The sequence below is a fragment of the Schistocerca serialis genome, chromosome 3 (genome assembly GCF_023864345.2).
Source record: "Schistocerca serialis cubense isolate TAMUIC-IGC-003099 chromosome 3, iqSchSeri2.2, whole genome shotgun sequence".
Classification (NCBI taxonomy): Eukaryota; Metazoa; Arthropoda; class Insecta; order Orthoptera; family Acrididae; genus Schistocerca; species Schistocerca serialis.
In genome coordinates, this window is record NC_064640.1 from 699313136 (window position 1) to 699601493 (window position 288358).

Genomic DNA, 288358 nt, shown 5'->3' on the forward strand with positions numbered 1-288358 from the left:
TTTGGCAGTTCTGAGTTTTCTGAGCTAGGGACTGGTGAACACCACCAGTTCTCTGTAGCTATAAGGTCTGGGCATGCTTCAGTGACCACTGCGTGTTATGGCAGTGGAACATTGTGTATCACAGGGATCTTTGCTTAATTGCCTGGATCACGATGATGGGAAAAAACTCTACGAAAAGCCCTCAACCCCAGGGTCCTTCACACTAATGAGATGCACAGCTGTTGAGGCAAAACATTCTTTAGTGGGAAACCTCTGGGGAGCCTGCCACACTTCAGCTCTATGAATACAGCAATATTTGACCACAATACCATTACTGTCGACATTGCTCCATTGTAGCTGCAATACAAGGTGATGTTGTGGTATAGCTGGGCAGTATTGCTGATGTTACAGGTAGTTGTTGAAATACTGCCCAGAGATTGCCGGTGTCAGCCACTAAATGTGAAAAATATTTCATATTGCTGGGCAGAATCTGTCTCTTTCCCTGTCTGTAATTAGTTCCCTCTTGGTCTTGCCTTTGTTTCCTGCTTTTCTCACTGCAGCCATATGCTGAGCAAAAACAATTTCATTGAGCTTTTGTTCAGATGTTTTACCACCTGTTTTGCAGTTGTTTGTTGCGTACTCACAAACAATGAATGTCATAAATGTGATTCATCTATGGCCAGAGAGATGGGATGTCGAAAGCAGTGTATACAAAATCCTCAGTTAGGAAAACAACAGTTGGCAAGTTGTTGCCATGAGCTTGGAATCACACTTGAGGAAACATACAAACAACTCTGAAGTCTTTTAACCTATGCTAAATGCAAGGCAAAAAAGCTGCATAGGGAGTATGGAAGTGGAGTATGCTCTTCTTCCACATGGTTTGCATCTGATACCATGAGTTTGTCTTGAGATGCTCCTGAAGCAGGAAATAAATTTTGTTGTGAGCTTCATCATGTATTGCTTGTGAAATAGAAATCAAGATTGTATTCTCATTTTAAACTTACTTTAACAAAATCCCTCACTCCTTCTGCCAAAACATTGCATATTTTGATACTGAAGTGGCTGATCTCTGTATGTTTGGTGCAACATGTCCCTATCAATCTGTTCGAAAATACTGTTGATGTGAGCTCACAGTTCTGGTAAGTTTGTTGGCAGAGGAGGCATAAACACTGAATCTTTCATATAACCTCATACCAAAAAGTTGCATGGGGTTAGGTCATGAGAGTATGGAGGCCATAACATAAATTGCTGATCATCAAACACACCATGACTGATCCATTGGTTTCTCAATTTCCTGTTTTAGAATTCATGAAAATCTCAATGGAAGTAGGGTGGGGCACCATGAAGTCCACACTGTCAATCTCCAATTGTGGTGAGAGCCAATGTTCTGGCAATTCAGACACGTGTATCCTGTAACAGTCTTTTCACAGAAGAAAAAAGAACTCTAACTATAAAACCATGAGACTGCACAGAATACATTAATTTTTGGTGAATCCTGAATATGCTGTGCAATAGCATGGGAATTCTCTCTCTCCTGGATTCACACATTGTGCCTGTTCACTGTCCATTCACAAAAGTGTCACTTCATCATTGAGGATGAATTTCTCACAAAACCCATCCTCTTCCGTAAGCTGTTGCAACTTTGCCGAGAATCCAAAGCATGTGACTTTGTCATTAGGAGTCAGGACTTGTAGCAAATGCAAGTAGTAAGGCTTGAGATTTAGTCATTTCCTTAAGATCTTCCAAACAATCGGTTGTGGTATGTTCAGCTCCCTGCTTACTCTGTTCATTGACTTCTGTATGTGGTCAACTGTTTCTTCACTTATTGCAGGCCGATCATGGATTTCCCCTAGCAGAGGCATCCTGAAGCTTTAAAGAGTGCATACCATCACCAAATGGACTTGGCAGTTGGTGGATCTTTGTTGAACTTGATTCTGAAGTGTCATTGCACTGTTACAGTGGACTGGCGTGAATACATTTCAAGCACAGCATATGCTTTCTCAGTAGCCGTCGCCATCTAGCCTAACTGCACACCGCTGCTCTGTCACGGCAGAAATCTGAAGTGTGGCTACAACAATAGAATACTGTCTGAGTTTTTCTATATGAATGCTGAATTTTATGAGAATATGTCAAGTAATGTAGCAACAGTAAATTTATGAAATCACTTCAATGATTTATAATATCCATATTTTTTCTTTTTTTTTACTGATTGGAAAAACTAAACTAGTAAGAAACTCTTGTGTTATTTGATGCTTTTGGATTCAGCTGTTAGTTGCTAGATACGTACTGTTACAAAATGCAGCTGAGAACCATGGGCTGCACACATACTTGCTCTGGGCCACATGTGGCCTGTGGGCTGCAGTTTGACAACCACTGGTCTACAGCCACAGGCCTCTCCTTCTGCTCACCTGCCTTTGCAAAGACTGTTTAATGAGAAGTGGATGATGATCTTCATGAAAGCAACCACGGCCTGGATCTATCTGCCAGATGGAGCAGATCCCAAAAGGAGGCCACTTGAGATGGATGTTCAGAGAGGCTAACTGGATGCATTATAGCCAGTTAGCTGTTTTTGAGCGATATGAATACGTCCAGGATTGGATGGATAACATTATAGCAATGGTTCACCAAGCTCTGCTGCTATCAGAAACACCTAGGAGGTAGCCTGTCCCTTGGTGGAATGATGAGTGTCATTCGGCAGTCAGGGATAGGAGGATGACTATGGAAAGTCCAGTCAGTGCCCTACAGGTGAGAATCTTCCAACGAGGGCAAAGGCAAGGAGAATAATTCAAGAGAGTAAGATGAAGTCTTGACAGGAGTTCCTGAACTCTAGCAGTAAGTCCGCTTCTGCAAGTAAAGTATGGAGAAATTAGAAGGATTTCCATATTATGAAAACATTATAGCCAGGGTCTAGGTTTCTGTCGTTATTAGGTGACACAGGATATGATTGATTTTGATGTTCATTCCAACAACATGGAGGAATACATCTGATCTTTCTCTCTGTCAGAGTTGGATTCCGCATAATCCATAGCTCATGATACCACAACCTAATAACGTACATCATGCTAAAGCAGTTGGACCAGCAGTCGAATGAAGTCCTCCTTCAGTTTTTTAATGAAATATGAATGACAGGAGTATTTTCCAACTTGTGGAAGGAAGCTATTTTAATACCAGGTAAGGATCACACTAACCCCAGTAGTTATAATAGTATCAGTCTCACAAGCTGTGTAGGTAAGAAACTGGAGCATATGATCAACTGGTGCCTATGGGTAGTGTGGTTTCTCAAAACCAGGTCAGTACTAAGTTGCTCCCAACGCAGTTTCGCACTCTATAACCTGATACTGTTAGAAGATGCAATTCAACAAACTTTCCTGCATAGGCAATACCTTGTCGGTGTATTCCTTGATTTGGAAAAGAACTATGATACTACTTGAAGGCATAACATTTTGTTGCAGCTCTACCAATGTAGTTTCTGTGGATGTCTCCTCACTATCCGACAGTCCTTTCTCTCAGAAAGGTATTTTAGGTACATGGTTGGGAATTTTCTGTCTGTTTTAAGCAGGAGTGTGGCATCCCTTAAGCGAGTCTTTTAAGTGTAATGATGTTTGCCATAGTGATAAACGTTATTACATCCACAGTAAGGAGTCCCATACACTGTTCCTTATTGATGGATCAATTCTTCATCTTCTGTGCCTCCTTCAACATTGAAACAGCTACTTTACAATAGAGTATTTGACTTTTTGCTGGTACTTGTATTAAATATTTAATTATGTCGTTTTATGGTAATAAAATGCTTTTTTCCTCATGAATTTCAGTATTTAAGAAAAAAAAATAGTTTGAAAGCCCACTAAAATGTTCCATTTGACTCATGTGAGGCCTGTGACATCACTGGCTAGCATGCTGTTCCTATTGTCATAAAACTCATTCACAGTGATACCTTATTTTGGAGTTTATGTTTTGGAAAATGGACTACAAATGGTGTGTAGTACCACATTGTACAAATAAACACTCCTGAAAAAAATTTTTTTGATCATTCCAAAGAATGAGAAGATACATAAATTATGGTTGCAACTTGCTTACAGGGATCCAAATGATATGGTGATCACTGTGTGTGTTTATTCTAGGATGATTCTGATGTTAGTAAACACATCATGTGAACAAATTTTCACATGTAGCAGCATGATAGACAGTGTGCAGAACTTCGAATACAATGTTTGCAAGAATGGTACTCATTCATGGCATTCATTTTTTTCCCACTTAATACTACTGTCCTCTTAAGTTTACTATATTTGTAATACTATTATGTAAGAGCCTTAAATTCTATATCATATGACATTCTAATATCTGTTTTCATTTATTAGCTTCATTATACACCTGATCAATTTAACATGATCCCAAACAATCTGAGAAACCATTTAACAATTTACAACCACATTATTCTTCCCAAAAAGTCATCAAAGACAATAATTTATCATTTTCAACTGTCTCCACTGACCCTGTGTTGTGAATCTGTGTGATTTAACAAAGAAAAAATTGAACATTGCATGGAACCTACGAGGAAATGAAATAAGATCAGAGCATTTTGATACAATGAAAGTTGGTCCTCCTTCAGCAATTTTAAATCATAGTGTTTCATCAGCAGTTAAGTACAGTATGTAGTAGAACACCAGATAATTTAAGATTCTTCTGTGTCAACTGCATATTTCATAGACATAATATTGCGGTGGCTAAAATTACTGATTTGGACAAAAAGAAAAACTGCAATGTGTAAAGCTGTTGAAGGCAAACATGATGTTACCCACAAGTTCATTAAACTATCTGAAAATTGAGAAAAGAAGTACCTGTAAAACAGTGGTGGTTCTGACAACAACCATGGAAATTAACAGTCAGAGTTATCTTCTGAATGGAAAAGTTTCCACTGTGTTTTATTGTTCAGGCTTTTACAGGTTGGCTTGGAAAACTTTTTCGGCATGCTCCAAGCAAATAATCCAGTTCCAGTTTCCCCTCTGTTTTAAGACAATTCTGCGACTTACTGATGAGTAATACTTTCATCCTATTTGCCATGCAATACAGGTTTCATGTTTCTATTTCTGGAACATAAAAATCTGGAAGAGACCATAAATACATCAGCTTTCAGAAGGTTTCCACTATCAGTCTTCACAAAATTACTTTCCATTGTTATTTAAAAGTTGTAAATGTGTTTTTCATCTCCAAATAGCTAATCGGATTGCAGAAAAAGTACAGAAAAATATTAGTAACTTTGGTTAACACTCCTATAATACAGATATAGCTTCATCTTCCTGTTAGCTTGTGACATCACCAGAGTTTCAGTCAATAAGAACATTTTCAATCATTTGACCAAATCCTAAAATGTAATGATTTTTAAGCTTTGAGTACATAAAAACGACACATATTTTGTGGGAATACTGACTGAAAATGCTATTTGAATGTTATAATCATTCAGAGTAACAACAATCTGAACCATGTTTTTAACATAGAAAAATAGCCTCTTGGTTTGACAATCAGGCAATTAGAGGAATGAGAAAAGACCACAGGTTTTAAGTTCACTTTGGAGAAAAGGGTTTGTTTTGACTTTAATCACTCCTAGTCACTTTTTAATTTACCTGTTTTGAAACTGGAGGATACTATTATCACTTTGAAGGAAAAGCTGAAATGTCTGGGCATCACTGTTGATGAATGGCTAACATAGCTGCCACACCTTAATGAACAAAAATTAACAATGTCTCAAAGCTATAATCATCCTCATATGTGTCTGTCATTGGTCTTAGGGAGCAGACAGAGCACATGTGCTCCAATTTTATAAAGCCTTCAGGGTAGCCCAGCTCCAGTACAGATGCCAGTTGTATGGCTCAGCAAGGCCTTCATACCTCAAAATGCTCGCTGCCATTAGGAGTATAAACGAGTTTCAATGCAGAATACATTGTTGCAACGAGTCCCCTTCCTCACTTCATCTCCCTCTTCCCTTCTATGCCAGTCGGGTGAGGTATAAATTGCAAAAAATAAAAAATGTGGTATGGGTCACTATACTATTGGCTGGGGGTATCAAAGCAGCCTGCATGGTTTACATGTTTTCCAAGATGGTGGATACCATATGACCTAATAATCAAACATGGTGGGTCCAAGATGGTAGAAGGTCAAAGGGTCACCAAGGTATCAGATATGTAAAGTGTTATGCTAGTCCGACACTATGATGTTACATGTAAAATTGGTGGGAAATTAAAAAATCCATTGTTTCTGTACCAACATCATGTTGAAAACCATGTGATAGGTCACACACAATTATTGTAATTTATGACATACTATGTCTGCCACAATCACACGTGGCTACTTCTATATTTATGCCAGTTTTATATTTATTACTATAATTTATGATGCAATATAGATGTCAGCTGTTTTTCTGAGATAGCATTCTCTTGAATTAGTATAATTTAAGACATACTATGACGACACTGTCAAACACTGCTGCTCAAAATCAAACACTATGACACATAGGTCAGTGTAAAAATGGTGGGTAAGAAATCACTTACCCCAAGTTTAAAATGGATGAAGCCCTCTGATACAACCTTCATAGTTGTCTGAACTAGACCACTTGACCTAATTTTAAACCTATATGTCTCACTTGTGCAACGTGCATGGTTCTTAAATGACTGCAACTGCCGAGCAAATGTAGGAAAGAATAGGAAATGTGGGAGGTATACACTTGCATTTCTTTATTTGTTTAAAAATTGCCACTCATGCTGGTCCATTTGCAGAACACATGCTGCACTGGACAGTGTCCTGCACTGCCCTGTTCACCGTGGCCTTGGACTAACTGCTGACAGGTGCACAGCATGCCTCCACCATGCATCACTCAATACCCTGTCATGACAAGCCCCTTGCCCACTGTGGTCTGCTGGCTTCATCACCCCACCCACCACTGTCACATGACCCCCACCCCTGTGTGCTGAAGCAGCTGGCTTATATCACTTCCTAATCATCCTCCCACAATATGGTAGCACCAAGCAGAGATAACCTTACAAGCAAAATGATTTTTAAAGTGGAATTTTGTCTGCCCATTCAATAGAGTGGTTCCAAATTAGTCTAGTGCAATATTCATTTAGTCAGTATATATTATCAGGGGCAATAAACTGTATGTTGGTTCCCTGGTTCTACTTCTAGTCGATGGTAACCACTCTTTAGGTCTATCGTGGAAACGTACTTTGGCTGCCGTAAAATATTCACAGTTCCTGTAATGTTAGGTAAGCAATGTGCACCTGTCATTATTCTGCTATTTAGTAGTGATAAACAAAACAGAAAGTATACTTTTTAACTGTGTGATGACCTCTTTGGTAGGAGATGTCAGCAGCTCCCAGTGGACTAGTAGTTTTCTCTTTTATGCCATCAGTAATTCCAGGGCCATAAATCCTTTCACAATCAGTTGTAAGTGCTGGCAGGCTCTACACAGTTTTCAATACACAGGAGTTTATCTCCAGTCAGAATTCTGTATTGTGCCATGAGGATTAAACAGATCCTGAAATTCCAACAACAGCTTCTCCATAGCTACCCTCTCAGCTCCCTTCAAAGCCTCCACTTTTTACACATAATGCAGCTGTACTAGTGGCTTGCTTCTGACAATGCTATATTCTTGACTTGTCCAGGTTATCTCTGTCTAGCACATTTAAATTAACAACTAATAACCCCTATTCAAAATGTACTGATGGGAACTGCACTCTCACTGTCTATATCCTCTTTGTGTGTGATACTTCAATGCATAAAACATCATGGTGCATCCAATACATCATTCCCCTTTAGTGGTTCTACTACACACAACATGTGAGCAGGTCGTTCTGTTCCCATGCACACCCAACATAGTTGTTTGATGCCATATGGCACTTTATCATGTGATTTTTCCTGCAGTTTAATTGGTTTGTCTTTCATGAGGAACTAACATTATGACATTATGTCAGTAGTGATAGTTTCCCCCAGCTGGAACAATGTTCCACTGAATTCTAATGTGCATCACCAAAGGTCAGTTTTAGAATCCTAAGATTGTGCAGTACCCTTCCTCTATATGGGACACAACTTCCACATTCTCCCAGAACCATTCCACTCCTACTTGGAAACTCAATAATGCTAAACTTGGTAACTCCACATCACCATCCTCAGGCCTGGGGGCCAACCTTTGAGAGCCTCCCAATGCTGTAGTGAAGTACCACCGAAAACTCCAGTGTTGAAATGAGCTAATTGTGTAGGCAGCAGCTATATGAATTAAACTCACTGTTGACATAACCAAAGTGATACACGTTTAGTCCTGCATTCCTTCCCTCCACCACACTCCCACGCCCCTAATTGCTATTCATCAAGAGGAAATGTTGCAAACAGCAGACAGGGCCATCTCTCAGGAGTGTTTTGTATTAGGCCTATATTTATAATTGGATAATTATCATATTTACTACTTTTCTAGTATTTTTAAAGTGCATGACATAAATAAAGGTTATACAACAATCAATTTGGAGCAATTCCATTACAAAGTCTATTGACTTTTTATCTGGTCCCCACCAACAGAAATAAGCAACAGCTGCTGCTGGTTCTCACTGTCAGCACTCATGACTTGATAATATGCAGAGAGTAATGTTATAGAATAATTCCTCCCATTGAAATCATAAGTATATAAACTTAATTTAATATCGATATCCCTGTAATTAATATAGCTATCAAAAGAGGCTATATATCTTTTAGTGAAAAATTTTCTTACAATTCATTTAGGTGGAAATTACTATAACTTAAATGGTTCAGGAGATTTCTGAGGTGACCAACTTCACTGAATCACTCTCAATAACACATAAAGCAGGGATCCCAAAACACATCTCTGGGTATGCCAGAAGATGCTATCTGTCAATGATTTTCCATCCAAGATAACATGCTGCTTCCTCTCTGTTGAAAGTGTTAAAGAGATGGTAAAACACAATGTTTTGCTGTACAGCTTGTAAGATTTGCAACCAGATTTATAAGACAATGCAAGTTATTTGAGGGTATGTGTAGTGTCTGTGTCTGTTTTCTGCTGTTGTATGAAGATAGCACTGAAATAAGTGATGTAGTTTAGTTCAGCAATTCAGCATGTGCATCTTACAATATTCATAATACACCATGTGATGAAACATATCCGGACACGTGGCTGAAAATGACTTACAAGTTTTTGGTGCCCTCCATCAGTAATGCTGGAATTCAGCACGGTGTTGGCCCACCCTTAGCCTTGATAACAGTTTCTGCTCTCGCAGGCATATGTTCAATCAGGTGCTGGGAGGTTTCTTGGGGAATGGCAGCCCATTCTTCATGGAGTGCTGCACTGAGAAGAGGTATTGATGTTGGTCGGTGAGGCCTGGCATGAAGTCGGTGTTCCAAAACATCCCAAAGGTGTTATATAGGATTCAGGTAAGTACTCTGTGCAGGCCAGTCCATTACTGGGATATTATTATCGTGTAACCACTCCGCCACAGGCCGTCACTATGAACAGGTGTTCAATCGTGTTGAAAGATGCAATCGCCATCCCTGAATTGCTCTTCAACAGTGGGAAGCAAGAATGTGCTTAAAACATCTGTGTAGGCCTGTGCTGTGATAGTGCCATGCAAAACAAGAGGTGCAAGCCTCCTCCATGAAAAACACGACCACACCATAACACCACTGCCTCCAAATTTTACTGTTGTCATTATACACACTGGCAAATGACGTTTACTGGGCATTCATGATACCCACACCCTTTCATTAGATCGCCACATTGTGTTCCATGATTCATCACTCCACACAACGTTTTTCCACTGTTCAATTGTCCAATGTTTACGCTCCTTACACCAAGTGAGGTGTCATTTAGCATTTGCCGATGTGATGTGTGGCTTATGAGCAGCCACTTGACCATGAAATTCAAGTTTTCTCACCTCCCACCTAACTGTCACAGTACTTGCAGTGGATCCTGATGCAGTTTGGAATTCCTGTTTGATGGTCTGGATAGATGTCTGCCTATTACACATTACGACCCTCTTAAATTGTCGGCAGTCTCTGTAAATCAACAGACAAGGTCAGTTTGTACGCTATTGTGCTGTACATGTCACTTCATGTTTCCACTTCACTATCACATTGGAAGCAATGGACCTAGGGATGTTTATGAGTGTGGAAATATCACATACAGACGTATGATACAAGTGACACCCATTCATCTGACCATGTTCGAAGTCCGTGAGTTCCACAGAATGCTCCATTCTGCTCTCTCACGATGTCTAACGACTACTGAGGTTGCTGATATGGAGTACCTCGCAGTAGGTGGCAGCACAATGCACCTAATATGAAAAACATGTGTTTTTAGAGGTGTTCACATACTTTTGATCACATAGTGTAAATAGTCACTTAAAAAGTAAAAATAGTAGCGTTTATGAGCCCATAACTCTTAAAAATAAAGAGGTAAAAAACAGTGGACATGATTATATGACTGATTGATATGTTTACTTATCTGTAGTACAATACAAATTGTATGGATGTCATCAATTGTTGGTAAAGTGTTTCTTATTAAACAAACATACATGGATTCATACAACCTTTTTTTGGTTCTTATAATTAGTCTTACCTTATTTATAATTTTGCCATATACTGTAGCTTAATTCATGGGGTATTTATGAATTATAGGTGCCTATCTATAATCATTTCAAATATCCATTTACATTGTAATAGCTTTACTTAATAAATATGTTTTTAGCTTTTGGGTAAAGGTATAAAGTTCATTTACACCTTTAATTTTGCATGGCAACCTGTTGTACAGTTTTAGGCCATTATATAGCATACAGTTGTGTGTTTTTGACTTGTTTTTCCTGTTTATGTTTAAGTTGTGACTAAATCTAGTTTCATGGTCATGTGTTGAGCTGTTTGCAGTACACAGATGAATATTTTTCCTTATGTTCATTATAGTTTGGAAAATGTATTCACATGGGAGAGTCAGAATTTCTAGCTTTTTGAATAAATCAGTCCTGCAGGCCCTATTGCTAAATTTTTTATTATCTTTATAGTTCTTTTCTGCACCTTAAATACAGTCTGAATGTTCCCAGCACTTGTTACCCACAACATGATTCCCTAAGAGAAGATTGAATGTATGTATCCAAAATGTATCACTTTGATGCATGAAATATTGCAAATTGGTGCACATATTCACAAAGTTGTTGTTGTTGTGGTCTTCATCCTGAGACTGGTTTGATGCAGCTCTCCATGTTACTCTATCCTGTGCAAGCTTTTTCATCTCCCAGTACCTACTGCAACCTACATCCTTCTGAATCTGCTTAGTGTATTCATCTCTTGGTCTCCCTCTACGATTTTTACCCTCCACGCTGCCCTCCAATACTAAATTGGTGATCCCTTGATGCCTCAGAACATGTCCTACCAACCGATCCCTTCTTCTGGTCAAGTTGTGCCACAAACTTCTCTCCTCCCCAATCCTATTCAATACTTCCTCATTAGTTATGTGATCTACCCATCTAATCTTCAGCATTCTTCTGTAGCACCACATTTTGAAAGCTTCTATTCTCTTCTTGTCCAAACTATTTATCGTCCATGTTTCACTTCCATACATACTTTCAGAAATGTCTTCCTGACACTTAAATCTATACTCGATGTTAACAAATTTCTCTTCTTCAGAAACGCTTTCCTTGCCATTGCCAGTCTACATTTTATATCCTCTCTACTTCGACCATCATCAGTTATTTTGCACCCCAAATAGCAAAACTCCCTTACTACTTTAAGTGTCTCATTTCCTAATCTAATTCCCTCAGCATCACCCGACTTAATTCGACTACATTCCATTATCCTTGTTTTGCTTTTGTTGATGTTCATCTTATATCCTCCTTTCAAGACACTGTCCATTCCATTCAACTGCTCTTCCAAGTCCTTTGCTGTTTCTGACAGAATTACAATGTCATCGGCGAACCTCAAAGTTTTTATTTCTTCTCCATGGATTTTAATACCTACTCCGAATATTTCTTTTGTTTCCTTTACTGCTTGCTCAATATACAGATTCACCAACATCGGGGAGAGGCTACAACCCTGTCTTACTCCCTTCCCAACCACTGCTTCCCTTTGATGTCCCTCGACTCTTATAACTGCCATCTGGTTTCTGTACAAATTGTAAATAGCCTTTCGCTTCCTGTATTTTACCCCTGTCACCTTTAGAATTTGAAAGAGAGTATTCCAGTCAACATTGTCAAAAGCTTTCTCTAAGTCTACAAATGCTAGAAACATAGGTTTACCTTTCCTTAATCTTTCTTCTAAGATAAGTCGTAAGGTCAGTATTGCTTCACGTGTTCCAGTGTTTCTACGGAATCCAAACTGATCTTCCCCGAGGTTGGCTTCTACTAGTTTTTCCTTTCGTCTGTAAAGAATTCGTGTTAGTATTTTGCAGCTGTGACTTATTAAACTGATAGTTCGGTAATTTTCACATCTGTCAACACCTGCTTTCTTTGGGATTGGAATTATTATATTCTTCTTGAAGTCTGAGGATATTTCGCCTGTTTCATACATCTTGCCACCAGATGGTAGAGTTTTGTCAGGACTGGCTCTCCCAAGGCCGTCAGTAGTTCCAATGGAATGTTGTCTACTCCGAGGGCCTTGTTTTGACTCAGGTCTTTCAGTGCTCTGTCAAACTCTTCACGCAGTATCATATCTCCCATTTCACTTTCATCTACATCCTCTTCCATTTCCATAATATTGTCCTCAAGTACATCACCTTTTATAGACCCTCTATTTACTCCTTCCAGCTTTCTGCTTTTCTTTCTTTGCTTAGAACTAGGTTTCCATTTGAGCTCTTGATATTCATACAAGCCGTTCTCTTATCTCCAAAGGTCTCTTTAATTTTCCTGTAGGCAGTATCTATCTTACCCCTAGTGAGATAGGCCTCTACATCCTTACATTTGTCCTCTAGCCATCCCTGCTTAGCCATTTGCACTTCCTGTCGATCTCATTTTTGAGAGGTTTGTATTCATTTTTGCCTGCTTCATTTACTGCATTTTTATATTTTCTCCTTTCATCAATTAAATTCAATATTTCTTCTGTTACCCAAGGATTTCTACTAGTCCTCGTCTTTTTACCTACTTGATCCTCTGCTGCCTTCGCTACTTCGTCCCTCAAAGATACCCATTCTTCTTCTACTGTATTTCTTTCCCCCATTCCTGTCAATTGTTCCCTTATGCTCTCCCTGAAACTCGGTACAACCTCTGGTTCTTTCAGTTTATCCAGGTGCCATCTCCTTAAATTCCCACCTTTTTGCAGTTTCTTCAGTTTTAATCTACAGGTCATAACCAATAGATTGTGGTCAGAGTCCACATCTGCCCCTGGAAATGTCTTACAATTTAAAACCTGGTTCCTAAATCTCTGTCTTACCATTATATAATCTATCTGATACCTTTTAGTATCTCCAGGGTTCTTCCATGTATACAACCTTCTTTCATGATTCTTAAACCAAGTGTTAGCTATGATTATGTTGTGCTCTGTGCAAAATTCTACCAGGCGGCTTCCTCTTTCATTTCTTAGCCCCAATCCATATTCACCTACTATGTTTCCTTCTCTCCCTTTTCCTATGCTCGAATTCCAGTCACCCATCACTATTAAATTTTCGTCTCCCTTTACAATCTGAATAATTTCTTTTATTTCATCATACATTTCTTCAATTTCTTCGTCATCTGCAGAGCTAGTTGGCATATAAACTTGTACTACTGTAGTAGGTGTGGGCTTCATATCTATCTTGGCCACAATAATGCGTTCACTATGCTGTTTGTAGTAGCATACCCGCATTCCTATTTTCCCATTCATTATTAAACCTACTCCTGCATTACCCCTATTTGATTTTGTGTTTATAACCCTGTAGTCACCTGACCAGAAGTCTTGTTCCTCCTGCCACCGAACTTCACTAATTCCCACTATATCTAACTTCAACCTATCCATTTCCCTTTTTAAATTTTCTAACCTACCTGCCCAATTAAGGGATCTGACATTCCACGCTCCGATCTGTAGAACGCCAGTTTTCTTTCTCCTGATAACGACATCCTCTTGAGTAATCCCCGCCCGGAGATCCGAATGGGGGACTATTTTACCTCCGGAATATTTTACCCATGAGGACGCCATCATCATTTAATCATACAGTAAAGCTGCATGCCCTCGGGAAAAATTACGGCTGTAGTTTCCCCTTGCTTTCAGCCATTCGCAGTACCAGCACAGCAAGGCCGTTTTGGTTATTGTTACAAGGCCAGATCAGTCAATCATCCAGACTGTTGCCCTTGCAGCTACTGAAAAGGCTGCTGCCCCTCTTCAGGAACCACACGTTTGTCTGGCCTCTCAACAGATACCCCTCCGTTGTGGTTGCACCTACGGTATGGCTATATGTATCGCTGAGGCACGCAAGCCTCCCCACCAACAGCAAGGTCCATGGTTCATGGGGGGGGATTCAAAAAGTATAACATGCTTATGTAGCTTCTATGCAAAAGTTGTGCATGTTATACCTATTTCAATTGTCAGTCTACACTCAATCCCGAGAATTTGGTGCCATTACAGGTTATAATATATCATCATTAATTTTTAATCTAGCACCATTGTGTTGTTTCTTCACCCAGAAGTCCATACAATTAGTTTTATTTTCATTTAGAGTTACTTTATTTTTCAGTGACCCATTGTGGACATCTTTGAGGATAGCATTAGCCTTTTTTGTCACCTGTGTTGGAGTTTTAGCTGCGATCGCTATGTTGCGATACATCTCGGTCACCTCTTGTTCGCATTGACGGCACTTTGAACAGTGGATGTTACATTTCAGATGTGTTACAATCCGTGGCTCTACCCTTCATTCGATCCCTGCGAAACCGTACACTTCAGCAGGATAATGCACGACCGCATGCTGCAGGTCCTGTATGGGCCTTTCTGCATACAGAAAATGTTCGACTGCTGCCCTGGTCAGCACATTCTCCAGATCTCTCACCAACTGAAAACATTTGGTCAATGGTGGCCGAGCAACTGGCTAGTCACAATACGCCAGTCACTACTCTTGATGAACTGTGGTATCGTGTTGAAGCTGCATAGGCAGCTGTACCTGTACACGCCATCCAAGCTCTGTTTGATTCAATGCCCAGGCGTATCAAGGGCGTTATTATGGCCAGAGGTGGTTGTTCTGGGTACTGATTTCTCAGGATCTATGCACCCAAATTGCGTGAAATTGTAATCACATGTCAGTTCTAGCATAATATATTTGTCCAATGAATACCTGTTTATCATCTGCATTTCTTCTTGGTGTAGCAATTTTAATGGGCAGTAGTGTATAATATTCTTCAAGGAACTATTGAGTTTATTGAGAAGCGTCTCTTTTGCATATTGCTTCAAGTTTATTGTACATAGCCCTGGATGTTTCACAACAGAACACATGTGACTTTATGTTTTTGCCATATCTCCTCATTATGTAATGGTTCACCTTGCTTTACCGCTACTGCCATTTATTTTATTTTATTTTTTTTCCCTCCTATGCAGCATTTACTTCTTCTTTCAAATGATTACATTGTGTCCGCAGTATCACATAGTTCTTTTGTAGTAAACACTATTGATTTCAACGTGCCACAATGTACTGTTACCCTTGAGCACTTGATTATCAAGCATGAAATTCTCTGTTTTCCTCAGCCATTTTGAAGCGTTTTTCTTCTTTTTCTGCATTTATTTGTTGATTAAGCGACATTCTAGACTTTTACTTTCAAATGTGGCTGTTTTCCCGAGTTGTAAAATGTAAACTTTCATGGCCAGAATTATCACAATTAATAAAATACTCCAGGCTATTATGCTATTTTGCTGTTTTCACTTCAAAACCCAACGTTTCGTCCCCATCTGTGGAGGACATTTTCAAGGGGGTTGTAGCTCTGTTGAATGTCTGATTCACACCATGGCTTGCTACTGACTACAGCAAAATTCCGCTTCCACGAGCTTCCGCGCAATGGCGTAATGTCACATGTTTTGAATACCCAAGCGCAACTCACCGTTGTCGGCTGCTGTAGTTCACTGTTGCTATCATCCCATGGTGGAAGACTGGTACACATCTTCTTCAGCACCAGAATCTGAATTTCACGCCCTCCCCCTTCCTATTAAAATTCCTGGGGTGCTTCACAATATCTATGGTCTCCCTTTATAGCCTTTCGTGGTACCTGTTTGTGCCTTCCAGCACGTGAGTCCAGTCAAAATGAATGTACTGGTCTCCTGGTTGTATAGCATGTTCTGCAACAGATGATCTGTCAATCTCCCCTCTTCTGCAAATGCCCTTGTGCTCATCAAGTCGTTTTTTGACAGTTCTTATTGTAGTACCCACATACACCTCCTCACAACTAGACAGAATCCTATAAATTCCAGCTTTTTCCAGCGGTTGGTGAGCATTCTTGGCCGATTTTAGATGATCTTGTATCTTCCATGTGGGTGAGTAAATTACACTGATGTTCCACTTTCTCAAGATTTTTCCTATGCGGTCAGTCACATCCTTAATGAATGGGAGGAAAACTTTTGATTTCACCGCCGCTTGAGCATCACTATGACTTTCGCGTGGTGTCTTAACGCTCTTTTCACCTCAGCAAATAAATAACCATTCTTGAGCAATGCAGTGGCGAGAAATTTTAATTCTGCATAAAGCAGCTCTGCTTCAAAGCCTCGCTTTTGTTGTGGGTGGTGGTTCGAATACTGGTGTAGGTAACAGTCTGTGTGCGTGGGTTTCGGTAAACTGTGTGGCCCACTTACCATGTTCTTTCTTGAAAACTAGAACAGCTTGAAAATTTAATCTTCTGCTTGCCTCCTCCCCCTTTGTAAACTGAATCTTCAGATTGATCCCATTCAGATGTTTGTGAAAATGATCCAGTTCCTTCCTATCATGCAGCCACAAAACAAACGTATCATCCACGTAATGGAGCCAGATATTCGGTTTCTTGTTTGCAGTTTCCAATGCTTGCTTCTCGAATTTTTCCGCAGAGAAGTTCGCTGTAACCAAGCTTAAGGGGTGCCCCATAGAGACACCATCCATCTGTTCATCGATCTCTTCATTCCATTTGACATACATAGCTGTGAGGCAATATTTCAAATGGAACAAAGAGTTCTATGAACAGATGGATGGTGTCACTATGGGAAGCCCCTTAAGCCCAGTTATAGATAACTTATTTATGGAAAAATTTGAGGAGCAGGCACTGGCAACAGCAAGCAAGAAACCGAATATTTGGTTCCGTTACATGGATGATATGTTTGTTTTGTGGTGGCATGGCAGGGAGGAACTGGATCATTTTCACAAACATCTGAACGGGATCGGTCCGAAGATTCAGTTTACGAAGGCGGAGGAGGCAGGCAGAAGATTAAATTTTCTTGATGTACTAGTTTGCAAGAAAGAAGATGGTAGCTTGGACCATACAGTTTACAGAAAACCCACACTCACAGACCGTTACCTACACCAGGATTTGAACCACCACCCACAACAAAAGCAAGGCGTCATAAAAACGTTGGTGGATAGAGCAACAAAAAGCTGTGAACCAGAGCTGCTTGACACAGAATTAAAACATCTCACCACTGCATTGCTCAAGAATGGTTATTCATTCACTGAGGTGAAAAGAGTGTTAAGACCACCACATAGAAATAATAGTGATGCTCAAGCACTAGTGAAATCGAATGTTATCTGCCATTTGTTAAGGATGTTACTGACTGCATAGGAAAAATCTTGAGAAAGTGAAACATCGCAGTAATTAGCACACCCACATGGAAGATACAAGATCATCTAAATTGGCCAAGGATGCTCGCCATCCACTGGAAGAAGCTGAAATTTACATGATTTCGTGTACTTGTGATTAGGTGTATGTGGGTACTACAAAAGAACTGTCAAAAAACAACTCGAAGAGCACAAGGGCAACTGCAGAATCAGGAGATTGACAGATCAGCTGTTGCGGAACATGCTATACAGCCAGGAGACCACCACATTCATTTTGACTGGTCTCATGTGCTGGCAGCCACAAACAGATACCGCAAAAGGCTATACAGAGAGGCCATAGGGATTGTGAAGCACCCCATGAACTTTAATAGGAAGGAGGAGGGCGTGGAATTGAATGAAATTTGGATTCCGGTGCTGAAGAAGACATGTACCAGTCTTCCATCATGGGATGATAGTGTCAGTGGATTACGGCAGTCGACAATGGCCAGTTGCACTCATGTATTCAAAATATGTGACATCACACCACTGTGTGGAAGTGGAATTTTGCTGTAGCCAGTAGCGAGCCAGGGTGTGAATTGGACATTTCATAAAGCAATTATCCCCCTTGAAAATGTCCGAATGAGGACGAAATGCCAGGTTTGGGAGTGAAATCCCTTAGACCATGGCATAATAGGCTGGAATATTTTATTAATTGTGTTTTCCCAAGTATCTACAGCAAGCAAAACTAATACCCATACTTAAAAATGGTGGTGTGGAAAATGTTGAAAACTATGGACCAATCTCTGTATTATCAATCATTTGCAAAATTATTGAAAAACTAATGAAAAATTGATTAATAAGGTACATAAATAACTTTAATCTTCTCTGCAATGAACAACATGGATTCAGGATCAGAAGAGGTAAAGAATCTGCTACAGCACAGTTTACAAAAGACATTCTTGAGGCACGGCAAAAAGGTTATCATGTGAATGGAACTTTCTTGGACTTACCGAAGGAATCTGTAAGCTGACCAAAGAATATTATTATAAATTAGAATTATGAGGAATAAGGGTGGTGGCTAAGAAGTGGTTCTACATCTACATCTACATCCATACTCCGCAAGCCACCTGACGGTGTGTGGCGGAGGGTACCTTGAGTACCTCTATCGGTTCTCCCTTCTATTCCATTCTCGTATTGTTCGTGGAAAGAAGGATTGTCGGTATGCCTCTGTGTGGGCTCTAATCTCTCTGATTTTATCCTCATGGTCTCTTCGCGAGATATACGTAGGAGGGAGCAATATACTGCTTGACTCTTCGGTGAAGGTATGTTCTCGAAACTTTGACAAAAGCCCGTACCGAGCTACTGAGCATCTCTCCTGCACAGTCTTCCACTGGAGTTTATCTATCATCTCCGTAACGCTTTCGCGATTACTAAATGATCGTGTAACAAAGCGCGCTGTTCTCCGTTGGATCTTCTCTATATCTTCTATCAACCCTATCTGGTACGAATCCCACACTGCTGAGCAGTATTCAAGCAGTGGGCGAACAAGCATACTGTAACCTACTTCCTTTGTTTTTGGATTGCATTTCCTTAGGATTCTTCCAATGAATCTCAGTCTGGCATCTGCTTTACTGATGATCAACATTATATGATCATTCCATTTTAAATCACTCCTAATGCGTACTCCCAGATAATTTATGGTATTAACTGCTTCCAGTTGCTGACCTGCTATTTTGTAGCTAAATGATAAAGGATCTATCTTTCTGTGTATTCGCAGCACATTACACTTGTCTACATTGAGATTCAATTGCCATTCCCTGCACCATGCGTCAATTCGCTGCAGATCCTCCTGCATTTCAGTACAATTTTCCATTGTTACAACCTCTCGATACACCACAGCATCATCCGCAAAAAGCCTCAGTGAACTTCCGATGTCATCCACAAGGTCATTTATGTATATTGTGAATAGCAATGGTCCTATGACACTCCCCTGCGGCACACCTGAAATTACTCTTACTTCGGAAGACTTCTCTCCATTGAGAATGACTTGCTGCGTCCTGTTATCTAGGAACTCCTCAATCCAATCACACAATTGGTCTGATAGTCCATATGCTCTTACTTTGTTCATTAAACGACTGTGGGGAACTGTATCGAACGCCTTGCGGAAGTCAAGAAACACGGCATCTACCTGTGAACCCGTATCTATGGCCCTCTGAGTCTCGTGGACGAATAGCGCGAGCTGGGTTTCACATGACCGTCTTTTTCGAAACCCATGCTGATTCCTACAGAGTAGATTTATAGTCTCCAGAAAAGTCATTATACTCGAACACAATACGTGTTGCAAAATTCTACAACTGATCGACGTTAGAGATATAGGTCTATAGTTCTGCACATCTGCTTGACGTCCCTTCTTGAAAACGGGGATGTCCTGTGCCCTTTTCCAATCCTTTGGAACGCTACGCTCTTCTAGAGACCTACGGTACACCGCTGCAAGAAGGGGGGCAAGTTCCTTTGCATACTCTGTGTAAAATTGAACTGGTATCCCATCAGGTCCAGAGGCCATTCCTCTTTTGAGCGATTTTAATTGTTTCTCTATCCCTCTGTCGTCTATTTCGATATCTACCATTTTGTCATCTGTGCGACAATCTAGAGAAGGAACTACAGTGCAATCTTCCTCTGTGAAACAAGTTTGGAAAAAGACATTTAGTATTTCGGCCTTTAGTCTGTCATCCTCTGTTTCAGTACCATTTTGGTCACAGAGTGTCTGGACATTTTGTTTTGATCCACCTACCACTTTGACATAAGACCAAAATTTCTTAGGATTTTCTGCCAAGTCAGTACACAGAACTTTACTTTCGAATTCATTGAATGCCTCTCGCAGAGCCCTCCTCACACTACATTTCGCATCGCGTAATTTTTGTTTGTCTGCAAGGTTTTGGCTATGTTTATGTTTGCTGTGAAGTTCCCTTTGCTTCCGCAGCAGTTTTCTAACTCGGTTGTTGTACCACGGTGGCTCTTTTCCATCTCTTACGATCTTGCTTGGCACATACTCATCTAACGCATTATGTACGACGGTTTTGAACTTTGTCCACTGACCCTCAACACTATCTGTACTTGAGACAAAACTTTTGTGTTGGGCCAACAGGTACTCTGAAATCTGCTTTTTGTCCCTTTTTCTAAACAGAAAAATCTTCCTACCCTTTTTAATATTCCTATTTACGGCTGAAATCATCGATGCCGTAACCGCTTTATGATCGCTGATTCCCTGTTCTGCGTTAACTTTTTCAAATAGTTCGGGTGGTTTTAGTGGTACCTAAAAAAACTGTGTGGAATGAGCTGAGGTCTTGTCAAAAGGATTTCTAGTAAAACACTTATCAGAATCAAAATACAATAATATAGGCACCCCACAGGGGAGTGTATTGGGCCTAGTCCTTTTTCTTATTTATGTTAATGATCTTCCACAGAGTGTCAGATGTGGACTAAAAATACATACTGTTCTTTTCGCGGGAATTGCGATCTTTACAAGATGTGTTTCAACTATTTTTTTACATGCGAAGTGCACACATACAATGTTGTAGCTTGTATGCATGGATGCTGGAGTCGAAATTTGTACGAAAATGACATTTATTGGACTCAAATGGTTTGCAGCTTGCAGGGGTAGCTTGGATTTTAGAGAAGGGAGACAGAAGTGTGAAACCACACAAAGAAAGTGCGTGGGTTGAATTTTATACACTATACAAGGAGATTGATGGGGAGGAATCTGCATTTTAAATTTTGGAAAGTGTGAGCATCAGATTTTTCTTTTGTTACGTCAGATTGCTCTCAGAATTACTAAACAGAACACAGTGTTACGAGCTGCCATAATATCACGTGAAAATTTGGCTTAAGGTTAGCTTTAGTTGCTAGTCCAGTGCAAATTTTTGTGCATCAGTCATGTCTCCCTCAGTATCTTTCCCTTCAGGAGATATAGGTTTCCTTTACATGTTGTATTTGTGTTTTAGTAGTTCATGTGCCTTATTTGTACTGGGGTTAGTCAGTGAAACCACATAAATATTGACCACTGAAGCTTGCAAAACTGTTTCATTCACAATCCAGAGTGTTACTTACCAATAAATAAGCCTGCTACAAACACATATTTAAACAAACAACTCTGATACATTACTTCATGTATACTTCACAAAAAAGTTTATGCTACTGTTGCAGTGCCTTAAGGTTTCACTCCATTCCTTTATGAAACATAAATACCTGACAACATACAGATAAATTCCACTTACTAATCAGTGTGATTATACCCACACAACTTCTTTCACTTCAAGTTGGAGCCATATTGCAATCCATGTCACTGTGAAATACTAAATATGGTACCAGTAGGGTAAAGTGAGGTTAACTGGTCATGGAGGTTAACTGAAGCACTCTATTAAAAATTAACAAGGAGAGAAGTTTTAGTCAAATGAATATTTGGTTATCTAAAGTTGACAGCCCTCCATCACTTCATGTGATGTTTTGGTGCCTAAAGCTGGTTAGTGCAGTGTTAGTAACCACAAGATTCGAGGTAAATATTTTGCTATTAGTGTTTTTCTTCTGCCTGCACTCATTGAGCATCAAATAAGTTGGTGATGCTTTCATTTAAAAGTATGTTTTTAAAGGCTTCATTACATATCTTATTTCCAAATGTTCTTTTGGTTGAGGTTATGCTGTTGCACAATATATTTCATGAGTGCATGTGGGGTTAAGTGCCCACACATTTTGAGGTTAACTGATCAGTGGTCCAGTTAACCCCACTGAAAACTTGCGTTATAATTACCCTTATACTTACTACTGTATATAAACAGAAGCATTATTAAGCATAATAATTACACATTCTGTGAATTGCAGGGTTTATAATGCCAAGAATTAGGCAGCGAACTACCAATCACAGAGATTATCCACCAGAACCGCTGAAAGACACAGTCAGTCAACATACCCATTAATAAGTGTCTTTACGAAAATTAGAAAGAAGTGTGGGTATTCCTAGTTCAATCCTTAAACAATTCATAGAAAAGGCTGTTTGCCTAGGAGTTGACAATATAAATTTTAGGCTATCAAATGAACATCTATGAATTTTCACAGAAGAGGAGGAAGAAACACTCGCTGTATATATTACTACTGCAGGCAATATCCATTATGGCTTAACCTCCAAAACTGCAAGGATTGTGGCTTATCAATATGCTACGAGGAATGGAAAATCTGTACCACAGAACTGGGAAAGAGAGAAAATGGCAGGACTGGAATGGCTCAGGGCATTTATGAAACGAAACAGACTTTCATTACGAACACCAGAACAGACAACACTTGTGACAATGGTTGCAATAATCAGTGCTTCTGGAACAGCTGTACCAACATTCCTTGTGTTTCCTGGGGTGCATTTTAAAGATCACATGCTGCATAATGCCCTACCAGGCTCTGGGGATGGACAGTGAACTATTTTTACCAGTCCTGCAGCACTTTGTAAAACATGAAAGGACTACAAAGGAACATCCTAAGCTTATGATTCTTGACAATCATGAAAGCCACACAAGCATAGCAGGAATATCATATGCAAAAGAAAATGCAGTTATTTTGCTTGCTTTGCCTCCTCACACAAGCCATACGCTCCAGCCTCTGGATGTGGGAGTTCTTGCATCTTTCAAGAAGTTCTGTAATACAGAATGTTGTGATCTTATGGCAGATACAGGAAGATCTATCACAATCTATGATGTTGCTGGACTGGTTGGCAGAGTTTTTCCCCTTGCATTCACCAGCCGAAACATATGCAGTGGTTTTTGGGCATGTGGTATTGAACCACTAAACAGTGGTTTATTTAACTAATCAGCCTTTGCCCACTGATTCTAACCAGAGAAATGATATGCCATCTACTTTCACTGTTGCTGTTTCTGACAAGACCATAAGTACAGATTTAAATATTCCTCAGCCTTGTAAAGAAGTCAAGATGAATGTCAAAAGAACTGAACCAATCTCTCCAGAAGGCATTTGGCCTCATCCCAAAGCCCCTCTTCTAAGAAGAAAACAAACCAAGAAATCAAAATCAGTGATTCTGACAGACGCACCCGTGTAAAATATTCTTGAAGATGAAATTAGATCAACAGAAGAAAAGAAAATTAAGAAATCTAATACGATGGTAAGAAAGAAGTCTGATCAGAATAAGAGACCAAAGAGAAAGCTCTTTAAGTTGGAGGAATCAGAAGAGTCTGAAGGATCTCTTCTTTATGATGAGTCTTCTTCAGCAGTGAGTCTGTCTTCAGATGAAGACAGTATGGTGTATTCTTCAGGAAAGTTTTTGATTGTGAAAGTTTGTGGTAAAGACTCTACTACTTTCATACATTATGTTGCTAAGGTTCTTAAAGTCCTAAAAGATGGAGCTGAAGTGTCATTTTACAAATGCTTGACTGGAACAATGAAATTTATGACAACAGATGAAAGAAGTTTTGTACCAGAGACTGATGTTGTACTGAAATTACCTAATCCATTTAAATTAAAATCTGCTTGATATGCAAATATGTGTTCTTTCAATTGTGATTTGTGTAACTTCACATTTTATTAGCTGTTTATCAGTCTTTTGTTGACTGTTTTGCATATATAACTAATTGTTTGCATTTCTTTATTCTGTATTACATAGTACGAAGTACCGAGTATTGTAATATATACTGTGTTTTTTCAGTGAATACCAATAAAAGTCAGTGGTCCAGTTAACCACATTGAATGGCTTAGTTAACCTCCTCCAGGGGGTTAAGTGGAACTTGCAACTGTGTTACATTTTGGTCTCTGCTTTTCAAAATATTTTGGTTGAGCTCTTAATATTTTTTAAAAACATTCAGTAAATATCAACAAAAATAATGCTGTACTAAATGTTTATTTATTGTGTAAAATATAGATACAAAAAATTAAAATGTAAAAGTGGTCGAATTAACCTTACTTTACCCTACATATAAAAATGAACTTTATAAATTTGGTAGAGGGCAAGTAATTTAGTACACTGAAGTCATATAATTCAGACTGCTGCGTCACTGCTTCAATTAATCTTTCGTTATTATTTATAAAATTATAATTTTCACAAAAAAATAACCAAACAAAACAATTTATAACAAATAACAAACAATCAACAACTGAGATCAACAACGAAAATCACAATGAAACGAAGTGTCGAGATGTGTACAAGGCCATGTATTGGATGGAAATGAGCTTTGGGCTCATGTGATCAGCAACGTATGGATAATGTCAGCCATCAACATTTTCTTCGCGAGAAACCTGGATGGTGCTGTGACGTAACGTGATGGGATAGGACAGCCAGTGTGAATGCCACCATTTGAAATGCATTTCAGAATGCTTTTATGGGACATGGTGTGATGTGACATGACATAATGGACATTGTGAATCAGTCTTATGTGCTCTACAGTATATAGCATGTAAGTTGAATCATCTTCAGTCAGAAAAAATCTCAGACACTACGCTCAAACTCAAAATACTCAAAAAAATACTATCAGTTTAGCGAGATGAATTGTAACATTATTTTCCGGCACGGGATTTGACACCCAATTGCAAGACGACTGCAAGTTCCATAAGAGGAGTGGAACCATTGAAAAGTACTAATCAAGTATTATTGAGTGATTAGTGAAAGGTTATTTGTAGTTGCACGGCACCTTACTTAATTTTTGAAATGATCAGAATTAATGCAATGCTGACAGAACATTCAGATTCTTGTATACTAACATCTTCAACACTCTCAAACACTTGCACAGTGGATTAGAGAATGGAAGTAATAAGGTTTCTGCTAGAGGTAAAATTTCAAATTGAGTGTAGCTCTTAATAAGGAAAATCAACAATGTTACAGTGTCTTTTAGTGCCTTTGCATGGTGCACAGCTCCAAAATTCAGTATAGAATACCTTTAATATTTCGAGGTATTTAAATGCTGTGCAGTGCAAAAATGAAAATATATTAGCTTTCAAATCGGTCTTCAGGTCATTGTAAATAACATCCAGCACATCAAAGAAGAACACTGATATTATAATTTTGGTGGCATGGTACAAATATTGGAGAGATAACAGATAATTAGCAGATGTCAAATATCAAAATGTCACTTGCAATTTCACTTGATCAAGTACTGTGTGTCTAATATGAGAACCGCATCAGATTTTTTAATAGAGCTCAATATGCAAATCAACAGTTACTCAAAATTTACATTTGATATCCGAAAGTGGTTCAACAATGGATTTTGTTTATGAATGCTATTCTGATCATAAGTGTGTTTGATGCCCCTGTGTTATTTCTGCGCAAAACCCACTTGTAAATCCAACAATTATGGTTTGTCTTCTTCTTATTGGACTCTTGGTACAATTATAATGTGATAATCGTAATGATAAACACCAGTGTGTATTCGAATACCATAATCTAAGTTAAGACCAAAGTGTAAACTATGCAATTAGCATTTTGACAGGAAAATGTGGAAATATGGTGGAACTGCCATATTGGCAGTTGTGACTTAACTGTGGTTTCATATTAGTTACATCTAGGTTAAGAAGAAAGAACACTTTTCTACATGCAAGCATAATAATAAAAAAGAAAAAGAGTGCTACTTTAAAAATTAAATTCAAGGAGCACAACTTATTCTCATCAAGCCCTGCCCTTACTACGAAAAGACATACCATAAAGAAGAAGAATCCAATAAGTATTAAAACCAAAACACAAAAACAGCATTTTTCACATTAGAAAACATCAAAGAAAATCCAATCAATCAAGAAAACAAGAAAGAAGTTACCACTAAAGAGAAGAAGAAAGAAGTCATCACTAACGAGAATAAGAAATAAGCCATCAGTTAAAAAAGAAGACACTCCTATTTTTTACATACAACTGTGACAAAGAAAAGATTTCATTAGAAGTTGATGAAAAAGTAGTAAATTCTTGGGTAAAAAGGTTCTTCATTTAAATAAGTTAGGATCCAAAATCCTTATTAAGATGTTTGCTGATATATGTGAAATTATAAATAATAGGAGAAACTTATATGGAACAGTGGGGATGATAAACAGCATTTGATAATAAAATGGCAAGACCAAAATGCTACATAAGAAAGAGTATTCTTGAAACAGTAAATTAAAATGAATGCTCTAACTAATGCATTGTTAATAATAGCTGCTGACTTCAATGTGAATGCAATGATGCATAATAACTCACAGACATAATAAAAAGCTTTGGCTTCAACGTAAACATCATGCAAGCCACTAGAGTACATCCAAAGTCAGCGACCTGTGTTGATAATATTTTAACAAATTATATGTTTGAAGATAACTAGAAGTTCCACTTGAATTTAGGAATCTCTGACCAATCTGCATTATTCACTGAACTACTAGAAATTAACAGAGAAATCTCATCTAACAAAAGACTAGTTAAACTTATGTAAAATACATATGTTAATCAGCACTTCAGTTGTAATGCATTTATTTTTATACTGATGACTGGTTTAGGGATAACAAATGACCAGCATTAGGTGCAATTACTGAAAACGAACAACAGGAGTGCACTAAAAATAATCTTTACATATGCTTGTGTGCATAAAATAAAAAAAAAAGAGAACTATCATTTACAAGTTTCTAGAAACAATCAGGCTAGATATGGTGATAAGTGTGAAAGTAATACATCATATTACCACAGTGACAACTAATAATAAAATAGAGAAACTGCCAATGTGTTGAGGCATGGTACAAGACAAGAACTAGTAAACTTACATCACGTGCTGCAATCCTGAGTGCCACAAGACTGGGGAGGGCAATGACCAATTACCATGAGCAAATGCAGAGCATTGAGTGAGACACACGAAGGAGTAAATTAAGCACTTGCTTGTGGTGGTTGGCCTATACCCTACCCAGTCTCGTGGCACTTAGGATTGCAGCACATGATGTAAGTGTTGTGGTTCTTCTGTTGTACCATGCCTCTATGCCTAGGCAGTTTCTCTGTTGTCTTATTAGTTGTCACCATTGTAATATGACGTATTCCTTTCACACTTTTCACTGTTTCTAGCCTGACTGCTATTAGAGTTATGTAAATGATAGTTCTCATTTGTCTTAGTGTACACATACTGGCATATGTAAAGATCATTTTTTAACGCACTTATCTTGTTTCTTTTCAGTAATTACACCCGATGATGGGCATTTTAGCCAAAAACCGATCATGAATTTTTAAAAAAAAACCTTCCAACTGAAATGGTGATTTCCATGTCAATTACAATGCTCAATTGTGGATGCTCCCCCAACAGGATTGTTCCTTTCGACATGCATGAGTTGTAATTCAGCATAACACAGGCACTGCAATATTGTATTTATCCACTGACACCAGGCAAGTGACTTGCAAGTAAAATTTCTCAGTCATATGGTAATACATGTAATGGATGTACGAGTACAGGTTGTAGACACATGGTTGCCGACATATGGAAATTTGGGTCTAGCTGTGTCAAGTTTCAAGAACTGGCTTTAAATGATTACTATAGGAAATATAGTGCATCTTCCCACGTATTGCTCATGTAGGGATCATGACAATAAGATTAGAATAGTTACTGCATGCACAGATGCATTCAAGCAATCATTCTTCCCACACTTCATACGTGAATGGAACAGAAAGAAACCCTAATAACTGGTACAGTGGAACGTACCCTTTGCCATGCATCTCACAGTGGTTGTCAGAGTATAAGTGTAGATGTACTCATGCCTGGACAGCCAAATGGTAAAGTGACTGCTCACGGTAAATGGGAAATCTGGAATCGAGTCGTGGTCTAGCACAAATTTTCTTTGTCTTCATTCCACTCTACAGGTGATGGTTTTCCATATTTGCAATTGCAAATACATTTAATTTATTTCATGATGGCTATAGTCACTGCAGTGCATGTTCCTTTGGGCATGCTTGCATGTCTAAAGGAACACTGCATTGTGATGTGAAATAACACAGGCACTGCAATATCATATTGTATGATGTAAATCTCTTTGGACACCATCAAGAAACTGAATACTTCACAGATTTTAAAAAGTCTCAGTAAAGGCTGTGGAAATTATTACATTATCATTAAAAATAAAAAAAATTCTGGATAGGATGGGATACTCACTAAAGTGATTAAAGCAGTGTATCATATAATAGCACACCCGCTAACTTAAGGAATCAATTAATCTTTTGAAGAGGGATCCTTTTCAGATGTTTTGAAGTATGCAAAAGTCAGCCTCTATTCAAGAAAGGATCGAGGGTGGACATAGCGAACAATTGCCCTATTTATACTTTTCCAGTCTTGTCGAAACTGTCAGAAAAAGTAGCTGCAAACCATATCCAGAATTTTATTGTAAAAAATAATATTATTGTACATAATTAAATTGGATTTCAACAAGCAAAACACATTCTAGATGTAGTGGTTCAAATGGCTCTGAGCACTATGGGACTTAACTGCTGTGGTCATCAGTCCCCTAGAACTTAGAACTACTTAAACCTAACTAACCTAAGGACATCACACACATCCATGCCCGAGGCAGGATTCGAAACTGCGACCGTCGCGGTCGCACGGTTCCAGACTGTAGCACCTAGAACCACGTGGCCACTCCTGCCGGCTCTACATGTAGTCAATAACTTTATTGGAAAGATATGCAAAGCATCAAAAAATGGTTCAAATGGCTCTGAGCATTATGAGACTTAACATCTGAGGTCATCAGTCCCCTATAACTTAGAACTACTTAAGCCTAACTAACCTAAGGACATCACACACACCCATGCCCGAGGCAGGATTCGAACCTGCGACTGTAGCGGTTGTGCAGTTCCAGACTGAAGTGTCTAGAACCGCTCGGCCATACCGGCTGGCTGCAAAGCATACTCAGAGGAGTGAAGTTGCAGGTATGTTCTGTGACCTTACAAAAGCCTTCGACTCCATAAACTGTGCCTCGTTCCTCTAGAGATTATTTGTATTTGTATTTCTTGATTCATCCTGAAAATTGCGATTAAGTACATAATTTGTAAAAACGCTGTAGGATAAGTCACATTTGATATAGTACATAGAAATTTATACATACTGTCATTTAGAAAACAACAATTGATACATGCTGAATACCAATAACATAATTATAAGAGCAATAAGTAAATTTAAAGGGTAATATGGTTAGGAATAACTATGTGATCAATCACACTATATTTCTTGGTGTTCCGAAAACTCAGAAACAGAATAGAAGCAGTGATTGAACAAATACTCTTTTAGTTTCATTTTAAACGTAGATAAATGTTGTATCTGTTTAAATAGGATGGCATGTGCTTATACAACATAATGCATGTATAATACATTCCTCCACTATAAATGTCCATACTTGCTGTATTGACATGCAAGTAATGCATTTTCCTAGTATCAGGAGAGAGGAAATCACAATTATACTTGAAGATATTTTCTGCTTTTAATATGCTTACTGTTATGAAGATTAGCACTTCATAAATATATAAACAAGGAAGTATCAGAGACTTTTAAAAATTGGCCTACAAGAGTTTCTGTATGTAGCATGTGTTGTTGTTACAACAGTCTTTTATTGTAGCCTAAATGTTTTTCTGCTACATACGAGCCTCCCCCAAAAGAAAATTCCATACATCAGTAGTGAATGGATAGTGCAGTGGTCCCTTGTGACTACTGATACGTGACTTGTATTATGTGAGAGTATTCTTAAAGTATATGTAAGTGTGTTTAACTTTTAATTTACATTATTCTTGTGTCTCCATTTCATTTTATTCTGGCTACATATACCCAAAAATTTTATCACCTTCACAGATGAGACTGTTTTTCAGTCAATGTTAAAAATTGATGTTTGTCCACAACTGGTCATTAAAAAATAAAGTAACCCTAAATGTAAAGAAAACTAACTATATTAACTTCCAATTGAACAAAAAACACAATGCCACTAGAATAAAAGTTAATAATAATGAATTAGAATGTGTTACAAGTACCAAATTCTTAGGGATGAATGTAGACAGCCAACTGAAATGGACAAACCATGTCAACATTTTGGCAAAGAAATTATCCACAGCATGCTATGCTCTTAGAATCCTTGCACCAGTATGCAATAATACCTATCTTAAAATAACATATTATGGATATCTACACTCAGTCCTCAGCTATGGGATCATGTTTTGGGGAACAAGTGCCAGTAACATACAAACTGTGTTCAAAGTACAAAAAAGAGCCATAAGGATAATAACAAATAGCAACAACAGGGCCCACTGTCTAGAATTATTTAGAAAGCTAGGAATTCTAACTGTTTCTTGTGAGTATATCTTTCAGAACATAATATTCATTAAGAAAAATCTCAACATGTACAACACAAACAGCCTAATACATGACCATGAAATAAGAGCTTGTCACCACCTCCATCTAGATAGAAAGAACAAGGCAAAGACGCAAAAAAGTATATTTTACAATGGGATAAAACTGTACAACAAATTACCACAAGAAATTAAAGAAATAAATGAGCCCCTCACTTTCAGACAAAAGCTTAAAACCTTTTTAGTAAGTAAAAGTTGTTATACTGTAAAATAATATTTAACATAGATGTAGATTATTAGCAACATATGACATTATCACCAAAATATTATGTAATTATAAATATATGTATGACTAGTTATAAAAACTACACAAAATATGAGAAACCTGTTTAATTGTAAATTTAAATGTGTGCTCATGTGTTGTAATCTGACGACACCCATACAATATTTATTGTTCCACGGATGAATAAATAAATAAATAAATAAATAAATAAAATAAATAGATGTTGTTTGGTGGAGTTTCTGTGAAGTGTGGAAATTTACGGATACAGGTTTCTTTCAGAATTTATTATTAGCTTATTTGTTCTGAACTAGTGTGTTAAATCTTGTATTACAGCTGCAGCTGTTTTCAGTAGACTGTGTTCATCACATTACTTAATTAGGATATTTGTGTCATCTGCAAAAAGTATTGTTGTCCCTTTAGTTAATTTTTCTGATAAATCGTTAACATAAAGAATGAAAAGACTGGGCACAAGGACTTGCCATTGAGGAACTCCATATCTGATCTTTTATTTTGCATTAATACTAAAACTAGAAATTTAGTGCATTTTTATATCTTTGTATTTGATTTGAGTGATGTGCTGACAATTTTGCAGGAAAGAGTGGATCCACCTGTTCGGTAAAACTCATATTCCATAATTTCTTAGCTTCTGCAACTGAATGTCATTATTAGTTACATGGAAACTTTTACTAAGGAGTTTGCCAGAAACACGTTGCTTATTATCTACTGCAGTTAGGATTTCATCTGGAAAGGTAAAAATAGCTGACTGTGTTGATCTGCCACTTGTGAATCCATGTTGCAAATAACTTATTATCATTTTTTTATTGAGGAAACCTGTTAGTCTTCTAAGAAACAGTTTTTCAATAATCCCGCCAAAACCTGACAATATTGGTACAGTCTTATAGTTTGCAACCTCACATTTGTTTCCTTTCTTGTACAGTGGTGTTACTTTTGCCATTTTCAGATTTGTCGGGAATGTACCAGCCATGATGGATAATTGAAAATATCTATTAATGCATCTATGATAAATACTACACTTGCTTTGATGATAATATGTGTTATTTCATCAGCACTCGCTGAATATTTATTGGGTACTAGAAAGCGTATCGTTGCAAGAAGTGTGTTTTTGTGTGTTTTGGTCTTCAATCCATATCCAGAATTTTATAGTAAAAAATAATATTATTGTACGTAATCGATCTGGATTTTAACAATGAAAACGCACTCCAGATGTAGTCAATAACGTTATTGGAAAGATATGCAAAGCATAAAAAAATGGTTCAAATGGCTCTAAGCACTATGGGACTTAACATCTGAGGTCTTCAGTTCCCTAGACTTAGAACTACTTAATTCTAACTAACCTAAGGACATCACACACATCCATGCCCGAGGCAGGATTCGAACCTGCGACCGTAGCAGCAGCGCGGTTCTAGACTGAACCACTCGGCCACAGCGGCTTGCTATTCAACAGGAACAAAACGTTTTCCTGGCTTCTCAACAGATACTCCACCATTTCGGTCACTGCTGTGGTACTGCTATCTGTATCACTATGGCATGAAAGCCACCACACCAACACCAAGGTCTATGGGTTCATGGGGTGGGGGTGGGGGGATGGGAGGGAGAAATAGTCAGTCCGTAATCAGTATTAAAGTAAGAACTGGAACTCTTAGCAGTGTATTGTGACTGATAAAACAATAAGTAGTTTTTATATAAACATAGTTTTAAGGAGTGTTTTCTGAGGAAATGTAAGGGTAACTTCTGTTTCAAAGACAAATTTCCAGTTGATATACGAAAACATCAGATTAAGAAACCACCTGATAAACAAGGAGAAACGCTAGGCATGAGAGGGAACTGAGTGGGACTCTTCAGTGTTAAGTGACTGTTGGGAAATTGGTCAAGAAAGAGAATTTGATGATGTTATAATACTAGTCTGTAAGTGATGGTTGAGTGGAATCATGTATGTGAAGGAAACCAGAAGAGAATGCAGTAGAGTAATTATGCTGGGTGGTTATAATTAAAGTGCAGTTACTCACAGAGGATCAGTGTGGGCTGTAATTATCATATGGCAATGAAACTTTGTAGGTAAATGCTAATGCGGGGGCAGAAGTAGCACTGCTGAACATTCCAGCAGCTTTTGACTGGAGAAGTGGGGAAGGCTCCCTTGTGTTTAAGTTGGCCATTCTGCAGTGGTACCAGGAGGGCGATTTCCTGCGAAAGGATCCTCACCTTCCATGGTAGTGTATCTGCATCATGAATTTGACCACGATGGGTCTGTGTTTTGCTGATTTACGCCTTCTTCTCACTTCATTCAAATTAATTATTCAAGTGATATTAAGATTATATTGCCCCTCCCCCACCCCATCCAATGGTCTGGCGTCTTGCGACACACCATAGAGTGCAGCAGACTGAAGACAATTGATGTTGTTACTGGTATTTGCCTGTTAAGTTTTCCAGCTTGTTCAATATTCACTTCGTTGGCTCTTGACTGCTGTCGTTGGATTCATAATTTTGCTTGCTGTATGAATCCTTGATTGATAATATTATTAGCGAATTAATTAACTGCAATTACTTTGTAAGAACTGGACTATACAGCCGCTGAGTCCTCTCCATGTGTAGGAGGCATATGGCAGGAAAGCCTCAGAAACTACAATTTATGAACTCTAGTTTAGAGTTGAAACAGCATGGAATGACATACTCTCATCTGTCATCCACACTCAGTTCCATTTAGTGCCCAGGTTAGACTCTTTTTTCCTGCCAGGGATAACGGCTTTATGTATTAAATTCCACATTCTATATACCTTCAATTCACCTAGAAGTTTATGGTAAGTGTGTGAAATCTTATGGGACTTAACTGCTAAGGCCATCAGTCCCTAAGCTTACACACTACTTAACCTAAATTATTCTAAGGACAAACACACACACAGGACTCGAACCTCCGCCGGGATCAGCCGCACAGTCCATGACTGCAGCGCCTTATACCGCTCGGCTAATCCCACGCGGCCATAGAAGTTTAATCATAAATTGTTTATACCACACTGTATACACAACAATAAGCAAACATTCATTATTTGCAATCATTCCTGTCCGTGCTATTTTGATGTGCAACATTTCAATTAATAACGTTGAGTGGTCACTTGAATCGGCTGTCTCACTCTAAAGGCTGCTCTTATAGCTTCATTTATGTATTAATTCAGCTTTGTGACCATATAGGTTTGCATCAGCACACTGGTATTCTTTCTTGGCCTGAGAATGGTGAACATTTTCAGCAACAGCTTGTAATGATAGATATGTTCTACGATTGGGTCTTATGTTCAACTGTCAGTTGTAGTCTACATTAGCCTGGCGTTATTTAATATGTTAGATGATGTATAGTGGATGCTGTGGTTGTGGCCTTCATATCCCAATCTACTACATTGGTAAACTCTCGTTTTTTGTTGTGGAACCTCAATATGTTGGTCTTTGCTATAATACTTAGATGATTTACCCAACATTGCATGTTGGAATTGTATATTTCCCTAAAAGTTTTAGTCCCTATCTGTTCCCACTGCCATTGTAATTTTTATCCATTAATTTTTTCCTTTCTTTCCTTTTGTGAGTACGTTGGTGTCTCCTGTACAGGGAATGAGTAATTTTGTGATGGTGTTGCCTATGCATCTGATTCATTTTTCTGTTGGGACCATTTTGCCTTAGGACTTTAGTTCCTCACTCTGCCCACAAGGCAGTAGCTTTTGTCTCATCTGCTTCTTTGGCAGTTGGGATAGAACAGCATCCACTTCCACTTTTCACACCAATGACTTTGTTGTAAAATACTCTACATCTGGCTTCAGTCATAAAGCATGTCCTGTTAGGGCAGCCTTACCAATACCTATAGTACCAATGGTAAAGTACTTAGCTTCATTGGAACACATATATCTCCTTGCCTGGTACTGAAGCTGGTATCAACTGGGGTGCTCAGCAATTATGTGCTACAAAAATATTTCTACAACACAGGGAATATACTGCAGTAAAAATAAAAATATTGTCACATAGAAGAAGGTGTAATTAGATGAATGATGGACACTAACTTCACTTAACAAAGGTTTATTCAGCACTTGCACATCCACGAGTGCTTAGCAAACTGCCTCCTGCTAGAACACATACGTTATATATATAGTTACAAAACATTACAGTACAATGATTCTTGACATATGTGGATACTTCCAGAATGTACTCGAATCGAATATACAAATTAAAATTCGTAATTCAGGTGAGTTTTGAACTCACGACCCTCCATGCAACAGTCTCGTTTCATAAATACCACACCACGGTGATTATACTACTCAGCATCTTTTGCGACATTGCTCCCTCCTTAAGAGAACAGTGTCTCGGTGTGACGTCCTCCTAGGCTGGGAACAAGTCATCGGTCCCGCATACTCCGACTCCTGATGACTGATGTTCGCCCTGGTGGTGATCTTCTTAGAACTTCCTTTGCCGCTATGCTCTTCTGCTTGTTGCCTGTCGCTGGAGGTTCGAATTTACCCTGGGTTGCAGAATCCTTATAGGGATTCATTCGAACAAAGTGGACCGTATCTCTGATCTTTTGTCGTCTTGTGTCGGGGACGAAATCTTCAACTTCATAAGTAACATCAGACAATTGTTTTACAACCCTATAAGGTCCAAAGTAGTGCCTGAGGAGCTTCTCAGAGATACCAACCTTCCAAACAGGAGTGAAAGTCCAGATGAGGTCGCCAGGCTGGTAGACAACAGGGCGGTGGCTCACGTCTTACCTTCAGTGATCATTTTCTTGTGCCTGCAGTGAGCGGTGTCGAGCTAACTGCCGAGCTTCATCAGCTCTGTTTAACACCTGGCCAATGTAGTCGTCATCCACGTCATCAGTATGTGTCCATGTCGTCGTAGTCGCCTCACGCCCCTGCACCGGGAAAAATAGCGTAAATCCTGTGGTGTCTTGTTTGGTGGTGTTGTAGGCAAACGTCACGAAAGGTGCCACCTCATCGCAGTTGCTCTGCTCAACATTGACGAACATTGATAGCGTGTCGGCCAAGGTCTTATTAAGGCGTTCAGTAAGCCCGTTAGTTTGCCGATGGTAGGCAGTCGTCATATGATGAGTAATGTTGCGCTGACGGTTTATCTCTGTCACAAGATTCGATTGAAAAATATTCCCTCGATCCGTAATTAACGACCTTGGTGCACTGTGTTGTAATACAATGTCTTTCACGATGAATTTGGCTACCTCGAATGCTTCGGCTGGTTTCACGGCTTTTGTAATGGCATAGCGTGTCAGATAATCAGTGCAAACAATAATCCATCTATTGCCACCAGCAGACGTTGGAAATCGTACGAGGAGGTCAATCCCAACACGCTGGAAAGTCGTTTGGGCTGGTGAAATTGGTATGAGCCGGCCAGGTGGTTTCTGAGGAACTGCCTTTCTCCTCTGGTACTCTCGACAGTGTGAAGGACACTCATCAATAAAATTGGCCAGAAAAATCTCTTGCGGGTCCTATCGTATGTCTTAATAAATCCTAAATGTCCGGCCTCAGGTGTGTCATGGAATTTCTGTATAACATCTAAGCGCATGTGTTTAGGAATCACTGGCGGCAACCTCTTTCCAAACGGATCAAAGTTTTTCTTGCAAAGTAATCCATTAACTACCTTAAATTGTCCTTTCACATCCTCTGACCGATTTTTGGTAAGCATAATTTGAGATATCTTGGCGTCCTTCTTCTGCTCAGCATAGAGATCCTAGAGTGCAGCGAGACAATCACTATCTCCATCAGAGTCTTGATGGTCTTGCACAGGGTTTCTTGAGAGACAGTCAGCATCTTGGTGTTTTTTTCCACTTTTGTACACTATGAAATGTCATACTCTTGAAGACGTAGTGCCCACCTGTCGAGTCGTCCTGTTAGATCCTTAAGACCTGTCAACCAACAAAGTGAATGATGGTCTGTAACAACTGTGAATGGCCTTCCATAGAGATACTGTCGAAATCACAGCAAGACATTCTCTTTCTGTAGTTGAGTAGTTTGTCTCGGCTTTTTTAAGTGTCCTAGAAGCATAGGCTATAACCTCCTCTTTTCCATCCGAAATTTGCACCACGACAGCACCGATCCCATACCCAGTGGCATCTGTGTGTAGTTCTGTAGGTGCTCTCTCATCATACAGACCAAGTACAGGGTCAGTCGTCAGAGGTTTTCGCAGCACATCAAAAGAATCTTGTTGAGCACCACCCCAGATAAATTTAGCATCGGCTTTTAACAACTTTTGAAGTAGCCTGGCTTTGATGCAAAAGTCTTTGATAAAACGACAGCAATAAGAACATAATCCGAGGAAATTCCGTTACAGGTCTCACCTTTTCTGGGTCTGACCGCACACCTTCATTTGGTACAAGGTGTCCAAGTATTTTTATGTCTTTTGTTCCAAAGAGACACTTTCTTGAATTAAGTTTCAGTCTACCTTTTTGGAGACACTTAAGAACGGCCCTCAGTCTTTTTACGTGTTCATCAAATGTCTCTGAGAACACTATAATGTCATCTAAATAACAAAGACACGTCGTAAACTTCAGGTGACTTAGAAGATTATCCATCATTCGTTCAAATTTGCTTGTGCATTACACAAACCAAACGGCGTTACCTTAAACTCATAGATGACCTCAGGGGTGATGAACGCAATTTTCTCACGATCAGCCTCATCTACTTCGATTTGCCAGTATCCCGATTACATGCCCATGGTTGAGAAAAACTTAGCCCCCTTCAGACAATCTAGTGTATCGTCAATTCGTGGAAGGGGGTAAACGTTCTTTTTAGTTATCTTGTTAAGCTTCCTGTAATCAACACAAAAGCGCCAAGTGCCATCCTTCTTCCTGACGAGAACCACTGGTAATGACACTGGGCTCTGCGAAGGCTCAATGATTTCATTCTTCATCATTGGTGCTTTGTCTAATTTGCTCTTCACCTGTGGATTGAAGCATTCAGAGAACTCTTGAAGAATGGCAAGTAGCTTCTTCCATTGTTCCTTTGTGAGATCTGATGATAGTCGAGCTAGATGATCTTGACTCGTAGTGGTAGTGCCAGTTTCGCCCACAGACTCGGCATGGGAGGTTCCTATGACGCTCAGCTGTTCGGCAATTAACGGTCCAGAGCTTGCTATGCACATGCGTCTTGGAAGGATCTGCAGTTCTCAGCGACAGTTAACTATCCACAATTCACTGAATCCGTTCTTGAACGAGACGGCAGAGGCTGGGATGACCCAGTTATTCTTCAGTGATATGCTTCTCTTACATTCCACTACATGATCCATGGGTCGATACATGGCATGACACATGAGAGCTACCTTTTTAGCGCTGACTGCAGGAATGATCACTTCATCCAGCACACACAGTCTCCACACACTTGGATGTGCATCTTCCTGTCCACAGTATCTCATCTCGTCTAGCATAATCTTCGAGAGATCTCAATCTATAATTGCCTGAGAAGCTTTCAAAAAGGCCCATCCGAGAATGACGTCATGACTACATTCTTGTAAGACGATGAATTATAAGGGCTGTGTATGGCCACTATACCCACACGAATGACACGTCTTCCTGTAGGTTTTACATATTTCCCATTAGCCACCTTCAGCAGAGATGTTTTGCTGTCGGTGAATATGATTGTCTGAAACTGGCGATGGTACTTCTCCAAAATGACTGAATATGATGCTCCAGAGTGCACAAGAGCTTGGGCTGGTCAGCCATCCATGAGGATGTCGACGTAGTTTCCTATCATTTTTGTAGTGATTGACGGTGGAGAATTTTTCTCTTCGGCGGTCTCACCTCCAAGGAAGGTCACACCCTTTAGTTTTCCAGGTTGTAGTGGCTAGGTGATCGGCTGGAGCTTCTAAACGGTGATGGAGACCTTGATAGGCGTGTTGGGGAGCGTCCTCTCCAGCGGCTAGCTTGCGGCAATGGTGACCTATGTCGTCCTGCACCCACATCTTCTTGTTCATCCTCGTCGTCCCGGAGTTGGCGTCGGCTAAGATCGGTCTGCTGTCTTCTGGCGCGGGCGTCATCAAATATCCGCCGCCTTTCTCGACAATAGCGAACCACATGTCCCGGTCGCCTGCAGTGGAAACATACTAGTTGTTTATCCTGGGTCCTCCAGATGTCAGTCTTCCTTGGTGCCCAGACAGGTCATGCGGCATTGTAGGAACGTTACTTCGCCTGGGACTCAACTTTTTCGCTGTTTTAAAGGGAAATGAAGGACGAGAGATTGGGATCAATGTCTGTTCCACTTCCTCCCTTATGACCTCTTGAAGTGTCTCGGTTTTTTGCTCGCCGTGCAATTCAAGTGCCTTCTGAACTTCCTATCTCACTATCTGATGACGAACACTTGTGAAATCTGTTCCTTTCTCCATCACAGACATCGATACGACGTTTGGAAGCCATTGTCTCGATATACTGGCATCATTTTATGAAGTCGTCTGCTGTCGAAACCTCCTTCAGGAGTAGGGCTAGATACATGTCCTCAGCAACACTCTTCATGAGATGTGCAACCTTATCTTCCTCCTTCATTATGGGATTCACTATTTTACACAGCTCCAAGACGTCTTGAATGTAGGATGCTGTAGTTTCTCCTGGACGCTGTGCCCTGCACTTTAATTTATCTTCAGCCTTGCACTTCTGTCGTTGTGTGTCGCCGAAATACTTGCGCAGTTCCGCCTGTAATACTTCCCAGCTTGTGAACTTCTCCTCGATGTTCTCATACCATTGCTTGGCAGTGCCCTCCAAGTAGAAAAATATGTTAGCCAAACACACGGTGTCATCCCATTTGTTAAATTTGGCTATACTCTCATATACCTTCAGCCACTTGTTTGGATCTTGGCCATCGTCATCAGAGGACCCCGTAGGATGTCTCATGTGGTGTCACACAGTTGCTGTCATCGTAATATCCTCTTCTTCATCTGTTTGCGATAGATTGCGATCTGTTGAATATGGCTCGAACTCGGGTTTCTCCCCACGTAAACGGCGGCTCTGTCGAGCCGGCCGCGGTGGTCTAGTGGTTCTAGGTGCGCAGTCCGGAACCGCGGGACTGCTACGGTCGCAGGTTCGAATCCTGCCTCGGGCATGGATGTGTGTGATGTCCTTAGGTTAGTTAGGTTTAAGTAGTTCTAAGTTCTAGGGGACTGATGACCACAGAAGTTAAGTCCCATAGTGCTCAGAGCCATTTGAAAGGAATTTGAACTATTTGAGTTATTACTACCTGATCATATGATAAATATAATGTTCTGTAAGTGTAAAATTCTGTATAACTATTGGAACCACAATAATGTTTTATTTTCATATCTTCCACTGAACTATCGATTCAAAAAGCTGAAGTAAGCAGATTTTCTTCTATGTCATGTAGCTGGACTAATATATACGCTGAAGGAAAATGAAAAGGGAAGATTAAGTTTTATCTTCCCTTTGAACATGAGTGCATTAGAGACAAAGCTCAAGCTGGAATATGATGTAGGGATGGAAATTCGATGTGTCCTTCTAAGGAGCTATCTAAATGTTCATCTTAATCGATTTAGGAGATCCGTAGAAAACCTTAACAGAGGTTTGGATTCCACTTCAACGAATGTGAGTCCTATGTCTCAGCCAGTGCAACACATTGCCTGGTTTTGTCATCAGTATTTGACCATGAAAGGGAGGAGACATGGGATGATTAGCCTCACACTCATGTAATCTTTAGTAAGAGGCAATGAGTCGACAAATTGGAAGCAACCACAGCACCACTGTTCTGAGACTTGTCATACCCATTGAACTGTAGTGGGATGGAAGGAAACTGGTATATCATTCCATGTAGGCTTTCACGGCCGGCGTCTTCATCAGTAAACACTTCCGGGCTAAGTTTCCATGGTCGATCTGTAGAACTACTTCTCCCTGACGTTTCGTTCTCAACTACGGAGAACATCTTCCGAGGTGAGTCAACGACTGGCTGCTAGGAAAAAAGAGAGATGGGGCCCCTCCACGCCCGCACCAAGGTGGTGACCAAACCAAAAGTTCTACTGTCACCTCCGTAAACATGTTAGTTGTCTAGTAAGTGGATCACAGGATGCTGGGCTGTGATGTTGTCCGCGTGTCTGGGTAAGGCTACGCATTAACACGGTCCATCAGGTGATAGATAGTGGAAGAAACGCGAGTGAGGGTAGCGATTTGAAGAGCAGAGGGAAAAAAAGTGCCATGGCTCGTGCCGTGGGAAAAAAAACCTCTGCGACAATGGGATGGGTAGTAAGAGCAGTAGTGGCTTATTAGCTGCGATAGCTCATGCAAGGTTGGATTTGTTAGTATAGGTATCATGCATTATTACCGTGACAAGCAATGGCGATGTGTCCCAGTTGCTGCAGCTGCTACATTCCTGGAACAATCAAGATCGTTATACAGTAGTGGGAGATCGGCCATAGATTATCTCACTGTGTGGGGGATGTGTGGAGCTTGTTTGCATGCAGTGTACGGTACGGCTTCCCTGTGTGGTGCCAGTTATTCGACAGTGTATTTCAGCTGGATATCCAGTAATGGCGTCTGATTAACAGGGGCTCGCCTGTGCCGTTATGTTTGCGTATGCCTGGCCATAGATGTTATGTCCTTACAAGTATGTCTTTTGGTCTTTTATGTTTCCATGTATGGTTGTGGTCGTAGTTCCCCAGATTCAGAATAAACGGGTTCTGCGAATGTCTGGAGTTTCTGTATAGTCTTATGGTGAGTTTGTGGATTACCTCCATGAGAGTCTCAAGTCTGTATTCCCGGTGAAGGTCCGCGATGCGTGTGTATCGTGGAGCATTGCTTATGATTTTGAGTACTTTGTTTTGTATTAGCTGCAGACGACGCAGGCGTGTAGGCGCAGCGTATCCCCAGACAGGAGCTGCGTACGTCATCAGGGGTCGGATAAGTGTCATGTACATGGACCTCGACACCCTTCTGTTCAGTGTGCTACGCCTGTTGAGCATAGGATAGAGCTGTTTGAGCCTCGCGCTAGCTCGGTTGGTCATGTGTTGTATGTGGTCCTCCCAGAGTAATTTCCGGTCCAGCCAGACACCGAGGTATTTGACTTTCTCGCGGAAACGTATTGGACGTGCATGTAGAGTTATTAGTCTGCTGTAGCGGTGTTTGCACAGTTGCTTCAGTCTTCTAGTGAACAGAACGGCTTCGCACTTGTCGAAATTTACTCTAACACGCCATTTCTCCAACCAAGGCTCGGCCACTCTGAGTGCAGTCTGTAGGCGTGACGTAATGTTTGATGGTTTCCAGTCTTGCGCAAGGATGGCTGTGTCATCCGCGTAGATTGCCATCATTGTGTTGTGTGTGGTTGGGAGATCGTTTATATAGAGGTTAAACAGTAGGGGCCCTAGGATGCTTCCCTGTGGTACTCTCGCGTGTATACCGTGTCTGCACGTCAGTGTTGAAACTCCTGTCTGTGAGGTATGAGTGTATTAGACGCAGCAGCCCGTCGGGGAATCCCGCGTCGCTGAGTTTGCGGATGAGGCCGTTGTGCCATAGACGGTCGAAAGCCTTTTCGATGTCCAGGAACACTGCCCCTGTAGCTTTGTTTATGTTGAAGCCATGTGTTATATGTTCAATGACCCGTAGGAGTTGTTGTGTTGTGGAGTGGTGATTCCTGAAGCCGAATTGCTCCGGTCTCAGGATGTCATTTGTTATGCAGTGCCTAGTGATGCGTTTGAGAATCACCTTCTCAACAATCTTACTGAGCGAGCTCAGAAGGCTGATGGGTCGGTAATTTTGTGGGAGGCTGTGGTGTTTCCCTGGCTTCCTGAACATCAGGACCTTGGCCGTATTCCAAAAGGCGGGGACGTGTTGGTGTTTTAGTATGGCATTCGTTATGTGTGTTAGGTACTCAGTTGCTTTATCCGTGAACTCCTGGAGGACACGGTTTTGAATGCCATCATGACCAGGGGCTTTCCTATCAGCGGAATGCATTATAGCCCAGGTGACTTTGGCTGTGCTAGCATGTCGAATGTCGTCGCGCGATGGTTGGGCTAGAATGCGTGTAACCTCTTGGTCAGTAGCAAGTGTGAACACTGGATCTGATGGTACCAGGTTCGGTGTGAATGACGCTGCGAGTGTTCAAGCCATTAGTTCTGCTTTCTCTTCCGGTGAGTATGCAGGTCCGTCAGGCCCTTGAAGCGTTGGGGTGTATATTTTCTCCCTGGTGAAGTGTCGGGCTAGTTGCCACACGCCAGGTCGTACGGTGTCCAGCCCATCGAGTTTTTGATTCCACTGTTGTGTTCTATGTGTTTGTATTTTATCGTGTATGATGCCCTGTAGTCTGTTAATGTGCCGTTTCAAGTACAGACGCCTGGTGCGCTGCCATTGTCTCCTAAGGCGATTCCTACTGGGGCCGCCGCTTATATGGATATCATAGGGGGCGCCACCGCACGTCACGTGGCGTCGATGTGCAGCTATCTCTGTCTATCGTCTGTTCTCTCGATTGCAGGCAATCGATTGTCACGTGATTGATGCAACATCGACCGCCATATCTTATCCAATTTTAATCCTTCTTCCTTACGATTAAAATTGTATTGATGTTTGTGGATTTCAATTGCCTCTCTATACATACGTGTATAATAGTGCGACGTCCTTGCTAGCACGCTTGTTTCACCAAATTTTATTTCGTGATCTACATTCTTAAAAACATGTTCCGCTACTGCTGATTTGTCGATATGTCCTAAGCGACAGTTTCTTTTGTGCTCCGTCAACCGTGTATTGATGCTCCTTTTTGTTGTTCCTATGTAAACCGTGCCACATCTACACGGAATTTTATATACCCCTGGGGTGGCTAGGGGGTGACGAGCATCTTTTGTTGATCTTAGGCATTCACTAACTTTCTTAGTAGGTCTAAAAATGGTCTCTACCTGAAACTTGGTTAGTACTTTCCCAATGCGATCCATGATATTATGGATGAACGGAAGAAATACTTTTCCAGCTGATGGTTGTTGCTGTCTCCTATTTTTAGGCATTTTTCTATTTGGGTGAAGTGCTCGGTTAATCTCGTTTTTCGTGTAACCATTTTTCGCAAAGGCCATTTGTAAATGATTTAGTTCTTCTTGTAAGTAGCCTGGTTCACAAATATTATTGGCCCTATCCACTAGTGTTTTTATGACCCCCCTCTTTTGCCTAGGGTGGTGGTTTGAGTTCTTATGGAGGTAGCGATCAGTATGTGTACCTTTCCTGTAGACCTTATGGCCTAAGGTCCCATCCGCCCGTTTGATAACTGATACATCCAAGAATGATTTCCTGGTACACTTAAATATCATCAACCCAAAGATTAAATTTACTATGGAGATGGAGAAGAATGGACAACTTAACTTCTTGGATGTATCAGTTATCAGTATCAGTTCTCCGTAGTTGAGAACGAAACGTCAGGGAGAAGAAGTTCTACAGATCGACCACGGCAACTTAGCCCGGAAGTGTTTACTGATGAAACTGGTATAGTACTGACATAATAAGAATGGCACCTTGAGTTCTAACATGTGCAGCTCTCAACATTAGACTCATACTTGCTCTATCAGTGGGCACCACTGATGATGATGATGTATCCATAGTGTGCACATAACACAAGAGAAACATCCGGTGCAATTAAAGTGTTGTAGCCACAAGTGGCTACTTCTGTCTCTCATTATTATTAAAAGATGTTTTAAATTACTCACTTTTATCATAGTCAGTTTTACTAAAGAATTTACATTTAAGACACCTGACACTCAACTCACAATTGACCTGAAGATACATAGAACCATAATAAGCACCACTTTCAATAGTAAAACTAATAACTGTCAGAAAATTGGTTGTTACATGGAAGTTATTGCAAATGACGGAAAAATCTTTCATTATTTGACTGCTGTGTGATGACATGCAACATCTACTAATAGTCCTTATGGTTGGCAATTGATAGAAAATTACTGTTACTTTGACCTTACCAAACAGAGAGGATTTTTAGAGAAATATTCTGAATGAAATACAGCATCTACTTAGAATTTGTATATTGGAAAGTCTTCTTTCTTGGACTGTTTTAGTGACAGAACTAGAACATTATTCAACCTTCAACAGATTGGTGCACGTTATGTAATAGGTTGAATTTGAAATTGAAAAAAAAAAATAAAATTCGTAAAGTACTGTACTTAACTTGGCCGACTGAACTGGCGAAATTCGGTATTTATATACCTTCACAGTTTTCTCACTGGGCCTTAATTCAGTGAAATCAAGTTCCATTATGTTCTTGCTTATAATATTTAAAAATAACCTCCTTTATACAATAATCACTACAATCTCTTTTTTGAGATATATATCATCATTAAATAACGTGAGAGACATTTTCTTATGCCTTATTTCACTTACGTCTGACCAGCTCTCTTCTCAGTGATTGCTACTATGAACACCTTTGTACAGCCTTGGCAATGACTGCACCAAAATAAGAAATGTATACAATTAAATTTCCATTACAATATTAATTTCTAAAGTTTACAAGCTATCAATATAATTCTATTAAACTTATAAAATTTTCTTTAATTTACATAAATGTTTGATCATTTTTTACTTTCACAGTCTTAATTTGGTCAACTATGGCTTCTGATTCTTTACATAATTCGAATTTCAGTATACGAAATAAAAAAAATTCGAATCTAATATCTTGACATTACAAAAGAAATTGTAACATTCCCTACCACAAATTAAAGAAAAATAGCGTTATTTCCTTTCAGTTTCACAATATAAATTCATGTTCATCTATATATTATGTATACATTTACTTTGCAATTAGAATATGTTAAAGTCATGTTCATCTACTCCTCAAATATACATTTTCTTTGCAATTAAAATGTGTTAATTACAAGTCAACAATGATGAATCACAATAAATGTCAGAAGTTTGGCACACAGATCCACATTTCACCATGTATCAATTCCTTAACCAAGTCATCATAATATTGTGACTTTCTAACAACTTACCCAATTGTAATATCTACTAGCATTATTGTAAAGTTTGTAACTTATTAAAATAACGTTAATTGCCCAAAGAAAAGCCTGTGGTCTACTCCTCGGTTTTTTAAACACATTTAGCTTGTCTGACACATCGAACTAGAACGAGCACATACGTGCTTGTGAAAAAGTAAGAGCAGTATGTGGAAATAAAGTGGAAAATTGGTAGTAATAATCTTAGAACATGCTCAAATTTTCTACTAGTAATGTACGGTGTCTCTTTCTACATATGAATGATGTGCCTATACGAGTATATATGTATAAGATAATGTAAGTATATGAAAATCTACTCAAAGCAAATAGGAACTCAAGAAAAACTGGAACAAAGAACTTCTCTTAATATGAAAGTAGGTAATAGATTTGTCAATAAAAATATTTTGTCAGGAAATGCAAAGAAGACTCTGTACTTGTGTGCATAGTATGATCAGTGAAATGATATCTGGAACAAGTTTGGATACCAAGCTGTAAAGGATGTACTGAAGTACAAAATTCTGAGTATAGATAGGTATATACTAATGATCCAAAACATAATGACCACCATTATGTGGTGGTCCACCTTTGAAATGGAGTACAACAGTGATTTTTCAGTTCATGGGTTCGAAAAATCCTTGGTAGGTTTCAGAGGTATGTGCCACCAGATGTCTATCCAAATGCCACGCAAATCTGGTAAATTATGGGATGGTGGCTTGTGGGTGTTGAGTTGGTAGTCAGCAGCAAAACGGGAGGTTGGGTGTAATGTCTCATCGACATTGAGGTCATTAGAGACAGAGCACAAGCTCAGATTGTGTCAAGAATGAGGAAGGAAATCGGCTGTGGCCTTTCAAAGGAACCACCCCGGCAGTTGTCTGGAGCGATTTAGGGAAATCACGAAAAACCTAAATCTGGATGGCTGGATACAGATTTGAACTGTAGTCCTCCCAAATGCGAGTCCAGTGTGCTAACTACTGCGTCACCTCATTCTGTGTGACCAATAGTGTCCCATGTGTGTTCCATTGGGTTCCGATCAGGCAAATTTCGTGGCCAAGTCTTCAACATGAATTCATTATTACTGTCATTGGCATGGTGTTGTGACATGTACAGCTATACTTCTGGATGATGTCATCAATGTTGGGGCAGACATCAAACATGAAGCGGTGCCGGTGCTGAGCTATAAAATTCACTTAAGCCACAGCCGCTGTTGTGCCTTCAATTACAATCACAGGCCAATGGAAGCCCACGTAAATGTCTCCATAACATAGTACTGCCTTCAACGGCCTGCGCAAGAACTGAATAACAGATTCCAAGCTATGACAGTAAAACAACAAGAACGGTTATTTTGCTTGAAGATTATGTGCAGAATACCCGATAGGAGTCTTCTCCAAATGTTATGACAACATGATGCCACAACGCACCTGATAACCCAAGAAGATTTGATCAAAGAGCTACAACATTCAAAAGGAAGCAAGACATAGGAAATGGAATAAAAGAATAGTTCTCAGTGGCACACTTCCTATGCACCAGAGACGTTAGCGAACGAATTAGTAAGATGCCTTAATCATGAGTACACATCAAACCGACTTTCCTGTGCTGCTGAAGCATACTGAGTTTATTACGGTCTACAAAGGATACCATGCCCACAACACTGCAGATAAATACGACATATATGGTAAGTGCTGTGCCGTCTACAGTAGGGATACTGGGAAGACAATTAGCACACACAGAGCAAAGCACAAACGCTATATTCGATTGGGACTGGATAGCAGATCGCCATTAGTGGAGTACCATCGGGAATCTGGGTAGCGTATAAAATCCAAGGAAGTCGACAATTTGCTAGACAGTCGTAGACATGAACACGAAAAATAAGAACGGCAAATGAAATCCTGAAGCAGCCTCACAATAGCAATAGACAGTGTGGCGACCAGGTCCCGACATCCTTGTTTTCAGCAAAAATGATTCAAATGGCTCTGAGCAACTTAACTTCTGAGGTCATCAGTCCCCTAGAACTTAGAACTACTTAAACCTAACTAACCTAAGGACATTACACACATCCATGCCCGAGGCAGGATACGAACCTGCGACCATAGCGGTCGCGCGGTTCCAGACTGAAATGTGTAGAACCGCTCGGCCACCCCGGCCGGCGGTTTTCAGCGATTCTATTACGACAGACTGAATGTAACAGCATGGTAGCCATCTCACCGAACAGTACCATGACTGGTTAAGCAAACAGCACATGGAGAAAGGCATCGTTTTTCTGCGATTAACAGAAGGAGAAAACGATTGCCACAAAGTGGTAGCCAATTCGCAGTGGGCTACCAATTACCAATGCGTGTAGACCACAAATAGACTGCCATATTTCCTTTCTCTCTCTTCTACCCCTGACCAGTGGTATTATAGGACAACTAAAATACTAGTGTTATCATGACACCATTAGATAGGCAATATATTGAAGCATCCTTCCTTCAGCTGAATAATCTGCTATCTTAGGATTGCTGCAGCGGAGCAGGTTCGTCATTTATTTTAGCATTGTAGTATTTTACAAGATCAAGAAGGAATGGCAAACACCTAGAAAAATTTTAATAATAAAAAACTTTATTTTTTTCAGGACCACGTGCCTTTCCACTAGGGTGCCTTTACAATTGGAAAACAGACCTATCTGAAGTATAAATTGTTGGAAAATCTACCTGATCTATTTCCATACAAAAAAAATGGTTTCTCGAAAACGTTTTGAGTCTAATGGAAAGATTATGACGTCAGTATATGGATATTTTGCAAGCCATTCACAATTGCTCTTCCGAGGTGCACTCACTGAAAAAATATTAGGCTAAGTCATTGACCTAATAGGGGTCACATCTAAAAATAAGTGCAACTTTAATGTAAAAAATAATATATTCCAATAACAGGCACAGAATTTTTCTCTCTATCATCATACTGTGGCCTAATCTATCCACACTTCTCACACTGCATCATAGCATTGGGAAGTGTAGTTCGTAGACACATAAAGATATTACACTGGCTACAGAAGACGGCTCTGTCATTTTCTTGCATAAATAACATTAAAGAAACATCTGCTTGAACCAGTACTTCACATACGAGTACAGAACAAGTGTCCTCAAAGCAGAACATGTAATTTACGATATTGTAGAGTTAGTTGAAGAGTACCTCAAGGTTCTGTGTTAGATGCTCTACGATTCTTCACTTCTATAGATGAATTTCCACTTCGCTTGTCACCAATATAGCCAGTGTTGTTCATAGATGATTCTACCTTTTCTTAAGGACACAATGATAAATAACAGAAGAACAGTAGAAGAGAGGAAATGGTTTAGAGACAATTTTGTTGTGGTAAATAAAAATAAAACAGTATGAATGGGTTTTAGAGACATAAAAACAAAAAAATGAAACTGAAGTAATTCTAGGATTAATGGCCTGTAGCATTACCAAAGCATCTTAAATAATTTTTCTGTGGTTGCATATATGTATAGAGTATAAAAAGCTACTTACTGTAGGTATACAAATCTCAGTGTTTAGAGTAGATGAAAATGATCACTTTTTTATATAACAAACATACCTCAATGCATTTCAAATGGCGATGTACACAGGCCATCAAAAGAATGGAACAGAACAGTATGTCGACGACAAGGTTTATTGGCAAGAAATTTTTTACATTAACATATATGGGGTGATGCTTTTATTGTCTTCAAGTAACCTATTCTCACTGGGCGCCCTCATTAGTGGATATAATAGACGAATATTGGTTTTGTGCTTTTACGGCTTCCTAATCTTTATTCGATTGTTTCCTTTTTTTCATGACGCATTGTGAAAATTTGATGAGTATTTGTATATTCTTCCTATGAGAGTTCTTTCACAGAAGAGCCCAGATATCTCCAAGTGAAAAATGACTTGGGTTTTACGGCTTATGGGCAAAGGACAAACCTTCCCTTTGACTAAGCAGGATGACAAATTAATGGAACGTTTAACATAAAGTAACCTTTTTCTAAAAGTGAGAAAGTTAGTTGTGCTGATTGCCGAAAACACAGTTATTTGTGACAGTATCTGGTACACAGAAAAAAAAAATTGACTTAGGTGAAGAGGCTCTATCTATTGTCTTCTAAATATTATTTGATATCTTTGTATGTACTTATTTTTGTTAGCAAATAAATATCGATATTTGAAAACATTTGGACAACACTTTTCCTATTCTTTCACATCTGCATAGTTTGCTATGCAAACTTAGTGAAGAATATACATTATGAATGTAGCCATTAATATATTTTATCAATGCTGGTTCCTTAATTCTGATACTATATTTCGACTTTCTGTATCATGCATGATAGCTCTTAACTTCGCTTTCACTGTTCGTTGTTGGGCTATTGACTCTACAGTTCAATTTTAGTGAAAATATATTCCAGGAACTTCTAAAGGAATGTTAAATTGAAAAGGATTTTATAGTGTGGAGAAGTATATGTATAAAGAAGGAGGATTTCTACTATTACTTGTACATATGTACATATGGTCCCTTGAATACATTATAGTATGTGAATAACTTTAAGATCTAAATATTAATCGAGAGAAAAATGTATGCAACGTTACTATCATTATTGCCAGTTTGATGTTTTGTATTGTAATATGTAGGCTAAATATTTTAAGGTATTGAGTTAAGTTGAATTGTCCTACAGTACAAGTACACACCCTGTACATAATGTAATCAAATGGGACCAAATAATAATCAAGCAGTCAGTCATTCGCGTCGGAATTCAGTCTAGTGTGAACAAATCACTCTCTGGAACAAACGACATTGTGCTTGCAGAGATAACGATTGACTTAGGTATTATTTTTTAATTTTTGAACCAATTTATTTATTTATTGGCCTGAGAATCAGTTTCGTACATTGTTTGTACATGTGATATAGGACAGTGGTAAACCTAGTTAGTTTACAATACAGTAGTCATTTTGACTACATTGTTGAGATAATAAAAATACATAAGAATGAAGGTTGGACTACTACATTGCTTCTACATGTGATAATAACAGTTATTAAGTGTAATGACATGATAAGCACAATGTAAACTATATTATGAATAGACAATTAGTGAAATTTGGTAAATAAGGTTTACTTATTATGATGTTCCATAAACTCAGACAAAGAATATAAACATTTTTATGATAGAATCATAAACAGTTTCGGTCTTCGAAGGCCATTTTCAGATGCTATGAGCGGCATTAGATGAACAGGTGTTCATGCATTGACAAATGTCGAAACCGATTATGATTGTAAAATAAAAAAGTGATTCAGCCAAAAATAAAAAGAACTTTATAAGTTACTCTTTGACTATTATATCGCATTCTGTTCTCTTTAGCTGATATCCACTGTGAATAGTGCAGCAAACATTGGAATATTTTAAGCTTAACTCACTAATACATTCAATATCCTTTAAAAGTTAAAATATCTTCTGCTGATACTTGGCACAATAGAGTGTCCTTATTGGCCACCATACCAATAAATTTGTTGAATGACGGTGACATTAGTATTATTATTGACGGAAACTGAGTGAACAGGATCAGTATGAACGAAAGCAGCGAAATGTAATTACGTGAAATTTTATTGATAAGTTGTTTTAGAAATTTGAAACTGCGGTGTAATGAAAATTGTCACTACAAAAAATTGTTCAAATGGCTCTTAATTGCGGAGAGACTTAACTGCGGAGGTCATCAGCCCCCAAGAACTTAAAACTACTTAAACCTAAGTAACCTAAGGATATCACACACATTCGTGCCCGAGGCAGGATTCGAACCTGCGACCGTAGCAGTCGCGCGGAATTTGCCACTACATATTCAATACATTTTGTTATGAAGAATAAAGACTAATCAAATGTTGATGAACATTGCTGTGACTTTACATTTTTATGTGGTTATAAAGTTAGCATTCGCTTTAAAGGCGATGACACAGTGCTCACGATAGTTCAGTTTATAATGTCTAACTAATATTGCCTTGAATGCTTTGTGCCAAATTTACGTAGTTTCATAGTACAGAGGTATCAAGGAATACTTCCATTTCTAAAACTTGCGATATGTACTTGTTGACGTTCACACATTGGAAAGCCACCTGTTGTTCGTTAGAAGTGAATTATATCTTTTGAATCTATAAACTTTGGTTATTGGTATTTTGTGGAGCTATGTGGGAGTGGTCGTGATTGTGGTTTGTGATATTTACATCGAGTAAGTGAAAAATTTTAATGGCGTACTGCATCTCAGGGTTTAGAAGTTTAATATCTTAAGTTCACAGGCGAAGTGACTCGTTTCGGATGTGTTAAGTTTACTGGTGCGATAAGCTGCCTGCTAGATGCTGGTAAGAAACGTCATTTATTGGCTTCATTCTTTTCGAAATCCCAAATTTGTAAACGAAAGTGCAAGATGCTTCGCGTATTCGTAGGATGGATAAAAAGACTTCAGATGGAGAATAATGGTGCAAGGCAGAGTGTAACTCACGTGGCAGATAATATAATTAAATGAACTGCAGTTGGCTGCTAGATGAATGAACTCTCAGCGAATGTTATCAGCAATTTATAAACGTATTATTTGTAAGCCGTTGGAACAATTATTGTTCACCATTTTTGTGTGCATTTTGCAGACATGTCTGGGTTGCATAATCTTATGCGTGCAATTCCTAGTATTGTCGCTCCATGGGTGTTAACTGAGACGAAACCATTTTAGTTTAATTGGTGATCTGTTTCAACTGTGCTCTAAATGTCTGGTTACGTCTTACTGAGAAATTGTGACGTGTTTCTAAATCAATACACATTTGCTGTATGACAACTTTGCTACTATTGAGTAAATTTGAAGTTTGGTGATGATCTGTTAATTCATTACGGACAACAGTTTGTAGCAGTGATAAAAACGGGTCGTAGATGTTATTAAAACAAAAATATATTAACCAATCAGCTGAAGACCAAAAATTCATTCAGACAGTGAATTGTGGATGTTTATATATTGCGTGGAGAGAGTCGAAATGTTAAATATTTGGTATATGGAGCTAGAAGATACTAGGGGTAAGCCCTTGAGGCCCTAACATTTTATATTAAAAATACCACAAAGTAAAATAAAATTGTGTACTAATGTCCAACTGTTTGTTTATGGGGGCGTCAAAATGACATTATTTGCTGATGGGGTGACACGGAAACGTTGTGAAATTATAATGCACTTTTTCAGCGGGAATGCTGAGCATCTGTAAAGAGAGACTACGGATGTACATTTGATACTGATGCTGAATAACTTGACTCCACCTAAATCAGCTATACTTAAAGCAAATTATTGTTAACAAAAAAGTTGTTTCATACAGATGGGACACAATTATGACCTTGGTGCTATTTCCTCATTCATTTACCCTAAATGGTTGGTTTTTCTTTTTAGATGCTTAACTTGTTTCTAAAGCTTTTAGTTCTAGACATTGTGACATCTTAACAACTGCTGCTGTGTAACTAAACATTATTAACTGTATTAAAAATAAATTACATATTACAGTATAAAGCAGTATGTTCCTTCAGGGATTATAGTTTGAGAAAATTGTGAAATGAGCCTAACTTGGTCTGTTACTGCAAATAAACACAGACATGGACATTTGTTTATTGTACTGCAGTTTTCACACCAGTCAAATGAAAATTTCTGTTTATTGTTTTCCAACTTTGGAAGAAGTTCCTTCCTTCTTATGAGTGTTGTCTCTTCAGTGTACACAGCTTCACATTTCATTCATATGCAGTATTTTCCATTTTATCCTTGTAAGGCAATGCTACTTGATTATTTGCAAAATGTTCTTGATTTGTGCCATCTATATGGCCAGAAGAGTATGGACCATTTAACAATAACAAACAGAATAACTTCTACAAAATATCCTGCTTCTATTCCTAGATTGCTGCTCAGAACAAGAATTATAGTTATTCATGTGACATCACATTTGTTGCCAGATAGTCACTTTTCATCTTAACATAGACCTTGGGCTACATCACAGGTTGATATATATATATCACCACAAATAAGATTCCATATTGACTTTCAGTAGCTTCACCAACTCACAGCCAAACTGTCACTTAAGTAACCAAGCCCTTGTGTTACACTACAGATCAGTCTCTCTATAACATACAGCACCTGGCAAATGGTCACCTATCAGTATAAATGATCCGAGTTGCAATTTGCTGTGACTGGTAGAATGGTAGTGGCGTTCATGTTTACTGTTGTTGCCAGGACTGGTAGAGTATATAAGGATTATGAACAGAATCAGATGTTGAGTGATCTCTATGAACAATGCAGTGGTGCCATCTACTTTGCTGTGACAGCTTTACCACCACTTGACGAAGTTCGGAAGGGGCCTCATTGTGTGTCTCCATTTGCCTCGCTCGTCAAATTGTGCAATACCTTGATTTGTGGGGCTTTCAGATTTGGCAGAGGTGTGTTGTTGGGCTCTGTGGGAACATGCTAACAGGTTGTCAAGGTGCCACTTGATCATGTCTGTCCACCACAAGGGAGGATTGTTGTATTGTGCACTAAGCACATCGTAACCCATTCCCATCTGTGCCTGCCACCTGATAACAAGGAATGGGATCTTTGCAACATTCTGTATCATCTCACACCATTGGTCAGAGACTAGCAGTAGCTGTACTAGGGTATTGGTGTCCTATGCATAGGCTGCCACTAGTACCACAACACAAATGGCTGTGTTTAAAGTGGTGCCATGCCTGGAAGCATGGACAGCTGATGAATGCTGCCACATTGTGTTCAGCAATGAATTGTGGTTCTGCACTACCCTTGAAGACCATTGGGGGATTCCATTGTCACGGGTGAGACAGTTGCACTACGTTTTTCAACTGTCAGATGCTGATATAACATAAAATATAAATAGAAATAAAGTAAAGTTTGACTGGTTGCCATACAAATAATTGTTCTACCTTCCCTTTAAATCCGAATGTCAAAAGTTTACAAATTGAGCTGTAATTCATCTTTAAAACTTTGTCACGGTTGGGACAGCAAATAGACGTAGCCTTCAATAACCACCAACATTTTAAAAGAAATCTGTGATTTATGCACTTATTTTCTTTTGAAAATATTGAAGTCACATTAATAAAACAATTCTCTACATGACATAATATCACTAAATATTAGATTAGTAATACTTACTTACAATAATTGCAATCAAAGACTGTCACAGGTGGGACTCATGTGAAGTACAATCTGTTTTTTTTAAATTTAAACAGATTTTATTATGTCAGTTAGCTATGAATCAGTAGGTAACATATATTTAGAGGGCACTTGAAGTTTTAATAACTTTGTAGAACATTTTTGTTGCCTATAAATAATATAAATTTTGGTATAGTATTAGTTTACAGTTCTGAGTACTTAATTATTTCACTTCAAGAATGTACCACTTCGAAAAAATACACACTTGACCTCACACCCACTTTCGAAAATGTCTAAATTGCTGGGAAACTCATAATATAAGGTGTCCCTAACATGTTTGACATTTGGCTTCAGGAGAATAGCGAGAACTTGTTTAAACTCTATGTGGGATACATCCTGCTCGTCAGCTTTGAATACCTTTGCTGAGCCCCAACAGATTGCATACACATAATCTGTATTTCCCCACTGTCTTCTACACTTCTCTGTGCAGTTGCAGCATATCTATATGTAGTGGATTTCTTTCTTGCAGTTTGTAACTCAGCTAAAATAAATGTTCCTGGCATGCTTTGTTCCACAGCTGGTTCTGAACCTGTAACTTCTTGGGAATTGGATGTCAAAAGGACATCAAGATATGATTCGTCATCACTCATCTCAGAATCTGTGTAGATTATTGAATATATGCCGGGTGAAAGTGGAAAAACCTCCACTTTCTCTTAATCTGATTTTAGGAAAGTTCTACCACATACTAGGTTACAGGTATTTTAACCGTTGAAGTAATGCTTGCTGCGAATATCTTTTATTTTTTTAGCAGCTTTCCAGCGTCCATCCAGAAGGTCTCTGTTTTCATCAATATGATCTTTTGTCAGAAGAAGAAAGTTTATTCCAGAAACAGATGATTTGGCACAGTCTAAAAATTCCTGTGCATTGCTGATGATGACTTTTCTTTGCTTAACTTTATTATTCCAAACAATCCTTTTTGTTACAGCTCCAATGCCATCCACTGTACATTTCCTATGTGATGTTGCAAAGAAAAACCATTCTCCAGACACTCCAAAGTCTTGCAACATGTAGCAGAGGTCAGAAATGGAATTTGTTCTTAAATTGACCTATGCAACCATCAGAAAAAATTCGTATCGAGGTTAAATTGGGAAGCTCTTGTTTCAGCTTACTCATTATACTCTTCAAACATGCATAAACTGAGTACTTGTCATGGCACAGTTCATCGTTCACAATTGCAAATGACTGTAGCCCTGTTTTCATCCAAACACAAATAGTGGCCACTGTAATCTGTGTATGGCTCCAGTGGGCACTTTGTATCTCATCTTGTGCCAGTGCTACATAGTTTTCTGCAAAATCTATTTGCAATATCACTTCATCATGACTAACTGATGCTTTCACAGTCTTGAAAGCTCCAGATTGCACCCTTTTGTCAAAGAAATGCTCCTTGAATGTTTTTAGCTGAGACTGAAGTTCAGAGAGAGCTTCACAAAGTGTTTCACCAGTAGTAGTCTGTTTAGGGTGACACTCATGTTCGGTCCATTTCCTCCAAAATATTGTGTCACACAAATCAAACTTTCCATCTATTAATGTGTGCAAATTCATTATGCATTTCTTGCATTGACTTGTCATGCATATTTCACATTCTACATCATAGCAAACAAGGTTCGTAAGTTGAGTGTGAGTAGCAGGGAAACTAGCTATTTTTGTGAATGGCTTCAATGATGAAGTTGAAGTTAGCATGATATCTGCACACACATACATTGTTAGGCATTTGAGACAGAACAACATTTTTGGCCGCAACTCGTAGAATTTTGAAATTTTGATATCAATATCTGGATTGTCTTGCTTAAAAAGAAAAAATGCTTCCTTAACTGTCATATTCATTTTACGTTTCTGCAAGCTCTTTTCCCAGTTTCATGGTCTACAATAGAGTTTACATCCTTTGTACCAGGTGTCTGCCTACTGATTTCATCATTCGTGAAAAATTTTTGATTTTGAGCAGATTGTCACCTGTAAGTTTATAAGATGTTTTCTTCACTATTGGGAAAATCTACTGTACTACCTTTTTAGATAAGCTTTCACTTACAAGCTTTTTCATTACGGGTGATTTTTTTGAGGGGCTTGAAGGAAGTACCTTCTTTACCTGAGAAACAGCTTTGCCGAGGGACTGAGGACATTTATATCATCCTAACTGGGAAATACAGGTCTCAGACTGATCTTCAATTAATTCGGATTTTAGTTTAAGTCTGTACTTCCTTTTTCTTTCAGCTTCCTTCTTTTGATATTCCAATAAAGATTTTTCACTGGAGGATACCTTCATCTTCATATTTTCCCTTCTTCTATTATCCCGCTATCTTTCTTTTTTTTTATGGGCGTTGTACTTGCTGGTATGTTTCTCCAGTTTTTCTTGATGTTTTCTGCTGATGTTGTTTTCCCCATTTTCTGAATAAATAGTAAGTTTTTATTTAGTGTAAACCATCAAAGCACGTGTTACATCAACCAATTTAACTTAACAATAACAAGAAGTGTTAAATGGTTTAGATTTGAGTAACATCCAAAAACTGTCACGGGTGGGACACAATTTCTTTTAACATTTATAAATGATCATTTACAACTTAGAAGGTGCCTTATAGTTCATTGGATGTTTTTATTACTCCTAACCTAAAATATATAGAATTACTATAATTGCTGAGTTAGAAGGTAAACTTTTTCATGTTTTTTGTCACGGGTGGGACACTAAATACATTGTAACTTTTGTGAATTAGCTGCATACTTAATAACTTACATTTCTTTAAAAACTGAAGTTTGTCAGAAAGATAAGATTCTGCTCTTGAAATTTAACAATTAAAACATCAACAATCGCTGCAACCCAAATTTAAACAGCTGCCAACACAAAAAGCAAACATTTTGTTTTCCATCCTCATCTGTAGAATCACCAACTTTGTTTAGCCATATTTCCTCAGCTAATTATGTAATTTTTATAATTTTTTCAGGACAGTAAAATTCAACTTTTGTAGATTCAAAAAACTATAACATTGTTAAATTTGAAATTTTTTTCAAGAAATAAGCCTCAGGCTCAGTTTGGCATGGAATGACCCCATTGCTAACTTGTATGGCAGCAACGTGGGAAGAGGTCTCTATCTTACACTTTTTTTGGAGAGGCACAGTAGCTTTATTCCTGCATCCTTGTGTGGGGAGACATTGGACATGACTTCAATAGTGGCTGGTAGTAATTGAGGAAGTTCTGAAGGGACAACCACGTCACATGTATCTTCTCACATGTTACCTCTCATGTGACAATGTCATGGTGCCATTTTTCAAGACAATGCTTATTCACTTGTGGCACACCGTACTATGAACTGTACATGTGCTATTGATGCACATCCAATACCAACAAATCCCCTTATCTGTCCCCACTAGAACATGTGCGACCAGCTCGGACATCAACTCCATCACAGTACCAGTATCCAAGGTCAGTTAAAACAGCATGGCCCAGGAGAGGATACAACTGCTTTGTGATACTTTCCCAAAGGAATGTGTGCCTGCATCCAGGCTAGAGGGGGGTGGAACATTGTACCAATAAGGGGACTCGTACTGCCAAGTTCTTAGTAAATTTGAATCAATTTTGTAATCACTGAAATAACACCACATACCCTCTCAACCCATGACATCTTGTTTCTTCCTTTCTTTCTGGATGGTTTACTTTTTTGATCAGGTAGTGTAATTTTTGTTTAATTACTATTTCTTTGTTCATCTTAGTTACATTTGTATTTGAGTTAGTGGTGACTAGTATTGAATATATTTCTTCGTTTTCAAACTGTTACCAGGTCTCATGTGATTAGCGATGCACCCATATACCGATGGTGGTCATATTGTGTATGGTATACAAGGTATAAAAGGGCAGTGCATTGGTGGAGCTTTCATTTGTACTCAGGTGATTCATGTCAAAAGTTTTCTGATGTGATTATGGCCACACAACTGGAATTAACAGACTTTGAATGCAGAATTGTAGTTGGAGCTATACCTAAGCTGTCAAGGCACTGTGCAAGCTGGAGCTGGCTCCATAGTGGTGTGGGTGTTGTTTGACAGAATGAACTAGGTCCTCTGGTTCAACTGAACCAATCATTGACTGGAAATCATTATGTTTGGCTACTTGGATACCATTTGCAGCCATTCATGGACTTCATGTTCCTAAACTAAGATGCACCATATCACTGGGCCACAACTGTTTGTCATCGGTTTGATGAACATTCGGGACAATTAAAGTGAATGATTTGGTGACACTCTGCAGGGGCTTCCAATGACTTATGAAGTCCGTGCCATTGTTGAGTTGCTGCACTATGCTGGGCAAAAGGAGGTTTGACATGATATTAGGAGGTATCCAATGACTTATGTCACATCAGTGTAAATGTGATATTGTGAAATTATTTTGTTGTTGTTATGAGAATAGTTTTGGTGATGGTTTGATAATGGACAAATATGTGCGAAACTAGTTACCATTAAATCAAATGTGAAGTCAACTAAGACAGAATATTGAAGAATAGTGAGACTAAGCTCAGTTCCTGGTCTTTCTGCCAACACAATACTGGAATTTCACAAAGTAAATATTATCAGGTTCTGTTGTATCCCTGTTTGCACAAATATCATTAGGCCTATGTCATGGGTCAAAGCAGACATCAAGTGTTGGGAGTTTAAAACCACATCAATTTTTGTTTCCCCCCAAATGTGATGAATTTCTGTTGTCCACTTTTCAATCACAGCAACACTATCATTTACCTCAGTTACATCAGAGCAGCTACATTTGTATGTGGCGCCTAGAACACTCAGAGAGACTTTGGCATCATTACTTATTCCATAGTAAGTAAAGCTCATATTAGCCTGAAAGATGGGTTGAACATCACAGTGTTTTACTAGGCATTGTCCTGTTGGAGGCGGTATGCTGTCACTTGCCTCTGACCTACACATTTTAATAACTTAACTAGTTATAGGGGGCCCTGCAATTTAACCTGGGTTCCAAACTCAGGTCGAACTTGACATTTTTCACTTACCAACTTGGCATTTTTCATAATAGTGAATATTGCCGCAGGTGAAGGAAGTGAGAAGTGACATGTAAAAATCTTAAGACTGAGCAAGTTTGGAACCCCCAGACCTTTGGACTTGTAGAGTTACACTTTAAACATTAAGCCCCACACGTGTCCTATGATGGGACAAAGAAATGGAACGATGTAATGGGAAGTTCTTCTGTGATGTATATCTTGTTTATGAATGTGTTCCTAATTTTCAGTTGTGCAGTATAGGCAATGAAAGACATGAGTTATTTGAACTTTGTGTGCTGTGGAGAATGGTCTTAAAAACAGTTATCATGAAAGTCCACTTCATGTAGGGCCTATTTTCAACAATTGAGCTTTTAACAGTAGTGACAATGGGTAATGGCCCATCATGGGTTTAAGTGATTGCTGTGAATATGGTTATGCAATCGTTTGACCAATGAGCATTTTTAATTTCATCGTGGCACACTATGAAATGATTTCCAGTTAATTTCAAGAACAACCAAATGCTGGGTAACAGATACCTTGGCAGCTTTAAACTATTTGGAATGTGATTGTTTGTCATAGCATTTCAACAAAAAATTGGAAGTTGTTAAATCATCCCAAGTAATGCAACCTTAATGTCTGTCTTGTTCCAGAAGTATGGTTTTCAACTCATTTTCACTGCTACTGAATTATTTTGAAACTAATTCCAGGTACAATACCCAGTAATGTGATATTTCTTTTAAAATCTTGCAATCTTAATAGCATTGTGACATGCATTTTTTGTTATGTACCACATATTCACAAAGTTAGTAGTTCTTTTTGCTACTTTTTAATAGTAATAGTAGTATACTTGTGCAAGAGATTTAACTATGAAGCACTAAAACATTTAATTGGGTTCCATAGCAGTAATCAGTGTAATCCTTTTGTGCACTGTAGCCTTCCTCTCATTGGCTGTAGTTGCTTTCTTTATTGTATTTTTGCTCATTTGCTTTGATGTACCATATCAGTGTCACCATGGAAATAAAATAACAGTTTTTGAGTTCAAGTCATCATATTGAATAATAGATCAGTAAGATATTCTCTCCTCAGTACTCTGATCTCGATTTTGGGATATTTCTCAGAAAATAATTTTTTGACGGGAATACAGAAGTGTCCGATTCCACCCGTCTGCTTTGACCCATGACGTCACAAATATGGCGGAAACTACCATACACTATGACTCCAATATGGCGCCTATGACATCATTACGTAAATATGACCACAAACACGAAAATACATTGAAAAACCAACACACACACGTTCCACAAAAAACCTAATGAAACTAACGGGACAAGTGTTGGAAATTGGGGGTTTTTAGGTGGAGACAAAGTAAATATAAACAAATTTAGACACACATCACCATACCAAACCAAACAAAACAACGATAAAAACCGACAACGCAAAACTCCACAAATTCCACTAAATTCAATATCCTCTGGAATCGGACATTTCCCTTGACTTATATAGCTCAACAGCAGCTCCTGATCCCACAAATTGGAATCGAACACTTCCCTTGACCTGTGTACCTCAGCATCAGCTCCCGATCACACAAATTGGAATCGAACACTTCCCTTGACCTATATAGCCTAACAGCGACTCCCGATACCGGAACACCCACAACCACACATTGAAATCGAACACTTCCCTTGACCTTTATAGGTCAATATAAAGTACCAATACCAAATCATAAAACCCAAAACTACAACCACGTCCACAATCATCACTACCTCAAAAAATACAACAAACCAACAAAATAGGAATCGAACACTTCCTTTGACCTGTTATCCTTACGACATCTCCACATATAGCCGTCCTTGGTCCGAGACATCGAAACTTTAGTAACCCTCATTTTTTCACGACACACTGAACACTTTACGACTTCATCCAAAAATTCGAATAGCTGAAGAAATTTTAATAGAGACATTGCATTGTCCCCCATCATCACCGACAACTGAAAACTGTTTACCTTGCCAGTCACATACATACCTACCAAAGACCTAAAAAAGGAATTTACCAAAATTCACACACGACGAACAAAAAACAAAAACTACAATAACGTTGTGCTCAAAGCACAGTCACTACCGATACCACACACATGCAATGCTACCATGCAAATGAACCCCATACGCCATGTAACACGCTACACACCACCAGAAAGAACCACTGACCGCAACAGTATGCCACCCATAAACACGCCACACACGATAACTAAACCAAAAGCATCACCTAACACACAACCACACCACCAGAGAGCACCACCGATCACATCAAAATGACACCTACAAACACGCCACTCTCACAAACTAAATTCCGCACCGTCGTGACGTCACACACCACAAGAGCCTTATGTCACGGGTCACAGCCGATTGGTGGGATCGGGTGCTTTGGTCGACCCTTTTTGACAACTGCTTTTGCTTTGCTTGGCCTTTCGGAGGAGTGTTTTCTGGGCTATACATCCTTTTTTATCAAGGAAACATTGCATTTTCTATCCTGTAATTGGGTCACCTTGAATGTGCTTCCTTTCTGCTAACCTATGTCTGAACCATCCTTTGCATTCACTTTCATTGTGTCTGCTTGACTTTTAAATTGTCACACCCTCCTGTTTCTTTTGCTTCATGTAATTTCTTTTCATCTTATCTCTTGAATCTCTCTAATACTAAATGTCTTCTTTGGCATTCTTCACGTTTTTTAAACAGTCTCTGTGGCTCAATTTTCAGTAAAACCTAAGAAAACTTTGACAGAAATGGGACAACTACTGTAAATTGGAAAGATAGCTGTCTTAATTTTGTAACTCAAATAAGCAGTTTTTTGTGGCATTTATGAAATATTCCAGCAAACACACACATTTACACCGATTAGCCAAAAATTATTACCACCTGTTTAATAGTGTGTTGTTCCACATTTCAAACACAGTACAACAGAGATTCTGCTTGGCATGGATTCTAGAAGTCCTTGACAGGATTCCAGGAGTATGTCCGCCAATTGCGGGATGGTGCTTTATGGGCATGCAACTGGTACCTGATGTGTGTTCCAGAGGGTACAGATCAGGCACATTTGCTGGCCAAATATCTATTTGAGTTCACAATAAAGCCCCTCCAACCACTTTAGCATGATTCGGACCTTGCAGCATGGACATGTATCCTGCTGGAAGATGTCATCGCCATAGGCAGAGACTTCAAGCATGAAGTGGTGCACTTGGTGTTCACGTAGTTCACTGCTGTCATGATACCTTCGATTACCACCACAGATCCCATGGAAGCTAAACTCAATGTACTGCAGACCATAATTCTGCCTTCACCGGCCCGCACCTGTGGCATGGTGCATATTTCGTGCAGCCATTCACCTGGATGACAGTGTGTAAGGACCCAGTCATCAACCTGGTGTAGCAAGAAATGTGACTCATTCGACAAGCAACATGTTTTATTGATCCATGGTGAAAACTCGGTGATGCTGTGCCCACTGCAATCATAACTGACGATGTCGTTGGGTCAACACAGGAACATGTAGGGGTCATGTGATGTGGAGCCCCATGTTCGACAGTGGTCTTTGAATGGTGTGCTCTGAAACGCTTGTGCCTGCACTAGCGTTGTACTCTGTCATCAGATCTGCCACAGCACGCTGCCTATCTTAGTCACTGAACTTCGACACCTTACCGAACACCACAGTGTCATCAGCAAACAACCGCAGACTGCTGCCCAACGTGTCAGCTACCTCATTTATGTATATAGAGAACAACAGCGGTCCTATCGCACTTCCCTAGGGTATTCCTGATGATACCCTTGTCTCGGATGAACACTCACTGTTGAGGACAACATGTTGTTATTGTCTTCAGTCCTGAGACTGGTTTGATGCAGCTCTCCATGCTACTCTATCCTGTGCAAGCTACTTACTGCAACCTACATCCTTCTGAATCTGCTTAGTGTATTCATCTCTTGGTCTCCCTCTACGATTTTTACCCTCCACGCTGCCCTCCAATGCTAAATTTGTGATCCCTTGATGCCTCAGAACATGCCCTACCAACCGCTCCCTTCTTCTTGCCAAGTTGTGCCACAAACTCCTCTTCTTCCCGATTCTATTCAGTACCTCCTCATTAGTTATGTGATCTACCCACCTAATCTTCAGCATTCTTCTGTAGCACCACATTTCGAAAGCTTCTATTCTCTTCTTGTCCAAACTATTTATCGTCCATGTTTCACTTCCATACGTGGCTACACTCCATACAAATACTTTCAGAAACGACTTCCTGACACTTAAATCTATACTGGATGTTAACAAATTTCTCTTCTTCAGAAACGCTTTCATTGCCATTGCCAGTCTACATTTTATATCTTCTCTACTTCGACCATCATCAGTTATTTTGCACCCCAAATAGCAAAACTCCTTTACTACTTTAAGTGTCTCATTTCCTACTCTTAATTCCCTCAGCGTCACCCGACTTAATTCGACTACATTCCATTATCCTCGTTTTGCTTTTGTTGATGTTCATCTTATATCCTCCTTTCAAGACACTGTCCATTCCGTTCAACTGCTCTTCCAAGTCCTTTGCTGTCTCTGACAGAATTACAATGTCATCGGCGAACCTCAACGTTTTTATTTATTCTCCTTGGACTTTAATACCTACTCCGAATTTTTCTTTTGTTTCCTTTACTGCTTGCTCTATATACAGATTGAATAACATCGGGGAGAGGCTACAACCCTGTCTCATTCCCTTCCCAACTACTGCTTCCCTTTCATGTCCCTCGACTCTTATAACTGCCATCTGGTTTCTGTACAAATTGTAAATAGCCTTCCGCTCCCTGTATTTTACCCCTGCCACCTTTAGAATTTGAAAGAGAGTATTCCAGTCAACATTGTCAAAAGCTTTCTCTAAGTCTACAAATGCCAGAAATGTAGGTTTGCCTTTCCTTAATCTATTTTCTAAGATAAGTCGTAGGAGGACAACATACTGGGTTCTATTATTTAAGAAGTCTTCAAGCCACTCACATATCTGCGAACTTATTCCATATGCTTGTACATTCATTAACAGCCTGCTATGCGACACTGTGTCAAACACTTTCCGGAAATCTAGAAATATGGAATCTGCGTGTCGCCCTTCATCCACAGTTCTCGGTACATTGTGTGGGAAAAGGGCAAGCTGAGTTTTGTATGAGTGATGTTTTCTAAAACCATGCAGATTTGAACACACAAGCTTTTCGAACTGAGAATATGTTCAAGGATTCTGCTGCAAGCAGAAGTTGGGGATATTGGTCTGTAATTTTGGGGGTCTGTTCTTTCACCTTTCTTATATACTGGAGTCACTTGTGCTTTTTTCCAGTCATTTGGGACTCTGCATTGGGCGAGAGATTCACGATAAATGTAAGCTAGGTAAGGGACCAATGTTGTACAGTATTCTTTGTAAAATTGAACAGGGATTGCATTGGGACTTTGATTTATTTGCTTTCAAATCCTTCAGTTTTTTCTCTATGCTTATTACTATGTCGTCCATATGGGAGTCTGTCAGATGGTCAGATGACAGTATGTTTGTATGATTCTCCTGTGTGAACTATTTCTTGAATGTAAAATTTAAAATTTCAGCTTTCGTTTTTCACACCGGACTGGTTAACAAGGGACTGAATTTAAGCATTAGACCCTCTTAGCTATTTTACATACAACCAGAATTTTCACAGATTCTCCACCAGATCTTTTGCTAAGGTGTGACGATGATAGTTGTTGTACGCTTCATGCATAGATCTTTTTACAGGCACACGAAACCTTACTAACCTTTGCTTGTCATCATTTGTGTGTTCCCATTTGTTGTTATATCTGACCAAATATTCCAGTTATACACTCTGAAGGGAGACTTTCAGAGCCATCAATAACATTCAGCAATGTGCCCAAAATGACCTTATCCAAAGCAGTAAATAATATTTTTGTATCTAATGTAGTAAGCATTTTTAAACAAAAATGTATATGGTTTATGTTATGGTTAGGACATTGCACACTGGGAATGAAATATTCAAACGGAAATATCATTGCTCTGTGTAAAAACAAGAAATGTTTCAAATATTGTTAGATATTGTGCAATTAATGACTGTTGTATCAACTTCTTCCTTAAAAACAAAGATCAGGAAATGTAAGTGCTATAGCTCATGTTTACCAGTCTATATACTAAAAATTGTTGTTTCTTGGGGAAATGATAGTAAAAATATAAAATATTAACCATAGATATAAATCTGATATGAGGGAGATGTAGTTCTGTTCAAAATTGTTTTTGTTTTTTACGTGTTTTTCTAGAATGACCACTTTCTAACATAAAATGTTTGATAAAAATATACAATTGAAGTCTGAATAAAATAACTTTGTGATTGACATATTCCAGTAGGGAGGGCATTGTTGCCAGGATGCTGTGGGTCATGCTTTAAATTACTCTGCATGTACTTAAAAAGTGGGCAATCAAGCAGTCATGTGGCACTTTAGAAAGATTTATGATTGACTGACACTTGGTTCCCACCACTTGACCACTTGACTTCCACAAATTTAACTTAAAAAAAGCTTCTTAATATAGAGTTGGATTCATGCCTCTTGGCAGATCATCTGCCTTTGTTCACCTATGGTAGCCAGAGGAATTCATGCCTGTTCCGTCCATAGCTTGAATAAAATAACTTTGATTTATGGAGTGCATTGTTGCTGTCCTGCAACCAGCTACAAATGGCAAGGCTGTTCATGTACCTAAAGAAAATTTGACTGTATCAAAGGCTGTGAGTGGCAATAAAGTTAGTGTCTGGAATCTCGTGGATTACACAGGAAATAAAATTGAGGAGAGCATAGCAAAAGGAGAAAAGCTGGACTCAAATGTTCGTCTACAAAGGATAATACAGAAGCATTGCTCCAGTTTCTCACACCATTGTAAAGATGAATATGCGCCATTGGCATTGAGAAGCACGTGAAATTTACTAAAACTAAACATACCTCCAGGAATTAATGGAACTCCTATCAGTTACTATATAGAATTTATGGATGAGTTAGCTGTAGATCCCTTGAACAAAAAATCTGTGCCCAGTAGTTGAAAGAAAATATAGGACACACCCGTCTACAAGTAGGGTAGCAAAAGCGACATACAGCTGCAGCCCAGTCTCTTCACCAACCATTTGTGGTAGAAGCTTTGGACATGTACTGAGCTCAAACATAATGAGGTATCTCGAACAAAATGACCTCCGTAACTATTAACATAAATTCTGAAAATATCAATTATGTGAAACTGAACTTGCTCTTTCCTCACATAAGACTGAAGATATGCCTCCAGGGAACGATGTTGTAATCCTTACTATTCACTTTGTGTAATAATGACTTGGCAGACAATGTTAATAACCTCAAACTTTTTGTGGATTATAAAGCTGCAGAAATATTCAGTCAGATTTTAATAAGATATCAAAGTGATGCAAAGATTTTCAACTTGCTTTAGAGAGAAAGCCCTCTTTGAACTCGAGAAAAATAGATGATTTTCATGATTTTTTTTTCAAGTAAAATAAAAACTAATGCAAAATCTGATGCTATAGTTTCATTCCTTAGACTTATGTTTTTAAGAAAACATTATTGTATCTACATTGGACACTCCTGTAACTGCTGCACATGGTGAAGGACCCCCATGCAGCTGTAACATTTATCATTGGCAGAATTCCTGAAGCTCCATTAAACATGTAACAAAATAATTTTAAGTTATTGTCTGTATATTTTCCATCAGCATACGTAACACAATTGAAAAATATTAAGTTCTAATAAAATTTTTGTAAAACTGTTTGCCGGACCGAGACTCGAACTCATGACCTTTGCCTTTCGTCCAGAGTTTGAGTCTGAGTCCAGCACACAGTTTTAATCTTCCAGGATGTTTCAAATCAGCACACACTCCACTGCAGAGTGTAAATTTAATTCTTAAAACGTTTATAAATCGAAAGAAAAGTCATTTTCTTGGCTCAAAAAATTGAGACAATACCATGTGCATAAAAAATAGACTTTTGAAGATATCATAAAAATGCTACATACACTGATAGATAATTCAGTTTAGAATGCTAATGTCAAATTCCAATCAAAATCATAATTACTGCTCTCAAGTTATTTTTCCCACCAATATGAAAAATATGATTTCAAGAAAAATGTGTATAAAGTTTTGGGTTAAATTTTTTGTAATTAAGTGAAACATTCCTCTAGTCAGTGATCCCTGGACCATACATCAATACCTTCAGATCCAAAAGTAGGTCCCTATCCATCTTCTTCGTTGCCATGGTGGTCCTACAGGCCTTATTGGCAGCTTCTGTTATCCACTGCTCTGCTCGTTCTGTGTGTTTGTTGTCCACTTTTGTGCAGAAGTTGTAATAGGTCTGATCTCAAGTTGAAGACCATTCATAATTTCCATAATGCCTGTTAGGCTGTCATTGAAATTACATTTTGACTATTCTTTTCCTTGGTGTGAATAGTTTTCGTAGAAATTTTTCACAAATTTCCTTGTAACTTAGTAACTGAATTTCTGGCAAACTTGGGATGAACACTACAATAATCCCAGAGAACATAAAAAAATTATTTTCTGAAATTTTTGAAGAGTATTTAGTATTCAGAAATGTAAAACTTGCACTTCACATAATGAAGAAATGTAATATTCTATGATTATAGCAATGAGTTACAATTGGAATCGGCCAACTGCTGCAAATACCTTGATGTAACAATTTTTATGGCTATATATTGGAATAATTACATAGGCTCTATTGCATGTAACAGATGTTTCATACTTTGGTTCATTGGTAAGGTAATGATGATGATGATGTCCCATACTCTGGGAAGCTTAGGGGACGATGTGGGAGATCTGCACTGCTGACTAGGCAAGGTCCTAGCGGAGGTGGTTTGCCATAGGCTTTCTCCAACCGTAATGGGGATGTATTATGATGATGATGATGATGATGATGATGATGATGATGATGATGATGACGATGACACAACACCACCCAGTCATCTCGAGGCAGGGAAAATCCCTGACCCCGCCGAGAATCGAACCCGGGACCCCATGCGCGGGAAGCGAGAACGCTACCCCAAGACCATTAGCTGCGGACAAGTAAGATAGTAGACCAGTGTAATCAGTCTACAAAGGAAATGTTTTACTAACAGTTGTACACCACATCCTAGACTGTTGCTCAAGTATGGGGGGACCTGTGACGGATGGTAATAGTGGGGTGTTTTGAATGTATACAAAAGAGGGCAGCACACATAGTCACAGGTTTCTTTGAAACATGAGAAGAGTCATGGAGGTGCTGAAAAGCTGGCAGATGCTTGAAGATAGGTGCAGACTATCACCTGAAAGCCTAGTTAGAAAGTTTCAAGAACCAGCTTAAAAATGCGGAATCCGGCAATATACAACAAACCCATATGTAATGCTATGATAAGGATTGTGAAGACAAAGTTAGACTAATTACAGTGTGCACAGAGGCATTTACGCAATTATTCTTCCCATTCTCCATACAAAAATCGAATGGAAGAAATCCAAAGAACTCTGGTGGTTTGTATAGTATAGATATAAATGTACCTTCAAAATTGGCAACATAATGAACAAGTTGCTCAAGAAAGAACCATGATTGTCTGGATACTGACCCCTATAACTTGACTCAGTCAATTGTCAATCACAGAGTTAGCTACTCAAAGTGCAGTATAGAGTCAGGGAGGTAAAATAGTGCGTTACAGAGACTTAATATTCATGCAACTGCTTCTTTTTGTGCAAAGGTCTCTCTAATTTTCCTGTAGGCATCAACTGTTTCCCATAATCATACCTTATTCTGCAGCTTTTCAATTTCTTCTCTAGCCATCCCTGCTTTATTGTTTATCACATTTTCATTTTTAGACATCTGAATTCCCATTTTTCACTTTCATTTGCTACATTTTTTGTGTTTTCTCCTTTTGTCAGCTAAATTCAATACATAGAATGTTATCCAAGGATTTCTGCTGGGGCTTTTTGGTTTGACTGTTTGATTTTTTGCTGCCTTCATTATTTCATCTCTCAAAACTGCTAATTCATCTTCTGTTGGTATTCTTTTCCCTTGTTTCATTAAATTGTTGCATAGCATTCCGTTTGAAACTCTCAACTACCTCTAGTTCTTTCAACTTATCCAGGTTTTATTTCCTTAATTTCACACCTTTCAGCATTTTTTGCGGTTTCAATCTGCAGGTAGTGATCAATAAATTGTGGTCAGAGCCCTATCCAGGGCTGGAAATGTTTTACAGTTTTGAATTCAGTTTTGAAATCTGTCTTACAGGATGCCTTCATGAAACCTCCCTGATTTCTACATCTATAGGGTTTCTTCCTGTTCCATTCACGTAGGAGGTTATAGTATATTCTTAGAATCATCATTTAAAGCTGAGTCTTAAAATATATGCAGTTAAAAAAAGAAATGGAACATAGATACTTGGTGTTTGTGACATCAGTCGAAGTAACAAAAAATATTGCATGGAAAATTAATAAATTTCTACAAGGGCTCCTTTCATAACCTGTAAAATGTCTAGATTGTGCTCTGTCCCAAGCCGTGTGCACACAAGAATGTCTAGGATGTTGGAGGCTATTACATTCACAGTTCTGTGATCACCAAGGTCACATACAAGGGAGGCATGTGCAGTGTTTTCTCATAACCCCACAGGAAAAAATCTTGAGTGGTCACATTCTGAGATTGTAATGGCTGCTTCGTTGTTTCATCACATCCCATCCATTGCTGTGGAAGTGTTCAGTCAAGGAAGTCACAAACATGTTAACTTCAGTGAGGTGGTCCACCATCCTACTTTAAGATCACATGGTGGAAAGGGAAGAAGCTGGTTCAGATACAGCAAATTGCTCAAGCATGTCCAAGGAAAAAGTCCTTGTTCCTGTTTGCTTGCTGAAGAAAAATGGTGAAACTATACTGTCTTTCATCAGCACATGCTACGCATTCACCTTTTTGCTTTGTCGTACATGTTCTGAAGAACTGTGGAGGGTTTTCCAAACCTCATATGTGAATGCTGTGCCGAGCAACCATCCCACATGTATGGTAGGTTGCTCAGTTAGAGAAAATGACTTTTCTAGCTAGTTCGGATTTTGACTGTGTGTGATCTGGTCTGACATCTCAGTAGCAAATCTGTGTCGAAGTTGCAAGTCATTTCGCATCAATACTTTGGCAATTTGAACTTTGCAAGTGTGCAAGTGATGTCACTTATGCAGCACCTTGCATACTGTTGAGCGAGTGGTGTGTAGCTCTCACAATGTTCGGCATACTGGCTTTGATGTGCTTCTTTGGGAGGTCTCTGTGATCCCCCTTACTGTTTCATCAGATGTGTGTTTATCTGCCAGAATGTGACTGTCTGTTTCTATTTCTAGTGGCTAAGAACTTATCAAGCAAAATGAATAATTTAGGAAAAAAACTATACAGAAATTTTTGAACTGTTTTACATGATACCACAAATTGCAAGTATCTGTGTGTCATATCCCTTTTTAATTCCTTTTGGAAACCAGGAAGTTTTCATGTGGACAACCTAAAGGAAGGTGCCAATGAAGTGTAAGGAAGTGCTGTCCAAGATGTACCTTACAGCCCTACTGGCATTCGCTAGGAGACCTAGACAGTGTCGAGAAGAGTAGAATCCAACCCAATGAAATGAAATTCTTAAGAAGTATGTAACAGAAAATAGGGAGAGACAGTGAGAAATGAAGATATTAGGAATGAAATTGTAGTAGAAAAGCTGAATGAGAAAACTGAGAACAACAGGATAAAATGGTTTGCACATGTAAAGAGAATAGAAGATGGAAGAATACCAAAGTGAATCCGGGAGGCTAAGTGTGAGGGCAAGAGGGAGAGCTAGAGTCTCATAGTGTGACTCAGTAGTGACAGATTTAAGAAGAAGGGACCTGGACTGGAATGAAACAGTTATAGAATAAGAATGTTGGAAAAATAGAGAGAAGCGAAGTACCAATAATGTTTCAACCTGGCCTTATGTTGGATAAAATGGAAACAATGATGTCACTGAACCTTAACATAATCTTCAGAATGAAAAATTTCACTTGCATTGGAGTAAGTGCTGTTTTGAAACTCCCTTCTGTAATGGCGTCACTGTTGGCAAGACATTAACCTTTAATTCTTCTTCCGTTCTTCCCTCCAAACTTCACAGAAGTTCTGCAGCATGCCTTGTGGGACTAACTGTCACAGAACAAAGGGTATTGCAGAGAAATGACTTAGCTGCAGCCTTGGAGATTGCTTCCAGAATGAATTTTCACTCTGCAACAGTGTGTGCATTTATTTGAAACATCCTGGTAGATTAAAGCTGTGTGCGAGACCATGGCTTCAGCCTGTGACCTTTGCCTTTAATGGGTAATTGCTACACTGACTGAATGTGGATAGCTTGGTCACTAGAGCACTTGCTCCTGAGAGGCTCAGACGACTCTGCGACTATAATGGTTGCAAATTCATCGACCTCCGTTATTGGGTGGAGAACTGTAGGGCCCCCCTAGACAGGTCAGGCGTGCACTACACACCGGAAGCAGCTACTAGGGTAGCAGAGTACGTGTGGCGTGCACACGGGGGTTTTTTAGGTTAGAGGGACCCCCCCTTGGGCGAAACGATAAAATACCTGACGGCTTACCAGAGAGGACATTATCATCGTTGATAAAGAATGTCCGTCCTCAGAGACCAAAAACAGGAAAAGTTAACGTAATATTGGTAAACTGCAGGAGTATCCAGGGCAAGGTTCCTGAATTAGTATCTCTTATTGAAGGAAATAGTGCGCATATAGTATTAGGAACGGAAAGTTGGTTAAAACCGGAAGTTAACAGTAACGAAATCCTAGACACAGAATGGAATATATACCGCAAGGATAGGATAAACGCCAATGGTGGAGGAGTATTTATAGCAGTAAAGAATTCAATAATATCCAGTGAAGTTATTAGCGAATGTGAAATAATCTGGGTTAAGTTAAGTATCAAAGGTGGGTCAGATATGATAGTCGGATGCTTCTATAGACCACCTGCATCAGCAACCGTAGTAGTTGAGCGCCTCAGAGAGAACCTGCAGAACGTCGTGAAGAAGTTTCGTGATCATACTATTGTAATAGGGGGAGACTTCAATCTACCAGGTATAGAATGGGATAGTCACACAATCAGAACTGGAGCCAGGGACAGAGACTCTTGTGACATTATCCTGACTGCCTTGTCCGAGAATTACTTCGAGCAGATAGTTAGAGAACCAACTCGTGAAGCTAACGTTTTAGACCTCATAGCAACAAATAGACCGGAACTTTTCGACTCCGTGAATGTAGAAGAGGGTATCAGTGATCATAAGTCAGTGGTTGCATCAATGACTACAAGTGTAATAAGAAATACCAAGAAAGGAAGGAAAATATATTTGCTTAATAAGAGTGATAGGGCACAAATCGCAGAATATCTGAGTGACCACCATCAAACGTTCATTTCTGAGGAAGAGGATGTGGAACAAAAATGGAAAAAATTCAGAAACATCGTCCAGTACGCCTTAGATAAGTTCGTACCGACTAAGGTCCAAAGCGAGGGGAAAGATCCACCGTGGTATAACAATCATGTACGAAAGGTACTACGGAAACAAAGAAAGCTTCATCATAGGTTTAAGAGTAGTCGAATCATAGCTGATAAGGAAAAGCTGAACGAAGCAAAAAAGAGCGTAAAGAGAGCAATGAGAGAAGCATTCAACGAATTCGAACATAAAACATTGGCAAACAATCTAAACAAGAACCCTAAAAAGTTTTGGTCATATGTAAAATCGGTAAGCGGATCTAAATCCCCTATTCAGTCACTCGTTGACCACGATGGAACCGAAACAGAGGACGACCGAAGAAAGGCAGAAATACTGAATTCAGTGTTCCGAAACTGTTTCACTGCGGAAAATCGTAACACGGTCCCTGACTTCAGCCGTCGCACGGACGCCAAAATGGAAAATATTGAAATAAACGATATCGGAATTGAAAAACAACTGCTATCACTTAGTAGCGGAAAAGCATCCGGACCAGACGAGATACCCTTAAGATTCTACAGTGATTATGCTAAAGAACTTGCCCCCTTTCTATCAGCAATTTATCGTAGATCGCTGGAAGAACGTAAAGTACCTAGCGACTGGAAGAAAGCGCAGGTCGTTCCCATTTTCAAGAAGGGTCATAAATCAGATGCGAATAATTATAGGCCTATTTCGCTTACGTCAATCTGTTGTAGAATAATGGAACATGTTTTGTGTTCTCGTATTATGACGTTCTTAGATAATACAAATCTCCTTCATCATAACCAACATGGATTCCGCAAACAGAGATCATGTGAAACTCAGCTCGCCCTATTTGCCCAAGAAATTCACAGTGGCGTAGACACTGGCGAGCAGATTGATGCCGTATTCCTGGACTTCAGGAAGGCATTTGATACGGTTCCGCACTTACGTTTAGTGAAAAAAATACGAGCTTACGGAATATCGGACCAGGTTTGTGATTGGATTCAGGATTTCCTAGAAGAAAGAACACAACATGTCATTCTTAACGGTTCAAAATCTGCAGATGTAGAGGTAATTTCGGGAGTACCGCAGGGAAGCGTGATAGGACCTTTATTGTTTACAATATACATAAATGACTTAGTTGACAACATCGGTAGCTCCGTGAGGCTATTTGCAGATGACACGGTTGTCTACAAGAAAGTAGCAACATCAGAAGACTCGTACGTACTCCAGGAGGACCTGCAGAGGATTAATGCATGGTGCGACAGCTGGCAGCTTTCCCTAAACGTAGATAAATGTAATATAATGCGCATACATAGGGGCAGAAATCCATTCCAGTACGATTATGCCATAGGTGGTAAATCATTGGAAGCGGTAACGACCGTAAAATACTTAGGAGTTACTATCCGGAGCGATCTGAAGTGGAATGATCACATAAAACAAATAGTGGGAAAAGCAGGCGCCAGGTTGAGATTCATAGGAAGAATTCTCGGCTTCCAGAAGCAACAAAAATTTGATGTTCAAAATTTTGCATAATTGTTGACTGAATTTAAAATGCTGCAGTAATCTACTAATGAAGAGGTATCATCATATGTTAAAAGTTTAACACAATAAGGCAAGTATTACAGTTAGAAACAGTGTGTTTGTCTTGAGCCAGCTTATCTAACGGTGTGCAAATACCAGGACTTTGTTCATCCAGTATTGGAGAGTGACAGCATGTAACAACTTCCAACAAACTTTGCACATAATTTCAAACCTTTTCTAAACTTTTCATTGCTTACATGTGGAACATCAAATACTCAACATACTAACTAATTTGTAACGTGCTCAGAAGTTTGAAGCTGTTTCGTACATGGTAGTTAAACACTATAAAGAATGGGAGTTTATCATTTTTTACTATTTTTCTTTCTCTTCCTTTTCCTACTATGAAATTACAGTCTCTCATCACAATTAAATGTATGTCTCCCCTAGTGAAATGAATAATTTTGTTGATCTCATCATACCCTCTTTCATTGTCTTACATCTGCAGAGCTAGCTGGCATATAAACTAGTTCTCCTGAGGGTGGGTGTTGGCTTCGTGTCTGTCTTGGCTACTATAAAGCATTTGCTATGCTGTTCATTGTAACTTACCTGAGTCTCTGTTTTCTTTTTCATCATGAGACCTACTCCTGTATGTTTGTGTGGTCATGTGGATGAATGTATCAACATGGGAGAGTGAATGTGATTTTAATTGAGTTTGTGTTTTATGCTTCTCAAGTTTTACAGATTTTAACCAAGTTTACCTGGGACTATTTTAGAAAATTTGTTCACTTTCTATAATAGGCCCAGATGAACACAGTGAAAATTTGTAAAACTTGATAACGCATGAAACACAAACTTGGTTAAAATCACTCCCATTCTCCCAAATTCTGACAAACATGCATTCACGTAATCGCGCAAAATCAACTAGAGGTAATGTGGAGGCAAGACCATAGTTAACAAGGTCTGCACTTGTTGTAAGTTATACGGATAGTGGCAGTTGTTGGAGAATGTCCCACACAGTTGTCTAGCTTACCCAGTACAGATTGACTGACTGCCTTGTGCTGATACTGGTGTCATATTATAGTGTTCAGCACTTGGTTCTCCAAGGCCTGTGTAAGTACTAGGTGCACCTGTCTTCCACTCCTGTAAATGAGCCTCTTGCAAACAATTCATGGTGCGGGTGCTATTGGTGGAGATACTTTTCCCGGTACAGTCATTCTGTGGCCTGGCCATTGGCATTTGGAAACATGCCCACCCCAAAGTTGAATCATCAACAGCAGATGCTCTCCAGTACCAGTGTGAGCTGTCATGCCTTACACTACAGCTGTCTTGAGTGTTGAGTTAAAACATTAGGACAGACAGAACATTCCCACTTGCCTGGTGTGTTCTCGTTTGTAGTTTCAATCATTGATGCCTATACTGTCAAAGATGTTTATCTTCACCTTCAGATGGGTACCTCAGAATGCACCTTTAGCACTGTATCCATGTGTCCTTGGAGATTGTTTTCTGCCGTTTGTGCTCATTTAGCAAAATCACCGTGTATATGGTGTTGACAATGCTTCAGGAGGACTATCTAATTTCACACAGACCTACAAAATGACCTGTCTAAGGTTTAGTTATTCAATTAATTATGTGCATTGTGTTTGTTGTTGCCATTATGGTAGGTCATTGGTGTTTAGTAACACACAATTCTTGAAAGAATGAAATGCTCTCTCCGCAAGGCAAATGCTGATTGTATGGGTTCAGCGTTCTGTCACCGAGTATGTTGTCTTCACTGTGTTCAAAACACACCACTTTGAGGTAGTGACAGCTCTCTTACTAGTGCCCATCAATATCGGATGATACTATATAATGTCTCCATATGTGCCATTTTTGTTTTATAGTATTGTATAATCATACTTCACTTAAACTATTTCCATTGGATAGAATATGTTAGGAGTGATACAAGTGAAAGTCTAAATTACATATCAAAATTTTGAGACATATTATTGAACAACTAATCAGTCAGCTGCTTTGTAACTAGTATTGCACAAAATAATCAAGTGAGGAAGATGAAACCAAGCATATAACAAAAACACAAAAAGGGAGGGGAAGGCACATTTAGGAAGGTAATTCAACTGTCATATACTGTCTGGAATTAAGGAGAAAATATGTAAGGGTTTATATTCATTCTCCAATGCTGTATGGATTGGTAAAATGTGTTGTGAGATATCCACAAGAAAGAGAACTAAATTTGAATACACAATTTATTGAAAATTATCGTAGCTATAACATATGAAATTGAATACGTGAGGAGAAATTAACTGACAGTTAAGCAATGTGTATGTAATAATCTTTTGACAGACAGATGAAACTTGTAGGTTAATGTGCAGTGGTCCAAAGAAAGGAAAATTCTGTGACATTTTGTACAATCTACAAGACACATCCTTTTTCGTCTGTATCCTTACACTTGAAGACATTGAATAAGATTTGCCAGTGTGGCCAAGCGGTTATAGGCGCTTCAGTCTGGAACTGCGTGATCACTATGGTTGCAGGTTTGAATCCTGCTTCGGGCATGGATGTGTGTGATGTCTGTAGGTTAATTAGGTTTAAGTAGTTCTAAGTTCTAGGGGACTGATGACCTCTGATGTTAAGTCTCATAGTGCTCAGAGCCATTTGAACCATTTTTTGAATAAGATTTGCCCATGCTGTTGAGCACCCTAAATAAAAAACCAAGTATGTTGTGATGTTTTGAGTGTGTTCCTCATAGATGGTCTGAGTATGATATGATATGTAACATTTTATGGTTTATGTTGCCAAGAAATACGGAGATTAATGAATTATTTAGATAATCTGGGTTCTTACCGAGTATTTTTTGCCTGTTAATTTACTGTATATTTCCGTCCCCATACGCTGTGAGATCTGAACATGTAATTTCAGTTGGTGTGAATTGTGAAAGTGTCCTCTTTCATGTGGTGTTTGTGTGGAAAACACTAATTTTTGTGTTGTTTAAGTATTAGACATTCATTATACAAGTGCAGCTATTGAAATATGAATGTGTTCTAACAGTTTAAATAGTGACAGTGAACACAATTAAACTGTGTGTGTTGAGGAGGCAACAGAAGAAAGATGCTAGCCACAATGCTTGCACCTTAAATGATGTTTTCAAACTTCACATGGGCTGTTGTTGAAGTGTACTGGAATTTTCAGTCTGTGTGGTTTGTCATAAGAAATATGGGCTTGTTCAAAAGGAACTCCTGCCTTCACCTAGTGAATACTGAACATGAAATCTGTTTTTACATCTGAATAAGTCTTTCTTACCTGTTGTTTAGCAAAGTATGTACCATTCTGCAGGTTCCATTTTTTAGTAGTCTCTCAGCAGAACAAAATGTCATTTCTAAGCCTGTCTTATTTGGCATGGGAGTTCATCACAGTTGGCACGAGTCTTTTACAGTACTGTATTGCTCATGTGAATATAATAGCTCATATTTCTTGTTTGTTAATCAGCAGTCTGTGGATTTTGTGTGTAGTGATTCAGTCTGTGAAGTATCTTTGGCTCAGATGATTCCACAGAACCTGAAGCAATAAATAAAATAAACTGCTACCGTCATGTGAATGGCCCTGACACCAGTCCCCACCATGACTTGGTTCTGAGTACCGTGAGGCTGTATCATATGTCTCTGTGATCTGTGATTTTTCTGCTGGAACAGAGGATTTAAATTTAAATTTGTTTGGTTAGGATAGCCACAGGAATATATGACACTGTTAATTATCACCCCAGGTGGTTCGCCACTCTTTGGCGGGTTTGTACTTGGCTACCATGGGGCCCCAGCCTTTGCAGCACCATTTTCCTTCCGTGCTGTATGTCTATCCTCTTGCCATTCTTTTTCCCCTCCCTTGGGGAACATGTCTGGGGTATTATTGGGAATGTTCTGCATTCTGTCGCTGACCTGCGAACAGTTTCAACTTTCTGTTTGACTCCCTTTTCCTTACTTTGTTTCCCTTCTCCTCTCATTCCTCTGGATCCTCTTTTTTTCTTCTCCCTCCCTGTGTGCTCCTTAAGGCCGACTCACGTGTCTGATGCGTAAAAGGTGACTGGGTAACATGCAATTCCCAGCCCCAGGTTGACAGGTAGGGTTCACACGTATTCCCTGGTACAGGCCAGGCCCAGGGAGGGGTGATTGTCTGAGCTGTAACCTTCCCAAATTGCCAATTGGTTCCTCCGTCAGGTGTTCGGGAGGTGTGACCTGAAGTGTGAACAATCACCTAAGGTGGGTGCACCCCCTTGTGAAAGGGCCCCCAGTTGGAAGGAGCACGCCATCAGAGACGCTGGCAATCATGGGGGATTTCCTCATGATGAGTCAATCATCCTCGCCCATGACATCGACGAAATGTAAACGTAATGAGGTTACTGAGTCAAAGACCCTTCCCACTGCACTGTGGTTCCTTGTGGTATCATGTACTGAAGACGGTTAGTCCTTTGCCACGGTCAATCCATTTATTATTCAGAAAGGTGTTGATGCCATTGCTGGCTCTGTGAAATCCTGCTCTCGTTTACGGAATGGCACTTTACTTTTGAAGACGCCTTCTGATTCTCAAGCACAACTACTACTTGCTGCCTCGCTTCTCCACAACTACCCTGTTTGTGTCGAGGCACATAGAACTGTGAATTCTTCCTGCGGTGTAATTTACACCAGGGTGCTTGACGATCTGAGGCTGAAATACAGTCTTACCTCTCTGATCACGGTGTCATTGCCGTCCATCTTGTAATGAAAAAGGTTGATTCCTCTTTGGTGCCCACCCGCACTCTTTTCCTCACCTTTGATAGGGTGGTGCTGCCATCCAAGATTAAAGCAGGCTATGAAATCATCACAGTCCGGCCGTACATTCCGAATCCGATGCACTGCTACCAGTGTCATCGGTTCAGTCACACTAGAACGTCTTGTCGACACCCAGCCAAATGTGTAATCTGTGGCAGGGATGCACACGAGGGCGAATGTCTGCCTCCTTTTCCCTGCTGTATCAAGTGCAATGGCGGCCGTGCTGCCTGCTCCCGGTATTGTCCCATGTATCTAGATGAGCGGGCTGTCCAAGAGATCTGGGTTAAAAAAAAAAAAAGTGCCTTACCCAGTAGCTCGCAAGTTACTGGCTAGTCTCAAAACCTGTATTCTCTCGTCTGGCACCTATAGTTCAGTTCTTGTTACCCCTCACTTTGTGAAGGACATGGCCACAGAGACATGCAACCTCAAATTTGGCTCCGAGTTTGTGAAGTCGTCCAGTGTCGAGGTAGCATCACCATCACCCAGTCCCACTGTGCAACAAACCGTCAACCTTTTGCTTAAAGGGGCGAAGTTACCCACTACACAACCGGCAGGCAGGAGAGGAGAGAAGGAGTACTCCCAAGAAGACTTCCTCCATCCCTCCAGCCAAACAACACCCAAGACTTCCTCTAACCAGAAGGGCTCGAAGAAGTCTGCTAAAGACAAACGGTCTTCTCCTTAACTACCTCGAAGATCCTGCTCGACAGTGCCACGTGATCACTTAGCCCAGCAGACCTGTGTCTCGCCAGTGCGCACCACCAATTCTTTTTCTGCGTTGGGCTCCACAGACTGAACGCTCAAGCATGCCGATGCTTCTGTGGACCCCAGGGAGCAGGATCCTCCTGTTTCTGTGCCGTGTAGTAGTGACTCTCCACCGGCTGTCCCTTGGCAGCCACCGAGTTGACACCCCTACATCTATTCCTCCGTCTGACTGTCCTCCAATGGAACATTTGCGGCCTTTGGTCCCACAAAGAGGATTTATGGCTGCTTCTAGCATCACAGCATCCCCTTGTACTCTGCCTTCAGGAAACGAAAGTGTGCTCTCAAGACTGCTTTCAGCTTTCACATTATTTACCAATTCGTTTTGACCTTCCCCCTGAGGTCAGCATCCCATCTCATGGGGTTGTCATGCTGCTCATATGGGATGACTTTCATAGTCAACCCATCTCCCAGACTACCCGTCTTCAAGCTGTTGCCGTTTGCCTTTTCCTTCCCTACCTGACCCTCTCCCTCTGTACCATTTATGTACCTCCTTCCTTCAATGTCACTAGGGAAAACTTCCTTCATCTTATTGGGCAGCTATCTCCCCCATTTTTGCTACTAGGTGACTTTAATGCGCATCATCTCCTTTGGGATTCTCCAAGGACCTGCCAGAGAGGGGCCCTCTTGGCTGGCCTTCTTAACCAACTAAACCTTAAACCTCATCTGCTATAACACTGGAGCACCCACTTTCCTTTCTGACTCCTCAGACACCTATTCCTATTTCGACCTATCCTTTTGCACTGTCCAGCTTGCCCATCACCTTGAGTGGTCCATTCTTTCTGACACCTACTCGAGCGGCCATTTCCCGTGTGCTCTCCGTCAGCTGACTCGTACCGCATCCACATGCATGCTCAAATGGCAGCTTACTAAGGCTGACTGGCAGCTTTACTCCTCCCTTTCGACCTTCGCAGAACAAGATTTCCGCAGTTCCAATGACCAGGTGGACTATCTCACAAACGTCATCCTTACTGCTGCAGAACATTCCATTCCTCACACTTCCTCTTTACCACGTCGTGTCCCAGTCCTTTGGTGGGCTGAGCATGCCGTGACGCAATTCGTGCATGGAGATGTGCTCTCCGCATTTTTAACCGCCACCCTACACTGGAAAACTGCATTCATGATAAACAGATGCGTGCAAAGTATCATAGAGTTTTTCGGGATAGCAAAAGAGCTAGTTGGATTTCATTGACTCTCTTTTAACAGTTCCGCACTTATCCTCTGTCGTGTAGGCCAACCTCCGACTGTTCTCTGGAACCAAGATCCAGTCCCCTGTTTTCAGCCTGACAGTAGGCGCCGATGTCATTGTGGATCCTGTACCTATCTCCAGCACCTTGGGCTGCCATTTTGCGGAAGTTTCGAGCTCTTCCCACTATCAGATGTTGCAGCACCTCTCTCTTGCGGGCAAGCACTTTCTGCTTAACACACACAACCGCATCTGGGCTGAGGGCACATTTTCTGGATACTAGCATGAAGCCATCATCATACCCATACCTACGCCTGGTAAGGACAAAAACCTTCCTTCTAGTTGCTGCCTCATCTCTCTTACCATCTGCGTTTGCAAGGTGATGGAACGTATGATTCATGCCCAGCTGGTTTGGTGGCTCAGGTCTCGCCATTTCCTCACGAATGCACAGTGTGAATTTCGAGTGCAGCGTTCTGCAGGTGACCATCTCGTTACTTTGTTCACCCATGTCGTGAAAGGTTTTCTGTGGGAATCTCAGAGTGTGGCCGTGTTTTTCGATTTGAAGAAGGCCTAAGACACCTTCTGGAGAACTGGTATCCTACGTACTCTTTACAAGTGGGGCCCGTGGGCGCCTGCCCTGTTTTCTTCAGGCAGATTTACAAGACTGAATTTTCAAGGCGCATGTGGGTTCTGCTTGTTGGCCACCTTTATTCAGGAAAATGGTGTGACTCAGGGTTCCATTCTGAATGTCATCCTCTTTACTATTGCCATTAGCCCTATAATGGCCTGTCTCCCGCCGGGCTTCACTGTCTCCCTTTTTGTTGATGATTTTGCCATCTATTGCAGTTCTCCACGGATCTGTCTCACTGCGCGGCACCTTCAGCACTGTCTTGATCGTCTTCACTCCTGGAGCATCGCCAATGGCTTTTGCGTTTCCACTGACAAAACTGTCCGTCTGAATTTCGGGTGGTGCAAATGGTTTCTCCCACCATCTCTACATCTTGGGCCTGTGTTCCTTCTGTTCGTTGACACTATGAAATTCCTGGGGCTCGTGCTTGATAGGAAACACTCTTGGTCCTCCCGTGTCTCTTACCTGACAGCCCACTGTACGTAGTTCCTCGATGTCCTGTGTGTCCTCAATGGTACTTCTTGGGGTGCTGATCGAACCACCCTCCTCAGATTGTACCAGTCCCTTGTCTGTTCGAAACTCAACTATGGGTGCTTTGTTTATGCATCTGCATGCCATCCCTTTTACACCGTCTCAACACTACCCATCCTCATGGCATCCATTTGGCCACGGGTGCCTTTTACACTAGCCCGGTTGAGAGTCTGTATGCTGAAGCTGCTGAACTACCACTTTCCTACCACCGTGACTTTCTCCTCAGCAGGTATGCATGCCGTTTGTCTGCCATGCACATGGCCACCCCTCCTATGCCTCCTTCTTTGATGATTTCTTTGATCGTCAGTATGGGGCTCGTCCCTCTTCTCTGTTACCTCCTGGAGTCAGCTTTTGCCACTTGTTACGGTGGCTTAACTGCACGCTACCTGCAACTTTCCCAGTGTGTGTGAACCCTTCACTGTCTTGGCTTCATGAAGTGGCCCATGTTAACCGTGGACTTCCTTCCTAAGGACACTACTCCAGCCTCGGTCAATCGCCTTCAGTTTCATGACCTTCCTATGGAACTTAGCGATAGTACCTTTGTATACACTGATGGCTCTCGGACTGACTGTGGGGTCGGGTGTGCCTTCGTCATTGGCCCCCGTGTCTTTCGATATCAGCTTCCGGCACACACCTCAGTATTTACAGCCGAGCTTTTTGCCTTGTATCAGGCCACGGAATACATCTGGTGACACAGCCTTCCCAATTGTGGCCTCTGCTCAGACTCACTCAGCGTCCTGTAAAGTTTCTGTGCGCTGTACACTGCTCATCCCTTAGTGCAGCAGGTCCAGGAAAACTGTCTCTTGCTCACTCTTGGTGGAGCCAATGTCATGTTTCTGTGGGTCTGTGGTCGTGTCTGTCTGCCAGGAAACGAGGCTGCTGATGCTGCTGCCAAGGCTGCAATCCTCGTACCTCAGCCTGTGAGTACCTCGTTTCCCTCCGATGATCTCTGCGTTGCTGTCTGTCAGGAGGTGGTGTCCCTTTGACATCGCCAATGGTCCTCCTTTCACAGGAATAAGCTTTGTCTTATTAAGCCTCTCCCAGCACCTTGGATGACCTCCTGTCGGCCATGCCGCTGGGAGGAGATTATTGTAACTCTGCTGTGTATTGGGCACTGCCTTTTTAGCCATCGTCATTTGCTCAGTGGCGCTGCCCCACTGCGTTGTATGCATTGCACCCAAATTTTAACTGTCTGCCACTGGCATGCGCTCTTTTTTTTTTTACATTTCAGTTTGGGTTTGCCATGTGATTTATCAACCGTTTTAGCAAATGACGCACAGGCTGTCAACCATGTTTTCCTTTTTATCTGCCAAAGCAGTATGGTGAAGGCCATTTAATTTTTGGTTTTGGACCTCCATTTTTGTATGGTGTGGTTTTCTTTTTCCCCACGGTTTTTTGCACCCTAAAACAAAACAAAACAAACTATTAAGTATTAGGAAGCTAGGGAGATGTATTAAATTTGTTGGACATTGTGCTACTAATACTGGGAGTGCAAGACTTAATAAAAGTTTGTACTGTCATAATTGAAATTGTGAACAGAGAACTCAATAGTTGTTTGTATACCTCTAGTTATTAAAGAATTTTGTGCTTGTTATTAGTTAATATTGTTGTTGTTATTCTTTGTTTTGAACTGTGCACAATACAAACTGTCTGAAAGAAGCAGTTTCTTCTTCTTTCACCACAATAATAACGATACAGAGACAGCAGCAGCAAAAGTATTATGATCAGGAGATGTGTCTGATGAAATATTTGCCAGAAGTATCACGTTTTATAATGGTTATCACAGTTTTTTTTGTATTTTTGTTGCAGATGAACTACCAGTGATATCTCTTTTTGAAAAATGAGCCTCAATTTCTCAAAACTTTTTTCTTCAAAGAAACGTCAGGACATTCAACAAGTGCCATCACAGATAGGATTACCAACAAACGTGAAGCATGATTATCATGTGACACGTAATGCGCATACTGGAGAATTAGAGGGTTTACCAGAGTCTTGGATTAGGCTTCTGAATGCACAGATAACGTAAGTGTTCAGATGCTACTAAATTAAGCTTATACACACATAGAAAATCTAATTTTTTGTTTGTTTGTTTGTGTTAAAAATATATGTTTGAGGCTAGAAACTTACTTCACTGTTTCTTTACAAGGGCAAAATACGTTTTTGTGGAAAATTTTGAGGTACTCTGTTGGGCAAAATTTGAGGTATTTGAGTTGTTGCTGTTATTACCATTGCCATAATCATAATTATCATGAAGAAAGAAAAAAACAAAATGCTTTCCTTAAGCATATAACCAAAGAAGTTGAGTAACTAACTTCTGGCATAATGGATACTTCATATTAAATGGTTTTACTATTAAAAGACATCTTCTGTACACCACAAGCTTCATGAGAAATGTTTTATTTGCGAAATCCAGCTTTCGTGTTTATAACCTAACCTCAGTGGGATGTGATACAGAGGAGTAAGCCAACTGTATGTGCACAGATTTCTACAAAATAACTACATACAGAGTTGAGAAAAATTGTGTCCCGAAATTTTAACCCTGGATAGCTGATGCCAGTAGGAACCAAATTTACTAGTGTTGTGTAGGTCTACAACGCACCGTTTTTAAATTACAGAAACTTGGTGCCATATTCTCCGATTGGCCGTGGGATTGCCCTGTTGCCTTTCGTCGGTTGACGGGCAGTGCTATCGTTGTCAGTTCACACATACAAGCGTCCATCCTTGGATACATCACGATCTCTGGAAGGCAAAGAATTGTCAGTCATGCGTAGTCCAGAGTATCCGGCAACAGTGCAACCCCACAGCAAATTGGAGTGCGTGGCGTGAAGTTTCCATAGTTTAAAAATTGTGCATTGTCAACCTACACAGCATTAGTAATTTTGGTTCCTACTGGCATTGGCTATCCAGGGTTAAAATTTCTTGACACAATTTTTCTCCACCCTGTATATATGGCCGTCATATAAGTCTATTTAAATTATGCACTGTTGTAGCAATGACATACTTGTCAGATATACGACAGGATCTGAAATATGTCGTATAACACAGTACACATTTTGTCATGTATGTTGTTGTTGTTGTTGTTGTTGTTGTTGTAGTCTTCAGTCCTGAGACTGGTTTGATGCAGCTCTCCGTGCTACCCTATCCTGTGCAAGCTTCTTCATCTCCCAGTACTAACTGCAACCCACATCCTTCTGAATCTGCTTAGTGTATTCATCTCTTGGTCTCCCTCTACGATTTTTACCCTCCACGCTGCCCTCCAATGCTAAATTTGTGATCCCTTGATACCTCAGAGCATGTCCTACTAACCGGTCCCTCTTTTTTGTCAAGTTGTGCCACATACTCCTCCCCAATTCTATTCAATACTTCATCATTAGTTATGTGATCTACCCATCTAATCTTCAGAATTCTTCTGTAGCACCACATTTTGAAAGCTTCTAGTCTCTTCTTGTCCAAACTATTTATCGTCCATGTTTCACTTCCATACATGGCTACACTCCATACAAATACTTTCAGAAACGACTTCCTGACATTTAAATCTATACTCGATGTTAACAAATTTCTCTTCTTCAGAAACGCTTTCCTTGCCATTGCCAGTCTACATTTTATATCCTCTCTACTTCGACCATCATCATTTATTTTGCACCCCAAATAGCAAAACTCCCTTACTACTTTAAGTGTCTCTTTTCCTAATCTAATTCCCTCAGCATCACCCGACTTAATTAGACTACATTCCATTACCCTTGTTTTGCTTTTGTTGTTGTTCATCATATATCCTCCTTTCAAGACACTGTCCATTCCGTTTAACTGCTCTTCCAAGTCCTTTGCTGTCTCTGATAGAATTACAATGTCATCGGCGAACCTCAAAGTTTTTATTTCTTCTCCATGGATTTTAATACCTACTCCGAATTTGTCTTTTGTTTCCTTTACTGCTTGCTTAATATACAGATTGAATAACATCGGGGAGAGGCTACAACCCTGTCTCACTCCCTTCCCAACCACTGCTTCCCTTTCGTGCCCCTCGACTTATAACTGCCATCTGGTTTCTGTACAAATTGTAAATAGCCTTTCGCTCCCTGTATTTTACCCCTGCCACCTTTAGAATTTGAAAGAGAATACTCCAGTCAACATTGTCAAAAGCTTCCTCTAAGTCTACAAATGCTAGAAACATAGGTTTGCCTTTCCTTAATCTTTCTTCCAAGATAAATCTTAAGGTCAGTATTGCCTCTCGTGTTCCAACATTTCTACGGAATCCAAACTGATCTTCCCCGAGGTTGGCTTCTACCAGTTTTTCCATTCGTCTGTAAAGAATTTGCGTTAGTATTTTGCAGCTGTGACTTATTAAACTGATAGTTCGGTAATTTTCACATCTGTCAACACCTACTTTCTTTGGGATTGGAATTATTATGTTCTTCTTGAAGTCTGAGGGTATTTCGCCTGTCTCATACATCTTGCTCACCAGATGGTAGACTTTTGTCAGGACTGGCTCTCCCAAGGCCGTCAGTAGTTCTAATGGAATGTTGTCTACTCCCGGGGCCTTGTTTCGACTCAGGTCTTTCAGTGCTCTGTCAAACACTTCACGCAGTATCGTATCTCCCATTTCATCTTCATCTACATCCTCTTCCATTTCCATAATATTGTCCTCAAGTACATCGCCCTTGTATAGACCCTCTATATACTCCTTCCACCTTTCTGCCATCCCTTCTTTGCTTAGAACTGGGTTGCCATCTGAGCTCTTGATATTCATACAAGTGGTTCTCTTCTCTCCAAAGGTCTCTTTCATTTTCCTGTAGGCAGTATCTATCTTACCCCTAGTGAGATAAGCCTCTACATCCTTACATTTGTCCTCTAGCCATCCCTGCTTAGCCATTTGCACTTCCTGTCGATCTCATTTTTGAGACGTCTGTATTCCTTTTTGCTTGCTTCATTTACTGCATTTTTATATTTTCTCCTTTCATCAATTAACTTCAATATTTCTTCTGTTACCCAAGGAGTTCTACTAGCCCTCGTCTTTTTACCTACTTGATCCTCTGCTGCCTTCACTACTTCATCCCTCAGAGCTACCCATTCTTCTTCTACTGTACTTCTTTCCCCCATTCCTGTCAATTGTTCCCTTATACTCTCCCTGAAACTCTGTACAACCTCTGGTTCTTTCAGTTTATCCAGGTGCCATCTCCTTAAATTCCCACCGTTTTTTTTGTTTCTTCAGTTTTAATCAACAGTTCATAACCAATAGATTGTGGTCAGAGTCCACATCTTCCCCTGGGAGTGTCTTACAATTTCAAACCTGGTTCCTAAATCTCTGTCTTACCATTATATAATCTATCTGGTACCTTCTAATATCTCCAGGATTCTTCCACGTATACATCCTTCTTTCATGATTCTTGAACCAAGTGTTAGCTATGATTAAGTTATGCTCTGTGCAAAACTCTACCAGGCAGCTTCCTCTTTCATTTCTTAGTCCCAATCCATATTCACTTCTATGTTTCCTTCTCTCCCTTTTCCTACTCTCGAATTCCAGTCACCCATGACTATCAAATTTTCGTCTCCCTTCACTACCTGAATAATTTCTTCAATTTCTTCATCATCTGCAGAGCTAGTTGGCATATAAACTTGTACTACTGTAGTAGGCGTGGGCTTCGTGTCTATCTTGGCCACAATAATGCGTTCACTATGCTGTTTGTAGTAGTTTACCTGCACGTCTATTTTTTTATTCATTATTAAACCTACTCCTGCATTACCCCTATTTGATTTTGTGTTTATGACCCTGTACTCACCTGACCAAAAGTCTTGTTCCTCCCACCACCGAACTTCACTAACTCCCACTATATCTAACTTTAACCTATCCATTTCCCTTTTTAAATTTTCTAATCTACCTGCCCGGTTAAGGGATCTGACATTCCACGCTCCGATCCGTAGAACACCAGTTTTCTTTTTCCTGATAACGACGTCCTCTTGAGTAGTCCCTGCCCGCAGATCCGAATGGGGGACTATTTTACCTCCGGAATATTTTACTCAAGAGGACGCCATCATCATTTATCCATGCCCTCGGGAAAAATTACGGCCGTAGTTTACCCTAGCTTTCAGCCGTTTTCAGTACCAGCACAGCAAGCCCGTTTTGTTTAATGTCGCAAGGCCAGGTCAGTCAATCATCCAGACTGTTGCCCCTGCAACCACTGAAAAGGCTGCTGCCCCTCTTCAGGAACCACCCGTTTGTCTGGCCTCTCAACAGATGCCCCTCCGTTGTGGTTGCACCTATGGTACGGCCACCTGTATTGCTGAGGCACGCAAGCCTCCCCACCAACGGCAAGTTCCATGGTTCATGGGGAAGGTCATGTATGTTACTGCTGTCAAATTTTAGGCAGTGACTATTCTTGATACAGTTTGACGTAACTGTCATTACCTGTCTTATCTTATTTCTAAGCTCATTTTTATATATGTATCTGTGACATGCATTTATGTAATTATGTAAATCACAATTTTTGATATAGTTTTCCTCAGTCTCATTGCAAGTTGACCATTGTTTCCAAACAGTCTGAATTAGTGTAGAAAATAATTTATTTTGGGGTATATGTAATAAGAGAGTGAAATTTCTAGTCGTTCAATGAACAATGCTTCATGGAGGGATCCAAACACGCCGAAAATGCTCAGGGAAAGGTTGAATGAGCAGTGAGTGCAGAAGCAGCAGGATACCACCAGGCAGCAATTCACAGGCAAAGATGATTTTTTAAGAGCTCTGGATATGTGATAATGACCCCATGTGATACGTACTTCTCTGAGGTTACACATTTTTCACAGCAATGTAAGGCCACCATAACATTCTTGCTTGTGGCTGTTTTTCGAACATCTATGTGTGGGGTGCCGGGAAGTCATGCCATTCCTTATTTGCTCTCTTTGTGTCTGCTTGCTGTAGCAAATGCACATCGTGATTCTATTACTTCTGAGGAAGGCATCACATTGTTTTTCACTCCACCGAAGCTGTTCACATGCAGTTACATGCCTCCTTTTCAGTTTATGGATTAATAGCTGATGATCCCATTATGTAAACAGTACTTCTAGTAGTTGAGGCATGTTGGGCCCAATGGAATGTTTCTGAATCATGCTTAATGTTGACAGTGTTAAAATGTCGTAAAGTGTCACACAGTTGCTTCAAAGATAGCACTGTTCTGTGGAATCACAATGTGATGTGACTGTTCTGAGTAGCTTTCACACCTTTCCTACATAGGAATGATATAGCAAGAGGCTGTTAGTTCTTGATGCCGCTTGATAATGGAGTATAAAGTGCTGTATTGTTACAATTGAAAGTAGTGGATACAGTCACCTGCTGGTCATAATACAACAGTGGCATAGTATTTACCTCTTTCATTTAAGAATTATAGATTGTTCTTTTCTGTATGTGATAATGCCCACCTGGCCCAAAGGAACATGGCGGCTAATGTTAAAGTTCGACAAGTTTCTCTGTGGAAAAGAGTTAATTTTGCCATTAAAAAGAAGGTGTGTGCAAATTGTAAAGATGAAATCTTGAAGTTAACCGAACATGTGTACAGCTTACAATTTGTAATCAATGCTCTGAAAGTGGATATCTCGAATTGTCAGCTTGGAAAAAGTGAGCCGAATACTCGACAAGTTCTGCAAAGCATCGCGCCTTTTAGCGAAAAGTGGATTAAAGTGACTTGCAAAAACAGCACTCAAGAACTGCAAAATCATGTAAACGGTAAAAGTACCAGTAACACAGTCTCTGTGCATGAAAACCCTTTTGAAGTGCTTTCAACTGTAGACTCTGATATCTCAATGAGCTATGTCTAATCACAAGAAAAAGGACATCATAGACAAAGAACTACAGAGTCGCTTTCAACCACAGGAAAAAAAACTATTCAACTGTGAGTGTAGTCACTGACAGTGAATTAAAATAAAGTGTTCCTGAGGATGGCTTATCAACTATTACGGACAAAAAAGACAAAACACACAGTGCCACCACACAACATCCAAGTACCGGCAGGCCTAAAAACAGTTATCATCAACCAGCAAAAATATGTAAAATAAATATATTTGCAGATAGTCAAGGACAGAACATAGCAGCCAAATTTCAATCTAGAAGGAGTCACGAAATAACTAGCATAGAGAAACCAGGCACAAAATTTCAGGCATGACTTCCATGAACCATGACATGAAAACAGCAAAAACAAATAATGACGTTTTTGTGTTCTTAGCAGGAACAAATGATGTAACAAAAAACGAAACAAAAGACCTAGTGATCTCACTTAAAAGAAGGCTACTTGAGCGGAGAAGTTCAAACGTGATTGTCTTTTCTGTTCCACATCAAATTGACTTGTCAATCTGGTCGTGTGTAAATAAACAAGTGCGAAGCGCAAATAAACAGATCCTAAATATACACAAGAGATTAAAAAATGTTACATTTGTGGGGGCATAAGCTGCGTAGGAAAAAGATTCTATACATTCCATGGCTTACATCTCAACAGACTAGGGAAGGACTTAGTTATAAAACATATTTAAGAAATAGTGAACAGCAAATTGAATGCGCAGTGTTGTGCTGCAGAAGCCATCCCTCTCAAGGACAAAAATAATGAATACTTGGGGGAATCAACCATGAAATTTCAGGTCAGTAAAACAATACATTGGCAGGACAAAAGTGATGATTTTTTTTTTTTAAGACAATAAAACCTTCTACCAGCGCAACACCAGATGCAAGTGTGTGCGTGTTTCATATGTGCCTCAGACGTCAGTCTACACGAGAATAATTTATCACTTTTGTGTTATAATGTACAGGGTTTAGGAAACAAATAGATGTTTTGAATCATTTATCACAGGACTATCTCCACGTGTAGTAATAGTTACAGAACACCATAAAACAGTGAACAATATTCAATATTGCAAATTATAAGGCTACAACCTAGTGATGTTCTACTGCAGAACACACAGTAAAGGTGGTGGTGTTGCCATCTACTCCAGAAAATGTACATTCATAACCATCATGGAAAAAGTGTTATGGGGGAACAATTTCTGTGTTGACAAAGATTTCGAAATTACAGTTCTTAAAATCACATTTTGCACTGTTCCTTTCAATGTCATAGGTGTATATAGACACCCTGTGGAAACTTTGATGCTTTTCTGAAATCACTTGATGGAGTTTTAAGTAAATTAATATCAGGCTGTAGAAGTGTAAATCTTGTCATGCTGGGAGATACGAACATCAACACATTACATGATGACCAGGAAAGCAAACGTTGTACAGATTGTATCCTGTCTTACGGGGCTAAAGATCTTCTTGGACTAGCACCCACCAGAACAGCTAAAACACTTAGTAGTTCAATTGATCGTGTTACCATAAATTATGACCACATCATCTCAACAGATGTAGTAAATGGTCACCTCTCAGATCATTTACGCCAAACACTGGTGCTAAAATGCAATACCAAATCCAGACCAAGAAAAATGTACGAACACAGGTGAGTATTATCTGCAAACAACATTGCTACACTAAGACATAATTTAAGCCAGGAATCATGGGAATCAGTAATGATTACCATTGGGGTCAACAATAAATGGAACATGTCCACAGAAATTATGACTGAGCACTTAAATAGAGCAATGCCATTATTAAAAAAAAAAGTGAGTATCCAGAAAAATCAACCTTCAAAATCAAAACCTGTGCCATTAGATTTTAAAACAAAAGATCTGAAAGAAAAAATGGAAAACATGCATTGCTTACACAGACAGACTAACTCAGAGTTACATAAAGAACTCTACAAGCAGTACAAATATAAGTACCACAAAGATGTTGGGAGATTAAAATCAGAAAGAATCAGCCAACAGATACAAGGTTCAGATAACGCTTCAAAGACTTGCTGGTTAATTATAAATAAAATCAGAAACAATGAAGCAGAAACTAAAATTCATAGTGTACAGTTAACTGTGAATAATAAAGATATCTCTGATCCTCTTTCAGTCAGCAATATTGTAATAATTACTTCATATATACTGTTGAAAATGATGTCTCTATGAAACAGGAGGTACAGCACTCATTTGAGTCCTGTAAGAAACAGAACTGCAGTACACTACCTTCAGTAAGCACATATGATATTCTGCAGCTTGTTGATAACCTTAGAAACAAAAAATCAGCAGGATTAGATGAAATTTGTCCATATCTGTTAAAGAAATGCAAACATGAACTAATGAAACCACCACCACCACCACCACCACCACTACTACTACTACTACTACTACTACTTCTTCTTCTTCTAGGCTCTACAGCCCTTGGAGGGCCTTGGCCTGCATAATGAAACCACTAGTTCATCTAATAAAATGTGTTGAAACTGCCTGGAGTGAAAACAATACACAAAGAGGGGGAAATAAAGCCCGCACAGGACTACAGACCCATTGCCGTAATCTCAACTTTCAGCAAACTTATAGAGAAAATAATATTTTAAAAAATCTTGGAACATTACAACAATGCTGACATATTAAGTGATTTCCAGCATGGTTTCAGAACAGGTGAAAGTACCTCATCAGCAACAGTACAATTTGTCCATAATGTGCTTGAAAAAAAATAAATGAAAAATCCCATGCAGCAGGAGTTTCCTGGACCTCTCAAGGGCTTTTGATACAGTACATCATGATGTGCTCTTATAAAAAATTGCGAAGAGTGGTGTCACTGGAAAACTCATGCAATTGCTAGAAACATATTTAAAGGGTAGACAACAGTGCATGGGGATTATGTACTCTAATAAAGAAATACTGGAGAAGAGAAGGTCACGTATAAGATACATTTGGTGTTCCTCAGGGCTCTATTTTAGGTCCAGTCCTATTCATATACTATGTAAATGATTTCCCAAGATCTCTTGACAATAAGCAATTAATCACTATGTATGCAGATGATATGTCTGGTGTCTGCTACACAGACAATGAGTCCAGCCTAGTTGAAGAAATACAGGGCTATTACAAATGATTGAAGCGATTTCATAAATTCACTGTAGCTCCATTCATTGACATATGGTCACGACACACTACAGATACGTAGAAAAACTCATAAAGTTTTGTTCAGCTGAAGCCGCACTTCAGGTTTCTGCCGCCAGAGCGCTCGAGAGCGCAGTGAGACAAAATGGCGACGGGAGCCGAGAAAGCGTATGTCGTGCTTGAAATGCACTCACATCAGTCAGTCATAACAGTGCAACGACACTTCAGGACGAAGTTCAACAAAGATCCACCAACTGCTAACTCCATTCGGCGATGGTATGCGCAGTTTAAAGCTTCTGGATGCCTTTGTAAGGGGAAATCAACGGGTTGGCCTGCAGTGAGCGAAGAAACGGTTGAACGTGTGCGGGCAAGTTTCACGCGTAGCCCGCGGAAGTCAACGAATAAAGCAAGCAGGGAGCTAAACGTACCACAGGATGGCGCTCCACCGCACTTCCATCATGATGTTCGGCATTTCTTAAACAGGAGATTGGAAAACCGATGGATTGGTCGTGGTGGAGATCATGATCTGCAATTCATGTCATGGCCTCCACGCTCTCCCGACTTAACCCCATGCAATTTCTTTCTGTGGCGTTATGTGAAAGATTCAGTGTTTAAACCTCCTCTACCAAGAAACGTGCCAGAACTGCGAGCTCGCATCAACGATGCTTTCGAACTCACTGATGGGGACATGCTGCGCCGAGTGTGGGAGGAACTTGATTATCGGCTTGATGTCTGCCGAATCACTAAAGGGGCACTTATCGAACATTTGTGAATGCCTAAAAAAACTTTTTGAGTTTTTGTATGTGTGTGCAAAGCATTGTGAAAATATCTCAAATAATAAAGTTATTGTAGAGCTGTGAAATCGCTTCAATCATTTGTAATAAACCTGTACATATTTTCGTTGAAAAGGCAAGAGCTCACTTGAAAGAGAGAACCTAAAAGTAAACATAGAAAAAATTAATATTAATCATTTTAAATTAAGTGGTTCAAACAGACAAAATACTGTGATTGATGAAATTCTATCAAAAATCTGTACAGATTGTAAATTATTGGGTTTGTGCATAGACGATCGACTTTCATGGTAGCAGCAAGCTGATTAGGTCTGTTAAAAAACCCTAAGGACTGTATATTATGGATTTAGTGCATCCTTTCTTGTCTTGTGGGATAGTACTGTGGGATGGGACATGCCAAACTAATATGAAAAGAGTTTTCATACTGCAGAAGTGAGCCTTGAGGATCATAACAAAAGTAAAACCAGGAACTTCTTGCAAACCCATATTCTCACAGTTTATGCCATGTATGTACTAGAAACTATAATGCTAGTGAAAGAAGACAGTAAGATCACAACAAGAAACATGGATATTCACAACTATGAAATAATGCATAGAACAGATTTTCATATGGTTAACAGAAGATTAACTTTAACAGTGAAAAGCCCCTATGTCAAAGGAGCTGTTTTTAATAAATTGTTACCAAATGAAGTTAAGACATTGACAGGGGATACTTTTAAAAAAAGTGAGTCAAGCAATGGTTTATACAAAAATGCCTTTGTAACTTTAATTCATCATGAATTACAATGTAATAAGAAATAATGTAAACTAAAAAATTGTAATTGTAAAAACTTTATACTTAGTTGAAAACACACATGCATGTAAAAGTACGTGTTACGAGCAATAAATTAAATTGAAAATATCAAAGGATGCATAGCACACAGGACTTCCTCACATAGAAATTGGAGTAGGTTGCTGGGTGGCTTGATGGGGCATTTATCCTTATTTAGATAACCCAGACCCAACTTTATGAGCCAAATTATAGTGCTACATGGAGCCCAAAAAAAAACTCCGTGTATGGTACGACAACCGCTATTTTGCCATAACCACCCCCACCCCCTTCTCTTCTCCTCACAGTGCAATACCCTACATGAAGAACGCAATCTTTAGATTATACTTTTGGCCATTGAAATTGCAACACTTGATGGCAGCATGCAACAAACATCAGATTGGCATGAAGTATATTACAGTCTCAGATACGCAAACAGTTCGTGTTTCAGCGCAACTGCACAACGTCGTCGTCATCATCTACCTGCATGTATTGGAATTAGATAACGGCAGGACCATGGTTTATTAAAACTGCAGTTTATTGTTTTGCAAAATTGCTGTTCGCATTAGTTGTGACCCAGTGACTATTGTGTGAATGTGGAATTGATGGATTAAACAGCACGCAGTGTCTGGGAGACCCCTTGTGATCAGTGTCCAAGGGGATGTACCTATTGTTCACTCAGGTGTGGAACATCGTACAGCCATGTCCTATACCTAATCAGGGAATGGGCTACTTATCAATGAGGCAAGTATCCACATGGACAAGGTGACTACATCCAGAGCACCAGACTGCCAGCACAGAGAGATGTGCCCAGTAATAACAATGGGTACTGGAGTGACAACTCATTGTCTTTTCAGAAAACACATCACAATTGTCTTATCCCTGTGTGGAGGCTATGGGGAAAATCAGCATCTCCAGATAGCATCAGTCATCGTCATACGGACCCAGCACCCATTGGGCCAGCAGCCATTACATTTTATGATATGTTATTGTTGGTGACTGTGCCCTATCTTAGATTTCATAGTGACATTCTCTTTCAACAAGATAATGCAAGACTACATGTTACCAGTGCAGTCCTGGCCTACCCTGTTACGGTGGGTGTTTGACTATTGCCATGACCAGTGCATTCTCAGTATCTCTCACATATTGTGAAAACTATTAATGGATTGCTGAGAGACTGGCATGCCAACACTTACTAGCCACTACAAAGGCATAGAGTTGAAGCAGTGTGGAGTAATGACATACTCGTATCTACCATCCAAGCTCAGCTCGACTCACTCTCCAGCTGGGTTAAAGCTGTTATTACCACCAGAGGTGGCATCTCTGTGTACTGCAGCAAATTTCTTATCCTGTGTACTCCCAGATCACGTACAAATTTAATCTTGTATTCTTCCTATGATACTATACATGCACAGTCAATTGAATTTCATTATTTGCAAGATTACTTGTGTTGAAATTTTTATGTCCAGCAGTGTAGTACTTTTGCATCACCTTAGTTCTGCGAATTCCGGAACCTGTACGGAAAATTGGAGTAGAGATCAACATAAACATCATTTCCGCCATTTTTATTGCTCATGAAAACCACACATTGCATGTTGTACCACCATACAGCGAGACCTTCAGAGGTGGTGGTCCACATTGCTGTACACACTGGTACCTCTAGTACCCAGTAGCACGTCCTCTTGCATTGATGCATGCCATTATTCGTCGTGGCATACTATCCACAAGTTCATCAAGGCACTGTTGGTCCAGATTGTCCCATTCCTCAACGGCAATTTGGTAGAGCCTTCAGAGTGGTTGGTGGGTCATGTCGTCCATAAACAGCCCTTTACCGTCTATCCCAGGCATGTTCAATAGGGTTCATGTCTGGAGAACATGCTGGCCACTCTATTTGAGCGATGTCGTTATCCTGAAGGAAGGAAGTCATTCACAAGATGTGTACGATTGGGGCACGAATTGTCGTCCATGAAGATGAATGCCTCGTCAATGTGCTGCCGATGTGGTTGCACTATCGGTCGGAGGATGGCATTCACAAATCGTACAGTCGTTACGGCGCCTTCCGTGATCACCAGCAGCATACCTTGGCCCCACATAATGTCACCCCAAAACAGCAGGGAACCTCCACCTTGCTCCACTTGCTTAGCAGTGTGTCTAAGGCATTCAGCCTGACCAGGTTGCCTCAAACATGTCTCTGATGGTTGTCTGGTTGAAGGCACATTGCGACACTCACATGCAAAGAGAATGTGATGCCAATCCAGAGCGGTCCATGTGGCATGTTGTTGGGCCCATCTGTACTGTGCTGCATGGTATTGTGATTGCAAAGATGGACCTCACCATGGATGTTGGAAGTGAAGTTTCACATCATGCAGTCTATTGTGCACAGTTTGAGTCGTAACACGACGTGCTGTGGCTGCACGAAAAGCATTATTCAACATGGTGGCATTTCTGTCAGGTCCTCCGAGCTATAATCTGTAGGTAGCGGTCATCCACTGCAGTAGTAGCTCTTGGGCGGTCTGAGTGAGGCATGTCATTGACAGTTCCTGTCTCTATCTATCTCCTCCATGTTCGAACAACATTGCTTTGGTTCACTCTCAGACGCCTGAACACTTCTCTTGTTGAGAGCCCTTCCTGGCCCAAAGTAACAATGCGGACGTGATCGAACTGCGGTATTGACCGTCTAGGCATGGTTGTACTACAGACAACATGAGCTGTGTGCCTCCTTCCTGGTGGAATGACTGGTACTGATCGGCTGTCAGACACCCTCTGTCCAATAGGCACTGCTCATTCATTGTTGTTTACAACTCTGAGCAGGTTTAGGGACATCTCTGAACAGTCAAAGGGACTGTGTCTGTGATGAGAACATGATATCAATTTGTCAAGAAAGTTCTAAAATGTTCCCAGTATAATGAAATCTGACAAGTTGCTTCACAGCAGCACCTTACTGGTGGAGGCAAAATCATTGTTCTTGTCTTCATGTTTGTATAAGTAGATATGTGTGTACTCTGCCCAGCTTTGTTAATTATTAGCAAGAGTTAGACATTTCTACATACGGACATTGAAGAAAACTTTTACAGGCGTGAGATTGTAATGGAAGGAATACAATTGTGGTAGTAAGGTTGCTACCTTCATTATAAACTTGTATGTCGTACACTCGAATCAGCTTATTTGAAGTCTAAAATAGGCAACCACAAACTGTAGGAGGTATTGGCGCAGGACGGGCAAAAATGCGTATGTGCTGAATATGATGGATATTGAACTTGTGGAAACTGACATCCACTCTTTAATTTGTCAAAATATAATTCAGGAATAAATGTAGTTTACAAAATGTACTTGAGCCAAGGGCAAATCCTGTTGTTAAGAGAGATAAAAGCTGCAAAATGACAGTTCAAAGACAGATTTACCATTTCCCACCCTTGTTACTGAAACCGGTTGCGAGATGTGTTGGTGGGCTATGATCTGTGTATCTATAGACTGTACTTACTCTGCTGTAGACAAATTATGATGAATTTGTATAACTGGGATCTACATGTAGGAAGCAGGCAGTAACCAAGTGTTGGTGACATACATGGCTAAAATATTTGCTTATTTTCCAAGAAAAGTGCAAAATTGGTCCTCAATAATGGTGTTTCTGATGACTGTGGTTAATGAAAGTTAATAAACTGAATTAGGACGGAGTTTTCTTGGTTCATTTGACATGATGACTTTGTGTTTTTCATTCACTATACCTATTTCTAAATAGCATGTGCACAATTGTCAGCTCTGTGTTAAATAGCTTTAACTGAAATAATGCTATCTTTACTACATTTAGTTCTTATACGCTGCCACATAAATGTGGTCTAAACAGTTAATTGTGACAGTTAAGTAACTGTTCCCACCTACTTTCAAGTACCGTTTTTAGTGTTCACTTTATAGTGTACATGTTCTACGAGGGGTCAGTTTCATGCCTCACAAGTTGTGTTTTGTCAAAAAGATATAATATTGTGTACTGCATGTTTTCTTTGTGGATCTGTCAGATGTACAACTCTTGAGTCCGTCACAAGATCACATTCTACAACTTCCATAATATTTTCTTGAGGCAACTACTTTACTTCTTCAAATGGTTGCTACTAGTTATGGTAGGCAAGTAGCAACCTCCAGTATCGACATTGTGGTGGTCTTACATGTCTGAAAGTTGTGCATCATGAGATTACCATGTGCAGAGCTTCTTATTGGACATCCATATGGCTGGAGTGTCATAGTTGTTGCTGCTAGATGTCACATGACCGTGAGCAGAACCAAAATGAATAGCTATGTGAGTCCTCTACAATGCTGTGATGAGGCTGTCATTGGAAATTCTTCTTTTTCTCATTATAGTCTAATGGTAGCGATTACAAGATTCTAAGCTGTACGTAATTGAAATCCTGAATACCTATTGGTAAGATTATCTGCTATGTCAGTGTGTATTGTCTCCTTCATAGTGCCATCCCAGGATGAAACTGGGTTCAGATTTTCTGGAAAACCATGAAAGTTCAGACATTGTTACAAAGGACAGGGAAGGGTAGGGAACACTTTAAAAAATGCTGGGTATCAGGAGAATTGGTAATTTTTGTAGAAAAGTGATCGAGATTCACGATAAATAAAAGCTAAGTAAAAGGCCAGTGCCAAAGAATACTATCTGTAAAACTGAATTGGAATTCCATCTGGACCAGGCAACTTATTTGCTCTCAACTTTTTCAGTTACTTCTCAATGACAGGGATGCCTATTTCTATGTCTCCATATGTGGCTGGATAGAAGCCTTCAACCCACCTAATGATTTTACATGGGACCAGTATTTTCTTGGATTCTCTGCTTATTGTTCGCTAACATGTGACAGCGGAAGTTGTATGCTTGGTGCATCAGTCTTTGTATAGATGAATCAATTTCCACTAAATTTTACCTGTCAACATTTCCATGTCCTTTTTTTAACCAGAGTCCAAACAATCTATGCTCCCTCAGAATTTACTGAATTTTGTTATTAAATCACTGTGGGTCTTTTCCCGTCCGTAATACACTTGCTTGGCACAGAAATCTCTAGGGTGTGATGTACAGTTATTTTAAACTTTGTCTATGATTCCAGTATGTCCATCACATTTGAACTAAATGATGTCCACACATTGTGTAAGTAGGATGCTAACAACTGCTTATGCGTTCTTTCCATCATAAATATCCTCTTAGCATTTTTGATGGATTTAGTAACTATAGTAACCATCGCCACTATGATGTCATAATCACTAAACCCTGCCTCTATACTGTCACTGTTGATAAGCTCAGCCTGTTGTAGCTAAAAGGTCTAAAATATTTCCATTGTGCGTGTGCTTTCAAATTAGCTGCTCAAGATAGTTTTCAGGAAAATGTGTTAAGAATTACTTCACAAGATTGTTTGCCTGTACCATGTACATTGAATCCATAGATGTCCCAGTCTATACTCAGTGGGTTAAAGTTGCCTCCACCTAATATTGCAGAATCAGGGTGTTCTACACTATTAAGCACAGACTGACTGTGAATGATTCTGCAACTGCTGAGGTGGAAATTGGGTGACCAGTAAAAAATCAGATGATTAACTCGATTTCACCTAGACAGATTACTTGCATCCAGCTATCTTCGCAGCATGACTCTATCTTGACCTCGATAGAAACAATATCTCTGTTGATTCCAATGAACACTCCCCTTCTTCTTGGAATCTAACCTGTCTTTTCAATATAAATTCCATTACATTTTTTGGAGCTTCCTGCTTTGGGTTTCATCCAGATCATGGTTCTGAATGTAATTTGAGCACAGCAGCTTTTCTGGATGTACCCCCAGAAATTAGCAACCAGAGACATTCACAGAATCGTTGGAGCCTCTGGTAGAGACCCTCCACTCAGCTTCAAACCAAAGGACCTTGACCAAGTAAGGTGGCATAGTGATTAGCGTTTTGGATTTGCATTCAGGAGGACAGTGGTTGCAATCACCATCCAGCCATCCAGAATTAGGTTTTTTGTTATTTCTCTAAATTGCTCCAGGAAAGTACCAGAGTGGTTTCTTTGAAAGGGCACAACCGATTTCCTTCACCATCCTTGAAACAATCGAAGCTTGTGCTCCATCTGTAATGATCTCGATATTGATGGCACATTAACCCCTAATCTTCTGTCCCTCCCCTCTCCTCCCAAGGGGCCTTTATTATTATTTATGGGTACGATACTGCAAATTGTAACCTCTGCTTGCATGAGGCTAGCAGTATTCGCAACTTCCACTAGCCACTTGTACGAACTGAGGATGGCTTTGGAACACATGCAACAGGTGTCAATGGTGCAGATGTGTGTCACAGCTCAAATGATGATTGTACTCTGTGTCCTCGATAGCCACATGTAGGGCCTCCTTCAGTTTGGATGATGCCTCCTGGCAGACATATCTGGCGCACATTGGACATATGTCCCACCCTGTATGCTATTTCCTTAAGGAGCTCCATAGTCTTCCCAACATTGGAGCTCCTGATAACTAGAAAATCCCTTTCCTCATGTGCTTGCTTGGACTCTGCTGCAGAAGTGGCCACTTATCCACTCAGAGGATGAATGGGTGAGGCCAGTCAGTCAGTCCCCACATTGATTCTCTACCTCAAGTGACGCAAACACTGTACAACCTGCCATTCATTCTGCAGTAAGCACAGTTCTCCTTCATTGGGTAGCCTTGAATGTGTTACGGCAGCAGAGCCCGTGGGCAAAATAAACAATACCTGAGTTGTCCTGCATCATGCCAATTTTTCTGCTGGCGCTGCACCGTTTTGCAGCATTCTGCAGGTGGCTGATCATGACCAACTGCATCTTCAGAGGCTTACAAACTGCAGCCAGCACTTCCTGCATTCCCACACAGCATTCATGTTCCTTTTCCATCCTACTATTACACTTCAAATGAAAACAATAGGTCTGTAAAAGATAAAACAAACCCTGCTGTATTTTAGACAACGATATGCACCACAAAACTGGTTAAAAAGAAAAACCCAAGCTACTAGGGAACACTGAGCTTGTCACTGACACTGGTTCGCAGCACGCTGGCAGACACGAACGAATGATCACTCTCCTAGTTGTTCACGAATTGAGGGTGACACCTGACTTAGATATTTAGTGCTACCTCTGTGAAGCCACGATGGGCACTAGTTTTATGGCATTTATTGTCAGCAGCTGACTGTTCTGTCCCCCAAACTATTGTGCTGTATAGATAACTTGTTCTCACACTTAAACTGTTCATGGTGCTGATTTTCTATTATCAACACGAATTAGCATTTCAAATAACACATGTTTTAAGCAAGTGTTACCAAATAAAATTTCTCACGTGTGACATGAGGTTTGGCTCCAACAAGGCCCCAACTAATTCTGTACATTATTTTTAGGAGGCAGTGACTTATAGCTTGTAAAAATTGTTGAAAAATAATGGTTGCATACAACTGTGATAATAAACTTATTACACAAACAGGTTGTCATTAACAGGCCATGACGAATGTTATGTGCTTCACCACAGATTTACTGTCCACTACACGTGCTCCTGGTTTATAGTTGTATGGAGATTTTGTTTTCTAACATGTTGCTTTTTAGTGGTTGTGAAATTTTTTTGCTTTTCCTGCATTGGCGTAACACGGGCAATAGTTTTACAAAATATCAGTTTCATTGCCATTAGAATAGTATCTCGTATCATTGACATTTCCCATGAGCTTTGCCTGTACTCTTTGCACTACCTTGTTACAGAACTGTTTGCCACAGGCTATGATACCCCTGCTCTCCTATTCATGAGGGATGACCATTCACTGCTTCTCAGCTGCAGCCTTACATACATACCATAATGAGAATACACAGCTCATCAGAATGAGAGAGATAAATAAATTATCAGGGCAGTTGTGACTTAAATGTTTACAACTGATATTATGAACAAATTATTACAACTGTGTCTTGATTAATGTGTTTAGGTTTCTTTGTTTTAGGTTTCTGTAAGTTACTCTGTATGACTTCATTTAGCTCAGTAAGGAGAAAGGAGAAATGTTATACGCCATATAGTGAAGATGTTGAGTTGCAGACAGACAGAACAAAATGACTGCTAGACAAGTAAGCTTTCGGCCAAAAGGCCTTCTTCTGAATTACACACACACACACACACACACACACACACACACACAACTGTGTGTATTTGCACACACACCTGTGTGTATTTGCACACACATTTGTGTGTGTGTGTGTGTGTGTGTGTGTGTGTGTGTGTGTGTGTGTGTGTGTGTGTGTGAGAGAGAGAGAGAGAGAGAGAGAGAGAGAGAGAGAGAGAGAGATCTAATTCAGAAGATAGCCCTTTGTCCAAAAGCTGACTTGTCTAACAGTCTTTTTGTTGTGATTGTCTGTGATTCAACATCTCCACCATATGGTGAGTAGCAGAGTATCCTTTTCATTATATTGCCATCTCCTGGATTTTCCATTGTTCTACAAGAAGAAAGTAATGAATAACATATCAGTGTCAGAGAGATAAGAAAAATATATCTAACAATCATTTCATGTTTTCTGCAGACGGCTATTTTAGATGAAGTTCTACATGTGCAACCTTTGACACAACAGCACTCGTATAATCACAAGTAAGGACAATGCCAAATTAAAAAATGATACAGTGTCAATTTTAAGTGGTTTTTATAGTGCTCTGAGTAAAAATTCCTGGATTCTGCAGATTTGTTCTGTGTAACAGGAACTGTTGTTCTCTTTTGTTATTAGCATCTGACTTATTTAACATATTCAGTTTTAAATCAGGGCCATCATGTCCTCTTCATAACTTAAGTTGCCAATCCATATAAATATGTAACCTGAATAATTATTTGGAATTTTAGCTTTTGGAATGCAATATCAGATTCATCAAAGTGTACTGTTAATGTTGGTGTTAGAACTTCAAGTTTAACACATATATTTAGGAACAACACAACAACACATATAAGTCACTGAGTAAGTTGACCTGTGTACAAGTCGGCATTCGATTAAACACTGAGTCTCAGTCTAGCGGCCGCTGCTCAGCTGGCCACTTAGGTGGCGCAGCTGCTGCATGGCTGGCAGACAGTGCTGCACGTAGAGGACGTGCGTAATTGTGCGGCGGCACTTTGAATAATCGGCGATTCACAACACTTTTTCCCCCCCCTTTGAAATGGTTGCACTGGTCTTGATGGAGGTGTCCTGGAGATGGCTAACGTCCATAGGCGTTGTTTGACTCGCCGTAAAGTCTCGAGGAGGAGGCTTCCCGTACGGACGGAAGTGTCCCCGATGATAACGGGTCGAGATGACAGGAGACGTAGGAGTTGAATCTGCTGGGGCCCCATGCACCAATCTGCCCGTTGCAGCAAGTCCAGTTGATATGACAGGAGACATGGGCTATGTGTCGGCGTCCGTTGGAGGAGGAGGCGAGTAGATGTACTCTGACAGAGGATAGTCCTCCGGTTCCTGCATGGGCACGTCTCCTAGTGGCGTCCGTTCTGGAGCTGGCATCGCGATGATGGTGAGAGGGCTGCGTTGTGAGTATTGAGAGATGCCAAGATCCCGAGCATCAGGTAGAGCCAAAGGTGGTGTGGCGGCATTCGGAACAGGCGTTGCTGGCACCCGAGGCCGAAGCTGGTCCGAATGACGCACTGCAACACCCGTGTCCGTCTGGATTTCATACAGGCGTCTGCCACGGTGTCATAAGATGCGGCCCGGGCTCCATTTTGGCCACCTGCCATATCCCCGTACCCAGATGAGGTCGTCGGCGGTGAACCGGCCAAGTGAAGGCACCCGCGGCCGTGAGGTGGGAGGCTGCAGAAGATGAAGTAGCGTGCGGGGCTGTCGGCCATGTAAGAGCTTAGCCGGGCTGTGATCGCCCGTGGGGGTGAAACGGTAAGACGCCAGGAACTGGAGAAGTGCATCATCAGCAGCAGAAGAAGTCAGAAGTTTCCGCATCTGAGCCTTAAATGTGCGGACCAGTCGTTCAGCCTCACCGTTGGATTGTGGATGGAACGGCAGGGCCGTGACATGCGTAACACCGTGACGAGCACAAAAATCCGCAAAGTCGGAAGAGGCAAATTGCGGACCATTATCAGTAACAAGAGTAGAGGGGAGGCCTTCCAAAGAAAAAATGTGGGCGAGAGCACTGGTGGTTGCCGCGGTGGTAGGTGACGTGCAACGGACAATGAAAGGAAAGTTAGAGTAGGCGTCAATTACGAGGAGCCAATAAGTACCTAAAAAGGGTCCCGCAAAGTCAGCATGAATGCGCTCCCAGGGCTTCTCAGGCGAAGGCCACGGTGACAAAGATGACTTCGGGGCAGTGGCCGGTGACGCACAAGGGCCACAGGCAGCGACCATGTGTGCGATTTCAGAGTCGATGCCAGGCCAGTACACATGACGGCGCGCCAGAGATTTTGTGCGAGACACACCCCAGTGCCCCTGGTGAAGGAGGCGCAAGACCGAAGCACGCAAAGACGCAGGTACCACAACACGCGGCGAAGCATTGTCAGTGGAGAGGAGGATAACACCACCCCTAGCCGTGAGGCGGTAGTGCAAAGTGTAGTAGTTCCGCAACGGATCAGAAGTCTTAGCGGACGGGTGATCTGGCCAACCCTTCTGAATACAGCGTAAAACCCGGGAGAGGGTAGGGTCAGAACCCGTAGCAGCCGCCAGCCTTTCCCCAGTGATGGGGAACCCGTCCACAACCCGCTGCTCGGCAACATCCAGGTGGAAACACAAAAGTTCGTCCCTATCGAATGCCTGATCAGGACCCATGGGAAGGCGAGACAAAGCATCAGCATTCGCATGTTGAGCCGTTGGCTGGAAATGAATCTCATAATTGAAACGGGACAAGTAAAGAGCCCAACGCTGGAGGCGGTGTGCAGCCTTGTCGGGAAGTGACGTTGATGTATGAAACAAGGAAACAAGTGGTTTGTGATCCGTAACAAGATGAAATTTTGAGCCATAGAGAAAAACACCAAACTTATGAAGAGCATAAATGATGGCCAAAGCTTCTTTCTCAATTTGAGAATACTTTTGTTGGGCATCCGTGAGCGTTTTGGAGGCATAAGCGATGGGTTGTTCCGAACCGTCCGAAAAACGGTGCGCAAGGACTGCACCGACCCCGTATTGAGAGGCATGTGTGGCAACAACAAGATGTTGGCCAGGTCGATAAGTAGCCAGGCTTGGGGCCTGTTTCAGCATAGTCTTTAATGTCCGGAAAGCCGCGTCACATGACGCGGACCAGTGAAAAGGCACGTTTTTATGCAACAGGTGATGCAACGGCTGAGCCACCGACGCCGCAGATGGTAAAAACTTGTGATAGTATGCTATTTTCCCCAAGAAGGCCTGCAGTTCCTTAACAGATGTAGCGCGAGGAAGGGCATCGATCGCAGCAACAGTGTGTTGAAGTGGACGAATACCATCCCGAGAGAGTTGAAACCCCAAGTACGTGATAGATACCTGAAAAAATTGTGATTTCTGAAGATTACACTTAAGACCGGCAGTCTGTAAGACATTAAAAAGTGTGCGGAGATTTTGAAGATGTTCTTCAGTGGTGGAGCCAGTGACAACTATGTCGTCCATGTAATTGATACACCCCGGGACAGGGAGCAGTAATTGTTCCAAGAATCGCTGAAAAAGAGCAGGGGCGCTAGCAACCCCGAATGGCAAGCGTAGGTATTGATAGAGGCTGAAAGGCGTGTTAAGGACCAGAAATTGCCGGGAAGCAGCGTCGAGAGGAAGTTGATGATAAGCTTCCGACAGGTCAATTTTAGAAAAATACTGTCCTCCAGCGAGTTTAGTGAACAGTTCTTCAGGACGGGGCATAGGGTAAGTGTCGATGAGGCATTGAGCATTTACAGTGGCTTTGAAATCGCCACAGAGACGAATATCACCATTGGGCTTAGCAACTACGACGACAGGAGAGGACCACTCACTGGAAGTGACAGGAAGCAAGACCCCTGAAGCAGTGAGACGATCCAACTCCCGTTTTACCCGATCACGAAGGGCCACAGGAATGGGCCGAGCCCGAAAAAACTTAGGCCGAGCAGTAGGTTTGAGCGTGATATGAGCTTCAAAGTCGTTTGCACGGCCTAACCCAGGAGAAAAAAGGGACGAAAATGTCTTTGACAAGGAATCCAGTTGAGCATAAGGAATAGCGTCAGAGACAATATTGACAGAGTCATCTATGGAGAACCCAAAAACGCGAAAGGCATCGAAACCAAAAAGATTTTCTGCGTTGCTCTGGTCGACCACAAATATGGGAACAGTGCGAATGACGAATTTGTAAGATACCTCAGCATTAAACTGTCCCAAGAGAGAAATCTTCTGTTTATTGTACGTCCGTAATTGCTGAGTGACAGGGGACAGGAGTGGAGAACCCAGCTGAAAATACGTCTGAGAATTAATTATAGTGGCAGCAGAACCGGTACCCACTTGCATGCGAACATCTCGACCAAGGATTTGGACAGTGAGGAATAACTTCCCTGAAAGGGAAGAAGTGCAATTGACAGACAACACAGAATCAGAATCAGCGTCATGTTCATGAACATCGTGTATGCGGTCGGATTTACAAATGGAAGACACATGACCTTTCTTTTTGCAATTGTGACACACAGCCCAACGTTGGGGACAATCCTCGCGTGAATGTTTCGTAAAACACCGCGAACATGAAGGAAGTTGCCGGGGAGTTTGCTGCAGTTTCGTAGTGGGTCGTTTACGGCTAGGCCGAGGCCGCGCGTGGGAGCGTACTGCGGCCACGTCGGCTGGCGGGGCCGCGCCGCATGCGTCGTCAACGGCGCACAGAGGTTGTATTTCCCCGACGTCACCCCACGCTTCTATTTGCGCTCCAGCGGCGTGAGAAATTTCAAAAGACTGCGCAATGGAGAGAACTTCATCTAGAGTCGGATTCGCCAACTGAAGGGCATGTTGCCGAACTTCTTTGTCGGGCGCCGACTGGATAATAGCATCCCGGACCATGGAATCGGCATAGGATGCTTTGTGAATGTCAGTAACAAGTTGACACTTTCGACTGAGGCCGTGAAGTTCAGCAGCCCAAGCGCGATCGGATTGATTCGGTTGTTTTTGACAACGATAAAAGGCAACACGAGAGGCTACCACATGCGTTTGCTTTTGGAAATAGACAGACAGAAGTGAGCACATTTCAGCAAAGGACAAAGACGCAGGATCCTTCAAAGGAGCCAATTGCGACAACAACCGATACATTTGAGGTGAAATCCAGGAAAGGAACAGAGACTTACATGGTTGTTCGTCCGTGACATGAAATGCCAAGAAGTGCTGTCGAAGACGTTTTTCATAATCAGACCAGTCTTCCGCCGTCTCGTCATAAGGTGGAAAAGGAGGTACAGCCAACAACGAGAAATGCCCCGCATTTGACGCCGCGACGAAATCGCGAATCGCTGCCGTTAGAAGCGTTTGCTGATCGCGAATCGCCGCCGTTAGAAGCGTTTGCTGTTCAAGGAGATTATGCAAGAGTTGCTCGACAGTAGCCATGGAACCCTGTGAGTCAACGGTGAAAAGGAAAAATCCACTACCTCGTCGCCAATTGTTAGAACTTCAAGTTTAACACATATATTTAGGAACAACACAACAACACATATAAGTCACTGAGTAAGTTGACCTGTGTACAAGTCGGCATTCGATTAAACACTGAGTCTCAGTCTAGCGGCCGCTGCTCAGCTGGCCGCTTAGGTGGCGCAGCTGCTGCATGGCTAGCAGACAGCGCCGCACGTAGAGGACGTGTGTAATTGCGCGGCGGCACTTTGAATAATCGGCGAGTCACAACAGTTGGTAAGAGCATTGAGTAACTTTGAGGTACGGTTCACCTTATCCTCTTGGAGGCTAATGTGATTCACTGTCAATTGATGTTAGTAAGGGCCAAAGAGAGTCGTTACACATTTGCTAAGTCTTGCCGCAGTTGCACACTCACAATGAATTTGTTAACAAATAGTTCTTTGTAAAGAATTTTCCAAATACACACTTAAGAGGAGGAGGAGGAGGAGGAGGAGATTAGTTTTTAATGCCCCTTGACAATGAGGTCATTAGGGATGAAGCACAAGCTTGGATTAGGGAAGGATGGCCATACCCTTTTGAAGAAACCATCCTGGTATTTGCTTTAAGTGATTCAGGGAAATCTCAGTAAGCCTAAATCCGCATGGCTGGACATGGGTTTGAACTGTTGTCCTCCGAAATGCAAGTCCAGTGTGCTGACCGCTGTGCTACCCCTCTTGGTAATACATACTTAAGTGACAGTAAGTAGTAAAATGTGAATATGATTTATTCATCTCATAGCATACACTTATTGTTCATCTGATTAGGGTATAGGGCACATGTCAAAAATGGGTAATATAATTCACTTGTATAAAATTACAGCTAATGAGATGGAAATATTCACTTGTATAAAATTACAGCTAATGAGATGGAACAGTATTCTAAAATTTATGTAATGTTTCTGAGAATGAACAGTTACATACAGGGTGTTACAAAAAGGTACAGCCAAACTTTCAGGAAACATTCCTCACACACAAATAAAGAAAAGATGTTATGTGGACATGTGTCCGGAAACGCTTAATTTCCATGTTAGAGCTCATTTTAGTTTCGTCAGTATGTACTGTACTTCCTCGATTCACCACCAGTTGTCCCAATTGAAGGAAGGTAATGTTGACTTTGGTGCTTGTGTTGACATGCGACTCATTGCTCTACAGTACTAGAATCAAGCACATCAGTACGTAGCATCAACAGGTTAGTGTTCATCACGAATGTGGTTTTGCAGTCAGTGCAATGTTTACAAATGCGGAGTTGGCAGATGCCCATTTGATGTATGGATTAGGATGGGGCAATAGCCGTGGTGTGGTATGTTTGTATCGAGACAGATTTCCAGAACAAAGGTGTCCCGATAGGAAGACGTTCGAAGCAATTGATCGGCGTCTTAGGGAGTACGTAACATTCCAGCCTATGACTTGCGACTGGGGAAGACCTAGAACGACGAGGACACCTGCAATGGACGAGGCAATTCTTCGTGCAGTTGACGGTAACCGTAATATCAGCATCAGAGAAGTTGCTGCTGTACAAGGTAATGTTGACCACGTCACTGTATGGAGAGTGCTACGGGAGAACCAGTTGTTTTCATACCATGTACAGCGTGTGCAGGCACTATCAGCAGCTGATTGGCCTCCACGGGTACACTTCTGCGAATGGTTCATCCAACAATGTGTCAATCCTCATTTCAGTGCAAATGTTCTATTTACGGATGAGGCTTCATTCCAACGTGATAAAATTGTAAATTTTCACAATCAACATGTGTGGGCTGACGAGAATCCGCACGCAATTGTGCAGTCACGTCATCAACACAGATTTTCTGTGAACGTTTGGGCAGGCATTGTTGGTGATGTCTTGATTGGGCCCCATGTTCTTCCACCTATGCTCAATGGAGCACGTTATCATGATTTCATACGGGATAATCTACCTGTGCTGCTAGAACATGTGCCTTGACAAGTACGACACAACATGTGGTTCATGCACGATGGAGCTCCTGCACATTTCAGTCGAAGTGTTCGTACGCTTCTCAACAACAGATTCAGTGACCGATGGATTGGTAGAGGCGGACCAATTCCATGGCCTCCACGCTCTCCTGACCTCAATCCTCTTGACTTTCATTTATGGGGGCATTTGAAAGCTCTTGTCTACGCAACCCCGGTACCAAATGTATAGACTTTTTGTGCTCGTAGTGTGGATGGCTGTGATACAATATGCCATTCTCCAGGGCTGCATCAGCGCATCAGGGATTCCATGCGATGGAGGGTCGATGCATGTATCCTCGCTAACGGAGGACATTTTGAACATTTCCTGTAACAAAGTGTTTGAAGTCACGCTGGTACGTTCTGTTGCTGTGTGTTTCCATTCCATGATTAATGTGATTTGAAGAGAAGTAATAAAATGAGCTCTAACATGGAAAGTAAGCGTTTCCGGACACATGTCCATATAACACATTTTCTTTCCTTGTGTGTGAGGAATGTTTCCTGAAAGTTTGGGTGTACCTTTTTGTAACACCCTGTATATTTAATAATGCTAATGGCCAATGACATATTTAAATTATCAATTTGTTCTTAATGAACTGGCTAATAGCTTTGGTATGCTTTCAGTATGATGCAAATTTGATGAGGATGACCCTATGTCACATAGTGCCTACTACTGGATGTCCTATTAAATGACTTGCATCCATGCCTGTTGTGTGCATATTGAGGGGGGGGGGGATATATTAGTTTGTGTTGAATGTCCACTAGAATGTTTACTATCAGTTCTGCTGAGGTGTTACTCACATGTGGTGACTCACCACGTATGTGCCGAATGAATCTTGGATTCATACTGCAAGCTCAAGCTCAAATCAGTCCTGTGCACCTTGAAAAAAAGTCTTCAGAGCATAACATTTTCGTTGTTTTATTAACGGTCAGTTATGAACTTTGGGAATATAGCTTTTTTATGATTGAAATAGTTGTTCACATATCAGAGTGAAGTGTGGGTAAAGGTGGTGTGCATTTTCTGCACCATCAACTATAATTGATGTCTACATCATAATCTGCCAGATTCCCCACCACCACCCACCTGCCTGTGGTTCTAAACTTCCATAAATATATCTCAGTTTTGCCCTAAGCTCACGGAAAGTGGCATAGGTGACATGCAGTAAAACTGGTCTTCATTTCCACTGGAGACTATAAAAGTTAAATTAACCTCTCACTGGATCAGCTTAGTGAATCGACACTTGGAACTCCTCTCTATGTATTCTCTGTCTTTCTTTTGTTGACACAGTCCCTTGAAGTAGTTCTTGTAGCATACTGGATTTCTTTGGTGATGGAGATAGTCCACGCATGTGGCTATGAATGGAAGTGTGGGTAGTTAACCTACTGTAAATAATCCCTGGGATGCCATTACAGTGCATTTATCAACAAACACTGTAAAATAGTTCAAAGCTAAGTAGTTTGACACAGTTGCTATTAAAAGTCCCAGAAAAACTGAGAGCGTGGTTTGCACAGTGATCATACTTGCAGCCTAATGCTGACTGAAGAGACTGGCGCGCAACAGAAATCATTGGTACACTTCACATAACTTCGAAATTATTCATACATTGGCGAAATAATAATAATAATAATAATAATAATAATAATAATAATAATAATAATAATTTTTTCCTGATATAAATAGTTTACCACATAGTGGTACTGTGGTAGCAAAGATTTAATGACACTCCTGCTCTTACTAACATTATTATGTCATAGGGGCTTCTAATAATTAATATTTGATAAGGAAAATGTCTTAATTTTGCACCTAAATGTTGTTGGGTTTTCATCGTTCAGAATTGTCTAGTTGGATCCACTCTTGTGGCTTACTTGTAGTTTGTCACAACACTGGCATACTTCGGTATACCATATGGCACAACTAATCTCACTATCTGTGTTCTGGATGTGGGAACAACTTCTTACATGTTGCTATAGCACTCTACATTGCTGCTCAAGAGAGAGAGTTATTGATGTTAACAGCAACATTCCAATACAATGTTAAAATAAAAAAATAAAATGGTACCTGTAATATGAGAACTCTCGGTGGGATCTTGTCCTTTTTTTGCAAAATGCTGAGTATCATATTTTGTAGACTAAAGATGACACATTTCCATTGTGTTGCTTGTTATTGATATGTTGAAAATTTACTTTCTTTGTTAGTACATCCTGATATTTTGTTACAGCAAAGAAGAACAAGATGTTAATCCCAGAGCTGCAGTACAGGCATTAAAATACTACAATTATTCAATAAAAAAGAAGCCAACAGAACCATTCAAACCACTTATCACAGCAGAGCAGATAGAAGAGGAATCGGCAGAAATAGAAAATATCTTAGGTAAGACACACAGATTGTATACATGCCATCGTTTGCAGCAAAGCTTCCTCTATGCAGTATTAACAGATGCAAATTCTGCTGTGGTTGTATGAATGTCATTGGCTAATAAAGTCAGTCTTAATGTGAGGTTAATTTAGAAGTTCATACCAAATGTATTGTTGTGTCATAACCACCAAACACTGGTGGATGCCTGATGTGCAATTGACTTAATGCTGTTTCGGAACCCATTGGTAACCGGAGTATACCAAGCTTGGAAAAGATGTATTGCCTGTATTCTAATTATAGGTGACAACTTGTATGTTGCCTAATCCAAGACAATCATATAGAGGTTTTGAGTACCTGGCATCTCTACCAAACAGTGTCAAGATTTCACAATCAAGTTCAAATTCAATAGCACATTTATTGCTTAATACTGATGCACAAACAGAACTGCCTTCTGGACAGTGTGTGATGCTATTTATACAAACATTGAACATTCCAAAATATGCTAATGTTACAAACATAAGAAATTTCTAAAACCTTCCAGAAATGATGAATACTAAATAATAAACATTTGTTGGTGATCAAATATGAACTAGTGACTTTCAGCATGCCAGCCTGTGGAAATAACCACTATGGACTGGTGCAGTATTCAGAGCATCATTATTTGCTATGCTTTAAGGATGGCTGAGAAGTACCAAGTACTTCCATTTTACAGCATCAATACTTTATGAAGTTTTAGGTTAAAAATCGATGATAATACAGCAATAGCAAGTGGTAACAACTGCCCAAGAAAGTGAAAATAAATATGCTACAGTAAACAAGACAAAATTAGATATGTGATCTGCTTACAGCTGTGGAAGACTAAAGAGAATTTAGAGACTAATGAAAGATGGCTGAACTATAAGGATTTACAATCCAGTGGGTTAAAGTAAGGGAAAAAAGGAAAGATGTGGAGACTTGTAAGGGCAGGTGTTTGATGAGACTGTTAATGAGCCCCTGTCACAAAAGAGATTGCAACCTATGTTGTAACCACCACCTGACTTGCAAACGTCTTTCCAATATAGTCTTAAAAATGTTTGTTTACAAGTGCACAGCCAAATATAAATAATGCATCTGTAGCCAATAGTCTCTCACACAGCAGAAGTGAATGTCATCTTGAAATTACACATCTTCTCATGTGTGTCTGAAAATGAATGAGTTATTCTTCAATTTATTTATTAGCATAGCGGTACAACTCTCTCATTACTCACAAAATATTGATGTCTATTTTTTGATGGACTTTACTCTGAAAAAACTTTTTTCCTGTGATTTTGTTGGTAATATGAGTCTTGAACAAACATACTGCAAATACAACTTGACTTGAGACATAGTACTGAAAATAACACTTAAATTCACAATGCTGATACAGCGAATAACTGTGTTGAGTGCAACTGAATACCATTTGGAATTCCTTTACTAAGATACATTCGGGATGCAGGGTGGGGGGGGGGGGGGGGGGGGGAAACAGCCAGAGACAATTTTGTATCTTCACTACCATTGTAATGAAATATTTCAACATTTTAATTTCTTTATTTATATCACTGTTGTATGTGTTATTTATGAAACACAAGATGCTTAATTTGGATTGTGATATCAGCCTTTAAGAATGTTTCAAATTTGTTTACCCTGAAACATCACACAGAAATTGGACAATCTTAATTTGTCCACTCCGTCCCCCTCTTTCGTTCCCTTTTCTCCTCTAAGAATCTGCACCACCTCTAATCAGTTGAATTACTGTTTAACTTGGCTTGTATTAACACATTAAAATTTTACAGTCCCAGCTTGAAGGTAATAAAATGTTGCAATTTCTTCATTCCCTATGCTTGTCTGGGATGTGAACTATTGCAAGGAATGTCATTTGTGTAACATTTCCTCACATAGACATTTTTCTCATCATCCGTCCTCACATAATTATGTGCTGCATTGAATTTGGCACACTAGACAGCTGCAATATCATCCTTTCCGCACTTGCACTGCACATGTAGGTCTCGTGATGTATACAATGTGGGCAAAATTGGGAGGAAGTGATATCTGAATATCAGCTGCAATTAAATGATTGCTTGTTCGTGTGCTCCACAACTCACTAATTATTCACCACAGTTCTTCTGTCAGGTTAGATTCCACAGGGAACCCTCCTCCTCCATTTTCTTTTTTTCTCTACTTCTTAGTGCTTTTGTATCATTCAAGAATTACTTATCATCTTGTCTCATCTTCACCAGTTTTAACATTTTGAAGAACATAATTTTAATCTGCTTTGCTGATCATAGTCTTCTATTAGTGTAAAACTAGTTCTGAGAAAGCAGGTGCCTGACAGGAATTCATTTGAAGAATTTTAAGGAAGTGCAAGTCACCCACAAAAGAGAAATGTATGAAACTGTCATTTGCTTCGCACAAGTATTGCTCATCAGTCAGGAACCATAACCAGGAAGGGTTAGTAGAGAAGATAGCAAAGATCCAAAGAAGAGCAACACATTTTGTCCCAGGTCCATTTGCTTGTATGAGAGAATGTCTCAGAGATGTTCATCAGTTTTCAGTGGCAGACACAATAAGAGAGGCAGCTTGCATCACAGGGATTTTTACTATTAAAATTCTGAGAGTATGCATATCGAGAAGAACAAAGAAACGTAAGATTTTGTTCTGCGTGTATATTGTGAAATGATCATGATGAGAAAATCAAGACATTTGAGCTCATATGGAGACTTATTGACAGTTGTTCTTTCTGTGCGACATTTGCAAATGCAACAGGAATGATAGGAAATCATAGTATTACACAAAATATGTTCTGCCACACCCTGTAAGGCTACTTGCAGGGTTTAGATGTTGATGTAGAACTGGGTGGTGCAGTCTGAACTGCTGTTCAGGAGTAGAATTCAGCTTCATGAACATCCAGCTCACTGTGGGTATCCATAATTTCCATAATAATTTAATCTGTTATGAGTGACATGATGAAAAATATACTTTATGAATATTTAAATTCACGAATTAAAGTTTCATTCTCTATTTTCCATCTCCTATTCCCCTTTCTAGGTTTTGAACTGTTATTGAACTATGAGTGCTTAAGGCACTTTTTAAATCTACTCTGCCTAAATACTATGAAGCACACTTCATGTACTTAAAGTACTGGAAAAGAGTATGCACTGATTTTTTAAAGAGCAGTAATATTTTCAACACATGGCACAAAAAAATTATAAAAAAATTCACTGCATAACGTACATATAATTAGGTTACCCATAATCTTTGTTAAACAATGACAAGGCACCAACACTTGTGACATTGTTTTATTAGGAACAAGGGACTGATGACCTCGTAGTTTGGTCCCTTCTCCCCTCTTTTAAACCAATCAACAAAGCACGAATTGGTGACATCCTCACTGGGATGTTATGATTGCAGTACTGTTAGTAATATAAAATTCATTTCCATCTTGACTGTAAAGTATTTTATTATTATATGACCAGTTGCAATGTGTTATGTGGCATCATCAGGTATTAAGTGCTTGGCTACAAATAGCAAGTCAGTGTGAACTGCAGTATCATAAGCAGCAGATTCTTCTTGTAAATGATCAGTGGTGTACTTCAAATATTTGAGGTGAATGGATCCTTTTCCTTCTTAGGTTACTATTAACTGAAGTATTTACTTGCCTTTATGCGAGGAGAAAATAACTGATATGCAGATTAGTTAATTTGTTAACTACCTTTTTCTAGCTGCAGCATAAATATTTGGCATATAGGATGAAATGTGGAGTTGTGACATTGCTGTAACAGACTGACTTGAGAAAAGAGGCATTTGGAGAAAATTTTTTTTTCTCTGATTTATTTGTTGTATGAATGGAATGACTTGCGAACAGCATCAGAATGAAGTTATAATACTTAATCACTTTTATTTAAAAAAAAAATCAGTAGTTTATTGGATTCTATTATACAAGTCTGGGAACCTTCTGCACTGGATGCAAAATTTAGGATTTTTCCACTATCAGCATTTGTATTTAATTAAAATATTTCTATTTCATACTGAAAAAAATAACGTACTATTTGTGCTGATAAGTGTTTCAATATTTTCAAGGTACTCCATGACTGGATTTTGTAGCAATTACACAGGCCTACGATGAAAAAACTTTTTTGCTGAAAATACCTTATTCTTATGTTTTTTTTGGGTGGGAAATCCAAATATGATACACCCACCATTTCTTTACATTTTACAGTAAAATATGTTAAATTAAGTGATTTTTTAAAGAATTTAACAGCTTCTATGTAGTTAAAATAATTTAAAAATGATGTGTAATGAATGTAGACGACGTTGATAGGACTGCTGAAAAACATTTGCTGGCAAAAGGTAGATTCTATTTTTGTGTTAACAAATGGTGTTTTGTTTACTGTCAACCTAACTTCACTTTCACATTTCCCGTTCATGTGTTTAGTACAATGTCTAATTGTGGTTGTAAAAACTCTGCTGACAGTTTCTGTTATATTTGTGGTGAATTTGTGATTTAAAAAATACCAAAGAATCATTGCAGCCTTTGTGAAAAGGGTTTATCTATCGTACTTTGGATCTAAACTTGGTGATAAAGATAAATCTTGGGCACCACATAAGGTATGTTATGTGTGTGTTTTGAAGATGTGAGAAAATGGCCCAAAAAGGAGAAAAAAGCCTTTAGATTTGCTGTTCCTATTATATGGAGGGAGCCAAGAAGTCATTCAAATGATTGCTACTTTTGCAGTGTTGATATTACTGGTCATAATTCAAAAAACATTTAGGTAATATGTTACCCTTACCTTCCGTCCGCCTCCGACCAGTAGGGCATGGTGTAGATTTGCCAGTTCCTGAACCACCAGATGATTTAAATCCTATTCCAACAGAATTATTTTCTGATGTAGAATGTAATTTAGATGAACCAGATGATGATGAATTTCATTGTAATACAGAAAGTCTAGAGCCCAGATTGTTTACTCAGACCAAGCGTAACAATTTGGTTAGGGATCTGGGCTTAACGAAAAAAATGGTGAATTGCTTGGCCCTGGATTGAAAGAAAAGAACTTATTGGCAGTTGGAACCAGCATATACATGTGTATATAAAGAGAGTGCAGCAATTTTCCAAGTTTGTTCAATAAGAAGGTGATTTAGTGTACTGTTCAGACATTCCCGGTCTGATGAATGAGTTTGCTATTGAATACAAAAAGAAAGACTGGAGGCTGTTTATTGATTCATCCAAAACTAGTTTAAAGGCTGTTTTGTTACATAATGGTAACATGTATGCATCTATACCTGTTGGACATTCTGTACATATGAAAGAAAGCTATGAAATCCTAGAAATAGTGCTAAATAAAATAGGCTATTCTGCTTATGGTTGGATGATATGGGGCGATCTAAAGTTATATGCATGCTCCTTGTTCAGCAAGGTGGCTTTACCAAATTTCCATGTTTCTTGTGTGAATGGGACAGTAAGGTTAGGGATCAACACTGGCACAGAAAGAACTGGCCTGTGAGGGAGTCTTTGAAACCTGGTGAGAAGAACATTCTATGCAAAAACCTTATAGATCCAAAAAACGTACTCCTACCACCTCTACATATAAAGTTAGGCCTAATGAAACAGTTTGTAAAGGCTTTGCCTAAAGATGGACCATGTTTTAAGTATCTCTGCCAAAAGTTTCCATGCCTTTCAGAAGCTAAACTAAAAGAAGGCATCTTTGTTGGACCTGACATTAGAAAATTGATGTTTGATGTTAACTTTGAATCCACAATTACCTTAAATGAGAAAGAAGTATTGGTACCATTCAAGCAAGTCATTACGAAGTCCTTAGGACATGAAAAATACCCAGAATATGTTTCTATTATAGCTACAATGTTAAAGAAGTTTAAAACGTTAGGATGTTTAATGAGCCTGAAAGTTCACTTTTTGAACAGTCACCTTGATTACTTCCCGGACAGTATGGGAGATGTTAATGAGGAGCAAGGAGAGTGTTTTCACCAGGACATTAAAGTGATGGAAAAACGCTACCAAGGCAGCTGGAACACCAACATGATGAGGGACTACTGTTGGTCATTTCACCGAGAAGTTCAGAAAGCGACTCATCATAGAAAAAGCTACACAAGAAGCTTGAAAGGAAAAAGAGAAAGGAAATACAAACCAACTCCAGCTAACAATTGAAACCTCTATCAACACACATGATTGTTTTAAGTAGCTTACTGTAAATACAAACCATGCTTACATTGTAACAAAGTGTTTCATTAATTTCCCCATTTACAGTATAGCATAGGATTTTTATACTCTATAATAGAAAGCATATTGCTTGAAAACTGTGGGTGATACAAAAAAACTAAGACTAGATTTGGATTCAGCTCATAAAAATCTATAAAGATCAGTTATCAAAGGAAAAAAGTTTTTTAAAAAAATGTTTTGTTGCAGTGTGTTATTACTGCATGCAGTGACTGCTGATAATATTTCATATTAGCTGTTTGTCATAACTACTGGTTAACGTTGTTGGAAGTGAAAATGTGTTGCAGGTAATGTTTCTGTATATGAAAAGTCATTTCCATTGATGTGTTGTTTCTGTTGGTGGTCTAATCATGCATGAGAAATTACTGAGAGTTATTGTGTTTTTCTACCCCATTGTTATTTTACACACTTTAGAATTTGGTATGGCTGACACAGTGCTCAATATTTACACTTTTCCAGTGTTGTTGTGTTACTAAATACAGTCACATTTCTGTAAAATGATTTAAATGTTTTATCAGAGTGTTTGAATGTGAATAATGTACAATTTTTTGTACCCATGTGAAGCATGGCAACATTTGTGAAAAGGAAACAATGAAATTTACATGTGAGTGAAGTTAATTTCCTACCATAGATTATGTATAGGGCATTCAGTAATTAGTTAAGGTTACAGAACTCTACATGATCTCCAACTTTTAAATTGGGCAGTCACTTTAAAACTGTTATGTTTTGCAGTTGGAGCCTGTAAACATCATGAAATCACATCGAGTATGGGCTGAATATTTTCGTGGGGAATCTTCATCCATGAGCTTTATGTATGAGTACAGGGCTACTATAAATGATTCATTTGTTTTCAAATCTGTATTTTACAAAGTATTATGTGCACAAATATCATAGATGCACAACTAGAACTGTAAACTTCCAGTGTTTGCATTTTACACTCTACAAATGTCTTAGGAGTGCCCCTTTGGTCACACAACACATGTCCAAGTAGTGGTAAAGTACATTCCATATTTTATGTAACAACATCCTGACAGTGCTCATCACAGTAGCATTGATGTTTTGTGTGAATTGTACCAATGTTCTTGGAAGTAGGGGTATGTAAACATGATCCTTAATGTATCCCCAAAGGAAAAATCACAAGGCATTGTATCAGGTGACCTGGCGGGAGGGGGCAAGGGAATAGAGCCATGTCATCTTCACCACTACACCCAATCCAGAGATGCGAAAGTTCATTATTTAGGTATCAACATATATCAGTACTCAAATTAGGGGGTGCCCCATCTTGTTGGAAGATTAAATTTTTGGAAATGGCCATCACAACTGCAAGATATCAAGGTATGAGGTACCTGTCAGTCTTCTCACAGAAAAAAAAATTACCTGTGCAGCTTCATGTGTGACTTTGCACAGGAAACATGAACCTTCAATAAATCTTGTTCATGCACCACATTTCATGAGTGTGTTCAGTGCTTCACAGTCTCACATTGTGGCAATTAACTTCTACAGGTAATGGAAGGTAGCTTCATCACTGAATATCGGCTTGGAGGTGAAATGTTCATTCTCTGGTGCTACCTGGGTTGTGATACAAAATTGAAGGTGCTGGTCATAATCTTCCAGTTTTAATTGTTGCATGAGCTGCAGGCAGTACAGTCTGAAATGTAACTGCCATTGCAAAACCTTCCACAAAGTTTGCTGCAGTATTAAAAGTTCGTGGCTTGCACTGAGTGTTGATGTTTTTGGTCTACATACGAAACTTTCCCTCGCCCTCTCCACAGCTGCCTCTGGCACACTTGGCTGACTGGTACTTTTCTGTTTACAGGAACAGCTAGTGTCCTTAAATTGTCGATGCACAGTGTTCTGTTTACAAAGTGATTCTTTTCCATAATTCCATCTGAATGCACACTGCTATGTTGTAACAGATGAACATCGCACATTTCTCAACACAAAAACTCTTTTCTTGCTTTGTCAGCATTTTTTCGAGACACTGCATTCGTAATGCCAACTGGTGGGTGCAATGTAAACCCAGTGAGCTTATGGTTCTATTCATGTATCAATCATATTCGTACAAGCAAAACATTAGAAAATATAGATCTTTGGAAACAAATGAATTATTTACTGTAGCCTTGTATTAACAGTGGTTACAAGATAACAGCGATGAAAAAATTGTGAGCAATTATACGCCAGACATGTTTGATAGGAAAACATGTAGACTAGGGAAGCGGTGACACCTATTTTCATTCAGATGGCTTCCTCATTTTGCATGCCACATTACTATGCTGGAATATGGCATGTGGAGTTGCCTGCAAGTGGTGGTACATTGAGCATTGCTGTTCAGATTGCCATCTCTATGCTGGAGTGGAGAAAGCATATTGTAAAATACATAAAATGAAACTTGTCCTGTAGCTTATATACCTATGCAGAGCGCTGGCCCAGGAAAGAGATGGGAGATGTGGATAGGGGGAGAGGGTTCAGTTGTGAGTGTCTGTTATGTGGTGAGAGGAGTGCTGAATACTCTCATTTACCTTTACCAGTAAAACATTAAGGACATTACACAAAATGTAATGGAGTTGACTTCAAAGGAATCTTCCTGCATCTGCTGTGCCTGAAGACTGTGGTACCATGCTGTATGCAGCAATAATTGCAAGAATGACACTAGAATGTGTTGACATGAAATTGACAGGCAACTGGAATTCCTGCTCCTTTGCAATGGGTTCGTCCAATATGCTGATCGAAATGTGTTCCGTATGAACTTCTCCTGAGTAATCCGAATCCTATGGCATCCCAAATCATAACAGTTACCTTTTGTCCATAATGCAGGTGCAAGATCACAATCACTATGGTACCACCTAATGTGTGTGTGACTATAAGACAGCCTGAAACAGTACTCCTTTTAAGACATTACATTTTACCATCAGTTGTGCCAGTAATATTGTTCACACACTTATTACAGTCTGAGGCATTGATGATCCCTGGACTCTGGAAGCTGACACGATGGCATGTATTCCAGCAGCCTGGCAATCAACTTAAGCCATAGAACTGTTGATACAGACGGGTATATCCTTGTTACAGTGCCCCATCATGGGCTGGGCCACCTGTGAAAGCAGCCATGTTATACACCAACTCCACTGCAAATACTCCACTAGCCACCAAGTGGTGTGTAGCAGAAGGCACTATTCGCACCAAAGTCATATTCCCCCAACCCCTGTTCCATTCGCGGCTCGCGCGAGGGAAAATGACTGAACGCCTCAGTACGAGCTCTAATTTTCCTTATCTTTGAATGGTGACCATTTCGTGATATGAAAGTTGGTGGTAATAAATATGCGCTGCACTACATCCTCGGTGAAGATCGGATTTTGGAATTTACTGAGCTGCCCCTTCCGTTTAGTGTGTCGTCTATCTGCAAGTGTGTCCCACTTCAAACTTTCTGTGAGATTTGTAACGCTCTCGTGATGGCTAAATGTACCATTCATGAATCTTGCTGCTCTTCTTTGGAACTTCTCAGTCTCTATGTTGGTATGAATATCAACCAGCTGTCCATCAGAATGCATGGCCACTGCCAAACTTTTGTCAGGAACAAAGTTGACCAGCCAGTGGCACAACATGCAGCTGAGCACAGCATGCTCAGTCTCAATGGCTGCTTTACAGCCCAAGCCATCTGAATCCTTCTCTCTGCCACAAGCTTGTCTCAACTATGCAGATGGCAGTTACCCTTACAGGACATCCTCTGCTCCTGTAATTGCTCTGCCTCAATCTCAGGTAACCCACTGTACTCTCACCCTCCATCCAACAGTTTCTGCTTCCTCCATCCTGTCACTCCCTCCCAACACACACCCACATTTTGCCTTCAATGTGTGACGCTGCCCTCTGGCAACGACAATCTCGCTAGCCCATATACCTGCCACCCTTCCTGCTGTGTTCCTAGCCAGCAAATTGGCCGCCGCTGCCTCCTAGTAGCTAGCCACCCCCCACCCCCCCCCCCCCCCGCTCCGCTGGTCCCCCCCCCTTCTTCAAATTCCTCTCTCCCGCTCCCTCTTCCTCCCCCCATCCCTCTCTCCTGCTCCCTCTTCTCCTCATCCCTCTCTCTTGCGCCCTCTTCCCCTGCGCCCTCTTCCCCTGCGCCCTCTTCCCCTGCGCCCTCTCTCCTGCTCCCTCTTCTCCCCATCTCCCACCTCTGTCCCCTCTTCTCCTCCCTTTCTTCTCTGTCCCCCCGTGCCACAGGGCACTGATCCCACCACAATCAGTCTGCCTATGCGTGTGTGTGCGTGTGCGCATGTGTGCGTGTGTTTTATACTCTGGCTCATCAAAGGATAAAGACAAAAGCTAGCAAGTTTTCTTTTTTTTGTATATTCCTATAGACAACTCAACACTTCTGCTTTGTGGTGAGTGGTCTCCTTTATTCCAAAAGTATTTCTGTCTACATAGTTAAATAAGCTGGGGTTGGTGGAAGGTTCCAGATTTCATGGGCTATGAAACAGTCATTTAAATTGAGACTGGCTTGTTGTGGTCAGCAGTATGTTCTAACACTCTGTGGTTAACTCTGTTCTTGGCCACAGTTTGGTGGTGGTCACTCATTTAGGTGGGCAGCTGGTTGGTGATCATGCCAGCATAAAATGCTACACAGGAATTGAACCTCATCCTCGCTGCGGGCAAGGGTTCCACCACTGTCATTGTGAACAGCAATTATTACCTGAAAGAAGGCATCCATCCACTAACTCCTTAATGTACAGGCTCTGCAATAGTGATCCCATGCCAGAAATCCAGCATAACCTTGAATTCCAACTCACAGCTTTGTGACCACACCAGACTCCCTTCCCCAAATGCATCTCCCTCCTCACTCCAGTGACCCCTACACATTCACCTTCTACTTGCTTCCCAAAATTCATAAATAAAACAATCCTGGATGCCCCATTGTAGCTTTCTACAGTGCTCTCATTGAAAAATTCTCCACTCTTGTAGCCCCCCACCTTGTACCGATAGCTGGCAAGATTGCCTTAAGTCACACACACTATTTCACAGACTGATCATTCTGACCCATGTGAAATTTCTTGTGTGTTGATAAAGACCTTTGTTGTTGAAGAAACGTAGTGTCACTTGCCTTCATGTTTCCATTTCTCACTCTCTCTGTTTCATCAAACAATGGAAACTCCAGGCTGGAATGTAACAACATTATGAAAAGGAAAGTTGCTACTCACCACATAGTGGAGATGTGCTGAGTCACAAATAGGCACAACAAAAAGACTGTCTCAGATAAAGCTTTTGGCCCATAAGGCCTTCGTGAAAACACACACACACACACACACACACACACACACACACACACACACACACACACACAACACTGCAGTCTCGGGCAACTATAGCCACACTGTAGTATTTCTTTTTTTCGAAGGCTGTGTGGGCTGAAAGCTTTATTTGTGACAGTCTTTTTGTTGCGCCTATCTGCGACTCAGCATCTCCGCTGTATGGTGAGTAGCAACTTTCCTCTTCGCAATATTGTCTGTTTCATGTAAGATTGACCATTCCAATTGCATAGGATGGCACTGCCTGCAGTGGTGTAAGTGGGGTATGTAGCTAAATTTTATTTTGCACCCCTGTCCCTCCCTTGTGACAATTTTTTTTTTGTTTAATCTCCATTGTTACTTGGCCTGTTTATTCATTTTTTTGAGATAAAATGCATTTTAAGTGAAGTAGAAGGTACACATTTCAGTAATTGTTGTCTGTATGATTCAGTTCAAAGCCTGGAATCACGCACACTCCAGAGTCGCTTTGTTTGCAACAACAGCACAATTCTTTTTTCATTGTTTCACTGCCGATCAAATTTTTTGCCTGTGAGAAAGATGTATCCATCACGGAAATAACACCTTGGGTGTGAGGCGCACCTGTCATATCCTAGTTTTGCCACTGTCTACAGGACCTATACATAGATCACCTCTCTGCAGTAGCAGTGAGTTATTTCTGGTACACTTTCCATTGATTTGCTAAGTTTGGTTTTTTGGACCATTCTTTCTGGATGTTACAAAGTTCACAAATGTAGTATACAGACTGTTGTTTTCATTGCCTTTGTACTTTTTGTTGCTTGAGCAACAGTTCAAAATTTACAGAGAATTGTATTCTTAACTTGCAGGGCCTAAAGTGTTAGCAGGAAGAAATATCCCCACATGGGGTGAAGATGAGTCCCCTCAAGTGAAACAAAAGCTAGCACCTCCAGTTCCACCAGCAAAACCTTCAGGATACAAAGCAGGAGGAAAAGTGGTAAGACTCTTGCTACATCATGTTACTAAGTCACAAGCAATGTTAGAGATAGTAACATCCTTTTTTATGTTCTAAACAGTGCTTTGCCAGTGCTAGTGGTGTATTTTGCAGTAATCACATTTCACAGTCGACATGCACTTTTACATAAATAAACGTTAAATGGTGTAATTAAACTGTTAGTGTTAGTTCAGACTTGATGAGGATAACATAATTCTTGCTTACCTGCTGAGTTACTCATTTTTTATTGTGCCATAAGAAGTATAGAAGCGAGCATTATCATTGGCTCATTCTCAAATTCTCATTATCATCATACCCTCCACAAAGCAATAGTCATAACAACAGTTACCATAATAAATTGTTGAGAATTGTGGGTATGACTTCTAGCTATTCTTATTTTGTGACACTCAGCAATTTTTTATATTGGCTGTATGTTTTAGCTGTTGCGTTTTGGAATGTACAGTGCTTTTGAGAACAAGACTGATAATCTTGAAATTTATGGCATCATAATCAATAGCCGAGTAGTTCAGAGTAAATTTTCTTGTACTCAACCACTGGCTCAAGAATCACAATAAAAAAAGTTGTGCATATTCAGACCTATTGGTGTCCTGTGACAGACGATGGCACTCACTAATTATGCACAACTTTATGTGTAACTGAGATGTTTGAAGGAAGCATTGTGGTGTTGGAAGGAGGCAGTCTGACTTGCGTATTAATTTGAATAATAAATAATTTTGTGATTGACTCTTGAGAGTGAAATGAAAACTTTGCAGACAGATGGTGCATGATATGTTGTTATAGACTTCTCTGTTTCAGTGTTACAGAGGAGCCAACATAGCAGATATCTTGTTCATAAAACAGCAGTGATTGGATGATGTCTAGCCTGCAAAATTTGACTTGTTCACCTGCTGAATTCCCTTATTTCATGTGTTAACAGTTCATTTCAAATCAATATGACCCAAGATTTATTTTCTGCTTTGTAACATGACGAGGAGTGAATGTTGCCTTTTGTCATGTAAATTCTTTTCTGACTTATTTGCCTCATGATATGTAGTTAAAATTATTGTTGACCTCATTCTTTCCTTGTTCAGTTTGTTTTGATATGATTATATGATGAACTACATGGGTTACCCTGTATTTCAGGAGAGTGGTGTGATGCGCAGATTTAATTTGGCAGTTTCATCAGCTTTAGAGGGGGCATGGAAGCAGCAGCTCATCCAAGCACTAGGTCGAATACAGGAAAGGGAATGACGAGTGGGCAATAAACTTTGTTATGCTACCAGCTACGGGAATCTGATCCATGCCCTGCACTTTTTATGACATTTACCATGCTTAAACTGCTGTTTGATTGACTCAAAACATAGTTTGAATTGAAATGGCATTATAGGTGGGGAGAAACTAGACTGTGGTATGTATTTCTACAGGAGACATCGTTTTAATGTAATTATGGTCACGTATGACACTTGAATGGTGCAAAGCTCGACCAAGGTGCTGTCGTAGGTAGCACTCTGGACTCTAATTTAGGACGACGATGGTTCAGATTCAAGTCTGGACATCCAGACTTCAGTTTTCTGTGACTTCTATAATTGCTCCAGGGAAATGTCAGGATGGTTCCTTCGAAACAGCACGGACAGTTTCCTTCCCCGTCCTTGAAACATTCTGATCTTCTGTTCCATCTCGTCCTCAATGTCAACAAGATGTTAAACCATACTCTTCCTTCCTTCAACAGTGGTGCTGATGTTGTCTCTGCCCCACAATATGGTTGATTATCATGGTTGGAACAAATGATTAACCAAGTGCATTATTAGATCAGTGTCCAGATATCTGCAGTGTCAGCACTAGGGAGGGAGGGAGGGGACAAATTGGTTTCAAATTTAATTTGCAATTTCCATCACTGTTATGTCGGTAATTAAGTTTTGCCGGGATAACATTCTTAAAAGGAACAACATTATTGTGTTTGCTTTGATTGTCAACACCGTAAGAACAATAAATTGTAGCAATCAATAATGGATGCAAATCACAGCTGTCACTTGAGATATTTGGATTTATGGGTTCATAATCCACAGTTGGTTCACAGAGACAACAGAATGCTAATTTAACTCAATGGTAACTTACGCAGCAGAGACCACAAGCAACTGTGCAGTAGGAAAAACGTTTGCCACGTAAGTGAGCATTTGTAGATGGCATCAGATGAAGAACAAATTAAAGAATGCCAGTTCTACCTGCCTAGCTTACAGAGGATTGAATTGAGGAATGTTTAATGTATTGGAGCAACAGTTTGTGAAATATTTGTGAGAGAAACACAATGAAGACTTCTCGATTACTAGTGAAGTTACCAGAATGAAAGTGGTGGAGATACAGAAGAATATTCCCACAGCGTGCGACATGAAGTTCAAAGCAAATAAGGACTGGTGCATAAGATGGTGTAGAATGTAGGTCTTACATTAGGGTGAGGAACAATGCTAGCTTAGTGACTTCCCATGGTACTTCAGTGTCATGTATTTAGTGTAAGTACAGGTACTTCCTAGGTCACATGGGAAACAAATGAGATGCCTATTTATTCTGATATGCAGTCAAATGTTATACTTGATGTGAAGGCCATTAAAAAATTTTTTATAAGAAATTCTTTCAATGAAAAGGCCAGTATAACAGTTGCCCTGGTTGCTTTGCCAGATAGCAGGAAGCTGACCCCATATATGGTTCTTTGTCTTAAGATGTAAAGAAAAGTGGAGGATTACCCAGGAAGTTACGGATCTGATATCAAAGAACAGCACTGACCTATTAGTGATTGCTAGTGGCTTGTCACAACTTCAGATAATGGCTATTGTTGTAAATGGATCTTTCAAGACTCATCTGTGACAGTTTTACATTGAATTACTTCTTCAAGGAGAAAGGGGAATTTACAGAAATCCGCAGTGTATATGCTGGATCAGTGGATCCTTACTGTCTACAGTGACTTTCGAGAGAATCTATTATGGAAAGAATTCAAAAAGTGCTACGTATCCAAAATCGTGGATGGATCAAAAAATGAAATAATATGAGAGGAGTGTCAGGAAGGGTGAAACGGCAGTAGGATTACAGACGACGATATTGCCAGTGATGATAATGACAAAGTAGTTTTAACACAACCTACTGGCTGAGATAATAAACAAAAAGTAGCCTTTGATTTTGATAGGTCAGAATCTGTTGAAAACAAAGCAAAGAATCTCAAGAAGCCTCTTAAAAATTGGAGTTCATCTTATATTCAGGTTCACCATATGGTTCAGTAAATATGCTAAATGGGTTCGGATATGACTGTTTCTAAAAGTGATGAAACTTAAAATGCACAAATAAAGATGGCCAGTAGGGTGCCAGTTGTGTTTCAAGTTTGGTTTGTTCTTGTGCTACCCCTAGTTTGGTTCCATTTCACAATAAAATAAGTTGTGTGTAATTTGGGGATCAATAAGAAAAAGTGAAATGGTGGACCTCGGCACCTACATTTTCCAAAACATGAGAAATTGCACAAAACTCTAATTTTTTTGTATAAAAATGCAACTTAATATTACTGAATTAACTTTAACAATGTAATTTAAGAAGCTATTATGTCCATTGTTGCATGGGGCAAACATAACTATAAAAGCACATGTTCTAAAATTCTTATTGATAAAATTTCGTGTTATGCTCTGGAAACTAGTGGCAATATTCAGCTTGCATTTATTGTGAATCTCTTGCCCAACGTAAAGTCCCGAGCGACTCGAAAAAAGTGCAGGTGACGTCTGTATATAAGAAGGATAGAAGGACGGATCCTCAAAATTACAGACCAATATCCTTAACATCGGTTTGTTGCAGGATTCTCGAACATATTCGCAGTTGGAATATAATGAATTTCCTTGAGACAGCGAAGTTGCTGTCCATGCATCAGCACGGCTTTAGAAAGTATCGCTCCTGTGAAACGCAACTCGCCCTTTTTTCACATATCTTGCGAACCATGGATGAAGGGTATCAGACGGATGCCATATTCCTTGACTTCCAGAAAGCGTTTGACTCGGTGCCCCACTGCAGACTCCTAACTAAGGTACGAGATATGGGATTGGTTCCCAAGTATGTGAGTGGCTCCATGACCTCTTAAGTAACAGAACCCAGTACGTTGTCCTCGATGGTCAGTGTTCATCGGAGGTGAGGGTATCATCTGGAGTGCCCCAGGGAAGTGTGGTAGGTCCGCTGTTGTTTTCTATCTACATAAATGATCTTTTGGATAGGGTGAATAGCAATGTGCGGCTGTTTGCTGATAACGCTGTGGTGTACGGGAAGGTGTCGTTGAGTGACTGGAGGAGGATACAAGATGATTTGGACAGGATTTGTGATTGGTGTAAAGAATGGCAGCTAACTCTAAATATAGATAAATGTAAATTAATGCAGGTGAATAGGAAAAAGAATCCTGTAATGTTTGAATACTCCCTTAGTAGTGTAGCACTTGACACAGTCGCGTCAATTAAATATTTGGGCGTAACATTGCAGAGCGATATGAAGTGGGACAAGCATGTAATGGCAGTTGTGGGGAAGGCGGATAGTCGTCTTCGGTTCATTGGTAGAATTTTGGAAAGATGTGGTTCATCTGTAAAGGAGACCGCTTATAAAACACTAATACGACCTATTCTTGAGTACTGCTCGAACGTTTGGGATCCCTGTCAGATTGGATTGAGGGAGGACATAGAAGCAATTCAGGGGCGGGCTGCTAGATTTGTTACTGGTAGGTTTGATCATCACGCGATTATTACGGAAATGCTTCAGGAACTCGGGTTGGAGTCTATAGAGAAAAGGAGGCGTTCTTTTCGTGAATCGCTACTGAGGAAATTTAGAGAACCAACATTTGGGGCTGACTGCAGTACAATTTTACTGCCGCCAACTTACATTTTGCGGAAAGACCACAAAGATAAGATAAGAGAGATTAGGGCTCGTACAGAGGCATATAGGCAGTCATTTTTCCCTCGTTCTGTTTGGGAGTGGAACAGGGAGAGATGATGCTAGTTGTGGTACGAGGTACCCTCCGCTACGCACCGTATGGAGGATTGCGGAGTATGTATGTAGATGTAGGTACATGTATATTGTACTCTTCCTCATGTGACTATAGTACTAGCTATTTCACACACCTTCAGTCGAAAGATCTACTATATCATATTTTGCATTTCAATTATTTTTATCTCCGGATACAGTTTTCGAACATTTTTCATGTAGATCATCTTCAAGTTTAATCTTGTTTGATTACAATTACTCTTAGTTCAAGCGTAACGAAGTATCTGGAACGTACTGGCCTCTTACATGTTAACATGCATGGATTCATCGGGCATAGATTATGTGAAACCCAGTTCACACTTTTCTCACCTGATATGGATCAAAGCAGTTAGCTCCATACTTAACAATCATATACAACCGTTCGATCGACGAAAGATCTGTACCCAAAGACTTGAAAGTTGCACGGGTCACACCAATATTCAAGAAAGGTAATAGGAGTAATCCACTTAATTACAGTCCAATATCATTAACGTCAGTATGCGGCAGGATTTTGGAACATATATTATGTTCGAACATTATGAATTACGTCGAAGAAAATGGTCTATTGACACAGAGTCAACATGGGTTTAGAAAACATCATTCTTGTGAAACACAACTAGCTCTTTATTCGCATGAAGTGTTGAGTGCTATTGACAAGGGATTTCAGATCGATTCCATATTTCTGGATTTCTGGAAGGCTTTTGACACTGTACCACACAAGCGGCTCGTAGTGAAATTGCGAGTTATGGAATATCATGTCAGTTATGTGACTGGATTTGTGATTTCCTATTAGAGAGGTCACAGTTCGTAGTAATTGACAGAAAGTCATAAAGTAAAACAGAAGTGATTTCTTGCGATCCCCAAGGTAGTGTTATAGGCCATTTGCTGTTCCTTATCTATATAAACGATTTGGGAGACAATATGAGCAGCCGTCTTAGGTTGCTTGCAGATGACGCTCGCGTTTCTCGACTAATAAAGTCATCAGAAGATCAAAACAAATTGCAAAACGATTTAGAAAAGATATCTGAATGGTGCGAAAATTGGCAGTTGGCCCTAAATAACGAAAAGTGTGAGGTCATCCACATGAGTGGTAAAAGGAATTCATTAAACTTTGGTTACACAATCAGTCAGTCAAATCTAAAGGTCGTAAATTCAACTAAATGCCTATGAATTAAAATTATGAACAACTTAAATTGGAAGGAACACACAGAAAATGTTGTGGGGAAGGCTAACCAAAGACTGCGTTTTATTGGCAGGGCACTTAGAAAATGTAACAGATCTACTAAGGAGACTGCCTACACTATGCTTGTCTGTCCTGTTTTAAAATACTGCTGCGCGGTGTGGGATCCTTACCAGATAGCGCTGATAGAGTACATCGAAGAAGTTCAAAGGAAGGCAGCATGTTCTGTATTATCACAAAATATGGGAGAGAGTGTCACAGGGATGATACAGGATTTGGGCTGGACATCATTAAAAGAAAGGCGTTTTTTGTTGCGACGGAATCTTCTCACTAAATTCCAATCACCAACTTTCTCCTCCAAATGCGAAAATATTTTGTTGACACCGACCTCCATAGGGAGAAACGATCACCACGATAAAATAAGGTAAATCAGAGCTCGTACGGGAAGCTATAGGTGTTCGTTCTTCCGCGCGCTATACGAGATTGGAATAACAGAGAATTGTGAAGGTGGTTCGATGAACGCTCTGCCAGGCACTTAAATGTGATTTGCAGAGTATCGATGTAGATGTAGGTACAATGTGAAGCAAATACTAATGACACACCCCAATAAGACACCTGGCATGGTGGCTGATAGGAGTAGCTGAATCAACAAAAGTAACAAGACTGTGTAAGACATTTGACCAATATTTACTTTTTTTGTTCGCTACCAACCTTAAACTTAGCCCAGTATATAATACAGTGTACACTGGTACTGTTGTCACTATTCTGTGTTGTCTTCACTGTGCTCACAAATTAATTTTGTAGCTCCCTGTCAGCTTGTTGCCTCTATCAAATCAGTTGCAATTTTCAGTTTAATAACTACCATTTGACAGAATGTTTATTTTTGCATGACAGAAGGATCAGTCTTAAGAAACTTGTCACTCAAGTCATACCTGGTTAGACATTGTCTTATTGTACCACAACCTTTTCATTCCCATTGTTGATAATTTTTGGGATTTGATTGTTACCTACTTGAATCCATACAATATTTTCAAGTGATGGTTCTGCTTCATGATTCAGTGCGTTGGCCATTTTAGGTATTATAATCGACAAGCAGATATCTGTGAAGTTTTGAAAGAATACTGAAATCCACACACTTTGCTCTGACTGCAGATGGGGAACACAATCATGGTTCAAGAGAGAGAAATATGGAAAACACAATAACACTGATTACATCCTGTTCTTGTGGTCATAATTCAAAGTCATCACAGAGTATAAACACTTTCAAGCAGTAAGTAGCATTTCCCCCCACCTTACATGATGGATGGCCCTGGAGCACAGAAAGATACTCTTGAAGGTGGGGCTATGACAAGAGAGATGACAGTTCATACAACAACATTAGGGTAGTTCTCTGTAGGCTGCTGTTATCAAAACCAACATTGAGATTTTGAGACACATCAACTTACTCCAATTATTCCTTGACCCTTCTGCACTGAATTAATTTGGAGTTCATTAACATTGATTCCAGAACAAGTTTTTGCTTAGAAATTGATATATCAGACCTGTTTTTCTACACATCATTTTTTGCCCCAAAAATGCTTCAGAAAATAGTTCCATTAATCTATTAACTGTAAAAGTAAACCAAGATGTCTTAAAATTTATCAACATTCATTTGCCTTAAATTGCTTTTTTTGGTGTTCTTGTGTTTTGTGAAAGTATTTGTCAAGAGTAAGTGAAAGGACAATGATAAACACTTAAGATGATGGGTACATCAGATATCTAATGAAAAGAGACAGAACCAAATTGAGAAAAAAGAAAGTTATTGCACAACTTAACTAAAAGAATGGATCAGTTGATAGGACATATCTTGATGTGTCGAGGGATTGTCAATTCGTTAATGGAGGGAAGTATGGAGGGTAAAAATTGTAGAGGGAGACCAGTGCTTGAAAACAGTAATTAGACTCAACTGGTTGCTGGTTGCAGTAGATATGCAAAGATGAAGAGGCTTGTACATGATAAACTAGCATGGACATCTGCTTCAAACCAGTCTTCAGACTGAACACCGTAACAATGTGTAAAGAAATTAATGAGTTTTGTAGAGAGCTTTCTCCTTCTCACTTCCATAAGTTGAATGACCAAAATATGTGTAAAGGTATCAGCATTGAATGAGTATTTTATTTTAATTTTATTTTCAAATACATTTATGTGTAGAATTTTTGTCACGAATGAATTATACATAACTTATTGAATTTCATATTCACATCACTCTTGGCTCTTCACAGCTGCCATTACTGCCTCAGATGTTTCTTTTCTCAAATAAATGGTGATAGATTCTGAGCATTAACATTAATTCTCCTTTCAACTGTTGATTGAACAAAGCCTGGCCATCTTATTCAATAATAATGATCTTCAGAGCTGTGTACCCATATTTTTTGGAGAAAAATGTTCAGACAATAAAGTTAAGACAAGAATTTTTGAACAATATCACTGAGGAGTTATCAATCTGCAATCTTGTTGAAATAATGATCATTTCTAAAATATGTCTTTTGAAAATCTTCTGTCATGCAGGCATAGATGTCCCCCCCCCCCCCCCCCCCCCCAAATTGCCCTTCTTTGAGGTATGTCAGATCAATCACTTAAAGATGCTTGTGCTCTCTTTTTCTCCCAATAGTTCTTCATTCTATCTGATCTCTTCTTTCTTTCCTCCTCTTATATCTGAATCAGTTTCCTGGTGTTGATCTTAACTTGGAACCTCTTAGTTTTGTCTTTGGTCACGGTCTTGGCTGTACTATTCTTTAACACATTGACTGCCATGGTATAGTTGGGTTACCGACTCCTTGGGGCCATTTACTTTTTTTTCAATATCCTGCTTTGGTTTGCTCCAAGTTACATATGATTCAAATGGCCCCAGAGTAAAGGTACCAGGTGTGTCATTTGCTATGTCGCTAATAATTTTAGGTTTGTACTCCCGTCAGTTTTTCATTCCACAGCATTATTTGTGTACAGTTCCAGTATTGCTTTCCTGCATTGTTGCTACATTCTTTATTCATTGTTGTTTGCTCTGTAACAAAGTGATATCATGGCAGAAGAAAAGTCTCGTAGAAGTTATGAAGGTGAACAAAGGTATGTACAGCAGCTTTTAGATGAAGTTATGGACATAAGTGATGAAGATTCTGTGTCTTTATTTGGTGATAGCTCAGACGAATTTTTACCGGAGGAGACCGGAAGCGAAACCGGAAGTTCTGATGATGGAATCACATCAGCGAAGGTAGGAAGAAGAGTTTTATGTCTACATTCAGTCAAGGAACCAGACTTCACAGCTGTAAAAACCAGGCAACAAAGCACCTCAAACCGTGTTAGTGCCGTAACTACTGCAGTTGATTCAGGTTCAGTTGAAGTAAGTTTAATATCAGAAAGTTCTGAAGATGAAGATGACACACTTAAAACAAATTCTAATGAGATTGCCTGGGGGTCAGTTGTGGGTAACAATATGAAAAACTTTACATTTATTCATTCCAGTTCTGGTGTAAATGCTTCTGTTGCACTAACTCTCAAAGGCAAGACACCATACGATTTCTTCAAATATTTTGTAACTGATGAAATTGTAGAATATGGGACTCAACAAACTAATTTGTACGCAAAACAAGTCTTAAAAAGCCATTCCCGACTGAAAATGTGGACTACTGATAAAGTGGACTGATGTCAGAAAAACTGAAATTGAACAATTTTTAGGATTTATGCTATGGATGTCACTAAATGTAAAACCGAGGATTCCAAATTAATGGTCAAGAAATATGCTCTATCACAACAATGTAAAAAATGTTATGTTATGCAATAATTTTGAACTGCTTTTACGTATGTGGCATTTTTCCGATGACAACCAGTGCCCACCAGGAAACCGCTTATTCAAAATTCAACCCCTTATTGATAAATTACTGCAGAGATTTCAAAGTGCAGTTGTGCCGGAGAAAGACATTTGCAGTGACGAAACACTTGTGCCATTTCGAGGAAGACCAAGTTTCATTCAGTATATAAAGAATAAGCGCCATAAATTTGGAATTAAATTGTTCAAACTTTGTCTAAAGGGTGGCTACACCTGGAATATGAAAGTTTCTTGTGGGAAGAATGCGAATCCTAGTGTTCCTCTTGCCACTTCTGTTGTTATTGGATTACTAAATTAGGGCAGAATCTTATATACAGACAATTTTTGCACAAGTGTTCATGTAGCACACCAGCTTCTTGAACAATCAACACATTTCATTAGTACTCTAAGATCAAACAGAAAACTGAATCCTCAAGATGTTGTACAGGCAAAACTGAAGATGGGGGAACAAAAAGCAAAGTACCACAGGTGTAATAGTACTGAAATGGAAAGATAAGAGGGATGTTCTGATGCTGAGTACTGTTCATGGAGAAGAAGAAGCAGAAGTTCAAACCAGGAAGGGCACAAAGAAAAAACCAGCAATGATAATTGATTATAATCCGTCAGTCTTTTGTAGATCTTTCTGACCAAATGAAGTTGTACTCACATTGTCTAAGGCAGGGTGTGAAATGGTACAGGAAGCTTGCAGTTGAATTGTTGACAGGGTGAGCACTGGTAAATGCTCATGTGATTTACCAATACATCAACAAAAAGATCTCAATCACAGAATTCAGAGAGACATCTTACCAAAGCCACCACGTTACCTGCAGATTGTGGACTTGTGAACATAGGAGCAGCCAGACGTAGGTGTACAGTGTGCTCCGAAAAAATGAAGAATGAATTTGGACGAGAGAAAGCTGTCAAGAAATGCAAACAAACTGCCTGGAAATGTAAGAATTGTGACTCATATTTTTGTGTAGAGTGTTTTTCATCAAGCACAGTGCATACAGGTGTTAGAAAAACAAAGTGGAATGACCCAGATTTTTCAGTTTCATTGTTGTTGCAATTAGAGTTCAAGAATGTCAATAAAACTGTATGTGATTTGCAATCTACTGTGTAAGTAATATGTCAAACTAAATAATAAATAAATAATAAAAGGAAGAAAAGTCCAATACGGCTGAGCCTTGTGAGTTATGTATAACTCACGAATTCAAATGTTGATAACTACTCTTGAGCTCTTGAAAACCGTAGGCCACGAACATGATTTTTTTACTGGGGCCATAACCTACTATAACACAGTCACAGCACATTCCTGTGAGTTACAACAGCATCACGGAGCTTTAAATGGAAAAATATCCGTGAGTTGTATTTACTTCACGTGGCCCACAGAGAACACTTCCTGTGAGTTATATTTAACTCACGTGGCAGTCAATGTGTTAACATGACTTTGGTATTCTGGAGTTCCCTCAAATCCTTTTCCACTTCCTTAAAGCAATTGGGTTAAGTCTTTTTTTTGTAAAAGAAGTCAAAGATTTGTCTAATTAGTCTGTCGGGATTCATTCAGAGTTTGTGTCCATAGAAATCAATCCTCCTTTTCCTCTTGGTTTCCGAAAGTCTCTCAGACTTTGCGTAGAGGGCTTCATTTCTATAGGAATTTTGGAATTTGGGACCCATGATCTATCTCAAAATTTTCCTCTCATTGATTCCCAATTTCTCCATTTGCCCTTTCCTCGCCATGACTAGTGTCCCTGCTGCATAGAGTGCTTCTGGCTTAATTACTGTGTTATAATGCCTTATTTTGGTGTTCCAACAGGGCTTTCGTATTGTATGTATTTTTTGGGTTTCTGGAGAGGTAGTTCCATTTTGACCCTTCTTGCTTCCATTGCTTTCCCTTCAAGGTTGTTCCATTAAATCCATTCCCCTAGGTACTTGAAACTCCTAACCACCTCTATTTTTTGAGCTCCTACATTAATTCTGTTAGAAGCATGTAGTATATTCGTCTTAATCTTCGTATTTTCATAAGAAATCTTAAATCCTATCTTCCCTGCTTGCTCTTGTAACTCGGCAATTTCTTCTTGAGCTTCCTCCCATGTTTCCGCGAGTAGCGCCATGTCGTCAGCAAATGCCAAACACGTAATCATGATTCCTTTGCTTTTTGTTCCAAGTCTTATTCCCCCTCTCGTTCATGCATTCCATTCCCCCTCAACTTTTTTGAGTGCACAGTTAAGCAGCAGGAGAGGGAGACCATCCTCTTGTCAGACCCATGTTCTGATCGCAAAGGGTTCAGATAGTTCACCCATGAATCTGACTTTTGAGGACGTATTCTTGAGAGTCTCCTTGATGATGATTAGAGTTTTACCGTCGAAACTAAACTCCTCCAAAATAATGAACAACGGCCTTATGTCTATGGAATCGCAAGCTTTTTGGAAGTGTACAATAGTCACTATATACAGTTTCGCCCTCTGCTCCTGTATGCTAAAATGTTTCTGACGCTTAAGATCTGTTCAGGGCAGGAGTTTCCTTTTCTAAATCCTGCTTGATACTCCCAAATTTGGCAGTCCAACTGAGATTCTGCTCTTTCTAGTAAAGCTCTGGACAATGTGTTGTAGGCCACATCCAACAGGGAAATCCCTCTATGGTTGTTGGGATAAGATTTAGGACCGTTTTTGTGAAGAGGGTGTATCAGGGCCATTTTCTATTCCTCTGGAATGATGCCTTTCTTCCATATCTCCTCAAAAAGTTTCTGGAGTAAGACAATTGCATTTTTGCTAGCCTACTTCCATAATTCAGCTGTTATCTGATTTTCCCCTGATGCCTTGAAATTTTCATATAATTTAGTATTGCTTGGATCTCATTTACAGATGGGGGCTTAGAGTCTGAGTTGGGGATGTCTTCGGTCCACCATCGAACGCCATATTTGGCTGTGGTTCCTCACAGTTTAGAAATGCCTTGAAGTATTGTACTAGTATCTTACAGTTGCCCCTATTACTATACACCATGTTCCCTTTTTTGTCCTGAAGTTGGAGTGTTGGGGGGTCATATCTGTTTAGCTTCTATCTGAAGATCCGATAATAGCTTCTCATGTTGTTCTGAGCAAAGTCGTCATTTATCTTCCTGAGCAGTTGGTCTTCTTGCGTCGTCTTAACTTTCTTGATCTCCTTGGACACCATCTTTCTAGTTTCCACAAAGTGCTGCCGGGCACTCTTGTCCTTTTTGGGTTTGCCAGATGTGCCAAGCCTTCTTCCTCAGATGAAGTAGTCTATCACACTCATCATTCCACCACCTGTGCTTCTTCATCCTGGTAACGGGACCAAGCTTCTCTGCCTTCTCTGCTCTTCTCCATCTGCTTTCAGTCCTGGTCTTCTAGGTCACTGGTTAACTTGCCCCCATTCATGTTTCTTCTCCTTTATTTTCCCTGGATCATATGTCCTTTGTGCAAGGTTTTTTCTATGAAAGTTACTCTGGGGAATGATCTTCAGTTTCACATTAGATAGGTAGTGGTCAGAGTCAAGGTTGGCCCCTGTGAGAACTCTAACGTTTTGGATTTCTTTATGAAATTTCCGCGCTGTCACAACATGATGTAACTGAAATTCTCCCAGGAGAGAGTTAGGTGAAATTCATGTCTTCTGCTTTCTCGGCAGTTTCTTAAGGCTAGTTGTCTTCAGGACCAAACTGTGCACCTGGCATAATTCGATGAGCCTGATACCATTTTGGTTCATCCTGTTATGTGCCGCGTATCTCTCCACTATATGCCCGAACCTTTTCTCCCTCCCCACTTTGGCATTAAAATCCCCAAGGATGATGACGTTACGTTTTTTGGGGATCTTTTGGATCGTGTCATCTAGTTTGTCCCAGAATAGTTCCACCTTCTCCTTATTCTTTTTGTTGTCAATGTTTATGGGGGGGGGGGGGGGTGATCATTTACAATGATATATACTTTGTTGGTTGACTTAAACATGAGCATGGATAGCCTTTCGGAGGTAGGCTCAAAGGTGATAATGGAGCCTAATACTTTCTTGTCAATTATGAAACCTGTCCCAAGGTGAGGAACATTTTTCATAATTCTCGTCCCCCGTCTTCCCCTTAAGTATCTTGAATCCTCCCTATTCAAAGCTGTCCTCATCCAAGAACCTGGTCTCTTACACAGCTGTAATAATGATTCTATTTTCATTTAATGTGTCTCTTAGAGTCTTAAGTTTCACCACTTTCAAAAGTGAATTTGCATTAAAAGTTGCTAAGTAGTTTGCTTTCCTGTATTTTATTTTGTTTGAGGTTCCAAGACGCTCAGATTCATCTTTGCAGGACGTTGCAGCCTCCCAAGAATCTGAATGTCTGCTTGCAAACACATCGTGCGGTGGGTTGACCACCTGGGGCAATTAGTTTCACATCACACTTTTCCATGATTGATAATTTCTTTGAGTTCTGAGGGTGACTTCTATAGCCACCTTTTTTTAGGACAGAGGTTGTTAACCCCAGAGGATTATTCACAGCTGCCCCTTACATGGAGACAGACGGTGACCAAAGGCTGCCCAATTTGAGAACAGTCGCTTTTGGATTTTGATTTGATTTTTAATTCATGGTTAACTCCACTAGGCTCTTCCACTCTCTCCGCCATTGGGAATCAGATTCCTCTTCCACCATCGAGACTGTTGACCAGGTTTCACTCAGTAACCCTAAGCAGGGGCTGTTTCAGGGTGCTACCATCCGGAGCAAGATGGACCCAGGTTTTATTAACGAGTTGCCACTCCTCCCCCCTCCCCCCTCCTCCATCCTCATCACTTGGGAGATGAGGCCCCGGGCTTGGGACCAGCAGAGATTATTACATGAAATTTCTGGAGAACTATTGGTCATTGGTAACTTGCTGCGTAGATATCTCTGCACAGTTTTTTCTGGCCATCTTCAGGTATATACTGGTGAAAATACCAAGGCTCCTTTATTAAAGGCCCCTCCATTGCATATATGGTGTAAACTTGAAGTTGTTGCAGATTTTACTTGAACGTATGTGCTTCTGCTGTAAGTCTGTGTGTTGCTACAAGTACCTTTCACAGTGAAAGCTTGAGAGGGTTCCAGGTGGTGTCTTTACTGGAAATCACCATTCCAAATGATCAGCTGCTCAAGCAGTTGTATTTCCTCGGATTCCTTTATGATGGAGACCCATTCGGTGTATGGGCCACAAGTTTTCTTTCATGATAGTTCATTGAATTACCAACAGAAATACAGTGTTTGGCAATAGCAGATTTGTTGGCCTGGAGATGAGAATGTTGCTGTGGTGCTCTACAGTTGTGTGCTTGAAATGGGGTGGGGGTTGGGGGTGGGGGGCAAGAGAGAGAGAGAGAGAGAGAGAGAGAGGGGGGGGGGGGGGATGAGGATGGATTTGCAAAAAAATAAGATAGGTTACACTAGGATGGAATATTATAAACTTCGCTTTATGCATCATGTAACTTTTCTTTGACCAAACCCAGAATTAGAGAGGAAGATTATAGTTAATTTCTTTAATTTACAGAACCAGGAAGCACTGGTTAACCATGTACAACAAGCATTAGATGAAGCTCTAAATTTGGCAGTAGTTGATGGAGATACTACAGGCCTGAAAAAGCATGAGGAAGAGGAAATATGTGGCAGTCCATTGCTGAGGAAAAAAGAAAGAAGCACAGAGAAGTTGACAGATGACCAAATATATGAAGAATTGAGAAGACTATGTCACCCTGGTGATCCATGTAGAAGATTTGATCGAAGCAAGGAACTAGGAGCAGGGTAAGAAACTAAATGTTTATCTATATGCCATACTTTTTACTTTGTATTTATCTACTTGCATTTTATCAGTTTCAGTATGTTTTGAAGTAAATGTTGACATACATCTAACAAATATTGATGTTCAGATTCTTCTGGGTTAATGTTCACAATAAGTATGGCAGAAATTTTATATTAGAAAATTTCTTTCCATTATTGAACAACAGTGTATACAGCAGTTTATGGAAAAAAATGATGTTCTAAATTTTCAATTTCATATTGTCATGTTTTTTTGACTAGTTTCAGAACTGTAATTGTGTCTTGACAATATGAATTGAAATGTATGGAAATTGTCATTTTGTAATATGTGGGTGTGGAATATGGGAAGAAATTCAGAGAAAAGCTGTGCTCAAATGTCACAGCAAAATGCCAAAAAGGATGTACAACGATAGATATCTAAGAATTTATGAGATGGTGTCAAGCGATGTGCTTCTATTATCCCCACCCACACCAACACTGTATTAGCACCAGATAAGATATTGTGTTGTTATGTGCTTTTATCCCTCCATCTCTTGTCATCTTTTGTTTTTTCAGTATTTTTGTGAGGGAATCTAGTGATAGTTCTGGCTGTAGTCCTACCTTTCCATCTTATTTTTCAATGGGGCAATCTACTTTTCTTTCTTATCGTGAGTGAGAAATTTGTTCACTTCCTATGTTACATTACAGCCTTAAGAGTCCATTGGTTAAATCTAGCGTGCAGTTATGTCATTTTATAGTGGTTATGTAGTTTTTTCATGTTTCTCTGAAACAGTAGCATTATGTAACACAATTTTTCTGTTCACAGTGCTTCTGGTACTGTTTTCATTGCCTACGATACAGAAACAAAGAAGAAAATTGCAGTCAAAGACATTGATTTATCAAAACAACCCAGAAAAGAACTTATTCTGAATGAAATCAAAGTTATGAAAGAGTTTAATCATGAAAATCTCGTTAATTTTCTAGATGCATATCTTGTTAGGAATGATCATTTGTGGGTGAGTATTGCATTTATAACATATATTGGAAATCCTGTTATCATTATTAAAATAGAATAGCACTTATTGTTTTAATACTGATAGAAAAAAGATGTAACACATCCATAATTCTGAATGATGGGGAAAAATATGGCTGATGTGCGGGTTTCTGGGATTAATTTTGGTGCAGTTATTATAAGGTCAATAAAAATCTAACTGTTGTCCAGTGTAAGTTCTGTTTCTCCTACTGCATAGTTAGTAGCCAAACTTACAGTTTTTTATTGTTCTGTAGGTGGATCATACTGTGAAACTTCTAATAATTTATTTATTTATTTCATCTAAGGATCATCTCACGATGATGCAGGAGTTGTCATGGTAATACACTGTAGCTCAGAGTATAGATACACACAGTATACTTAACTATGCTCTATAAGGATAGGGCAGATGGTTGGCCATTGTCTCAATGAAAGGAACCATCCCTGCATTTGTCTGATGCTTTCTAGGAAAATCACCAAAAACTCAAATCAGGGAGGCCGAACAAAACTAACTCCATCATCCTGAATACCCAAATACGAGGTCAGTGCTTTATCAGCTGCACCACATCATTCAGTTGGTCCCTGTTATACAGTGTTTTTTGATTTACACATAAATATCTTCTGATAACTAATAATATAAAAAAAATAGTTTTGCTCTTAATTCTTGCATGCACCAGGGATGCCCGCTGATGAAGTCTGGGTCATGAAGGTACTGCTATGCCACTTGCGATAACTCTAGGCTGTTTGAATAACCAATTGCTGGGCCACCAACAATATGCCTCATGTTTCCTTTCTTCCTCCCCTCTTTTCACCTTGGGGGAAAAAACTCACAGTAATGTCACTGTAAAGATTTATTAGTGTGTGTGTGTGTGTGTGTGTGTGTGTGTGTGTGTGTGTGTGTGTGTGTGTGTTGTTTGTTTTTTTCCCCCATATTCCCTTCATATCATACTTTATATTTCAACAAAGCTGGGCAAGATGGGGTGATACACTAGACTTGTATTAGAGGATGGCAGTTGACATTGTGGCCCAACCATCTATATTTACGTTCTCACTGGTTTTCCTAATTTTATTTAGGCAAGTATTGATTGGGATGTCCTTCGAAAAGGACATTTCCGATTTTCTTTCCTATCCTTTCTTAATCCGATATTGTGTTCAGTCTCTAATGACCACTATCATTGTTGGGATATTAAATCTGATCGTCCTTTTCTTTCCTGAAATTACTGTGCACTAACATTTGCACTGTGTGTTAACACTTCAGAGACCGGTGTTATGAGGACAGTCAGTTTCTACACTGGTGTCCAAAATGAAAGCAGTAAACTACTATTTCCCTGCCCTGTGTCTAATTCCTGATATAAGCATAGAAACAGTCAACAGATGTTGTTACAATCATGTTCTGCATGGAAGATGGCATTCTGATCCATGGACAGCCACGCCAGCAATGACATGAGGGGACGTATCAAGTAGGGTATCATCGCCTGTAAATGGTTATGTTCAGCTATTTGAACACCATTTGCAGCCATTTATGGACTTCATGTTCCCAACAATGATGGAGAGGTTCGGGGGTTAGAATAGGCCCGCGGTATTCCTGCCTGTCGTAAGAGGCGACTAAAGGGAGTCTCAAACGTTTCAGCCTTATGTGATGGTCCCCTGTCGGGTTTGACCTCCATATCTCAAAATTTTTCCAAAGAGCGAGCCGATTGGGGAAGGGCGCCTTGCTTGGTGCATTGTGTCCATCTTGCGTTGAGAACTTTCGCCAGCTTATTCGTCGTTGCATTGCAGTCCTGCCCACTCTACATCTCTTGGGCATGGATACGCTCCTGCGTGCCCTTTCTGCCAAGCAATGTGCAGGGCCACTTTCTGCACTGACGGCGACCATGGACCACATGTCACCTAACATCCAGCACGGTAGCTAGTCCGTTGTGGTGGGGCCGCCATGTACCCTCTTGGTTGTAGCCCCCTGACAACACAGGGATCGCTCTACTGATGCCTGCGCCATTAACTCCCCACATATGCCAAGGAGTAGCTGCCCATCTCCCTGGGGCATCGGGACTCCCGGAAATGGCCATCCTGCCAGGTGGCCTTTGCTGTGGCTGGGCGGCGCCCGTGGGGAGGGCCCTTGGTCGGAGTAGGTGGCATCAGGGCGGATGACCCGCAATGAAGCGTGGTACATCATCTCTCGCTGGCGGCCAGCCGTCAGCAGTCCAGTCTCTAAGCATTCCAAAGCTCATTTTAAGGCTAATGTGTATGACCCCAAATCGTTCCCCTCCCTGGCCACACCATGGGAGAAACGAAAGGCAATGAATGACAGTGACGTGTATTCGCCCAGGTATCTCGTCTGTACCAGAGCTGATGGTGACTCATTTCTATCTGTGAAGCCTCAGTTCTTTGTAGAGCATTTAGAGGACAAGTTTGGAGAGGTGGAGGGCTTGTCCAAAATGCGCTCTGGGTCAGTTTTGATAAAAACGGCATCCTCTGCCCAGTCACGCAGGTTACTTGCTTGTGACTAGTTGGGGGATGTTCACGTTACCATCACCCCACATAAGAGTTTAAATATGGTCCAGGGTATTATTTTCCATCGGGACCTACTTTTGCAGTCTGATGACGAGCTGCGCGCCAATTTAGAGCGCCGTGGTGTACATTTCGTCCGGCGCGTTCATCGGGGTCCGAGGGACAATCAGGTAGCTACCGGTGCCTTCATCTTGGCCTTCGAAGGTGATACATTACCAGAGAAGGTCAAGGTGATGGTCTACCGATGTGATGTCAAACCTTACATCCCTCCCCCGATGCGGTGCTTTAAGTGCTGGAAGTTCGGTCATATGTCCTCTCGCTGTACTTCTAGCCTCACATGTCGAGATTGTGGACGCCCATCTCATCCCGATACTCCATGTGCCCCGCCTCCCATCTGTGTCAACTGCGGGGAGCACCATTCACCTTGCTCGCCAGACTGCAGAATCTTCCAGAAAGAACGCAAGATCATGGAATATAAGACCCTGGACCGACTGACCTACACTGATGCTAAGCGGAAATTTGAACGGCTACATCCCGTGCGCATGATGTCATCGTATGCCTCCACTGTCACTCCTGCTCCACCTCCTTCAGCTGCAAGTCATACCGTCAGCTCTCAGAGTCAAAGGACCTCACCTGCCCCCTTGACGATGGGGGCCCCTTCTCTCGCTGTTGCTCCCACACCATCTACCTCGGGAGCAGCACCCACTACACCACTGGGGACACCAGTCCCCACTTCTAAGCCGGAGAAGCGTAAGTCTTCTTCGGCTTCTCTCGCTCGGAAGGGATCCCTTGGGTCACTCCCTTCCCAGGTTCCTACCCGCGGCACAGCAGACACCAACCAGTGGCTGCCGACGCCACAGGTCGCTGGTCGACGGGCTTCGCGATCCTCTTCAGTCCCGGAGACTGACTCCAATAAGCCCTCTCAACACCGGCGACCAAAGGAACAGCGAGAGAAACCGACTTTGAAGACCCGTAAGACCAAGACCCCTGCGGTGGCACCTACTTCACCGCTCCCTAAAAGCTCTGCGTCTGACGATGAGGTGGAGATCCTTGCGTCCGCTGAGGACCTCGATCTCGCCGGTCCCTCAGACGCAATGGATAGCACTTGAACGGGTGCTCCATCAGAGGCAGCAGGTGACCCAGTGGCGTAATCTGCCTTACCAGTCCCGTCACGCCTTTCTCCGCCATGGACAATACCATCCTCCAGTGGAACTGCAGTGGTTCCTTCCACCATCTAGCTGAGCTCCGCCAACTTATCAGCCTTCACCCTTTCTTCTGCATTGCTCTTCAGGAAACTTGGTTTCCAGCAATGCGAACCCCCGCCCTCCGTGGCTATCGGGGTTATTATAAGAACCGGGCAGCATATGAAAGGGTGTCTGGTGGCATCTGCCTCTATGTCCTTCACTCTCTGCACAGCGAGTCTGTCCCTCTCCACACACCTTTAGAGGCTGTCGCTGTTCGGGTGTGGACGCCACAGGCTGTTACTGTCTGCAGTCTTTACCTTCCACCGGATGGTGATGTCTCGCCGCATGTCCTGGCTGCGCTGATAGCCCAATTGCCGCCACCTTTCTTGCTATTCTTCAACGCCCATAACCCTCTGTGGGGTGGGTCAGTGGAAACAGGTCGAGGCACCACCATTGAGCATTTATTGTCGCATCTCAATCTCTCGGTTTTCAATGATGGTGCCTTCACACACTTCAGTGTGGTGCATGGCACATACTCCGCCATTGACCTTTCAATCTGTAGCCCTAGCCTCTTACCGTCTGTCCAATGGAGTATGCATGACGACCTGTGTGGTAGTGACCACTTTCCGATCTTTCTGTCACTAACACAGCGTCACTCTTCTGGGCGCCCTAGCAGATGGGCTATGAATAAGGCTGACTGGGACTTGTTCTCCTCCACTGCCGCTTTTGAGCCTCTCACTACTGATGACACTGATGCGGTGGTTCAATCGGTCACCACCGGCATCGTTGCTGCTGCCGAATCTGCCATTCCCCGTTCCTCTGGGTCCCCTCGTCGGCGGACTGTGCCTTGGTGGTCACCTGAGATCGCTGCAGCGATTAAAGATCGCCGGCGGGCGCTACAGCATCACAAGCGACATCCCTGCATTGAACACCTCATCACCTTCAAACGGCTGCGAGCGTGGGCCCGCCGCCTTATCCGTCAAAGCAAGCAGGAGTGCTGGGAGCGGTATGTGTCCACCATTGGCCTCCATGTCTCTCCATCGCAGGTCTGGGCCAAGATCCGACGCCTCTATGGCTATCGGACCCCTGTCGGCGTCCCTGCGCTCTCACTGAATGGAGAAGTTTGTACCGACTCCGGCGTCATTGCAAACCGCTTAGCAGAGCATTTTGCTATGAGTTCCGCTTCTGCGAATTACCCCCAGACCTTCCGCTCCATTAAAGAGCGGATGGCACGTCGGAGCCTTTCTTTTCGCACACACACTTCTGAATCCTACAATGCTCCATTCAGTGAGTGGGAATTTCACAGTGCCCTTGCCGCTTGCCCTGATACCGCTCCCGGGCCAGATAGCATCCACTGTCAGATGCTGAAACACCTTTCAGTGGACTGCAAGCGACGCCTCCTCGACCTGTACAACCGTCTCTGGGTCGAGGGTGAGTTTCTGTCGCAATGGCGGGAGAGCATTGTCATCCCCGTTTTGAAACCGGGCAAGAGCCCTTTGGAGGTGGACAGCTACCGCCCCATTAGCCTCACCAACGTTCTTAGCAAGCTTCTCGAACGGATGGTGAAATGGCGCTTGAATTGGTTACTGGAGTCTCGGGGCCTTCTGGCTCCGTCTCAGGGTGGGTTCCGTAAAGGCTGCTCTGCCGCCGACAATCTGGTGAGCCTGGAGGCGGCCATCCGTACAGCCTTTGCCCACCGTCAGCACCTGGTCGCTGTCTTTTTCGACATGCGGAAGGCGTACGATACGACATGGCGTCATCACATCCTTTCCACGCTTCATGGATGGGGTCTTCGGGGCCCTCTGCCGATCTTTATCAGAAATTTTCTGTCGTATCGTACCTTCCGCGTGCAAGTCGCGGCCTCATATAGTTCCTCCCACATCCAGGAGACCGGTGTGCCTCAGGGTTCTGTTTTAAGTGTCTGCCTGTTTTTAATAGCCATTAACGGGCTCGCTGCGGCCGTGGGAAATTCTGTCTCCGCTTCCCTGTATGCTGACGACTTCTGCCTTTACCACAGCTCTACTGGCATTGTAGCTGTTGAACGTCAGCTACAGGGCGCTATCCGCAAGGCGCAGTCTTGGGCTGTAGCTCATGGGTTCCAGTTTTCGGCAGCCAAGACCTGCGTTATGCATTTCTGCCAGCGACGTACTGTCCACCCGGAGCTGCGGTTTTATCTTGCTGGCGAACTTCTTTCAGTGGTGGAATCACACAGGTTTTTAGGGGTGGTTTTCGATGCCCGGTTGACTTGGCTGCCTCATATCCGGCAGCTTAAACAGGCGTGTTGGCGGCATCTTAACGCTCTGAGATGCTTGAGCCACACCCGCTGGGGCGCCGACCAATCTACCCTGTTGCGGCTCTACCAGGCGTTAATCCAGTCCCGTCTGGATTTTGGGAGCCTGGCTTATGGCTCAGCATTCCCATCTGCGTTGCGGGTGCTGGACCCCATTCTCCACAGCAGGATACGCCTTGCCACTGGTGCTTTCCGCACCAGCCCTGTGGACAGCATACTAGTGGAGGCAGGTGTCCCTCCACTGTGGTTACAACGCCAACAATTTCTGGCTGCTTATGCTGCCCATGTTTTTAGCTTGCCCGGGCATCCAAATTAGCGTGTCCTGTTCCCGCAGTCAGTCGTCCATCTGCCAGACCGTCGGCCCCGGTCGGGTTGTTCGATCGCCGTACGCGTCAAGGAGCTTCTCTCCGGGCTTGGGTTTTTCCCTGTTCCACCTCCTTTCCGGGTACCTCTGCGTACACCCCCGTGGTGTGTTCCTCGCCCTTGCCTTCTGTTCGACTTGGCACAGGGCTCAAAGGACTCAGTCCCTCCAGAGGCCTTCCGCCGCCGCCTTTATTCCATCCTGGCCACGTATCAGGGTTCTGGAATTGTCTACACTGACGGTTCGATGGTTGCTGGTCGTGTCGGGTATGCGCTCACTCTAGGGGACCATTCTGAACAACGTTCCGTGCCGGATGGCTGCAGTGTTTACACTGCTGAGCTGGTCGCCATCTTTCGTGCCCTAGAGTATATCCGCTCCTGCTCAGGTGAGTCCTTCGTTATCTGTAGCGATTCCCTGAGCGGTTTACGAGCTCTCAACCAGTGTTTTCCTCGTTCTCGTCTGGTGATGGCTATCCATGAGTCCCTGCATACTCTTGCGCGTTGCAGCCGCTCTCTGGTCTTCGTGTGGACCCCGGGCCATGTTGGGATACGTGGCAATGAGAATGTTGACTGCCTGGCGAAAGAGGCCACTAGTAAATCATCTCTGGAGATTGGCCTCCTGGAGACTGATTTGCGGGCAGTCTTACGCCGCGAAGTTCTTTCGGTTTGGGACGCTGAATGGCGCAATCTGCCCACGCCCAACAAACTCCGTCCAATCAAGGCGACGACGACTGTGGCGGTCGTCCATTCGGGTCTCCCACCAGGAGTCTGTGGTCCTCTGCCGGCTGCGCATTGGGTACACTCGGCTTACGCACGGCCACTTATTGCGCCGTGAGGACGCACCCCTATGTCGCTGCTGCTCCGTTTTATCTGTCGTCCATATTTTATTGGAGTGTCCGCTTTTCGCTGTGCTCAGGCAGTCGTTGGCACTGCCTGACACGCTCCCTGCCCTTTTAACAGATGACTCTGCTACGGCTGACTTAGTTTTACGTTTTATTCGGGCAGGGGGTTTTTATCATTTAATCTAAGTGTTTCTGTTTTATCTTATTGTTTTGTGTTGATTCTGGCCTTTGGCCTCCGGTTTTAAACTGATTTTTTAATGTGTTTTAAGTGGTTGGCTTTTCCTTTTTTATTTCTATGGTCGGCCAACCACCGTCACTCTCTGTGTGCTTTTAGTTCGTTTTGTCTGGTCTTTGTCTCAGTTTCTCTTGTTCTGTGTCGTCTGTGCTCTATTTTGTTAATCGTTTTTTATTCTCTGTAGGTGTTTTTAGTACTTGGAAAAAGGGACCGATGACCGTAGCAGTCTGGTCCCTTTACTCCCACAAACCAACCAACCAATGATGGAATTGTAATGATAAAGCGCCATGTAACCAGGCCTAACTGTTCTCATGATTGGTTTGTAGAACATTCTGGACAATTTGAGTGAATGATTTGAATACCCAGATCACTCGACACTTTTGCAGGGTAGTCCCACATCCACAGTTGATGTGTAAACAGTGACAGAGGGTGCAGTATGGCATAGAGAAGATGCCCACAGACACTTTGCAGTGGAAGGCCATAGGAAGAATGGAAGGAGGGGGGGTCACAAACAGACGTGGCTTGATAGTGGAATGTGAATCGTTCTGTTATTTCTCAGATGAGGCGACAGTTTATAGAGACCGAAACTGTATTCCAGAGACAAGGACAGGGCCGATCCCGTGTGACATCAGAACAAGTGGACTATTATATTGCTGTAAGGGCATGACGGTATCGCCTTAATACTGCACTGCAACTGCTATCTGACCTAACAGCATCCCCTGGATGTGTTGTATTGAGGCAAATGGTGTACAGAAGGCTTCTGCGGAGTGGCCTTTGTTGGAGATCTGTTGTCTGTTTACCTCTGGCATCTTCACAGGAGGGAACGTGTAGAGTGGAGCTGTAAACATGCCACCTGGATGCTTGAACTGTGGGCAAATCTTCTTTTCATAGGTGAGTCCCGATTTGGCCTGGAGTGTGGTTCTCGACTGATTCACATCTGGAGGGCATGTGGAACAAGATTTTAGGACCCAAACATTGTGGAAAGAGACAGATATCGAGGAGGTCCCTAATGATGTGGGCAGGGATTATGTTGGCCACTCGAACACCTCTTCGTGAAATTGTATGGGTGAATCAGCAAGATTTAACTGCTGTCAAGTTCTGTCAGGAGATCGTGGGATCTCATGCGCGGTTGTTGCGAGATGCTGTGGGCCCAGTCTTTGTACTGGTGGACGATAATGCTCGACCTCATAGAGCAAGTGTGGCTGATGTTTTTGGAAGATGTTCCACGCATGGTGTGGCCTGCTCGCTCTTCAGATTTTAATCTTGTAGAGCATGTGTGCACACTGGACTCACATTTGGGAGGACGACGGTTCAATCCCGTGTCCGGCCATCCTGATTTAGATTTTCTGTGATTTCCCTAAACCGCTCCAGGCAAATGCCGGAATGGTTCCTTTGTAAGGGCACGGCCGACTTCCTTCCCCGTCCTTCCCTAATCCGATGAGACCAATGACCTCGCCGTCTGGTCTCCTCCCCCAAACAATCCAAATCAGAGCATGTGTGGGATGCATTAGAGATGCAGGTTGCATCTTATCAGGCATCCATCAACCACTCCCCAAGACTTAAGAGCAGCTCTGCAAGAAGAATGGGTGTTACTGTCTCAACATGAGATTGATGACATCGTTCACAGCACATCCTATCAATGTCATGCCTGTATTGGTGTCAGAGGTGGTCACACGCCATACTGAGCACATTAACCAGTTGTCAGAATATGTGTGCAAATCCGTTAAGTTGGAAAAAAAATGAAGAAAATTTTTGTCTGCAGTTATGCATGTTGCAGTTGATTAGGTTCTGTATTCTTTACATTGTTTCTACTTTACTATCCTCTGTTTATACTGTTTGGTGGAAAAATAAATGCAGCCTTGAAAAATTTCTGTTTGTTGCTTCAGTTATGGACAGTAGTGTATTTGTACTGAACGTGTACATCTTGGAGACCAATTCAAGTTTTAATTTCTACCTTTTTCCCTTCCTAAGGGCATGTCATCAAACTGAGAAGAGATCTGTATATGATCGGGGTGCTGAAAATGATGGGCGCGATGGGGCTGTGTTCCAGTATCACTGCTAAATCTTGATTCTATCGATCATCCATTAAATGTGACAGATGATTCAAAATTTTTTTCTGTTTGTGGGTGCTATAAGTCCCATTGTGAAAGACATCAAATGCAATGTAAATGGTTTAGCATATAGAGTTGTAGGTAAAATCAGCTCATGGCTTACAGAGAACAGACTGTCCTTAACTGCAACAGAAGATAGTGCATACAGTCTCTGGCATAGAAATTTCATTAAAGCACTTCTGTTTCAGAGGATGGGCTAATAATCATTGAAGTTAACTGTTTTAAATTCTCAGGGGTAAGGATATTATTACATTCAGGACCTTGTGCTAAAGTGTAATGTTACTGTTCTGCCTAGAAGAAAAATCTCCACTGACCATGAAGTACAAAAGCTTGTCTAGTTTCCTAACCTTTATCATCTCTCAGATAAATATTTGTGGGAATTTTAATGCTTTCACACACAGTATTTGTATGCCTGAAAAGGGAAGTTACAATGACCTACAGTGACAACCAACAAAATTTGTTCAGGGCTCTTTTCAGGCATCTCAAAATTGTAATTCTTGTCATGGTACACACTGTGTTGTCAGTATCTTAGTTGGGTGAATGGCTGGATTTAAAGTTATTGTGTAATTTTTTCAAGTAATCTAAAATTTCAAGAAGAAATCAAGCTAGTAGTAGAAGTAGTAGTAGTAGTAGTAGTAGTAGTGCAGGAAGTCATAGGCACACTGACCGGACACAAACGTATACCGAGTGGTATCCAATAAGCACTGTTTTGTATGTTGTACTTTTATGCTCAAATACTGTTGGGAACATTCTTGTCACAAATAGTTCAAAATCAGATGATTTTCAACTTTCAAATCAACTATTCTTAACATAAGTACACAAAATATAATTGGAGAACACTTGAAGTTATATTGATTGAATTAAAAACTGACTTCAGTTGTAAATAATGTATCAGGAGCTGATGATGGTGCTATAAGCCTCTGAAACTAGCCGTGCAAGAAAAGATAAATTATTTAAAACTGAAGCAGATTTTTAATTCAGTTAATAAGTCTTGAAATAAGATCTGTAAAATACATGTAAGATAAGACAAGAGGGGGGGGGGGGGGTATATACTTAGCATCCTGATCAGCAGACCCTCTGCCATTGTTATAACATTTCGTTAAGTTCAAAGTTGAAGTAATTATAAATGTAGTACACAGTTAACTATTAAGAAATGATGTGGGATGAGTTAACAGGTTCATAGCTCAAAGAAAAGCATACTGAGCTCGAGTTGCAGCAAAGCAAGCTATGTTACTGAAATGGGGAGTGAACAGAAAATGGAAATATCTAAGCTCAGAAAAATAAGTGTATCGGGTAATGAGAAATTGTTAAGGGATGAAAAGATGACGAGTTACTATCATGAAGAAATATTATTCAGAAATTCAAACTTGGGGCTAATCTGTAACTTACTTTGAGGTAAAAATCATTGTTTACATAATTCCAAGAGATATTAGTAAATCATATCACAGATAGTAATAGCAACTCTGGGAATGTGAATTTCAGTTCTTCCTCTCCACAGACAATTATTCTGCTACTAGAAAACAAATTTAGTGCACAGAACCACATGAGTTAGAGATAACTGCACCCATTTCAACTTAGTTGTACAATGAGTACAATGGCTTTATAAATAGTTGGAATGATCTTGTCCTAATGTCTTACATAGACAGCAATGTGTCAGTTTGATAAAATGCAAAATGTACTAAGAAACATTTCACAGTGTAGAGCTTCAGGTGGACAACTAAGAATCTGCTCCCATAGTTCAGACCTAGTCATATACAGTGAAAAGAGAAAATCTAGCCCTTGGCAGCACTTTTGAGATACCTGTTTTCAGTTAGAGATTAATACATAATTTAGTGGAATAAAGACAAACAAGACGGTCAACATTGCACTATTAGATATCTAGTTTATATGGTAATTTCAAGGAAGTAACTCTGTGTCATTGAGGTTTCCCAATAAAGTTGACCTCGTCCATTGGTCCCTGTTTAACAACATTGTGTGAATCTGCAATTCATACACTCAGCTGGCAAAAGACATGGGATAACTCCTAATATCGTGTAGAACTCCCTTTTGCCCAGTTTAATGCAGCAACTCGAGTGGCATGGACTCTGCAAGTCTTTGGAAGTCCCATGCAGAAATACTGAGCCATGCTGCCTCTGAAGCCGTCCATAATTGCGAAAGTGTTGCTGGTGCAAGATTTTGTGCATGAACTGACCTCTCGATTATGTCCTGTAAATGTTTGATGGGATCCATGTTGGGTGATCTGGATGTTCAAATCATTCACTCAAATTGTCCAGAATGTTCTAAAAACCAATTGTGAGAACAGTTGTGGCCTGGTTTCATGGCGCATTATCATTAAAATTCCATCATTGTTTGAGAATATGAAGTTCATGATTGGCTACAAATGGTGTTCAAATAGCTGAACATAACCATTTCTAGGCAATGAGCAGTTCTGTTGGACCAGAGGAACCAGTCCATTCCATGTAAGCACAACCCACACCATTATGGAGGCACCTCCAGCTTGCACAGTGCCTTGTTAGCAACTTAGGTCCATGGCTTTGTGAGATTTGCACCACAAATCAGGACTCATCTGACCAGGCTTACAGTTTCCCAGTCCTTTAGGGACAATCGGATATGGTCACGAGCCCAAGAGAGGCACTGCAGGTATTGTTGTGCTGTTAGCAAAGGCACTCACATCAGTCATCTGCTGCCATAGCCCATTAATGCGAAATTTCGCTCCACTGTCCTAACAGGTATGTTTGCTGAATGCCCCACATTGATTTCTGCTGTTATTTTATGCAGTGTTGCATGTCTGTTAGCACTGTTTCCATAAGTGAAGATTGTTAAAAGTATGGTGACTATGAGTGAGGAGCTCCTGCAGACAAAATATGGTGAATGTCCCCATCTGTCACTAGATAATTGAAAAATATTGGTTCATGAATGAGTTTGAAGGATGAAGATATGTATACATTTAGTGGAAATTTGTTTGAAACTGAAATAAAAGGGCCTGTCTACAAATTTTTTCTAGTATCTCCTGTGTTTTATTTCTTTGGATAAATCTGTGCATTTTAATGTGATTAGCAAAATTTCTTACAGTAAGGTTGTATTTTATCTTGTTACAGACACATTATTTGCCCATTATTGTTGTGAAAGTAAAACTATTTGGTGGATGAGGTTGAGGGAAAAGGGGGGAGGGGTAGACTGAAATGGAAGAAGACATTCATTGACTGTGTAACCTGGCATACAAATACTAGCTGGCAGAACAAAATAAAAAATGAAGATTACAAACTGAAAGCATTTTTCAGCACACAAAATAACATGAAAGTATGAGACATAATTTGGACTAAGAGTGATAGGGATGTTAGATAGAAACATAATACATAAAGATTTGAGGATGTAAATATAATATGAGTGGTAGAAGTTTTTGTCAGCATTGAAATGAATGAGAAAAAGTTCCTCCATGCCATATTTTGACTTGGACTCAACACTGATGTGTGTGCAAAGCTTACACAGTCACAGAAAATGTTATTGCTGATTCACCTCTGTTATTGCTGTGTATATTTCAAGTGTAAAATTAAGCACAAAAAAGAAATATTGTAAAGTTACTATATGTGTGTGAGTTGAAAATATTTTAATAGTCACATTAAGTTTTATTTTGGAATTTTAATTTCCTGATTTGATGATAGATTTTACACAGAAAATAATCTATGTAAAGTGGTATTTTAGTTTTAGTACTTGTTGATACTGAAATTCGGAATTTTGTTATAAAATTTCACTTTCTCTTGCTTTTTTGTGGATGCAGCTTATTCTCACCAGAGTGGGGAATCTATAAGGTAAATTTCTGTATTGTTCCTACAGCTTTTTCGTTGCTTCCTGGTGTGTTTCTCACCTACTAATGCATGATTTAATCTGTTCTAAATCAAAATACATAAAAAGTAACATCAGAAACTTATTTGATGATTTTTTTAAAAGTAGTGTTTTCTCCAAAACCTGTGAGTTCTCACCTGCTGGAAAATTTCTTCATTTTACAATGAATTTTAATATTATAATATTAATTGAAGTGTGTGATGATATGGTTAATCTACACTTGGTACAAGGTATGCCACTGTAACAGTGAAACCGTTTTGTTGTTAAACTGGCCTTGTCTATAATCATGCATATTCCTGGCATGTGCCCTGTCTTATTACCACAACCTATTTTGATTTTGGTGTGTGTGTGTGTGTGTGTGTGTGTGTGTGTGTGTGTGTGTTTTACGAAGGTCAACAGGAAAGCTTTCAAGGAATACTTTAATTTTAAAGGTGTTTTTTCTTTCTTTTTCTTTAGTAGGTTTTTCTTCTTTCATATATTTGCCACCACTACAACTCTGTACTTACATGTCCTTTGAGCTAATTGTCCAGTATTTCCATAGAGTGTTGAACATACTCATCTCATCCTTGTGAACTTTGAATGTCCTCTTAGCTGGGTATCATTATTCTTTTAACTTATTATGGAAGTGAATGATCAATGTGAAATCTTGTGAAATGAGAAAGCTAGACTTCAGGAAGGATGCCTCACACGTATCAGCCATTTATTTAATTCAGTATACCACTTAAATTGAAACTACAAATACTGTAACCAGTCACATTTATTTTTCTCCTCACTATGTGTTTTAAAGGATTACACCTCTAGCATCAGGTGCATTTGTGTAAATTAATATGACATAGGCAAATTGTATGTACAAAATTTGTGGGCAAGTTGTGAGACTGTCTGATAGTATAAGGGGATAAAATATTAGTAAATGGTTCAAAGTTACATGGATGCTTTGATAGCATAGGTAACCTTTCAGTGCTTAGTGGTTGCTTTTTTTAGTCATATTTACGTTACACACACTTTCTGTAAACTGAACTAAGAAAAGATTGTATGTTAGGAGCTAACAAGTGTAAAAAAAAAATAAATGTATATAATAATTATGCTTCAAACAGAGGTGAATTTTATGTAACTTCCTTTGCATTCACTTATTATTATTATTATTATTATTATTATTATTATTATTCTCTCTCGTGTGTGTGTGTGTGTGTGTGTGTGTGTGTGTGTGTGTGTGTGTGTGTGTGTGTGTGTGTTTGTTTTGGGGAGGGATAATGCATGTACTTATGCTCACATTATTTAAGTATTGATGTGACAATATTAATAATTTTAGGTGATCATGGAGTTACTTGATGGTGGTCCTCTTACTGATGTAGTAACAGAGACTGTTATGAAAGAAGGTCAGATAGCAGCCGTTTGCAGGGAAGTTCTTAAGGCTGTAAGCTTTCTTCATGGGAAGGTGAGTGTTTGACATTACACTCAAATTTTTAAGTGCAGTAAGCTGACTATCTTGTTGTTGTGGTTTTCAGTCCAGAGACTGGTTGGATGCAGCTCTCCATGCTACTCTATCCTGTGCAAGCTTCATATCTCCAAGTAACTACTGCAACCTACATCCTTCTGAATCTGCTTAGTGTATTCATCATCTCTTGGTCTCCCTCTATGATTTTTACCCTCCATACTTCCTTCCAGTACTAATTGGTGATCTCTTGATGCTTCAGAATGTGCCCTACCAACCTATCCATTCTTCTAGTCAAGTTGTGCCACAAATTCCTCTTCTACCCACTTCTATTCAGTACCTCCTCATTAGTCACGTGATCTACCCATCTAATCGTCAGCATTCTTCTGTAGCACCACATTTTGAAAGCTTCTGTTCTCTTCTTATCTAAACTATTTATTGTCCATGTTTCACATCCATACATGGCTACACCCCAGACAAATACTTTCAGAAAGGACTTCCTGACACTTAAATCTATACTCGATGCTAACAAATTTCTCTTCTTCAGAAACACTTTCCTTGTCATAGCCAGTCTACATTTTATATCCTTTTTCCTTCAACGATCATCAGTTATTTTGCTCCCCAAATAGCAAAACTGATGCACTATTTCAAGTGTCTCATTTCCTAATCTAACTCCCTCAGCATCACCTGGTTTAATTCAACTTCATTCCGTGATCCTCGTTTTACTCTTGTTGATGCTCATCTTTCATCCTCCTTTCAAGACACTGTCCATTCTGTTCAACTGCTCTCCCAACTCCTTTGCCGTCTCGGACAGAATTACAAAACTGGCAAACTGACTATCTTATTATTGTAACAATATTTTGGACAATGTTTTAAAATATAACAACTGGAATCCAAAACTAGTAAGAATGTGTCTTTGGTAGAAAGAAAAGGGTTTGTTTGTTGCAGATTCAGAAGCTTTAAAAATAGCCCTGTATGCTTGGAAATATACAGATATTGTCAGAGATTGGTTATCACAAGTTGGTGCACATTTGAGCCCTCATTGGTCCATGCAGTTAAATTGTATCCAGTGTCTTGGAAATGTAGAAATGTAATTGAATGTCCGCAATACAGAAGTGAACAGGCTTTGTCTTACAGTTGGGAGTTCCAGAATCATAAAACGGAAGAGGGTTATTTTAACACACTAGTCACATTAGTCCCGTCTCTGACAAATCTCCGTTATGCCTGTTTTGTTTGGTATCTGAGGAACATTGGGAAGATGTTTTGTGAAAGTGCACCTAATGGTATACAGGGTGAAGTCGAACAACACCGACAAAATTTTGGAGGTTGTTGTGGTATATTGTTAGAGTATTTTGATATAAGAGGTCTGTGATATCTGGTGACTCATAACAGAGTAATAATGTAATTATAATTTTTTCAGTTTGGCACCCCAATTACACTGAAACTACATGTGATATGCAATCACCAAAATGTAAAACCCAAAACGGATTTGTGCAACAACCCACAGACAGCTGCAAAGTACTTCTTATGATTGGGTTGCTGAGAGTAAACTTCTATTTTGGTATAAGAAAAACAGTAGTGACTACCATTTGGAAAAAATTGCTGTCACTTTCAAGAAGTCGTTCACTGAACAATTCCAGCCATACCTTTTTTAAAAAATTGGTCGTCAAAATTATCGTGCAAGTTATCATTCAGCTGTACCAAGTACGAGCACCAGGGAATGGGTATTGTGCTCTGGCTGAAAAATAAAAATATTCCGGACAACATAAGCTGGACTCGTGCTGAGCTCCTGCAGCTTGTTAATTTATAAAAGTCAAGTAACAGAATGTACAAATTTGACTTTGTTACATGTGAGTGTGGTCACACTGTTTTCCGTTTAACCACATACTCGCATCATTGTCAGTACAATCCGATAAAAGTAATTTGCACGCAGATTACAAACTATGTGGGGGAAAAAACGAAATATTCTAGATAACAGATGCTGAAATGCCTGTGAGTGAAGCAATAGACAGCAGCCCCTTCAGTGTGACATGCTGAAAAGTTTCAAAAATAAGACTGACAGGGAGACGAAGATTGATAAAAGCCTTGAAACTATCATCCTAAACTTACAATCAGATGGTTCAGAGATGGACTCAGGTAGCAGATGGTATCATGATGTAGACTTTGAAACAAAGTAAAGTAATAATCTCTTGGTCATAAACACCCATGGCTTAAAAAATGTTTTTGTCAACATATCGATTGCATACATAGTACATGAGGACTTCCCAGCTCTTATTGATTAGGGATATGTAGCCTGTGAAGTTTTCAGACTATAATGTTCAACACAGTGCCCAAGGAGAAGTTAATTACTCACAAGAATGTGGCCGGGTAAGTTCGTCCAAAACTCCAATATTTTGACAAATAACCCCCTATCATTTTGAAGGCATGAATTGCAAAATGCTTTTAAATGAAAGGGGGGGGGGGGTTACGTGTTGCGATATTGGTATTTTTGATGTTATTGGTCAGCATTCTGTCAAATTAATGGTTAATTGTTTGCTTGTTCAGCATTCTGTCGAATTAATGGTTAATTGTTTGCTTGTTCAGCATTCTGTCGAATTAATGGTTAATTGTTTGCTTGTTCAGTGGATTGTAAATCTGTTCTCCCACTGTAAAGTTGAACAAATTAGCTAATGACTGTTGACACTGCAGAATGTGACAACATACTGACAATTTTTACGATAGTGTTTTGCACTAGTCTTTGTTACCAGTAATTCGTTTTCACGCATAATGATTCCACATTAAATTGCAGTGAAATACACTGAGATATGCACATTATACACATTAAAAAAATTATGATAATGTCGTCTTTGTCACGTTAAAGGCATTCTTGGTTAACATCAACTCACAGTGTCCAGTCTCAAATGTAGGTTCATGACTGTTACAGTGTGTATTTAAAGCAAACGTGATCTGCATCCTCTTAGGCAACTGGTGCAAAATTTGACAATATTATGAAAAGGGTAGATCCTCAACACATCTCTGCTATATGGTGAGAAACAATCTGTCCTTTTCATAATTTTGTCATTAGTCCATCCTGGATTTTCCATTGTTTGGTGCAAAATCTGAATAGACACCATCTTTCAGATGTAGAAATAGGCCTACCAACTTTTGTTTTTGTCTCACAATTCCTCCTTGGTGTTACAATTTTTTTTTCCATTTGTGTATATCATTTCGAACATAGTCTCTCTAAACCTAGTATACCAAATTACCTCTCTGGATGTATTTTACCCCGTAAAAGTTAAACTGAACACAAACAAAAAATACATATCGCATTATTTTGCCCCTGTACACACCCGCAAAGTTTCATCAAGATCATTTATATACACTTGGGGATGTTCCTTTGTTAGAGGATTACCACAAAAACATGTATCATAAAGTAAAAAGTGAAGAGTGTTGTTTGATGAAACAATTCTTTCCAAAATTAACACCGGAATTAAAAATTATGGGATATAAGGTTCTCTTGGTATGATGTATATGAAAAAACAGTGCTTTACATTACATGTGGACCTTAAGTCCAATAAAAACCTTCTTTTGGCTACGTGGTTTCAAAAAGTCTGTTTCATAGAAAACGTGGAATAAGTACACACAACGTACTCCCATGTTATATGACATAATTTCATAACAGTAGATGATGATAAAGTTGGTCAAAACTTAATAATTATTGTTAAAAGATAGACTAAAACATACTCAGTTGACTTTAGAACTGCAGCAAGAGTTTCATGGGGTTCTCTGTTGTACAATACCCATAAACATAACTATAATTAGCTTTATTATAGTTTATGTAACTTTTATACATGACATTTACACATGAATCTTAAAATTAAGAGATTCCTTCAAAAAATACAGCCATCCTCATCAGCACAGTAAGACTGAACCATTCAAAAATCATCTTTCAATATCTTGTGGTTTGAAAGAAATACTTCAAATACTGTTGTTGCTTGAACACCATATATAAACTCTTGATATTACATTCCACCCCCCTTTCCCTGCTTCAAAATTTTTAGTTCTGTATGAGCCACATGTTTCTGCTAATAACAACAAATCTATATTATAATAATCAGTAAGAAAACTTTCATGTATAGACAGATCAGAGATCTTGAAAGCTCTAGAAAAACAGTTTACCAGATGTTAGAGATGTCACAGCAGTTATTCAAAAATTTAACACATTACACATGTTGTTCTGCCTTTAATGTTAAAATAGTGATGAGGCTGGAGTAAGTGGTAGCGGGCAGATACAGAGTGGCTCATACTATGGGAACACATGGAGAGATAAGAACCTTAGGGTTTTGATGATGGTCTGGGAATGTCATATGGTTTGGCAAGGAGGATGTGGAGGTTAGGAGAGTAGTAAGAGGCAACCGTGGCTGTTATCAGGGACAGATGACTTCACTTCAGTGTTTGACTTGTGAAATTCATAGCTCTGACAGAGTAATATATTGAGAGGCATATGAGGCTAGGTGATGCTAAGTGGTGATGTTTGTTGGGTTGGAGGAGGAACCTGCCCGGGAGATTTGTTTGTGGTCAAGATCTGTGGTGTGGTTTCAGCATAGGAAACCTGGGAGAGATTAGTAGTGTAGGTGTTCATGTATTTCAACCAGATATATTTACTAGAAATACATACTCTGAAGGCAAGAGTTAACATTTGATATGGTCAGTGTGCCAACAGTTGAAATTGCTTATTGGATGGTTTGGTATGGACTGAGGTTGGACTGTAACCCTCAATGAAATGGAAGTCAGCTTCCAAGGAGATGGCTATGTATTTGGAGGAGGACCAAGTGAATTTAAATCAAGGAAATAAACTAATCAGCTGCAGAGATTGGAGTAGTTCAGCTTCCTAGAAGTACAGACCACAAAGATATTATCTGTGGAATTGAGGATTTTGTCTTCCATGCAGCTCATGAAAAGGTTTGCATGGGATGAGGCCATCCCGGTTTCCATAGGTGCCACTGTGATTTGCTCGTAGGTCTCGTGTTCAGAGGTGAAGTAGTTATGGGTAATGGTGAAGTTGGCTAGTGACTTGTCTCATCTATAACTAAAGCTTAATTATTTCAGGTGAACTATGTTTGGCCTGTTAGTGTCTGCATTACCTTCTACTTCGTATTTACTTCCCCTTCTCTTCACAGCTGACAGCTACCTCACAACTTAGGATGGTCATAGTGCTGCCACCCCCACCCCTCTCCACAGTGTTAGGCAGCCAATCCCTCTTGCCTCCCTGAAGAAAGAACACACAGCTCCAAAAACTAGCATTACTATTTTCAGTTGCCACTATTTCTATTGACTGAATTAAGAACTGTCCCTTCTGAAGCACTGGCAAACCATTTTGTTTCTTGGTAATTTTAATAATTATCTTTATTGGCATAGTCCATATCAATTCAGGCAGGCTAGGAAAAAATCTTACCTCCATAGTCTCAGATGTTATTGAATTTAGCATATGTTAAAATTAAGGACTAAGTAAGGAACACGTATTTGTTTGTTTTCTCCAAAAAAAAATTTCTGCTCCAAGATCCAGTCCTCTAAAGATGACACTGCGCATACAATTTTGAAGATGCAAATTTTGGAAAAATTTTAAAATGCTGTTTCTCTGGAACAATTCTAGATATTTTGTTCATTTTTTATTTGAAAGGTAATTGCTTTATGATTACAAAGAAATCCTCCATTTGGACTTACCTGTCAAAGTTCTTTTACTGTAGCAGTCTGAACTTTTTTATAATTTATGGGAAAACTTTTTTTTCAAAAATGACAAATCATATATTTTTTTTCTGTTGATTAGTACCATATAGTTCTACATTCCCTGAAAAAGAGCGCTTCTACTTTCAGGTGGAAAAGCTTGGTTGTGAGTAATTTGGGGGCTCCTTCCTACAATCTAGCCAAATATTTAGCATCTGCTATTGGCCCTCACGTCGGCAAATGTGAACATCTTATTCCCAATTCTATGGTGTTTATTCAGAGATTGAAGTCCCTGTTTCTTAGTCCCTGTGATTTGCTTGTGAGTTTTGATGTTGTGTCGCTTTTTACCCAGGTACCTCTAGAAGAATCCTTGCAAGTAATTGGTGAGAAACTGGATGAGGAGACAACCAAGCTTTGCCACCATGTGCTGACGTTGACATACTTTTTATTCAATGACAAATATTTTGAACAGACTGACGGAGTGGCTAGAAGAAGCCCATTGTCCCCAATAGTCGTCAATCTTTTTATGGAGGATTTTGAGGACTTGGCACTGAAGACGGCGTCTTTAAAACCAACCTGTTTCTAGAGGTATGTTGACGATACGTTTATGGTGTGGCGTGGCCTCGTGGGAGAGAAGCTCTTGACTGCCTCCTAGATCATTTTAATTCCCTGCATCCTAGCATCAAGTTTATCATGAAGGTGGAAAGTAATGGAAAGCTTCCGTTTCTGGATATTCTGGTGTGCAGAAAGGATGATGGAACACTACGCACACGGAACATTACCTGTATGCTTCTAGCTGTGATCCATCATTCCAATGTACGGGGGGTCCTGCAGACGTTGGCGAGAAGAGCTTATGCCGTTTCAGATGGAGAAAGCTTGACGCAAGAAGTAGATCATCTCAAGGTTGTGTTCAAGCAGAATGGCTATACACATAAACAGATCCGTCGTGCTTTCCAGTTTGGACCTTCGCCTGAACCTCCAGAAGGTACCTGCAAATCAGTGGCTTTTTTACCTTTTGCTGGGAGCATTTCCTTGAAAATAGGAAGAATTCTTAAAAGATATCATATCAAAACTATTTTTCGTCCGCCAGACAAGATTAGAGCGCTTCTTGGCTCAGTTAAGGATGACTTGGGTTTGAGGAAGCCCAGTGTGTACAAGATCCCCTGTGGCCTATATAGGGTCTGCTGCTTGTGCTGAGAAGTCAGTTTCGGCGAGGTCGTGTACCAGCACTCTCACCTGAAAATGGCGGCCAGTTGGACCGCTGAAATATTGTGTCGAGATGATGCTATGATCCGGCAGCACACCCGAGAAGAATATTATCAATCTTCAAAACATTGTGAACAGGAAGTGAGTACCGATGGCGTTGATGCAGTCATTCAGTTGGAAACCCATATCCAGCACCTTGTCCATGTGGTAGCATAAAGTTCATTACAGTTTCGTTTAACTCATGACTGGTGTCTATAATCTCTGCAATCCACCAGTCACAGTCCTACACTCACGCCACAAACATCCCCCTTTCAGGTTGTGAATCTGAAAATTATCCTACTGTTTCTGAGGTGTTGGCCAAATGAATAACATTTCTTCTTTCTTGCTCTTTAAAGTGCGTGCAATATGAGTTCGCCCCTAACTTTGAGTCCAAAAATGTGCCTTCTGAATTCCTTTCACAGGGGTCGTTTGTTTGGACCATTCTTCTTTTTTTCTGCTCACAGAATTCTTCGATTTCCTCTTTGGACAAAAGACGAGGGTTGTGGTGTGTAAGATTTCACAACTCTCGTAAAATCCTTAGCATTCTGAATCACAGCTGTATTTGGTCTGGGAAGATTGTTTTGTAGCATCGAGCTTCAGCAGGCCTCCTACACCATCACAAGGCCCCTCCCCATGACCAGTAGTACCGTATACCCAGTCAGTTGGCACAAGCGACCTACTCAATTCAAACAGCTGGTATAACAGTTTTTAAAATGACTAGGAGCTCCACCAGAAATGATGATGATCTTCTCTGCCCCTGTTTGCAGCTGAAGAATTTTGCACATTGCTAACAAAGCATGTGCTGAGTCATGTCCTGTGTCATCACTTACAACTGCAGCACTTGTGGTCTTGTTTTGAAAATGTGTCACTCCTGTAAACATTGAAACCTGGTCATTACTCCAATGATACCCTTGTACTTCTTGTGGGAGAATTGAAGACCGGTTCTCAACAAAATCACAGTGAAGCACTAAACATAGTTCTTCATCCTGTATACACCCTTTCACTCGTGCAATGTGTTGTTGCAATTTCTTTAGATGTTGATGTGTTACTGCTTTTACTGACCATTTATCAAGTTCATTAATGAAACTGTCAAAGGAAACAGTTTTCTTAATTAGTTTATTTTCCTCCCATGTCACATATGTAATGTCTGCAGAGTTATCTGCTACGTCTTCCAGGCCAAGTGTCTGTAAAGACAGTCTTCCCTTTCCAGGGCAGTCACCATATTGTTGAAACAAACAAGTCTTTCGCTTTGTCACAGATTACTAATGACTTCACATGCCCAACCAAGGTGTCATATGTCACCAGTAAGTTCTTCAAAGTTACTTCTTCAAAATTCATGCAGTACACACATAAACAGACATCTCTAGCTGGGTGTGGAACTACCCACTTAGGTCGTAGTGTATAAAATTTTGATCTTCCAATATATGAAGTTGTATATTTGCTCTTATAAATTGCGAAAGTTTCTTCAATACTGCGAGTCATGTACCTCTTCACTTTCACAACTTTTGGCCTTCAGTTGTTACAGTTATAGCAGTTATAGTGTCTTTTTTGTTGGCACTCTGGTGAGAAGTCCCATTTATCTTCCAGATAAAATGACTGCACTATCTGAAGTTGAGCTGCTTCTACAGGATGAACATAATAGGGATCTGGTCTTCCAAAGACTCCTTTTACAGGCCTCACATTTCTTGCTTTGCCTACCATGTACTTTGATGCTGATGGAACATGGTTCAAAATTGTTTTGTTTGGAAATGTCTCTGGAATTACAGTTAAAACTTGCACCTTTTCGCTGTACGATGCAGAATATTCAACAGCCAAATTGATATTTGTGAAAAATTCCTGGCAAGAGGTACAACAGTGCTGTAGTTCATTTCCTTCTGAAGATGGAATTACTGCTTTGAAGGGTGTGGCCAGTTTTGAGAGTGTATTCATCCATAGCTTTAGTAATTTATCTGCCCTTTCTTGATGCATAGAGCTTATGATTTGACTTCACTGAGCACGGTTTCTTAACAGCTGACTGATTCAGGGTATTTAATTCTTCCTCTATGAATGCAAAATCTGCATCATCTGCATCATTGTTGTTATTCTGTCTAAACATTTAGGACACAAAAAGTCGTCACTGGCAACATCTTCACTTTGAGACAGAGTCTTCAAGTGAGAACACTTGTTCCCAACCTGAACAAAGTCTGTTTCTTTGTTTGTCTTATATATCACACTTTTATGGATATGCAAATAGTCAGCACACTTCACTCTACTGTGGCCCCAGTCAGAAGACATTTCAAACAGTCCTTTTCACAAAACACACTGCAACTGTGTCAAGTGGGAAATTCCTCACGAAAACACAGAACTCGCTGGATGGTCTCAGATTCCTTAGAAGCCTCTTCAGTAAACAAATTAGCACTGAACAACTACAATTCAGAAACCTGGAATGAACAACCATGACAAAGAAACTGACAAAGTACAATAAAGCGTAAGAAGTATCTGCAACAATGAATGTGAAAAGAAATAACTGCAACAAAAACAATAGAAATAAACATTGTAACAAAGAAATTAGTAAGAAACAACTTCAGTGAAGACATACATTATCCTTGAAAGTTAAAAAAAAATGATTTTTAAAGTAAAACCTGTCCAACGTAAAAGTGGAAGCTCTCTTTTACAGGTAATATGGTACTACATGGTACTAATCAACAGAAACAAAATCTAACTTTGCTGGATTGGCATTTTTGAAAAAAAAATTTTTTTTCTGTAAATTATAAAAAAAATTCTAAAGGTGACAGGTAAAAGAACTTTGGCAGATATATCCAAACGGAGGATACTATAGGAAGCATTAACTAATTATCTTTAAAATAAAAAAAAACTCTAACAAAATATCTATCTCTGTTACAGATATACAGAATTTTTAAAAAAAATCCGAAATTTGCATCTTCAAAATGGTGTTTGCAGTGTCATCGTTGGAGGCCTGTATCTCGAGACAGGATTTTTTTTTTTTTTTTTTTTTTTTTGTAGGAAACAAAAAAATACATATTTCATACTTACTGCTGAATTTTAACATATGCTAAATTCAATAACATTCAAGACTATAAAGATAACACTCCTGTCTGAGGTGATAAGGATATTGAATTTTCCATTCGTTGAAATATCACAAGTAACTCCTTTTGTTACCCTTTCCCGTTATAAGTGTTTTCTTTAATTTTGTGCATGTATTATGTAGTTCAGTTGGTGAAATTGACTGCGAAATACTTTGTAACATAATTATTACTTCAGATTTGAAGTTTTCTAATTGTGAATAAATCTCTGAAATGTTATCCTTCACAGTTGTATCGACAACAGTGAATGTTTTCAGAACATGTTATTTCTGCTGATTACCTGAAAGAGACTGCAGTTTCTTGACTTTAACTTTTGGCTATCATCATCTTGGCCTCTCTCTTTAACTGTAATAATTTTCTGAGGAGATGTCATGCTGTAAGCTGCACAGTATATGAGTGTGTATCCTATGTAAAGTATAATTTTTAAAACAATTAATGGTTCTGTATTCAAATAATTTAGGAGTAAAGTACCAACTGTACAGTTAGTGTCAGTTGAATACACAGTGCCAGGATTGCAGTCTGGCAAGTTGACTGGGATTGTGGGGTAGTGTCAGGTAGAGTCAATAAGGAGAGGAAAGATTTGGGAAGTGGGAGTGAGGTAAAAAGAGGCTGTGAGTGTGTGAGAGGGCTGGGGAATGGTGGCTGCTGGCAAGGAGGCAGGTAGCAAGTGTATGAGATAGGAATGCATGAGGAAGAACAGAGATTCTTTCAGGGAGAGCACAGTAAACAGCTACATTGGGGCATCCATGATTGTTGGCAGATTTTAAGAAGCATGTAGAAAGAAACTGTGTGTGTGTGTGTGTGTGTGTGTGTGTGTGTGTGTGTGTGTGTGTGTGTGTGGGTGGGTGGGCGGGTGTTGTTGGAGTTAGGAGGGAGATGGATTCAGAGGAAAGATTCTTAGATTGACCTAAGGATTTGAGTAGGGATTGGAGGTTATACTGTACTTCTGGGAAGGGTTCAGTGTGGCAGGGCTGTGATTTACAATGACAGTGGTGGAGCCATTTCTTCAGGGAGGGCAGTTAAATCAGGGTATGTCTTGAGGTTGCATATGGCTGTTATATCTTCTGTTGAGAAGTTTGTGTTCTTGAAAAGGGTCCTGGGGAAAGATGGTGAGGCAAAGTTGGAGGTAATGAATTTCTGGACGGTAATTAGGAGATGGTTAAATGAGGGAGGGCGCAGGCCGTGGTTGGGTGATTGTGTGTACTGGGAGAGGCAAAGTTAGGCATTGGGAGTAGATTGTCTTTGGTTGGAGAAATTGGTAGCAAAGAAGTGTGTCAGTTGTAGGACTCTGGAAAAGGTGAACAGGTCTTTGATGAGTCCAGTATGGTTAAACTTGGGTGAGGGGGCTGAAGGTGAAGCCCTCAGATAGGAATGAATCTTCTGTATGGTCGGAGTTTTAGTTGGATAGGTCAACAACAGTCTTTTGGGTTTGTTTACGTCCTGACTTGGGTGTTGTTGGAGGGAGGGGTGTAGTTTTGGAGGATGTGGCAGATGGTAAAGGTCAGCAAGATAGGATCCAGGTTCTATAAGGGTTGAAGTTGATGTGAAATGCTTCACTGGGTAGAATGGTTGAGGATGGGTGTTGATGGGTAGAGGTGCTCAGAGTAAGAGTACAATATAAATAAATTGATAATTTTTTGAGTTGGTGTCTGGAGTGCTCATCCAAGTGTTGGAAGACAAGACTTCCAATTTAGAAAATTGGAATAGGTAGTTGGGATTGCGCAGTAACAGCATCTTGTGGAGAGAGCAGAGGTAATTCTGGGATGTATGTGCTATGGGGATTGTTTCTATAGTATCAGGTTGGTGAGGTATAAGGAGTGGTGGAATCTGAAAATTAGATGGTCATTGTGAAACAAGTAGTGGCACCCAGAGAGGAGAGTTTTTACGGTCAGTTAGTCTAGCTTGTAAAAGGATTCATTCAAAAGCTAGGAAAGTGTCCATTCTGTTTTGTGTACATGTCCGCAACTCAATGCTTCTGATATTCAGTCAGTTGTTACTTTAACTCCTAAATTATTTAAGTTCTGTCACTGGCATGAAATATTTCATCTCCTTGTCCAACACTTTACAGGGCATCATCCATCGAGATATTAAATCTGACAACGTTCTTCTAGGAATGAATGGTGCAGTAAAAGTCACAGATTTTGGTTTCTGTGCCAACATTGTTGGAGATGAAAAGAGACAGACATTGGTTGGTACACCATACTGGATGGCACCAGAAGTAAGTTAAAAAACTGTTTTATTGAAAATAGTTCTAGATTTTTCTGATACTGTGCCGAACGCATACATAATTAATTTATATCTAGCAACAAAGTTAAAAAAATAGAGACCAATATTTGTGAAAAATTTCAGAAAGTGGATAAAAAGGGTCCCAATGTATACAGACCTGGAGAGGAGGTATGTTGTAGACTGAGGTTACTGGAATAAGGTTGGGATAGCTGATACTGATTGTGAGAAATGTATTGCTCATTTCAGACATGAGGAAAGGTATCCCTCTCCCCTCCCCTCCCACTCTGTCTCCCCTCCCCCTCACACACCACTCCCCTCCCGTCTCCCCCCCTCACACACCACTCCCCTCCCCTCTCCCTCTCACCCTTCACACACCACACCACTCCCCTCCCCCTCTCTCCCGTCACACACCACTCCCCTCCCCTCCCCCTCTCTCCCCTCACACACCACTCCCCTCCCCTCCCCCTCTCTCCCCTCACACACCACTCCCCTCCCCTCCCCCTCTCTCCCCTCACACACCACTCCCCTCCCCCCTCTCCCCCCTCACACACCACTCCCCTCCCCCCTCTCTCCCCTCACACACCACTCCCCTCCCCCCTCTCTCCCCTCACACACCACTCCCCTCCCACACCACTCCCCTCCCCCTCTCTCCCCTCACACAACACTCTCCTCCCTCCCCTCCCCCTCCACTCTCCCCCTCCCACTCCCCATCCACCTCCCCATCCACCTCCCCATCCACCTCCACTCTTCCTCTTCCCCTCTCTCCCTCCCCTCTCTCCTCTTCTCCCCTCTACCCTCCTCTCCTCTCTCTCCCCCCCTTCTCTCCTCTCCCCCCTCTCCCCCCTCTCCCCGTCCACTGTGTCCCCCCTCTCCCCGTCCACTGTCCCCCCCCTCTCCCCGTCCACTCTGTCCCCTCTCACCTTCATGACTGTTTTAATTTCTCAGTTATTGTCTGGAAACTCCGCCACACACCGTTGGGTGGCTTGCGGAGTATAAATGTAGATGTAGATGAAACTGTATGAGCCCCATTTCAGTCGTGCTACACTATACTTGGCAGGTCAAAGGATTGAACTGCCAACCTTAGTGTGAAGTAAAATATGTTAACTGGACAGCTGTGGAGTTGGACTATTGAGCAGTTGCTTGTGTTTTGTGTATGTTCTTTCCTTTTTGTAACCCCTATATTGTATTCATATCTGAAGTATTTTTATATCTGAAACTTTTTTACATTTATTATTGTACTCTGCCTTGCATTACACAGACATAATCACAAAATTTGTTGTTATTGTCACATCCATCAGTAGATTAAATAATTCTCTTAGAGCATTTATAATAAGTGCTGTAAAATTACCTGTTACTCGAGGTATTATGAACAATAAAATAAAAAAGGAGAAAGTGTAATTGTCTTCAAATAAAATCATTATCAGTGTATTGTTTTGCTTGTGGAGTGTATGATGATACGTTTTTTTCTCTCTCTCCAGGTAATGTTGAAGTAAATTATCAAAAATAGTTAATGCAAACACCTCTTTTGTGTTACGCAGGCAGTACTCCACATAACCTCTTGCATTAAATTTGTAAGTACTGATCTGGTGTGTGTGTGGGCGTTTGTGTTTCACCAATTAATATTTGCTTTTTGCAGGTTGTGACGAGAAAGCAGTATGGTAAGAAAGTTGATATATGGTCTCTTGGTATTATGGCTATTGAAATGATTGAAGGAGAGCCACCCTATTTAAAAGAAACCCCACTTAGAGCATTGTATCTGATAGCAGCGAATGGAAGGCCAGCTATACCTCGTTGGGAGAAATTATCTCCAGAATTCAAGGTGAGGCCCTCTACACTACCACTTTTAGATGATTCTGTCATTTCTGCATTAGGTTACACAGTGTTATTTAGAGTTAGACATGCTGAAATTGTTTGCATAGGATATTAAAAATTTCTGTTAAAGGCAACACAGTGCCCAAGTCTTAGCTGACACAGTAGGGAGATCAACAACATTGACTTAGTGTATCATTGCAAGTAAGTAGAATATTATTTGTCTCAAAGGTGCTGATTAGTGATTTTTCAATCCTACTTGTAGTTTTGTACTTTCCACATTCATTTTATTTGTTGTGTTGGTTCCTTATTCATATTCAGTGTTTGAACATATACAGTTAATTTTTATTTTGGTGGAGTTTCAAAAATGAATGACACATCAGTTAACATGGTGGAAGATACAGGAGAATGAGTTACTTGTGAGTAGAGAATATACAGGGTGTTCGTAAAAGAATGTTCTAGTTACAAATTTGAATAGTATCAACTAAAAGTGTTTAGACGGCCGGAGTGGCCGTGCGGTTCTAGGCGCTACAGTCTGGAACCGAGCGACTGCTACGGTCGCAAGTTCGAATCCTGCCTCGGGCATGGATGTGTGTGATGTCCTTAGGTTAGTTAGGTTTAATTAGTTCTAAGTTCTAGGCGACTGATGACCTCAGAAGTTAAGTCGCATAGTGCTCAGAGCCATTTGAACCATTTTGAACTAAAAGTGTTTTGTGTTTGTTCAAGGTCACAACTAAAGAGTAACTCTAACATGCTTATAAAACCACATGCATGAGTACTGTCTTGTTTTTCCAGCTGCAGCACCACATATGCAAAATGATGACGTCTGAGTTGAAATCGTTTTGTGTTCTGGATGTTGCTAAGACTGAATCTGTAATTTCAGTTCAGTGTGCATTTTGTTTAAAGTTTAATTGTGATCCCCCATGTGGCAAAAACATCTGCTGATTGTATAGTCAATTTGAGATGGCCAGATCAATGCATAAATGGAAAAGTTTGGGGTGTCGAAAAATCTGAAAAGAATGTTGACTTTTGTCAAAGCATATTTCCTTCATAGTTCTAAGAAGTCTGTTCCAAAAGCAAATCTTGAAGTTCAGTTGCCAAAGACGACCATGTGAAAGGTTTTAAGAAAAAGTTTACCCATGTCCATACTGGTTACAGTTGGTATGTGCTTTAAAGCCAGATAACTATGTTGTATGTTATAACTTCCCAAGAAGATGACTTTCTTGAGCATGTGGTGTTCAGCGACGAGACAACTTTTTGTCTGTAAGGGTTAATCAAATGAGACGGATAGGAAAAAAGTAAGTAAAATGTTAGTTATTTCAAAACCAATTGCCGTAACTGTTGATAATTTCAAAACCAATTGCCATAACTATTGATATATTTATCCCACTGTGAGACTGGTCAATAACTTCATGGTAAAATATTTGTGGTTGCCTAAGGAACCCTGATTTTACACAGGTGTACACCACTTCTTCGGTAGCAAATCGACAGCCACAAATGTCTCTTTAGGACTCCAAAAATATGGAAGTCACATGGGGAGAGATCAGGACTGTATGTGCCTTACTCTAAGCAACATTGGCAACATGTGGACCCACCAACATGGTGCCTAGGTTGTTTAGAATTAGCTGCATAAGTTTCAGTGTGAAGCTCTTACAAATTCTCCATACAGTCCAGATCTCTCCCCATGCGATTCCCGCATTTTTGGAACCCCGAAGAAAGATATTCATGGCCATCAATTTGCTTCAGACGAAGTGGTGCACGTGTAGGTACAATCATTCCACAAGAGCACTGGTCGTCTTGTCTCGCAGTGGGATAAAATGTATTAACAGTCGTGGTGATTACTTTCCAAATAATAAAGTTTACTTACTTTCATTGATCTGTCATGTTTTTTATTTGGCAGTCCCTTGTCAGTGGAAAGATAAATACTCATAATGAAACTTCCTGGTAGATTAAAACTATTTGCGGGACCATTGCCTTTATCGGGAAAGTGCTACCCAAGCACAACTCTCAACCCATCCTCACAGCTTTACTTCTACGAATACCCACAATATTCGTATCTGGGAGTCAGAACAGCTTTATGGATTTGCACAGTATCAAAGAGATTTCCCAAAATTAATTTTCTGTACTTGCTGTGACGTCAGGCTTAGGACAATTTTTTATCCTTGCTAAACCACTGTAATGAGGATGGCATATTTAGATTGTTGGGGTGGCTTATGTGGATATGTTGCAAGGAGGACTGTTTCCCTAGTAAGAGATGACCATGAAGACTTTATTTGGCAACAAGATTGAGCTGCTCCCCATTGGCATATCTTTGTCGAAGTCCCTGACTGTTGGATTAGTCGTAATGTTCAGTACAACAGAGCTCTTTCCAACTGACCTCATGCCATGTGATGTTTTTCCTTTGGGGCTTTATGAAAGATTGTGTCTGCATTCTACCACTACCTAATGAATTGCCAGAGTTGAGACACAAAAAGGAAGAGACTATTGCTTCCATTACTCCAGAGTTGTTGACCATTTGTGACAAACACTAAGTTACTCTCAGTTTTACGATTAATTTATGAAAAATACTCTAAATGAAACTGTCACTATATATCATTTAAAGTGGGACATTCTTTCGTGGACACCCTGTATTCTTTAGTCACAGTACTTAGTTTTTTTAACAACTGACTAATACTGCTTTACTGTTTGCATTTATAAAAAGTAATTTGAAATCTTGAACAGTGTGTCAGCTTTCTTGGCCACTCACGATCTTGTTTATATCTTGCTTGTGTTACATTACCTTGTATTGGAAGTTGTTTCTGATTATATGATGATGAAATGTGTGTTCTAGGATTTCTTAGACTGCTGCCTACAAGTAGACGTTGACAAACGTGCCACAGCTGATGAGCTTCTGAGACATCCATTCTTGAGAAACTGCATGGAACTTACTACATTAACTCCTCTGATAAAGGCTGCACAGAAAATACTAGGAAAAGGTTGGGATTAATTTTTGATAATCATAACTCACTGAGTCACTAAGTGGCATATTTTTTCCCTCCCCTCCCTCCCTCCCTCCCTCCCTCCCACCCATGTAAATAATACTGAATGATTTTCCATAGAGATTGAATGTTCAGAATGGAAAAATATACGAAATGTAGGATTAGTGAAGTTAAGCTAAGAACAATAGAGAAGAAAGTTAAAAGTTCGTTTTACTTTATATACCCAATAGAAAAAAATGTAGTTCTTATAGCTCAAATTTAGAGAAACACGTTTAATCCATTGTTTAACCCAGCAGTGCACGCGCGTGGTACTTTGTCAGTACAGGCTAGTGCTCTCTCAGACCCTTACAGATTCCATTGGTTTTATTTTACATTATAATGCAGGGAAGTGTTAATAAATGAAGTTGTATCATTACCAGCCACTTTACCATATCCATTTAAAAGAAAAAAATTATATTTTGGTCAAAAGCATTTATGCAAAATGGAGATTCATAAAAATGAGCTGCTATCAAAGTAATGCACGTATTCAATGGTACATTTTGTCAGTACAGTCTTGGCATACGGTAACACAGTGGTAAAGGCAAATATATTTATTGTGGTTTTCCCAACATGTCTAGTTTTTCTGTTCTTGTTTTTGCAGTCCACACAATGTCCTCATGAGCTCGCGGTTGATTTTTCAGAACTTTTCACACCTCAGAGCTCTCCATTTCTTTCAGTTGTCTTTTTGGCAAGGTGTTAGATATTCCCCTTTAGTGAAAATGCACTTACAGAGGTGCAAAAGGGAGCTACAATAAGAATTCTTTTCTTCTCAGTCGACCTTTCTTATGTATATTGAAAATAGTAGCAGCATTTATCACAGCTGTGTTCATGTAATAAAATGCAACCATGGCTTTCATGTTTGTTGTTTTTCTAGCTACATTATATGTTGCATTCTTTCATTATCATGTCAGCTCCACCCTTAGTAAGGTTATAGACTGTGATACATCTCCATGTATTTTCACTAATATTTGCATCGTGATGCATCATAGACAGAAGTAACACCACTCTATTTTGCTTTAACACATAAGAGAGACTAAGGTGCAATTTTCCTGAAATCCAAACAAATGACTTTTCTTGTCTGTTTTAGTGTTATTAAATCCCAAGGGGACTTGCTCTCCTATTCTTCTTCAGAGGACCAATGATGGTAGTCTTGTGTGTCATCAGTGTGTTTGCTAACTTGTAACTTGTGAAATAATTGTCACAAGCTATGTTGTGCCCTGTAGTCATGATAATTCAGCAGAGTCACTGAAAAAGTTCAGTTGGCCTTCTGTCCTGTTTGTATGGCCTTCAGGCTTTTGTCCAACATACATCTCCATGTCAGATGCATAAGACATTGTACCCTTCACTGCTGCAAAAATCTGTATTCTTTACTTGTTTGGCTTATTGGCATGTATTTATGGATTCTGCACCTTCCATGGAATGCATAAGGTGTTTCTTCATCTGTCATGTATTCAGCAACTGTATCAGCTTTCTGAGGGTTTTCAACAAGTAATGCACTGAAGGAGAAAACATCTGTTTATGCCCATGGTGATGTGAAATATTTTAAGTCCTGTGCCATCTGTTCGCCATAAATCTTGTATATGTGGTCACGCATTACCCCAGGGAAGTACAGTAATCTCAGTAAAGCCTACATTTCACCTTTATCAATTGTTTGGGAATCTGTCACCCTAGAAAAGTTCCTCTGGATAGTTTGAAAGTGCTTATTAGTACGCTTAACCAGTATGTACATAATTTGTTCATCAGAAAACATTTCCCACCACTGTAGTGGATTTGTAGCACGTTTCACAAGCAAATTAGTTAAGATGTTATGAGAACATGTACATGGGTCCTTTGGTGGAGCATGTGGCGTGCATACTGTTTGGTCTTTACTGACAAACACTCCACTATCTGCACTGTAATCACTGTCTCCTGTTTCATCATCTGATGCTCCTCATTCAGTGTCTCAGAATCATTTTTACATTCTGGGTCCTGTATTTCTTCAAAATCGAATTCTCCACCTTCATAATCATCAGCTTCACTTTCAGCCATCACTTCTTTAACCAGCCACCAAATTCTTGCTGCAGTTATAAGACTTACAAGATATTAGAATAAGGAACCAAGCAAGATGATGTCTGTTCTGACACCAGAGCCAATAGTATGTTCATATGTGCTCAGGAATAACCTAAGCAGAGCTAACAACAAACTGACACCAATGCATGCCCATGCCCATGATACCTTAGAGCTGTTTGTTGTAAGCAGTCTGGAAGTGCTATTGCTAAAATACCACGTGTACCATACCAAATGACTCCTGTTATGCTCACTTAAAGGTACTCAGAAGACAGCTTCTTGGAAGCAATTGTCAGACATTGTATTAATGTGAAAATATTATCCTTAGTCTCATAGACCACTTGCATGTACGTATGGGTCAATAGTTTGCACTTTCCTTTTCAATTAAATACTTCTGTTACATAAGTGCTCTCACAGAAATATCTGTATCTTTACTTTGTTATTGAGATATTACCCAAAATTACTATGGAATCACCAATCACTATCTCCATTTCAGCTTAGCAAAGATTTTTTGAAGGAAATTGATACCTTAGAGTTAAGAGAAGAGATGAAAAAGTTGCTGCTTCTTGTTAAAAATGTGTGTTATTTCCATTGGTGTGAGAGTTTACATGTTTGAGATGCTAGTACCCATCAGTCATATGTCTAACTAAAACAGAATACTCTCTGTAACTCACTTGTAATTGTGAAACAAAAGTATTTGTCACTGTGATTCTCCATTTGAAGGAGTTGAGGCCAAAGATCGCGACACAGAGTCTATTTAACACTGAGTTGAATTCTCAAAAACAACTTAATTTTGCTTATACATGTCAGATCTACAACCTATTGGTCTACAAAAAAATGAGCAATCACAATTTTTTTTTAATGTGTGTGTTTTGCAGCCAGCATGGGCTAAGATATTTTAGCTTCCAGGTAGAAAGTATTTCTGCGTTGTGAACAAGGATTTGATTTGAAAGTTCGGGAAGAAACCTTATAAAATTTGAGAGCAATAATTTATAGAAGCTACTTAATAAAATGGCAATTTTTGTTTCAAATTCTTAAACTTAATCAACACTTAACATAAACTTACCAAGCTTACAAAAGGCAGAACTGCAATGGTTTGGGGAACTTATACTAATTTTTATGATAATATAAACACAAAAAGCTCTGAGCAAATCTCTTAATTTAGTTGTAATATAAGGGGCAAGGAAAGAAATTCAAAGAAGTTTCCTATTCCAATTAAGATAAAAGAGTATCAGAACATGTTAAAAAGCAATATTTATGAAAATGATAATCGTGCTGTAGAAGTTGGTGCCTGTCAAAGTTTTAAATATGCTCCCTTTATACATAATATTCAGAGTAATGGTTCCAGAATTAACATATTAAAAACTGAAAGAATAAGATGATGGCAGCAACCTGCTGAAACCTAGATTTAGAAACTGAATACCCATCAGCTTTTTGTGAATAAAAAATTAGTCATTTGCTAGACCAGGAGTGGTTGTCCTGCTCAGAGTTTTAATCCCGTAATTCAGCTGGCTATGAATTTTCTTTTCCCTGCCTTGAAAGTATATTTGACAAAACATATACTTCAGAAGGAGCCACTAAAGTTTGTGTGTGTTGTCCTGTTTCCATTAACTATATTTAAGAATAAGCACAGCATTAAGGGAAGAGAGACTCCTAGATACCAGTTGATTTACTACATCAGTCTCAGTGCTTTTTAAATGTGTCACCAACAGATTTGTTTAGTTTACATGTTCTTATGTAAGACAATATTTCCAGGCGCAGGCATCGACTTACTGCACAAATGAAGAATGTCCAATTCCTGATATTACATTCGTCCTCTGCTCAATGTAAGATAAACTGCAATAATACAATAAACAGATCCTTTCAACTGAATGTTATCACAAAGTACAACTGTTTTAACCTGATGTTTGGTAACAGGTGACATTATCATTTAATGTTGAGATTTTTTTAAATCCAGCTTGAAATGACTTTTATGTTAACTGATGTTTTATTGTTCATGTAAATTCCTACAGTTAATCACAGTTTGTAACAGTAGTGCATAAGTATAATATAGTTCATCATTGCTTTCAGTTCATTGACTGAGTAAACCGACAGTGGAGTAAAGGAAGAATTTCTCCACACTATTGTGTGCTATTTTGTCTTAGAAAAGTGGTGAATTGAGAATCAGTATCAGTTAGTCACAACTGAAAATAGATTGAAGTTGTAATGGGATAACTGAATTTGTGACTGTTCTTATATATCTTTGTTCATAGCATTATAACAGAAACTGGAACAAGTAATGTGTTTTAGAACTTTCCCCAGTCACCATGTTTTTACATCCATTACATTCAGTGAGAAAGTTGCACTTCAGTATTTTGTGTAAGCCATTTTCAACATAACTGGCTCAGTATGTTGTATATCTTAAACTTATATATATATATATATAATTTGACTTGTTTTTTTATATATGTATTTATAGCTGAAAGATCTCTTGGTTGGACGAGAAAGTGTATCTGAAATGAGATTGATAACCATCATTACCTTCAATTCATGTAACTGCTATGGACCAGAATTAAATTTTAACTTACTTGTAGATATTGATTGGTATCCGTTTGAACCTCAGTGGTAGTTAATGTGTCAGCATCTTTGACTGATGAGATCCTTGCCCTGTCACAACAGCCAACTATTCATAGGAGGAAACAACATATCAAATCAGTATATACATAATGAGGAAAAACTTTTACAAACTTCAACTGTTACTGAGCACAGCCATGTGCTAGTTTCCTTCACTAGGCGTCAAGAGCATATGACTTAAAACGATGACTGAAATTAGTGCTCGAACTATTCACTGTTAACATTCTCACTGTATGCTTTTAGTAAGAAACTATTTAATTACAATACTGATTTGAAAAAAATTAAAATTACACTATAATTGTTTGTAAGAGAGACTATAGTGTGTCTTAAGTTATTGGTAAAGCTTTTGGAACAACACAATGTAATAGAATTGTGGCATTGAGTAGTGTCTTGCTGTGACATCACATTACAGTGTGCAAATTTTTATGCATGTAACAAATATAAGAAATCTTATTTTTCTATATTATTTCCAGTCAGGAATAAATATTAAAACATGTGTAATGTATTAAAACATAACTCGAAGTCAGTCATGTTTCTAATTCAGTTAACATGATTTGAAGTATTTGCAATTTTATGTGATAAAGTGCATTGCAGGATGATGAAATAATACAGATTCTCAGTCATGTTATAATGAAATGGTAACTGATTAATAATTTACAGTAGCCAGACTAAAAATTTGTGAGAATTTTAACTGTTGCACTGAGTCTACTTTAACCACAATATATGGCAACAGAATTTCTTGTAATTCTTCCTGTTGAGTGTGTTGCCTGGAAGGGAGGTATGGTGGTTCAGAATTTGTATTCTCTGCACTTTTCATTCTCTTTGGCACTCCTTGAGTCAACTATTATGATGGTACTTTTGTCTTGTTCTCACAGATTTGTACATAATATTCAATAACAAAGAAACCATAACTTCATTTTAGTATTTATAAGGATTTTTCAAATAGTAAAGTTGTTTTGATAAGCTAGTGAAGGGCAAGTGTTTCATGAGGATTTGTGTTTATTTGCAATATACACCACTGAGTAAACACTTACAGTTTCAGTATAGAGTATTGCAGTGCTGTACTTAAAAATATATTTTAAATATATTCCATATGATGGGACCAATATTGTTATAAATTAAACTGTAAATATAGATGAAATCTACTCCCCCCTCCTCCAAATACTTTTTTAAACTATGGCATGGCTGTGATTTTAAACCTAGAAAAAAATGCACATCAGTTTAAGACTGCTTGGTAGGGCTCAAATCAAAATTGCTGTGCATTAAAAATAAATCACTAAAGCATACATTGATAATTTGCAGATTGACAATGAGAGATTGCTTCTTTTGGTCATCAGGTTTGCGATTAGCTCATTAAATACAAAAAGAACGAAAACCACTGGAGAAACTGAGGCAGTTTAAAAATTTGTTAGCAGAGCTAGTTTGTTACACTCCGATTACAATAACTTTGTGACTGCTGTTTCAATGAGTTGAGTGTTTGGGCCAGCTATCAGCCAATCACAGATCTTTCTTGGGCTCTTCATGCTCACTGTGTTGCTTGTTTAATAAGTAAGTGCAGAAAGTAGCCAGCACGGCCGGTTTCATGGGGAGGTATGGGAACAGTACGGGGCATGCACCATACAAGCTAGCAACACTGCTTCCCACCATTGACGTGTTAGTCACAAAGTTATTTTATTTGAATAATAAGAACTTAATTTTTGAATTCAGTAATGGTCTTAACGACTACCAGATAGAAATAGTTAACGTGTTAATCATCCTGCATGTGCCCTTGTGGAAAGTTGTGCTACTACTGTAGGTAATCCCTGGTATAAGTCCCATTTTCCATTGTGTCATGCATATTTCACAAATGCAAGAGGAAAAATGAATTGATATAAATCTTAACCAATTCAGAGACAAGTGACTTGTCTAATCTCGGTGCAAAATTATTACAGATTGATCAGGAAACAGTTTGTACAAGAAAAGAGAGAATAGTGTAGGTGGATGTTGCATACATTTATGTTAAAAATGTGTTTTATATTACCAGCAGAAAGTGGCTAAGAAGACACTGATCAGGTGTAGTAGTAACTTGTGGAGGGCCAATTTAAATTCTTACTTGTAATTGACGGAAAAAAGACTCCTGTGTCACGTCTGTTGCCATTTCCTTTATTTTCTACTTTTTGTCTCAGTATGTTCCCAAATTAGCATTTATTACTCTATCAGCCAGAAAGGTTCAGCTTTCTGTTGTCAGCCCAGTCCACTGCTGTACTTTGCTGATAACAAGACTGATACAGTTGCATAGTAAAGTTTTCATCATTCCTACTATAAATCTGAGTAGATAATGACTCACCAATAATTGAAGCTTTTATCCATGTCCCCAGGCTGTCATTTCTCCTTCAAATAGATTCTGGTCCTGAATTGTTAAAAATGCTTTTATTCTGCCATGTATCTGTTTTTTTCTAGATGCCAGAAAAATGAAGCTCCCTGCTCTGTTAGAGATTTCAAACTTCAAAAATTTGCATCTTATTTCATGCTACTTATTGTACTTTAAAAAGAAAACTAGAGACTGCAAATGAAATGAAATTTTTGAAGGCTTTATTACTTTTATACAGGTATTTTGTGCTCTTTAAGTAAGAGCAGTACAAACATTGTGTGGATAAAATTACTAGAAATTAGATTTTTGAGTGCTAATTGCTGTTGATAGGTGGTTCTTATGGAAGTTAATATTATGTTTGGTTTCTGTTAATACTGAAAGAGGAATTTGTTTCAGATTGAATCATCATTGTTCAGTGAATTAATTTTGGCAGTGAACCTTTGAGCTGTATTTAGGGATGCATTGTTACTTAACATTTTGAATCATTGTTACTGTTTATTGATTCTCACTGCCCTTTACTGATCATTAACTGACTATTGCAATGCAGCAGTTAGCATTTTTATGATAAGTCTTGAATTGCCATTTCTTACAAGAAGTTGTTCTACTCTACTGTACTTTCATCAGCCTACAGAATGTAACACTCTACTGTGCAGATTGTAGACAGATTTAAAGTAAATAGACAAATGTTTATTATTTGGGCATTAATTACACATCACATGTAGTGCTTTTGAGTATCATGTGTCTCTGCTTTGTTCTGCAGGTTTGCTCAAATATTTTGTTGTATTAAGTTGTTGTTATGAAAATAAAATGAAATGACCTGGACCGAAAATAAAATGAAATGACTACTTTTTTTTTACCTTCTCATACTGTCTGTTTATATCATAATGTGAAATATATGTATAATGTATATATCTTCTTCTGTTTTTCTGTTTCCCTAAATCACTTCACGTGACAACTTTTATGGTTCCTGCAATGAGGTCACAATTGATTCCTTGCATACTCTTATCAAATCCAAAGTGGTGCTGTGTCTGCTGACCTAGATGATGTTCAGAAATTGAACTCCAACTCTCTTTCCTTAAATTTGTGTCTTTAGGCCACACCTGTTCAAGCTCATCCTATATTACGAAGAAGTACATAAACTGACTTACAGAAGAATTCAAAAAAGCTTCAATAAGTTGTATACACTTATTTTTGCAGGGCAGCAAATTTGTTATGGTGAATGTATGTTCACAGCAATTGAGATAAGTGTAACTGTCTTCAAATAGATTTGTGAAGAACAGACAAGTAACAACAGTAGTGAAGCAACCATCAAGTAAGGAAAACTGAAGGAAATAGACTGGAGATTTGTACACATAGGAGCGGTGTCTGTTCTGTCGGGCATTTCCAATAGAACAGACACCGCGCAGATGCACAAATATTGTCCAAAGTCATATGGGAATCGGAATTTGCAAGTAGAGTGTTTAATAGATGAGGGATGCAGCGTTGCGATGTGTGGTAAGTTGGAAATTTGAGTCAGTCAGGGACCACGTCTGGATAGCCTAAGTGGTTAAGGAAATGATATGTGAGAAGTGGTAAATCCGGGTTCGAGCCCTGCTCTGGCACAAAGTTTAACTTTTGCCATTGCATTACCACAATGTGTGGCTAGCTGTCTAGATTTCCCATCCATCCTTTCCTTTTCTTTCCCATTCCTACGTTTCTTGTTTACAGATGGGAGTTACATAATGTGTATCACAGCTGTGGATTCTGTGTGGTGTCTGTTCTTTCGGACATGTCCAAAAGAAGACATCACATGCTCATATCATTGATTTGCCTCAATGGGCTAGGAGTCCATCACCTTCAGTGTGAATGCACAATCATGTTTGACTTCATGCGGGAATCTCAAAGTAGTGAGCAAAGGGAACATAGATGGGGACTGCAGATAGGTGGCTCTAGGTGAGAATGTGGGTTGGCTGAGGGGTGTACCAAGGTAGTCCACACAATTGCAATGAACACTTTGTCCTCGTGGCACAGTGGTTAATGTAACTGCCTGGTAAGCAGGAGATCCTGGGTTTGAATCCTGGTCCGGCACACATTTTCACTCGTCGCTACAGAATTCACATAAAGTTTCAATGCAGCTGATATTATAAATTCATTTCCTTTCCTTCCTAACCCCCATCCCACCTCCACCTTAAGTTTACATAATCTCAAAGGCTCTTAATGGACACACAACAGATAAGAAACACAAATGTTCCCAGAACTGTAAATGAAACCTTATATCAGCTCTCCGTACCTGGTTCTCCATAGCCTAATATGGACATGTGGTAGAACATTGTGAGCTATGAAAGACAGTTTTGTACAAAAGTAACATTACTGAAGGAGGAAAAATAAATGAAATAATTATGCTATCTGTATCAGAAATATATGATGGTATTGGATATTCCTCCAAAAGATCAAAGCAGCTGTTGTACACTCTGCCAGTAAATTGTTTACAAACTTACTTCAGCTGCATAATCACTAACAACAAAAATTCAAGCAAATCTTTTTTAAATGGGTTTTTCATTTAAATGTAGAAAAAATGTGGGCGAAAGATATGTAGAAAGGTGAGAATAGTAGAAAAATAAATAAGTGTCACACTCTTTAACTCATGAGGAGATGGAAAGCTAAAGGTTGATAATGTTGCTGTTGTACTTCTCCATTTTCTGCTATGATCAAGTTTTCAGAAGTAATTTTGAGATCTCCAGAACAAAGGAATAAAGATCGCCTAAGAATAAAAAGAAACTGAGAAAGTAGTGTGTGTTATGATGTAATGAGGAAATTGCTGTATGTGGCACAGAAATGTTGTCATCAATGTACTTTTGTTTTGTTGGTAGATTTTACCAAATAATGTACATGAAGTGTGATCTTGATGGACAGAATCGTTTTGTTTGTACAGGTTGTTAAATTAGGTATGTTTGAGTGTTGTTCAAATGGAGAAACTTTACTATTGTACTGCCATAAAATTCTGTGTTTTGTACAGTATATTTCTAGTAAAAATTCATACAGAGTTTTTGAAGCTGTTACATAACAACTCTGCTCCTTGATATTAATAGTTAAAAATGGATGACTGAATTCAGTTGTGGACATACCTCTCCTGAAGATGACCCATTTGAATGATGTCCCAAAACTTCATTCTCAGGTGAAGTGCATCATATGTTGATATGATGAAATCAATAATGTTGTAGGCATATCAGAAGGAAGAGGGTGTTGTATCTTACCTTTGAGAAAACTGTGTGAAAGATTGGTCCTACACTTGTTGGATACTGAGCAGAAGCAAATGGAAAAACTATTTTGCACAAACATTTGGAGCATTTCAAGAACAATAAAACTGATTTTGCACAACAATTTCTTAATGTGGAAGATTCATAGGTCCAGCTCTCAACACGCAAACAAAACATCAGTCAAGATAGTTTGCGGAAGCTGATGGCCCTGCACCAACAATATTTGTGACTGAGGGCTTATTTGTTCTAATATAATACAGTGGGTTTCTTCTGCTGGAAGTTTAATGGTGTTTGGCTTAATGCCTGGATAAGCATCTTCTCAGTTTTTTCATCCAGCTCCAATAAAGGGGTTGTGGCAACCTGTGTTGATATTTTGCAGACCTTTTAAAACTCCACTTCAGGGATGAAATGTGCTCACCCAAAAATGATGTTGAAAGAATTGATTTAAAGGGGACAACATCAAATAATAAGTGTTTTGACCTAAATGGGACAACAGTGTAACAGATATTTTGTTTTTTTGTGTAGTATTCCCTTGATTAGTCATGTTACATGATTTAAATGACATATCCTTCAACTAACGTAATACAGCAGTTCACAAAAAAGGGTGAATAAACTTTGATGGTGTCCAGTTACAGTTACCAAACATTTTTGGAACATGTAGGAATGATACTAACAAAATTTTTCACACAAATGTCATGGGCATTGAATAAATCTATCAGCAGGGTGTGTGTGTGTGTGTGTGTGTGTGTGTGTGTGTGTGTGTGTGTGTGTGTGTGTGTGTGTGTGTGTGTGTGTTTTTTAAATACCTGGCACGGTGTGCAAATCCACCATTTGTAACCAAAAACCTAATGTCACAATTTGGACACATGGTGATTTTAAATCAACAGTGCTCAATCTAACATACATCTTCATCTGATTTCATGTCCAGAAGAACTACTGGTAAAGTTATGGTATGGCCAGTTCTGTTCTGAGGTATGTTTGTCTGATGGCCTGCATTTACTCATAATGCATCTTTATGGTAATCAATACATCTTTCATGGTATATAGAAATAATAGATTACCTTTTTGTGTTGCAAATGCACCTGCAGTATTTAAAAAAATACTTGCATCAAATTATATGTGGGGTGCTACAAACTGCAAATGATCTAGACTTTAATCACTAGGGTTACCAGGGAGCAACACCTCGACAGTTTAAAACAGCTATTTTATAGACTTAGTAGGCTCAAATGTATATTTACCTACCATAGTTTTCTCCAGCAGTGTGTTCAATACCTCAGCCATATACTGAGAAAGGTGGTCTCAGGCCCACATCAGCTCATGTGAAAGTGACTGGCAATCTCCTGGCACCCAAAGTTCTAAAGGAACTGTAGTTGCTCTTATGGAAAATAAATTATTGTGGCAAATTTATACCAAATGCTGCATAGAGATTATCTTCTCTCAATCAGCTTCAGAAAAATGGATTCAAATTTCAGTGGTCCACCGCTTGTCAGGCAATGTTCTTAGGCTTAAAAAAGTTTTTGAAGTTATATCCTAGTCTGACCACATTTAGGTCAGGCTGGCATTTAGTCTTGGTTGGGGACAGATTCTTTGCATTGCTGAATAGACAGTGTGCTGTCACAAAAGTCCCCAATTTCATGGAACAACTAATTACAAAAAATGTAAAGTATTAACAGTGTAACAGTAGCTCTTCCATTGGAGGCAGTGGATATTAGTTATGGTATTAAGAAATACCATGTTTTCTTCCTGGGAACATAGTTCCACCTGGTCATGGATAAGCTGCTAATTTTGCTCTTCAGCTCCAAAAGTGAACGTGCCAGATAAGGTAGCATGGTTACAGTGGCAGGCACTGTTTTTGGGTAACTCTCATTATGATATACAGTACGAGCCACTGCTCAGCACAGCAGTGGTGACACCCTGGCAAGTCTACTGATGGGTTCTGATGTCAAGTGTGATAAACAAGAGGTGTTCTGGATGAATTATTCATGATACCTACACCCAGAGATCAGGATCTGATGCTTTGCAAAGTCGCACATTATGTGTGTGATAGTTGGTTGGACTACCTCCCCAAAGCTATGGAACCAGCACTATGGATCTATTTCTGAATTCATCACGGACTCAACATTAATCAGGTGTCTTTCTGCTAGCCACAGAAGAATCAGAATGCTGACTGAGTTGGGATTCTGACTACAGTATGGCCTCACATCCTCATATTACAGTCCATGGGTGCGGGGGTGGGGGGGGGGGGGGAGATGTTGAAGATGTACATGTCATGATGTATGTTGTCTGGGATTGATGCCAATATTAAACATGCAGTCTGAGCATACCAAACATCCATGTGAAACCAAGCAGATCTGGCAGAATGTTTCTCCCCATAGCCCACAATTGATCACATGTGGAACTGCATGTACATCTACTTTGGATACCTGTTCCAGTGGGGTAAATGGTTACTGGTTGTAGACACACTGTCTGGTTTCCCCACATGTTGCCTGGATGTCATTGACATCAGCAGCTACAGTTCAGATACTAGCGACGATCTTTGCCATTGTATCCGATGAGTGCCAAAAGTTAACAATGGGCAAGTTCTGCTTCTCTTGCCAGTGGAATGGTGTAGCTATCTACCTCCATTTCTTAGTACTCTGATTCAAACTCAGATGGAGAGTGTTTAGTCAGAATCTTCACGGCCCAAATAAACAAAATGACAATGACAGTGGTCTCTGAGAAAGCTGTGACAACTTTCCTCACTTTGCATGGATCCAGTATCGTACATTGTTGTAGCTCAGAAGAGATGCTGCACAGGCACATGTATTGTACCACTTTTGGTTGCTTGCACCAAATCCAGCAAGTCCGCTTGTCAGAACAAGGCCGATACTAAGATATGGGTGCTCTAGTCTGAGCCCATATGGATGGCCATACACAGGGATGGACTTCGGTAATCAGTTGCCCAAGGGTCCATCAAATGTTTGAAGCGTGACAATAATATCTTGTGCAACATTGCAGTCAGCTCTGCAAACACCTGAAGATTATGTCCCCTCATCAGGTCCGAAGTAACAAACTGAAACCGCTACAATTCCTGGGTATGCCTCACAGCCAGCGCAGACTTACGCACACCAATCACCCCCTCCCACCATTCCCCCCTGCTCCTCCCCCAAAGCCCCCTCCCCCTCCTCCGCTAGGCAAGCTATTTCATCCTTGTTCAATATTAACAAATGATGTTACTGACAGATGAGAAACCAAAATCTTCATTTTCTACCCCTTAAAGTTTTGAGATACTTCAGTAGTTGAATCTACGACATACTAGTCTTTCATAAGAATAACTTTTACATTGCTGAATAGTAATCATTGGTGTCTGTGAAGCATTACCTACAGGTATATTCACACATCAACAAAAGCTTTGCATCACCCTGATATGTTGTGCAGGTGTATTGCTGTTGCAACAGTTCCTGTACCAATCGGAAGGTCAACCCTGACATTGTTTGTAAACATATCCACACTTACCATGAGCATTACCTACAGATAGAATGCTACACTCAGATAGACTGCAGCATTTCAGTTGAAAGTAAAGCACCACTATGGATGAGTTAGAGGCATCTGTGGAACAACAGAGTGAACATTCACTGTGTCACAAAGGTCAATTGTGAGCAGTGATGGAGTTGGCATCATCACATTATGCACAGAAGGCTTGTCAACCAGTGATGTGCTGTGGACGTGGAATTAGTTCCAATTGGCAGATAGACTGCTCCAGAACTGAATTCAGTGTTTGAAGAGGATAAGGATGTCATGTATCGCATCAAACTGTTAAGAGACAATTGTATCACATGAATCTCCATTCCAATTACCAAGGTGAGCACAATGTTGTACGCCACACCACCATGGACTCCATTACAGATGGGCAAGGAATCGTGCAGAATGGATACCGCAGGATTGGCATTGGATGTTATTTATGGATGAAACTTTGATCCGTTTATACCCTGATAGTCACAGACAGCTTGTTCAGAGACATCATGTTAATATCGAACACCTCTAACCCGGTGTACCACATTTACAAGAAGATGGTGGTGGAGTGATGTTCTGGGCTGGCATTGCATGGGGCCACTGGCTGCAGTGTTTTGGGATCAAAAATGTGTCCTACTCATCGACTTTGTCTAGAGGGAAGACCATTAGTGTAGCAGCCTACTGTCAGACTCTTCACCGAGTAAACTACGCTAATCAGGACAAATGGTGTGGATTGTCATCCAGCAGCATTATGCTTTTTCATGATAATACCTGCCCGTATTCTGCTGAGTTAAAGGATTTTCTTCGGAAGTGGGAAGTTTTTGAACATCCACCATATAACCCAGACTTGGTCCTGAGTGATTACAATCTTTTTCCTCCACAAAGAAGTGCCTCTTTTTTGTTGTGGGGAAAAAAGAAACACTAGGGAAAAGATAATGAACTGGAAGAGATTCCACTAGCTGAGTGTGCGGAAGACATAGGAAAGCTTGTGGTGCACAACAAACATTGAATTAGACTTTGGTGACAGTATCACTCAACATTTCTTTTACATGTAATATTCTTCTACGTAGATTCCATCACATCTTGTTGCCTTAAACCAGCATTGTGACAACGCATTATTCCCTGTTGGTAAAAGCTTTTGTCCTGTACTCATAGCCACATTTTCCTGCATGAAATATGCTTGCATGATCTTCGAAGTGTGTCCCACAGAGAGAACCCTTAACTGGCCTTAACAGTTGGAAGTCCAAGTGCAGCAGTGGCTGTGAGAGAATGTCCCAAATGTGGCTGATCAAGGAGCTCAGTTTCTCGACTCCCTGTTGCTTTAACTCTCTTTATCCATTGCCCAGCAGTACTATCAACAGACTCATCATTATCATACACTACAGGAAAACCAGAAAAGAAAAGAATTGAAGTATTTGAGATATGGTGTTCCAGAAGGACACTGAAAAATAATTTTATTGATAAGATAAGAAATGAGGAGGTGCTACACGGAATACGTGGGGAAATGAATATATGGAAAACACTGACTAAAAGAAGGGGCACCATGCCTAGACTTGTGTTAAGCCATCAATTGAATAACTTTCTTGGTATCAGAGGAAACTGCAGAGAACCAAAAAATTGTAGGGGAACACAGAGATTGGAATATGACCATCAAGTAATTGAGGTGGTTGTTTGGTAACTCTGAGGTAAAAGGGTTGGCAAATGTGAGGAGGTTGTCATGGGGTCACATCAAATGAGTTAGAAGACTTTTTTTGGATGTTGGGTGAGGAAGGGAGGGGGGGGGGGGGGAGGTGATGGAAACTAGAAGTCAACTTCTTCAAATAATTTATTGTTACTTCTAAAATTTAAAATGATTTTACTGTCTATATTATAAATATTAAACTGAACATAATCTTCTCAGCCAGAGATGCCAGATGCGTATGTGGGTACAGAATAAATGAACTGGGCACACAATGAAATTATGCAATAACTATTAACTGTTTATAGAAATATACATGAAAAGTAATATAAATGAAAAGTTTACCATTAATTGTAATTATATTATATTTTCAGATAAACAGCTAATGTACTTTCACAGTATGTTGATAGAACATTAATTCTTTCATATAACATCTCTTGTATAGATACCTTGCAGTGAACAGTGACATTTTTACAATTTTACAGACTGTAGTAAATGTTTGTGGATAGTAACTTACATGTAGTTTAGAACTGAAGGATACAATTTAATACTGGAGAGAAGCCTAGTACCAGTACATACAAAATGATGATTGTCGTGGTATTGTGTGGCAGCTATCAGATGGACCCAAGTAGTATGGTTTCAATGTGAGTACAACAAGTGGTAGTTTTTATTTCATTTTCTTGCCTGTATAGATATCCTGTATCATTGATTCTATTTAACAAGTCTACTAATGAAGCAAGATGCCAATGATGAGTCTTCGTTTCTCTTATTTTGATCTTCCGGCCTTGCCTATTATTTCATACCACACCATTTGTTGAAGATGTGATCATTTTCTCTCTGTTTCCAAGTTGTGGAGCTTTTTCCAGATATGAAAAAGCATGGAAACCAGTTTGTACTGCAGAAAGCATGCTGATTTTCAGAAACTTTATTGTTTTTATAACTACCAACTGGTAGTTCATCGTGGTTTACCAATAACTATGCACATGGTTTTATTTTGAGCAACAAAACACCTCTTTCAATCATGAATAATGACAAAAGCAAAGAAGATTATTCATCAAGCAAATTAAGGAAAGTTAGGAACTAATGGTATGGTAATTTTATTATTGCCATGTGCAATGGAAAAAAAAATCAATATTTATTGTCACCATCTAATTTGATACAGGAATGCTACATAAACAATTCCTCTTCAATATTATATTTTACATGAGATAGTTATTATTCTGGAGAAAACATTCTTCACTTTTATTTTATTTCACAGCACCATTAATGATAGGATATCACAATATTTCCAACTATCCTACTGTAATACACCGTATATTCATAGATACAGGTTCTTCAGTCACTACAGTTTATTGATTATCTATGAACAGTAGTCAAACAGCACACAGACAAGCAGTGATACAGAAAGGTGGTAATTTGCGTGAACCACAAGTTATAACAAATATTAAATAAAGAATTTGTGGACACTAATGTAAGTAGGGAAGTTTCGCTGTAATAATGATGTTCAGTATCCAGAAAGCACTGTGACATACTGATATAAGAATCTGTATTAACTCTGAATATGGTGATGAAAAAGTGGTTATTTGTCTATGTGGTTTCTCGTACAAAGAAGGAATTATGTTCCATGATAGAATATAGCTTAGCAGTTTTTTGAAGTAAGCACTAGACTAATTTGAAAGGACACGCATGTTCTGCATAGAGTTTTTTAAATAATCAACTTTTTTCTGTTATGACTGCAGGCTTCCATCAAATTACAGTAGATATAAATATAATAAAAAGGGGGAAATAAACTTTCCGTCAGTTTCTGATACCTCTGTTTAATTTTTAGTGGCAAAGTGAAATTGAACCACCTCTAATTTATTTTGATCAGAAATTGCAAACTGTAGTAATATTTTTTTTCCTTTACTGATGAATTACACCAGAGAAGTAAAGCTGGAACCACTGTGGAATGCCTTTATAAACAATGAGATAATATTCAAATGTTGACTATTATATGTGAGGTGCCACTATTCATGATGCAATTTATGTTTTGTGCTGATGTCAAATAATAATAAGTGGTTCTTCATAATTTTGTGTGTCATAAAACAGATATGAACTTTCTGATTCTGTCATATCTTCTTCATGTTATTTAGTAGCCAAATTGTACACAAGTTTGAAATCAATTAACATTTAACACATCGTTCCCTCAGTGTTTTAGGAATGACAGTTTGTGGACTTGCTTGGTGCCATTCCACAAATGTCTCACAACCATCACTGCTGAAATATGAAAAAGAATGAAGGTATGGGAAAGCAGGCAATGTGAAATGCTGTAACATGTAATGACCTGCTAAACACAATTAAATATGTAGCTGGTTTTTAAAGTCACGCAATAAATTAAAGGTGTATATTTATGGATGATATGAACAAGATTGCTTCTGCTTTGTCTACTTCTCACTTATGAACGGAGCTAGCAATTTTGACTGCTAGTTGATTTTCAAATGATTTTGCATCTCCTCAGAATATTTAATTCCTAACTGGCATGATAGGCCACTTTTGGAAAAAAAGACAGATGTGAATGTAATTAATGCAAAATGAAAGTAGACCTGAGTTAAGGGCTTCTCACCTCATGGTACAGTGTACCCTTTCTTCAATAATATTCAATAAAATAATGAGAGTAGAGGTAGCTGAGACTGGAATGTTTGAGTAATTTAGTCTGGTACGGAAGATAGTAACCAAAGACAAACCTTTAGTTCAAGTACAGCATCCGACACATTTAGCAATGAATTATACATTAAGTTATTGTCAATTACTTACCAAAAAGTAATTTTTAAGATGAAAAATGACATCGACAGAACATCATAAAACAAGAGAAACTAAAAAATATCTCCAAATGGTTTAAATACATGTTTAACAAATCAACTGTTTCTTTCCAAACACTTTTATGAATGCAATTATCCATGGTGACTAAGACGAGCTTGATTTTAGGTATTCTCATAAGTAGTAGATTGGTCTCTGTTTGTTTATTCTATTTCTGCCACTGAATGAGAAATATCATAATTTGTAACTATTTAATTTATCAATGTTAATGTATTGTAATTACTTTATTGTCTATCCTTCATTAGTTATTCCATCATATGTTACTTCAAGAAAATTGTCAAAAGTTTAGCATAAACAGTTGTTAATAAATGAAGCATTATTTTAAGAAAACTTTAGTAAGTTCCCAAACAGTTTCAACTAAGCACCAGCTTTCATCACTTTTTTTATTATATTATTCTAAATGCACTGGTAAATTTATCATGATTATTCGTATAATGTGCTCTTTTTTACAGTGACAGGAAATGATGTACAATATTAAGAAAGAAATTAATGTGTCAACATAAATCAGTTTCTCACATCTGTGTACATTGTACATAATTTCTGAGATAATTAAAAGTACTACATATATCATGTAAGTACTAAATTGCAAGTATATTTAGTCAAGAGTGATTCAAAAATCAATACCAATATCAAAGTTTTACCAAACTTTGTAGAGTAGAGATAAAAGACATATCATTTGTGTCCCAAGCCTGATGGTTTTAGTGCTGCAGAAATTTCAAATATGATATTACAGAGAAAGATGAGACAGCTTAGTACAAACTGTCTATGTCTGATACAACATTTAGGTTTTTCTGGTTTTGCAGTGTGCCTCATGACACCATCTCTTAACAGTATTGATGCATAGAACCTTCCAGAATAGTTACCAATGTTTGTTTTGTTAGATGTGAAGTAGTGAAGCTTCTAGTATTAGAATTATGTTGTACTTCCCTACATATGCAAGAAATTGAAATGTGTTGCTAATGTTTAGTGTCTGGGGTACAGTGTATGGTTGCAGCATAAGAGAAAATCTTATTCTTTTACACTATCTAAAAGATTGGCACTGAATGTTGAACCACCATGCACATTACTAAATGTATTCACTCATAAATACAGTTTATTTTAGCTGCTCTGTTTTCAATGAACATATCTTTTCTTAAAAAGTATAGATTTGATCATTCCATACCAAGTCTTCTGTTCTAGTATTTCAGGTTGTAAAGATCTTTCACCTATATCTGAAAAGTGATGCTCACTGCGATCATAACATGAACTGGATACAATGTCAAGTTCATCATTTGGCACCCATGTTTGAAAAAGTTTTGAATTATACCGAAAACTAGTCAAATTTTGATGCTGATTCAATCGATGCCACAGTTTCAGATCTAGATTCCATCTTCTTCTTGAAGCCTTCAATGTGTCATTACTTTCTTTTCTTGTGTTTAATATTTTTTTTGAAGGAGATAAGACTAATTCATTTTCATTACAATCTCTTTGACCTCTTGAAGACTGTACCCTTGGTATGAGGTTTAGCTTTCTCAGTTCATTGTTTAATTCATTTATTGTGCCACATTCATCTGATCTTGCAATGTTTCTGTTGTTCATGTTATTGTTGTCTGGGAACTGGAAAAAAAGGAATACAAAGGCAATAAATATTTATACTTTCATAAATGTAACTTTTATACAGTGCTGTAATAAAATCATCAGTTTTTATGCACAAAATATGAGTGTAAATATTACTTTCTGATCTCTAACTATCACATTCTATCCTCATTATTTTTTAAATCTCACTTTGTTTCCTAGAATCATATAGATCAGTGCTGGGCAAATGTGAGACTTGGAGCACAGGTGCTTGCTTAGGCTTGCATTGCTTGCAAATTCTATCACCATTATTTTTTATATCTCACTTTGTTTTCTAGAATAGTGTAAATCAGTGCTGGGGAAATGTGAGACTGAGAGCACAGGTGCTTGCTTAGGCTTGCATTGCTTGCTTGAGGCTCACCCTCCACCACACCTGGCTGTCTGGAGTTCCTCCTTCACTCCCCTACCCATGCTTGCACTGCTTGTTTCATCTGTGGCAATGTGATCTGTTGCTTTTGTGTTATAGCATTGTCTAGATTGAGGTCTCATTTATGGTAACAAGATGGAACTATTGAGAAGAAAATGGTTCAAGAGGAGTTGAGATTCTAAATTTCAAAATCGAATGATTCCTTATACATCCGCCAACAATGTGAAGAAAGTCTTTATTGAAACATGAAGCCAGATTTCATTGTTTGTTTTCTAATATAAAACCTCTTGGGCTAAGACAGCCTACAAAGACATAAGTTAGTACTCATGCAGGTATGTGAGGTGTTACCCAAAAGAAACCCAACTTATTTTTTTTTTAACTTATTAATTCACATTTTAAGCATTTTAAACATAAATCTTCAATTCCCTTCAAAGTACTCTCCACTTGCACTAAGACACTTGTTTAAGCCTTCGTTCAATTTTTTCAAAACATTGTTTAAATTCATCTTTTGTGATTCCTGACAGCACCACCATCCTTTTTTTCTTCGTGTCAGCAATATCAGCAAAATACTTTTCTTTCATGTCTCTTTTAATTCTAGGAAACAAAAAAAAGTTGCATGGAGCAAGGTCAGGTGAGTATAGAGGTCATAACATTTTTGATGAAGAACTGTAATACAGACAGGGCTGTGTGAGCAGAGACATTGTCATGATGGAAAAAACCAGTCATCCGACTGCCCAAATCAGGCTGCTTCCACCACACACTGTTGCACAATCTTTTCAAAACTTCCAAGTAGAAAGCCTGGTTAACTCTCTGACACTGAAGAAAACTGTATGACTCTTCTAAAAAAAAAAGTTAAAGTCTTCCACTGGCTTGATTGTTGCTTTGATTCAGGATCATAAGCGTAGCAATATGTTTTATAACCTGGCAGTCAACAGTTGTGGCACAAATTTGGCTGCCACCCTTCCCATTTCCAGATCTTCCATCACACTATATTGCACTGAACCCCAAGTCACTCCCGACAGCTCCACAAGTTCTTCAGTGGTCCATCATCGATCTTTGTTGATGACTGCACCAATGTTTTCAACATTTTCGCGTGTTGAGACTGTGGAAGGACAACCAGAATGAGGTTTGTCATCAGTTCGCATTTCACCATTTTTGAAACTTGAAAACCACTCAAATACTTGAGTTTTCCTCATAGCATCATCCTTGTACATCGTTTTAAACATTTCAAGAGTTTCTGTTCCACTTTTTCCAAGCAAAAATCAGAATTTCACTACTGCATGCTGTTCATGAAAATCAGCCATTGCGAAAACAACAATCACATAAAACAGTTTTCACTATAAACTCTGCTGAAACTAGTCCTGACCTTCTTCAGTGACAGCACTTGGCTTACTGACTGTGGAATGTTCACTCTATGTGCTTCCAGTGGAAGAACGGGGTACTAAAAAAACTCTGCCCACAAAAAAGTAATTCAGTTTCTTATGGGTACCTCCTTATATGTAATTTATTGAAATTATTACTGCTGTTGATTCAGCATTATGTCATTTTGCCTCAGTTTTACCTCCACATTGTAATGTACAGAGTGATTATAATTAAAGCTAAACTTTCAAAACGCTGTAGAAATAACACCACTGGTCAGAATGACATCAAATTGCAACAAAATATCATTGGGGAAGGGGGGAAACATATGGCAGAAAAAAATAATGTGAAAATTCATCAATAGATGGCATTGTATGTGTCAGAATTCATAAATGAAAACAACTGTCATGCACACGACCCATTGAACTTAATATAAACACGCCGGGTACACGACTTTTCCTCTTTACACGTCTGTTACGTTCGCTGTGACTGTCTCAATGCAGGATCACACTCTGTATTACAATAAGGATGACTGTGCAGACGTCACGCTGCAGAAGTTCTGGACACTGAAGGGTTTGACTAAAGGTGTTGGTCCGATGACTGCCGTGGGTCTGGAGAAATTGATTCGGAAATTCAAAAAGATGGGTACTTTTGTTGTGCAACCTGGTAGAGGGAGGAAATGAATTGATTCGACATCAGTAGAGGCAGTGGTCACAGCAATGCAGTTGGAGACGAGTGGTTGTGTGCAAACATGTAGGGCAAGGAGAATTCCCTGAACACTGGACATACCAGTGAGCATGGTACGTAAAATCCTACAAAACATCCTTCTTTGCTATCCATTCAAAATTACCCATGTGTACAAGTTGCTTCCTGTTGACCTACCAGCAAGAGAGAGACCTTTGCTTTAGAATTTCTTGCTCACATGGAGGTGGACAATGATTGGCAGTGGAAGATTTTGTGGACATACGAAGCCCGCTTCCATCTGACAGGATATGTCAATACACAGGATTGTCGAATATGGGCAATGGAAAATCCACATGCAAATCAACCAGCACCATTTCATCCTGAAAGATCACTGTGTGGTGCGGGTTTACAGTATCACTTATCATAGGGCCATATTTTTTCAAAGAGACAGGTACTTCTGGTCCTGTTACCTGTACCATCACTGGTAAGCGCTATGAGTGTCTTTTGTGCAACCATGTTATTCCAGCTCCCCAACAGCGTGGTTGTGTGGATGAAATCATTCTTATGCAAGATGATGCACCTCCACGCATTACAAATCCAGTTAAGCAGCTGCTGAAGCTCCATTTTGGAAATGCTAGAATTATCAGCCAACATTTCCCTACAGCCTGGCTGTCCTGATCACCTGATCTTAATCCATGTGACTTCTGGCTGTGGGGCTACCTGAAAGATGTTGTGTTCAGTGTTCCAATTGCAAACTTAGCTGCATTGAAGGCACACATTGCGCAACACATTCTGAACATGACCCTGGAAACACTTCGATCAGTTGTGGAACATGCTGTTTCTTGATTTCAAGTTGTTGCAGAAAATGGTGGACAGCATATTGAACATGTTTTGCACCAGTCACATGAAAATTAATAATCTGACTTGATTTTGATTGATGCGGTTTTTGGCCTCAGGACAATTAAAAACCAATGTGATTGATGCTTTTTATGCGGTTTTTGGCCTCAGGACAATTAAAAACTGATTTTTCCCATCCAATGTGATTAAACCTTGCTGTGGTGGATAGGCTTATGTAACTAACAGTATCACATCTGTACACCCATGCGCACTGAATAGTATAGTTTGTTTAACATCAGATGTACACCTTAGGCATTGTTGTATGATTTATTTGTCATTCTTAGTCGACCATTTTTAAATTATGATGCTTACAGCACTATCTATTGTTACATTTTGTAATTATTTATTTTTCTTCTGTCATATGTTTTCTCCCTTCTCCAATAATATTTCATTGTAATTTGACCTCGTTCTGACCAGTGGTGTTATTTATACAGCAGTTTGAAAGATTAACTTCAATTATAATCACCCTGTACTTACAGAGAGAAAATCATATGATGCATAATGATGGTACAATGAAACTAAGTTATCGGACAGCTATTAAAGGAGTGAAAGCATTGTGTCCTTTCAGCAATGACGAATTTGTGAAATACTGTTTTGTGACTGAACAACAATTTTAAGCCCAGCAGAAATTCCGCTTTTCAAACCATTTCCTCTTTCAATGAAAGTATTTTACAGGGGAGTTGAGGAAATAATAAAGATCCTTTTCTCTTCTCTTTGGCTTTGGATGAAAGCACTGATGCAACTGATATTGCTCAATGTGTTGTGGTTTTGAAGGGTGCTAATGCTGAGTTCAGCATGATGGAAGACATCTTGATTTGTGTCAATTGGAACTTGACTGGCTGTTTGGCACTACTGGACACAACTCAATAGTGACTGGAAAATAGCTCACTGTGGGCAATGTACAACCTAATATTTCAGTACGGCTCACTGAATCAATAGGAGTTGGTTGTACGCCATTGCTTATAAGTCAAATGCAAAGTACTAAGTAATCCCTGCACTAATATCAACAATAATTATGCAAAACAAAAAATAATCAGTAAATAAATAAGTAAAATGTAGGGTAAATATTTGAAAACAATCCCATAATACAATGATGTTGTCTACAATGAGTTGTTTAGACTTTTGACCATATAGCATGCAAATATATGTGAATGGTGGCCTCACATAAAACTGATAAATGAAATCAATAATAACAGCAAAGTAAAATCTAGTTACATAGTGAAATCAAAGCATTTACAGACAGTAGCAAGTGCAGAATAAATGCATAATGCTGCTCATTCATTCACAAAGAACCAGTAGTAGAACATTAAAAGTTCATCACACAATTAAATAAAATTATTCTGATTCAGCAAAATCACCAAAGCCCACAGCTTCTTGGAAACAGTTAAATCATAAAGAAGCGTGTGTCAATGCAAAGAATCAATCACTGAAAACTGACTTGAAATTTCTAAGCCTTATCTGAATTCAAAATTCTGGAATATTTCTATGTCTTAACATTTCTATGTCTTATCTCATGATCACCAAATATCCAAAGTCCCACTAACTTAGCCTGAATCCCCAGTGGCACTGTGACTGCCCAACCAGATACAACACCACACAAAACTGAAGAGAAGACCTGCAACTCTGCTCTACATGCTTATTTAAAGTCTCGATCACCTAACTACGTTATTTAATACATTGTCTTACAACATGACCGCTATTTGATAAAGTTGCACTTAAAACTTACATTACATATGTTAAAATGCATGATAAATATTCTTGGTCAATTTGTGACCTCATAAGAAGATATTTAAATCCAAATCTTGTAATAATAACTAAATTTAAGAGATTTATTTGTCACACCTGACACTACAGCCTAACTAGTCAAAACACCAACTTTACATAAATTGATGCTCCAGTTGACACTAGTCAAAATATCAACTTTAAATACAATATAAAATTGAACTGTAGTTAAATAAACATAGTAATTAATAGGACTGGGGTTTTCATGCTAGTCTAAATGAAGTGTGTTCAAGTGGAGTAATCTTTGTTTATGCACATTTCTGTTTATTATTCAGTAAATTGTTTGTAATTATTTATTAATTTGTTTAATAATGAAAGTGACTTCTTATTTTCATTGCACCTGGCCTGCACTTACCACTTGTCGTGATTACTTAGCTGTTCTGCCCAGCGCTGAGCCTGACTCATATAGCCCAGCCACATCAAGGCAACTTGCTGGCGACAAACTGCCCAAGCAAATATTCAGCACTCACACAATTCCTAGAGGACTAGCTGCTTGTAATGTCATGCATTATGAAACACAACTATGATCGATGACATTTGTATTTGCTTAGAAAACATGATCGACAAGCATGATGTTTATTGGAAAAAACTTTCATCAAGCTCCACAGATGAAGTCCCTGCATTGATTTCTCATAAGTCTGATGTCTTTGCTTTGGTGCGAAAAAAGCTGAAAGAAGATGCTATCTGTCAAAAAAAACCAGCAGTACACTTTGTTCTACATCACATTAATCTGCTAGCAAAATGTGCTAAGATAAATGGCATCATGGCTATAGTTGTAAAGCCTATATACTCAGAGCACAGTGTTTGTGGCATCAGCAATTCACATCTTTCCTGGACGAACTCGACTGTGATATGGAGATGTGTCTTATTTTTTCCAGATTTTAGATCTTGTATTTCTGACTAATGTGACCAAGCATCAGAAAGCCTTGAACACAACTTGTAGGGAAAACATAATCTAATTACTGAAGTATTTGACACTATTCTAGCTTCAAGCAAAAATTATTATTGTTGGTAATACAACTTTCAGGAAGTTCTTGTTTGCACTTTCAAAATGTCTGGAAAAGGAGAAAGGAGACACTGAATGTATATTTCAATTGATCTGTTACTGTGCGACAGCTTCTGTGAGAAAACTTTGACAATAAATTTAATATTAATAAATAGAGTGTGTTCATTGCTTATTATTTTCTGTGTGTGTGTGTTATATCCATGGTCCTGAAATTCAAAATGTATTAGAGTATTTTGAAACTGAGTGGACTAAACCTGTGGACCAAAACAGATAGGTGTTTTTCATCTGCAAAGAGGAGGACAGCTATAGTTGCTGGGAACCTTCCCTGTAAAAGAGATACATGCATATCACTCTCTAATAGTGACAAACATGCCCACGATGCCTGTGACTTACCAAGCCAGCTCTTGTGCTCATACCCGATACCTCTAGCATCCCATAAAAATACAAATACAGCAAAGATAATTAGAATAACAATATTGTTTCATAATAGAATTCTTACTGAGTTTGCAGCCAGATCCTGCATTCAGCTCAACATGGTATTTCAATGGTCCACATAGCTGTTATTCTTAGGTAAGATGCTGTGCTTTGTCTTGCTGAACTGATTCCATGCCTAGGATATGTCTCCTAATTATATTCCCAAGAAAACCAATAAAAACACATTCCATATGCCCACATCCACATCAATGTTACCCCCTAAAGATGTTATGTATAAGCATACAAGAGTGATGGATCACTACCAACAACTATGACTGTAGTGGTAGTTTTCCATTATTGACCAGTGTTTCTGCTCTCTTCACTCAGTAGGAAACTAATGATGACCTACATTCAAGTGACAATTTCCCCAAGTGGATCCATATAGCAGATAGAGCTATCCCTGAGAAGAATCCACCAAAATGGATGCTTAGCAGGGTGAAACTGATTGTGTAGAGCCACCTAGTTGATTTTTGAACACTGAGGCAATGTCCAAGACTGGATGAATCACAATGGATAAATTCCCAAGAGAGATCCAAATTCAGAAAACTGCACAGGAAAGTGTATTATTAGAGAGAACAGATACAGGTCATGGCATGAGGTTTTGGAATCAATTAACCCCCAAGTACTGTGGACATTGATTGGAATAGGTTACTATGGAGCAGCCTCTCAGAGTGCCTTTTTCTTTTTATGCATAAAACCATTGTCTTGGTGAATATGTATTGTTATGAATTTTTGCTGTTCATTAAACATTTTGAAATCAGAAGGCATGGAAACCTGAATTATTTTAAACAATATAGGATTTAAGACCCTAGGACAACTAAAACACAGCAAAAGTGTTAATATTTATTTATTTTATATATTACTAAAATAAATCTACTCATTCATAGATTGTCATCAGGGAAATAATGTCACAGATCCATAAGATAACTATAAGAAAAACACTTTCAATTACATGAAATTGTATTTGAAATCAACTTTGGATTTGTGACTCATCATTTCAGCATAGAGTGACTATGGCATTCCATAATCCTGTGAATGGTGAAACTTCGTCACAACTTAATTTTAAACAGTGATGTAGAAAGTAATTATCTCTTTTCTTATGAAGCCCTAAAGTATATTTTAATCTCTTTCCCCATGCATGCATTTCAAGCAGACTCTACTAGAACATTCCAAACAAACTGGAACATGTCACTGTTGACATTGATATCTTGTTTTTCTTTTCAAATGAAGAGGGTAAAAGGTATATATTTCCCATTTTTCAACCAATTCTTTCTGTTTTTGAGGCTCATCTTGTACGTCTAGTATTCTTCTGACAGTGTTACTTAACTCTCATGGCAAGCATCCAGTAGAAAGTCTATGCTTCATGTGAGGCTCAACAAGGTCTTTAGCCAGTCTTCATGATGATCAGTTTTGTTATTACTTTTGCCTTTCTATAGGCTTGGTGTAACAGATAAGAATTTGCACAACAAGCAATAAGAAAATGGCCAATGGTCATCTTGATCACACAATGTAGGCTTTCATAGCCGATATTGTCTTCACTTAAAACTTCCGGGCTGATAGGCCATGGTTGATGTATAAAGCTCTCCTCTGATGTCTCGTCTCCGACTGCAGGAGACATCCTCTGAGGTAAAGTGGTGAACTGCAAAGAAAACTAGGAAGCACTGATTATATAGGCAGTGCAAGGGGCACTACTGTCCATCACGTGGCGTCAGCTATGAGACTGTCTCTGGTAATGTCAACATTCTTGATTGAAAGTAATCAATCATCATGCTACTGGTGCAATGCTGACATCTAAATTATATCCAGTTTAACATCTTCCTCTTTCCTGTTAAAATTATTATGGTGTTTATCAATCTCTATAGCCTCTACATACATGTGCGCATAATAATGCAGGGTTTTAGATATGACGCTCCTGCAGGAGCAGCGGAAACGGGGCATCACACCCGCCGAAGGCGGCATGCGTACTGACGCCCATCAGTCATCTCGTCAGCGCAAGCTACCCCCACCACCGCGGCCTGCACATCCCTCGGTCCGGACGTGGAGTCAGTGGAGGGGAGAGGCAACAGGTATATATACCACACCACCCGCCGGCCTAGGACGTCAGTCAACAGGAGTAACCTGATGATGATGGCACGTTACGCCGTCGAAAATTCGTTCAACAACGACCAGTCAACCCGGCTGCACGTCCGAGAGACCTTCAAACCAGTATGTTTTCCTAAATGGCGAGTGTTCATGAGAGGTGAGGATATTGTCAGGAATGCCCCAGGATGATTTGGTGGACAGGATTGGCAGCAACTGTAGTTGTTTTCTGATGATGCCACAGTGTATGATGAAGTGTCGAAGTTGGTTGACTGTGGGAGGATACAACATGACTTAGACAAAATTTATGGTTAGTGTGATGAATGGCAGCTAGCTCTAAATATAGAAAAATGTAAGTGAATGTGGATGAGTAGGAAAAACAAACATGTAATGTTTGGATACAGCACTAGTGATTTCATGCTTGACACAGGCATGCCATTTAAATATCTGGGCATAACACTGCAACACAATATGAAATAGAATGAGCATGTGAGGATTGTGGTAATGAAGGCAAATGGTTGACTTCAATTTATTGGAAGAATTCTAGGAAAGTGAGGTTCATCTGTAAAGGAGACCATGTTTATGACACTAGTGTCACCTATTCTCGAGTACTGTTTGATTGTTTAGGATGTGTACCAGGTTGGGTTAAAGGAAGCTATCGAAGCAGTTCAGAGATAAGCTGCTAGGTTTGTTACTGGTAGGTTTGAACAACATGCAAGTGTTATGGACATGCTTCAGGGACTTCAGGAACTCGGATGGGAATTCCTGGAGGGTAGGTAACATTCTTTTTGAGGAACACTATTGAGAAAATTTTGACAACTGGCATTTGATGCTGACTGCAGACCAATTCTACTGCTTCCAACATATATTGCGCATAAGGACCACGAAGATAAGACATGGGAAATTAGGGCTCATATGGAGGCATATAGACAGTTATTTTTCCCTTGCTCTATTCATTAGTGGAACAGGAAAGGAAGTGACTAGTAATGGTAGGGATATCCTTTGCCATGCACCAAATGGTGGATTGAGGAGTACCTATGTAGATTTAAATCAGAAAATGATATATTGTTCTCATTTTGCACTACTTAATGGCACATTGTAGGCATTTTGCACATACACTGTAGTAACAAGACTATCAGTACTCCCCAGTAATACTTGCAGTGTCAACAACAGTGATGGCACACGTCATGGCAAGCATATTATGTCAGTAACAGAAATTATGGGGTTCTTTCCACAATATCCAATTGAATGCTATTACAATTAATTAGATTTTCTACCATGTATACCTCCACAACCTTTTTAATAATGGGCTTCCAAAGCAATATTACTGCAGCCAAACTTTTTATTTTCTAATATAACATTGAATGTCCAATCCAGGTACTATGCTCAGTGATACCAGACTTTATGAGGCGTAAAATATTAGTGCAGTATTGATATTCATTACAGCAGTCTTCCACAAGACATGCATTTTGAACTATATATGCCATATCCCATTCCCAAATCATTTTAAAAACTCCAGTTTCCCACAACAGAAAATTGTTCTTCAATGATCCAAGAAGGGATGGAGGACTTTGAGGACAGAGCCATGAAATAAGTAGCTCTTAAAACAACTTTGTAAATTTTGTTGGTTAGCCACTGCATCACCATGTACTGTGGTCCACTTTAAGTGTAACACTATCTGCAATGGCCATTAACAGTACATTATACATAGTACCCTGAGTATCTGGGACTAGCTGCTGATGAAAATTTGGGTGGCAGTATGAGAAAGTCTACTGCAATTCCTTCTGACTTCTGTGTGAGTGGCTGAATCACAGATGGATAATATTCACTATGAGGGATGGAGGCTAGTAGCAGGAGATCTTAGAACCAGCTGAATTTCCAGACACTGCATTGATGCTGTTAAGCCAACACTTGCAGTCAGTAGAAATCTTCTCATCATGCACTAAATATACAGTACCTTATATTCTCCACAGAGAACAGCCTTCCATACTATTGCACATCTTCTAATGTTCCAATTTTCTAACAGTTTGCCATTAGGGACTTGTGAAGACAATAACAACATGAACTTTAAAAATTAAATATCTAAATTATCACAACTGTTAAATTTTAGTTTCTTCAGATTTGCATAATGTATTTTTTCAGCTTAGAATATAAAAAATGTAGTGATGTGAACTGCTGTAAAAACATCTGTATACAATGACACAGACATCATTTAAAAATTTATGAGGATGAAATGATCTTTATGATGCTATATCAACAACTGGCACAGATGCCTCTACAATTTTGTCCACATATGCTGAAACATTGAGAGATGTCTTACTCTTTTGGCTTTGGTAGCTACTGTGATATGAATAAAACTTGTGTGCTTGTTTTTAAAGCATTGCTCACTATTCCCACAAGTTTTTTCTTCTAGAGGATGATGTTATTGTACACTCAACAGTATAAATTTTGCACACATCACCTATTTAAATTTTCAGATTCTACCGAAAATTTAATTCACAGCCTTTTTCTTTACTTAAAATTACTGTTAACCTTGTATGTAGGCTGAAAATTAAATAGTGGCAACACTGCTGTGGAGAAACTATGCAATGGAATCTACTATTGTTGCTGATAGCACAAGTTATTGACATACCTACCTTACGTACAAGCAAATGGACTCGTCCGTCCCATGTCACCGGTGTGAGCACAATCGAGGAAAACACAGTCACTTGTGAGTGAGCAGTCTAACATAATGGTGTCACTACGTTTTCAAAACAGGAACAACAGAATTGGGTCAAGATCGAATGTGCCAGAGGTCGTACAGCACGGAAATGTCATCACGGTCTTCAAGAGACATGCAGGGAGTCAGCATTGCTGTACAGAACAGTGGCACACTGGGCACAAAGCTTCAATGAACGTTGGCAAACTGTGGTAGACATGCATTGGACAGAGTCTCTGAAGAATAAGTGCATGCTGTTGCCACATTTGTGGACAGTGATCAACACCATACAATTTGTGAGCTCGCCCATGAAACCGGATTAGCGCATATGACTGTGCTTTGCATTCTGAAGGAATGCCTGCGCATGTGAAAAATTTCATCATGATGGGTTCCACATGACTTGATGGAAAAGCAGAAATGGATGCATTACGACACTGCTCAGATGCACTTGGAGCAATATGAACACGAAGGAGAGGCTGTCTTACTCTGTATCAGGACACTGGGTGAGACTTGGGCCACATCGTATGAGCAAAAACTGAAATGCCAATCCAACAAATGGGATCATTATGGGTCACAGCGAAAGTCAAAAGTGCATCAGAGGCCCAGTATGGTGAAAGTTATGATGATTCTCATGGACGACTGTGATGGTGTTATCCTAAGGCATTATGTTCCTCCATGGCAGACTGTCAGTGCACAGTATTACTGTTCATTTTTGGAGCATCACCTGTGATCAGCTTTGTGAAAGACGTGGCAACACTTTCTGCGCCACCCACCCACCATTTTGCATGACAATGTAGGGGTGCATACAGCGCAAGCTTTGGCTGCTCTGTTCGGTTGATGGGACTGGGAAGTACTGTACCATCCACCATATTCCCCAGACTTAAGTCCTTGGGACTTTGATTTGATTCTGAAGATGAAGGAACCACTTTGCGTTATTCGCTTCAGAACTGTTCCAGAGATTTGACAGGCAGTAGACCATTCCATTCGCACCATCAACAGAACAGGCTCTGCTAATGGTATACTACGCCTTCCACATTGATGGCAACAGGTTCTAAACAACACTGGTGACTACTTTGAAAGACAGTAACAGGTGCAAACATGTAACTCATTTGTATCGGTTGTGAATAAATAGCTGCCACTATTTAAGTTCCAACCCTCATATTTACTACAAATAACTTTACACCACTGGGGCATTTCTTCTTTTGTGAATAATACGCAATGAAAGACCTTCTTAGTATTTTATGGTATTTATTTATAGCCTAATCTTGCACTTTTAAAGTGTAATATTTAGTACCATCTGGTCTCATAGAGGCATTTTCACACCACCTAACTAAAGATTGGCAGATTTGCTATTTCTCTTAATATTTCAAGTATAAGAGTTTATGTTTGATCTTTTTACTTATTTATTGCATTTTTTGCATGTAGCCATCAACTGATGATTTTTGCAACCAATCATACCAATTTTTGCAAGTTTCATACAAATAGAGTATATGCATTTTATAGATGCACAATTGACTACATACAGGCCTGCGTGATATGTGTGTATGTGTACTTAATAAGACAACAGAATTTAAAGTTTTTGTTCACAAAGAGAGAAGATACAGTTTATATATGCATAAGTGATAACATATACATGGTAAAATATCATTCTAGTTAGAAAAGACTAGAGAATTGGGTATTACATCATAATTATTACAAATGCTCAGATTTTGCAAAACAAAATACGCAGAGATTTCAGTTTAATTTAATATTAATATTCACTCAAAGAGTATAAGCACGTATCAATCAAGAATGATTTCAGTTTAATTTAAAATAAGTTACCCTTGTGACACCTCATAGAGCTTGGCAGCTAGTTACACCATATCTGGCTGTTAATGCATGGACTATATGATCTATAGTTTTTAGGTTAGTTCTTTGTCTGTAGTAGCAGTCTTTCTTTCTTGTATTATAGACATGTATATCAGAGCACTCGGTTAATTTGTTTTTGTGTGTAACAAAAAAGGAATTAATTTGTAAAGATGCAGTGACTAGACAGTGAGGTATTTATAATGTACAAAGATTCCCTGCAGGAGTCTCTGTGCCCTATTCCATGGGTAATCATGATTGCTCTTTTCTGCAGGGTTAATATTCTGTTCAGATGTATGTTAGCAGTATAGCCCCATATCTCTATCCCATAATTAACCTGTGTGAAAATTTTTCCATAATAAAGTGCTTTTAATGTCTGTTCAGGAACTACTTTTGATAGCTGGATAAGTAAATGCAGTAAACTACTGATTTTATTACATATAAAATCATAGATTTTCGTCTAGGTAAATACTAAGAAATTAAGTCTTCTGTATCTACTGCTTCAATTACTCTATATTACTGAAAGAGCTTTAGTGTGGATTTGCAAGTTTAAATGGCAATAACTGTGATTTGCTGATATTAACCTTCAAACCTTGTTCTCAAAAATAAGTATTTATTTGATCTAGTCTTTCAGTTACAACCAGTGTTAACCCATCATTTTGTTTGCCAACAAATAACAGTGACATATCGTCTGTACAGGTTACCAACAGGGAGTTGAAAGATAGCTCTGTATCATTTATGTTCACAAGGAAGAGAGAAGGGCCCAAAATTGAACTCTGGAGTACACCTTGTGTGATTGATTCATATTTAGACTGGAAATTTATGACCTGATCATTGATTTTAAGTCAGCTTTGTACACTGCTTATGATTAACTAGGCATGCAGTCAGCAATTGCATGGATGCAGCATTTATACTGTAGGCTTCAAGTATACTCAAGAGTAACTCATGGTTTACTGAGTCAAAGGCTTTACTGAAGTCTAGAAATATGCCTGCTGTTTGCATACCTTGCTCAAGGACACCATACACTTTATAAGGAAACTGCAATTGCTGTGACAATGCTGTGATCCTTTCAAGGGTCATGCTGTGCCCCTGTTAGCAACTTATTTTGGAAGAAATAATCAGTGAATTGTGTCAGCAATACAACTTCAAATACTTTACTGAATATGGGTATTAATGATATATGCCTGAAATTTGAAACCTCTTGGATCCTTTTTCATGCACTAGTTTAACTGTGCTCCATTTCTGTTCATTTGGAAAGCTGTGTTCTCTGATACTACAGTTAACCAGATGATTAAGTATTTTAAATAATTCTTTATTACATTTTTAATAACAACACTACACAAACCATCCCAACCTGAAGAGTGCTTATTCTTTAGGTTATTTATTATACTGCCTATATCCTGTTCACTCATGCCTTTGAATTCAAAAGATGGCTCTTCAATGGGGCAGAGCTTTACCTTACCACTCACATTTTTGGATTAAATGGATTGGTAGCTGCAGATACAAAATATTTAATAAAATGGTTGCAGACTTCATTGGGATCTTTAATCATGTTTCCTTTGTATCTGATGTTTGCAATTTCAGTTTCTGGCTGGATTGATACATAAGGACTGGAAAGCTGCACAGGTTACACCAGTACACAAGAAAGGAAACAAAAGTAACCCACTGAATTGTAGACTAATCAAACTGACTTCAATTTGCAGTAAGATTTTCGAACATACACTGTGTCTGAAAACTGTGAAATGTCTCAAGGAGAATGATCTGTTGACATGTAGTCAGTACAGATTCAGAAAATATCATTCTTGTGATATACAAAGTAATGAGTGCTATCAAAAAGGACTCTAAAGTTGGTCCCATGTTTCTATATTTCCAGAAGGCTTTTGAGACCATTCCTCACAAGCAGCTTCTAGCCAAATTGTGTGTAAGGACTATGGAGATAAGATTTGAGAAATTAGGGCTCATATTGAGGCATATAGATAGTCATTTTCCCCTTGCTCTATTTGTGAGTGGAACAAGAAAAGGAAATGACTAGTAGTGATATGGGGTGCCCTCCACCACTCGCTGTACATTGGATTGAGGAGTATCTATGTAGATGTAGATGTAGACGTGTACTTATTGAGTATCAGCTCAGTTGTGTGACTGGATTTGGGATTTCCTGTCAGAAAGGATACAGTTCATAGTAATTGACAACAAGTTATTGAGTGAAACAGAAGTGATACCTGGCATTCCCCAAGGAAATGTTATAGGCCCTCTGCTGCTTGTAATCTACATAAATGGTTTGAGAGACAATGGAAACAGACTTCTCAGACTTTTTCCAAATGATTCTGTCATTTACAATTTCATAAAGTCATCAGAATATCAATATAAATTACAAAATTATTTGGACAAGATACCTCTTTGATCCAAAAAGTGGCAATTGACCCTGAATGGCCGGCTGGGGTGGCCGAGTGGTTCTAGGTGCTACAGTCTGGAACCGCGCGACCGCTATGGCCACAGGTTCGAATCCTGCCTCGGGCATGGATGTGTGTGATGTCCTTATGTTAGTTAGGTTTAAGTAGTTCTAAGTTCTAGGGGACTGATGACCTCAGAAGTTAAGTCCCATAGTGCTCAGAGCCATTTGAACCATTTGACCCTGAACAGTAAAAAGATTGAGGTCCTTCACACGAGTACTAAAAGGAATCCATTAAATTTTTGTTACAAGGTAACTGAGAGAAATTCAAAGATTGTCAGTTCAACTAAATACTTAGGGATTACAATTACAAACAACTTAAATTGGAAGGCAAACCAAAGAATGCATTTTATTGGCAGAACACTTAGAAGATGCAGCAAAGCTACTAAAGAGACTGTTTACACTACACTTGTCCATCCTCTGCTTAACTATTACTGCACAGTGAAATATACCAGTGAAAAGAGTGGAATTAATGAGGAAAGTTAAGATCACATTTGATTATTCAAGATGAGACAAACCATTTGTAACTTACCGGGAAAGAATAAAATGAAGACCAGTGTTGGGTAATGTGTGGCTTGGATTGAATATTGGGCTCACTTTTGTCATATAAGCTGAGCCACTCACCTAAGTTTACTGCCATGCAGTAGCTCAAACTCATGATATACATCAACTGGCAGTGATCTTGCAGCCTAATTTACCAGAATTGTCTAGTCATTGTGAATAATAAATAACATAAAGTGCAACTGGTTGCATTAAATAAAATGAATGATATCAAAGATTTCAACAGAAATAATTGATTTATTTTTTCATTCACTACCCATTTGAAAATATTAAAGGTGGTGGTCCTACATAAATTATTAAAATAATTAATAATGAAATAAATCACTTAGCAAACCTTGCTATGACATATTAATATCAAAATGTATCAGACTCTCCAGTTTTAACTGTTCATAAAGTTCAACTTGATAACACATTTCAACTGCTGAATTTTGACCAAGTCCCACATCACATGAATATTTTCAAAGTCCCAACAATTGTTAAAGTATCTAGTGTGACCATATGCTGCCAAAGTTAAACCATCACTTATGACTCCCTGAATGTAACTGCTTCTTCAATCATGTAAGATGAACTCCCATTTACACAGTGTCTGCTGATTCCCAGATGGCCTCTGGACACCCCAGCACTGCTGCTCAGTATCAATAAAATGTGTGACCACATATTGGTAAGTGTCAACGAGCTTAAATCTAATGCTTGATAAAATGCAATGCTTAATAAAATGGACCACGACACTTTTGCTTATACTATAACAATAAAAGTGCTTGTATTACATTCAATTCTTTTTAGTTTGAATGGTACCAGACAACATATATTACATTCTGTAGTTTCATATAAATAAATAATAGTGTACTTCTACACAGCACTGTATTAAAGAAATAATTATTAGGTAAAGTGCACAGATGACTGAACAAGGATCATGCTGGATTCACTGATCATGTTCATGTGGAGGAAACGATGATCTGATACTGATATGCACTAAATCTATGTTATAACTTAATACTAGATTGATTATGGCTGTGTAGCATTCATGACTGATAGTTCCTGTGCAATGCTATGGTCTGATACAGTGTCTGTTGAGGTCACATAGTGCTTACTCATGATTAAACTTTATATAATTCTCAACTGATCTGCTTGCATTCAGAAGCTAACTTCCATATTATTAGAGATGTCACAGATACCAGTACTTCAATAGAAGCACTATGATGGTTGATGATTTTTGTGTACTCAGATTAGTTCTGCAATGAGTGGTTGAATTACTATTGAGTCTTTAATATTTTGATATTACTTCACTTTTAAAAGTATCAGAAGTCTCAGTTACTAGTGCTGGCCAAGCATCCTGTTCACTGCTGTTCTCGTAATGAGCATGGAATTGCCCACCTTTTACCTGTGCTGACAAGCTCTTTGTATCAACCCTCTATTCATTGCTGGTTAGCAATTGTCTGGTGCCACTCAAGGTTGTGGCTGGACAGTTGCTGCCACAGCCAAATAATACTTCTGTGCTCTCAAGATTTTAAGACCTTAATGTAGCTGGCTGAGGCTTTTCCAACATATGTGTTATGTTACAGTGCCTCCACTTATTGTGGATTTGTAGCTTGTGAACAGTTACATGAAGTAACACGAATAAATAAATAATTTCCAACTAAATTAAATATGAATTAGTGTCAGATGATTAGTGTGAGACCTCTGGAATGGTGTGTGATCAGCATGAACTTCGATAAAATGAAATGAACTTAACCTATGATACAATTATTATTCTAACATAAATGAAACAGAAACTTCAACATATTAATTAAATGTAAGAATGTAATAAACTTTTCATAGTATTTATCTCTCAAGCACTTGATTCTGTGGCATCTACTTTTAATAAAACTTATTTCAACATAATGATAGACTGAGCTGATCTAACATTGCATATAATTTTCACTCCACAACAGTTTTGCAGTACTGTAGTTTCACTTGCATTTGCCACACTTTAGTGATTGATTGGCATCGATTTACTGGATCAGCCATCGTCTCAGGCTAATGTTGGTCACTCTGATTCCAACATTCATATACAGCACCTACCTCCCTGTTACTCTGCACCTGCCGGGATTGGAGAGTAAGTTTGCTGTTGAGACATGACTTTGGTATAGTTTGTATTGATAGACAACATCAAATCCCCATACTACACTGAACACTCTCCCCAATGGAATCGTGACAAAAATTAATTGAATAGCACTGCAAGATAGATGTAATACACTGATAACTTGATCAACACTCATCCCATTTTCCCACACAAGAACAGGTTGCATCCACTAAACAAATTTCTCTCACAAGCAACAACTCACTTTTGACTTTACTATATTCATCTTTCTATCTCTCAAATTAAATGATAATTTAGCTCCGATTTATTTACTCAGTTTTACTTTGAGTTTGCAAGAATTGATAAATAACCATTCAGTGAACTTTATATCACAACATTTTCCTCCAAAATTATTATTCCAAATCATCTTTATCCACTTACACTAATAATTCAAAATTTTATCAACTTTCCCTGCTCAATTTCATGTTCTATGTAATAAGTATCCTTCAGTACATTGCAATTTAAATTATTTGCACATAATCCAACCTCCATGCACCAATAAATGTGCATTCATACCTTTCCTAACTTCTACCCTTAATGCATATTTTAACTTAACAGAATTTTCATATTATCCCCCAAAATCTTATTACCTAAATGCAAAATATGCTTACATCTATTTAACATTTTAGCACATGACACACACTTTATCTCACTTTATACATGAGCCTCATATCTTTGCATACAGCTTGTATGTCCTTTTCCCTTCTACCCCTTTCATATCTGGCAACTGATACTCCTCCTCCTCTTGCTCACTTCCATATCTATCCCCAATGGGTAAATGGGATAGTGCATCAGTAATGCAATTCTCACTCCCTTTGATTTAACGGATTGTGTAACTAAATTGTGGAAGGAATAGCATGGAATGCATCAGTATCCTGTTCAACAACTGGCAGTTATGTAGACAGCCAGAGTCTTATGGTCTGACAACACCACTACATCATGACCCTACACATAAAGGCAGAATTCCTGGAGGTCATATACTATAGCAAACAACTCCTTCTCCAAAATACTGTAGCCGTCTCACTCTTGTTTAGTATATGACTGGAAAAGTCCGTACTTGGAAGAACTCAAATCCAATTCCATAGTCCAAGCTATCTGTCACTAGACAAAATGGTAAATTAATGTCAGGATAGTACAACACTTTACTGTTGCTCAGGCTATCTTTTAATCTTATAAATTCTCTCTCACACTCCTCACTCCACTTCCACACCACGTTCTTTTCCTACAGCCTGCATAGATTTGGTGTATTCAAGCTTCCATCCCCCAGAAACTTCGTACAGAAGTCACATAGTCCTAGATATGACTTCATCTCCCTCTTTGAGGTTGGTTGCTTGCACTCAGTGATAACCGTAAGTTTCACACTACATGGCAGGATTCCTTCCAATGTAAATTTATTTCTCAAGAATTGTATCTTAGTCCTCACCAACTCACATTTTCCTAATTTCAAAGTCATTCCACCTCATCTTAAGGCTATCAGTACCATTTCCATTCATTCATAGTGCTTGCACCAGGAATTCACTGCAATTGATATGTCGTCAACATACACTATAAGTTTGCTCATCAATTCTGCACCCAACCCACACAAATACTGCCACAGATATGGTGAATTTGAAAGGTACCACCTTAAATCTGTAACTCCATCCTTCAAATAAAAATGCAGTGTAACTTCAGGTATAAGCCTATGCTTGACATGAGCTTAACATTCTTGAAGTTCTGTAGCAATGCAGCATGTTAACTTGCTGATTGTATTCTCTGATAACTACTTTGTTTAATTTCTGTGTATCTAGCTAGCACTAATGGTTTACAACATGGCGGCTAGTGTAAGAGTTTGATGTGTGGCTCCGCAAAATGATGTCAGTTATGCTGTTAAAACTGTGATAGTTGTAAGGACAAAATAACAAATGTGTGTCAAGTTTACAATTTATTATCAGTTTGTTGAAAATGGATATCAAGAAACTGAAAGAAGAAAAAGAGTGTACCGAACATGGCAAAATCGCGGCATGGAAGTTCAACTTCATCGGAGAACTGTACAGAAGTAAAGTTCAAAAGACAAAAACAGATAATACAGGGTATAGGAAACTGTGAAGGGAATGTAAATATAGTGCACAAAAATCACTTTCAAGTTCTTTCTATGATGGAATGTGATAGTGTTGTAAACAGTTCGAGTGTACCACTTGGAAAAAAAGATGACTTTGTGAATAAGGTAGAACATGGAATATTTCAGATGCAGTTAAGTGAAAGATCATATGCAAAAGTGCTCTTAAAAAAATTTGCCACCAATATGCTGTTCGCCTGAGATGGTGTTGGCTTATGTTAGCAAGAAAGACAAAATAAATAGTGCCATACAAGACATTGCACATAGCAAAGGTAGGCAAAAAATGGGTATGCTCCAAACAGGAAGTACAAGTAAAATTGAACTGTAAGCAGACAGTCATGGGCGAAATATAGCCATTGAATTTTGTCAGACAAGTAGTCAGAAGTTTAATTGCATAATAAAGCTAGGAGCGAAATTCAGTGCTTCTACATCAATGAGTGAGGAAAAGATTTCCTCATTGAGCAAAAAGGACTTTTCTCTCTTCCTGGTGGGATCTTACAATGTTGCAAGGAATGAAAAAAACCATCTCTTAATCTCATTAAAAAGAAAATTGTGTGAGCTGAGAGGAACAAACGCTATTGTTTTCTCAGTGACACATTGTTATGACTTACGAGAATGGTCCTGTGTAAACAAAGAAATTGAAAGTGCAAATACTGAGATGCAAAATATTTGCAGGCAGTTTGAAAATGTAACATTTGTGAACATAAGCAATTTAGGAAAAAGATTCCTCACAACACACGGTTTTCATCTAAATAGACTTGGGAAAAATGTTATGATAACAAAAATTTTAGATGTAGTAAATAAAATCTCAGATGTGCAGTGTGATGATACAGGAGTCATACCTCTAATGGACAAGAAGTGTGTGTTACCTGCAGACATGAATGGGAAATCTGAGATTTTGTTAATGCAAATGAACACCCCACATGCAAGCAGCTCACAGAACAGCACAGTAGTTGTGGAAGAACAAACACCAGCAATAAGTGAAACACCAGCAACATCATCATCAATAGCAGTAGCAGCAACAGCAGCAGCAGCAGCAGCAACAACAACAACAACAACAGTGGCAGTAGCAGAACCAACAAAACCTGGAGTATCAGTACAGCACAGTTTAAGGAAGAGCCAAAGGCAAAATACATCTGTGCCACTCAATGATAATTTTTTATGGTTTCAAGCCAAGAAAAAAATAAAAATGTGAAAAATCAGCCTGCCAACTAAGATAGGTCACAGTAACATCTTATTTCTAAACTCACAAGTAAAACAGAAAAATATTAATTTAGTTCTTTTCATCAAAATGTGCAATCACTAAGTAGTAAAATAAGTGAAATCCAAATACTCTTAGGAAATGAATTAAAAACTACCTCATTATTCTGTCTCACAGAACATTGGCTTGATGAGGACAAGTTACATATTATGTCTCTACCTAACTTTGTGCTAAGTGGTTACTTCTGTAGAAAAATGGTGGCAGTTGTATATTCATAAGAAATAATATAAAGTTTGTAAATATAAAATTTCCTGTTGAAATAATGAAGGAAAAAATTGTCGAGCTATCAGGAGTTGAGATAGTGGACACTAAACTAGCCGTTATTTGTTTATACAGAGCTCCAACTAGTGACATAAATACTTTCCTAAAAGGTTTAGAATATTCACTTAACTGGCTAACACAGAGAAACAGAAGAGTTATTCCATGTGGTGATTTTAATATTGACTTTGCATAGGACACCAAAGAAGAGAATGAATTACTGAATCTCTAGCAAACATTTAACATGAAATCTACTGTAAAAACAGCAACTTGTATCACAAAGACTTCATCTACCACCATTGATCAGATATTTGTAAATGTAGAAATGAACTATACTATAGAAACACTAAACATGGGCTTTGGAATCACACAGCTCAAAAACTCTCTCTAAGCACAGAAACTGAGCTGCAATTTAAAAACTGCCTAACTACCACCGGTAGAAAATGGAGTAATGAAAATATAAATCACTTTCTCCATTACTTGAGCAAAGAAAACTGGAAAGAGATTTGTAAATGCAAACACACAGATGGAAAATACAATAACTTTATTAGTAATTTTTCCTACCATTTTAAATTGTGCTTCCCTCCAACACAAAGGAAAATATACACAAGGAAACAAAAACTAAATGGATCACTTCTGGGATTCTGGTATACTCAAACAAAAAAAGATTACTACACAGATTGTCCAAACAGCTCATGTCACCAGAATTTGATACTTATTACAAAACCTATAAAAAGATCTTCAAAATTGTTGTCAAACAAGCAAAAATAATGGCGAATGGCACATACATAAAAAATTCCAGCAATAAGATGAAAGCCATATGGAATATTGTAAGGAAGGAAACTGCAGCAGAACTGACAGATTTCCACAATATTAACTGCTTAATGGAGAAGTCAGCTGTGATAACAGAACCTACAAAAGTTGCAAATAAATTTAATTCCTACTTTACACAGATAGCTGAACATCTTATCAATCAAAATTTACAGTGTACTCCCAGAAATCAATCCACATGTGCTATAAACAATAAAACTATTTTTCTGTACCCCACCAATGAAAAGCAAATACTTGTTATAATCAAAGAACTGAAGCCCAAATTCTCTGTTGGTACTGACAATATCCCTGACTACATCTTCAAGAAATGTGCTCCCCTCATAGCCAGGCCACTTATTGACATCTATAACTGTTCTCTAACCCAGAAAAATTGAAGACAGCAAAAGTAAAACCTCTGTTCAAGAAAGGGATAAAAGCAGAAGTGACAAGCTACAGGCCTATTTTGCTACTATATGGGTTATCCAAAATAACTGAAAAACTCTATGATAAAAGACTAATCAATTTCATAGAAAAAAAATAATTATTTCTCAAATACACAACACGGATTCCAAAAATCTAAATCTACTGAGACTGATATTTCTGCATTCCTAAATGAAGCCTTAAATGCAATAGACAGCAAAGAGTACGTCTCAGCCATATTTCTAGTCCTCTCTAAAGCATTCGATGTCATCAGTCACAACATCCTGCTTAAAAAACTTGAATCTGTGGGTATTAGGGGCCCAACCTATGAATGGATCAAATCATTCCTCCAAAATAGAAAGCAAGTAGTTGAGCTTGCTATCCAAGAATGGAACAAGATAAAGTCCTACTGCTCAGAAAAGCAGGGTATTAAGTACAGTGACTTATGGGTGTACAGTGACTTATGGGTGACTTTAATGTAAACTTCCTTACAGGCAACACCTGTAGAAGAAAATTGGAACATTTATTGGAAACCTTTAATTTAACTCCAATAGTTCAATTTCCTACTCGAGAGACAGATACCAGTGTAAGCCTTATTGACAACATCTTTATTGATAAGTTTAGTAGTAGTCTGATACTGTATGTCAAATTCTCAATGGTCTGTCAGACCATGATGGGCAGTTGCCAACTCTTAATGACATATGTTCTGGCATTAAAAAATATAAACCAGTTTTTAGGTCCTTCAGAACAATCAATGTGGACACTTTAGAATATTTCAATCAGCTCTTACAGCAGACTGACTGAAGCCCAATATACAAAGAAAGAAATATTAATATTAAATTAAACCTATTCACAGGTGAATTCATGTCCGTCTTTGAAGCTTATTTCACAAGAAAACAATTAAAATTAACCCCCAGAATTGCAAAATCAAACCCTGGATTACAAAGGGGATAAAAATTTCATGTAATATTAAAAAAAATGTTAAATATGTTACAAAGATGTTCTGAAGATCCTGCAATAAAAGAACACTACAGATTATATTGTAAAATACTGAAAAGAATTATAAAGTGCTCCAAAACCTTACATATTAAAAGTGAAATAGACAACTCTAACAACAAAATAAAAACCATCTGGGATGTCATCAAAAGGAAGCTGGGAAAAGAAGAGGAGAGTGTATCCAGCATAGAAATAAGACAGTGTGGTAATTTAATTAAAGAAACAAATGCAGTTGCAACAGTCTTAAATGAGAACTTTCTAACAGCTTCTGAGAATACTGGCTATAGGGGTTCAGTCAAAGCTATGGACCTTCTGAAAGGATCTGGTCTGTGCAAAATTAATCAAATGCTCACAGCCCCCCCCCCCCCCCCCCCCATCCCCAGTTACAGACAGTGAAGTGAAAAGGCTCATCACTAAAATGCAAAGCAAAATGTCATCTGGCTTTGATAATATCTCCACTAAGATACTTAAACATTGTCATAATGCCATTTGTGCAATACTTTGCCATATTTAATGAATCCCTTCAACAAGGTATTGTCCCTGATAGAACGAAGTATGCCAATGTGAAAACACTGTTCAAGAAGGGGGAAGAAACAGATGCTTCCAACTACCACTCTATATCCCTTTTAACATGCTTCTCCAAAGTTCTCGAGAAACTGAGGCATAGGAGAATTGTAGAACACCTGAATTTCCACAAGGCTCTCAGTCAATTCCAATTTGGTTTCCAATCTGGCCTGTCAACTGATGATGCCATATTCTCCTTTACTAATAATGTTCTAGAAGCACTGAACAATAAATTGGCTTCAGTTGCTATTTTTTGTGACTTAACCAAAGCCTTTGACTGTGTGAGCCATGAAATCCTCCTTTCAAAAGCAGACTATTATGGTTTAACTGACACAGTGGGAATGTGGCTCAAATCTTTCCTGACTGACAGAAAGCAGAGAGTATTTCTGAATCATAAAGATGGCTCAATAGCTTCATCTGGCTGAAGAACAGTTAGTGTAGGTGTGCCACAAGATTTGGTGCTTGGCCCTTTGCTCTTTCTTATTTTTATTAATGACCTGTTCAAATTTACTCTTTTCGCAGATGATACACCCCTTGTAATTGAAAAAACACCTGAAAATGATATTGCATCATCTGCCAACTTTGTGTTCCATGACCTCCATAAGTGGTTCAGATGCAATGGCCTAACTTTAAATCTAAAGAAACCCAGTTCATACATTTCCATGGGTCTCATAAAGTTCAGGATGTCATAAGCCTAAGCTGTAATGATCAAGATATACATAAAGTTTATTCAACAAAATTTTTAAGCCTCCACATTGACAATAAATTAAATTGGTCTTGCCATATTTTGGACTTGAGAAAAAGACTTAGTTCAGCAACTTATGCTCTCGTATTATAGCAACAACTGCTAATAGTGATGCTGTTAAGGCTGCTTATTTTGGCTACTTCCATTCATTGTTAACCTTTGGCTTAATATTCTGGGGTAACCAACTAATGGCAAATAAAGTATTTGTAACTCAGAAAAGAGCAATTCGAATTATAAGTGGAGTTAACAGGAATCATTCGTGCAGAAATCTTTTTAAAACACACAAAATATTAACAATGACCTCACAATGTATCCTATCCCTTATGTGCTTTTCAGCCGAGAACTTATGCATGTACAAAACCAATACTTCTTATCATGACTACAACACAAGACAGAAAAAACTTGAGTCTGATACAAAAGGGAGTATACTACTCAAGCATAAAGGTATTAAATGCACTCCTGTCTGATTAAATGCACTCCTGTCTGACATAAAAAAATCTTACCAGTGAAATGCCAAAATTTAAGAGTAAATTGAAGGAATATCTTCTGGAAAAAGTGTTTTACTCTCTTAATCAATTCTTTAATGTAACATTGTAACTTAGATGTAATACGTTACTTGTAATATTTGCTATTGCCACTTTGTAACTTAATACATCTTACACCAGTATGGGAATTCATGTTCAGGCAATTGGCACTATCAAATTCCTGCTAATGTATAGTTTGTAATATGGAAAGTTGTAATTTATTATTTTATTGTTTTATACCTCTTATTTACCATAGAAAATGCTTAAGCCTGTAACTATTAACATACTTTGTTTCTTATACACCAATTGCAATTTACATTTGTTAGCATATACAAGTAGGCTACTGTGTTAATTTATATTGTGACTCATTCCATATCCATGAAATTCTTTTGTATACTGGATCTACGGAACATGAATGAATAAATAAATAAATAAATAAATGTACCATAAGGCTCCACTCTAGGACCAATTCTTTTTTTACTCTTTGTAAATGACTTGGAACCAACCAGTCTACGCCATAATTACATAAAATTTGCAGATGACACAAATGTGATGACAAAAGGAAGGAGCAGGGAAGAATTACTGCATGAAATTAAAAAAGTGTACCACCCACATTACAGACTGTTTTTTTCTGGAAACAATTTAGTAATAAACACAGAAAAAACAGCTACAATACACTTACACACAGTACAAAATAAATGCCCACTAACACAAGATGTAGAGTTGTTTACCAGAACCCTTGAAAATGTAAGCTCTACAAAATTTCTTGGAATCTGGATACAAGAAGATCTAAGATGGATCCAACATGCAAAATACATTACAAATAAACTGAATATTATTTGTTACACTATCAAAATTCTTTCTGGTTGCACATTGAAAGAGACACTGGCCAGGCAGAATCTTTATTGCAATATGGCATAATCTTTTGGGGAAATGCATCTGCCAGCAAAAGTTGTTTTATTTGCTGAAAAGAGAATTGTAAGAGCCATAGAAAATGCTGCCACAAGAAGTTCATGCGAGCCCTTATTTAAGAAACTTCACATCCTTCCACTACCATGTCTATACATCCTACAAGTAATAATATTTGTTAGGAAAATTTTAGAAAATAACAACAGTCCCATTATCAACTAACCAAAGTATCCATGTGTATAACACAAGGAGAAAGCAGGATATACATGTTCAACATGCATACACAATGGACCACTGCAAACAGGAAACAAACTGTATGACAAGCTATCTAAAAACATTAAAACAATAAAAGACATTTCAAAATTTAAAACTGCTGACCATAAATATCTATTGCAAAACTGTTGTTATAGTATAGATGAATATCTTGAAACATAAAAATTTGTACTGTCCATGTTGTGTACTTTGTATGTTAAACTGAACACATTAATACAGAGGTGTATCACCATTACTGTTTCACTTTAGTAATGGATTTTTAACTGTATATGGTACTTTTGAATTCCATGTTATTTGCTTATATGTTTCTTTCCCTTAATAATGTGAACTTATTTAGAAATAGTGTACAATTCTGGATTTTTCACTAAATATCCACCTATACATTTTTCCATTTCTTGGCATTACACATATATTGTACGAACACATGTATTTATTATAAGATCACTTTCATAATCATTCTAACCATGTATCATCTCATCTCCATTTTTGACTTGTCCTATATCATCATGTGCCTCTCTGCACACAAGATATGATCTACAGGATAAATAAAATTACGATTATACTCACTTAGCTGTCCTTTTTTCTTACTATGACTATCAGATTGCAATAGTCACTCCTACATTGTTCTATGACATCCCATTCCAACACATGGTTCAGCCTTGCCCTTAATGCTACCATATCGGCAGTTGCAATAGAGTGTGGCTTACACATATTGGCTTGTGCTATTTTACTTTGATAGTGTATTCAAAATCAGAAATTGTGCTAGGTTTGTCAGAGAAGACATCCATGTACTGCTCTAGTCACTCGCATAGCTCATCTTTCACTCAACTAGTGACACTTTACATCAATTCCACCATATCTCTAATTTGTTCAGTTGCAGCTTCTGTTGCACTCCAGTCATTCATTCTTTCCATAAGCATTACTTGTTGTTCACCAGTGAACATATCCCCGACCCTTACTCAATGCCTTCTATCCTCCAAAACGAATCTGAACCACTTTTACTTGCAGTTTAGTGACAGATTATATTTACACAGAACCCAAAGAAATTCTGGTCATATGTAAAGGCTGTTAGTGGCACCAAAGTCAGTGTCCAGTCCCTAGTGAATGAGAGAGGAAGTGAAATTGAGGGCAGCAAATCAAAAGCTGAAATGCTTAACTCCATTTTCAAATGTTCCTTTACGAATAAAAACTCAAGAGAATTGACACAGTTTAATCCTCATACCACTGAAAAGATGAATGAAATAAGTATTAGTGTCAGTTGTGGTGAGAAACAGGTGAAAATGTTGAAATTGAGCAAAGCTCCAGGCCCTGATCGAATCCCTGTCAGATTCTATACTGAATTTGCAGCTGACTTAGCCCCTCTTCTAACTATAATCTATCACAAATACTTCAAACAAAAGGCACAGGAGACACCTGGCTACAAGAGGGGTAGTGGAAGTGATTCACAAAACTATGGTTCAGTATCCTTGACATTGATTTGTTGCACAGTCCTATAACATATTCTGAGCTGAAACGTATTTTGAAATAAATGATCTACATCTACATATACATGGTTACTCTGCAGTTCATTCTTAAGTGCCTGACAGAGGGTTCATCAAACCATTTTCATACTAGTTCTCTAACATTCCACTCTCGAATGGCGCATGGGAAAGAGGAACACCTAAATCTTTCCGTTTGAGCTCTGATTTCCCTTATTTTATTATGATGATCATTTCTCCCTATGTAGGTGGGTGCCAACAAAATATTATCACATTTGGAAGAGAAATTTGGTGATTGAAATTTCGTAAATAGATCTCGCCGCAAGAAAACTGCCTTTGTTTCAGTGACTGCCACCCCTATTGCGCGATAACATGAAATGGGCTGCCCTTCTTTGCACTTTTTCGATGTCCTCCGTCAATCCTACCTGGTAAGGATCCCACACTGCGCAGCAATATTCCAACAGAGGACAGACAAGTGTAATGTAGGCTGTCTCTTCAGTGGATTTGTCACATCTTCTAAGTGTTCTGCCAACAAAGCGCAGTCTTTGTTTTGTCTTCCCCACAATATTATCTATGTGGTCTTTCCAATTTAAGTTGCTTGTAATTGTAATTCCTAGGTATTTAGCTGAATTGACAGCCCTTAGATTTGTGTGATTTATTGTATACCCAAAATTAATAGGATTTCTTTTAGTACCCATGTGGATGACCTCACACTTTTCTTTGTTTAGTACCAATTGCCACTTTTCGCACCATACATAAATGCTCTCTAGATCATTTTGTAATTGAAATTGATCATCTGACGATTTTACTAGATGGTAAATTACAGCATCATCTGCAAAAAAATCTGAGGGGGCTGCTCAGATTATCACCTAGATCATTTATGTAAATCAGGAACAGCAGAGGGCCTAGGACACTACCTTGCAGATCGCCAGATATCATGATTTACCATCTATCACTATGAAGTGTGACCTCTCTGAGAAGAAATCATGAATCCAGTCACACAACTGAGACAATACTCCATATGCAAACAATTTGATTAATAGCCACTTGTGAGGAATGGTATCAAAAGCCTTATGGAAATCTAGGAATATGGAATCGATCTGAGATCCCTTGTGGACAAAACTCATTAGGTCATGGGAATAAAGAGCTAGCTGTGTTGCACAAGAATGATATTTTCTGAATCCGTGTTGGTTATGTGTCAATAAGTCAGTTTATACAAGGTGATTCATAATGTTCAAGTAGAGTATATGCTATAAAACCTACTGCAAATTGAGGTCAGTGATATGGGTCTGTAATTCAATGGGTTACTCCTATTTCCTTTCCTTTCTTTCAACTTGTACTTTTCTCACATGACATACTGAAAGCTTTGGAGCAAGGCAACCAGGTAGATGCAATATTTTTTGATTTTTGGAAAGCATTTGACTCAGCACAACACCTACACTTATTGTCAAAAGTATGATCATATGGGGTATCAAGTGAAATTTGAGACTGGATTGAGGACTTTTTGGTAAGAAGGACACAGCATGTTATCTTGGATGGAGAGTCATCTTCAGATGCAGAAGTAACTTCAGGTATCCCACAGGGAAGTGTGTTTGGACACTTGCTGTTCATCTTGCATATTAATGACCTTGCAGACAATGTCAGTAGTAAAATCAGGCTTCTTTCAGATGATGCAGTTATCTATAATGAAGTGCTACCTGAAAGAAGCTGTATAAATATTCAGTCAGATCTTAATAAGATTTCAATGTGGTGCAGAGATTGGCAGCTTGCTATAAATGTTGAGAAATGTAAAACTGTGCACTTCACGAAACGAAAAAATGTAGTATCCTATGATTATATCAATGAGTCACTTCGTAATCAGCCAACTCATAAAAATTCCTAGATGTAAATGGAATGAGCACATAGTTTCAGTCGTGGGTAAAGGAGGTGGCAGACTTTGGTTTGTTGGTAGAATACTGGGAAAGTGCAATCAGTCTACAAAGGAGATTGCTTACAAACATTTGTGCGACCAGTTCTGGAATACTGCTCAAGTGTGTGGGACCCACACCAAATCAGACTAATAGGAAATATTGAATGTATACAGCGAAGGGCAGCACGAATGGTCACAGGTCTGTTTAATCCATGGGAGAGTCACAGAGATACCAAAGGAACAGAACTGGAAGAGTCTTGAACATAGATGTAAACTATCCCAAGAAAGTCTGTTAAAAAAGTTTCAAGAAACGGCTTTAAATGATTACCCTAGGAATGTACTACAGCCCCCTATTTATCGCTAACATAGGAATCATGAGGATAAGATTAGAATAATTACTGCATGCACACAGGCATTCAAACAATCATTTTTCCCGTGCTCCATATGTGAATGGAACAAGAGGAAACACTAATAACTGGAATAATAGAACGTACCCTCTGCCATGCATCTCATGGTGGTTTGCAGAGTATAGATGTAGATGTAGATACAAAGAAAATCTTTGGCTAAAATTAAATCTTTCATCAACCCATTTATGATGAAGCATGTTGTGTTAAGCTTATAATTACTACTACTAAATTCTAAAAGTGTCTCATGTTTCACCAGCTTGCTGAGCCCATCTATGATGGTTTTGACTTTTACTCCTGACTTTGGAAAAATTGTCAATTTCTCACTCTTGATTTACTCTACAAAACTTTCTGATGCTGGTGACAAGTTACTCCCTGAGTCTAAAAGATCACATAGTTTTTCTTTAGCCACTTCTGTTTCTATGATAGTCTGTATACTTTAAACACTTTCTTTTTTAAGCACTTTTCCCACAACAAACCATTTTTTATGTCTCTTGCCTGCTCTCCTGTATCTACCACATACTTTGTCTTCTGCCCAGTTGCTTTTATCATTATTTTCTACTCTTAATTTTTCAATTAAATCACTAGCCCCTGGTTTGTCTTTCCTCTCTCCAGTTCCTTCATAATTTCACCTCTTTCAATTTCCCACATAAATCTACATTACCTATATTCCTGGCTACAGAATCATCAATCCTCTATCATATAATTATTGAAACTCTTCTCCCCACAATCATCACTCTCATCATCATCTATCTCTTCATTTTTATTTTCATCGTGGGTAGAAACAATATGAGTATGTTTCTCCACACTATCATTACTTCACCTATTTACTCCCAACAACTCTTCTATCTCACAATCGTCATTGAATAATTGTAATATGCCTCCTTCACACCAAATTTGTCTCTGTATTCTTCCTGCCCTCTCCACTTTGAATTTTTCAGACTTCCAGACAACAGGCAACAAGGTTTTTGTCACTAAGCCATATGATCTCTAATCTTTAACTAAATAATCACTTTCATCTTTAATGTACCATTCTGTATCCATATCCTTACCCAATATTGATGTTTCCTCAATGCAAGCAATTCTATTTTCATCAGTTACCTCTAACATATTCATTACATCCTCATCATTATAAATTATCATTGGTTCACCTTACTTTGAGAAAACATATCAATGGATACCTTAGTCAGATGCATCAGTTCCACCCACCAGATTATATTCACAATAATAATCATTATCAACATCTCCATTTAAAACTGAATCATCTACTTGCACCACTACATTGATTCCAGCTGACAAGTCAGTCACAATGTTACCTTCACAAATACAAAGATTTACATCAGCATCACCTACTTCCATTGAATTGTTGCCATAAACTGATGCTTCCTCAGACTTTTCTACAAGTTTACCTAGATTGATTCTACTGCTGGCTCTGATTTTGGCTCTCCCATCTTTTCTACATTATTTTCCTTACCCCACTGGCAAATAATTTTTATTGACATTGTGACACAGTTGTATACTCATTTTTAGTGATTTTACTCATTTTTATGGAAACATACTGTAACCTGTAGTAGAGCAATCTGTTTATTGTATTTCTCTATTACACTTTGAAATATAATCATACCTTCTTTGTCTTAGTGCAATAAAGCATAAAACACTTATCCACATGTAGGTGAACCTTGCACTCTTTACACTCAAAGCAGGATTCTCCATGCTGTCCTCTGTCGTAACAGACCTTACATCTTCTAGACAGATTTGCTTTTTTGTTAGTTGGAGGTATTTTTGTGGAGAAGTGGCCCCAGTACCTTCCTTGTCAGTCGTAACAGATTTGGGCCTTGACTTGGACATCTGGAAATTCTGTAATCAAAGTCTAATGTTTTCCAGAATTTGTTCTGCCAGATTGAGATGAAAATCTGTGAACCTCATTCTTCTTTTACTGGAGTTCATCATATAGTATACTATACTAGCATTGAGAACTGCTATATCTAAAATACAAAAATATATTTTTTTTTATATCCCTTCACATATCTTCTCATAAGAGCGTATGATGCTAAGCGTTGGTTATGTGCATCAACTCTACCCATTCCTTTGTTATAATCAGTGATGAAATCAGGTTTCACCTTAGTCTTCCCAATTCTTGCTGTGCTTCATAGTCAGGTTGATAATGAATTGTTGACCATTTGTGCACTGGTCTTCTGTCAATCAATTTCACAACAAGAACTTTCTTCTTTTTTCAGCACTGAGTTCATGAACTGTGGTGGCATGTGCTTCCTGTTTGGTCTTACAGTTCCAGTCATGTAGGTCTTCCTCTCCAATAGCTTTAGAAACAAGGTAGGAGAACGATGCCAATTATCCATGTATATTTTCTCCATTTATCCAATAAAGTCTCACACAAATCCAAGACAACTTTCTCACTTGTTGGGTTGAGGAATACTTCTGCCTCAAGACCTGTATAAATTTTAAAATTTTAATGGTATCCAGTGTCAGATGAGGAAACTTTATATATTTTCAATACAAGTCTTGTCCTCTTTGAAGAGTCATATTGTATGCCCCTGTACTTCATCAGACTCTCATTGATACAAAAATTCTTTCCAGGCTTGTACACCCTCAGAAATCTGTCAAGAACTAGTGCAGTAACTGGTCTGACCTTCCTCAGTTGTTAACTGCAGAATCAGTAACAAAATCTTCTAAAAGGCATGGTTTCACCGAAAACAGGAGTCTTTATTATTTTTCTCTTTGACCAATTCCCTTGTACAGAAGGTTTCCTTATTTGGGACATGTGGGCCTTCATGTCAGCTTTGTCAACCATTCATCTCTGCTTCACATGTATGATTGTGTCTGCATGTGTTTTAGCTGCAAATAAATTTGTTTCCTTGACAACCAACCATTCTTCTCTGCTCCACATGTACAGTTGTTTCTGCATGTGTTTTTTCACTACCTCGGAGATGCTGTGTCCTATTGTGTGTGTGCCAACTATAATACCACGTTCAAAGTCACTTAAATCTTGATAACCTGCCATTGTAGCAGCAGTAACTGATCTAACAACTGCGCCAGACACTTGTTGTCTTATATAAGCTTTGCCGACCACGGCACTGCATTCTGCCTGCCTATATGTCTCTGTAAATGAATATGCATGCCTATACAAATTTCTTTTGTGCTTCAGTGTATGTTACTGTTTGTATGGAAATGCTTAAAGTAAAATGTTTCATGTGCTGTTAACTACTGACTGCATTCTATGTTATGGAAATAGTATCCACTGCTTTCCAACATTTGGACAAGATCTCTGTTTGGGATAGTCAATTCCAAAATGCAGCTAAACAGATAATTATGAAAGCAGTTGTGAGAGCTGCTATGGAATACAGAATAAAACACAACAAGGATATAACTATTGGTGTAAGTGAACAGTGTTTCAATACACTTTGTCAATGTATATGCTGCCATTAACTAAGCATCATACAACTGAAGTTTCACAGATTCACCTCCCCAAATAAAACCACTATAAATTAATTGAAAAGTTGATAAAAGAAAGGGGGTGGAAGATACATAAAAAAGAGTAAAGTTTTAAGTTTTATGCCCTAGTAATTACTAGGTTGACAAAATTTTGAATACTGTGGGATATTTGTGTATAAAAACAGAAGATAGTATTTTTGTTAGTGCAAAACACACACAGTGAAAAATGGCAAGTTGCACTGTTTTTAGAAATCCACATTAAACTGTACTCCTTGTACAATTGTCTGAGGAAGCAAGTTCAAAGGCCAAATGAAGGCAAGAGTACATCTCCTTTAATAAAGTAAATTCATATATAATGAGACTTGGAGTCCCTCAAGAGTGATGTTCATCAACTGTTTGCAAGTTCTTTCAAGTGGATGCCACTTTGGTGACTCAGGCACTCTTAACCTACCCCAGTAATCTTACCAGCGAATGTGAACCATGTGCCATTTCTGATGAAGGAATATGCCTTGTAAAGCACTATGGTGTTCAAAACAACTGTCAGGTTGAGAATAATTCTACATATTAGAAGAAATTATAGGAATAGTCAAAGAGTTATTATGTGTGAAGACTCTAATGATGATTTTGAGAGACCCAGTGTTTACTGCAAGCAGCTATAGTTATTGGTGAGTAGCTTCAGTTTATTCCGCACAGTAACAGTCCAGTAACAATGAAGAAACCCATTTTCATATATATCTCACTCCAACCTGGCACAAAATTTAATTTGAAAACTGACTTGCACAATATCATACATTTTCAACCCTGAACAACACGCTTACACAGCATATGAGTAGCTCTGATTTATTCACCACAGTAACATTCCAGTAATAGCAAAAAACCATTATGAAGCATATTTCACCCCAAACTAACACATAATTCAGTTTGAAAATTGGCCTACACAATGTCAGACATGTTTCCTGGGCTAAATAAGTCCCAAACTCAAGAAATGAGTGTTGGAGGCAGATGCAAGAGTCCTGCATTGCTGTCCTGGGCAAGGTCCTATTGGAGGAGGTTTGCCATTGCATACCTGCAACCTCTTTTGAAGTGTTAAATGTGTATATCTGTCACTTGGATGGCTATGATGAGTGCTTGTGCAGTGTAATGCTGTGTCTGCATTGGTATGGATGAATGAAAGAGAGATGATGAAGCATGGTGCCACCACATAGCCTACTCCTTTCAAATAACACTGAGGGGCCTGCCAGGCTTAATGTTCCCATGTGATGTATGGGTCACAATTAACAGTGTTACGAGCACTCACTTCATGAGACACTGTGGAGAGGTTTGGAATTTAACACAGGGCATTGGCACAAAGTCTGCTGATCTGGAGCTGTACACCACCAGCTCTACTCCCCTTTCCAACCAAATACAAGTAATAAAATTTTCTTTGACCATCAGGATTCAAACCTGCTACCTCCAAGTTGAGCATTATTAGACAAGCATCCATTAGTGACCTCAGCTGCAGAGCTGAGTACGTTTCCATAATACACAATATACATATTACACCACTTTTAATTGAGTTATTAGGTGAACATAAATTGTGTGGGCACTTGAGATTGATAACTATATTTGTGTTGGTACATATAATTATGGAAATGAAAGAAATGGAGAGGGTGAAACCTAGTGTTATGACTTAGACTGTTACTCTTGTTTAACATCAAAGGGATTTATGATTTAAACATACCCACCCACCAGAATGTTTACAGTTAAAAATATTACATATGTCCTAACTTCATGACAATTTGCACAGAAGTGTAAGATTTAAACCAGAAATTTGGCTTATAAACTAGTGGTTATGACTTGTATATCTCCATCTCTTACCAGCCAAATACGAATGATGAAAGTTCTACCATCATCATTCAAACTAGCTAGAAAGCTGGAATGGAGCAGAAATACGGAAGAATAAGGAATGAGTTTTTCCGTTTACAGCATGACAAATCACTTGGACATTGTAGAAGAAATTGTCCAATAAAGTAATGACTATGAGTCACCATTTTGTATGGTGTTTACTGACTTTAAGAAAGCTTTTGACTCTGTTTCAAAAAAAAATATGGTAATAGTACTTTAAAAAGAAATACTAGAATACAGAGAAAGAAAATAAGCTCTTTTTAAAAGCACAGGGTGAGGAAGTGTCTTGTCATTGATTTAAAAACCATTATCGAAGCTGGATGAAGTTATTAGGGAAGCCAGGCAAACGCAGATCAGGATTGCCAGATTGAGGTTTACGCACCATTTGTAAGGTGACTCTTACGTGAGGAAGACATTTTTACCAGTTTTAATAAATTATTATCTCTTATTGGTATATTCACGATAGTTAGGAAGTGCTGTAGTCCGTAGACAGCCATGAGTCGGAGAGCATTTCCCATGCTGGCTGGCTAGGTGAAGAAGCGACAATATGTCACGCGTAGTGGGGTGGGGCTCAGCGCTGGACTGTAGCAACAAGCATCAGCCTGGGAAATATACATGATGGGAAGTACCGCCATCTTGGCACCAAAATCACCGATTTTGTTTATTTATATTTAATAATTAAAGTCATTTATGACAACATGAATACTAGGAGGAGCCTTTGGATGTTTGAAACTATTTATCATAATTTTGCCTCATTAAAATTCACACCCATTCATTAACAAATGCATATCTTAGTAAGTACGAACTTGATCGGAAATCCACGAACTGTGACAAAACTAGTAAGAGATACGGACTGCGCGCCAAAGTTGGCAGTCAGCGTTAAGATCTCTTCCTGTCTTGTGTGATGGTAGCCATGCTCTCGGTTATGAGTAGTTTGTGACATGAGTGTTTCATTATTGATCTAATAGGAATGAAAGTGATAGTACGGCATTCTGACTGTTAATTTTGAGTAAACAGATACCCCAAAGTTGATCGACAGCAATTTTAGATAATTAGCTTCCACTGACAGAGACATCCAATGCACCAGTGAAGAATCTGCACGGGACGACATTCATGAGAGCTGCACCGCGCACAGGTAGGAGGAAATCCAACGACATGACCCACCAAGGCAGATCAAGGAAGGTCGGACTTACACTCGCAAATTGCGGGTGGAAATGCTGACCAGGTATACTGTACGTCACATGCACCACCCTCTATGGACTCGCAGCTAAGCTGAGTAATAACACTATCAGTTTAAAAGTGAGGGGATCTTGCCCATTCCCCTTGAATGCAAAAGCAGTATTTCAACCAATGAACCAGATAACTAGGTTACTGAAACAGGCTTGTGCAAGGTTGCTCTATTTTACTAACACTATTTCATGTATGCAAAGCATTGAATTAGGAAGAAAAGAAGTACATATCAATGGATCTTATTCAAATCACTTTTAATGTGAAGATTATGTTGTTTTGTATACTTCAACATGGAAAACTTCAACTAGATTAACTCAATATAGCCTGGTAAATGGGAGAGTAAAATTAAAAATCAACTATATTATGCCAAAGATGATGTACAATCAGTAATCTGAAAGGAGGGTACCAAATTTTAGTAATGATGTTACTTAATCAGTTCGATATCCACTAAATCAGTGGAGGCAAACCTGATCAAATGGGGCCTTACAAATGGATATGATGACAGATGTGATTGCGATAAATATCAGGATATGGAACATCTTCTGACTTGTCGTAACTGTCCAATAAATGTGCCCTGAATGAATTGCGGCAGGGAAGCAAGGAAGCATTGGATGTAGCATGTAGTCCTATTTTGGGCTGGAAAACTTTGAACTCTGGGTACTAAAAAGCAAAAAGTGTACAACTCAGATAGCATCCTCTTTGTTTAGTTATCCACATCCCTACTCTTTCTTGACTTAATAAACATCCATTATATTTTAAGCTAAGTAACAAATACAGAGTGTAATGAAACAGCCATAGATTTTATATATGTCATACGCAGTCTTTGGTGTATTACTCAACACATTGGATCAACTATTATGTTATCAGACAATATTTGAATAAAAAAGTTGGTATGCTATTTAACTTGCATTACAATTTGGAATTTCATGTACACTCATTTCCAGTCTGTTAAAACAATAATTTCAAATCTAGAAAGATGGCAATTTACTCGTGTAACACAACTTTTGTGTGAAAAATGGAAGCTTTGAGAAATTTTGCATAAAAATGGAATTGATTAACAAAACAAACAATGCCAAACAGTTACTGTAAAATTTATTGTTACATTTAAGTTTTTGTGAATATATAATTATTCATTATAACTTTAGACATGTATTACTACTGATAGCAAACATATCACAATGGATTATCACATTTTTGTATAGGGGCCAGAACACGGCCAGGCTGGCAGTTAATGTAGAACCAGTTGTCAAAATGCAGTAACTATTAAAAGTTTGAAACAAAAAAATTTACAAATTATTTATCCAGACAGTAAAACATGTATGGAAATGAGTTTGGAAATTGGGACAATACAACATTACATTAGATAAAGTCAGTATTTCATTACATAATTTGAAAATCAGACCTGGACCTCTCACTAGAAACTGAGCCACTTTCATCAGATAAGTATTCTTTAAAAAGTCAATATATATGTGCATGAACTCTGTCAGCTTTGCATAGAGAAGGTGAATGTCAGGATCCTTTGAGAGGGCACAACTATTTCCTGTGCCATCTTCTCTCAATCTGAGTTTGTGCATTGTGTTTAATGACCAAGTCAATGATGAGACAGTAAAACTTACTCTTCCTTACTTTTTTTGTTGCATATAGAGAACCTCATTGCTTGCCATATGAAAATTTTACTGTGAATGTCTGACTGTTTCTCAACTCATGCACTCTCATATCCATTTTGTGTAATGCTTTAAAGTAAATGATGAAAGGTACTTTTAATAGTATGTCAAGAATAACTGCAACACAAAAAACTGACTAATGAACGCTGATCTCAAGGAAGTGGAAATGAAAGCAGCATGAATATGACATTAGTATGTGAATACACATGAGAAATACTTATAAAGGGAATTCCGAGATTTTAAATTAATTTTTGTTATTACTCTGTCTTTTTGCATGTTATCTTGTGGTTGTTAACAACTGATTGCCAGCTATTAATTAATGTAGATAGGGTGATTGCACTGATTGTGTGAAGCCATCTACAGCTCTCAATGTGTGATTGACAATCAAATTTCCTGACAGATTACAGTTTTATTTTTGGCTAATACTTTTTTAAAAAAGATGTATTTTATAGGTCTTCAGTGTTTCTTAGTTTTGTTTTTGATCACCAAAAGTGCCTATATTAGGACTGACTCCAATTGACACAAACCCATTTGTTTAAATTTTTATGATGTAAACATTTACTGTAATGTGTATGATAAATTTAATATTCTTAAGACAAAATGGGGAAGAAAAGGAAGATTTCAGAAGAAAACAGCTTCATCTACAATTTTACTCTTTGGCAAGAAAAGTTAAAAATTCCATTTTGTGTTATTTTGTCTCAGAAGTAAAATAAATCTGTAAAGGTATTATTATGTTGTAGATTTAGAATTTTTCTCTATCAAAATGACATTTTAACTCATCCAGGATTTATATGTGTGTGGTTAATTAAATTTTGCTTTCATTGCATTTGACTAAAAAAGTGCATCTACATCTTACAAGTTTTCCCAATTAGTTATTTTTCACAATAATAGCTTTATTTTGACTTACCAATTAGGCACACAAGATGTGCAAGTATGTAAACATCTACTGCTAGTATATAAATACCTCTACATATGAATTATGTTATTAATGTCTTTCTTAAATTGTAATACCATGAAATGTCCAAGATCCTTGTAAAAGTGATCTATGGATGAATAAAACAACTACAGCACTCTTTTTGGATGAGGATTAGTGAAGAATGCAACTCATACTGTATATCCGTCCAATAATATTTCCACCTTGCCTTAGACAGGGTAGAGATTAAACTTTCCTTTGGTTGAAAATAAATCAAAATCAGCCTGAAAAATATTTAATACAACTTTTATTTTAGTGCTATTTTCTATTCAGAATGAAGGATTAGTTACTTCTTCTCTTCCTTCACACATGAAACTTGAAGACAGATTTTACCAACTGAATAATCTTAGCACACCTTACAGCTGGACCCATTTGTCCAGTATCTTTCTCCTAGCTTCCAAAAGGCAGAGAAGCCCTCCTACTTATGAAAGGTGTTTTACATTCATGAGCAATCAAATTGGAGATAGATGTTGAGTAAGAGAAAAAGCATTCCTGTCTCTACAGTGAATGGAATCATCTGGCATGTCACATATATGCGATGTTATCAGACTAATGTTATAATGTCTTTATTACAGTCTATTGTCACACTTTATCACAATAATAACCAGTTTTGTTCAGTTACGGGACACCTTTGGATCAATAGTGGTTGACCCAAAAATTTTTGGAAATTTGTGGTGAGTTTCTATGGGACCAAACTGCTGAGGTCATTGGTCCCTAGGCTTACACACTACTTGATCTAACTTAAACTAACTTACACTTAGGACAACAAACACAACTGTGCCCAAGGGAGGACTTGAACCTCCAATGGGGAAGCCGCACAGACCGTGGCAAGGTGCCTCAGACTGTGTGGCTGCCCTAAGTGACTTATGGATGTTGTGCACAGCTCCTGAAACTTACCGGTTGTCTGTCTCCTATTACTCAAAAGATGTTTGCCAACTGAACAAAACTATCATTGTGGTAAATGTGTAGTAGTAGACAGTTATAAAAACAAATACCGGGTGATCAAAAAGTCAGTATAAATTTGAAAACTGAATAAATCACGGAATAATGTAGATAGAGAGGTACAAATTGACGCACATGCTTGGAATGACATGGGGTTTTATTAGAACCAAAAAAATACAAAAGTTCAAAAAATGTCCGACAGATGGCGCTTCATCTGATCGGAATAGCAATTATTAGCTAAACAAAGTAAGACAAGCCAAAGATGATGTTCTTTACAGGAAATGCTCAATATGTCCACTATCATTCCTCAACAATAGCTGTAGTCGAGGAATAGTGTTGTGAACAGCACTGTAAAGCATGTCCAGAGTTATGGTGAGGCATTGGCATCAGATGTTGTCTTTCAGCATCCCTAGAGATGTCAGTCAATCACTATACACTTGCGACTTCAGGTAACCCCAAAGCCGATAATCGCACGGACTGAGGTCTGGGGTCCTGAGAAGCCAAGCATGACAAAAGTGGCGGCTGAGCACACGATCATCACCAAACAACGCAAGCAAGAGATCTTTCATGCATCTAGCAATATGGGGTGGAGCGCCATCTTGCATAAACATCGTACGTTCCAGCAGTTGTTTATCAGCCAGGCTGGGGATGATGCAATTCTCTAACATATCGGTGTACCTCTCACCCATCACAGTAGCAGTTACAAAACCAGAATCACACATTTCCTCGAAGAAAAAAGGCCCAATAACGGTAGATGTGGTAAATCCAACCCATTCTGTGACTTTCTCATCGTGCAATGGAGTTTCCACAACAGTTCTAGGATTTTCGGTAGCCCAAATTCTGCAGTTGTGGGCGTTGACAGACCCTCGGAGCGTAAAATGAGCTTCGTTGGTCCACAGCATGTTACTCAACCAGTTGTCATCTTCCGCCATCTTTTGAAACGCCCACACTGCAAATGCCCTCCGCTTTACTAAATCACCAGGTAATAGTTCATGATGCCGATGGATCTTGTACGGATAGCATCGGAGCGTACGTCTAAGTGCCAACCAAACAGTAGTGTATGAAATGCCGGTGTGACGTGCGACTGCACGAGCGCCGTGCATAGATGAACCAGCTGCAGTCTCCATTTCTTCCTGAACTGTCTCAGCAGCATTACGCCTTGTGCTCGGTCAGCCACAGAGAAGGGAGGGAGGGTGCCCAAAGGAAATGACACAGGAAGTGGGAGGGGAGGATCAAAGTTGATAGGAGGGGTAGATGGAGGGGAGGAGGACATCATCAGGGAGGGGGAGCTGGCGGAAGCCACCTTGGGAGAGGGTAAGGAGGGTGGAGAGATGGAGACTGGGTGGGACGTGGGAATACAGGCACGGCAGCGGGCGGGAGTGGGAGAGGATGGGTGAGACAAGTGGGTGAGGAGGATCGAGTTTACGAGAGGTGTACAGGATCCGTATCCTTTCAAGGAAAAGGAGGAGGTGGGGGAACGGAATGAGGTCGTACAGGATCCGCGTGGGGGCTTGGAGACGGATGCGATAGGCGAGGTGGAGAACATGGAGTTCAAGGCTCTGAAGGGATTTATAAAAGGTAGGGGTGGGGGACGGAGATCCAGGCCAGATGGGCGTAACAAAGGATAGGGTGGATGAGGGATTTATAGGTGTGGAGTATGGTGGAGGGGTCAAGACCCCACGTACGGCCTGAAAGGAGCTTGAGGAGACGGAGTCGGGAGCGTGCCTTGGCTTGGATTGTCTGGAGATGGGGGGTCCAGGAGAGGCGACGGTCGAGGATGACGCCAAGGTACTTAAGGGTGGGGGTGAGGGCGATAGGACGGCCATAGATGGTTAGATAGAAATCGAGGTGGCGGAAGGAAGGGGTGGTTTAGCCTACAATGATCGCCTGTGGTTCTCTCTCTCATTACAGCTCTTTTTATACACGATTGTCATGTAAGGTCACTGACGTTTTTCTGTCCAGCGCCATCTGTCGGACATTTTGTGAACTTTGTTTTGTTTTTGGTTCTAATAAAACCCCATGTCATTCCAAGCATGTGTGTCAATTTTTACCTCTCTATCTACATTATTCCGTGGTTTATTAAGTTTTCAAATTTATACTGACTTTTTGATCACCCAGTATAAAAATTCAGAATGGACTAGATCAGGGATGGCCAAGAACTTGGCATGTGATCAGGACTTCGCTATCTGTGCCATAAATCTCTCACTTCCCTGCACACTTCCCCACTACCATGCCACTCTGTCAGAGTGTGAGGGGGGGAAGAGGACGAAACTGCCGGCCGGCCGGTGTGGCCGTGCGGTTAAAGGCGCTTCAGTCTGGAACCGCGTGACCGCTACGGTAGCAGGTTCGAATCCTGCCTCGGGCATCTATGTGTGTGATGTCCTTAGGTTAGTTAGGTTTAATTAGTTCTAAGTTCTAGGCGACTGATGACCTCAGAAGTTAAGTCGCATAGTGCTCAGAGCCATTTTGAACGAAACTGCCAAAGCACTGCATTTTAATGGAAATCCAGTAGCACTGCATACGACTTGGATTCATACTTCATATTTCTCAACAACTTAAATCACAAACAACACAAATTTTCAGTATTATTTAATTATTTTTGGCGCATAATAGAGTTTTTATCTGGTACAAACTGTCGACGTACAGACAGAACAAATAATTTCATAGATTTTCGTGCTCATGTAGCTATGTAACCATGAACTATTTAGTTTTATAATCGAGAAAGCCCTTTACGCACACATGTTGATCAAAATATTTTATCACGTTTGTAACATTATCATGGAAACGTGGGATTTCTTCCTCAGGAAAACAACTCCTGGTCAGTTTCAACCTAAAAGAATTTGTCTATTAAACGGGAATCACATTGCAGATCAATCAGTTCCATCTGCACATGAACAAGGGTGCTTTCAACTGAAACAGCAAAAGGACTCGAAAACAGCTCGACAACAGATCCAAGATCGGCAGTGTCCTCAGAACATCTAGAAAACTACCCTCGTAATTCTTTCACGGCCACAACGACTTCTTCGGTACTCGCGTTACCTAAAAACGCAAATGATCTTAGGAAATAAACGGTCTTTTTCCTTCACAAACTCAACAATACCGGTAGTGGGTTTTAAAACGAAAAATCGTTCCAGGCATGCCCCTTGATCTGACCAACGTAGTTTTCAGTAATATATAGTCTCCATACTCTTCGTTCGTTTCCATCGAAAACTGTTGCACCTAACAGTGTAATAACAGATGCAACCTCAGAAAACTTGATGTTCGTACAACAAATTTCATCACTTGCTCCATGCCCGCAAATTTAGCACACATGCTTCTTGGTGTAGGCTACCGGTAGAGAACAAGGAATCTTGCCTAGCTGTCACAGGAAGTTCTTGCTCTTTCATAGTCAACTACATCTTTCAATTCTTTGTGCATGTTATTGTAATGTCGTTCAAAAGAAAATTTGGGGCACTCGTTGAGTACCGATATGCGACTGTATATCGCCTACGGTAACAGATATTGAGAAATCTTATCCTTCTCGTGTGTCATCCTGATTCATTATTAAAGGGTTGTGGCGATAGACCGCCAGGCTATCTCGGTTTGCACACTATGTGATCAAAAGTATCCGGACACCCCCTATTGGGTGCATTGTGCTACTACCTACTGCCAGGTACTCCGTTTATTTTATTTATTTAGCATCCGTGTCATCGTACAAGCAATAGTGGACTTGTCATACATAGAAATTAACAATATAGAATATACAAAATGAAATTGTCTACAATTGGATTTGTCATACACAGAAATTAAAATATAGAATTTACAAAATGAAATTAATAAATGACAGCAAACTTACAGTCTTTTTTCCACATAAATGATTTATAGTAATTTGTTTCTCGGTAACAATATATAACTAGTGTACTATAGATGATAAAGTATAACAAAAGCTGAAAACCAAGATAGAAAATTTTGGAGGTTAGTGTGTAAAGTCATTTTCTTGGTCTTCAAGATATTCATTTATTGAGTAGCAACATTAATCAATTAAAAATTTTCTAAGTTCCAATTTAAAATTTGTATTGTCCTTTAAATTTTTAATGCACTGAGGCAGCGCATTATAGAGCTTAATGCCCATGTGGCTTACATGCTTCTGAGTTCGTGTTCTTCCTACTTGTTCTATGTGGAGATCATTCTTGTTCCTTGTGTTATAGTTGTGAAAGTCTGCATTTGTGTGGAAATTGCTTAGATTAGCTTTGGTTAAGAGCACACATTTAAGTATATAGACTGATGGCAGAGTAAGTATTCCTAACTATTTGAAAAGAGGTCTGCAGTGAGCTTGTGTCTGACTGCAGGTAATTATTCGAACGGCCCGTTTTTGTATAATAAAAATGTCTTTCAAATTAGATTTTGAGCTGGCCCAGAACACTCCGTATCAGGGAACTCAGTAGCAGTGGCCCACTAGGCCAACACCACCTTGACTAGGCACGGGCCTAGAAGCGGCACCTTAAGGGGGACGGCGATTTTTGCTCTGTACTCATTTGAACCTTTTACGTTTTAAAATATTTGCACTTACAAACGACAAAAATTCTTAATATTGTTAAACAACTTGCTAGTTTAACCAAGCCTTAAAAACGAAATTCGACAATACAAGCTAGGAAATATACATAGTTTACTTGGTGACTGAACGGAAATTTAACATTGGGTTTCTGTCTGGTATCGTCTTACCGATTGTTCAAAATATTTTGAAGTAAGCTGTCAGGACGGCAATCTACAATACAATGTTTGAAACGTTATTATTCCGAGAACGTTGTCGGTTTCTACTTACCCATACCATATTTTTCCCGTGAAAATACCGGGACCCCTAAAAAGCTGTGATAAACTAATCAGCAGTTTCTTAAATAATGTAACATGTGTGGGCCTCAGTATGTAAAACCTGACTCTACTTAAATTTCTTGTAGAAATTGCGGGGAAGTATCAAGTCAACTCTCCATTACTGTAATTAATGTGAAAGCGCTGTAGTCTCCGATATCTGAACTTTGATTTAATGATGCCCGTTAAACAAAACATGTTGATACTGGGAATGTTTTACATTTTTAAACACATGTTTATACGAAAAGAACGTAAGCAAAATATCTAATAATGCGTGAAATACACTTCACAACAGTTTAAAAATTTTATTTATTTATTTAGTTACTTTTTTTGACGAAAAAAGAAGAAACCAAATTTCGTTTGTCTCATTTATTGTGCTGCAGCCTGCACGATTCAAAGTTCCCACTCTGTGCAATCGAATAGTAGCTGGCATTGCAAATTTTATATTCTTAACCAAGCTTTTTATTCTTCGAGGAAAGGTTATTTTTATTTTATGTTGGAACAAAATGTGCATTTGCTTGTAGACATAATAACAGTGTTCACACAAATGACAACACACAACATCAACTGCCAACAAGACTACTTAAACTTTGTAGTCCGTCTTCTCTGCCCACAGAAACCGCTAAAATGTTAGAAGAATAAGTGGGATAAGAGTCGATCCAGCACACCTCACTGAAAGAAATTGAAAAAAATTGTTTGCTTTTTAAATTAGAAAGACAGTGTCAAGAACATTCAAAACATATTTGCGTCACAGCTAAAATTCGGGCGACGCGGGAAATAGAACAGTTAACGCAGAACAGGGAATCAGCGATCATAAAGCGGTTACTGCATCGATGATTTCAGACGTAAATAGAAATATTAAAAAAGGCAGGAAGATTTTTCTGTTTAGCAAAAGTGACACAAAGCAGATTTTAGAGTACCTGAAGGCGCAACACAAAAGTTTTGTCTCAAGTACAGATAATGTTGAGGATCAGTAGACAAAGTTCAAAACCATCGTACAATATGTGTTAGATGAGTATGTGCCAAGCAAGATCGCAAGGGATGGAAAAGAGCCACCGTGGTACAACAACCGAGTTAGAAAACTGCTGCGGAAGCAAAGGGAACTTCACAGCAAACATAAACATAGCCAAAGCCTTGCAGACAAACAAAAATTACGCGAAGCTAAATGTAGTGCGAGGAGGGCTATGCGTGAGGCGTTCAATGAATTCGAAAGTAAAGTTCTATGTACTGACTTGGCAGAAAATACTAAGAAATTTTGGTCTTATGTCAAAGCGGTAGGTGGATCAAAACAAAATGTCCAGACACTCTGTGACCAAAATGGTACTGAAACAGAGGATGACAGACTGAAGGCCGAAATACTAAATGTCTTTTTCCAAAGCTGTTTCACAGAGGAAGACTGCACTGTAGTTCCTTCTCTAGATTGTTGCACAGATGACAAAATGGTAGATATTGAAATAGACGACAGAGGGGTAGAGAATCAATTAAAATCGCTGAAAAGAGGAAAGGCCGCTGGACCTGATGGGATACCAGTTCGATTTTACACAGAGTACACAAAGGAACTTGCCCCCCTTCTTGCAGCGGTGTACCGTAGGTCCCTAGAAGAGCGTAGCGTTCCATAGGATTGGAAAACGGCACAGGTCATCCCCGTTTTCAAGATGGGACGTCGAACAGATGTGCAGAACTATAGCCCCATATCTCTAACGTCTATCAGTTGTAGAATTTTGGAACACGTATTATGTTCGAGTATAATGACTTTTCTGGAGACTAGAAATATACTCTGTAGGAAATCAGCATGGGTTTCGAAAAAGACGATCGTGTGAAACCCAGCTCGCGCTATTCGTCCACGAGACTCAGAGGGCCATAGACACGGGTTCCCAGGTAGATACCGTGTTTCTTGACTTCCGCAAGGCGTTCGATACAGTTCCCCACAGTCGTTTAATGAACAAAGTAAGAGCATATGGACTATCAGACCAATTGTGTGATTAGATTGAAGAGTTCCTAGATAACACAACGCAGCATGTCATTCTCAATGGAGAGACGTATTCCGAAGTAAGAGTGATTTCAGGTGTGCCGGCGCAGGGGAGTGTCGTAGGACCGTTGCTATTCACATTATACATAAATGACCTTGTGGATGACATCGGAAGTTCACTGAGGCTTTTGCAGATGATGCTGTGGTATACCGAGAGGTTATAATAATGGAAAATTGTACTGAAATGCAGGAGGATCTGCAACGAATTGACGCATGGTGCAGGGAATGACAATTGAATCTCAATGTAGACAAGTGTAATGTGCTGCGAATACATAGAAAGAAAGATCCCTTATCATTTAGCTACAATACAGTAGGTCAGCAACTGGAAGCAGTTAATTCCATAAATTATCTGGGAGTACGTATTAGGAGTGATTTAAAATGGAATGATCATATAAAGCTGATCGTCGATAAAGCAGATGCCAGATTGAGATTCATTGGAAGAATCCTAAAGAAATGCAATCCGAAAACAAAGGAAGTAGGTTACAGTACGCTTGTTCGCCTACTGCTTGAATACTGCTCAGCAGTGTGGTATCCGTACCAGATAGGGTTGATAGAGGAGATAGGGAAGATCCAACGGAGAGCAGCGCGCTTCGTTACAGGATCATTTAGTAATCGCGAAAGCGTTACGGAGATGATAGATAAACTCCAGTGGAAGACTCTGCAGGAGAGACGCTCAGTAGCTCGGTACGGGCTTTTGTTAAAGTTTCGAGAACATACCTTCACCGAGGAGTCAAGCAGTATATTGCTCCCTCCTACGTATATCTCGCGAAGAGACCATGAGGATAAATCAGAGAGATTAGAGCCCACACAGAGGCATACCGACAATCCTTCTTTCCACGAACAATACGAGACTGGAATAGAAGGGAGAACCGTTAGAGGTACTCAAGGTACCCTCCGCCACACACCGTCAGGTGGCTTGCGGAGTATGGATGTAGATGTAGATGTAGAAGCTAAAAAAGGGACTGTCACGTTTTCTTTACGAGACGATTTACAGCTGGCAGGTGTGCTTCTACTGTTCACTGACAACAGAGAAACAGGCGACAAGGAAATTAAATTATTCTGCAAGGTCGTTCTTTCATAGCACAGTTACGTCGAGTAATCCGAGTTCGTCGGTTCATCACTCCGTGTTTAAAGGAAAAATCTTTGTGCTCGTGTGCCGTGTTTAAAGTAAAAAGCTTTGTGCTCATGTGCAGTGTAGTACGATTGGAACTGGATACAGTCTGTCTTTCTTTCTTTCCTTTTACAATTTTCTTTTTTTGACTGTTGGTTGACAATTTTGTAAGTGCCTCAACATGAGTAACAGTGAAAAAAACAAACGTGCGATATTAAGTGTGGCGGCATTTCGGAAATTATCGAAGGTAAGGCGAGAACGAGTAGCCAATCTTCTAAAAACGCTTGGCAGAATAGATAAATTTTTCGCAAAAAATGTTGCTGGTTCGACTTCAAGTAGTACGGATGACATTTCTGGCACTGCAGCTGTTGCAAAAGAAGTAAATACAGACGAAACAAAAGTTAAAATGAAGAAAAGCAAATTTACCCTGATTTCAAGTTTCACAAAAAACTAAGTGTCGAGTCAGACATTACAAAAAGAAATAACCTCGTTAGTGATGATCCTGCAGAATGGTGTGTCAATGAATCAACAATCGACATTCTCTTACAATCTGGCATTCATCAAAATTGTAACGGTAAAAATCTTTGAACAAAAATGTATTTTACCGTAAACTTTTAAATGGTGAATCAACTTTGTGTGATTTTCTAGTATACTCCTGTAGCACCGGTGCTGTTTTTCGCGCACCGTGTAAATTGTTCGGAGGCAACGCCGCGATTGCTACTAATGGTATTGCAGATTGGAAAAATATTTCTAGTATTTTAGCTCATCATGAGAATTCACTTGAACACAAAAATACTGAGTTAGCACTCTTAACAAGAGAACAGTCACTTGGAACAATAGATAACCATTTCGAGTCATATGTTGAGACAGAAAAAATGTACTGGCGCAGTGTGTTGAAAAGGGTGTTTGCAGTAGTGAAGAAGCTTACAAGTCGTGGACTTCCCCTACGTGGGCACGTTGAAAGATTCCATTCATTACATAATGGTCAATTTATGATGTCTCTTGAACTTATAGCTGAGATTGATCCTTTTCTCGCAGAGCACATTGAACGATATGGAAATCCAGTTATCTTTCTTCACCAATCTGTGATGAAATAATAGAGCTTCTTTCTGAACGAATAAAAAGAATTATAAGTGAAATAGAACAGGCCAAATATTTCTCTATAATAGTAGATTCTACTGCGGTCATTTCACATATTGACCAATGATCTTTTATATTAGGATATGAGAACGAGAATGGTGAACCTGTTGAATGTTTTCTTCTGTTTTTACCAAACCTGGAACAAAAGTCCGAAAACTTAGCTGAGGCCGTACTAAAAGTTCTGTCTACAAATTCCATTGATTTTACTGATTGCAGAGGCCAGTCATATGACAACCCAAGCAATATGTCAAGAACCTACATTGGTTTACAGGCATGCATTAAAGAACGAAATTCGAAAGCGCATTATGTGCTTTGTGCAGCACGTTCTTTGAATTTAGTCGGCACTAGTGCTGCAAGCTGTTGTCGGGAAGCATGTTCTTTTTTCAATGTAGTTCAAAACCTTTATAATTTTTTCTCTGCTTCTACACAACGCTGGGATAACTTCTTTCTTTCATGAAACCAGGAAGTAAAACGGTAAAATTTTTATCAAAAGCACGTTGGTCAGCAAGAGCGGAAGCGTGTGTAACTCTTTATGGAAACTGGGAGGGCGTTATCAATGCCCTCACACATATTGCCTATAATACGTTCGAAAAATCACTTGTGCGAAATGAGGCTTCAGCTTTATTGAATCAACTCAGCAGACTAGAAACATTATTCATGATGACATTTTGGAAGGACATATTCCAGAGATTTAATAGTGCAAATCTGAAATTACAAAGTGTAAATATTGATACTAAAATATTGCATGACTTATATGAATCACTTGTAGGATTTATTGCGTCTATTTGTGGCATGTTTGACTATTGTGAAAATAAATCCATGGAGATTGTGACAGATACAGATGATTACACCTATAAAAGATCACGAAAACGCAAACTTCATGATGACGAAGAAGCGGACTCCGAAGAAGTTTTTCTGACCAGAAGGAAAAAATTTAGAAACGAAACATTTCTCCCAGTACTCGACATCTTGTACACAGAATTAGTGAGGAGGAAGGAAAGCTATAGAATACTGTTGGACTCCTTCACAGTTTTCAGTAACTTTAAGAACAGTTCACCTGACGATATTGCTGATCGTGCAGCAAAACTCCAAGTGTCACATGACACGGATTTAGATCTTTCCTTCCCTACTGAATGCGTACATTTCGCGGAACTTTAGAAATTTTCTGAGATTAGTGATATGCCAGTCGAAACGAGTAATTTTTTACGAAAAGAGAGGTCACCGTCCGTGTTTCCGAATGTTGACATTGCTCTTAGAATATTTCTATGTATGGCACTTACAAATTGTTCAGTAGAACGCTCGTTTTCGGCTCTTAAAAAACTGAAATTGTACCTAGGTTCTTTGCTGTCTGAGGAGAGATTGTACGCCTTGTCCATACTTCACATCGAAGCCGACCTCCTAACTTATAACTGTCTGAACTATGAAGATATGATCAACGAGTTTTCTGCCGTCAAAGCCACACGCAAACTTTGCTGACCGGTGAGTTTGTATTTATTTATATTAGTTTTAAAAATGTAAGTTTGTAATATGATTTTTATTATAGCTTAGAGCACATTCATTGGATTTACAAACTACATATTACCTGTTTATTTTACAATTGCCGATGGCACAACGCAGAATTAAACCTCGTTTACGTGCACACGTGACCGAAGGTGCCGACAATACATAACAATACCCAAATTACCCACGCCGCTCGGCGCTGTACAGTCAAGTCATACTGATACTGTAGTATGTTACAACTGATGCTTATTCTTGGCGTCTGCTGAAATGTATAGTTATCGCGGAAATATACGTTATCGGAGAGTACGCTCAGATGAAAAAGTGTTAATAAATAACGTAGTTCAGTTCTGTCAATAAATACTTCAAAGCTTTGCTAATACCGTTAGAAACAGCTATAGTGAGAGCAGTAGCTGCTGTAGAAAACTGTTCAGCCCTTACATGGATTAAAGGTTTGTGTACAATTATTATGCAGCACCTAGCTACACAGACCCTAATGCTTTACACACTAACTATTAGATTATAAAACAAATTTTTGGTTTTTTCACACTAGTCTGTAAAATTATCTAATAGCAAATCCAGTTCTGTGTTTATTCGTCTGTATTTAGCAATTAGTTCGAGCACCGAAATCTCTATTTCTTTTTCATTTCTTACGCTTTCCTATAGATTCACGTATTAATACCGAACGTGTTTTTTTTAATCTGCTACACATTCAAGTTATTCGATCGTAAAACGACAGTTTAATTTTAATTTTGAACGCATCTATGTAAAAGTATGTATTAATTTCTAATTTATGACACGTTCGCTTTAATTTTTAGATCGTAAAACACCTTTTATATTTTCATTTTGAACGGTTCCGTTTAAAAGAACATATTAAAAGTGAATTTATAACAAAAATCCGTTGTCTCCTAAACGCTCTGCTGAATTTTTAGACCATAAAAGAAAAGTTAATTTCCTTGTGTATGTTTCTGTAGTCTTTCGACAAAAGAATGTGTTCACACAATGCAGTTCTAAGTTTGTTTTATCCGCTGCCGTACACCAAGTACAGTTCAGGAACCATATTACAGTTTAATTGAGCTCGACTCGACCGCTGAGTACGGAAACAGCTCACAGCGCTCCCAGCCAAAACGGCAATTGTGAAGTGATCGGGTAATAGTTATTATTTAAAACATGTTTTTTTTGTGAGAAGCGCATTTAACATGGTGTGCCTATGGACGCAAAATTTTTAAATCCTCCGCTGTTCGAGCGACTGCTCATAAGCCACACATCACGCCGGTAAATGCCAAACGACGCCTCGCTTGAACGACTGAACAATGGAAAAACGTTGTGTGGAGTGACGAATCACGGTACACAATGTGGCGATCCGATGGCAGGGTGTGGGTATGGCGAATGCCCTGTGAACGACATCTGCCAGCGTGTGTAGTGTCAACAGCAAAATTCGAAGGCGGTGGTGTTATGGTGTGGTCAGCCGAGCGGTCTGAGGCGCTGCAGTCATGGACTGTGTAGCTGGTCCTGGCGGAGGTTCGAGTCCTCCGTCGGGCATGGGTGTGGGTGTGTGTCGTCCTTAGGATAATTTAGGTTAAGTAGTGTGTAAGCTTAGGGACTGATGACCTTAGCAGTTAAGTCCCATAAGAGTACACACACACACACACACACACACACACACACACACACACACACACATTATGGTGTGGTCATGTTTTTCATGGCCGGACTGTGTGGCCGAGCGGTTCTAGGCGCTACAGTCTGGAACCGCGCGACAGGTTCGAATCCTGCTTCGGGCATGGATGTGTGTGATGTCCTTAGGTTAGTTAGGTTTAAGTAGTTCTAAGTTCTAGGGGACTGATGACCTTAGAAGTTAAGTCCCATAGTGCTCAGAGCCATTTGAATTTGTTTTTCATGGAGGGGGTTTGCACCCCTTGTTGTTTTGCGTGGCACTATCACAGCACAGGCCTACACTGCTGTTTTAAGCACCATCATGCTTCCTACTGTTGAAGAGCAATTCTGAGGTGGCGACTGCATCTTTCAACACGATCGAGCATCTGTTCATAATGCACGGCCTGTGGCGGAGTGATTACACGACAATAACGTCGCTGTAATGGACTGGCCTGCACAGAGTCCTGATCTGAGTCCTACAGAACACCTTTGGGTTTTGGAATGCCGATTTCGTGCCAGGCCTCACTGACCGACATCGATACCTCTTCTCAGTGCAGCACTCCGTGAAGAATGGGCTGTCATTCCCCAATAAACCTTCCAGCACCTGATTGATCGTATGCCTGCGAGAGTGGAAGCTATCATCAAGGCTAAGGGTGGGCCAACACCATACTGAATTCCAGCATTACCGATGGATGGCGCCCACGAACATGTAAGTCATTTTCAGCCAGGTGTCCGGATACTTTTGATCACATAGTGTCCACGTAGCCACTGGACCTAAGAATTCTTTTATATCATGAACAAATAGCGCTGACAACATTATTATGCCGAACTGAAGTAAGTCGTGCCGACCGAAAAATAGTGAACTGCAGTGTAAATGAAATGTTGCGCTGTACCGCGTGCTTCTGAGAAGTACCGAGCAAAGCCGAGACAGTTCTCGCGTGCAGTTCCACACGCCGTTGCCGATCCTGAGCTACGCCGTCCAGTCACATTAATGTGACCCACTGACAGAAGCCTGAGTAACCGCCTTTTTGCAGGGCGGACTTCCAGGGAGAGAGTCAGTGAGATTCTGGCAAATACCGAGAAGATGCGGAGCCATGCCGACTGCAGTGCCATGGCCAGCTGCTCTAGGTTTATCTTTGATGATCCATGACCCAAACAGCTCGATTGAGCTGGTCCTACAGTTTCCCGATTAGGTTTAAATCTATGGAGTTTGGTGGCCAGGGGAATACGGTAAACTCATCCTGGTGCTCTTCAAACCATTCACATACACTGTGGGTTTTGTGACTCATTGGACTGTCCAACTGGTAGATGCCATGGTGCCAAGGAGAAAACAAACTGCATGTAGGAGCGGACATGGTCTCCAAGGACAGACGCATATTTGTACTAATCCGTTGTGCCCTTCAGAATGACGAGATCACCCAGGCAATGCCACAAAAACATTCCCCAGACCATAGTGCTACCTCCTTCTGCCTAGACGCTTCCGGCGATTATTTCAGAGCCGTACGTTCCATAGGCCATCTGTCCGATGGAGCATAAGACGTGACTCATCTGAAAAGGCCACCTGTCACCTCTCAGTGGACATCCAGTTGTGATGCTGATGAGCAAATTCCAGCCTTCATCGCTGATGAATGGAAGTCAACAAGCGTGCATGAATCAGGCACCTGCTGTGGAGGTCCATATCAGCAACATTTGCTGAACAGTCACTGGGGAAACGCTGTCGATAGCCCCTTGGTTCAGCTGGGCGCTAAGGTGCTCAACAGTTGCACATCTGTTCACCCATACACATCTCCACAGTCGCCGTTCAACCTTGTAATCTATGGTCCATAGTGTATCACAGTTACCATGGCACCAGTTGTGGATAACACCATTTTGCCATGCACAGTATACTTTAACCATGGTGGCATGTAAACTGTTTACAAACTTAGCCAATTTGGTAACGCTTCCACCCTTGGCCCGAAAGCCAATGATAATACACTTTTGGATGTTAGTTAAATCGTCTGTTTCCACATTACTACAATGACTGTCCTGTATTCCGCATCGCTGACGCGCTTTACATACCCTCCGCTACTAATGCTGCCACTTGTTGGTTGTGAGTGGTAATTTCATGTTGACGTCAAACACAGGTGGCGGTCACATTAATATGACTGGACTGTGTGGATGCACAATACCAATATATTTTTTCACGGACACACGATGTAGACCTGAAGCCTGAAACACGGGCACTGTCTCTTTAATCACGCAGGCACTCGACTTTTCAAAGGTCACTATGCCAAGGGTGTTCTGGGAATATATCTGTTAGATGCGACTTCCACTGTCAGGAATGGACATGTCAAGTAAGCAGATTGCTATTGAGTGACACAGATTGTAACAGAGGATAAACAGGCCACAGGGCAGTGAATCGTCTGACAATCCGGTGCTGGGCACCAACGACTAGTGACCAGCCATATCATCATGAGATACAAAAGCCACAACTCCACACCTGTAGCTCTGCTCACTGAATATCTCAAAGCACAGAAGTAAGCTGGGGGTAGGAACACCATCAATGGCCACTTGAAGTACAAAGAAGGTTCCTTGTACTGATGAGTCGCAGAACACACTAGTACACACTAATAACAGATAAGGAATATATTGCATACCACATGATACAATGCATTCCGCTTTCCAGTGGCTCAGCATCCATCCCAGTGGTGAAGATTCTTTCAAGTGATGGATGTTTATATGGGATGAGAAGGGAACTCCTTATACATCTGACATTGTCTTTCACTAGTGAATGACACAGCAACCTTCTGTCAGATTACGTGCATCCATTTGTTCAAAAAATGGTTCAAATGGCTCCGAGCACTATGGGACTTAACATCTGAGGTCATCAGTCCCCTAGAACTTAGAACTACTTAAACCTAACTAATCTAAGTACATCACACACATCCATGCCCGAGGCAGGATTAGAACCTGCGACCGTAGCAGCAGCGCGGTTCTGGACTGAAGCGCCTAGAACCGCTCGGCCACTCCGGCCGGCATCCATTTGTTCCCATGTCACATCTTCAGCTTGGCAATGTACTATTGCATCACTCCCAATTTGTGTGAGATTGACTTGGGAACTTTTAACAGGTATGAGGGTGTTTGTATGTCACTTCATTGCCTCTTCCACAGGGTCCACCTCTCCTGAATACAAACATATTGGAATGCAATCAAGCGAGACGATCACACTTCAAAGAAGCTCCACCGGTTTCCACGAGCTGTGGCAACTGGCCAGTCAAGGATCAAGATATCCCCTGAATGCTTTTGGTGTCTCACAGACTCCACTCTACAAAGCGTCACTGGCGTGATCAGAGTGATATGCAGATACTGTGTGTAACTAGGCTGGTATTTCTAGGCCGGCCGGTGTGGCCGAGCGGTTCTAGGCGCTTCAGTCTGGAACAGAGCGACCGCTACGGTCGCAGGTTCGAATCCTGCCTCGGGCATGGATGTGTGTGATGTCCTTAGGTTAGTTAGGTTTAAGTAGTTCTAAGTGCTAGGGCACTGATGACCTCAGATGTTAAGTCCCATAGTGCTCAGAGCCATAGAGCCATTTGAAACATTTTTTTTTTTTTTTGGTATTTCTAGTTCCATTGTTCAAGAGTTTAATTTCCCCTTACAACCTCCCAGGGAGTCTAGAAGGCGCCATTTCTGTGGAAAGGGAAGATATGTGTATTCCACAGTATCACATATTAATTATTTAGTTATAATAGTTGTAATTATCAGAGTCATAATAAGTTACTATCACTCTTTCAGTCAACATATGAGGGAGAGTAGGAGCTAATGTTTCTATTGTATTTGGTCCTGTAGCATGGAGACAAATAGTCTCTGATGATACGTTCCTATTCAAATAATATGCTCACCAGATAAAACATTAATCATGCCCAGGACATACGACGCTAATACTGTGTAACACCGCCTCTAGCCAACCGCAATTAATGATAACGCTTACAATTATGAGGTAAGTGACTAACTAATGTGGTAAGAAGCCCAGTGCTATATTAGTTGTAGTACTGGAACGTTATCTGGACTATTAGTGGGAGAAAATGCAACGAGTATGTTATGAGACACACAAATAGTGTAAGTTACAAATATCTTGCCACTGAGCATTGTGATCATATTAATTATTTAGTTACAATTATTGAAATTACCGAAATCATAGAATATTACTATCACTCTTTCAGTCAACATATGAGGGAGAACAGGAGCTAATGTTTTTATTGTATTTGGTCCAGTAGCATGCAGTGATGGGTTCCTATTCAGATAAGCGCACCGGAAAAAAAATTAACCTGTTATTTGGCTGGTGCTTGTTCTTTCAGACGTGTCCAAAAAGGGTAGTCACTACACAGTTATGATTCCGCGGGCATACGTATACATGACAGAGAAAATCGACGTCAGCCACAAGAGGGCACTGAAATAAGTCAGTGGTGGCAAGTGAAAATTTGTGCGGATCAGAAGTAGAACCCGAATTTCCCGCTTTACGTGAGCAGTTGCCGTAGCTGCTGAGGCTATTTGCTCAATATTCCCGCCCAGTCTAAAGTCTCAACGTGTCGAAAGAACAGACACCACACATATAATGATAATACATACATCTTGACGGCATTTCATAGTATCTTTAGTGTGGGTGCATCTGAGGTCCGACGTCCTGTGGGAATCATCTTAAATGCTGCGAGCAGTGAGGAAGCCGGACAGGGGGGCGCTACGGAAGTAGTGTGTGACAAGCTGGGAATTTGGGTTCAGACAGCTGAAGCGGTTAAGGCGACTGCTCGTGTAAAGTGGGGAATCATGGTTCGAGCCCCCATTTGGCACAAATTTTCACTTCTTGTCATTAAATTATTTCAATACCCTCATGCGGCTGATGTCAGTATTTCTCTTTCAGCGAAAAATTAATCATCCCCTGGACACACGACGTCAATACTGTGTAACAGAGCCCACAAGTTTCTTCAGGTATTTTGTATGCAGCTGAAACTGCTCATTGACGATTAGATCCCACAAAGCTACCAGATTACAGGGCTGCTGATTTATGTGTTTTACCTGCCGTTACAAACAGTCCTAGACATTTACTATGGGATTAAAATCGTGTGATTTAGCGGGCTACTCGAGGTGTTCGTCAAACCAGGAATGTTTGCGTGCAAGCTCTAAGAACAAAGCTGTTGTTGTCTTGGAAGGCGAAAGTGTGAGCAGCATACTCATCACGAACATGTAGAAGGATGGGCAACACTTGGTCACAGAGAATGTTGAAATAAACTTCCTGGTTCATGTTTGTGGCAACCTGAATGAGTTGGCCCAAGTCATGGTATGAAGAACACAACGGAACTACCTCTCTCCTGAACTACACCTTCCACACACTGCAGGTGAAAAGCCTAATTGGGCCATCTGTGCACCCGACGCCTTACATTATTTAAAAACAGGCTAAATCGCGACTCGTCAGACCACACTGCAGACCTCCACCCCGTAACTGTTTAGCTTCTGTATTGTTTGGTCCACTGAAGACGCGCAGCTTTATGTACTACTGTGAGCAACGACCTTATGTGAGGTACCCAGCTCCAAATGTCATTGCACGCAGTTCCCTTCACAGTGTTCGATTGGAAACTGGTGGACCTGCATTCTCTGACAGCAGTAACTCCTATCGGGTTTTAAACCAATAGTCACTGACAAGGCATGAAACTCGTCACTGCTCTCTGTAGGTCAGACTACTCTTATGCAATGTTACATGGCTGCGAGTGGTACGCCATTCCTCGGAAACTACGTAGATTACACATTGACAGACCAGCAAATCAGGCAGCTTCATTCACGATGTGGTCATGGGCACATCCAAACACTATGGTTCCTCTCTGATCTTCTATCACGTCTCCTCGTTGACCTATCTTACTGAACGGATTCCATACAACTGACAGGCACACGCCATGACGTCGTTAGCGGTGAGGGCCACATGGTTCCTGGTACCAGTTCTGCACTAACTACAGCGCTCCAAAGCAATCAGAATGCTCTTTTTAGGGATGACTAATATTTTTTCCTGTGAGCTTTGTTTCCTTGGCGTTCTTTATAAGCCGTAGGAGCTCGAAACAGGAATTCAGAACCAACGTCTTTTACTGGACCAACACCCTAGAGACGAAGGATATGGCACAGAACGATATGGCCGCTGTGGCAACTCTGCTGTGTCGGCCAGCTAGGAGCGACAAAATTTCATCAAATTATGTTCTCCATCCATGTACGTTGTCGGCAGCTTCGTGTCCTGTCTTACATAATATTTACACTACTGGCCATTAAAATTGCTGCACCACGAAAATGACGTGCTACAGACGCGAAATTTAACCAGCAGGAAGAAGATGCTGTGATATGCAAATGATTAGCTTTTCAGAGTATTCACACAAGGTGGCGACACTTACAACGTGCTGACATGAGGAAAGTTTCCAACCGATTTCTCATACACAAACAGCAGTTGACCGGCGTTGCCTGGTGAAACGTTGTTGTGATGCCTCGTGTAAGGAGGAGAAATGCGTACCATCACGTTTCCGACTTTGATAAAGGTAGGATTGTAACCTATCGCGATTGCGGTTCATTCGTATCGCGACATTGCTGCTCGCGGTGGTCGAGATCCAATGATTGTCAGCACAATATGGAATCAATGGGTTCAGGAGGGTAATACGGAACGCCGTGCTGGATCCCAACGGCCTCGTATCACTAGCAGTCGAGATGACAGGCATCTTATCCGCATGGCTGTAACGGGTCGTGCAGCCACGTCTCGATCCCTGAGTCAACAGATGGGGACGTTTGCAAGACAACAAACATCTGCACTAACAGTTCGACGACGTTTGCAGCAGCATGGACTATCAGCTCGGAGACCATGACTGCAGTTACCCTTGACGCTGCATCACAGACAGGAGCCCCTGCGCTGGTGTACTCAACGACGAACGTGGGTGCACGAATGGCAAAACGTCGTTTTTTCGGATGAATCCAGGTTCTGTTTACAGCATCGTCATGGTCGCATCCGTGTTTGGAGACATCGCGGTGAAGGCGCATTGGAAGCGTGTGTTCGTCATCGCCATACTGGCATATCACCCGGCGTGATGGTATGGGGTGCCATTGGTTACACGTCTTGGTCACCTCTTGTTCGTATTGACGGCACTTTGAACATTGGATGTTACATTTCAGATGTGTTACGACCCGTGGCTGCACCCTTCATTCGATCCCTGTGAAACCCTACATTTCAGCAGGATAATGCACGACTGCATGTTGCAGGTCCTGTACGGGCCTTTCTGGATACAGAAAATGTTCGACTGTTGCCCTGACCAGCACATTCTCCAGATCTCTCACCAATTGAAAACGTCTGGTCAATGAGCAACTGGCTCGTCACAATACGCCAGTCACTACTCTTGATGAACTGTGGTATCGTGCTGAAGCAGTTGTACCTGTACACGCCACCCAAGCTCTGTTTGATTCAATGCCCAGGCCTATCAAGGCCGTTATTACGGCCAGAGGTGGTTGTTCTGGGTACTGATTTCTCAGTATCTATGCACCCAAATTGCGTGAAAATGTAATCACATGTCAGTTCTTGTATAATATATTTGTCCAATGAATACCCGTTTATCATCTGCATTTCTTCTTGGTGTAGCAATTTTAATGGCCAGTATTGTATCTGTAGAGCTCTGGGCTCAACCTATGATGCAGTCCCTACCAGGAAAAAATACATCTACTTTTTTACGAGGCCCGCACTACAGTATTAAAAGAAAAAAACATTTATTTTTTGTGGTTCGGGCCCCTAGGCTGCTGGACGTACTGTCATGTACTGTCATATGGGGAGAGGTGGGAACACATAATTCAATCAGGAACATTATCGAACATGATCGTTTTGGTGGTCCAGGTGTCATATCGTGGGGAGGCGTAATGTTGTATGGTCGTACTGACCTCCCAATCTGACTTCATGGATGACAACGGGAGACAGCAGGTGGGGCAGCTCTTGGAATGAGAGCATATTTGGCGAGTGGGCTAGCCTACCCGTTCCTCCGACTTAAATACCATCGAGCACTTGTGGGATGCATTGGGAAGATGTGCTGCAGCACGTCCGCATGCACCAACGACCATCCGGCAGTTGTCAAGGGCACTGGTGAAGGATTGGAACGCCCTGCCACAAGAACTTGTTACCAGTATGGGAGCACGTTGCTGATCATGCATTGCTGTCCTTGGTGACCACGCTCTCTGTTAAGAACCATGTTCCGTCTTTGTAATGTCGAGGGAACCATCATAAATCGCGGTGACTTCAGCATAATTATTGTCTTTGGATGAAAGTGTCATTTCAGTTCGTCTCGTTGCGTATTTCTTTCAGTTACCTTTTGTACTGTACTGTAGCAGTTCTTTTTATGTTCAAAATGGTTCAAATGGCTCTGAGCACTATGGGACTTAACATCTAGGGTCATCAGTCCCCTAGAACTTAGAACTACTTAAACCTAGCTAACTTAAGGACATCGCACAACACCCAATCATCAAGAGGCAGAGAAATTTTTTTATGTACAATCTAGATTTCATCGAACTGCGTTACATGGCAGTGACACATCAGGTGAGAGTTACGTGTGTCTAAGTTTTGCACAGCACTGTATAACGCTGTCTCTCCTTAACGGTTTTGCGAGTAAGCTCTTTATAGAAACAGATGAACTTGGCAATATTTGTAGGATATCAGGAAAAGCCAGAAAATGGACGTCTGGAATTACATTTTACGCTATTTATGATGGCATGTCTACATATGCCTTTTCAAATAAACCAAAATCTATTATAAGTTTGAAAACAAATTTTCTGGTCACAATGCATGGGTGTAGAAGACTTTTATTAATTTTGACAATTAACGTGTTATTGTTATGCTGTTCCTCATTTATGTAGTTAAATCTTGAAAACTATTGAGGCAAAACTAGTTGGCGAATGGTGGAGGGTTATTGTTGATGTTGATGTAATCTTCAGTCCGAAGATAGTCTTGATGCAGCTTTCCACGCCAGTCTATCTTGTGCAAGCCTCTTCATTTCCTAGTAACTACTGTAATCTACGTCCATTTGAATCTGCATACTGTATTTACCCCTTGGTCTCTCTCTTCAGTTTTATCGCCCGCCCCCTCTCCCCTCTCTCACTTTAGTCCAATGCCAAACTGACAATTCCTTGATGCTTCGGAAAGTGTCCTATCAACTAATCTCTTCTTTTAGTCAAGTTGTGCCATACGTTTCTTTTCTCACCAATTCGATTCCGTACCTCCTCATTAGTTATGCTATCCACCCATTTAATTTTCAGCGTTCTTCTATAGCACTCCCTTTATTTTCTGAGCTGTTTATCATCCATGTTTCGCTTCCGTACAAGGCTGAACTCCAGAAGTGCTTTTGTTGCTATTGCCAGTCTGCATTTTACGTATTACCTACTTCGGCCATCGTCAATTATTTTGCTGCCCAAACAGAAAACCTCATCGACTGCTTTTACTGTCTCCTTTCCTAAGCTAATTCTCTCGGCATCGCCTGATTTAAATCGACTCTATCCCATTACCCTTCTTTTACTTACGTTTACTTTCATCTTATAACCTCCATTCAAGGTATTATCCATTCATTCAGATTCTCTTCCAAGTCCTTTGCTGTCTTTGACAGAATTACAGCGTCTTTCGCAAACCTCGTAGTTTCTATGTCACCTCCACCTTTTCCAAATTTTTCTTTTGTTTCATTTACTGCTTACTCAATGTACAGACTTAATAACATCGGGGAGAGGCTACAGCCCTGTCTCGCTTTCTTCTCGGCCTCTGCCTCCCTCTTCCGTGCTTTCACTCTTATAACTCCAGTCAAGTTTCTATACAGGCAGTAAATAACCTTTTGATCTCTGTATTTTATCACTGTTATCTTCAGAATTTCAGAAAGTATATTCCTGTCAGAGTTGTCAAAATCTTCCACTAAGTCTACAAATGTTATAAATGTAGTTTTACCTTTCTTTGACCCATCTTCTACGATAAAGCTTGGGGCAGTACTGCCTCGCTTGTTCCTACATTTCTCTGAAACACAAACTGACATTCTGTGGGAGCAGCTTCTAGCAGTTATCCCATTCTTCTGTAAATAATTCGTGTTAGTATTTTGGAACCACGACTTATTAAACTGATTGTTCTATAATATTCACAGCTGCCAGCACCTGCTTTGTTTGGAATAGATGGGGTATAGGGGTCAAAGTAGCTATAGCCGGATCTGCTTGCTGCTTGACCAAAGCCTGACGTTTTTTGCAGAATGAATCTTTCATTCTCTCTGCAGCTAGCTGCCTCGTTTCCCTTAATAAACAGAAGGAAAAGCAGTCTCTCCCTTTGCAAAATGACTGTAAAACCAGTAATGTTTTGTGCATCCTCATGTAGGCTTACACTGCTTCTACATACATTAACAAATGCCTAATTGTCCAAAACACGACACTACGAATAATATTAAATACTTCATGGCTGCTAGAAATTGAGAAACCCACATTGACAAACATTAAAATCGTTTCAGAAGAGATTTTCTCTATATCTCTATAAAGCAAACCTTCCGACACTGCCGATTTCGATATTCTGCTTGCTACACACAAAAGTCAATTTTTAAAGTGCTATGCAATTGTTCCATTCATATCTTACATGCCACCACCTATATGTAATGATTGAAAATGAAAGGTCGCAAAGGAGGGATGTAGTATCAGGGACAACACGACAATCGGTACTGGACCCATTACTTTCCCCATTACATGTTAATGATGTGTCAACTATTCCTTCGCGATGCAAATATCACCTATACGCCGACGACATTTATTTGTATCTAAGTGTTAGTCCATAGACTTGTGCACAGTCACCCAGCATGTAAATGTGATTTACTTACCTTATCTGAATGGGCGCAGAACACAGATTTGAAATTTAACCTATCTAAAATGGAAGCAATCTAAGTCGTTCACAAAAGACTTATTATCATGCAGTTCAGAGAATCTCTTCCACCCTTAATCCTAAACGGCATCGAAATAACCTTTTCCTCTTCTGCAGAGAACTTGGGGTTAATTCTGGACCATCACTTGAGCTAGACTTAAAACACAACTGCAGTCTGTAAGAAGGTGACAGCGTCACTTCATTCACTATAGAATATGAAAAAGTATCTCCTTTCGAGCTTAAAAAGAAACCCTTTGTTTTAGTCATCAAGCTTCTGACTGGTTTAATGCGGCCCGCCACGAATTCCTCTCCTGTGCCAACCTCTTCATCTCAGAGTAGCACTTGCAACCTACGTCCTCTGTTATCTGCTGGATGTATTCCAATCTCTGTCTTCCTCTACAGTTTTTGCTGCCCTCTACTGCCCCCTGTAGTACCATGGAAGTCATTCCCTGACGTCTTAACAGATGTCCTAGCATCCTGTCCCTTCTCCTTGTGTTTTCCACATATTCCTTTCCTCTCCGATTCTGCGCAGAACCTCCCCATCCCATACTCGTCTTAGGGTAAGAAGCTCGTAGAGTCACTAACACTCCCCATTCTTGACTGTGGTGATGCTGATATTCTCCAAGGACTTTCTTACGAAAGCTCACACAGGCTAAAACTGGCGATGAGTTCTTGTGTGCGATACATTTGTGGCGTACGATATTAGACCACATCACTCCTGTGTACAAACAATTATCATGGTTGCGTGCCGATAAGCCTAGAGACTATCATACTCACGTCTGCTCTGTTGTCTTCTCGATCATTACACTCCCTCTTATTTATTTTCAACTCTTACACTATTATCTGAACAGCACAGCAAAAATACTTGTTCTCAAGAAAGTAAGATACTCTCTGTACCATCATATAACACTGTTGTGTTCTCTAAATCATTGTCTGTGTCAGCAACCCGACTTTGAAACAATATTCCTAAAAAAAATCTGAGAAATTAAACTCCTAAACTTCGAAAGACAGTTAATGGCCCACCTTCCATTACAGTAGCCACCTCTCGCGTATACTAGTCTGCAGTTCAGTCTCATCAATCCATGGCATCCACAACTTCTCACTCTCCCAGGTCGGCGGAGTTCTTTATTTAAATTCTGTCACTGTCACTTCTCCTTTTTCATTATCCCTTGCGCTTCTCTAATACTAAGCATGTATTCAAACGTGCTAAACTAACCTGTATCATTCTTAATGACCATTACTATTATTATCACTATTATTATTAGTGTCAACTATTATTTTCATTATTATTATTATCGTCAATTATTATTATCATTGTTATTGTTATTGTTCCTGTGAAAGTTGTGGTAATATATTTAGTAGGACCAGTATGTCTTGTTCCTGGTCAGAAGTAAGAGGGCCTTAAGGCCCTAATCTGGTCACGCTAAATAAGCAATAAATAAATATATCTGGGAGATTTTACAGTAAACTAACTTACTCGCTCAACATGCAAATTATTCAGCTATCCACATATGACATGCACGATTGAAAGAAGCGTAAACATCCAAGGTTGCTGTTATCATCACATCAGTAATATCGAAAAGGAGTTTGACGATCAGTACTATCTATTTAAAGTATATATTAATTTGTATAGACAGGGGGCATGACATCGCAATTATCGATAATGATACGCTGCCGGAAAAAATGCAGCACCCTCATTGACAAGGGAAGTGACAGGTGGTTCATTATTGTAGGAGTATATAATAAATTCAGACCAAGTAAAAGAGACATGTCACAGTAAAGGTGCCCAAACAATCGTACCAGTACATAGTGCGCCCCCTCTGGAATGAATGTTGCCAACACTGTTCACCTCTAACATTAGCACAGTTACTGCCTGCAGAGTCAAAAAACTAGGTGCACAGACAGGCCTCTTGAGCGCCATCTAAGAGCCTATGACCGTGGCAATTACTAAGACTGCAATTCCTCAGTATGCAGATATTGTACCCTGGTGCCACTGAACACAATCTTTGAGGGTGTCGCATTTCTTTCCCGCAGTGTACATCTTTTTCATCTTAATGAAGCATGTTGTCCAATTACCATGTGAATTCTTGTTAAACATAAGAGAAATTACTTGGCGGTCAGATCAAAAGGACCTATAAAAGCCGCCTGACCGACTGTAAACCTCTGCCGAATAGCGTCATTTGTATGTGGTATGGAATGACGCCGCTGTCAACATATACTGTTCTTCCAGCCTTTGTCAGGTTCCAGATGTTGGACTCGCTGGAACTGATTCAAGCAGCTCCTCACTTTGCATTACAAGGCTGAATGCACTCTTTTTCTATCCACCCAGTGGGTGCTATGGGTGTGGTCCATAGTGAAATTTACCATTGTTAAAGTGTGATGAAAATTAGTCAAACTGTAAGATAATTACCAAGGGTGGAAGCATTTACGAAACGAGTAAATTTGCAGATTGCTCGCGTGCCGCCGTAGTTAAAGCATACCATGCATGGAAAAATGGCGCTACCCAAAACCGGCACCGAGGCAAGTGTGGTCCACAGGTCACAGATGACAGGGGTGAACGACAGCTGTGAACATGTGTGCTGGCGAATAGACGTGAAACTGTTGAGCAACCGACCGCCCAAATGAACCAAGGTGCTAGCAACAGTATCTCCTTAACGACTGTTTAATGAACGTTGCTGCATATGGGAGTCCGCAACAGGCGGCTGGTTAATGTACAGCCGTGGACAAAACGAGCGAGACCCCTCGCCTATTCGTTATGCAGATCCGCACAGCTTTAAAGTCTGCTACACAGCATACAAGACAAGGCGACGAAGTGCTACCAACATACTATGCACAGGTGTGAAATTGAAAAACCATCCGAACTTTGTTAATGCTGGTTAGTGTGTTAAACAACACGTAAATATGAGATATAAATGAAAGAAGAAACGCTAATTAGTATGAACTGTACTAATAAAAATGAATTTCTTACACCACCAAGGGCCGGCCGAGGTGGCCGAGCGGTTCTAGGCGCTTCAGTCTGGAACCGCACGACCGCTACGGTCGCAGGTTCGAATCCTGCCTCGGGCATGGATGTGTGTGATGGCCTTAGGTTGGTTAGGTTTAAGTAGTTCTAAGTTCTAGGGGACTGATCACCTCAGATGTTAAGTCCCATAGTGCTCAGAGCCATTTGAACCATTATACCACCAAGGGACCGTATACCGCAGGAAGTGCGATACATTTCCGCTTATTAGGTCTACCTGTACTCGAGGTAAAGGGGTTTTAAGGGTTGGGTAGACACATGATAGTCAAGAAAGTGAGACTAGTAGAGTTCCATTTTTACCGATTAAGGTGACGAAATCCTAACAACGAAAATAGCTACAACAGTTACTGAAGATGAGGACCACATAAATAATTCCCCCTACTCTTTATTCGAAATGTTCTAGTTGCAGTCGATGCATCAGCATACTAATCGTAGCTACGCTTTCGATCCAAATCACGTTTACAGGAATGCAGCCACCGCGTTTTAGAAGTGCGAGCATTCCCATTGCTAGCTAGCTTGAGAAACATTTCGGATAATGAACGTTTTTGGCTGTGGCGAGTCTAATGGAGAATTCGAAACATTGTAGAATACGTTTGGAGCTATGTAGCCGTTTATTTCCTGGGTTGGTGCAGAATTATCCTATTAAATTTACTCGCTAATAACAGTATTTTGTTATTTCGACAAACATCCCGAATGATTGTCACATAAGCGGTGACATAAAAGTAGAAAATTAATGTTTTTGACTCCAGAAAGCTCTAAGCAACAGAAACTGCAGATCATTTTGCCATTTTCAGTGCGAAATTGCTGGCTTATTCATGTGTGGGGTAATAATAGACGGCTGTTTGCCTGGGTTGTCTGCTAGTGTAGTGAAAGGTGTTTGCTACTGCAAGGGAGGTCTGGTTTGTTTTCGGTTCTAATGTCGATGGAGGCAGATAGACGATCAGTAAAGCAATTGTAAGAAATTGTCGTGCCCCCCCCCCTCCCAATACGTTTTATTGCTATCTTTATTATGTACCGGCGCCCTGTGGATGTAAATATGAAAATCTTGTAGAATTTCATACTTGTTACTGCCTACTTTTTCCTCTTCTGTCAATAAATGAATTGACTTAACTGTGGCAATGAATGATTTTTATCTCAATTTCGTTATGAATCTTCACGCATTGCTAAATTTGCAAACTTTCATGGTAGGTCAGCAACAGAAATCCAGCATGACTGGTCTGAACGTTGACACAGACCGTTTTGCGGCTGAATGCGCATAATACACTCCTGGAAATGGAAAAAAGAACACATTGACACCGGTGTGTCAGACCCACCATACTTGCTCCGGACACTGCGAGAGGGCTGTACAAGCAATGATCACACGCACGACACAGCGGACACACCAGGAACCGCGGTGTTGGCCGTCGAATGGCGCTAGCTGCGCAGCATTTGTGCACCGCCGCCGTCAGTGTCAGCCAGTTTGCCGTGGCATACGGAGCTCCATCGCAGTCTTTAACACTGGTAGCATGCCGCGACAGCGTGGACGTGAACCGTATGTGCAGTTGACGGACTTTGAGCGAGGGCGTATAGTGGGCATGCGGGAGGCCGGGTGGACGTACCGCCGAATTGCTCAACACGTGGGGCGTGAGGTCTCCACAGTACATCGATGTTGTCGCCAGTGGTCGGCGGAAGGTGCACGTGCCCGTCGACCTGGGACCGGACCGCAGCGACGCACGGATGCACGCCAAGACCGTAGGATCCTACGCAGTGCCGTAGGGGACCGCACCGCCACTTCCCAGCAAATTAGGGACACTGTTGCTCCTGGGGTATCGGCGAGGACCATTCGCAACCGTCTCCATGAAGCTGGGCTACGGTCCCGCACACCGTTAGGCCGTCTTCCGCTCACGCCCCAACATCGTGCAGCCCGCCTCCAGTGGTGTCGCGACAGGCGTGAATGGAGGGACGAATGGAGACGTGTCGTCTTCAGCGATGAGAGTCGCTTCTGCCTTGGTGCCAATGATGGTCGTATGCGTGTTTGGCGCCGTGCAGGTGAGCGCCACAATCAGGACTGCATACGACCGAGGCACACAGGGCCAACACCCGGCATCATGGTGTGGGGAGCGATCTCCTACACTGGCCGTACACCACTGGTGATCGTCGAGGGGACACTGAATAGTGCACGGTACATCCAAACCGTCATCGAACCCATCGTTCTACCATTCCTAGACCGGCAAGGGAACTTGCTGTTCCAACAGCACAATGCACGTCCGCATGTATCCCGTGCCACCCAACGTGCTCTAGAAGGTGTAAGTCAACTACCCTAGCCAGCAAGATCTCCGGATCTCTCCCCCATTGAGCATGTTTGGGACTGGATGAAGCGTCGTCTCACGCGGTCTGCACGTCCAGCACGAACGCTGGTCCAACTGAGGCGCCAGGTGGAAATGGCATGGCAAGCCGTTCCACAGGACTACATCCAGCATCTCTACGATCGTCTCCATGGGAGAATAGCAGCCTGCATTGCTGCGAAAGGTGGATATACACTGTACTAGTGCCGACATTGTGCATGCTCTGTTGCCTGTGTCTATGTGCCTGTGGTTCTGTCAGTGTGATCATGTGATGTATCTGACCCCAGGAATGTGTCAATAAAGTTTCCCCTTCCTGGGACAATGAATTCACGGTGTTCTTATTTCAATTTCCAGGAGTGTATTTTGCTAATTCGTAACCATCTGGGGTACTTTGTCTTACTAAAACAGTAATGTTATCTCGATAAGCTGAAATTCATTTTTATTAGTACAGTTCATACTAATTAGCGTTTCTTCTTTCATTTATATCTGACATTTACGTGTTTGTTTAACACACTAATCAGCGTTAATGTAGTCTTACACGTGATTGCTAACAGTCTGACAAAGTTAAGATAGTTTTTCAGTTTCACGCCTGTGCATAGTATGTTGGTAGCACTTCGTCGCCTTGCCTGTTATGCTGTGTAGCAGACTTTAAAGCTGTGCGGATCAGCATAACGAAAAGGCGAGGGGTTTCGCTCGTTTTGTCCACGACTGTACCTATGCTGACTGCTGTTCATAGGCGACAAAGCCTGGTACTTGCACGCCAGTGCAACAACTGGACGACCACTGACTGGCGACAAGTGGTCTTTCCAGATGAATCTCGTTTTGTGCTCCACCGGACAGATAGCCATTGGCGTGCATGTGAAACGTCTGAAAGCAAACACCCTGCAACCAGCAGTGAGCATTATCTTCTGGGGAATGTTTTCATGGCATTCGCTGAGTGATATTGTCATTCTGGAAGACACAATGTATCAACGTAAGTATGCATCTATCCTTGTCGATCACCTACACCCCCATCCCCCCATTTGCGGTTGGCTTTTCCTCTGCACTATGGCATCTACCAGCAGGACAATGCAACATATCACACAGCTCGCAGTGCAAGTGCGTGATTCGATGATGAGTTTATCGTACTCCCTTGGCTATCAAATCGCCGGGTTTAAACCCAGTCGAGAATCCGTGGGGACACCTCGTTCGGGCTGTTCGCGCCGTGGATGCTCAACCGAGACTCAGTCGAGAAATTTAGTGCAGCTGGCTACGGCACTGGAGTCTGCACGCATCCACATCCTTATCGATATCTTCCAGAATCTCACTGACTCTCTTCCTGCACGTCTCGCGCTCCAAACGGTAGTGATTCAGGCTTGTGACAGGCGGTCACAAAAATGTGACTGGACAGTGTGATTATTCTCATGAGATCATGTTAGTTTGTTAACTTAGACCTCTGGCTACTTTACAGTGTGTCACACAACTTATAGTCCAAAAAGCAATATACACTACTGGCCATTAAAATTGCTACACCACGAAAATGACGTGCTACATGCGCGAAATTTAACCGACAGGAAGAAGATGCTGTGATATGCAAATGATTAGGTTTTCAAAGCATTCACACAAGGTTGGCGCCGGTGGCGACACCATTTCTCATACACAAACAGCGGTTGACCGGCGTTGCCTCGTGAAACGTTGTTGTGATGCCTCGTGTAAGGAGGAGAAATGCGTACCATCACGTTTCCGACTGCGATAAAGGTCGGATTGTAGCCTATCGCGATTGCGGTTTATCGTATCGCGACATTGCTGCCCGCGTTGGTCGAGATCCAATGACTATTAGCAGAATATCGAATCGGTGGGTTCAGGAGGGTAATACGGAACGTCGTGCTGGATCCCAACGACCTCGTACCACTAGCAGTCGAGATGACAGGCATCTTATCCGCATGGCTGTAACGGATCGTGCAGCCACGTCTCGATCCCTGAGTCAACAGATGGGGACGTTCGCAAGACAACAACCATCTGCACTAACAGTTCGACGACGTTTGAAGCAGCATGGACTATCAGCTCGGAGACCATGGCTGCGGTTACCCATGACGCTGCATCACAGACAGGAGCGCCTGCGATCGTGTACTCAACGACGAACATGGCTGCACGAATGGCAAAAAGTCATTTTGTCGGATGAATCCAGGTTCTGTTTACAGCATCGTCATGGTCGCATCCGTGTTTGGCGACATCGCGGTGAAGGCGCATTGGAAGCGTGTGTTCGTCATCGCCATACTGGCGTATCACGTATGTGGTGCCATTGGTTACACGTCTCGGTTACCTCTTGTTCGCACTGACGGCACTTTGAACAGTGGACGTTACATTTCAGATGTGTTACGACCCGTGGCTCTACTCTTCTTTCGATCCCTGCGAAACCCTAAATTTCAGCAGGATAATGCACGACCACATGTAGCAGGTCCTGTACGGGCCTTTCTGGATACAGAAAATGTTGGACTGCTGCTCTCCAGATCTCTCACCAACTGAAAATCTGGTTTATGGTGGCCGAGCAACTGGCTCGTCGCAAAACGCCAGTCACTATTCTTGATGAACTGTGGTATCGTGTTGAAGCTGCATGGGCATCTGTACCTGTACACGCTATCCAAGCTCTGTTTGACTCAATGCCCAGGCGTATCAAGGCCGTTATTACAGCCAGAGGTGGTGGTTCTGGGCACTGATTTCTCAGGATGTATGCATCCAAATTGCGTGAAAATGTAATCACATGTCAGTTGTAGTATAATATATTTGCCCAATGAATACCCGTTTATCTGCATTTCTTCTTGGTGTAGCAATTTTAAAGGCCCATAGAGTATAAAGAAAGTAAATGTTGTCAATCTTCTGTTCTAGATCTGTTTGGACACATAATTATGCTGTCAAACGCGCCACAACATTGTGAGTCAAAGCCGACGTCCAGTATCACTAAAATTTAACCCATTGAGCTCAAAACTACATAACTTGCGGAGAATAATGTAGCATGAAGACTAAGAGTTTCCAAAAGGACAAAGTATTTTATAAAATTACACGATTTAACACAAGATATTTTTTAGTGACGTGCCTGTGACCTTTCCCACGTGGGTACGCTAGCGGCTTGACACTGGGACTGTAGAAAACATTCCATCTAGGAAGAGCTGCTCATTCACAGGCACCATACCTACTACCACCGACAAAATATCCGACCGATTCGTGAGTGCACAGGCTGATTCGGCAAACAGCAAGATGTTCAGTGAAGAACGCAGAAAGGGAAAGACCCCCACTAGGAAAATAATAGCAGAAACATTGACACTCCTGGATGGAAGCGGAAGCAACTGAAAGAAATACAATTTCCTCCATATCCACTTCTCATAGCCATAACCTCCAGATTCGTGTTCACAACTGTAGTGCTAAGTGAAATACTGACAAGAGCAAGTGCACACTTCGATTTTATATCATGTAAATTGTGACGTTGTCAGACGTATGATAAGTTGTTCTTAAATGAGCTGCATGACTCTTAGACATATAAAATTTTTTTGACGAATGCTTTTCAAATGATATATCTGTTTGAACTACATTATTTTGCAGATTGTGCTAATGCAGTGTATTAAGCACTAATGTAATCAAATTATTATTATCGTATTAAGGCACTGAATATATTGCATTGTTACTATTATTAAAATTTAAGGCGTATGTGGAACGTTGAAAGTGCGAGTGACGATAAATTATATTGGTGGGAGAGGGTGAGAGAAAGTAACAAAATATAACCTGTCATAACCTGTCTCTCCCCCCCCCCCCCCCCCCCCCCCCCTCGGAACTCAACCCTGATTTCTTGCTTGGACCGTAAATGCAGTGGAATAGAAAATGCTTCTAACTTGGTTTATATAGCCAGAGGCATCGCCGTATGGCAGCTAAAGATGGGGAGAGATTTGTAATAGAGGTTGTAGCCGAATGTTCAGCGCGGACTAAGTGCTTGCGCACGGCAGACTTCCGGGTTGCGCCACGTGAGTGCCATCGCAGTTGCTGGAATTGTGTCACGGCGTCCGAAAACGCCGAAAATGTGAGTGTGTGGCAATTAGCGCTGTTAACAATGCGACAACGTTTAACAGGAATAGAATCGTGGTACATAATGAATCGAAAAATGTTACCACCACACAAGAAGAATTAGTTCTCCTCACAGAGTAATTTACGAATTTCATGTTAGGCATGGTGGCTACTCTTAGCACAATCGAGACAGCGAAATGAATGGAAATTTCATAATAAAGTCTTTCTGCAGCCTTTTCGGCGATGGTAGTGAATTTTAATCGCCAAAGTAGCTTTTGAAACATGTCACTTTTAAGGTTTCAGTTATGTAAATAACATGCGGAAGACCGTTGGAAATGAAAAGCGCAAAATGTTATACGGTATGAAATTTTTATTGAACCGGTTTTTGGCTTACAGGGGCATCATCAGACTAATAGTCTTGAAAGCCAGTTAACTAAGTAAATTAATACTACAGTACACCCACAATTATGTGATTTTCACTTATAATAATGAAATTTTCTAGCAAGCAGCGGCGGAAGGATCTAGTAACATATGGAAGATACATTAGTGCTATACCAATGTGCAACAGAAAAATTCACAGATACACGTGCCTGTCGCGTTATTATTACAATAAAGAGCCTTCGATAGCCAATTGAAGCCCTGTAGATCACTTTGTGCTTCGAATTGTACGTAGGTGGATAATAAACACGCTTTTGAAAAGGCACTAGACGGATTTTATTATTAAGGTTTCGATTCAGGTAAGTTTTCTTGCGAATTAATCAGTGTGATGAAAGGGACCTCTGGAAAGACAGTATTCCTCGTAGTACTGAGGAATCAGTGTCTGGACTAGAACGAAGCAGAAGAACTTGGAGTTTTGCTCAGGAAAGCTGAAATTTTTATTATTGTTATTGATCCTTTTGTGTTTTTCCCAGAAGTTACAAAGACCGCTACGGTACGAATCCTCAATACAAAAATATATGAGAACTGTTTCGAAGAGGGAGAGTCTACACTACGAGAGAAACGAAATATTTCTCTGCTGTTGGATGGCAGCATGGTATTAGAAAAATTGAGGTGGTCGGGAATTGCAGATCGATTCAGAACGACAGTAAGAGCAAGGCATCCTAAGAATTCCGGGCATACTAGATATTGTCATGCTTTTAACAGTGTGGCCTGACAAATATGACAGCAAGTAAATAGCCTGCTAGTGCAGGAGCAATGAATGGTGATAGTGACGTTCTGCGGCACGGAATTGGGTATCGGGCGTGCAGTTTCACGTATTGAGAAGTTACCCACCTTGGTGACAGTTGCGTTCCTAAGCACGCCTTCCTCCTGGATGAGTGGCACCGTACCGCGGAAGCGAGCTCTCCTGGGCATTGCTACGAAGCCGTGCTTTAATAAGTTGCGTCGCATGCACGGCGGCGGTGAACGCTTCTCGCTATCCGCGAGAGTGTCGATCGATTAGCAGGCGCGGGCGCGCAGCGGCGGTCTATGCCAGACGTGCTGCGGTCCGCAAGCATGTCGGTGTTGCGCAGTATTCTGTTCGTCTTCGTTACTTGCTGCATTGTCTTCGCTGTGGGCAGCATATACGAGCAGGATTTGGAGATATGCAAACAGGTGAGTCATCTGCTCTTCGAAATAATAGTGACGCAATTGCTGCGACGGTGAGGTAAAACCTACGCTTTGGCAAAAATCTTTCCACGTCTAATCCTCACTTGTTCGGTCTGGAGTTTTCTCCTGTAGTTATTGAAGCTAGAATTTAATGCGATGTGTATTTCCGTAACTCGGCCCCAGCTTTTATTGAAGCTCAACTTCAAGAAGTTAGAAATGTCAACAAACATATGTGTTAGTGTAATAACCTAAATCTCTATAATTACATTCACTGACACAGTGTATCGAATAAACCACCATGTGTGTAAATTTTTAAATAATTGATTTTTGTAGCCGTAATATCAGTCTACAGATTCTGTAATCATCCTCTGTGTGCTGCCTGTCAACTGTAAATAACAGGAAACGTATAAACTCACATAGAAAGAATGTCAGAATTGTAAGTAATCGTGCCACATCTGCATTAGCTCGACAGCTTTGTTCAGCCAGTTTTCAGTAATTACAGCATACCATATGTTGACTAAAAGCCATTACCATATGCGAATTTAGTAATTCTTTGTGTTTCTATTTAAATTTAAAATACCTCATCATTTTTGTGTAGTTATCCGTGACACGTTAGTTTTTAAACTCGTGTGATAGTCACTATGAACAATGCTTTCTTATTATGGACATGGTTTCAAAAGTAAAAGCCTGTTACATTGTTCGCATGACGGATTCAACAGCCATACTACCCAAATGTTGCCGCTCTACTTACCGGTAAATTTATTCGGAATCAGGAAGAAAGATTAGATTAGATTGGGGTCAGGCACTCACTAGTACTCTACCATGAAGGTTCTGCTTGTTGTTCCAGAGGCTTAATATTTTCGTAGGTACTATATGTACGAATCATTGCTCATCTTATACTCTTTCAACTCACAAATCTTTCTGAAATGATTCCCTTTGATTTTATTTTTAGGAAGCCAAAACAAATCTTTTCGCCTCCACTAGTGTAGTTAGTGTAGTTAGTGTAGTAGGCGGAGTTTAAAATCGTGTTTCTGCAACTATACAATGGGGCGTACGTTTGCCTAAAGCTTGTCATTCTGCAGGAGCGTTTATAAAGGAGGCTTTCACATTACAGACGAAACATTTCCAAGCTGGGTATTATATAATGTGGAAACCTCCCTCCATTTGTAGGAGGGGAAAAAATTAGGGAGGTCATCTCCCGATACGGAATTCATCACGACGAGTCCAAGACTTCTAACGCAGTCAGGAGAGAATATTTGTTATGATGGCAATAGTAAAAAACAAGCCCAAATAAAACACAAATTTATTAACCATGCCGAAACGGGAACCCCAAAACAATTCGCCCTGTAACCGAAACCAAAATATCATAAAGCATCGTATTATCCAAAAGAAAATAGATACTGCTACGAACACTCATCTGTGGCTGTTTTCATACAGAAACATATGGCAAGCATGTAAAAAAACTAACTTGGTTAGTAGGTACGAATGACATATTTCTGAACAAGAATTTGCAAAATAGGCCTTTTTGCGTAATAGATAGATTAAAGCACTACATAGGATTAATTATTAGTGGTTAGAAGGAAATCTGGGAACTATAACACGGAGTAGTTGGATAAAGCCTATTCATTTGAGGAATTTTTAAATAGTACCCTGTCATAATGCCAACATCGTACATTACAGAAGATAATCAGTAATTTCGTTTTACTCTTTCGTGTTAAATTTCAGGCACAGCATATGTATTACACACTGGACGTTTTCTATTAGTTTATATAGGTCGATGACACTGGAAACATTTTTTTAATGATCTGTCAGCAGTAAACAAATAACGTACGGTTGTACAATGCTGTTTCAACAATAAATCAAAGACGCGGTACTTCCAGCCATATTTTTACGTGCGATTTTATTTCGTATTGTGATGTGAACAACTCGCCTTCATAGCTTGCCTAAGTACTTTTCATACACAAAATTTTCACCTCCAACAACTTCCGGTCGGTAGAAGTTATTGATAAACTGGTAAGCTTAGTCACCGCCTTAAAAGAGTTCACTGGTTGCTATGAAGCGCTGTAGGTGGTGTAGAACTGGTATCGGACGGTCGAGTGCCCCTCTATCTCTGACGTTATGTCATTTTAGTAAAGTATGTACTGTCAGACGGCTGTATGGAATCCGCTCGGTAAGATGGATCGACGAGAAGACGAGACGGAATGGCAGAAAGGAGCTATCGTGTTTGGGTGTACCCATGGCCACACCGTGAATAAAGTTACGCCATTTATTGATGTATCAACGAGGTCTGTCCACCATCTGTACAAGGAATGGCGTACCACTCCCAACCATGCAACAATGCGTAAGAACAGTGGTCGTGACAAAATCCTAACTGACAGACACTGGAGACGAGTGTCACATCTTGCCAGTGGCAATCGGTTTCAGACCCGACAGGAATTGCTGCTTCCAGCCCATCTCAATCAGTATCCGACTGAACATAGCGACGGCAACAACCGGGTTGTTATAATTAAAGTGGAGCTACTCACAGAGGTCCGGTGTGGGCTGTAATTATCGTATGGCAGCGAAACTTGGTAGATGTGCTAATGCGTTAACGTGGAACGGATTTACGCTGAAAAAAAAAAGGTTCCAATTTTGGCCACCAGATGCAAATCTGGTCTGTACAAAATCTCGTACACGTCTCCAGTGCTCATATTGAACAAATTGTGTTAACAGCGGTTCTACATCTACGTCTACATGGTTACTCTGCAATACACACTTAAGTGCCTGGCAGAGGATTCATTGAACCATTTTCATACTACTTCTCTACGATTCCACTCTCGAATGGCGCGTGGGAAAAAGGAACACCTAAATCTTTCCATTCGAGCTCTGATTTCTCTTATTTTATTATGATGATCATGTCTCCCTACGTAGGTGGGTGTCAACAAAATATTTACGCATTCGGAAGAGAAAGTAGGTGATTGAAATTTCGTAAATAGATCTCGCCGCAAAGAAAACCGCCTTTGTTTCAGTGACTGCCACCACAACTCGTGTATCATATCAGTGACACCCTCCCCCTCCCCCCCCCCCCCAAAATGCGGTATAACATGAAACGAGCTGCCCTTCTTTGGACTTTTTCGATGTCCTCCGTCAATCCTACCTGGTAAGGATCCCATACCGAGCAGCAATATTCCAGCAGAGGACGAACAAGTGTAATGTAGGCTGTCTCTTTAGTGGGCTTGTCACACCTTCTAAGTGTTCTGCCAACAAACGCAGTCTTTGTTTCGCCTTCCCCACAATATTATCTATGTGGTCTTTCCAATTTAAGTTGCTCGTAATAGTAATTCCTAGGTATTTAATCGAATTGACAGCCCTTAGATTTATGCGATTATCGTGTATCCAAAATTTGTCGGATTTCTTTTGGTACCCATGTGGATGACCTCGCGCTTTTCTTTGTTTAGTGCCAATTGCCACTTTTTGCACCATACAGAAATTCTCTCTAGATCATTTTGTAATTGGAATTGATCGTCTGATGATTTTACTAGACGGTAAATTACAGCGTCATCTGCAAACAATCTAAGGGGGCTACTCAGATTATCACCTAGATCATTAATATAAATCAGGAACAGCGGAGGGCCTATAACACTACCTTGCGGAACGCCAGATATCACTTCTGTTCTACTCTATGATTTACCATCTATCACTACGAATTGTGACCTCTCTGAGAGGAAATCACGAATCCAGTCACACAACTGAGATGACACTCCATATGCACGCAATTTGATTAATAGTCGCTTGTGAGGAACGGAATCCAGGAACACGGAATCGATCTGAGATCCCCTGTCAACAGCACTCATTACTTCATGGGAATAAAGAGCTAGCTGTATTGCACAAGAACGATATTTTCTGAATCCGTGTTGGTTATATATCAGTAAGTCATCTTCTTCATGGTGATTCATAATGTTCGAGTACAGTATATGCTCCAAAATCCTACTGCAAATTGAGGTCAGTGATATGGGTCTGTAATTCAATGGGGTACTCCTATTTCCTTTCTTGAATATTGGTGTAACCAGTGCTACTTTCCAGTTTTTAGGAACAGACCTTTCGTCAAGTGAGCGGTTGTATATGATTGCTAAGAAAGGCGCTACTGTGTATGCATACTCTGAGAGGAAACTGATTGGAATACCATCTGGACCGGAAGATTTGCCTTTCTTAAGTGATTTGGGTTGTTTCGCAACACCTAAGATATCTACTTTTATGTTACTCATGCTAACAGCTGTTCTGGTTTCGAATTCTGGAATATTTACTTAGTCTTCCTTCGTAAAGGAATTACAGAAAACTGTATTTAGTAACTCCGCTTTAGTGGCACCATCATCGGTAACATTTCCATCGCTATCGCGCAGTGACGGTATTGACCGTTTTTTTTTTTGCCACTGGTGTACTTTACATACGACCAGAATCTCTTTGGGTTTTCTACCATATTTTGAGATGTGCTAATAATAAAATTGACATTATGGGTTTCTCCCTTGTTTGAAATTTTCTTCCCACGTCCCGTTCCTAATCCATTACATAAGGAAATAGGAATACATAGGAACAGACCAGATGTGGCTTGAATTCAAAGAAATAGTATCGGCAGCAATTGAGAGATTTATACCAAATAAATTAACAAACGACGGAGCTGATTCTCCTTGGTACACAAAACGGGTCAGAATACTGTTACAGAAACAACGAAAAAAAGACATGCTAAATTTAAACAGACCCAAAATCTCCAAGACTGGCGATCTTTTACAGAAGCTCGAAATTTTAGCGCGGACTTCAGTGCGAGATGCTTATAATAGTTTTCGCAACGAAACTTTGTTTCGAAACCTGGCAGAAAATCCATAGAGATTCTGATCGTATGTGAAGTATGCTAGCGGCAAGACACAATCAATGCCTTCTCTCCGCGATAGAGATACTATCGAAGACAGCGCTGCCAAAGCAGAGTTACTAAACACAGCCTTCCGAAATGCCTTCACAAAAAAAGACGAAGTAAATATTCCAGAATTCGAATCAAGAACAGCTGCCAACATGAGTAACGTAGAAGTAGATCTCCTCGGAGTAGTGAAGCAACTTAAACCACTTAATAAAAGCACGTCTTCTGGTCCACACTGTATACGAATTAGGCTGATTTCAGAGTATGGTGATGCAATAGGCCCATTCTTAACAATCATATACAACCGTTCGTTCTACGAAAGATCCGTACCCAAAGACTGGAACGTTGCACAGAAATGGCTCTGAGCACTATGGGACTTAACATCTGTGGTCATCAGTCCCCTAGAACTTAGAACTACTTAAACCTAACCAACCTAAGGACATCACACACATCCATGCCCGAGGCAGGATTCGAACCTGCGACCGTAGCAGTCGCGCGGTTCCGAACGTTGCACAGGTCACACCAATATTCAAGAAAGGTAGTGGAAGTAATCCACTAAATTACAGGTGCATATCATTAACGTCGATATGTAGCAGCATTTTGAAACATATATTGTGTTCAAACATTATGATTAACCTCGAAGAAAACTGTCTGTTGACAAACAGTCAACACGGATTCAGAAAACATCTTTCTTGTGAAACGCAAATAGCTCTTTACTCGCACGAAGTGTTGAGTGCAATTGGCAAGGGATTTCAAATTGATTCCGTATTTCTAGATTTCGGAAGGCTTTTGACACTGTATCACACAAGCGACTTGTAGTGAAATTGCGTGCTTATGGAATATCGTCTCAGTTATGTGACTGGATTCGTGATTTCCTGTCAGAGATGTGCGTAGTAACTGACGGAAAGTCATCCAATGAAACAGAAATGATTTCTTGCGTTCCCCGAGGTAGTGTTATAGGCCCTTTGTTGTTCCTTATCTGTATAAACGATTAGGGAGACAATCTGAGCAGCCGTTTCAGGTTGTTTGCAGATGACGCTGTCGTTTATCGACTAGTTAAGTCATCAGAAGATCAAAACATATTGCAAAACGATTTAGAAAAGATATCTGTATTCTGCGAAAATTGGCAATTGATCCTACATAACGAAAAATGTGAGATCACCCACACGAGTGCTAAAAGGAACCCGTCAAACTTTGGTTACGCGATAAATCATTCAAATCTAAAGGCCGTAAATTCAACTAAATACCTAGGAATTACAAGTACGAACAACTTAAATTGAAAGGAACACAAAGAAAATGTTGTGGGGAAGACTAACCAAAGACTGCGTTTTATTGGCAGGACGCTTAGAAAATGTAACAGATCTACTAAGGAGACTGCCTACACTACGCTTGTCCGACCTCTTTTAGAATACTGCTCCGCAGTGTGGGATCCTTACCATATAGGATTGACAGAGTACATCCGAAAAGTTCAAAGAAGGGCAGCACGTTTTGTATTATCACGAAATAGGGGAGAGAGTGTCACTGAAATGATACAGGATCTGGGATGTATATCATTAAAACAAAGGCGTCTTTCGTTGCGGAGGAATATTCTCACAAAATTCCAATCACCAACTTTGTCCTCCGAATGCGAAAATGTTTTGTTGACCCCGACCTACATAGGGGGAAACGATCACGATGATAAAATAAAGGAAATCAGAGCTCGTACTGAAAGATACAGGTGTTCGTTATTTCCGCGTGCTATACGAGATTGGAATAATAGAGAATTGCGAAGGTGGTTCGATGAACCCTCTGTCAGACACTTAAACGTGATTTGCACAGTATCCATGTAGATATAGATTTATATACATTTTTGTTGCATTCACAGCGCCAGATTTGCACGTGGTGGCCAAAATTGGACTAATTTTTTTCCAGCGTAAATCGGTTCCACATTAAGTCATTAGAATATCTACCAAATTTCGCTGCCATACGATAATTACAGCCCACACTGGGCATCTGCGAGTAGCTGCACTTTAATCATAACCACTTGCTACACGCGATGGGCATTTGGAGTCGGGTACCTCACAATAGGCTATTTCTCAGAGATGTGATCAAACTGCATGTCTGCAGTGGGCCAAACAACACGGAAACTGGACAGTAACCAACTGGAGGCTTGAAGTCTGATCAAACGAATCCGATGATACGTGCTTCTAAATGGTGCATCAGCGGCCCAATGAGGCATTTCACCCACCCTGTATGGAGGGTTCTGTTATGATTTGTAGGTCGTTTTCGTACCTCGACTTGGGCCCACTCATTCAAGTTGCCGTGAACATGAACCAGAATGTTAATTTCAACATACTCGGTGTCCAAGTGTTTCATTTTCTGCTACGTTTTCATGATGAGTATGCTGTGGACACACCCACCCTCCAAGATAACAACAGCCTTGTTCAGAGGGTTGCAGGATTACGTTACTGGACTGAAAAGTACTCAGGCACCCTATCGCAGCTGGACTGGCCAGCTAAATCGCCACACCTTAATCATACATAGTGTTCGGAAATTCCCCTTACAAACTTCTAGAACTTGTAGAGTTTGAGGCTTTGGCAGGAAAAACATTTAAGTGGAATATTTATTAATATGGGCTGTCTGACCCACTGATTCCACTTAAATGTTTATCCTACCAAAGCCTCAAAGTATCATGTGAATACATCCAATCAATGTGGACATTAATACTTTTACGTAAAATTAAGTATACATTCAACTTCCAAAGACGTAATTTTATCTTTAAGTCGTTGCTTGTCAACGATAACGTCTATGCGTAGCGTCTCGCTAAGATTATTGATTAAATCGAATTATAGCGTCCTAACTATTTCTCAAACATCTCAGCCTACCTGAACTAAATGAAATTTCTTTCTTTTAAAAATAATTATCTTCCATAAAGCGTAAACTATCTTTTCCTTTTCTTAGATTTGTAATGTCTTTCCTCTCGTTACAAATTAATAAATATAAATTATTAAATCAGTTTGTTAGAGGGTTAATATCTCTGAACTTTACTTCGATACAATGGCAACCTTTTTCATAACGTATACGGTGCTTCTCTTTAATACTTTGCTATAAATACAAATTAATCGTCTGGTTGAAGATCGAACTTCGCTTTCAACTATCATTTCATAAAAAATCTGTGGTAAATGATACTCGGGGCTCGTTTTTACTCGACTGCTACGGTCGCAGGTTGGAATCCTGCCTCGGGCATGGATGTGCGTCAGGTCTTTAGGTTAGATAGTTTTGAGTAGTTCTAAGTTCTAGGGGACTGATGACTTCAGATGTTAAGTCCCATAGTGCTCAGAGCCATTTGAACTCGTTTTTATATTGTTTACAACAAAAATACTCTGTTTTTATTGCCTGTTCTTAATTCGTGTACAGGTACAAATCAGCATATTTTGTTACGCGTGTGCTAACTAAATAAAATCTCGCTAAACGGAAACGTAATAATAATTTTAAAAAAACCAAACAAAAAACCTGAGTGTCATCGCCACTTTTAAACTAGCCTATGTGAACTGTAAATGGGACGCAAATCTTAATCACTTTCCGCCACCCTAATAATGTTTAAATATTTAATCACACAACACTCGTTATATATTAAACTGGCAGAATACGCCTGCGGTCGGCGGTCGGCAACGCCTATATCAGACAACAAGTGTCTGGTGCAGTTGTTAGATCGGTTACTGCTGCTACAACGGCAGGGTATCAAGATGTGAGTTTGAACGTGGTGTTATAGTCGGCTCACGAGCGTTTGGACACAGCATCTCCGAGATAGCGATGAAGTGGGGATTTTCCCCCACGACCATTTCACGAGAGTACCGTGAATATTAGGAATCCGGTAAAACATCAAACATCCGACAATGCTGCGGCCGGGAAAGGTCCTGCAAGAACGCGACCAACGACGACTGAAGAGAATCGTTCAACCTGACAAAAGTGCAACCCTTCCGAAAATTGCTGTCGATTTTAATGAGTGGTCATCAGCAAGGTCAGCGTGCGAACCATTCAACGAAACATCATCGATATGGACTTTCGAGGCAGAAGGACTACTCGTGTCCCCTTGATGGCTGCACGACACAAAGCTTTACGCCTCGCCTGGGCCCGTCAACACCGACATTGGACTATTGATGACTGGAAACATGTTGCCTGGTCGGATGAATCTCGTTTCAAATTGTATGGAGCGGATGGACGTGTACGGGTATGGAGAAAACCTCATAAATCCATGGACCCTGCATATCAGCAGGGGAGCTGGTGGAGGCTCTGTAATGGTGTGGGGCGTGTGCAGTGTGCAGTTGGAGTGATATGGGACCCCTGATACGTCTAGATACGACTCTGGCAGATGACACGTACGTAAGCATCCTCTCTGATCACCTGCATCCATTCACGTTCAGTGTGCATTCCGACGGACTAGGATAATTCCAGCAGGACAATGTGACACCCCACACGACCAAAATTGCTACAGAGTGGTCCCAGGAACACTTTTCTGAGTTTAAACACTTCCGCTAGCCACCAAACGTCCCAGATATGAACATTATTGAGCATATCTAGGATGCCTTGCAATGTGGCGTGATCTTGTAGAAGCCAGCTACTCTGTAGCTGTAATCTCTTCCGCACGCCGCGACTCTACGGTCGTCTTTCACGTAGATCAGACGACAAAATCTACAACATTTTAACACACACACACACACACACACACACACACACACACACATACACACACACACACACAAATGGTTCAAATGGCTCTGAGCACTATGGGACTTAACTTCTGAGGTCATCAGTCCCCTAGAACTTTGAACTACTTAAACCTAAGGACATCACACACATCCATGCCCGAGGGAGGATTCGAACCTGCGACCGTAGCGGTCACGCGGTTCCAGACTGTAGCGCCTAGAACCGCTCGGCCACTTCAGCCGGCACACGCACACACAAATTTGTAAGAAAACTTTACAAACTTATAAAGAACATGGGCTGAGTGATGCGCCACGTGGAAGTTTATGCCTCCGTCGGCGGTGAAATTCTTCGCCAAGGTGGGAGATATTAGTTGAGTTGTACAATATCTGCCTCAAACAAATTCACTTCAGCGGCGACGCTGGTCGTAGGAAGCTGATTAGAATTCTGGAGCTGGAAGATCATTTCAACGCCAATATCTGGCCTGCAACGGAAGCAGAGGTGGTGGAATGCAGTTCCTGGTGACCAGACTTTGCAGAAGTGCAGTCCATTGAGTTCTAAATCTCTCCGCAATATCTCATGGAATGAGGCTAGGTGACGCTGTAGATGGTTATCCGTGCGTCGGAGGGGGACGTTCAATTCAGCGGCTTCCATTGTGATATTCGAGAAGAGTTGAGTATGTGATGGTACCATGTCTCACCCTCTTTCTCCTCTAAACATCTTCGACACAAACACTACATTACACACTTAGTAGCGGATCCATGGCTTGGTTCTAAGGGGTCGCAGTTTGTTACAGTCTCTTCCCCCACCCTCCTAACGCGATATGCCATACCTCCCCCCCCCCCCCCCCCCACCACACACACACACACACATTTAATGTGCTACGAGTCACTAACACGCTACAGATACACACTTGACACTTCGTAAACCGAGCTTGATGGAGCAGTGGGTAGATTCTGGACTCGCGTTCTGGAGGATGGTGGTTAAAATACCCGCATGGCCATCCAGGTATAGATTATCCGTCGTTTCCCTAAATTTCTTTAGGGAAAGGCTGGAGTGAGTATATGGAAAATGACGCAGCCAATTTCCTTCCACATCCCTTCCCAGTCCGCTTCTAATGACCTCGCTGCCGACATTAAACCCCAAATTTGCTCAGTTATTTTGCATAAAAATTCGAGGACAGATAACAGAGAAATGTCTTAATTCAGACATTGGATAGGACATACAACAATGAGGGCTGTCTTCCTTTCACTTTCGTAAGTATGGAACTGTTATTCACGTGATATAATAAACTGTTTAAAAAAATTACTTAATGTTCCGTTGGTAGTTCGAAGAAGGTAGACATACTTTAAACTGAGACACACAATGTTAATATTTCACAACAATATTTATTCCATATTTTTGTATTTGTGAATATTTTGTAATGACTCAGCTTTCGTTCTTCTAGGACGACATCATCAGCAAGAGCTTCTAGCTGTAGAGACTTATTTCCAAAGGTATATGACGATTCAAAGATTAAGCATCTATACGAAAAACACAAATTGCAGTGCTTGAATGTGACATGAGAATAAAACAATACATATTATTTACTGAATTACTGAATGTTTTGAAACAAAGGTACAAGTATAAAACCCTAAACCGACACCGACTGATCGTCAGATACAAATTAAAATTTTTATAATACCGATATGTTAAAGCCTGACAATCAGGGGGTTTTGGGATTTATACTTGAATATTTAGGGTCTAAAACATTCAGTACATAATTAAATAATATTTCTCGTTTTGTACCCATGTCAAATTGAAGCTTGGCAATTTGTGCTTTTTGTGTCGATGAATAATCTTCAAATCGTCTCACGTCTTTGGAACTAGCAATCGTTGTGCTTGCTCTCGCTGATGTAGTGTGGACTGTCTGTTCAGTCTCAAGTTGTCTGGTGATGGCCTAGAAACCCGAATGCGGATTCGCAACAAAATATAGAAGTAAGAATTATTGTGAAATATTAACGTTGTGTGTTACAGTTTTTAATTTGTCAAAAAAATTTAGCACCACTTGAAAAACTGCGAACGTGTATGGGTTTATATTTAAAAAGAGCTGGGAATAAAATATTGAGCCATATGATACCAAAGAAATACCTTTACCTTGGAATAAAATCATAACAACAACATCTTTGAACATCTGTGAAATCAAAATGTACTACTGAGTAGCATTACCGTGTTGTTACACCTTGTGCATAGCAACATACTTGGAGCTATCTTGGCGTGTTGTTCACAAAGAGTTGAGACGTAGATGTTCAAACTTGTCCCACGTTCCGACGGTAACCCTTCTGTAGTCATCCAGAGTTAGAGTAGGGTTCCTGCGACGAAACATTCCAAGTTTCAGCTGGTTCTAAGCATGCTCAGTCGGGTTCATGTCATCATATACCACACGCCATTCGATTCTTTTAATTCTTGTCTCAAACTAGGTGGCGCGGCCTTATCGTGCGTTATCGACTTGAAAGAAGAACTCATTGCTTAAATGTTGACTGTAGGACTAGACAATAGGTTGAAGTAGGATGTTCGGATAGTGCACATCCCCCAATTACCCTCGATAGCGACGAATGGCTTTCGATATTGGTACATGATACCGGCCCAAAACATGACTGATCTACTTCCCAGCTAAACCTGTGGCACTGCGTGCGTGAGACTTGCATTGGCACTTGGCCACCTTCTCACTCTTCTATTACGATCATCATCTGGTAGACAAATCCTGTACTCTTCGGTGAACAGAAGCCCATGCCATTGATCATATTACATTCCAGGTGCTCCAATTTCTACTATCCCTGCAATGTTTTCCCAGGTTTCTGGCCGACGTTATTTTGTACTATTCATTGTTGTTGGAGCAGATAATAGGGCCACTCTCTCAAGCCCGAATACTTTATGTGTAGTGTGTCGGTAACAAAATGTCCAAGAATCCGTGTATAACTACACTCCTGGAAATTGAAATAAGAACACCGTGAATTCATTGTCCCAGGAAGGGGAAACTTTATTGACACATTCCTGGGGTCAGATACATCACATGATCACACTGACAGAACCACAGGCACATAGACACAGGCAACAGAGCATGCACAATGTCGGCACTAGTACAGTGTATATCCACCTTTTTGCAGCAATGCAGGCTGCTATTCTCCCATGGAGACGATCGTAGAGATGCTGGATGTAGTCCTGTGGAACGGCTTGCCATGCCATTTCCACCTGGCGCCTCAGTTGGACCAGCGTTCGTGCTGGACGTGCAGACCGCGTGAGACGACGCTTCACCCAGTCCCAAACATGCTCAATGGGGGACAGATCCGGAGATCTTGCTGGCCAGGGTAGTTGACTTACACCTTCTAGAGCACGTTGGGTGGCACGGGATACATGCGGACGTGCATTGTCCCGTTGGAACAGCAAGTTCCCTTGCCGGTCTAGGAATGGTAGAACGATGGGTTCGATGACGGTTTGGATGTACCGTGCACTATTCAGTGTCCCCTCGACGATCACCAGTGGTGTACGGCCAGTGTAGGAGATCGCTCCCCACACCATGATGCCGGGTGTTGGCCCTGTGTGCCTCGGTCGTATGCAGTCCTGATTGTGGCGCTCACCTGCACGGCGCCAAACACGCATACGACCATCATTGGCACCAAGGCAGAAGCGACTCTCATCGCTGAAGACGACACGTCTCCATTCGTCCCTCCATTCACGCCTGTCGCGACACCACTGGAGGCGGGCTGCACGATGTTGGGGCGTGAGCGGAAGACGGCCTAACGGTGTGCGGGACCGTAGCCCAGCTTCATGGAGACGGTTGCGAATGGTCCTCGCCGATACCCCAGGAGCAACAGTGTCCCTAATTTGCTGGGAAGTGGCGGTGCGGTCCCCTACGGCACTGCGTAGGATCCTACGGTCTTGGCGTGCATCCGTGCGTCGCTGCGGTCCGGTCCCAGGTCGACGGGCACGTGCACCTTCCGCCGACCACTGGCGACAACATCGATGTACTGTGGAGACCTCACGCCCCACGTGTTGAGCAATTCGGCGGTACGTCCACCCGGCCTCCCGCATGCCCACTATACGCCCTCGCTCAAAGTCCGTCAACTGCACATACGGTTCACGTCCACGCTGTCGCGGCATGCTACCAGTGTTAAAGACTGCGATGGAGCTCCGTATGCCACGGCAAACTGGCTGACACTGACGGCGGCGGTGCACAAATGCTGCGCAGCTAGCGCCATTCGACGGCCAACACCGCGGTTCCTGGTGTGTCCGCTGTGCCGTGCGTGTGATCATTGCTTGTACAGCCCTCTCGCAGTGTCCGGAGCAAGTATGGTGGGTCTGACACACCGGTGTCAATGTGTTCTTTTTTCCATTTCCAGGAGTGTATTATTTTTGCTACATGAAATCATCTCTAGTCGGTTATCAAAGAACGTACATTGATGAGGCAGAATGTTATGACCACTTGATTAATAGCGTGTTGGTGTGCATTTACAGAGCAGTACAGTAGCGATTATGCGTGGCATGGACTTGCCAAGTCTCTGGTTGGTTTCTAAAGCTATGTGGCACCAGATATTATGCAGAGGTCATGCAGTTCTAGTAAATTACGAGCCGGTGGTTTGTGGAAGCGGAGCTGTCTTCCGATGGCGGCCCACTGGGTTCAGACGAGGCGAATTTGACGGCCGAGTCATCAAAGTGACTTCGTAGTCATAAACCACAGTAGCACGTATCTGACCTTGTGACACAGATAGGTATCCTGCCGGTAGATAACATCACTGTTGTGGAAGACATCAAGCATGAAGGGATGCAGGTGATCCACGGTAATGTTCACATAGTCCACAGTTGTCATGGTACCTCCGATTATTACCACAGGTACCATGCAAGGCAGACGAATGTCTTCATACCATAATACTGCCCCCACCAGCCTGCGTCCATGGTGCAGTGCATGCTTCGAGCAATCGTTCACCTGGATCACAGTGTATCCAGGCATGACCATCGGACCTGGTATAACAAGAAATAGTTAGTTACGTGTTCCATAGATCATTTGAACGATTCTTTTATCGAAATGACGTCGAACGGGTCAGTTTGTAGGATATGCGTACATGATTAATGTCAACATTAATAAATACATTATTATTTTATTCCTACTAATGCAACTACACGTTTTTTAAAACTAGTTTTTCTTCTGGATACCAGTTTTTAAGTAGCAATTCGTCAATGGAACATAGGTAGTTGTCCAGGAACAGTGATTTTAAATTAGATTCAAAACTTGCATCACTACCCTTCAAACATTTTATGTTTTTGGGAAAATAATGAAAAATTTTTATTGCTGCACACTGAATCTTCTTTGAGTCAATGACAGCTTTAGCAATGGGTACTAAAGGTAATTTTTCCCTCTAATGTTGTAGATATGTACATCACTGTTCTTCTAAAATTGTGATGAATTTTCGCTAGCAAAATTTCCAGGATTAGCAGTAAAACGAAGAGCGAAAGTAGCTGAACTTAATTGTTTGAAAATCTCAGTGCTGTGCTTCTTTCACTTCATGTTTTAATCAATATATACACCCAAAAATTTGTAGCATTCTACCCTACTTATTGACTCCTGCTCATGTTGTACCTCAGTTGTTGGCATGACTATTTTTTGTACAGAACTGAATGTAGAGTGGATTTCTAAATTTATGGAGAGTTGGTTTTCAGAGAACCACTTAATAATTCTTTGGAAAATATCATTGACTAACTATTTTGTTACTTTCTCTCTAATGGGATTTATTATAGCACTAGTCTGCAGAATGTTAAGTGAAAGATCATTCACATATAAAAGGAATAGAAGTGGTTACTAAAATTTTCTTTCTTTCCGACATTGTCTAAATTATTTAGCACAAAATTTTCCATTGTATTTGTCAAGTATGATTCAAACCAGCTGTGTGAAAATCCAATTCCATAAAATTTGAGTTTTCTAAGAGTTATCTACACAATCCAAGGACTTGGAGAGATCACAAAAAATACCAATTGGCGATTTATTATTATTTAAGAGTTGTAGTATTTGATGAGCGAATGTATAAACAGCATTCTCAGTCGAGCAACCATTTTGGAATCCAAACTGTGATATGCTAAGTTAATTTCTTCCACATAAGTGTGAGACTACTCTTGAGGAAACTACTTTTTCGAATATTTTGGAAAAAGATGTCAGTAAGGACATTGGACGTTAATTGTTTAAGTCTGTCCTGTCATCTTTCTTACGAAGTGGTTTAAAGCTACAACAACTTTTCAGAATTCTGTTTGAAATTCCATCAACTCCACAAGAACTTTTGATCTTTATAATTTTTATAATTATATTAATTTCTGTGAATGATGTTGGTGCTACTTCTTGTTGCTTAAAGTTTTGTGGAATGACATTTTCAATATATTCTCTTGCTTCTTCAACTGAACCTTCTAATCCTATATTTGCTTCTATGGTTAGAAAGTGATTGTTAAAAGTACTTGAAACTTTTGAATTATCAGTCACAGCATTGGCATTTAGTTTAATTGTTATGGAATCTTGTACACTGTTTGGCTGTTTTGTCTCCCATTTGACAACGTCCCATATAGTTTAAATCTGATTGTCAGAATTATTTATTTCTGTCAGGGCATGCATATTTCTGCACATTTTAATGGCTTTCCTTAAAATATTACAGTATTTTTTGTAGCATTCAAGTAATGTAGGGTCTTGAATTACTCTGATGTTTACATAAATATCCCCCTTCTTCTTACATGATATTTTTAATTCCATTAGTTATTCATGATTTACTTGTTTTCTATTTGATGGATCTTTTGGATAATTATTTAGGAAAGCAACTCCTGAATACTGTCACATGTTTACTCTATGAAATATATTTAAGTCAACATCAGCATCTCTACCACCCCTTTTAGCTTAGTCTTAAAACATTGTATCCTGTTCCCATTAAGAAGCCTCACTACTTGATATGAACCTGCCTCTGGGATGTAAGATGCTGTTAATTGCCATTAATTGTGCATCATGGTCAGATAGCCCATTAGCAATTGGTTATACATTAATTGTTTCATCCTGAGAATTGTGTGCATCAGCGTCTTACTATTTTGCTGCACATGAGTTGGAAAATTGACTACTGAAATTAGACTGAAACACCCAAATAATCATTCTAGTTTATTGTTCCTTTAGAGAAATCTACATTGAAATCTACACAAACTACTAACTGTTCCTTCTTGTCTGACAGGTAGCCCACTAATGCAGCTAGATTTCTCATAAACAGCTGAAAGTTTCCGAGAGGGGATCTGTAAACTGTTGTCATTATCAGAGAAGTATTCTGAAATAACAACTCACGAACACATGCTTCTAGGTTCTGATCAACCCAAAATCTATTTGTTTCAATATATCCGACTTTGTGCCTAACTTTTACATATGTTGCAAATCCTCCTTTTTCCATGTTTACTCTACACGAAACTGATTACATGGTGTTCAGATAGACACAGAACATCTATCCCTTCAGAATTTCCCACATCTTCTAGGCATACAATAAGCTTATCTGTTTTATTTCTCTACCCTGTAATGTTCTGATGAAACAAATTAATTTTATTTTTCTGGAAACTGTTACATATATTATGGTCCTGTTCTGTTCTAATTTCTTTGAAGTCTCTGAGTGTATAACCCGACTTAAAACTAAAAAACATATGACACTCTGGCAATCACAGGGAATTTGTCTTGTGTGCTTGTGGCCCCCAGCAGGATGCTCAGCTAATCTTTTCTACGTCCTCCTATATAGGCGCAGGCCCTGATTGGTGTTTCCCCATCTCCTAATCGCAACAACAAGTACGGCACAGATATTAGACTGTATTTCAATAAAAATCAGCACGCTCACATTTGTTCACACGGCTAAAGCCGTGTTAAAGCACGGCTGGTCATGTCGCTACCATATTTCGACAAACCCCACAAGAGTGCGTGTTGTTGCTGCTCTTATTTTGGAGCACCTTTGATGCTATACTGTAAGTTGTTAGTCAGGCGGTTTCCTGCTCCTCCTACAATAAGCAAAACATCGTTGCCATCAAAATCTCTACAGAAGACCACTATGTTCGCTGTCATCCGGCTAAGCTTCACGCTAGGTTTCACGATGCTTGTGGCCTGGTACTCTACCCTAGGTTTTCCTGTCGCAATTGGCCTAAGACTCTCAGTGAATGCTGACTCTTTTCTTTTTACGTGACGTTTCTACCGACCCAGTCTCAAAGTCACTCCTACGAGTCTGCCGTACCCTATTTTCATTCAACCAGGTGACACGTCTCCTTTGATCCGCGGTCCAATGTCGATGATCCCATACCCACTGCAATTATAATGTCGCTGTGTTGGGTCAACCACGAATGTGTAGGGGTCGTCCGCTGCAGAACAGCCAACTAGCTTAATCGTTTCCGAAATACTCGTTCCCAGGTGCTGGGCGTTAACAGTCTGCCCAATGCCAAAGTCGCTTGTTCCGGTGGTTTTCCCCATTTGGAGCCCGTATCGTCGCTTGAATGATTCTCCACTCATGTCTGGTCCGCTGCTATGTATACTTCTCTTACGGTGCCACGGGCCCGCAGACTCACCTGGTGGCAATAAATCTTGCTGTGGGTA

General features: G+C 39.9%; 4 protein-coding genes across 6 annotated transcripts in view; 3 read left to right on the top strand and 1 right to left on the bottom strand.

The window, feature by feature from the left end:
* Window positions 1-23110: 23110 nt before the first annotated feature.
* Window positions 23111-23530, top strand: LOC126471114 (uncharacterized). Its single transcript, XM_050099195.1, has one exon. It carries the CDS (start codon window positions 23111-23113, stop codon window positions 23528-23530), a length of 420 nt encoding a protein of 139 aa, XP_049955152.1.
* Window positions 23531-52356: 28826 nt separating this feature from the next.
* On the top strand, window positions 52357-182875 carry LOC126470568 (serine/threonine-protein kinase Pak). 3 transcript variants are annotated; one of them, XM_050098513.1, is made up of 11 exons: window positions 52357-52449; window positions 85179-85391; window positions 113686-113837; window positions 126191-126318; window positions 141871-142121; window positions 142942-143131; window positions 157828-157953; window positions 170050-170199; window positions 171844-172026; window positions 174847-174991; window positions 178835-182875. In XM_050098513.1, exons 2-11 carry the CDS (start codon window positions 85210-85212, stop codon window positions 178861-178863), a joined length of 1536 nt encoding a protein of 511 aa, XP_049954470.1. In that variant the 5' UTR covers window positions 52357-52449; window positions 85179-85209; the 3' UTR covers window positions 178864-182875. The 3 variants fall into 3 exon arrangements, with proteins under 3 accessions (XP_049954470.1, XP_049954469.1, XP_049954471.1); XM_050098512.1 differs by having other exon boundaries at window positions 52396-52579; XM_050098514.1 differs by lacking the exon at window positions 178835-182875 and having other exon boundaries at window positions 52396-52579; window positions 174847-175002.
* Window positions 182876-191549: 8674 nt separating this feature from the next.
* On the bottom strand, window positions 191550-270096 carry LOC126470570 (uncharacterized). The gene is made up of 2 exons (XM_050098517.1): window positions 269859-270096; window positions 191550-194900 (listed from the first exon to the last, which is right to left on the bottom strand). Exons 1-2 carry the CDS (start codon window positions 269973-269975, stop codon window positions 194418-194420), a joined length of 600 nt encoding a protein of 199 aa, XP_049954474.1. The 5' UTR covers window positions 269976-270096; the 3' UTR covers window positions 191550-194417.
* LOC126470569 (endosome/lysosome-associated apoptosis and autophagy regulator family member 2-like) overlaps window positions 270042-288358 on the top strand; it is a 221996-nt gene continuing 203679 nt past the window's right edge. The window contains exon 1 of the mRNA XM_050098515.1: window positions 270042-270179. Within this exon, the coding sequence (XP_049954472.1) occupies window positions 270054-270179 (126 nt within the window). The 5' untranslated portion in view covers window positions 270042-270053. The remainder of the gene's footprint in view (window positions 270180-288358) is intronic.

Excerpts from the sequence above, each read along its gene's own strand:
- LOC126470568 (XM_050098513.1), top strand. The coding sequence starts at position 85,210 with ATGAGCCTCAATTTCTCAAAACTTTTTTCTTCAAAGAAACGTCAGGAC. Across the intron at positions 142,122-142,941 it reads AGCAAGGAACTAGGAGCAGG|TGCTTCTGGTACTGTTTTCA; the intron begins GTAAGAAACTAA and ends TTCTGTTCACAG. Across the intron at positions 174,992-178,834 it reads ACAGAAAATACTAGGAAAAG|GCGCAGGCATCGACTTACTG; the intron begins GTTGGGATTAAT and ends CAATATTTCCAG.
- LOC126470570 (XM_050098517.1), bottom strand. The coding sequence starts at position 269,975 with ATGCGACGCAACTTATTAAAGCACGGCTTCGTAGCAATGCCCAGGAGA. Across the intron at positions 194,901-269,858 it reads GGAACGCAACTGTCACCAAG|TTCCCAGACAACAATAACAT; the intron begins GTGGGTAACTTC and ends CTTTTTTTCCAG.
- LOC126471114 (XM_050099195.1), top strand. The coding sequence starts at position 23,111 with ATGCCCTACCAGGCTCTGGGGATGGACAGTGAACTATTTTTACCAGTC.